Below are 288,358 nucleotides of genomic sequence, written 5' to 3'. Positions count from 1 at the left end.
TCGGTTTGGAAAATATCACCATGGACATGCATGGTGTAATGGTGTCCATTTTTTTCGAATCCTGAAAAAACTAATAAATGTTTTTAAAAAATTTAGACGCAGAATGAAAGACTAAATTATTATCGAGGGCCGAAAGTCCCTTAGTATAAATAAAAAGTTTCTTTTGAATGAGATATTTGAAATTAAAAATCACACTACATTTTCTCTTAGTTTCTCACCCCTGTAACTTATTAAAATAAACATTATAGAAGTTTTCAGTAACTTTCGGCCCTCGGCAATAACGTAATCTTTCATTCTGCATTTAAATTTTTCAAAAATAGTTATTAGTTTTCTCAGGATTCGAAAAAAATGAATCCCAATTTGAATAGTATTGCAGCCGAAAATACGTACCCATCCCCTTAAACAACATTTTCAAAAATTACAATTTTACCCTTCTGACTTTAATTTTGGCAAACTCGTCAATCAGATGGGTGTACCTACTCTAAAGTAGCAGCTAGTGAGGACTATATTGAAATGAGTTCTAAATTTTTTAGTTCGTCTAAAATATACATGAAAAATTTATTTTTTTATCTTCCACTGTTAAGAGCTCATCCACAGACTTTATAATCAACTTATATCAAGTTTTCTGCAATTGCATTTGCAGTAATTGTCTGTAACTTTTCATTTTTTCGCTTAGACAAAACATTGCTGTAAAAACATAAATTTATAAATCGTATACCTCAATGTTGGAATAACAAAGAACTTATAGAAAAAGATAAGCGTTGTATGTACTTATATAGTATTTATACTTTCCGTTGACACTTGATCCTATATATATTTTTAATTATTGAATGGTTCAATTTCAATTTGTATTTTGATTTTACTGATTATGCCGCCCCACTTGGGACGCCGCCTGATGCGACTGCCTCACCGCATCATAGCACGGCACGGCCCTGAGGGGATTGTTGTAACAGGGGTAAAAGTAACACAACTTTTTCATTGGTTAGGTATTTGACCGTTTTTAACTAATTTATCTGGTTACTAGTACACTAAGTCGACTGTACCTACCGAAGAATTCTAAAAGATCTAATATGTGAAGAGTACCATCCATACGAATCAGAGGAACAAAGCGGCTTTAGGGCAGGTAGATCCACAATAGACAACATTTCCTCTATAACTCAAGTCATAGAAAAAAGGCTGTCAAGAGCCCAAGAGTTGCATTTACTCATGGTAGATCTAACGAAGGCATATGACACGGTCCTCATTAATAGACTATGGGAAGTACTAGAAAAGACCAGCATAAATGTATCTATTATACAGGCACTCAAAGAACTATATAGAAACTCGACATCCAAAATTAAAAGCGGAAATAAAATATCAAAAGGTTTCCTGGCCACTAAAGGTCTAAGGCAAGTATGCTGTATATCGCCAGTATTATTCAATATATATATTGATGAAGCCCTTAGACAATGGAAGAAGAAGTGCAATGGAATGGGACTACCGATAGGAGATGCGATACTCTATACGCTGTACTATGCAGATGATCAAATTGTAATTGCACAGGACAAGGAAGATCTGGAATATATGGCAAGGAAACTAATAGAGGAATATAGAAAATGGAGCCTGGAGGTGAATACCAAAAAAACACAATATCTATGCGTAGGACGGGAAGAAACGGAGAACCTGAACCTGGAACAGGAGACAATTACAAGCTGCAATGAATACATATATCTGGGAATAAAACTAACTAGTACAGGACGAAACGAAGAAAATATTAAGGAAAGGATAGTAAAGGGAAAACAGGTGATAGGAGCCCTGAATTCGGTACTGTGGCAAAAAATATAAGAACAGAAAATAAAAACGAATTTAAAACAAAATATTAAAACCAGTGTTAACCTATGGAGCTGAAGTCTGGCAATTAACCAACAAGTACCAAGATAAATTATTACTAGCCACTGAGATGGATTTTTGGAGAATGTCAGCAAGAAGATCTAGACTCGAACGCATAAGAAACGACGACGTTAGACAACAAATGGAAATAGAAAGAACAATCATAGATGACCTCGAAAGACAACAGCTAGTTTGGTACGGACACGTAAGACGAATGGACGAAAGGAGAATCTCCAAAAAGTGTTAGAATGGACCCCCACAGAAAAACGAAAACGAGGAAGACTAGCAACTAAATGGAAAAAGGGCATCTCCAAGGCGATGTCTGAAAGAAATCTAAGAGAGGAAGATTGACACAATAGAAAGGAGTGGCGATTAGGAACGGAAAGGCGTAGAACGCTATAAAACCGATATAATATATATACCCTGTAATTGACACCGTCTAGCCAGTCATCTGCGGATAGTTGCAAATAATGGTTGTGTGCACGTGCTTCATTTGGATGAGGTAATATAAAATTTGACACTTTCAAAATTTTGGTTGTCGCTATTGTTTTAAACGGAAATGAAACTTTCCGTGTTTCCATGATTACAGTAATTTCTACAGTTTTAATTACGTTTTTTTTATTAAATAGATATGATAGTCTTCTTCTTGTTGTTGTTGTTCTTCTTCTTCTTCTTCTTCTTCTTCTTCTTCTTCTTCTTCTTCTTCTTCTTATTTTGCCATTTAATTTCGTCCAATTTTGAATATAGGCTTTCCCCAGTTTCCTCCATTCGCTTCTGTTTAGTGTTTTCTGTTTCCAGTGCGTTCCTCCTATCTTTTTAATGTCGTCTCCCCATCTCATCTGGGGTCGTCTTCTTGCTCTCTTTCCTGTCCATGGTCTCCATTGTCTCCACCTATTGTCCGTTTGTCTGGCGTAATGACCTGCGAAGCTCCATTTTAGCCTGGCTATATGTGGTCCTGCGTCTTTGACTTTTGCTTTATTTCTTATCCAGTTGTTTTGCTTTTTGTCTGTTAATTTTACTCCTAACATTGCTCTCTCCATGGCTCTTTGTGTCTTTATTATTTTATCCATGTTTGCTTTGGTCAATGTCCATGTTTGGCATGCGTATGTGAGAATTGGGAGTACCTATGCACTGGTCAAACACTCTTGTTTTTAAGTATTGTTGTATATTTTTATTCCTTAAGATACGATAATAATAACAACAGGGCTGTGTCTTCTCTTCATCACTGTTTAATGCATACTCAGAAGAAATATTCAAAAAAGCATTAGAAGATGAAGTAGCAGGCATAAAAATAAATGGCCTACCCATATGTGAAATTAGATACGCTGATGACACAATACTAATAGCAGAAACTACTACAGATCTACAAAGAATTTTAGATAAGGTTGTTGCAACGAGTGAAGAATTTGGTCTGTCGCTAAACATAAAGAAAACAAAATTCATGGTTATATCAAAGAAAAATATTAGAAACATCAATCTATATGTAAATAATAAGACGATATAACGAGTTCAGAATTATAACTATTTAGGGACAAACATTAGTGAAACAAACGATTCTACCAAAGAAATCAGAATTAGAATAGAAAAGGCTAGAAGTGCATTCACTAATATGAAACAAATATTATGCAGTAGAGACCTCAGCCTAAATCTTAGAAAGCGATGTATAACTAAATAAATAACTAAAATGAAAAAAAAAACGACGAATAACTAAAATGTTATGTATTTTCTGTTCTTTTGTATGGTGTGGAGAAATGGACTCTTAATAAACAATGTCTTAATAGATTGGAAGCATTTGAAATGGGGACATATCAAAGAATGTTGAGAATCTCCTGGACAGACCGAATAACCAATGAGGAAGTACTAACAAGAATACAGAACAGCAGGGATATACTGGATCCCATCAATAAGAAAACTTCATTACTTGGGTCGTATAAAACGTGGTGACAGATATGAACTCCTAAAATTAATTAGGCAGGGGAAGATTCAAGGAAGGCGCAGCATAGGTAGGAGAAAAATGTCCTGGCTGAGAAATCTCAGAGAATGGTTTGGATGCAGCTCAACTGAACCCTTTCGGGCTATAGTGTCAAAAGTAAGAATATCAATGATGATTGCCAACCTTCGTCGCGGAGATGGCACGTAAAAAAGAAGAATAATAACAAACAAATAAATAATTTTGGAGACTGCCGCGTGAGCCACTGGCTCTCAAAACCGAATTAATTGGACTTATTCGCCACAATGGTTTGTTTTCTCAAACATTCGAATCCACTCGAACATGCTAACTGCCAATTTTACAGGTTGCCACGTCAATAAACATTAACGTAAAAAATTTGGGTTAATTACGATATAGGCAATTCACACACATCTCGACTACTGAAATTAGCTTAATCGAGAACTGCATTTTAAAACGACCGACACGGTCAACGGCAACCATTTTGGTTTTATAGGGTCGTTTAAAAAATTAAGTCGATTTAATTTTATTTGCAGATTTTCATTTAACGGTATGGTTCTTCGACTGATACAATTTAACAGCACTGTCTTGGATTTATACAAAATCATTGTTACGACGTATGTAGCTCATTGTAAAAGTAAGGTATAGTATTTTTACTACAAAAGCGATATTACGTAGGTCAAAATTTTTGACGTAAGAAAACTGTCAAAACATTAGATTGTGACTTTTCATTATTGCCATGTTTATTATAAAAATGGCAATACTGAAAAGTCCATAGAGATATATATTAACATAGAGGGAGCCTACCTTCCGCGCTTCCTGACGACAAGATCTCATGGACTGGTTTGCTGCATCTCTTTCTAACACATTGTATCGAAAATCTATGATGACATTCAGTGTGAATATAGGCACGGAAGAGGAGGACAACTGTAGCAGCTTTACTATGCGTAAGAGTGAAACAGCACTAATCCAAATAAATAAGATGGTGTTCGTCACTTCGCTCTGAATGACACTCTCTCTATGCTAATATATAATTCTATGGAAAAGTCACATTCTAATGTTTTGACAGTTCTCTTACGTCAAAAATTTTGACCTACGTAATATCGCTTTTGTAGTAAAAATACTATATGTACCTATTAAAACATGCAAATACACACACCCAAACTTATATGGAATCATCTGATATTTCTTATTATTTCGTGCGGATTTAAAAAAAACGAACACACGAAGTCAAACAATATTTATTTTAAAGCAATTTAATAACAAATACATAACAATTAAATAAAACAATAAAGTATTTAGCAAAAAAATTGAAATTAGTTGTTTAAAGTCAATAGCATAAAAAATTTCTGAAGCTATTTCTTTATGTTATTTTTATAATCAACTATTTTCAATGGGAAATAAGCCACAATTTTACCAAAAAAATGATTTTATTAACGTTTCGAAGCCCAAACCGGGTTTCCGATTTGGGCTTCGAAACGTTAATAAAATACTATTTTGTATTTTGACAACGAAACACGATTTGGGCTTCAAAACGTTAATAAAATCATTTTTTTGGTAAAATTGCGGTGGCCTATTTCCCATTGAAAATAGTTGATTATAAAAAATTTCAATGTAAAACGAATAATGTTTAAATTGTTTTTATTTATATTTTTTGTTTTTTTTTTGTAGTCAATGTTATCATCTCTAATCCTTATGCAAGCTTCAGTTTGCATGGGCTCGCTCCTAATCAAATTATCAAGATCTTGTTGTGGTACGTTGCTCCATCCTTCAAGAGCAGCTTGTACTAGCCGTGAGGTGTTTTGTGGATTATCCTGGCGAGCTCTAATTTTTCTTTTAAGCATATCCCACAAATTCTCTATAGGGTTAAGCTCCGGTGAGCAAGCAGGCCTCTCCAAACAAGGGATACCTTCTGCTTCAATGATATCTTAAGTCACTCTAATGGTATGTGGAGGTCTATTATCATGCAAGAAAATTAAGTTTTCTCCTGTTACACCTCTCCAGAGCCTAACTGGTTATCACATACCCATGCCTGTGAGTAGTTAAAGTTGATTGGATGAAAATTAAAGGAATTTTTTTACGGATCACAATTCCTCTCCAGAACATTACACTTTCTCTTGTATATTTGTGAACAGATCTGACAATTCTCGTTCTTGCTTGTCTTCCTCGACCTCTAAGTATACGATTTCGTGGGTCATCTGATTTTACACAAATCCTGTTTTTTTTTAAAATAGCATATTTTGTCAATTCCTAATGTTCCAGTTTTGGTGGTGAAGATACCAATTTAGGCGATCAATCTTGTGCTACCTGGAAAACTTGGGAACCCATAACTGTCTCCTGCTGTATACTTCTTGACACGAACTCTTCTTCTTATCGCTTCAACTGAAAGAGTTACACCTGTAGCTTCCAAAAGCTGCCTTTGGAGCTGCAGGTGAGAAATGGTTGGGTGTCTTCCAGCTGATTGGACAATTAAACGATCGTGGCGAGCCGCTATTACTTTTTGGCGAACATCTCTCCAGAATATTACACTTCCTCTTGTCTTATCGATTTGTTTATTTTCAATAAAACCTTTATTCTTCGCAACAATAACAAGTTTTTTCAAAAGAAATAAATATTACTTTGAAATAAAAAAAAAATACAGGATCCTTTGTAAAAGGTATATTTAAAAGACCCCAATAAAGGTTACATCACAAAACAAAACGTTTTCGGATTAATAGGTAATCCATCATCAGTGTTAAGCCAATATCATGCATGCGTAGAGATGCATCAAGTCAAACTAGTTTGATTTTACTCAACAAACTTGACTTGACTTGAAAATCAAACTTTTTGTATAAAAAGGTTTGACTTGACTTGATTTCGATATCTTTAGTTTTGACTTGAATTCAAACATCTTCAAACAGTTTGAAAAGTCTGAATATTACGCAAGTGTTTATTTTCAATTTTAAATAAGACCGCCTACGCCTTTATTTGTTCACTGGCGGATCAACCGGGGGTGGGGGGAGGGGTAGGAGAAATTCCCCCCTCCCAACAAAGTCCAAAAATTTTTTTTTGACAAATTTCAATAAACATAGAAATGTATTGGCTGATACGATATTTAAACCGCAGACAGACAAATAAAACCCAATAAACGCGCCAGTTAGGATAATTATTAAGAAAGCTTAATGCATATTTATACAATAATTTTTTTTAAATTTAAACCCAACATTTGTAGCCTGTATCCGAAAAAAATTTAAATTGTAGATATAAAACCATATAGACCTGGATCCCGCGTACCAAAAAAAAGTTGATTAATAGCAAGCTGAAAATTCGTTAATAGCTTAACGGTGTCTAGTCAGACAAACTTTGATGTATGGGAACACTGGAACAGAAGAAGTTTTAATTGTGGAAAAGGTTAAAAATTTGGAACGTCAGACTACGTAAACGTTCCATGTACCTGGTGTCCACTTATATTTTCCCCCATTTTAACTGCCTATAACTTCTAAACGGCTCAAGATAGAAATATTCGTTTATGCGTTATGTTTTCGCTGAAATGTTTTATTTTAGTAAAAGTTTTGTCTGAATGGACTGAATTTTTTCTATCGCTTTCAAATACGAAAAGAAAAATGGCGGATTTTTGAAAAAAACGTTGTTGACTTTTTTTTAATGGAACACCCAGTATATTTTTTTGTAAATTGAAAGAAAGGTCATTCACCTATCCAGCGATATAAAGTTTTTCAAAATCTGTTGTCAAATCACTGAGTAATTAATTTTTAAAATGAGAGGTGCAACGTGGATATCACATACCTAAATAACATAATATGTGATTTCCACATTGCATCTCTCATTTAAAAAATTAATTGCTCAGTCGTTTGACCACCGATTTTAAAAAAAATTATATCGTTGAATAGGGAAATAACTGTTTTTTCAAGTTTTTGGGTAAATAACCATTTTTATGTCGCTTTTAAATAAAAAATGGCGGATTTTTGGAAAAAAAAAACATTGACTTTTTTTATTGAAACACCCAATATATTTTTTTGTAGCTTGAAAAAACGGTCATTTACCTATCCAGCGATATTAAATTTTTTAAAATCGGTTGTCAAATGACTGAGCAAATAATTTTTGAAATGAGAGATGCAATGTGGAAATCACATATTATGTTATTTAGGTATGTGATATCCACGTTGCACCTCTCATTTTAAAAATTAATTACTCAGTGATTTGACAACAGATTTTGAAAAACTTTATATCGCTGGATAGGTGAATGACCTTTCTTTCAATTTACAAAAAAATATACTGGGTGTTCCATTTAAAAAAGTCAACAACGTTTTTTTAAAAAATCCGCCATTTTTCTTTTTGTATTTGAAAGCAATATAAAAATTCAGTCCATTCAGACAAAGCTTTTACTAAAATAAAACATTTCAGCGAAAACCGCATATTTCTATCTTAAGCCGTTTAGAAGTTATAGGCAGTTCAAATGGGGGAAAATATAAGTGGACACCCGGTATTTTGTCGGACAGAACTTCCGATTTGTTACCATTTCAATAAACTCTCATACAAAAATCAGACTGGTGTTTATCACCAACTGGGCATTTTAATGAGTGGAACACGAAGAACATGTCAAATGACAGGGATCATGTTGGTTAGTAATAGCAGTCTGATTTTTGCATGAGAGTTTAATGAAAGGGTAACAAATCAATTGGATGTTCTGACCGACAAAATACAAGGGACGTTTTCGTAATCTGACGTTCCAAATTTTTAAACTGTTCCACAATTAAAATTTCTTCCGTTCCAGTGTTCCCGTACATCAAAGTTTGTCCTACTAGACACCGTTAAGCTATTAACAAATTTTCAGCTTGCTATTAATCAACTTTTTTTTGGTACGCGGGATCCAGGTCTGATAACCCTATGGTTAGTTTTGAATTTTAAAGAAATACCAACGAATATACAGCAATACTTTGTATTGTGGTACATATTTTCGAGTGAACTAGCAGCTTGGTACCACATGTTTTTTCGAACTGGCCCTTAAGATAAATAAATGCCTTTTTTAATAAAAGAAAGTCATAAAAATTCCAAATAATTTTATTTTGAGCTGTCCATTGAAAAACCAAATAGTCTTATTTTTATTGTAACCCTTAAGGCCATAGGCGTAACATGTCGCTTATCAAAATGTTCAATGTGTTTTAAATGTATTAATTTTTTTCAAATCCTGAGAAAACTAATAAGACTTAAAAAAAATTTAAACGCAGCATGAAAGATTACATTATTTCTGAAGGACGAACATCCCTGAAAACTTCTATAATGTTTATTTTAATAAGTTACATTGGTGAACATAAAAAGGAAAATTTAGTGTTGTTATTAATTGCAAATATTTTATTCAAAACAAACTTTTTATTTATTATAAGAGACTTTCGGCCCTCGGTAATAACGCAATCTTTCATTCTGCGTTCAAATTTTTCAAAAATACTTATTAGTTTTCTCAGATTCGAAAAAAATAAATATCTACATTTAAAAGTTTTAAATTAAAACACATTGAAAATTTTAACTCTTATGTGGCACTTATTGTATTATTAATTTTCTTATCTTAATTGGCAACTAACATGTCTATCTCGACAAAAAAGTATATCTACTAAATAAATTATTTTTCAAACTCTTTCAAACTAGTTTGACAAACAGCTTGAATTTTCAAACCTGTACGATTGACCAGTTTGACTTGACTTGAAATATTTGTCAGAAGGATTGACTTGAGTTTGACTTGAAATTAAGTCAAACTCAAGTCAAGTTCAAATATTCAAGTCAAACTTGTGTAACTCTATGCATGCGTGAGCCACCAAAAAGTTATGGGTGAAAACCCTTTAAAAGTTTCAAGATCTTAAATGATACTACATATTATTATTAAAACAGATGGATGTTGCAAATACTCCTGGATATGACCCAGGGCAACACAGGACTCTAACCCAGTTCTCTAATCCTTCTTCGCGAAGGGTAACGATTCTAATCACTTTCTGACAAATTTCATTTCAAAGGAAAAACACTTAATAAACTTGAAAAACCCCTTTAACCATTCAGAGCAGCGTATTCCAACCCAACGCCCCACGCACAGCGTAAATTCGAATTAAAATTAAGCACAGCTAGTACCTTTTTAATTTTTTGCAAAAAATGATAAAAACACCAGCGTTTTTTACCGTTCTTTCGATAAATTTTACAATATACTGGAGGTAACAATAATATATTATCACAAAAATCGAAACATTAAAATTATTTGATTCACCAGGGTTTTTAAAATTATGCGTTTATTTTGGGGCGCACTGTATTTGACATCATATGTTCAATAAACTTTCTCGTACTTTTATTTAATTTTATTTACAATGTCTTTTACATCTTGTGTCTTTTACATCTCGTTAAAAACCTATAAAAAGTTTGAGGAGTCCAGTCCATTTATATAATTATAACATTTTGTAAACAAGATTTAATGGTATCAATAAACATTTGTAAATCGTTAAAAAGCCCCAACGAGCACTAAATTTTCCAAACCATAAAAAATAATTTCGGAATTCTATCCGTATCTCGAATGAAAATATCAGTTTTTCGATCTTCTTAATTAAAACATCCGAATCCTTGCGAAGAAGAAGAGACTTGGACTTTTTAATTACGCATCCAATTATTGTGATTTTAAGCTGCTTAACTTGTACGTTTAATAATTATGCGGCTTGTCGATTGTATCTCCGCATATAGATGGCCACATTTTAGACGAAGATGACCACATTGGAGAGGACGGATTGGCCTCGTATTTCACTATTTTGTAACTAAAATATACTAGATAAAATAATAGATATTAAGAACAATATACTATAATATGTATATATTTTTTATCCAGAGTTTCTGGGGCTTACGTTCATTTTAAATATTGTCTATGATAGTATGACTTTCGCAGGATATCCATGCCTTTTTTAAGAAGTATTATTGACAAGCATTCAAAAACTCCCCAAGCTTCCGGGGTGAACCGCATGGATATTCTCTGAGCCGAACTTTCGACGTCCTTTCTGACGTCATCTTCAGGGCTTCTGGGGTCTCAGTCTCCTGAGCTCCCAGACACTACACTCTTCACTGCTCACTGCAATACTGGTAGTAAAGAGTGTAGCATACGTATACAGTCTGTCCATAATAACAAAAAGACCAATAGAATTAAGAAATTTTTTAAAATTATTCGAGAGAAAAGCCAGAGAGTTCGGGATGGAAGTAAATAAGGAGAAGACAAATTATATGGTGATAAGGGGAAATAATGAACAGTTAGGACAGTTTTTTGTCCCTTCTTCTTCTTTGTGTGCCGTGCTTGTTTTCAAGCGTTGGCTATTGTCGTATTAACAAGCTGACGAAATGTTTCTCGGTCGGTAGCTATATAAGCAATTCCTCGACCGTTCGACGTGTCCATTATGTAATGTTACTCAACCAGGACACTTGTTTTCTTCCAATCCGCAGCGTTTTCCTTCGATTTTGCCCTGAATGGTCAACCGGAGTAAGCGATATTTAGGTCCTCTCATTATATGACCGAAGTATTGAACCATTCTAATTTTTATGACGTTGATCAATTCTTGCTCTTTGTGCAGGGTCTCCAGTACACGTTCGTTGGATATGTGTGATGTCCACGGGATTCTGACCATGCGACGGTAACATCACAACTCGAACGCTTCTAATTTGTTGAGCTTCTTCACTTTTGTCGTCCAAGTTTCACACCCATAGAACAAAACGGACCAGAAGTAAGTAGCACTTCAATACTCTTAGATGTGTGGTCAATGACAGACTTCTACTGCACAATAAAGAACGCGAGCTAATAAAGCTTTTTCGTGCAAGTTCTATTCTGGTCGAAATTTTCTCATCACTTTCAACCCTGCAGTCAATCCAACTACTCAGATATCTAAAGTGTTCCACCCTTTCCAGTATGGTGTTATCTAATACTAGTACTGAGTCTTCGATAATAATTTTTCCAACCACCATCCAATTTGTTTTCGTTGCGTTAATTTTGAAGCCCTTTGCAATTCATTCATTGTTTACAGCGTTCAACGGGGTTTGAAGGTCTTCCAGACTCTCTGCCATTATGGCGGTGGCATTTCACCACCGATTTTAACACCTTAAATGGGACACCGATCTGCATCCAGGGCCGCCGAGAGGGCGGTACAGCCGGTACATTTTACCGGGGCCTGGCGATGTAAGGGGCCCGGAGTCGACCAGACCAAAGACGTAATTTTTCCGGTTTTTTTTGCTCTTTACTTTATGTCCATAATTCGTTTGATTTAGTTTAAAATTTTAACAGCAATAAATCACATGAGTCAAATACTACAGTGCAGTCAGATAAAACTATGGATAAAAGTATGGATATGGAGATTAAAAATATATCATTGCTTCTAGAAAATTTACAAAAAATCAGAAGAATCTATGTTGAAGAATCTAAATTAGTTACCAGCAATTATGGAATAAATCCAGAATTTACATCAAATAAAGAAAAACGGCGCAAAAAGCATGTGAGATTTTTTGATGATTTGCCTGGGCCTAGTCGTAATGCGACTGATAATTTTGAGCCCGACGCAATATTTCGCTGGGAAATATTTAATATTTTTAAATATAATAAGCAATTTAACCAGAAGATTTAATGCGGAAAATAAAATTCATTCACTATTTAACATTTTATGGATATTCCGAGATAAAGATGACCACAATATTAAGAAGAAAATTGATATACCTATGTATTGCGATAGTTTTATAAAGAAGACATCAGTGAAGAAATGAGAGATGACATTTTTCATTTGAGAGCGATATACAATATATTTGCTTAATAAAATTAAACATCTCAAATTTTAATCGTTATTGTGTTAAGAACATTTTGCACATTGCGGTAACAGTCGCAGAAGCAGAAAGATCCTTTAGTTTTCTTTTTCGCATAAAAAATGCTATGAGGTAATGAATGAAACAGGATCGGTTAGCTTCCTTTCAACTTTCTGAATTGAAAATGATTTGGTAAAATCATGCGATTTTTGGCAAATCAGAAAACTCGAAAAGCAGCTGTATTATAAATATTTTCACTCTTATAAATTGAATAAAATTTTGTATAATTAAAATTTAATAAAATGTATATGTATTTAAAATGTTTCTTATTATTTATTATTTATAATTTTATTTCTATAAAAATTAAACAATTTTTTCGCTCTTCACTTTTTGCCGGGGGCCCGCCCTTCCTTTTTACCGGGGCCCGCTCATCCCTCTCGACGGCCCTGTCTGCATCACACAAGAAATATAACTTTTAGATAGTCGGACAGTTCTATTATTTGGGAATAACGTTAACAAATAGAAATGAAGAGACTCAAGAAATCGAAATAGAATGCCCAAAGGTAGTAAAAGTGCTGGAAGTCTAAATAAGATGCTGATATCATAGAAAATACCCAGAGGAGCAAAAAGAAAAATATATACAAGTGTCCAGCAATCAACGTTGTTTTATGCTAGCGAGACCTGGATCTTAAGCAAAGCCATAAAACTGCAACTACTAGAGTCATTCGTAAAAAAAAGTTCGCGATGTGGCTGAGAAAGAGTGCGAGGTGCTGGGAGAAATCTGTCTTACACATCAACTCTTCCTTTCTCTTAGCCCTTAGCCCACCAGTTTCGCCTCGCTGCATTGCTCAGTGTCAGCCTAGCAGCCTTCGAAGATGGAGGTCACGGTCGCGGTTACAGCCAATGTGAAATTCATGCTGTGATACGTTTTTTAAATGCAAAATTTCACCTATTGACATTCATCGTCAGTTCATCGAAGTTTTTGGGTTAAAAGTTTTTATTTATCTGTTCAACATGTTCGCAAATGGCGTAGAGAATTCAGTGAAGGCCGAGTTGAAGAACTTTAGATTCATCGTGAATTTGCGTTCAGCTTTCACTGAATTCTCTAGAACATTTTGAACACATATACACTTTTACCCATAAACTTCGAGTATCTGACGATGCATGCCAATAGCTGAAATCCATTTTGCATTTAAAAAACGTATTACATCATGAATTGGCGGTAACAGCGATCGTGACCTCTATCTTCGAAGGCTGCTAGGCTGACACTGAGCAATGCAGCGAGGCGAAACTGGTGGGCTAAGGGCTAAGAGAAAGGAAGAGTTGATGTGTAAGACAGTGTTGCCAGATTTCTCCCAGTCCGTCGCATTCTTTCTCAGCTGCGTAGGGAATCTTATTTTGCGAAAGACTCTCGTAGATAGATAGAAGCGGAAGATACTCAGAATATATGGAGATAAAAAAGATGGGCACATCTGGAGATGAACAAGTAACTCTTCTTCTTTAAGTGCCATCTCCGCGACAAGGTCGGCAATCATCATAGCTATTCGGTCTTTGGAGACGGCTGCTCTGAAAAGTTCGTTTGATGTACATCCGTACCATTCTCTCAGGTTGCACAGCCACGATATTCTGCGTCTCCTGCGAACAAGTAACAAAATAATGCAAATGTATGACCCACAAAAAATTTCAAACATTGCGGAAGTTCAAAAACTAAGATGGTTCGAACACTTAGCTAGAACACAAGAAGGAAGAGTCCCCAGAGAATTAATAAATACTGAAGCTGGCACAAAAAAGAAAAGAGAATGGACACGAAGAAAATGGATGGAATCGGTAAAAGAAGACTTATTGAGATTATTAGGAGTACAAAACTGGAAAAAAGTAGCACAAAATAGAAGGAAATGGAAGAAAGCCATTGAAACCTTTGGACCATAGGGCCTGTTTGAGCTGATGTATATATGAATAGTTCTAATAGATATATATTTGTATGGTCTATTACAAAACTCTCATATCAGGTTTTACCATTTTTTCTTCTACTGAATCCATATTGCTACCAATATTAGAAGAGTCCATTTTCCTGTATTCCTACTTCGTTGCCACAATTAATTATTTACCTCTCGCGTACATACATATATCTCTAAACGATTTTCCTGGCAGTCATCCTTAATTAAAGTGCTCTACACTGTAGAGTTTTGTGTTGGCAATTATCAAAACCATACCCGAAAGTGAAAAGAGTTTATAACCATTTAACACAAATTTCCCTATCAACAAAGCCATTAACGACTCCGTCTCTCTCTATCTCTGGCTCTATAAAACCATCCAATAAAATTGTAAGCTTCCCACACCCACAAGAGTGAGCGGCAGCCTGGCATTTACGAGGGGTTGAAGAAAATAATATTTTTTGATAATTATTTGTGATGATTATAGAGCGTGGTGGGATACAACATGACCTCCAACTAAACGAATATACGATTATTCAACAGCAACGTGATGACTGTGCTACTATACGGACCAGAAACTTGAAAAATCCCAAGAAAATGTATCGGACAGATGCAGGTGTTCATAAATAAATGCCTAAGGAAGATTCTTAACATTTACTGGCCAAACAGCATATAAATAGTTACGGACAAGAACTAACCAGGAACCTATATCTAAGACAACATGCCAAAGGAAATGGAGTTGGATGGAGCATACACTAAGGAGACTTTACACAGACATAGCGAGGCAAGCTCTAGAATACACACCACATGGAAGAGAAGGCCAGGTAGACCCGTAGAAATGTGGAAAAGAAGTGTCGAGAAAGAAATTAATGCTATTGGGAAAACCTGGGCAGAAATAAAAACACTGCAAAGGATAGGACAGAATAGAGGCAGACAGTTGACGCCATATGCTCCGCATTGAGTGAAGAGGTATAAGTAAGTAAGTACAGCAGGACTTCGGATTAGAAGATGGAGAAATTATTAGACATTGCAACAGATAAGTACCTGGTTATAATCATTACAAGAGAAGATAATGTAGATGACATGTTAGAAGAGACGACCATGAAAAAGCAATATCCCTTCTAAATCATATAATTTGGGACCAATCAATAACAAATAGTATCTAACAAATGCAGAACATGTAAAGTATAATCATCTAATGCACAGCAGTGAAGTATAGCAGATAGAGGCAACGGATAGATACAAGAGAAAACTTGAGGCAACGGAAATGGATTTCGACAAGGAAATTCTTCTATTCTTTCTTTCTCATGTTTATTTCAAGCCCACATTTTTTATATTCCTTGATTAATTTCCGTGTTATATTATATTAAATATCTTTAATCTTCATACTCGTGTTTTACAGCTAGTTGATCATCGGCAAATAATAATGTCGGTTAATAACTTGTCCGAAGAAAATCTTAAAGATGTCGGTCAGAGACAACAGCTTTGTTTAAGAACCTTCATCACACAGTCAAATTTGTCCACTGTCGGACATAGGCCTCCTCAAGATGTCTCCACCCTTCTCTGTCCTGGGCATATGCAATCCAGTTTGTCGCTATTCTCTTAATATCGTCGGTCCATCTGGTAGGTGGTCTTCCACCACTTCGTTTGTCCGCCCTTGGCCGCCACTCTAAGATCTTCCTTGTCCATCTGTTGTTTCTCTGTCTTGCGACGTGTCCTGACCATTTCCACTTCAACTTCGTAATGCGCTTTATGATGTCTTCCACTCCAGTTCTTCGCCGTAACTCATCATTTCGTATTCTGTCTTTCAAATTTAGGCCAAGCATTGATCTTTCCATTTTGCGTTGTGCTACTTGTAATTTTCTTATTGATGTTTTAGTCAATATCAGTGTTTCAGCTCCCTCTGTTTTCCCATTCTAACATCTGGAATGCATGCTGCATTATGGCATTGAATAGCTTTGATGACATGTTGTCTCCTTGTCTAAACTTGTTAAGAACCTTACTGGTTTGGAATCCCTTGGATAGGCTGTTTCCAGTTTTTTACTTTTGCCTTAGAATTAGCATACATTTGTTTCTTTGATCGTATTAAACTCATGCTTACATTTGTTTTCTCCAATGTTTCCAATAGTTTATTTTATGGGATCTCTCCAATATAAATACAATAAAATAATAATGTACTTTCAATAATCTGTGTCCGGTAGAATAAATGGTAAATGGAACCTGCTCTGAATCCCGCTTGTTCTTCGGGTTCTATATCGTATTCTTATCTGTATTTATTTTCTAGTTTGTACCTGTAGTCACTTTTTCGTATATCCTATTGAGTGAGTTCTGTATATTCTTCTGTCTTTCTTATGTATGTCAAAACGGCAAACAGGTGTATGTTTTCAAAAAACTTTTGATAGTGTGTAAAAAATATTTTATTATCAGCTATATTTGTTACACACTATCAAAAGTTTTTTGAAAACATACACCTGTTTGCCGTTTTGACCTATTTAGAAGTGTGTACAAGTCTTGCAGTCTTTTCCAATTTCTTATGTATGGTAGATATGCATGATGTCTTACATTTTTCTGGGATTTCCGTTCCGGTTTAGAAAATTTGGTTTAGGCTTTCGTATAATTTTGCGTTGCCGCATTTTATTAGTTCTGCAGGGATATTTCCTGGATCAGGTGCCTTGTTATTTTGTAAGAATGATAATGATAATGAGACATAATCAATCAAAGCTATAAATATCGTCATCAGGATCACTGTTTGATGCTTAATCACCTGCAATACCGAAAGGTATCCTCAACTACTAGTATCGTCTAAAAGTATATGATACGAAATGTATCAAACAACTCATCAGATAATTCGAATAAGTCATTTAGATATAAGCTAATATTTCTTGCCCCAAAGAAATTTTTAAGTGCTGCTCAAACCAGCTCAATTGGATTTAGATACAGATAGTACAGTGTAATACCTAATGTCCAAAATTTATAATAATACGGTCAATTGAATATTTGGAGTAAAAACGAACCCATATAAACTAAAGCTTTCCACAGTTTTCATAGTTTTCCTTGAGTCAACCGTTCTCTCCAGCTCTTTCTGTCTTGCCAGTCCCCTTTCTGTAGATTTCTTCTGTCCATTGCTTCGTCCACTTCATCTCCGAAAGCTCTTCGGGGTCTGTCTCTCTTCCTTCTTCCTGTCGGGGTCACTCTGTTATTTTGTTTATCCAGCGCTTTTGGCATGCTCGTTTTTGGCCTCAGCTTTAAAAATGCATCCAACTGTTCTAAAGTTGGATAAAGAAAAAAATTAAAATCAAATTACACATGTCGATGAAGAATAAAAGATAAAGTTTTTTGTGATTTTCTGAAAAGTTTAACATCGTAACAACCCTCGTAACTGATCGTAACATCAGCATCGCAATCGACAGCAGCGACAACAAAACCCGTTGAAAGTCGATTACGATTATGTACAGTCCGTAGAAAAGTAATTAACAGAAAGTGTAATGGTTCGTGCGTAATTGGTTCTGCAAATAGCTAATAATTGTTTGGAGTTAATGACGCGCGCATTGATAAATTCTATCAGCATATTTGGAGTATCTCTCCGCTCTCGCTCGATGCGATCATGCCTATGGGGGACGGTTAAGGAGAGGGTCGCCCGTGCGTCGTTACAACCGATTTACAACCAGGTCTCCGCCCTTCAGCGCGATATTTAATGATCGAGGACGATTCAAAAGGACGATTTTAACAACATATATTTCTAAATTTTGAAGTTAATTTGACAACAATAATTAAATTCGCTTGTGATAGAAATAATACATCTGAACTTATTAGCAACTTCTTCTTCCCCTTCAGATTTTCCATCATGGGTCGCTATTCATTACTCTTCTACGCCACACATTTCTGTCCCTCGTGTCTTCTTCACTTAAACCTTTCTCTCTCAACTCATCTGCCACACAGTCCTTATATCTTCTCCTCGCTTTTCCTCTTCCTCTCTTTCCATCAACATCTAACAGTTCTATCCTTCGTTCCAACTATTTTTACATCTACGTCTAACCTTATCAAATCGTTAGAGTATTTCTTCTTGAATATTTTCTGGGACTGTATTCACCCCGACTCCACTTCTATCAACTTTTAGCAGCGCTATCCTTTGTCCCACATAATTTTCATTTCTACGTCTAACGTGACCAAACCATTGCAGTATTTGTTCTTGAATCTTTTTTTGAGACTGTAGTCTACCCCGTCTCTTTCCCTAATCAAGTCGTTTCTGATCCTGATACATGTAAGGATTTTCTTACCATGCAGAGTCTTCATTTGGTCTGCCCATCGTGTTGAAGATCTTCCTCTTGGTCTTCGGCCTTCTACGTTTCCTTCTACTAACAATAGTTCCATGAAAAGACACCATAGTCCGTTCTTTAACGGTAAAATATTGCAAAATCTCTAAATTTTAAAGAACCGCTTGGATTGACATGAAATTTGGCATACACATAGCTAACAAGTCAAAGAAAAAAAGTGATATTGTGCCGATATGTGCTTTTGCCCTGAGGGTGGTTTTCTCCCTCTGGTGCTGGTTTGAGAGTGAAAAAATATTCGTCCAAAGAAAGTCAGGAAATGGATAAACTGGCTAATGTTAAGTAACTTTTGCTCTATAGAGTTTTTTCACTAAGTCAATACTTTTTGAGTTATTTGGCAGTGAATATGTTCATTTTTTCAACAAAATAACCACGCTCTTAGACGGTTTTTCGCAAATAACTCTCATAGTAAGTATTTTGTCGAAAAAATATTCTTAGCAAAAATATAGCCTCTAAACATTTTAAAAAAATGGTGTATATATCACGTCTCTACACCTAGTAGAAGCAGAGTTATAGCTAATGAAAAATATACTTTAATGGAATACTTTAACGTGAAATAACCAAAAATGAAGCACATTTCGGAGAAAACTTATTTAAAGTGTTTAAAAAAAGCTTCATTTTTGTTTTACAAAAAAATTTCTAGCACCAAAATTAAACAAGTTACGCTCAAAATAAAGTTAGTCCCTTTTGGTTTTGGTAAAAAAATCGAGAAAGTCACCCCCTAATTAGTATCTTAAATGAACTTAATCGTTAAGACTTCACAAGTTTCTTGACTCGTGTATATGTTGTTTATATGATCTATAAATTTCATCGGTTCAAAGTCCTTATTATTGAAAGGGCTGTAGTTAAAAGGGGTTGAACGAATCACTGATCACGAATGTATGCACATTTAGAAACACCAAATCTTAATCAATTTTTGTCTAACAGTAAAACAAAAAAATACATGATATTCAGAAAAGCAAATCTGATTTTTTTTTGTTTTTCGAGATTTTTGGTATTTCTAACAATTTTTAAGTTATTTTAAAAAAAAGCATATTTTTCAAAATTTAAATTTTTAAAAATTTTACTTTGAAACCAAATTTTTTCAAAAATAAGCACTTTGAATCGATGAAACTTACAGATCATAAAAACACAACATAAGTAAAATAATTTGTGGAGCGGTAACGATTAATTTCATTTAAGTTCCTAATTAGGGGGTGGTCTTCCCGATTTTTTTTGCAAAAACAAAAGAGACCAACATTATTTTGAGCGTAACTTGCTTAAATTTAAAGCTAGGAACTTTTTGTAAAAACAGAAATAAAGATTTTTTTAAACACTTTAAAAACGTTATAATGGGTTTTCCCAAAAAGTGCTTAATTTTTTGGATATTTCACGTCGAAATATTCTATTTGAAATTTGGTGAATATGAATCTATTTTTCATTGGCTATAACTCTGGTTCTACGAGATCCAGAGACCTAACGCGTACACGTTTTTACTTTTTTATAAGCTATATTTTTGCTAAGAACGTTTTTTTCGACAAAATACTTACTTTTTGAGTTATTTGCGAAAAACCGTCTAAAAATGTGGTTATTTTGTTGAAAAATGAACATATCCACTCGCAAATAACTCGAAAAATGTTGACTTGGCGAAAAAGCTCTATAGAACAAAAGTTGAGAAAGGCACTCCGCCGAAACAGCTGTAGTCACTTAGTTATAATAAATTTTGTGGAAGTATAGAAAACAAACGTTTTCAGTGTTTTATTGTTAGATAAAATGAACTTCCATCAAGTAACGGTCGAATCCATCAATTAAGAACAAAAGTTACTTAAAATTAGTCAGTTTACCCATTTTCGGACTTATTTTGGACATATATTTTTTCACCCCCAATAGGGGGTGAAAGTCACCCCCAGGGCAAAAGCACACATCGACACAATATCACTTTTTTTCTTTGACATTAGAGCTGTGTGTATGCCAAATTTCATGTCAATCCAAGCGGTTCTTTAAAATTTAGAGCAAAAACCGTGAAAGATTGGACTACCAATAAAGAAGGACAAAACGAATACTTATAATGCCTGATTGACATGGGCGCCCATATGAAAATTGTCAGGGGGGGCAGATGTGAAGATTTTGCACATTACATTTTGTACACTATGGATAACAATATATAGTTTAAAGCACCCGAAAAGCTAGGGGGGCCACGGCCCCCCTGCCCATGGGCATGAGCTCCTGTACTGATTGATATTATATGTTTTATGCCTGGTTGCACCAACAGATCTTAAGCTCCAGCTTAGCTAAGCTTTACTTATAGATAGGGCCTCCTTGAGTATCACTTTTAACGTTGCACCATAATTTTAGATTCTTACCTTATTATCAATTATATCTATTATTATATTATGGTATTCTTATTGTAATATGTTATAATTATATTATATTAATTCTTATGATATTCTCGACTTAAGCTTAAGTTTTGTTGGTGCAACCGGGCATTAGTGATCCAAGTCTCTTTGATGTTCTAATAGTATCGTCTACAAGTCGTTTTAAAGATATTTCTACGAATTTTGCATTTTAGGATGTACCAAAAATAGAAGAACAACTTAGTGACACACAATTTGGGTTCCGCAATAGCCTTGGAACCAGAGAAGTACTATTTAGTATTCAGGTTATGGTACAGAGATGCAGAGATGTCGGGCATCCGGTTCATACATCCGGAGCATTCAAACATACAGAAATGATTGTCATTATTTCAAGCATTTACGAAGAACTTCAACATCTGATAAATAGGATTACCACAACGTGTGCTGAATATGAACTCAAGCTGAAGATAAAGGTGATAATTATTGTCAATAAAACGCCAAGACAACTGGAAGTAACAACAGCTGATGGTGAACAACTGGAGAGAATTAACAGTATCACCGATTTTGGTTGTATTCTAAATGAGGACTGGGGCATGAGCAAAGAAATAAGAATACGTATAAGGCCAGAGCTGCATTCTTTAAGCAGAAAAAACTGTTACATGGAAACAATATTACTTTAAGTATGAAAATTAGATTAGTGAGATGCTATATGTTTTCTAATCTTTTGTATGATGTCGAAGGTTGGACTTTAACAAATACACTTCTCAAGAAATTGGAGGCTTTTCAAACCGGGGGTATCGGGGAAATCCTACGAATAAGTTTGGTGGATAGAGTTCGTAAATAAGTTGTTTTACATCGGACGGGAAAAGTTACGGAAGTCATCAGAATAGTTAAAAATCGCAAACCTATACATTTTGGCTACGTTATGCGACACCCAGAGAAATAATATATACTTCATTTAATAATACAAGGCAAGGTAGACGGAAGAAGAGGTCCAGGTCGAAGAAAAACGTGATGGCTTAGAAACCTCAGAGATTTTTTAACAGATCCTCTACATCCCTTCATTTAATAATACAAGGAAAGGTAGACGGAAGAAGGGGGCCAGGTCGAAGAAAAATGTCATGGCTTAAAAAGCTGAGAGAATGGTTTAACAGATCCTCTGCATCTCTTTTCCGAGCTACCGTCAACAAAATTACTATAGCCAATTTGATAGCCAACGCTCGATAATTGAGCAGGCATATGCAGAGGAAAAGTCACCAAATATTCCTCACTCATCGGTTAACCATGAAACTCAGTGTACACCGTAATAGTAGCACAACATCCCCATCGTTTCTCGTTCCGGCTTGTGACCCTCTAATAGACATCATCCAGTTAAAATGTGACTTATGTTCCCACACCCCGAAAATAATCACTTCATTTTATCGCGTTACGGCTTTTTATACGCTTTTTACTCGCTTCAAATTGTAATTAAAATGACAAAGGGTGCGTTTACTGAATATAATATCGGGAAATAAGGGGGTGGGTTTTCATCGGGACAGGAAATGGAAAAATGACTTTATTTAAAAGGGAATTAATTACTTTGCTTGAATTATTTTTAAGAATATTTTTATTAGGCTTTCTATCTCCGATTTGGATTTACATCAGGAGAAAAAATAGATCAGTGCAAGCTTTCACAGTCATTGTTATAATACATTGGTATCTCAGTTTGTAGGTGTGATTTGAAATTATTTGTTCCTGTCTTTTTTCTGTAGCTTCATTATGCGGCTTTAACACTAGATGAGAAAAAGTAGAAATTTTTGAAAATAAGGTTAAGATGGTGAAACAATTCCAATGAAACCAACCAAATTGGCCACGTTCTCCTCTCAAAAAAGGGTCTTTTTAATTAATAGAGAATTATGACTGTAACGTTTCTTGTTTCCTTTGAGAAAAATTCCTAACGTATGTTCGAAATTTTTCTGATGGGGGGAAGGAGTGTGTAACGTTACACACGTCACATCTTTGCTATTTAGTTTTTAAATAATTATTTTATTTTAATTTCTTTAATATTTCATTAATAATTATCTTCTGCATTCATTTTAACTTGTTTTCCCGTTAAAAACCTGTTTGGCGCCCTCTTTTGTGATCCTCTATTTACTAGATCTCTTTTCATCTAACATCTAAGTCATCATACTGAACGTACTTCATATATTCTTACTCCGTAAGTATCTATCTATTAATACGGAACATGATTTAAACGAAATAAAATACTTTAAACAGTTTATGTTTATGTTATTTAAATATTAAATTAATTTTAATAGTTACCACTTTCAAAAAATCAAAAATTAAAAAAAAAAGAATGTGTGTGTACTTTGTACGCACGTAAGAAGTTATACTTCTACTATATATTATGTGATTTTTAAGACAATACCAAAAATTTTAAAAAATAAAAGAATAAAACGCACACAAACACATTGAAAAATGCCACAAAGAAAAAATGATTTCTGAACGATAATAATTGTTGGAAAACATTTTAAATACGCATTTTCTGAAAAAAAAAAATTATATAACAAATATACTTACAATCATAAAATGCATAAAAAAATAAAAAAATAAAAACTTGCATCGGGAATGGAACCCGTGAATTTCGGGGTGCTTTGATTCGTAATCGAAGCCTAGACTCACTCGTCCAATTCCACATTATTTGTCATGTGGAAAATAGGGTAACTGAACGTTTTTCTGTTTGACAGTTGTTTTGAATATAATTAAATTATGTAGTTTAAATTTTGTGGAAGAAAATATTAAAATATAACAAAACAGTAAGAAAACAATATATTAGATGAAGATTGGTAGAACTTTTGTTGGTAATCAAATTAAGTATGTAAATCAAAGCATTACATACCTACTAGATAAATAAATCTACGCCAAAAAATCATAATTTAAAAATAAAAATCGGACCTAATTTGGGATTTCTCTCTAAAATCCCCATTCTTGAGAAAATAAATGTACAGTAGAGCGTCGATTATCCGAACGTCGATCTACCGAACGACCGCTTATTCGAACTATCGACTCCCGCGTCCCGCATTCGAATACCGAGCAAGCGTTAGTAATTGACGCTTAAAATATCTTCAATTTTCTTCAATATTGTATCCAAAAATAATTATGTTGTTGCAAAGACTGCATTTTTTTGTTTAGTTGTTAGTTGTCATTATCAAGATATAAATAAATATGTATGTATATAAATATGGCTTTTATTCAATTGTGGATAAATATGTATGACTATAAATATGTATCAATATATTATAGTTCGATTATCCGAACAAATCGGTTTTCCGAACACCTATGTCCCCCAATTAGTTCGGATAATCGACGCTCTACTGTATTTCAACCTAATCCAAATGTATAATTACAATATGATTATAATAAAAACTACTTACCAAATTAGAATGAGTTTTCCTTGTCCAAAATAGTCCAAAAGTCCAAAAATATAGGTATATGAAAACTATTTAAAAAGGCAGTATAACTATTAACTAACTTTTGTTTGTTGTTTCTTTTCACACAAATTTTAAAACGCAACAACCATAAATAATCTAACTACAGCTGTGCCACAGCCGCCATATTGAATAATTTAACAAAGTTATAATGCGCATGCGCCGGGATCATAGGTTTTAACATATAAAAATTCACCCTCATATCGCCGGTAAAGAAGTATAACTTCAAAAACAGCAATTGTCCGCATTTGAACCCGGGACCTCTCGATCTGTAGTCTAATCAATGACCCACAACTCCATGACCTCACTGTTTATACGGTTTCTCCGACATTATGACAAATTACGGTAACAAATAGACGAAGTGAAGTATTAAATATAAAAATGTTTTAATAATACGTATTATCTTACTCCCGAGGAAGACAAATCCAAAGACACAAAAATTATAATAAATATATTTACTAAAAACACTAATATATTAGTGCTACTAAAAACACTAATATAATAGTCTACTTGCAATAGCCTCTTTGATAAAGGATAAAGATCCAGAAACACCGTATCAGAGGATGGCAAGAGACTCGAATTGAATCAAAACGAAAACGATTATTTTCTTTTTCTTACTAATATATTCTTTCCACAACTTTTTTGGACTGATACATACATAACTTAATAAAAGATTTAGCAAAAAATATAGACGTTAAGAGGTAGTATATTCTTTGAATTTAGCAACGAACTCCATACTGTCTGTGTGGATCCAGAATAATAAAAATACACTCCCAATCGCGCCTAAAGAAGTATAACTTCAAAAAGTGTGTCCAAAACATATTAGTCTTTTGTAGTGAATAATGCTAATTAATTATATTTTTTAAAGTGATACTTAATACACCAGAAATTCAAATCAACTTCAAGTTCTGAGAACAATAAAATCAATTAACCAACAAGAAAACAAATAAAAAGAGACAGCATTGGTGATATGTATTATAAGGAAGAAGGTAATAGAAGATTCATTAATTCATATAAAAGTACCAAATAAATGTTGTTATTTATTGTTGTGAACGGAAAAAATAATTAAATTAACAGATGATTTATCGCCTTGTGTTAATTCCGACCATAAAATTAGAGCAGCTACTTAGAATAATTAGAACTCTTTTTCGTTTGACCAACAACCGTCACCCAACCAAAACACAACCAACAAAATTAATGTGAATAGTAAAACAAAAATTCCATTAAACTTTTATATAAAATTCGATGTTTTATTTGCTTTTAGTCTAGGGGCTAAAGGGGGTTTCTTGGTAGATTGAGGTCCATGAGATTTTATAACTGATTTTTATGTATTTTGACCCGCTGAATCCGAATCTTCAACACGATAATCCGAATTTTATAAAAGAATTAGTTTATTAGAACTAAATTAGAACAATTTAATTGTTTAAATGCTTATAGCTATTAAATTATTTAAAATCCTATTTCACATTATATTTTGTTTTTGAAAAAAAAAAAACAACCCAAAAAAAATTGTGAAAAATTAAAATCGGTTCATTAGAAGTAGTCCAGGAACCAAAGCTTTTCACCTCGCAATTTTTACAGAATGGATCAATTTGCTTGAAAATTTGAGAATAAGTAGTGGATAGTCCATGGCACAAAATCTATATGATGTCGACAGGCGCTTTTACCATGGGGGTGGCTGCCACCCCATCTCGGGGGTGGAAATTTTGTATTATATTTTGACCGCAAAAGTTAATAAAAACATTTATTCTAAGCAAAAAAGGTTCTATACATTGTTTTGATAAAATTAATAGTTTTTGATTTATTCGCTATCGTAAGTTTTATATCTAAAAAATCAATGTTTTTCGATGTTATACTCATTTACAATTCACTCAATTTTTGTCGTAGAACAAATTTTATCAAACCAAGCTCTTGTGAATTAAATTACCTACAAGTTCATATTTAAACATTTTTCGTACCTCTGATGCTAATCTTTCTATTCTGAAGAAAATTGCATTTTTTACTAAATTGCAAACATTCGTTATTCGCTTTAAACTTCAGTTTTTTAAAAACTAATCATTCTAAGTCAGTCAAACTTCTAAAATCTATTAATAATGCATAAATAAAGAAGAATAAATAAGGCAAATGACTAAAAACATCGCTAACTTACGTTATTATGCTTCCAATTGGATTTCTCTTAAAAAAAAAAGAAATATTGATTTTTAACCGTAACTTTTTTATTTTTTATCTTAGAAAGTTCGTTAAAAAAGAATTTTGTAGGTTCTTACAAGATCTACAATAGTGCAGTCACTGAAGATGGATATGAGCTATTACCTATTTCGATATTACCTATATATCGATTTCGCTGAACCTCCTTCGATTTGCATGAAAATTGGTGAGTGGTTAAAGGATATCTCAAGGAACAAAGGTGACATGGTGCCAACTTGCGCTTCTACCTTGGGGGTGGATGCCACCCCTCCTCGGGAGTGAAAATTATTTTATTAAAAATAACCCCACAATTCGATAGAAGGACAAATTATAAACAAAATTTGTTATATAAAGTTATTAAAATAAATCAAAACTTTTTGAGTTATTAAAAATTAAAGATTTTAATTTTTTGTGAGAAAATTGCATGTTCTTAACCGATTTTTCATAAATTACTCAAAAACTATAAGTTTTTACAAAAAAGTTATAATTATCAAAATTGAGGCTAGTAAAAAATCAAATTAACTCCTTAATAGAAAAACCTTTCAATGTTAACTAAAAGTGAGTTAGTTATAGGTAAAAATTGAATGTATATTTCTTTCGCATAGTACCCAAATCTAAGTATTCAAGCTTAAATACCGAGAAAATTATGCATTTTATAACATAAACTTATGAAACATTTGTCAAAGTTCATAGAAATATCTATCATATAAGCCCTCGAACAAGTTGATAGCATTAAAATTTATGCACTAAAAATGTTTCAAAATGTATCTTTTAAAAATTTTTCCAAAAAATGTTATTGTTTTTTGTAAATAACTCCGTTAATTTTTAAGATATCAAGTTCACCTAAAAAGTAATTAAAAGTTGATTCCAAGAGCTATTAAAAACGTTGAAATTAGTCTTTTAAACGTCTTAGTTTTTTTTTAAAATAAAAGGTTAAATAGCTCCGGTTACATGGTTCTCGCAGCAAAATTGAAATTTAAAACGTTTCTATCTCGGTTATTTTTTACTCTACGGAAATATCGGTAAAATATTTGGAACAGAAAAAACTAAAATTTAGTTATATATCATTTTTTACGTATTGTTGTGATCTGCTTCTTATTAATTTTATATTAATTATTATTTATTTGATTAATCATTTAATTGTCGCAAATCATATATCAAAATTGAATAAAAAATCTCAGGGTGCCTTTTAATATATAAAAAAAAACCAAATTATCTCACGTTATACTTATCTTCTCTCGTGGGTTCAGTATCTCTGAGTTGATCCTAATCGGGATAAAATAGGGAAAAGAAATAAAGCAAAATATTAAAATAAAAATACAGAATTGTCTTTTATTTATCAAATTAATACTCTGAAATCTATCGAATCTAAAAAACCTGTGGACACAGATGTCCGAATGAAAGTTATACCACTTAAATTTATTATCTTTACAAAAAAAAACAATTTATCGGTTTGTTCCCGATGACTTTGGTAAAACAAACTAAACCAAACAAATTTATGTCTTCGCAAGGTTACCTATATTTACTATTTATATTTTGAAATATTGGAACTTTAATTCATATGCTTTTTACTCAAAAATTTATTTCCCGAACATAAAAATCTCTTTCACATAAATTGACTGACCTTTTGCTTCCCTCACTCGGATGTCTTCTCGTGACCCCAAACAGCTCTCCCTCGTTGATTATGTTAAAGGCTACTCATCAAAGCCTCTCTCCGTTGTCCAGCTTCAAAACTGTCAGCATACCAGCACTAATTCCCCAACAAACCGTGTTTCTTTGACACGTTCTCGATTCAAACAAAACTCCAAAAATTCTCTGCTCTCCTTCTCACAATACTACAGAATCAAAGAGGTATTTCGTCTCGATTTGATCTGTCGCTCGTTCCACTTTTCAACACTATTTTCCACTATCAACCAGCCACTGATATATGCTAACTATCTACTCCACTTAACACGTCGAAAACCGCTTCTTCTCGCTGCCAACAACATAATGAATAATTTTTCAATCTCTCTCAAACATCCAATCCATCTTTTCCCCTTCCACATTCCAAGAATCAAAACATTGACTTTTCCATTTGACAAACAACAGTCACCCTCAAATTTGTTCCGACAATCCTAATTACTTTCGGAGAAACTCTCCCACATATACTCGTATTGAAATGAAGATATTAAAATTCCAACTTTCTTTTCAATTATCAATTTCGAGAAATATTTATAATTACCTATACAGTAAACAATTTTTTTCCATTTTAAATCTAAATACATAGTTCTTTTCACTTTAATTATTCACAAAAGTCTTTAATGGTTCCGCGGAAAGCTCGTTAAAAGATCCTATTTACATCCTAACTAAATTCTAATAAATTTTAAAACAGCTCAATATACAGGGTGTATCAAATTTATGTGCCCGCGTTATTAAAAAAATTTAATTTAATTTTTATTTTGCTTTTGATTGATAAAATGCAAACACAATAGTATATTGAGTATTTTTGGAGTTATCAAAAGAAAATGAAAAATAGGATAATTTTAAAAATTCTGATTTTTTTAAATTATATCTTTTTTTTCAAAAATATGCATTCTAAACCGGTCAAAATTGTTGAAATTATTAACTGTGTTAACCTAAAGAAATTCTTGTGAGGATTACTACAAATTTTAATTTTTGTGGAAATGGCGTATGTTTTATTTTTCACTTTTTCCTAAAAAAAAATCGAAAGGGTCCCCTTATTTTCATCATAATTTGCTTAATTTTGATGCTATTAACTTCTACTTGAGCTGATTTGATAGGTATTCCGAAGTACTTTGACAAGTGCTTAACAAGTATATTCTATACAGGGGTGGCCAAACTGTGGCTCGCGAGCCACATGCGGCTCTTTGAAGGATTATTTGTGGCTCTCAATAAATGTCCCTGAATTACTTTTAATTTTTGTTTCAAAATGTGGCAACAAATATAAAAGACTAAGCGTAACATCAGGACTTGGCCAAGGAGACCCCTTATCACTGTTGATATTCAGTTTGGCCTTAGAATATCTAATAAGTAAAATATCATCTGGGCTGACAGGAGGATTTGCGAATCGAGGATCAAAACTATTGTTGGCCTTTCCTGATGATACAGATGCAGTCGATCATTCTACAAGAGACGTGAGAGAGGTGTTTTCACAACTCGAGGAAGAAACAGGTAGTCTGGACCTTCGAATAAATGAAGAGAACACGAAATACATGCTAGCAACCAAATATCTAAGATCAAGAGTTAGGCAGAACATAACTATTAATGACCACAACTTCGAAGTAGTAAAAGAGTAAATATCTAGGAACGGTATCTAGTATTATACTCCCTATCATCATTACTAGGATCTAAACTGCTAAAAAAACAATCTAAATTAAGACTATACTCCAATTATTCGCCCAATTGTTAAATATGGAAGTGAAACTTGGACTCAATATCAGTGGGAAATAAATCTTCTTCAGATGCAGATCCACTAATGGATGTTAGCGATCGCATTTTTCATTAACTCTCTGTTTCTTGCAAAATGTATCAGAGATTGATTGTCGTTAATCCTTGTCCATTGCCTTATGTTTCGAAGCCAGGTCATCTTCTTCCGTCCCATTCCTCTCTTGCCTTAAATTTTACCCTCGATTGTAAGTTGGAGGAACTGGTATTTTTCATTTCGCATGGTGCGACCTTGATACACAGTTTTCCTTTTCTTGATTGTTTCGAAAAGTGTTGGTTGATTTTTTAAGGACATCTACATTTGTGACTTTCGCTGTCCATGGTATCTTTAGGATATGGCGATAAAGCCACGTTTCGAAAGCTTCTAATCTGTTTATATCTCTCGTTTTGAGTGTCCAGCCCTCTACGCCATATAGCAGCACCGACCATATGTAGCACTTAGTAAACCTTAGTCTCAGTTGAAGATCAAACTCTGAACAGGTCAGTACCTTCCTGAATTTTACGAAAGCTTGTCGAGTTTGCTCAATGCGACCTTTTACTTCCCTGTCCGATGCCCAATCTTCAAAAAGCCACGTTCTCGGGTATTTAAATTTGCTCACTCTTTCAATGGACTTAGTATTCAGTGTTATGGAGTTTTAAAGTGCATCCATGTTTCTGGAGATGATCAAGAATTTGGTATTTTTGGTATTAATCTCTAATCCCATTCCCTTACTGTATTCTCCGATTATAGTGACAAGTTGTTGAAGATCGGCTATGTTGTCACAAATTAAATAAATAAGCTACCGAGAAATGGTGGCATCCACCCCCAGGGTAAAAGCGCAAGTTGGCATCATGTCACCTTTGTTCCTTGAAGTATCTTCTAACTACTCACCAATTTTCATGAGAATCGATGAAGGTTAAACGAAATCGGAGGTGGAAACCTTCAGTGACTCCACTATAAGGCTATTAATATTAAATCCTTTTAAAATTCTGTCACAAAAAGAGGTGGCATTGAAAGGGTTGGTAAAGGTGGTTTTTGCATGATATTACAAGTTTTAATTGTCAATCGCTCACTCAATTTTAGAAGTAAAAAAATTTTTTGCAAACCAATTTCTTGAGAATTAAATAAGCTACAATTTTATACTGAAATATTTTTTCGTATCTCTGATGTTTATCTTTCTATTCTGAAGAAAAGGGCATTTTTTACCAAACTACACAAACTCGTTATTCGCTTTTAACTCGATTTTCTTAAAAACTAATCATTCTAAGCCGATACAACTTCTAGAACCTATTAACAATACATAAATCAAGAAAATCAAATCAGGTCAATGGCAAATTTTAATTAGGGTGGTGATTAGGGGGTTGTTTACGATCACTTTTTTGCTTAAAAAAATAGGGACTGACATTCTTTCATTATAAGTCACTTAATTTTTTAGCTAGATATTTTTTTTCTGGAGATACATTCTGTTCGGTATTCGTTGTTCGCCACTGGTGTTCAATTGCAGTAAAGCATGAGCCGCTAAAATCAGTCAGACACTCAAAAGTAGCTTGTCTGTAGTCACCGGTGTCAGACACTAGAGTCTTAGTCTAAAAGGGTACTTACGAAAGGGTAGATTACGAAACATACGCGTGGAACCATTAAACCTTAGATTAATTTTCAGCTTGCCACAATGGATTGCCATGTAGATTGCACCTTAAACTTCGTCTCAATTAAGACGTGCTTAGACAAGAATCGAAAATTATGGTGCAACGTAAGTGAAACTTAAGGCGGTCCTACCTATAAGCTGAGCTGGGCTAAACTGGAGCTTAAGATTTGTTGGTTCAACCAGGCATTAAATCAGACCTAAAAATGCTGGTCTATTATACTCTAGTGATTTCTCAGTAATTTACTTTAAAATGAATATTGCATCTGTACACAATCTTCCAATACGAAAGCCCCTGTTTTTCATCTGTCAAATTTATCCTCTGATTCATTACTTCTTGTAAAATTTTACCCCCTTTTGCCCCTAGACTATAATGTGAATAGTGAAACAAAAATTCCACTAAACTCTAATATAAACTTCGTTTTATTTCCTTTCTGTTCCGGATTATATTTTATTACCAACAAGCAAACGCATAATCAGCCCACTATCTAATTTAATTAAAAGAATACCTGCCTAATAGACATAGAATTACCAAAAAACAACCCATCAGTCCATCCCTAACGCAACGTGTATCTATAAAAAAACCCCCCGAGATCGAGCCCCTCTCCATTTATCTATGCAAATCGAAAAGTGATCTTGAGCGTTTCAACTCTATTAGACCTAATTAAGGAAATATTTTGTCGTGCATAGACAACCGAACATGTGTTTCCTTTCTTCTTGCATTCTTCCAGCTAACCGGTTGCGACCGGTTGGCCGGTCGATCGATGATCGAGATGGAGCCGTTATATTCGGCTGGAACTGTTACTCCATTCTTAAAAATTGCATCCAGGATCTAGGCAAGATTTATCAGCAGTTGAAATTTATTGGTAACAGATACATGATGATTCACTTTATCTTTATTTTGATTTCAAATCGACTCCTCTTCTTCTTTGAATACTGTGCCCAAATTTTAGGCATGGGTAGCTTCTTTGAAAATTTGTCGATACTTTTCTCGAGCCTACGCGGCATGTAACAATTCATGTACTGATAAGCCAGTTGTAGCGTGCAAACCCGCTACTTTGTAGAATTTATTTTAATAAGACCCACTCTGCATTTAGAGGTCCTCTCAGATAGCTGTTGATTTTCATTTTTAGCAAACATTCATTAGTGGTTCCATCTATACATTTTCAATTTTAAAAGGAAGTTAGTGATGCTCGATTTAAATTAGAAAAATTATTTCTATTCTCTCAAATAGTATTTATTGACAAAATATTGTCATTTTCATTTTAAACCGTTTAATTATTTCCAGTAGTCGTCCTTTCTAAATTTTTATTCCGAAGCAAAGTTATTTATCAAGCCATTACTTTTTTTGTAATTTTAAAACGTTTAACTTTGCCAGTTTCAATAAGAGTGTTTTTATCGTTATCAGCTAATACTGACCTTCAATTAATTTCTTTTACTTTCATAAATACCATGCTGGTGTCTTTCTGGATTTTCTATAATATTCGTCAAGTAAGTATCATCAAGTAACTACAGATCTAATTGGCACCCAGGAGAAGGGCGTGGCCCTAGCCTTAACACGTCCGTTTTGGGCCAGAGATTAGTATGTTCCCCAGATAATATATTTACTATTCACGTGAATAGTAAAGTAGCACTTCCTTGAGACAGTCACCCATGGGTTCGACGAACAGTTAATTAGCTCCGGAGGCAACCACCGTACATCAAATTTCCACCTGACGCCTCCCGAAGAAGATCTGGAGCTGTAGATAACATAGGACAGCACCGGAAAAAGCCTTCACACCACAAGCTAAGTTTTTAATTGAATCTTGTATTTGCCTGTCAGCAGAGACAGTTTTTTTATATAAAGTAACTTCACAATGACTATAATGTAGATCCTGAATTATAACCAAAGAAATGAAAAAATAAAGCATTTATACCGAAATTCATTCCTTTTTATTGATAGTGTACCGTATGCCTGAAGAATGCAGAGGAGTAGAATACAAGGACCCACATAAAGTCTCATGCTCGCCGTGTTGGTGTTGGTGATGTTATGTCGAATTTGTTTCTTGGTCCAATGTTGGCATTTGAAGATGAGTTCGATATATCATTGACGAAGGTTTCGGAGCTATGAATATTTCTTCCTACCAATTGCTCTTTTTCCCTTGATCTTTCCGTTAAGTATTAACTGCAGTATCTAGTATGTGCGACCTCTCATTATATACCCCAGATATTCGAGTTTTCTCTTTTTTATCATCTTCGTCAAGTCATCTTCGCTTTGACCTATTCTGTTTAAGACTTCCATGTTTGAAATGCGGTGAACCCATGAGATTTTAAGCATTCTATGATATGACCACATCTCGAAGGCTTCTAATTTATTCATCCTATTAACCTTCATGATCCAGGTTTCACATCCATATAGTAATACAGGCATACACATAACGTATTAGGAACTTGATTCTTAGTTATAAGTTCAGCTGAGAATAGCACAGATCTAAGTTTCATAAATGCTCCTCTTGCAATGTCCATACCAGTTAAAATTTCTTCATCAGGATTTAGTGTCTCGTTTATACAACATTCTAGCTATTTAAAATGGTTAACTTTTGTAATAGGTTCATTGTTGACAATTAGTTGCATAGGGCCAACTTCTTGTTTACTAACCACAAGTAACTTTGTTTTTAACGTATTTATGCCAAGTCCGTTATTGAAGCATTCTCTAGTGACTCGATCTATAATGAATTGAAGACATTCCATACTTTCAGCCTGATTGCTGTGTCATCTACATATCTGATGTTGTTAATGGTTGCTCCTCAACAACGTTGGGGATAACACACAGCCTTGTCTGCCACCTCTTTGAATACAAATTTTGTCTGTTTCTTTGCCATCTACCAGAATAGAAGCTTCTTGATTCTAATATAGATGTTGTCAATGTTTCAGATCTTTATCATCTATTAAAATCATTTCTAGATACTCAAAGCTAGAGTCATCTAGCTACAGCCTATCATGTGGGACCCTATCAAACGTCTTTTCAAAATATATAAAGCAGACGTAAATTAGTTTCTGTACTGATCTTTGAAGTAACGTTAGCATTGAGAAAAAAAACTTCACTTGCCCCAATCCTTCTATGAAACCGAACTGTTTGTCTCACACTGTTTCTTCACATTTCTGCTTAATTCTGTTAAGATTTATCTTGAGAATCAGTTTGAGAGTGACTCATGAGATTAAAATTAGTCTTTACATGATGATGTATTAGGTTTTTTTGAAAGTGGGATAAATGTAGACTATAACAATATTTGTGGCCTTACCCCAGTTTCGTATAATATGTACATAGTTATAAATGTTTGTTAGTTCTGACACATCATCGTCATCTAGAAGTTTGAGCCAGTCTGATGGTGTTTGGTTAGGGTCCGGAGATTTCCCATTTTTGCTTTGTTTGATGGCTTTTGATCGCAAAATCCAAAGGATGGATAAAATTCTTAAGGATAAGGCCCTATGGCAACATATGACTTCCACACGTTGTAAGTTAATCTATATTAACTTCCATTTCTTTATTATTTCTTTCTATCTACATTTATACTCAGACATTCCACTCAATTTTTCGATGCATCTAATCCTTTCTTCAAAAAAATTTTTTTGAAGAATTCTATTTGTCACAACTTTTGCACAACTATATCTAGTCAGTACCTCTCCCATACTCCACATCATCTTTGTCAACCTGGTCTTCGTTTAGTGTCCAATCATAACCATTTCACTTTCTCAACTCATTCATCCAACAATACATACAATTTCAATCAAATTTCTCACATCAAGTTATTCTATCAGCCCACCTTCTACTCACATCATCAGATTTGTTTGGTCGTTGGGTCTCTCGAGTTCCCAGTCTCTATATAATTATTATCATTAACTGTCATAATTGTGATATCAAAAATTTTTTATCCCCAACTTCATTTATCTATCAACCGTTCTTTCATTCTGTTTTACCTTTTAATTTAATTAAACTAAACACATTTTTATAAAAAATTTCTGCATTTACTCAATAATTTTACTCAACACCTAACTTCATCTGACCTCACTTTAGACATAGCTTAGATGCTTTTATCCAATTTTATTAATCTTTATTTGCCCTAGATGTTATTTTACACAAAAGGACAGAATAAAGAAATTCGGACTAAGCTTTAAAACAATCTTTTCAGTCATCTAAATTGGTGTTGATGAATCCATCCATATCCTACTAACTTTAAAAAGTTTTTCTGCATTTACAATATTCCTCAGCATTTGATATCTCAACCCCTATTCACTTGTCTCATCTTCATGCAGCCTTTTTATCAACCATCATTTGTGTTGGTTCACAAATACATATTAACCCTTAAACGCCCAACCTTTTTTAGGTTCCATGTACGCCCAAGGGTGGATAAAAAATGTCCACCTCGAAAATAGCTAATATATTTATTGAGAGTTGTTGGAAATGGATTAAACTTAAGGATCTTATGTTTAATAAACACAGCATCTTGTAAAATATTAGTATAAACAGTTTACAAACCTTACAACAAAATTACAATATACATCAAAATTAACATACCAGTAAAAGCCAGTAATTCAAATTTGTCGATTTTCTCCATATTCTTCCTTTCTGCCTCCTCATTGGCGAATAATTATGTCGATTATGTAATTATACGTCGATAATTATATGGATTATGTTCCTACCGACGAGAAATTATATAGAAACCTTTAGTAACAAGTTTTACCAAGGGTGTACTTTTTATGCCCACCCATATTTAACTCAAGCTATTACTTTTATTTTCAAAAATATCGGTAGATACAATTTAACATCCGATAAAAGGCTGTCTTTTTAACAATAAATAATTTTTGGAAAATTTTTAAGCACGCAATAAGTATGTTACAAGGGAATACGCATTAGGTGGACATTTTTTACCCACCCTTGGGCGTTTAAGGGTTAATTATCTAATTTTAACACAAACCGTAAAACACGCCACCTGTATTTTGGTTTGCCTATCTTCACTTCATCAATTTATAAACACCTAATCGATGATTTTGGAATTTCAAATTCACCCATTATTTTATAAATCTTAGATAATTTATTCGCAATAAGTTCTTGTAATTTTATAATTCCAACACACTGATGTTAGCTGTTATCATTGCTTGTACAAAAAATAACTTTAAATTTAGTAGCTGCGTAACCAAAATTTCATAAAACTTCAATCATTGACAATTGTCGTCCTGACATCAGACATATTCGCTTTTGAAGTCTCATCTATTAGTTGCCTGCCACCTCTTATAACAGAATGACCTAGTTACCTTTTGACCCACTTACAACGTGTGGGAGTCATATGTTGCCATAGGGCCTTATCCTTAGGAATTTTATCCATCCTTTGGATTTTGCGATGTTATCTTTTATATAAGACTTTTGTCTGTTTTTTGAAAGGCTCTGACCTTTGTATTTTTTTGGTTGGCTCACCATGTTCTTGTAAGTATAACCTAACTGTCCTTTTAGCTTGGTCATCATTTTAACTTTAACATTTGCTTTAATTAATGTGGTTATACTTATTTTAGGTAACACTGATGATGCTCTTGTTACAGAGCGAAAACGTTTTGTTCATATGTCTGTAGCCCTTTAGGGCTTTTTAAACTAATATACCTTATACCAAGAAGAAAATTTTTTATTAAATTTCACTTGTAATTAATGGTATACAGCCAACTACAGGAAGTTCTTCGTTGTGGATTTGAATATTAGTATGTAGAAATTACTCTGTAATTAAATACAATATTAAAAAACGAGCCTGTACCGCCATTAAGAAGAACAAAAAAATACACTTTCTCCAAATAAACTTTTTTATCCGATGCCTAGATTTTGTGTCATTTTTGGAATTACTAATGAAATAAAAAATTTTAGTAGTTCCAAAATGACACAAAATTTAGGCATCGAATAAAAAAGTTTATTTGAAGAAAGTATTTTTTTGTTCTTCTTAATGGCGGTACAGGCTCGTTTTTTTAATATTGTATTTAATTACAGAGTAATTTCCACATATTAATATATTTTTCAAATTGGGCTCTGTACCGCCATTCTTTATTATATTACGAATACGTGTGCCAAATATCTCGAAAAAATATTCAAAATTACAGCCGCAATCTTGGAACGCGTTTTTGCTACCTTTTGATCGCTGCTGTTTCCTCTTAAGAAATTGTTCTCGAACAATAAACACATAGCTATAAGAAGTGACGAATCAATTTAAATACAGCTGACACTCGACAATATAAAAGAAACAAGACATAGAAAAATTTGAAGAAAAACAATCGAACAAATTAACTAATAAAATCGATAAGTAGATTGTGTATTCATATGGTTAATCGCCTCTTTGTTGTTACTCCCACCTCTACACTTCGAGTATTGTTTCGAACGTCAAATTAGTGTATAATGAGTGATCGGTGATGGCTGATGGCTGGTAATTAAAAGGACGACCGCATTGGTCAATTCCGGGAGCAGGGTGATAATTGCCCCGAGAATAAAAAGAAGAAGAAGGTATGCGAATGTGCTTGAGAAGAGCCATTGTACGAGAAACAATTCGACTGGTTTTAAATCAATTTTTTTTCACTGTGGTGCTGCTGCAGTTATCGAGACTGCGCATTCAGATTCAGAAATGTCTTTTGTGTATGCGGTGCTATCAAATTGCTATCTGGTATATGCATAGCAATATTTACGTGGAAGAGAACAATAACAGCCGCTTTTAATTGTAATGTAACTGAAGAATTAATCTTTCATAAAGATGTCAAAGTTGTTCGTAATTTTAAAGGTCTCAATACGTCTCACACGAGCCGCAACTAGAATGTTGTGACCTTCTATTTGGTTATATGTATTTGGAAAGTACATTTGGTTTCAGAAAGTTGGAAACCAGAGGAGCACTATTCGCCGTGAGCGAATAAATGGACAGAAAAGTCGAAATTTTTATGTTTTGTTAACTATCAAAAAGTGTTGGAAAAATTTAAGCATTATCAACTAATGAAAGTATTACAGAACAAAAAGACGATAATAAAGATAGAAAAATATTGGAAGAACTATATTGGAACCAAAGAGCAGACATAAAATGTAGATGGTGAGTTCTCTATGATACTGGTGATGCAGTTTTGAATTCTCTATGATGGTGATGGAGCAGAAATCAGATATATTTTATTATTTTGTTTATTGATTTTATTAAAAATAAGCAAACTATTCCGTAACGCAATATATCAGCCAAAACGTATACTGAAGCTGATACATAAGTTCTGGTTATACTTCACTTGTAGCCCAATTACAATTCCGACCAAAAACCCAAATCCAGAAACAGAATAAGAAAAATAAAAATGAATAAACATTTTGATTTCGTTGCAAAACGAAACCAAAGCCGTCTTATATTTCAGTTCGTTCAGAGAGCACAAGCATCCTGGCCGGTTTCAAAACTCGTTAGTTTATCATTAGAAAATGCATACGTAGCTCATTCTAACGTATGCTGCTTTCGCCCTTATTATTCGCTGTAGAAGAAGAAGAGCCTTGAACTGCAACTAACGAAATGGCATGGGTGTCTTAGCGACATCTGCTAGAAACAAGTTAAAGTTTTTAATCTAATAAAATATAAAATAATATTTATTTATTTATTTATTTATAGTACTATACAAATCACCTGGCCTCTTGTGACTAATCCAGGTCGTTTCCTGATGTGATTACAGTAGTTTATCTTTACATTATTATTATTTTAAGAATTTTCTATATTTGACTAATTAACAATAGCCCTAATCTACTACTAATTATGAAAACTACAAATTGTAAACAATTCTAATTAACAATTCTAATGAACAAATAATAACAAATAAACAAAAACTAATAAACAAAAACTAATAAACAAAAGATATATTATTAATTTTTTTTTGAACATATAATTTTTATAAAAGTGCTCCCATTTCTCATTCTCAGATGAGAAATGCCAGCATTCTTCATCTAAAAATAGTCACGAATAATTTTAAGTGCAGGTCTAATCGACTTTATGATATTCTTAATGGTATTTCGGTGAGACTCAGACCATTGAGTTTTAAAATTTCAGGTTTTTAGTTTAATTTTTTGTTTGATTAATAATTTTTTGATTTTTGATTTATTAAACGCTTTTATTTAGTTCAATAGATTGCGTCAAATCTTTGGATGTTAATTTGACTACCTTTTCTTCCATGCAAATCAATGAAAATTTGCAGACATATGCATTCGCGGTGACAATACACGAATAGACAACAAAAAATTTTTGTTTATGTTTATTAATTGTTTAAATAAAAAAAAACGATTTTAATGGAAAAAAAACTAAATTCTCTTGTTTTTTACAATGTAGAAACTTGAAACTTTTACGGATGGTAGCTAATAATATAACCTATACATAATTTCACTTTTTACGTTAATTGTTTACGTTATGCGTCATAAATAAACAATAAAGTTTTAAATTTTGAACACTCATATATTTGTTTATACAGTACGATGCAAGTGAAAGGAATAAATTCGTTATTTCGTAAAAAGGCGACTTGAACCCTGGAATGCTACCTGGGGTACACTTGTACCCCAACCTTGTTTGTAAGTTACACCAATTTGCAGTAGTGGGTGTAGAAAACATGAAAATAAACTTGTGAATAATAATATAATAAAATATTTTTGTATACAAAATAAATTCTTAGCATGTTATCTTAAGATTGTTAAACGCTTTTATTTAGTTCAATAGATTGCGTCAAATCTTTGGATGTTAATTTGACTACCTTTTCTTCTATGCAAATGAATGAAAATTTGCAGACATATGCACTCGCGGGAACAATACACGAATAAACAACAAAAAATTTTTATTTATGTTTATTAATTGTTTAAATAAAAAAAAAACGATTTTAATGGAGAAAGGCCTAAATTCACTTGTTTTGTACAATGCAGAAACTTGAAACTTTTACGGATTGTAGCTAATGAGATTACCTATACATAATTTCAATTTTTACGTTAATTGTTTACGTTATGCGTCATAAATAAACAATAAAGTTTTAAATTTTGAACACTCATTTGTTTATACAGTACGATGTAAATGAAAGGAATAAATTCGTTTTTTCGTAAAAAGGCGACTTTAAGGAAAAATCCCGAAAGAGGTCGATTTTTATTTTTAAATTACGATATTCTGGCATCTATGTCATACTAGGGACGTCATCCATCTGGGCGCGATGACGTAATCGATGATTTTTTTAAATGAGAATAGGGGATATGCGATAGCTCATTTGAAAGGTCATTTCAATTCTTTATGCAGTAATATAAAAATTTATATAATTAGTTGTACAGGGTGTCCAAAATAATTTTTTAATTAAATTATTTGACAAAAAAGAAGAATGTATGTAATTTATTATTAAACACTTTTCTCTAGTTCAATCGTTTGTGTCAAATATTTAGACGTTAATTTGACTGCCTTTTCTTCAATGAAAATGAATGAAAATTTGCAGACATATGCATTCGCAGGAACAATACACGAATAGTCAATAAAAAAAATTTTATGTTTAAATAAAAAATTGTTTAAATAAAAAACACGATTTTAATGGAAAATGCTTAAATTCCCTTGTTTTTTACAATGAAGGAACTTGAAAGTTTTAGAGATTGTAGCTAGTAATATGAACTATACATAATTTCGCTTTTTACGTTAATTGTTTACATTATGCTTCATAAATAAACAATAGAGATTAAATTATTTTGCCGATTCCGACTAATTTTCATGTTTGTTAATCATGTTATGTTTTATACATATATTTTAATAAACATTATATATTTTAATGTTTGAAAACTGTTAAGGCCGCGTCTCACCATCAAATAATTTGATCAAACAGTTTGAGCAAACTCGGGAAGTACGTCAAAGTGACGTCACAATTGTAGTTTTTTTGAAATTCTAAAAATCTGTGCTCTCACTATCAGTCTAGTTTGATCAAATTTTTTGTATTGAGTTGTCTAACTTGTTTGTACTTTATTTAAAATTAAAATTTTTCATTATTATCCACAATGAACACTCAGGATGTGACGTCATTAACTGTCACTTTCAGTTTGCTCAATACAGTTTGATCAAATTATTTGATGGTGGGACGTGGCCTTTAGACTAAAAAGTAAAAAATAAAAAAATATAAAAAAAAATTTTTTAGGAAACGCTTTTATTTAGTTACGAGTGACTAAAATTAAAAATATTATAAAAAAAATCAACTAAAAAGCAAAAAATAAAAAAATTCAAACACATTCGTTAAAGAAAAGCGTGGGGCGCATCTTCATCGAATAAACGGTTTACGCCCCACGCTTTTCTTTGACGAATGTGTTTGAATTTTTTTATTTTTTGTTTTTTAGTTGATTTTTTGAAGTTATACTTCTTTACGGGCGTAATGACGGTGAAATTTTATATGGGAAAACCTAGCGACCGGGCGCATGCGCATTATAACTTTGTTCTGATTGGATGTTCAAATGACATGACAAAAATTATCCAATATGGCAGCTGTCGCACAGCTGTGGGACTGCGTTTGGTTATAATGTATGCTTGTTGCGTTTTAAAATGTGTAGGAAGAGAAACAACAAACAAAAAGTTAGTTAATGGTTATACTGCCTTTTTAAATAGTTTTCATATTATATTTTTGGACTTATTTACATAGAAGAGATGATTGTTTCATGCCAATGTGAAAGCTCATCAAACTGTGCCTAGTATGAGTGCCGCAGATCTCGCTTATTCAAAGCTAAAGAATCTTTCACTGGTAAGTGTTTTATAAATAGTTGATCAAATTTTGTTATGATATTTGAACATAGCCACTTTGCACGACGCAAGTGATTGCGAAATTTATTAGTCGTTATACGGGCTCCGATACCTACCTTGAACCTACCAAAATACATAAGTAGTATGTAATACTTTTATTTACATAATTTATATTTATATTTACATAATATATTGTCTTCTTACTCTATGTTTTGTTGTATTTTTTCAATTCTAAATCATTTCAATTCAAAATCAAAATAATTTAATTTACATAAGTTAAAAATGTCAAAAGGCTAATCTGTTTAGTTAGACGATCTTCGCACATAATGACAAGCTGTCTCTGTGGCGCAGTTTTAATGCGAGAGAATCCCAATACAACGCAAATACCAGCCGCGTGGTAAGTTGGTTCGAATCCCAATAGAAACTTTTATTTTTTTTTTATACATTTTATGATTGTAAGTATATTTATTATATAATTTTATTTTCAGAAAATACGTATTTAGTTAAAAAATTTTCCGACAATTAATGTTCAGAAATCATTTGTGGCATTTTTAGTGTGTTTGTGTGTGTTTTATTTTTTTATTATTTTAATTTTTGGCACTGTTTTAATAAAAATGTTTGAGAAGTAGTAAGTATAAATTAATTTAATATTTAAATAAAATATAAATAAAAAGTATATTAATTTCGTTTATAATCATATAATCATATAATAGAAGTATAACTTCTTACGTGCGTACAAAGTACACACACATTCTTTTTTTATAATATTTTTAATTTTAGTCACTCGTAACTAAATAAAAGCGTTTCCTAAAAAAATTTTTTTATATTTTTTTATTTTATTTTATATTTGATATTAATTTTTAATTTTTTTTTATTTAAATATTTATTTAATTATTCCAATATTTTATTTTATATTTTTATAGATAATTTTAATTTTTTTTTGTATAATTTCTTATTCAAATTCATAGAGGTTGGATATTATTTACTTGATTTCTTCTTCGTCTAATATATATAATTCTAATTGTTTCTTTGATATTATATCCGCTAAATTGTTTAGTGTATTAAATAATTCTTTATTTTGTATTATATTTTCTATATTTATGCCAACAAGGTCTCTTCTCATTCTTTGTAGTTCTTGTGTATTTGTTTGTCTTTCGCAATTAAATACTATGTGTTCTGGTGTGCCTATTTCTCCACATTCACAATATTCATTGTCTTTTAAGTTAAATCTATAGTATGTAGGTATGCAGGGTACGGACCGTGCCCTGTAAGAAAATGGATTAATCCTTTTTTTGGGTTAAAATAATTCGGTATATTATTTAAATTTGGAATGAAATTATAGAGACGTCTTGCTTTAGGTGAATTATCCCATTCGTTTTGCCATTTTTTATTTAATATTTCTTCTTTGTTCTGATTTCTATTCCCATTAATTGTATTATTTTTTCATAATTTTCTTTTCTTTGCCAATATCTACATGCACGTTTTTGTGCTTCCAAGTGCATGGGCATTACACCAGTCAAGACTGGTAAAGCTGATGTTGCTGTAGTACTGAAGGCTCCTGTCATTCTGACAAGGAAACCTCTTTGTGCTTTATTCAGTTTTTCAATATTTGTATTATTTGTTAGTCTGTGTGCCCATACACTTGCACCGTACCCTACAATTGAGGCAAGTATCGTACTCAGGTATAGGCGCATGTGCTGGAACGGTTGTTATTGCTTTCATAACATGAAAATAATACAATATATAAGATATAAAATAATATTAAATTAAAAACCTTATTAGCACCTTTTTTCTGGTTACACCTCCGTGGCTTCTAAGAATGCAAAACAAACGGATGCTGGAGCGAAAAGAACATGAAGGAATTCTACAATTACTACTCGCCTATCCAGCGCGAAAAAATTCCAACGAAAAATGGACCTTTATAGGTACTCAGATAAGAGTAAACTAATAGAAATAAAAATGAAGAAACATTTTCATTTCGTTGCAAAACGAAAAACTAAACCAAAGTCATCTTATATTTCAGTTAGTTCAGAAAGCATGAAGAATAATAAAAGGTTGGATATGCGGATAAACTTAAAAATGCCGAAATAAAGTCAAGCTTACAAAAGGAATTGATGTCGGGAGAGACTGGATCAACTTAAGGGATTGGTTACTTTAAACGAAAGAAGAAAAACGAGTGGATTATAGATTACATCTAAATATTACATATCGCAAGTCTGGAAGGGTCCCGGTGAATTCGTTACTATTTTAATCCCCCATCCTAATTACAGGCCAACTGGTAACTCTTGCGCGCAGCTAATTTTGCGGTAACCCATCAAGTACCGGTGAATTTGTAACTTACTTTTCTAAGTAATTACTAACGATGCGATGTTGATAATCTAATACCGGTATTCCAGGTATGTACCTGTATAAATTACCCTCTTTGAAGGTGGTGTAAAAGTTATTCATCATTTATGTATTATCTCTTGGACGAGTTACATGAGAAAGTCGAAATAAATATTGTTAAAATGGCTGAAATACTTGTAGCAGATTTCGAAATGAGTGAACGTGGATAAAGTTAGGTGACAACTTCAATAATTATAATCGACTTATGATCTTTCTCAAATATGCTCGGAACATTAATAAAAAAATTAAAATATTAAAAATTTTTGAAAAACATCAATTTTTTTCTGCTTTCATTGCTTATAACTTTAAAACGATTCATTTTGGAACAAAGTCGTAGTGAAATAAAATAAAGATAATTAAATTTTGTATGATATACGACTGGTTAAAAATGTCTTAAATTATTGCCCTTCCTGCAAAATAGCAATAAATACAAAATAAGGGGGTAAAATAAGCCTGTTTTTATTCAGTGTTTTTCAACAACTTTGGTTGTATTTAGAACCTTCTTAATTCTATCATAAAATCCTTACAATATACTTAAATTGTCCACCAAATTTAATTAAAATGGACCTGATAGATTTTGCATAATAATTTTGCAATCTATTTTTTTTTAAGTTCAAATTTTTTAAAAACTTTCTGAACAAAAAGTAGACCATTTAGAGGTTTGCTAATTTTTTTACATAGGGAGCGTTCAAGTATTACGTAACGCGATTTTTGAAGATTTTTGACCCCCTTCCCCTTGCGTAACGCACTGTAATTGGCGTTTAACTATTACGTAACGCAATTTTTTTAAGATTTTTGACCCACCTCCCCAACCTGCGTTACGTAATACTTGAACGGTCCCATATAAAGAGGCACTCTACCTATCCAATACATAATTAAAATCGGATTATTTAAGCGGCCTCAGCACTGTTTTAAAGTTATAAACAATTCTTTGGCTTATAAACAAATACAGTGAGGACGCTTGAGACGGAATAAATTCATTTTTTCGAGAATGGGCAACTCTGGAGATAAATCCGAAACAGGTCGATTTTTCTTTTTTTTAATTATAAATTTTTTGGCATATATATCAAACTAGTGACGTCATCCATATGGGTATGATGACGTAATCCAGTGGTTCCCAACCTTTTCTGTCTGGCGACCACCTTCTGATGTTTTTTCATATTCGCAACCCATCCCTCACCCATGATGATATATAATGTACGCTACTCAGCTACTGTAAGAGCCACGCCGGGACCCACCTGAAATCTGCCCGCGACCCACTAGTGGGTCACGACCACGACCCACCGGTTGGGAAACGCTGACGTAATCAATGATTTTTTTAAATGAGAATAGGGGTCGTATGATAGCTCATTCGAAAGAATATGCAATTCTCTATTTCCTAATATAAACCTTAACATATAATTATTTATACAGGGTGCCCAAATTTTTTTTAATTAAATTGAGACAAAAGAAGAATGTAAGAATATAATTTATTTAATTCGAAATACATTTTACTGTTGTCTTAAAACAGAAAAAAAATGTTTTATTTGATAAACAACTACTGTTTTTCACTTAATTCAATATTAGTTGCCACTCACCAGCCTCTTAGCAGTTTTAACATTTAATTTAAGCGAAAAGCAATGTTTATTTTTCAAATTCACATTTTTTTCTGGTTTCTGGCTGCAGTAAAATGTATTTTGCATTAAATAGATTACCGTCCTACATTCTTTTTTTGTCTTAATTAAATTGAATCAAAAAACTTTTTTTTGGGCACCCTGTATAAATAATTATGTTAATGTTTATATCAGTGAATACAAAATTGAATAGCCTTTCGAATGAGCTATCACACGGCCCCTATTCTCATTTAAAAAAATCATCGATTGCGTCATCACGCCCAGATGGATGACGTCACTAGTATGATATATCTATACCAAAAAATTAGAATTTAAAAATAAAAATTGACCTATTTCGGGATTTATCTCCAGAGACACCCATTCTCCAGAAAATGAATTTATTCCAACTCAAACGTCCTCACTGTATTTGTTTATAAGCCAAAAAATTGTTTATAACTTTAATTAAAACAGTGCTGAGGCCACTTAGATAATCCGATTTTAATTCTGTAAAGTGTGTTAGTGTATGTAAAGTTTTTAAAAAATTTGAAATTTTTTTAAAAAATTTGAACTTTTTTTAAAAAATTTAGAATGCAAAATTATTATGCAAAATCTGTCAAGTCGATTTTAATGAAATTTGGTGGACGATTTAAGTATGTTATAAGGATTTTCTGTGCGAATTACGAAGGTTCTAAGTGCAACCAAAGTTGTTGAAAACACTGAATAAAAAGAGGCTTATTTTGCCCCCTTATTTTGTATTTATTGCTATTTTACAGAAAGGGTAATAATTTAAGACATTTTTAACTAGTTATATATCATACAAAATTCAATTATCTTTATTTTATTTCCCTACTACTTTGCTCCAAAATGAATCGTTTTAAAGTTATAAGCAAAGAAAATAGAAAAAAATCAATGTTTTTCGAAATATTTTAATTTTTTTAATAACGTTCCGGGCATATTTGAGAAGGAGCATAAGTGAATTATTATTATTGAAGTTGTCACCTAACTTTATCTGCAAAAATCCTAATGACACCTCGCACATCCGCAAATAGACGTTTTTTTACAGATCCGCCCTTGTCTATACATATAATATTGTTTCAATTTTTTTATTAAGAGATTTAAATTTTTATTTTTTTATAGGTACATATTATAATACACAATATGTTTTTAAACAAACCAAGAACCATTCGCTTACATAATAATGCTATATGCCCCGTGTTGGCTTAATCCGTTACTGTTCAAATTTATTTCTCACCTTTTAAATTAACTAACTGGTGTATAAGAATTAAACAATGGTTTCGAATTCACCTGTATAAGTTGCGAGTTGGGAGGGTCAGGTAGTAAAAAAGTTATGAATTGGCCGGTGTACATTTTGATTTGAAAAAGTTTGTCATTAAGAGTTACGAGTTGGCGCGTGTCAGTCTGGAATAAGAATGACGTAACTGCAAATTTTGTCAATTCTTGTTTATTGCGTAATTAACTGCTAAAATACTGTATACAGATGATACAAAAGCAACATAACTGTAACTATGTGCTGAGGTCACTACAGGGTAGTTGCGTCGATATTGAAATACGCACCATTTTAGACCTTCTTTCAGATGAATAATAACGCAACTGTAAATAGGGTTGAAAATGGGGGGACTAAATTAAGATAATGAAATTCGGACCAATGGGAATGAAAATAAAAGCCACCGCTATAAGAATAAACGACATACTAAATATTTAAAAATAGTTTTTTTGTACAGAAAAATTTTAAGATCAAGAATGACGCAACTGTAGTTAGGGTTGAAATGGGGTATTAAATTAAGATAATGAAATTCAAACCAATAGGGATAAAAATAAAAGCCATCATAGTAAGAATAAACGCCGTACCAAGGCTCCGGACGGTTACTCTTTATTTAGGGATAAAAATAAAAGCCATAATTGTAAGAATAAACGCCATATCGATGCTCCTGGACGATTACCCCTTATTTAATCAATATTTTAAATATTTAAAAATCGTTTTTTTTGCTCTCCTAAGAAATTTGGCTTTTTGCAGTTACGTCATTCTTATTCCGGACCGGCGATATTATGGCCAGAAGGGGCAGGGGAAATAAGAATAATTCAGAACGATATACAAACTAGATAGAACTTTCACGGAATGGGACGTTTCGGCGTCGCCGTTTCGGCGTGGCCATTTCGGCGTGGCCGTTTGGGCGTAGAGCCGTTTCGGCGTAGGCCGTTTCGGCGTCGGCCATTTCGGCGCCTGCCGGTTCGGCGCCCGCCGATTCGGCGCCCGCCGATTCGGCGCCGGCTGATTCGGCGACAGATACTTTGGCAAAGTGAGAGAGAAAAAAAATAGTTGTTAATGTATGATAGTCTGAAATTTTCTTTAACAAAAAATGTAGAGTCAGGAGAACAATTTTCGACATTTTAATTTTAGAAGATGTAAAATAATACCCGAAAGTTAGGTTTGGACCGAAGGGTTAGGTCTTCCTCCTTTGAAAATTGTACTGTATAATATATAATATATATAATATATTAATTTTTTAATTAATTATGTGCAATTAAATAGCTTACATTTACAAAAGTTGGAAAAAATAACATTTAATATATTTTTTTAGTGTGGTATAGATATAAATCAAGAGCCTCTTAAATTTCTAAAAAAGTAACGTAGGTATAATCTAATGTCTTACTAATAGACTCCAATGTAGGTATTTAGTCAACTAAAATAAAATCTCTGACGCCGAAATGGCCGACGCCGAAACGGCCTACGCCGAAACGGCTCTACGCCCAAACGGCCACGCCGAAATGGCCACGCCGAAACGGCGACGCCGAAATGTCCTAGACCCGAACTTTCAGCAGAAAGATGCAAGAGGCTAAAGGGAAATGGTCAAGAGATAAAAGAGCTAGAACGAAGACATGAAGAAAGCTTTAACATACTTACATAAAACAATCAGAGTTTACTTATACTTATGTACAAGAAACGACAATCTGGAAGGTAAATAAACGAAAACAACAAACTATGGCGATAAGGAGCAAATAAAAGACGTAGAGGCAGACCTTAAACCAGATGGACTGATGACATCAAGCGAATTGCTGACCACGAATGAATGCAAAAAAACAAGAAACAGAAATGAATGGACACACTTAAGTGAGGCTTATATCCGACGATAAATGGAAGAGCTGTGATGATGATGATATGATAATATTGAATCAACGAATTGCAGCAGCATGCCATTCAGATCCATCTGAAAATTTACAAACTATTCAAATGGAGTATTGATACTGGTTAATATCTTAAAGAAAAATGAACATCATCATCATTCTCTTTGCCTTATCCCTATGCGGGGTCGGCTTCCCTAATTGAATTTCTCCATACAATTCTATCTTGGGTTATATCAATATTAATCCCCTTTACCAACAAGAAAAATGAACAACATCTTGAACAATTATTAAGATAGTGAGTAACATGTGCTTATTTATGGTTGTATGCAGGGATTATTTTTTTTCACGCAATAAGATAAAAAAAGCAGAAAACTGGTAGGAAAACCACAAATAAACAAGAAATTACATTAAATTAAACGATTTCTAACTCACTAGTTTATGAAATCTACAGATTTTCTTTTTGCTTTTCTTTGTTCTCGTAGTCTACATTTATTACCGACGCACGTCCTGTCACGGTTCTGCCTGTCAGATTTCCCCGAACGCCAACCTCCTCCACGTCTTCTCTACTTGCAAGTGATGCGGAGGAGACCGAAACACCCACTAATTAAATCGCTATGCTTTAATTACACATCTATATCTATATATTCGAATGAATCCCAAAACATGATTAATTCCTGAGGAACACATGTCAGTTTAACACCGCATACCTCTTAATGAGCCAACTAGCGACTCGGCATTCCTCCTGCCCAAGAACATTAAATTTGATGCCCGTATCCGGACTTAAGGGACATATCTCGTTCTTTCGGTGGAGTGGAAGGTGAATTCTTAGCTACATAGAGAGGAATATTTTCACTCCATATTAACCGAAACAATGAAGTTTGCAACAAAATTGATATAAGGTATACGGTATACCTACTTATACAGGGTGTTTCATTGGGAAACGGAAATACTTTATTGGTGAATAGAGGTCACCGAGGCCGTTCTAGGTATACTAAATTTTTTGCCCTACCGACTTTTATATCCGAGTTACAGGGTGTTTTATCGATTTTGCTCATTTCTTTCCAAAGCCATAACTTTAGTACCACCCTGTATATTTTTTTAATATTCCGTACACATATGTCTCATTCAAAACCCAAACGACCGACATACTAATCACAAGAGAAATCCAGGTCCGGATTAACAAAAAATTATAAAGTAATTGTGAGCTTAAAACAACACCCTGTATATTGAAATTTTGAAAATCTGTTTGTATATTTGAAAAGAGCACAAAAAATTAAGTCTAATGGTTCGCTTCGATTTTTCGGCCAGATAATTTTTTGACTTTAATTTTGAAATTATATTGAACTTTTTAAGAACTCTGACATTAAAAAGCAGGTATTATTAACTTTTAATTATAAATTATTAAAGCTATTGAATAAATACTCATTTTAAAATTAATCAATACTTATTTACCACATTGAAACGATACAATTATTAATCACAAGAAAAATCCAGGTCCGGATTAACAAAAAAACATAAAGTAATTGGGACCTTGAAAAAACACTCTGTTTATTGACATTTTCAAAATTTGTTTGCACATTTGAAAAGACCACAAAAATCCGAGTTTATCGGTTCACTTTGATTTTTTGTGCAAAAATTTATTAACTTTAATTTTGAAATTAAATATGTATATTCAAATTTTTAAGAACCCTGAAATTAATAAGCGGGTTTTTAAAGCACTTTTAATAATAAATCATTTAAGTTCATGAATAAATACTAATTTTAAAAATAATCAGTTATTATTTTTATATACTCACTTGCTAATCACAAGAAAAATCCAGGTCCGTATTAACAACAAAATACAAAGTAATTCTGACCTTGAAAACACACCCTGTATATTGAAATTTTTAAAATACGTTTGCACACCTGAAGAGAGCACGAAAAACTAAGTTTAATGTCCCGCTTTAATTTTTTGTGAAGACAATTTGATGACATTACTTTTGAAATTATAATATCGAAATTTTTATTATGAGTTCCCAGAGTTCTTAAAAATTTCGACATAATTTCAAAATTAAATTCATTAAATTATCTGGTCAAAAAATTGAAGCGAACGATTAAACTTAGTTTTTTGTGCTCTTTTCATACCTGTGTGCAAATGGAATTTGAAAATTTCAATATACAGGGTGTTGTTTCAAGGTTACAATTACTTTATATTTTTTTGTTAATCAGGACCTGGATTTTTGTTGTGATTTGTAAGTGGGTCCTTCGAATGTAGTAAATAAGTATTGATTATTTTTAAAATGGGTATTTATTTAATAACTTTAATAATTGATTGTTAAAACTACTTTAAAATCTGCTTTTTAATTTCAGTGTTCTTAAATGTATCAATATATTTAATTTCAAAATTAAAGTCACTAAACTTCCTTCCCAAAAAATTAAAGCAAACCGATAAACTAAGATTTTGTGGTATTTTCAAATGTGCAAACAAATTTTGAAAATTTCAATATACCGGGGGTTTGTGTCAAGATCACAATTACTTTATTTTTTTTTTTTTTTGTTAATCCGGACCTGGATTTTTCTCGTGATTAATAATTGGGTCGTTCCAATGTGGTAAATAAGTATTGATTAATTTTAAAATGAGTATTTATTCAATAGCATTAATAATTTATAATTAAAAGTTAATAATACCTGCTTTTTAATGCCAGCGTTCTTAAAAAATTCAATATAATTTCAAAATTAAAGTTATATTAATAATTAAAGTCTGGCCGAAAAATTAAAGCGAACGATTAGACTTAGTTTTTTGTGCTCTTTTCAAATATGCAAACAGATTTTCAGAATTTCAATATACAGGGTGTTGTTTTAAGGTCACAATTACTTTATAATTTTTTGTTAATCCGGACCTGGATTTTTCTTGTGATTAGTATGTCGGTCGTTTGGGTTTTGGATGAGACACATGTGTACCAAATATCAAAAAATATACAGGGTGGTTCTAAAGTTATGGCTTAGGAAAGAAATTGGCAAAATCGATACAACACCCTGTAACTCGGTCATAAAAGTCGGTAGGGCAAAAAATGTAGTATACCTAGAACCGCCTCGGTGACCTCTATTCGCAATTAAAGTATTTCCGTTTTCCAATTAAACATCCTGTATAATAAACTACAGAAGAGTCACAAAATTTACAAAAAAACTACAGGGTTTCTAAAAATGCCAGTGTTGTTGACAATGTCAGACATAATAAATCTAAAGATATAAAAAAGGGCTATATTGGATGAGCAATACTGTTACGAATTATATACTGGCATCAAGTGACAAGGATAAGAGTTAGACAATAAGTATCAAACGAAAGAAATATAAAAATAGGAGTGAGACAATGCTATATATATATATATATACTGTTACTTTTACTATTTACCTTGTATTCAGAAAAAATAATTAAGGAAGCCTTAATAGGGACAACACATTATAGTTAACGGCGTAACTGCGAACAGCATTAGGTATGATACCTTAGTACTGGTTAACTGCAGTGAGAATAGGTCTGGATCCCGAATAGCATGATGAATAGCAAGCTGAAAATTTGTCAATAGCTTAACGGGGTCTAGTCGGACAACATTTGACGTACGGGAACACTGGAACAGAGGAAGTTTTAATTGTTAAACACGTTACAGGTTTCGAACGTCAGATTACGAAAACGACCCATGTACTTTGTCGGAAAGGACTTCCAATTGATTTGTTACCCTTTTATTAAACTCTCTTGCAAAAATCAGGCTGCTAGTTATTTACCACCGACCACCAACATAATTCCTGTCATTTTACATGTTCTACGTGTCGGACTTATTAAAATGCCAAACATATTTGTCGGACAAATATTTTTTCATATACATATTATAATATAAAGTTTGCTATTAAATAAATTTAAAAACAACCTGCTAGTTTTTCCACAGACACTTTCCACAATAAAAATCACGTTCCAAAATTAAAACTTTCCCTGTTCCAGTGTTCCCGTACGTCAAAGTTTGTCCGACTAGACCCCGTTAAGCTATTAACAAATTTTCAGCTTGCTAATAATCAACTTTTTTTGGTACGCGGGATCCAGGCCTAGAACCATCAAAATTTATTGAACAAAATAGGTCAGATAAAGGTTAAGTTAGAAAACAAAATTACATATAGTGTGATGGTATTACAGTCGGAAATGGAGTACAAGACAACGTTTGTGAAAATAAATGACGCCCTTTGCACCTTCTTCTTCTTGAGTGGATTTACAACTAGGGGTAAGTTTTCGCCGCATCCACTATAGCCCTCCATCTTCTAAGATTTTGCGCTTCCATTATCCATTTTTGTACCCCAATCCTAGATAAATCGGCTTCAATATCATCCTTCCATCTTTTTCTGGGATAGCCTACTGGAAACTATCAAAAAGTTGGAATGGCTCTTTTAGATGCTATGTGAGATATTTAGATTATCTAAATTGGTGATTTTAGAGTGTTCGAATATATGACAAATGAGAAAATGAAGAAGATTGGCGTAGCAAAATATTTTCCAATCTCAGTTTTTCTGCAGTTTATCTTTTAACAGATACTTCTTGTAACCAAAAAATAGAAGAAAACATTCAACATCTATATTTGCGACAAAAAATATTTTCGAAAATTTTTTCTATTGAATCTAAACACAAATTCTTAATATTGTTCTGAAGTTATTTCTTTGTGGCATTTTTGCAATTAACTATTCTAATGGCAATGGGGAAATAAGCCACAATTTAACCTGAAAAAATAATTTTATTAACGTTTAGTTAGAATAGAAAATACCACGATTAGTAAGTCAATAACATATCCATATCGAGGATAGTACATATTTTATATTTTAGTATTATTTAGGTAGGTATATATATCCATGTATTAATAATATTTATAATTTAAAATAACACACATAATATGTCAGAATTTGGTGTTAGTTTTGAGAGTAAACTAAATGTAAGACCAAATACTTACAATGTCGGGATAAGGTTTTTTCCTGGTTTTTCCCTATGGAATTACTATGGAATCACTAACACAAGAATTTTATTGTCACCGTTGCATGCAGTTATTGCGGTTGTCTTTGTCTTTTTAAAGAGATCACATGCTATGATTTTTTTGTGACGGATATTCTTCAGTTAAAGTTGATTTCATGTAATCGAATGAACTAGGTATCTTTCAATAAAGTCGTCCCAGGAACGCAACTCATAAATATTGGCAATATCATTTTAGACTCTTTTATTTAAAATGTACATATAATATATGTCTGAATTGCCGATATAAATGAGTCAGATTAAATTAAATTATTAGAAGAATTTTTTATTAAGCAACAACAATTTTGTTTAATTATTAATATTATTTATATAAAACGTTAATAAAATTTTTTTTCAAGTTAAATTGTGGCTTATTTCCCAATTAGAATAGTTAAGTTAATTACACAATTTATTTTTTGCTACAAACAAATAACACCTGTTGATGCATGATACCATACAAAAATAATATTACGTGTTTAAATCCTAATTAAATATGTATTTAGTTAAAGATAGGATGTAAGCTAGATTAATAGAGTTACTGGACATATTATGGGTCAATTGGCAAGAGTAATTCAATGAGTAAAAATAACGATAGAATATTTCTTTTTTAAACCTTGCTTATTTCAAGATCGTTTTAACATTTTATGCACAAAAAAATGCTTATTTTGACTTTTCTGTCATGCTTAAAATTCGGTCTTCAGGTATAATAAAAATCTGTAGGTATTTAGTTGCTCCGTGGTGAGTATCTAGGACTTTCGTCTTTAACTCATTTCGAAGCTTAAGCGAATGGACTAGATTAGTGAATGGATTAATAGTGCAAAAAGTAACAAAACGAAAACTTTTAAACAGTAACAAATAGACAGGAAAATGTCAATTAGAAAAATATAAAGATCGGTTCGCATGAACGACTTTTTGTTCCGCTTAAACGTCCCTAATTAAAATCATTTACGAGTGGCACAGTAAAGATCCTTCAGCTTAGCTACTATAAAACTATTATTACACTTAATGGCCGTTCACATGTTCGTAATTAGACTGAAATCCAATCCATAATTAACACCAGCAGAGCTATTGGTTTTTAGTGGAACTGAAATTCTACTAAGAGAAGCAGAGCAGCATGTGTCACGAATTACAAAATAAAAGGAAGCAAATTGCATCCGACATAAAAAATTTGTAAGGGAGTGACTACACGCCGGCCGACATAGGAATAGACGTGAGTTGCGCGCAAACCCGAGAAGCGATGCAGAATTAATTTGGGGCTTAAATGACAGAGTTGCCACGGTTCTTACAAATATCGACTAATTTCTTTTGAAATGGTGTAAGTCCACAGTATGTACATCGTCCTTTTTCAAAAATGATTACAAAAGTCTTAAAAATGGTTTTAATTGCTTCGTTTGAGCGAGTCTACCACTTTCTGAAAAATTTCAGAATTGTACTGGTTGGACTCGTTTCAGCAAGCCCCACGCCTAAACCTGTATCTCTAGCGCGCTTAGGCTTTGTGATTGCAAACCTATAAACATTTTAATTGTAAGCCAAAGATTATAGGTACCTACGTTAAAATAAAATAAATTATTTTTGTCGGATAAAAAAGAGAGTGCGATCGTCGAGTCCGACACCCGCAAGAAGATGTCACTCTAGCGCGGTACAGTTTTGTTACTACAAATTTTTCTTTAATTGAAAGTATTGATAATTACTTACTAAAGATTGTCGATCTCTTGTCCGACAAATTTACAGCCTCGTTTCTTTATTCGGACAACGTAAATATGTAAATTATAGCAATTTATATTTTGCGATTACAAGTCATGATTTTAATTATTTTAACGTTCAAATAATACATGTTTATTAAAAAAGTAATTGTCTGACAAGAAAAAATGACGCAAACTTATAAAAAACGAAATTCTTAACAGTGGTAATCTTTTTCTCATGAGCACCTTTCAGTGCGTCACAGTTTTTCGATTTCTTTCTAACGCATTAAATTGTATGTGACAGAAAAAAGGCACGTCCGTGATTACAGACATTTATAACATTTATTCTAGTTGTCCATAGATGGCGCTATAATCGAAAAAAAATTATTTACTAATTATATAATATATCTACGAATATAATCTGTACAAATTATAAGACTATACAAATCAAAGAAAATACCATTTTATAAATGCAATAAATACAATTGATTTGTTTTTATGCCAAATTGCAAATAAAATGTGACAACTGTCAGATTTAACTAAAACGTCATGTTAGAATAAATGTCATAAATGTGTATTATCACAAACTTACCTGTTTTTATCATTTGTGACGCACTGAAAAATGCTCAATAAAAGGACCATAGTCTACTTGTACTTTGTTGGTGTCATCACAAATTAGCCACCTGTAGTCTAAATACTTCATGACAACGCTTTGTTTGAATATGAAACATCTAATCTATATAAAATGTCTAAACTAAACGTCTAACTAGTCCATGTTTACATTTGGTTTCTATACATTTTTTGACGTACTATATATTTTCTGACGATTTAAATGCCGTTTCGTGTTCCAACGCAATAGAAAGTGCGTCATCTCAAACTTTCGGTCTTGCTAGTCGTAAGGCTTTCTGTAGTTCACTCTCTTTCGTGACTTAATTCTTTGTCCATGACTTAATGTTCCAGCATGCTATTCTTAATTCTTTATCCTTTTTTGTAGTCCTATTATTTGCTAGAGTCGTCTTGAAAAAATATTTCTGTCCGGTATCCGAGGCTTGGTGATCAGTTCTATGAGCATTTTCGTTTTTACCGTGGTAGGTCGCTAGCCTCACCCTCGAACCCTTTAAAAGGTGGTGAGATAGTTGGCCAGTCAACATCACAGCTACGAATACAAGCTCAAAATCGGTTAAGAACAGGCCAAGAGATATAAGAAGAAGAAGACTCTCTTCCAACCCATTGACGAAGGTATCTACCGCAATTTCTTCCAAAATACTGCCTGGTGCCTCTGGATAAGCCAGTCGCACCACACGAGCAACATCTGCTTTAAATTCTTGCACATTCTCACTTGCTCGTTGACTTCTACTGCGCAGTAGTTGTGCTTTGTATAACTGTTGGGCATCTCCATAACGTTTTTCTAGACAAGTGAACAAGGTCTGGTAACATTTTTCTTGACCCTTAGGAATTGACCTTAATATATGTTCAGTATCACCTCGTAGGGCAGCAGTCAAGGAAACAGCCTTTTCCTGTTCGGTCAATATCTTCAAATTGTCTAAGATATAAAATATGAACCAAGAAGACTTTACATCAATTGACGGTAATTTGAATCTCATATGATGCCATTTTTCTTCTCTCGGTGGCTCTTCTTTAACTGCAAAATCTAAACCTGCAACATTACCTGATGGTTGTATTTTCGTATTTGTTATTATGCTCTCTAATTCTTTGATCTTTTCTTCTACGGTCCTACGTACAGTCTTTATTTCTTTATTCTCCTCTACACTTTTCTGTATCTTATCGAAAGTTCTAGAAACTTCTTCAAACTCGTTGTTCTGTTTACAAACTTCTTTACCTTTCTCGTTGTTCTGTCTACAATCTTCTTTAATTGCTTTTAAAAGAAAAAAAGTTTTGTCTTTTTTTTTTAATTTTTAATCTTTTCTAATTTTTAAAACTAGAAACAGTTTCACATTTTTCGTCGCTTTTTCTAGAAGTTTCATCGATCTTTTGAGAAACAGTTTCAAATGTTTCATTGTTTTGACTACATACGTCTTTAATTATCTGAGAAGTCTCATTCTTTTTAGAAGCTTCATCGGTCTTTTGAGACACAGTTTTAAATTCCTCGTTGATTATCTTCGATAAGATTGCTTCTTCGGCTGACTGGAAGTGGAAAGTTTCTGGGTCATCTCCATTCTTTCTGAGAACATCTCTCAGTCGTTTTCTTGTATTTACTGGCATCTTGATCGTGTTCTTCTAATTGTTCACGGAGCTGTTTTACGGAAAGTTCTTCTAGCAACATGTTTGGTCTGCACACACGTACTTCACTCCGATTATTCTCGACGAACAAAATACAAAAGTCCAAAAGTCTTTTCAAAATAGTCACTAATTTATTTTTATGTTTAACTGATTTTCCTCACACAGTACACCACTGTAATGTTGTAAATAATTAAATGAAACGAGCGGTTCGTATTTATATACGACTTTATTTACTTATAGAAATTTACATTACCGAATTCCATCTATAACTAACTCTCAGATAATACCGCGTTTCGCTTAAATATATAATAATGTTATTCTCGAGAATTTCGGACTTCGACACATCTAGTAATTGTGTCACCGCACGTCGTTCCCCAACGCTTCCATACATATGGTGCTCTCTACAATATTGTTTAGTGCTGCCCAGAAAAGCTCAATTGCATCTTTTATTTCTCTTTTATCAATATTTAGAACTATTTGTACTTTTCATTAGGTTCTTTTCAAAATTTTATAAACTATTTGTCTCAGACAACGGCATCCAAATTTTCTATTTTTATGACCGTCTCGTCGTTGAATAGCCACTCCCAATAAACGTTGACATCCAAAACGAGACTAAGTGCGAGCATCCAAGTGTAAAATAATAATTGGAAAAGATCGCTGGATGATTTTGAGCACAAAATTAGGTAGGTATGCTTTTTGGTTGCTAATTTTGTGAGATACGCAGCATATGGCTTTAATAAAGTCTCCGATTGTTGTTCTCTGCATAACTGGTCCTCAGACAAGCGTCCAAACAAGGCTCAGTGTTATAGTAAATTAAATTTTAACGGAAATCTTAATTGAAGATGATTTGTTAGGCAGATTCTTGTAAATCGGCGTGGAAATAACGTTTGTGCTGTATTGATCGACATATTTTGTAAATGAAATTACATAGCTGTTGGACTTAATCCGTATATCGGTTTTACCATAAAAACCATGCACGTCACAAATTTTTCAAAATATGCTGTTATTGAACTCACTTCACTATAAAAAACTTGTACTGGAACCAAAACGCCAGAGTTATGATCAAAAGTTCCACATCCACAGAAGTAGAAATTAGGAGGGAGTTAGACAGAGATGTGTTCTGTCGCCTTTGCTGTTTAATCTTTACTCCGAATGTCTATTTAAAGGGGCACTGGAGGGTTCCAAGGATGGAGTCAAGGTGAATGGCGTAAATATCAACAGCATCAGATACACCGATGATACGGTGTTGATTTTGTTGGAATTCAACTTCATTATTTTTGTTAAGTGTTATAATACACATGTGGGGTCTTCCTTCATGGGTGGGCCAATTCTCCGAATGCATTAGGGCGATAAACAGCAAAGTTGACAGAACTCGAAGAAGTAGAACCTATAAACTTTAAAGAAGCGCTTAAAAGAAGTGATAGTGAAAAATGGAAGCAAGCTATGGAAGAGGAAATCACGTCATTAAGGAAAAATAAAACTTGGGATTTAATACAAGCACCAAAGGGAAAGAATATAGTCTCATGTAAATGGGTATTCAAGTTAAAAACAGGCGAAGATCAAAGCTCGAAGAAGTACAAAGCACGGCTGGTAGCAAGGGGTTTTAGCCAAAAGTTCGGCGTAGACTACGATGAAGTGTTCGCTCCGGTTGCGCGGCAAGCTACTCTTCGAATTTTATTGACAGAGGCATGGAGAAAAAATCTCATAGTAAGGCATATAGATGCAAAAACAGCCTTTCTAAATGGAGAACTGTCAGAAGAAATTTTTATGAAACAGCCTGAGGGATTTGAAGAAAAGGATACAAGTTGTGTTTGCAAATTAAATAAAAGTTTATATGGTTTGAAACAATCTGCCAGAACTTGGAACAAAAAGCTTGATGAAGTTTTATCTAAAGAGAATTTTTGTAAAAGCAATATTGATACATGTTTATATATCAAAGTAATAAATAATGAAAGGGTTTACGTACTTATATACGTGGATGACATTTTAATAGCAGCAAAGGATACACAGGTAATTGATACATTTGAAGAGAATCTAAAATGTAATTTTGAAATAACGAGTTTGGGATTATTACAAAATTATCTAGGTATGAAGATTGAAAGGTGCGATCAAGGGATATATAGTTTAAATCAAGCCAGTTATATTGACAAATTGCTAAACAAGTTTAAGATGAAAGATGCAAAAGAGTCCAATATACCGCTGGATGTTGGATACTATAAGCTTAGCAGAGAGAAGCCGATGAAAAACAGTGAAATATACCAACAACTGATTGGTGGTCTATTATATATTGCGGTAAATACTAGACCGGATATATTGGCAAGCGTCACCATACTAAGTCAACAGAATAAAAATCCAAAAGAAGTAGATTGGAACGAAGCAAAGAGGGTGTTAAGATATTTAAAGAAAACTAAATATAAAAAGCTTATTTTAGGACAAGAAGGAAGAGATAATGCATTATACGGCTATGCAGACGCTGACTGGGCAGAAGACAAGGGGAACAGAAAATCCAATAGCGGGTATATATTTTTATTACGGGGTTCGCCTATAAATTGGGGATGTAGAAAACAGAATTGCGTGTCTCTATCATCAACTGAAGCAGAGTACATAGCATTGGCTGAAGGCTGTCAGGAAGCAATTTGGTTAAAACAGGTTATAAAGGAATTTGTGGGTTTAGAGCCGGAAATAGTTATATACGAAGACAATCAAAGCTGTCTAAAACTTTTAGGAAATCACAAATTCAGTAATCGGACAAAACATATCGATACAAAGTACCATTTCGTAAAAGAATTGCATGAAAAAGGGGTTGTTAACTTTAAGTATTGTCCTACCGAGGATATGATAGCTGATATGTTGACTAAGCCGCTGAATAGGGTTAAGTTAGAGTACTTAAGTAGTAAAGGGGGTCTGTTTGACTAATTCAAAAATAATTTTAGTTGCGAGGGGATGTTGGAATTCAACTTTATTATTTTTGTTAAGTGTTATAATACACATGTGGGGTCTTCCTTCATGGGTGGGCCAATTCTCCGAATGCATTAGGGCGATAAACTCTTACCTAAGGTTGCACATGTTACAAGGGATGTGAATGTCAGAACTGTATGTTAGTGTTAGTTCTGCGTTCGATACAGTAGTCTAGAAGAATATCTCGTTGTAGAAACACGTATCTTAATTTCTTTGTATATTGTAATATTACGGTTTTTCGGTTAAAATAAATAGTTTGTTTACTATTATTTGTACCTTTTATTATCTACTATTTCTAATAGATTTCGGATTCCGACTTGGGTCTAAAACGACCCATCGACAAGACCAACTCGACCTGTCAGCAATTTGGTATCATAATAAACATTTAAAAAAAAACCAAAGTCATACCAATCCGAAAAAACTAAAACGTACCTCAACCTTGCACAATAATTGGGCACATTTTAGAACAGGTCAATAGATTTAAGTACTTGGGATGTTGGATCGATAGCTGCCTAAATCCTGATCTAGAGATAAGATCGAGACAGAACCGGCCAGAAAATCTTTCGAAAAAACCAAAAACTGCTTTGTGAGTCTCGAGTAAAACTCGAAATTCGACTACGTTTATACAAATGCTACGTCTGGTTGACTCTTCTCTATACAGTTGAGACATGGACCCTTAAAATATCAACCGTAAATAAATTGGTTCATCAAAAATTTATTCGGTGTAGGCATTGAACAATGTCATTGACATAAGACATCCCTGTCTGACACCACGCTTAATAGAAACTTTAGCTGAAACTTCTTAGTCCAATTTAGTACAAGCGGTCTGATTGTAGTAACGATTTTTGAGCAATCTAATGTCGTACGTGTCCAGACCAACTAAGTCCAAGCATTGAAATAGTAATGTATGTGGTACTCTATCAAAGGCTTTTTCGAAATCTATAAAGCATACGTGTTGTGGTCAATCTACCGAGTGGTGATTGTCCCGTTGCTCTGCTTTCAGAAAGATATCCAGATAATCATTCTAAAGTATTTGAAATCATGCGGATTACATACCCAATTACATATCAAATATTAAAATTTGTTTAATACTCAGTAGAATTCGTTTTAGTCGGTCTTGACGGTCCAGTTAGCTGGGGCTCAGTCGATCGACAAGTTTAGTGGATTTGCGATTTGCGGTCGCTGGTTCGAGCCTCAGCTAGGTCATGAAATTTATAAAAGGCCAACGCCGTAGTATAAAACTCAATAGAGTCTACGGCTTGGTCTGGAATAAACTGGCGTCTGATCGGCCTATGGAGGAGCGGTACGGGAAGGGATAAGGGCTTCCGGCTTGGTGATACTCCTCCATAGATCCCTACCGAAGGGCGTTGACGCCTAAGAACGGTGTATACATACAGAATTTGTTTTAATAAAAAATTTATAACGGATGCACTTTCTAAGAATTGCACAAGTTTTCAGATAGTTCTTCATGATAGAGTTGTATGTAACATGCCAAAAATCGAATTTTTGGAACTAATAATGAACCCGCAATGTCATAAGACTATTCAATAATTTTTTTTTAGAATCCGTAAGTCATAAAGATAGTAGTGTGTTAACAGCCAAAACACCGTTACCAAAACGCAATTCAAATCGAAAAGAAAGCCCCAAAATCGGACCCCATGCACGTATTCAAATAAAAAACCTTTCAATGTTTCATATCGCCAGTCCTAATTAGTGTCAAAACTGATGTGGACCAACTAAAAACCATGTTTATAATGAGTTAATAAATATTTAGTGGTCGGGAGAAAAAAGTGGCCCGTCAAGTGCTTGCTTGCTCTGTCGAAAAGGCAACTCTGTCGAAAAAAGCTCTGCCGTGGCCGTTGAGAACTACAAGTCAGTAGCAGCATCCATAATTTCAACAAGATATCCTTTAACAAGGACAATAATTCACAATTAAGTGATCATTATATCTAATTGTCGAGCCAGTATCAATCCAAAAACACGTTTGCTCCGTACAGGACTGGACAGGCCCGTGTAGACACAAAGTATCTTAAGTTTTTTAAAAAAGGATATGAAGTAATTGCGGTACATAGGTACGTCAAATTTGTCTAATATTATTTTTAAAAATTTATATTCAATTTGGCTTTCGGGAAAAGCAAGTAAATCAAATTATAAATGAAATATCAAAAATCTTGAAGAAAAGATATACTGAAACGCTGTATTCCTAGATATCTCACAAGCGTTTGACACAGTCTGGCACATAGGCCTGCTTTGCAAAGTAAAAATAGCACTATCGAGTAACTATCTTCTCTTAGTCAAATCCTGCATATCAAATAGATATTCTCTGTAAAATTCAATGACCAACAATCCAACCTCTGTCCTATCAACTTCGGAGGCCCGTGGGTAACCTTTTTTGACGGCTATTTTTCTATATAGATAGCCGCCATATCAGAGACTTATAATACTAAAATAGCTTCCTTTGCTGATGACGTAGCAATAATAGCCGTCAATGAAGAGCACATAAAAGACTCACAAGACCTATAGCATAATCTGGACATACTCAAAAACAAAATCAACTCAAATAACATTTACCAACTGCCACAACATAAATATGCCCACCTGTAAGAATGAACAATGTAAGAATACCAACAGTAACATACGCTACATACCTTGAACTCCATCTTGACCAGTGTGCACTTGGAAGAAACATACTCAGACCATAAGAACACAAGTCGACTTAAAATTCCGGCAAATGTTTGGCTCCTTGGATACAAATTAGAACATTAAAAACAAAATTCTTATATACGAAGCCGTGCTCAAAACTATTTGATTCTACGGACTACACCTATGGGGCTGTGCAATGCCAACGTCGCTGAATATCATCCAAAGATTTCAGTCTAATTTTTTAGATCGATAGTGAATGAACCATGGTACATAAGCAATCAAATCTTCACTGCGACTTAAAGGTTCCTTTCATCAGAGAAGAAATCCATTGAGGTACGCATTCACAAAATGAACCTACCATTCACCACGAAAATGAGTTAGTATAAAGAAACTATTCAACAATGGTCCTGTCACAAGGAGACTAGATAAAACCTGACCCCAAGATCTAATTCAAAACGAATGAATAAATAATAGAATAAGGTGAGACATCACTGGATGCCTCTTTTTCTCGCTAAAAACTAGGGATGGTCACAAGCTCGGCTCGGCTCGTTTGACAAGCCTAGCTTCGAGCTCAAGCCGGTTTGTTTCTTGCGAGCCGAGCTTTGAGCCGAATCAAATCTTTCTCGAACCGAGCCGAGTTGAATTCGAAACGAGCCAAGCTTTCCTTAACGAGCTTGTCAATATTTTAGCTAATACTTAATACTTTTTCTAATTCACATATTTCTGTTACGACTGATACTTTTGTTTGAGAATGAGTAATTCAGACTACAAATATGTATTTTCAATATACAGTGTGTCCGTAAAATATGGAATAAATTCCAGCCGAGACTGCCTCGGCTCGGCTTGAATAGTTCGAGCCATGAGCTCAACTTTCAACTGGAAGTTCAAGCCGAGCTTCTCTCTCGAGCTCGGCTCGGCTCGAGTCCATCCCTTCTAAAAACCTGAATCACATTTACATACTTAATACGCTTTAATGATGTAGATTGTAAATAAACATGTTATAAAAAAATTTACATTGAGACGTTGAAAATTATGCTCGTAGAAAGTGATTCTAGTCTAATTTTCTGGCGTTTAATACGTGAAACAAGGAGAGGGATGTACAATCTACTTCTTTCCAGCCTGATTTGAGGACACTGCCAGGCAGATAGTTTGACGGGGGCGGTAAACTTGTCAAAGAATAACGCAGGTGTCCTAAAGCCAGCTCAGCGTGGACAAAAACCTCGCGTAGAGCAAAAGCTGGCCGAATCCTGATGTTCAGTATGCATAGACCTGCGAAAGCACGGCCTATCGATCCTTTTGGCTTGAGGAGTTTTCAACAAGAGGAGTCAGAAAAGTTACCACAGAGCTTGTGACTTTGTGACGTCCAAGCGTTCTTAGCGACGTCGCTTTTTAATCCCTCTATGTCTGCTCGTCTTCTTCTTCTTAAGATGCCTATCCGTTCCGGATGTTGGCGATCAGCATGGCTATCCTAACTTTGCTTGCTGCTATTCTGAATAGTCCGGTTGTCGATGTATTAAACCACTTTCTCAGGTTTTGAAGCCAAGATATTCTTCTTCTCCCTGGTCCTCTCTTTCCAAATACCTTGCCTTGAAGAATGAGTTTCAACAAGCCATATCTCTGTTCATTCCTCATAACATGGCCAAGATATTCTAGTTTGCGCTTTTTGATTGTGTTAATAATCTCGCATTCCTTGTCTATTCTACGTAGAACCTCAACATTAATCACACGATCCACCCACGAAATTCTCAAAATGCGCCTGTAACACCACATCTCGAATGCCTCGAGTTTTCTCAAAACAGCCTCGGAAAGTGTCCAGGCCTCTACTCCGTATAATAACGTAGAAAATACATAGCATCTGATGACTGAGATTTTGGTAGCAAGAGGTAAATCGTGACTTCTGAAAAGAGACTACATCATTATAAACGCTGATCTCGCTTTTCCTATGCGTTGTTTTATTTCACTTGAGTGGTCCCACTGGCTGTTTATGTTGGTACCAAGGTATGTGTAGCTGTCGACCCTGTCAATTAGTTGTTGGTTAACCAAAAGCTGTGTATTTAATATTTCGCGATTACTGACTACCATGTACTTTGTTTTTTTTTCGTATTGAGATCAAGTCCGTATTCTTATGCGTAATAATATGTTACCTACCTTAAGACTGTATGGCAGGCACTTTAAAAATACAGTCGGTTGCAGTCGGTAAAGTCAAAAGAATGGTTATTTTCTATATCATGCTTGGCTAAGATTGTAGTGTTTAATTTATTGGTTTGCACACTGTGTTTGTGTGCAAAAACACTTCTATGTAGATATTGGTGTGTTTGACCAATATAATATATTAAATTGCAGTCTTTACAATTTACTTTACAAACAACATCCCACTGCTAATGGGATGGTATTACTAATTTTCATAATATAATGGCACATCTAAAAATTGTCTAAGCATCTGTAAAGTTGGTGATCGGTTACTGACATTGAAATTTTGCTGCTGAATATTGCTAATGACTAAATAACTAATTTAATGCTAAGCCGTGGCTTAATATGCAAATTAGTGCCTTCGCAAATGACAGAACCTTTCTATGTAGGTATATAGATGATAACGATTTGTAGCAAAAACACTGGTTACGATCCTGATCTTTTTCTCTTTTTATACCAACAGCCGTCTGTCCATATTTTCGAACCAGTAACAAGCAATTTGCAAAACCTCATTAAAGACCTTTTGTCTCCGTCATACACAGGCGGAATCCTACTAGCTCCGTCCTCATTGGTCGAATCAGCAAAAAACGCTGCCAATAAATCGGAATTCGTAGAATTTGAAATTCGAAGCTATAACAAATAATGAAGGGTATAAATGGTCATTGGCGTATCAGGTGAAAACGGTAGAGGAATTTGAGGAAAAACTTGGAAATTGCTTTTATTGCTTTCCTGTTTTTTACTTTTGTCTAAGAAGAAGATATATGACCAATGATGAATTAATTAATTTAATTCGATCTGGTCATACATCCCCTTCCTAAAGATGGTTTAAATACAATTTTTTACTATTTATCTATATAGATATAGAGGAGATGAGAGGCGCGATCCATCAAATGAAAGATAATAAAGCGGCTGGCCTGGACGACATACGAACAGAGCAAATAAAGAACTTTGGACTAAAAACCGTAGAGTGGCTCGTAAAAATGATGAATTGCTGCATCCGTACATTACAAATCCCCAAAATCTGGAGAAAAGCTAGAGTGGTAGCCCTCTTAAAACCAGGGAAGGATCCGGCGGATACAAAGAGTTTTAGACCTGTATCTCTCTTGTGCCACCTTTTCAAGGCCTTTGAAAGAATGATACTGAACCGGATCGCAGAATATGTGGAGACTAAAATTATTCCAGAACAAGCAGGATTCAGGCCCGGAAAGTGCTGCTGCAGTCAAATTCTTAATCTCACCCAACATATTGAAGATGGTTTTGAACGGAAGGAAATAACAGGAGTAGCGTTCATAGACCTAACTGCCGCCTATGATACAGTTAACCATCAACGGCTACTCGCAAAACTCTACGAAACTACAAAGGATTTCCGACTAACAAGGTTAGTGAAATGTCTGCTCCAGAATAGACGCTTCTACGTAACGCTCCAGTCCAAGAACAGTCGGTGGAGGGACCAAAAAAATGGGCTACCACAGGGAAGTGTCCTCGCGCCGATTCTATACAACATATACACCAACGACCAACCCATACACCAACAAACAAGGCAATTTATTTACGCTGATGATACAGCGGTGGCAGCTCAGGGAAGAACCTTCAATGAAGTCGAAGTGAAACTGACAGATGCCCTGGGAGACTTAGCTCTATACTATGATAAAAACCATCTGAAACCCAATCCCACAAAAACCCAGGTATGTGCTTTCCACCTGAGAAACAAGCATGCCCGAAGGTCGCTGGAGGTGGAATGGCGTGGTCAGATGCTGGAACACAACAAGACGCCAAAATACCTTGGCGTCCGTCTAGATAGAACTCTGTCTTACCGATACCACTGTCAAGATGTCAAGAAGAAAGTAAGTGCCAGAAATAATATCATCCGCAAGCTAACTAATACAAAATGGGGAGCACAACCACACACTCTCCGCACTTCTGCCTTGGCATTATGTTTTTCGGCCGCGGAGTTTGGAGCACCAGTATGGGCAAACTCTGCTCACGCAAAGAACGTCGACGTGGCTCTAAATGAAACGGTCCGTATAATATCGGGTTGCCTGAAACCGACACCTATCGAAGAGGTATACCCCATTGCTGGAATTGCTCCACCACCTATCAGGAGGAAGGTCACGTCAGAGGTAGAACGGAAAAAGCAGGAGACGGACCGAAGACACCCCTTATATGACCACCAAACTCAGCCAAGCAGACTAAGATCTCGGAAAAGCTTCCTGAAAACATCAAGATCCATCCCCGAAGCGCCAGAGACGCGCCGAATACACCTATGGCAAGCGTCAGCTACCGCGACACATTTTCCTCCCTCGGAGGAAATGGCTGCTGGACACAATTTACCGTATCCGACTTGGAAAGCGCTAAACAGACTAAGAACCGGCGTTTCACGTTGTGCTAGTAACCTGAAAAAATGGGGATACCAGGAGGACGATACCTGCGACTGTGGCGCGGTTCAGACCAGCCGGCATCTACTATTATGCACAGAGATGAGAGAGACCTGCACAGAACAAGACTTAATTATAGCAAATGACAGGGCCATCTATGTGGCCAACCATTGGAAATACAGAATTTAAAGTTGTTGGTGTTCCGGACACGGAAAGTAAGTAAGTACTATTTATCTATGTCAAAAAATCAAAAGCATTAGTAGATCATGCAATCAATCTCAAGTACCTACTATGACTTTAATTTATCTGAAGCAATCTTTTTACAGAAGGAAAGAAATGAATTTTTTACATTTATTTTTGGACATGACATAAATTAAAAAAAAAACAAAATAAAGAATGTGTGTGTACTTTGTACGCACGTAAGAAGTTATACTTCTATTATTATGATTTCAACGAAATTAATATACTTAACAGGTTATTTGTATTTTATTTAAATATTAAACTAACTTTCTTTACCTACCACTATCAAAAATTTTTTTATTAAAACGATACCAAAAATATAAAAAAAAATATGAATCGTCCGGAATTTGAACCCGGGACCTCTTGATCTCCGGTCACACGCTCTACCACTGAGCTATATCCCTTTTGCTTTGACAGGTTACAAGATTTCTCATACATATTGACCAAGTGAAGTATACAAAAATACTTTAAATATTACTATAAAATTACTATTATTATAAAATATCTTATTCGCGAGGAATACAAATCCAAAGACACAAAAATTATAATAAATAATACATTTACTAAGAACACTAATATATCCTTTTATATGATATAATATGACTTATTTGCGCTGACAGCGCTGATACATACATATCTTGAAAGATTAGCAACGAAATACATACTGTCTGTGTGCGCATGCGCCCAGCATTATAAAATTTCACTCTCGATCGTAAAGAAGTATAACTTCAAAAATGAACTAATAGGAAGTCTGACAAAAAATTTCTCATATGCCTAAAAGAAGTAAATAAATTCGAAAACTAGACAAGACTTCTACTAAATTCCTAGATCAAAACTATAGGGCTTTTCATCGATTGTCATTTGTTTCGAGCTTCTGTCATGTGTCACATAATATTAATAAATCTCCGTCATAAGTCCTTGGTTTGTATCATTGGTAACTATATACTACAGTTTCCCAATCGAAAATTTAAAAAACGCTAATGATCTGATTAATGCCGATTTAAAAAGATTTGTAGAAGCTGCTTTAAACCATTGCCTATGCATCAATTCCAGTAAATCAAACATATTAATATTTGGGCCAAAAAATCAAAGGGAATTAGTTTTACCATCAATCCAAATCCAAATTCAGGATTCAATTCTTGATGTTGTTGATGTGGCAAAGAATTTGGGTGTATTAATGGATTCAGAGTTAAGATTCGAAAAACATATAAATAAATTGATACAGCGTGCCTACGCTTCAATTAAGATTATATACGGTAATCGACATTTTCGACCATTTAGTGTTAAGAAAATTTTGTGTGAATCTCTTGTACTTTCAAATTTTAATTATGCTGACGCTCTTTACGGTCCTAATTTAGCCACTCACTACAAGAATAAAATTCAAAAAGTTCAAAATTCCTGTCTAAGACTCATATTTGGCATTCGCAGAAGACAAAGAGTTTCACATAAAATTAAGGAAATTGAGTGGCTGAATATGGAAAATAGAAGGGTACATCATACAGTCTGTCTTTATCATAAAATAATTCTAACAAAAAAACCGTCTTATCTTCATCCTAAAATCACGTATCGAACGGACATACACAACTTAAATATTAGATATAAAGGTTTGCTGGCAATACCGAAATTTAAAACAGAGATATTTAGAAGGTCTTTTAGGTATCAGGTATGTCATTTGTATAATTCATTACCATCAACAATAAAAGTATTAAACATTGGGCAGTTTAAATCCAAATCTAGAGACTATTTGTTTATTTCTCAATCATAATTTTGGTTCTGGACGAACATAATGCTCGAGCTCGAATAAATTGGTAAATGAAACGAAATTATTGTTGTTTTTATAATGGCACTATATAGATAAGTTTTTTTTTCTTTTTCGGGTTAAGTGGAAGAACATTTTCTGTAAATGGCGACATTTCAGAAAATGAACTTCGCCCTTTATTTCTGAAAATAATATATTATGTTTTATATAAAAATGTACATTTCTATATTGAAGAAATAATAAAGACGATATTACCAGATTTAGCCATACGGCTCACACTCCCTCTAAGGGGAAAATTGACTCATCCCAGATACCTACGGTATCAAAGCGTAGGTGGGACTCTTTCCGTGTTATCGAGCCCTAGGTGACTTGGAATGCAGGTGTATCTCCCAGAAATTTTCGTACGCATCTGGCCGTCGCGAGTAGTACAGCTTTCTGCATGGTCTTATAAAGATGTTCATTCAGACCCAGCTTTTTTATGCTTTCGAGGAGGGTCTTCGGAATGACTCCAGTAGTAGACGTAATAATCGGTATCGTCTGGGTACTTTGCATTCTCCATTGCCTTCGTATTTGAATTTCTAGATCTCTGTACTTGGCGATCTTTTCAGTAAATTTACTACGTAGATTATTGTTGTTAGGTATCGCCACATCAATTAGTGTTGTTTGTCTTGTTAATTTATTAACTAGTACGAGATCTGGTCTATTATGTGCCACTGTTTGGTCTGTGAGCACAGTGCGGTCCCAGTATAGCTTGTAGTTGCCATCCTCAGGGACGTATTGATAATACGAAAAGACGATATTATTATTATTATTATTATTATTATTATACCAATAACGAATGACGTAGATCGTAGATATAGTAATATTATGTGACACCTGACAGAAGCTCGAAACAAATGACTGAATGAAAAGCCCCATTGACTGCCATTAATTTGAATCTATTTCAATCACCAATCACAAACACTTTCTTCTTGTTTAAGTTCCGTCTCCCAATCGAAGGTTGGATATCATCATCACCATCTTTACTCTATCTACTGCTACTCTGAAGAGTTCCTAGAGTTATATAGACTATATTAAATAATTCTACAATATAAATATGTAGAAGTCTTTAATTATAGGTCTTGCTGATAGATCTATAAAACTAACAGATCCAGAATACAGACCAACTGCAATAAAAAAGCAAAAAATGCCCTCCTAAGTGATGCATATCTGGAACATCTAATTGATACAAAAAACAATAAAGTCCTTTATAAAAGGTATCTATATATTTAAAATCCCTAAAAAGGCTTACATCACAGAACTAGTTTTCGATTGTGGTTGACCAATTGATTGGTTGTTTCGGTCATCGTCATTATCAGTGCTTACGTGATCTAACATGCTAACCACCAAGATATAATTTTACAAAAATATGTGGGTAAAAACCCTTTAAAAGTAATCCGTCAAGGAAACATCGATGAAAAATGCGAACTTAATTAAGCATGGATGTTTAAAATATTCCATATAATACGCTCTAGGTACCATCTGAGCTCTGATTCGACTTGTTCACATGATGACAGTACCTATGGTCGTATGGTAGCAGGTCGTGGTAATTGATACGGTATTTGTAACGGTTTGACAAGTTACGAAATCATTTTTGAACTTTTTAATTGTTTTTATAATTATTTTCCCTTAATTTCATTTAAATTCTCTAATTTTCTCTAAGTGAATATTATCTATAGATATTGAATGTGAAAATTGGATTATTTCCAACATTAATTTAGAAATTCATAAGTTTGGTTATGTTAAAAAAATATTAGAAAAAGAATATAGAATTTTCCTGGACAGAATCTTAAATAAACATCAATTAATCTATATAAAATCCAAATAGAAATTGATTTGAATCTAACAATGAGACTTACTTCATAGTGTGTTTGTACTTTGATCGTTGATGGATAAACATGGATAAATATCTTGCTTACTCAGCCATGAAAGACGCAAATTACGAAACTTAGTCTAACAGCAGTGATCAGTTGCTGAGCCACAATTTCGAACCCACGGATTCGCCAGATCTGAGCATCAACAGACTATTTAATAAAAAACGACTCAAGAATTCATACATACATCAAAATTCCAAACTAATTCCAGAATCATACTGTGTAGGCAGGGCCGCCGAGAGGGATGAGCGGGCCCCGGTAAAAAGTGAAGGGCGGGCCCCCGGCAAAAAGTGAAGAGCAAAAAAATTGTTTAGTTTTTATAGAAATAAAATTATAAATAATAAGAAACATTTCAAATACATATAAATTTTATTAAATTTTGATTATACAAAATTTTATTCAATTTATAAGAGTGAAAATATTTATAATACAGGTGCTTTTCGAGTTTTCTGATTTGGCAAAAATCGCATGATTTTACCCAATCATTTTCAATTCACAAACTTGAAAGGCAGCTAACCGATCCTGTTTCATTCATTACCTCATAGCGTTTTTTATGCGAAAAAGAAAACTAAAGGATCTTTCTGCTTCTGCGACTGTCACCGGTAATGTGCAAAATATTCTTAACACAATAACGATTCAAATTTGAGATGTTTAATTTTATTAAGCAAATCTATTGGAGAAAGTTGAGATTTACCAATATTATCCTTGTATATCGCTCTCAAATGAAAAATTCCATCTCACATTTCTTCACTGATGTCTTCTTTATAATACTATCGCAATACATACCTATATAAATTTTCTTCTTAATATTGTCGTCATTTTCATCTCGGAATATCCATAAAATGTTAAATAGCGAATGAATTTTATTTTCCGCATTAAATCTTCTGGTTAAATTGCTTATTATATAACAATATTAAATATTTCCCAGGGAAATATTGCGTCGGGCTCAAAATTATCAGTCGCATCACTATTAGGCCCAGGCAAATCATCAAAAAATCTCACAGGCCTTTAGCGCCGTTTTTCTTTATTTGATGTACATTCTGGATTTATTCCATAATTGCTGATATCTCATTTCGATTATTCAACATAGATTCTTCTGATTTTTTGTAAATTTTCTAGAAGCAATGATCTATTTTTAATCTCCATATCCATACCATAGTTTTATCTGACTGCACTGTAGTATTTGATACATGTGATTTATTGCGGATAAAATTTTAAACCAAATCAAACGAATTATGGACATAAAGTGCAGAGCAAAAAAAACGAGAAAAATTACGTCTTTGGTCTGGTTGACGCCGGGCCCCTTACATAGCCGGGCCCGGGTAAAATGTACCGGCTGTACCGCCCTCTCGGCGGCCCTGTGTGTAGGAAATAAGGATCTGAATCTTTAGAAGACATTCAAGATATCTGAGACAAATGTCAATAGAGTAGGTAACCCAACAACAAATTAAAAACCACAACATATTTCCAATGTGGGAAATGCAATAACAAGATATAAAAATAATTAAAAAGTTCAAACATGATTTTGTAACGTGTCAAACCATTACATATTCAATTCAAGACTAAATAAATTTTACAATACCAATAACAACAAAAGCAACAGTACCAAGACTATGTATAGAACTCTTCCATATATAAACGGTTTATCCGAACAATCAATGTATCTTTTAGCCAAACATAACATAGCACTGGCTCATAAAGGAAACAATCTTTTAAATAATTATTTCACCAGACTGAAAACAAAAACTCCAAAATTTAAAAAATCACATGTTGTTTACGACTTACGAGATACCATGTACAGTTACGGTCATTGAATAGTTTACAGGCTTACGTATCTAGTAGCCAAGTTTTTAAATTTTTACCTCGTGTAAACGCACCTTTTATGTCAAAGTGACGTTACCAGCGGTGTACCTAGAATGGGTTGATTAAAATTAAAAAATCAAAATAATATAAATTTATTTTAGAAAATTTAACAAAATGGAAAGTATTGAAAGAAGTTTTTTTGAATACAATGGATTATGGTGTTAATAAAGAAAATAAGGAAGTGTGGTTTTAAAACACGCATTTTATTTTAAATCCATTTTATATTAAACAATGATAAACAATGATAAATAAACAATATTTAATATTTGGTGGAAGTCCCATTATTGTCAATACAACTTTGCAGTCTTTTGTTCCTATATAGCACCAATCCCCTCATGTTATAGTCAACCAACTCTTCCCATGCCTGCTCAATGGCTTCCCATATTTTAATTCAATTCCGTGGTCTAAGGTTTCTTTCATTCAGTTTCTTTGTTAACTCTGCCCCCACATTTTCGACGGGGTTAAAGTCTGCACTCCGGGAAGGCCACGGAAGAACATTAACATTCTTCCAGCCATTCTCGAACAATTTCTACTCGTATGCACCGGGCAATTGTCATGTTGAAAGATGAAGTCATTGTTGGGGAATCTCTGGATCAATGATGGCAACATTGTGTTCTCAAGAATATGTTTGTAATGTAATAATGTTACCAATGTCTCCAATATGACAACAAACGCCCGGACCTTCAGCACTTATCCATCCCCATACGTTGATCGAGAATCTTCCACTATTTCTTAAACGATGCGAATATTGTTCATCATACCTATGATTTTTCAGCATATAAACTCTTACTCGACTATTGATATATAATATGACTGAAATACTTTTTCATTGGAAAGTGCAAGCCTAGACCAAAAGTTCTCTTCACGGTTTATGAATTCATTACAAAATGCAACTCGTCTACTCTTGTAATCCTCAGAAAAAAAGGTTTCCTTGCAGCTGCACAATTTATCAGTCCACTTGCTTGAATTCTTCTACGTGCAGTGCAAATATTGACCGGAAACGCTGTCTCTTCGAGCTGTGGCAAAAGAAGATTCTCTCAAATAATGTACTAACATCCCATCCTGTTGATCTGTGGAGATCTTCTGCCCTCGTGAACCGCCTCTTTGTTTGATTACATATGCACATATGGTTCACGTTCAAATCTGCAGCAACTTGCCTTAGGGACCAACCTTCTTTAAGTTTGGCAATTGCTCTTGCTTTTTGCGCATTTTTCAAATGCATTCTAACCATTTTGGAGGAGTTTGATATCGTTTTATTTTATTTTTCAACACTCGCAAAACTTTTGACAAGCATTGGCTTTTTAAAACTTTTTGACTTTTTGACATCTATCAAATCCGTACGGCACTGCAATTTTACAGTATTACAATATAAAAATTAAGGTGTAAACTATTCAGTGATGGTAACTGTACCTACTAACTGTGAAGGTGTCAATATTGGGCAAACAAGTCAACTGCTTCAATCCAGAATTCGTTCTCACAAATAAGACAAGAACAACATCACTGCGCTCACGAAGCATGAGAATAAGAGAAAGCATAAATTTGACTTCGAATCAAAAAGGAGAAGAAACATACGAATCAATAAAAATAAAAAGAAACACTAACGTAATCAATGACAAAAAAAGTACAATCAACCTAAATAAAATATATTTTAATCCAATTTAAACTAGTATATTATGCAACGAGCATTGAATGATGATCATTACCATTATGATACGTATTGCCGGATTTATAGTCAGCTATTGCCACTGCTGCTGCCGTTGACGGAAATATTGCCCGAAATATGATATCGACGCGAGTGAGGTGTTTACATCAGTTCCTCGCCAATGTCCTCACAACTCATTACCGAACGACTCACAAGAAAGGAATGTGACAACAGCATCGTCTTGCTCCCTTACTCACTTGCCGCTTTGCCGGCGACAAGTGCGAGAGAGAGTAGCTGAATGTGATTACCCACTCGTATTAGCGCTGCCTCTCTTTTGACTTCCGCCACAAAAACCGACTCTTTGGGTATGTAGGTGCAATGGCAATAGCATGACGAGCAGCAGCGCGAGTGAGCTATTTACACATTCACGCTGCCCACTTCCCTGCCCAATTCCCTGTCCAAGAGGACTGAGCATAAATGCGGTATATGACGGGTACGAAAGGAGCCGCGTAACAGCAAGTTTCGTAGAGAATACGAGCTTCACGATAATTAAATGCAAGTTGTATATACTTGATTTTTCCTAAGATCAATCACAACAAAACATATATTCAAATTTATTAATTTTGTAAAGCAAACAAATTAAGTATCTAGTTATATGGTTAAATTAATTTATTTTGTTAATAATTTTTTTATATTTTCAATATTACAATTATTAAAATGAATTTGAGGATAAATTTTTAATATCTGTCCAAGCGTATGTATTTGACTTGACATTGGTCACTGCGCATGCGCCACCTTCATCGCGAATGTCATCTAGCGATTCTATTGGTTAGAAATCTGTATCATAATGAAAAGCTCTATCATAATGCAGCTCATTATGATAGAGTTAGTGAAATCATAATTGATACATACCTACCTATATTAAAGTATGAGAGTAGAAAAAATAATACTTAAATATGTATAACACAACAAAAAAACTCAAGTTTTAACATATCTCTATTTTGCATCTTTTGGCAACAACATAAAAGATCTTCTTCTTCAAGAAGTGTCATCTCCGCCGCAAATTTATATAAACCCTCATTAACCCTCATTGCTTTGCTAGGCTCCGACTATGCATGAGGGTATAAAAGAGTAAATAACGTCCAGATCTGCAGTATATTGTGACAGCTATGGATTTTATATCAATAGCCATGCTATTGATGATACGTATGATGATGTATATGTTTTATTATGGCCGAATGAAATGAACGAACTGGCCATTAAATGGGATGTTCGATAATATTTCCGACGATATGACTTTTGTCGGGATTTAGAAAAAAGTTAATTATGAGAAACTTAATTAAAGTGGGTATTGCTGAATAATCTAGTAAGAGTTGCACAAGTTTGACTTGAATGTTTGAAATTAACTTGAGTTTTACTTAATTTCAAGGCAAACTCAAGTCAATCCTTCTGAAAAATCATTCAAGTCAAGTCAAACTAATAATTGGATTGCAGCCAAATCATTGTGATAATTTTACGGCTCTCTAAAACTTATTTTTCTTAGAATATTCTTTGAATGATATTTTTAACTACTTTCGTCTGATAAGTCTCATGTCAAAATTATTTCTGAAAGTACTTAATTCATAAGAGAATTTACAAAAAGTGTGAAGAGGAAATAGATCCAGACAAATTAGGTTTCAGGAACGATGTATGGCTGGATCCCGTGTACCAAAAAAAGTTGATTAATAGCAAGCTGAAAATTGTTATTGTTAATATGTAGTTTAACGGTGTTTAGTCGGACAAACTTTGATGTATGGGAACATTGGAACAGGGTAAGTTTTAATTGTGGAACAGGCTAAAAATTTGGAAAGTCAGACTACGAAAACATTCCATGTATTTTGTCGGACAGAACTTCCAATTGATTTGTTACCCTTTCATTATGCAAAAATCAGACTGATATTTGTCACCAACATAATTCCTGTCATTTGACATCTTCTACGTGTCGAACTTATTAAAATGCCCAACATATTTGTCGGACAAACATTTTTTTATATTTAGGTATATACAGGGTAGCGAGAAAGTATGGAAACACGGTAATTTCTCGGAAACCGCTAGAACGATTTTTCTAGGTTTTGGTGGGTAAGAGTCTTCTAATGCGGCCGATATTATAATTGTAATAGCATTGTTGTAACATCTTCCGTTTTTCTGGAAATCTAATGAACTTTCTTATTTTAAATGGAAAACCCTGTATATTTTTTTCGTTTTGAAGTTCTTACAAGATACTGATTATTTTTCATGTTATATTCCCTATACCTAAATGCCATAATTTCGGAGTTACTGCTACATTTATTAAAAAAAATTTAACCAAATTATAAAAATCAATTTTTTCGGCCCGGATAGATATTATTTTAGGTTCTTTGGATCATTGGAAACAAAAAAGGTCTATTGTAATTTTATCAAAAACACAAGTAAAAAATACTATTTTTGAAACCACAAAGTGTCTAAATTCAAGTTCAAACCCTATTTTATCGGGTATCGATAAGTAATATGGTCTTAGGTAATTTTAAAACATTGCCATTGCAAAAAAATATGCCAAAAATACTTATAGGGTTATAGATAGAAGATGGTTTGAGTTTGAATTTAAGGTAATTTGTAATTTCAAAAATTATTTTTTTTGTGTTTTTGAACCTTGATAATTGTCATTTTTTGATATTTTTCATTTTTAAATTGTTTATAATTCGGAAACCATTAACTTTTGAGGAAAATTACAAAATATCTTTTTTGTTCCCAATGATCTAAAGAACCTAAAATAATTTATACACGGGCCGAAAAAATGTGATTTTTAATGTGTTTAATTTTTTTTTAATAAGTTTAGGACTAATTCCGAAATTATGGCATTTAGGTATAGGGAATATAACATGAAACATAATCAGGATTTCTTACGGACTTTAAAACGCAAAAAATGTACAGGGTGTTCCATTTGAAATAAAAAAGTTCATTAGATTTCCAGAAAAACGTGACAAGAATGTAATTATCACTATAATGTCGATCCCATTAGGAGACCCTTACCCACCAAAATCTATAAAAATCGTTCCAGCGGTTTCCGAGAAATTTCCGTGTTTCCATACTTTCTCGCTACCCTGTATAAAGTTTGCTATTGAATAAACTTAAAAACAACCTGCTAGTTTTCACAATCATAAACTTGTCAGTCCACATTTAAAATCACGTTCCACAATTAAAACTTTTGTTCCAGTATTCCCATAGACATCATTAAGCTATTAAATTATTTTCAGCTTGCTATTGATAAACTTTTTTTTGATACGAGGGATCCAGGCCTAATACCTGAAAAGCCTTGTTTCCTTGTCCCATGCAAAAATATGGCAATCAACAAAGATATGCATATTTATGTTTTATAGATTATGAAACAGCCTTTGATAAAGACAAGCACAAAAAACCAATATATTTAATGTTAATAATAAAAAGCAAAAGCACCCATCATAATTAGTCTAGGCGCCAGAGGGGTCAACGTGTCTTTTTTAATTCTGATGGACAAACTCAACGGTTTCTTATGGATTTTTGGCTGCTGATTACGAATTTCGAGGGTGGATTTCGATCCGAGTGGTCAAAAAATTGTTATAAACAATTTAATTGTTTATAAGGCTCTGGCTCATAAACTAAAAGAGATTAAAAAATGAATCAAATAAAATTTGTTCCTTAATAAAAAACGAAGAAAAGAACGTTTACTAAACTCAAATCCAATAATTAGAATTAGAACTCAACATATTGTTAAATTATTGCACAATGCAAAGGACATCGCACACATCTTATGGAAAATATAATGTCACTCAAATTCAATAAAATTTATACGAATAGATATGTTTTAAATTAACGGTCAAATCTTATCATTGCGCCAACTCTATATTTTCAATAATAAGAGCAGAAATTGATATAAATAAATCTGAAATCAAATGGGTACGTACATAAGTTAGAGAGAGAAAAAATATTTTAAAATACCCAAATTGTCGGTACTCCATAAATCAGCGGATTAGTTTCCACTAATCCGCTTAGGCCCAGCGGGGTTTAAGCTCCTTTTGAATAGCACCCAGAGCAATAGTGACACTTTTACTGACTCCAAAAATGTGATTTCGATAAACTTTAATTGCAATTTGCGCCGTAATTAATCATAATTAAGAGTTGGCGCAATGATAAGATTTGACCGTTAATTTAAAACGAATCTATTCCTATAAATTTTATTGAATTTGAGTGACATTATATTTTCCATAAGATGTGTGAAATTGCAAAATAAGTATTTTTCGAAGTTTTATCGATCGTAACGTATATGCAAATGAGCATAAAAGGTCTCATTTTAAAGCTTAATTAATAGGTTTCTAAACATAGTTCGTTAAATTATTTTGTCTTTTTTTTACAGTTATACCCGTTTATTTATAATTTTCTTTAAAAAATTGTACATTAATTTGTTTATAAGGAATTCAAGCAAATTTGAGCCATAAACATTTATACTTTAATTAACAATATATACAATTATAGAAGAACTCGAAAGGAACAATTTGAGTTTATGAAAATGTTTGTAAGTTTATTTTTGGCCAAGATATCGATATTTTAATGGCGCGCTATGAAGTGCAAGATCGGCTCATAGTCAAGTAATATCGCGGTAAAGACATAGGCGTAACCAGGGGTGGTTTTGGGGGTTATAACCCCCCCCTCGGATGTACTTTGAGCTCTATACGCTTAACACCAATATTATTCCGTACCCCCCAGAGACCTTCAAGTAAATGTAACCCCACTTAGGATCATCCTGGTTACACATCTGGCTAAAGACACCGATCGACTGCTCTTGTGTTACATTATTTAGCTCAGGAGGTCTTGCCTATTCCTAATAAATAATATCAGCTTACTTTTTAGTTACATTTCTGAAATATTAGTTTTTAATGTTTTTTTTTCTCTCATTTAGTACAAGTAATAGAAGACAAAGTAAATAGAATGAAAGGTTATATGAGGTACAGTATAATGATTTAATATAAGAATTATATAAAATTTTATTAGGATCTTCAAAAATGAAGATAACGTATATATCCATAGAAATTATAATTGGCATGGAGAAGTTAGCACGTGAACCTTTACACTGTGAGCATGAGCCGATCTTGCTCCTCATAGCGCGCCATTAAAATACCGATATCTTGTCCAAAAATAAACTTACGAACATTTTCGTAAGCTCAAATTGTTCCTTTTGAGTTCTTCTATCATTATTGTTAATTAAAGTATAAATGTTTATGGCTCAAATTTGCTTGAAACCCTTATAAACAAATTAATGTCCATTTTTTTAAGAAAATTATAACTTCAAACGGGTATAACTTTAAAACAAATGAAGACAATGTAATTTAACAAACTTTAACTATTTATAATGGGAAATAAGCCACAATATTATTAAAAAATGATTTTTTATTAACGTTTCGACGCCCACATCGGGTGCCGTTGTCAAAATACAAAATACTATTTAATTGTTTATAAGTATTTATAATATTTATTTATTCTAATTAATAGTATTTTGTATTTTGACAACGGCACCCGATGTGAGCGTCGAAACGTTAATAAAAAATCATTTTTTAATAATATTGTGGCTTATTTCCCATTATAAATAGTTAAAATTGTAAAAATGCCACAAGAAAATAGCTTCAGAACAACATTAACAAACTTTGTTTGGAAGCATATTAATTAAGCTTTAAAATGAGACTTCTAAGACTCATCAATATCTTGAGTTCTTATTATTGGATTTGAGTTTAGTAAACGATTTTTTCTTCTTTTTTATTAAGGAACAAATTTTATTTGAATCATTTTTTTGTGTCTCTTTTAGTTTATGAGCCAGAGCCTTATAAACAATTAAATTGTTTATAACAATTTTTTGACCACTCGGATCGAAATCCACCCTCGAAATTCGTAATCAGTAGCCAAAAATCCATAAGAAACCGTTGAGTTTGTCCATCAGAATTGAAAAGGACACGGTGACCTCTAAATGATATAAACATAATACGTGAACAATTGGAACCAAAATGCATTTATTAGAACGGACATAAAGACACTACACCGAGAGAAAAAAAATCTTGACATAAAGAAACTTTATTAATATTTAAGAAAGATCGACTTGGCATATTGCCTAAGAAATATATCTTTGTATGTAAGATATAATTTTCTAAAATATTTCAAATAAATTCTACTATAGCCAAAGAAATATATCTTAAACATGATTGAACTATCGCTTTCTGCCAAACTTCAAACCCATTTATCAGAAAGAAATTACACTTGATGTTAATTAATTTTATTAGTCATAAAAATATATTTTCTACACATTAACAAACTATTCTTTCTGAGCAATAATATTTCTTAGTAAGGAATATTATTATTTTACTATTAATAATTAATTTATTTAATGTTAAGAAATATATTTCGCAGAGATAAACGTATATTTAGAGTTAAGTTAATATTTCTTGAAAATAAAGTGATATTACATACGGCGAAATAAATCATTGTGTTAAGGTAAAATCATTATTTATTAATAAAACAAGATATAAAACGTTATTATTACATACAAATATTTTCTCCACTCTTAAACCACTGGCTTCTACACAACAATAAAAGGATGGAGAGGAAAATCCAACTTCCTCAAATTTTCTTTCTTTTGTTAATAGCGCACTTTGTATATCAGCAATTCACTAAAACAAAATCGTTATGTAGAAAGAGTAAACTTAATTTAATAATATTTTTTTATACACATATAGATATTTATTTTGACAAATTTAGGAAATACAAAAAAAAACAAATACACGGCCCCACATAAGAACTACTAATACTAATAATAATCAATCATATTTAGTTCAAACATGGCATTATTTAACCTACACATCTTTGTTTATTTTTTCTTTTTGTTAATGAAATATTAATTATTTATATGTATAATATTAAGTCACACAATAAACATTGTTTAGCTAAAACAAGAGGGAAAATACAACCAATGTAAAACATTGAAGCAGACATAATAATATGTAATTTTCTTAAATTTTATAATCTAAAAGAGACAGCATACCTAATCATTAAGAAATTTTATTACGGGAAAGTATTATTAGTTTACATCTAAGTCATTTAATACATATTAACTAATTCACGGTTTTCGGCAATAACATTTCTTAACCATAAACATATATTTCTTTTAGACTAACTGATTTCTTTATCTCAAATAAATTATAAGAAAAAATCCTCAGCGTTGCACCCGCCATGTTTGATATAGCGTTTTATTGTATATTTTTATATAAGACGATACATTCAAGAAACCTATTATAGTTGATACATAAGTATACACATTTTTAAAAAGGTACTTACATGTATGAAGTTCTACCATTTCTGGAAGGCCCCGCAGTTGGTTAATAACTCCTTTCTTAATATTGTTCTGAAGCTATATATTATATCATTCTGTCCCAGTTTTAAATTGTGGCATATTTCCCAGTTAGAATAATAAGCTCCTTTATTTCAGAGTCGTCCATCATTATACCTAAAATCATATAAATATACTATTATGTTTTCTTTTTTAACCATTCGGATACGCAACAATATTATTATTACATCTTAAATTACTCAATTTACTTTTATTTAATACCTATATATGTACGTACCTTCAAAATATCCGTTAATTTTTAAAGTACACCAATAAATCCAACATCCATCTATATGAACATGAACATATCACGCCATCTTGACAAATACTGACGACTAAATCATAAATAGTTAATCTGCGCAATTCTTTTGTGGAAGAAAATCTCTTTGCAAGTAACATTTCGGCATTAATGACAAAGTTTTTATTTTATAACCACAGTTACTACAGAGGGTATTTCTGAAGAATTATTTCTTGTGGTTTAAAATATTTATTTGATTGCAAGAAAATTTCTTGTTCACAAATATAAATATGGATTAACTTAACATTATATTTTTTATACTGCATAATATTTGTAGTTTTCAATTTAAGAAATAAAAACTTTAGGATAAGAAAATTAAATGTAACCATTAATGCATTTCTTAGTATTGAAGAAATTATCTGTAAGAAATTATTGAGTTGTGTTTAAAAAACTCGTTTCTTTATATATGAACCGGTATGTTTAAGTTAATAGGATATGTTAACATTTAAGAAATATTTCTCAAAGAAATCGGTGTTTTAGGAAAAAGAAATTGTTCTCTCGGTGTAAGACCATAAAAATTCAATGAGGAGTTAGACAAGGTTGTATAGGTACTCTCGCTATTATTATTCAACCGGATGGATATGCGGACGACAGGTATTAATTGCCGGAAACGAAGAAGAACTACAAAATTTGATGAACAAGGTAGGTATGAGCGAGGGTGAAAATATGGTGTTAACACTAATGCAAAAAAAATAAAAATCATGGTAATCGCGAAAAAAAAATACTCCAAACATACTATAGGTACATATTACTATAAGGAAATAACATATCTACTAATTGAACAAGTTCTTCTTCTTTTTGTGTAGACATAACTTTGTCAGTTTTTGTCAATGTGCCTCCATGCAGTAAGTTGTCGTTCCATTGTACAACTACAGTGGACTCTCTCTATAACGAACACGGATATTACGACGTTTCGCTTATAACGAGGTACACTAGATGTCCCATGAAATTCATATTGAACTATGACGCCTCTATAACGAGGCATATTTGGTTATAACAAGGAAAAATGAAATCAAAATACTGATGTGATCTTTATTATTGATATGAGATAATATTCTTATATGTCATTTAATTTAATCAATGCATTAATCATAATCTAATTAATTTACCAGATCACATATCAATATGTTTTCAATCTCAGGGCGAATTATAAAATTAATTACTTACTCTCGTGGGTTCCAAGTATTTCTCAATGGTTCCTAATCGGGATAGGAAAGAAAAGAGTAAAATAATACACACATATGGGTTACAATTATAATCAAAATATTGTTTATTTTATTTAAATGGCAATCACTGCTTAATATTTGCTAGATCTTATTTTTCTTAAACATAACATTTACAAATGGGAATCTTATTTCCTTTTGGTTTCCAATTGAAAGTTTTTATTAACATTTAACTATTAGGATTTATTAGCAACAATTCTATTTAAGTTTGATGAAGATTTTCTGATATTATTGTTTATGTTCTTCAATTTATAATGTGGTATTTAATACGAAAAACCCATACATTCATGTCCAAACAAATGAGACTGACCTTTTTCTGGTGAACTGAGAATGTCTTCACACAAGACCCGTTTCCTGCTATCCTTGGCTGAGATCAAAACCTCGTCCTGGCTTTCAGTAATGTTCTCCTTTGAAAACTAGCTCGTATAGCTCTCGTTCCTGCTTCTGTCGTGATGCTGTATTCTACCTTTTTCGAAACTGCAGTCAGCTACCGGGACACTCTTGGCTCAAGGAGGTTCTTTTACTCTCAACCTGGCCTACCTCTCGTTCCACGATAGATACTCCACACTCACGGAACTACACCGGCTTTCTCACTCTCCGTACACTACCGTCTACTACTGGACTTCACTTCTCGACAGCTCAAAACATTCTGCTCTCTATTTGTCATTCATTCCCCTACTTTCTAAATATCCCTTCCAGATTCACAAATCAACCTTCCACCACCAACTCTCATTCGCAGTATTCCTCAAAACCCATTTTTAATCTTTCTAAATATGCTTAATGGATTTCAAAAAAAGATAGTTAATTCCCATTCTAAAATTACTTTCTACTATTTACAAAATTTAATGACCTATTATCTACTTCAACTGAGTCTTATTTAGCATAGGCTAATGATCGAACCTTCCGCGAACAACGATAATGACCTATTATCTCTTTCAACTGAGTCTTATTTAGCATAGGCTAATGATCGAACCTTCCGCGAACAACGATAATGGTACGCGCCATTCACTTTGTTTATTCTCGGCGCATTGTCCCGAGTTCCGTAAGCTTTTTCTAATCACTTCTTAAAATTAAATATAACAATTTGTTGTATACAGGTTGTTCTAAATTTATATGCCCGTGGTTGAGAAAATTGAAAATATTTTATATTAAATTGAATTCTGCTTATAATTATCAAAATTTAATTTTCAGATCAAATAGTAATATAACAATACATATATGTTTCTATACTTCTTTTTTAGCGCAGTAATGGCTATAAATAACTACCCCAACTACCTGTATATAGAAATGCCCAACATCTGTGTTATTATAAGCCAGTGCTGAAATAAACTTCACCGCCTGTAATAAACTTCTTCCCTTATATCGACCGATACCTAGTGAATGTTGTAGGAAATTTACAATTTAGGATTTACGTCTCATTGTTCAGGTCGACCATGGACACCTAATAAACTACGTAAGAGGCATCAAAACATTTCAATATTATATTGTTGTCTGATATAACGAGATCCACTTATAACGAGGTAATTAGTCTACCATTTCAGTTCTCGTTATAGAGGGAGTCTACTGTGCTATTCTCCGAAGTAATATTGATAACGCGCTGATGTGCCCTCTTAAAATAAAGTTTTCAAAAAAAATTAATTTTTTTATTCATAATTTTACGAGATACTTACGGCCATAATCGACGAAACAAGAAAGTACCTCCATTTGACAAAATTTTTAGATTGTAAATTTTTTTTAACAATAAACAGTTTTAACCTCTTATTCCCAAATTTTCATGCTTGATTAATTTTTTTTTGGGTTTTGGCAAATTTTGTGTTAATTTCTCAGGCTACACCGAGAGAACAATTTCTTTTCTCCTAAAACACCGATTTCTTTGAGCAATATTTCTTAAAAGTTAACATATCCTATTAACTTAAACATACCGGTTCACATATAAAGAAACGAGTTTTTTAAACACAACTCAATAATTTCTTACAAATAATTTCTTCAATACTAAGAAATCCATTAATGGTTACATTTAATTTTCTTATCCTAAAGTTTTTATTTCTTAAATTGAAAACTACAAATATTTTGCAGTATAAGAAATATAATGTTAAGTTAATCCATATTTATATTTGTGAACAAGAACTTTTCTTGCAATCAAATAAATATTTTAAACCACAAGAAATAATTCTTCAGAAATACCCTCTGTAGTAACTGTGGTTATAAAATAAAAACTTTGTCATTAATGCCGAAATTTTACTTGTAAAGAGATTTTCTTCCACAAAAGAATTGCGCAGATTAACTATTTATGATTTAGTCGTCAGTGTTTGTCAAGATGGCGTGATATGTTCATATTCATATAGATGGATTTTGGATTCATTGGTGTTCTTTAAAAATTAACGGATATTTTGAAGGTACGTACATATATAGGTATTAAATAAAAGTAAATTGAGTAATTTAAGATGTAATAATAATATTGTTGCGTATCCGAATGGTTAAAAAACAAACATAATAGTATCTTTATATGCTTTTTAGGTATAATGATGGACGACTCTGAAATAAAGGAGCTTATTATTCTAACTGGGAAATATGCCACAATTTAAAGCTGGGACAGAATGATATAATATATAGCTTCAGAACAATATTAAGAAAGGAGTTATTAACCAACTGCGGGGCCTTCCAGAAATGGTAGAACTTCATACATGAAAGTACCTTTTTAAAAATGTGTATACTTATGTATCAACTATAATAGGTTTCTTGAATGTATCGTCTTCTATAAAAATATACAATACAACGCTATATCAAACATGGCGGGTGCAACGCTGAGGATGTGTTCTGTTAATTTATTTGAGATAAATAAATCAGTTAGTCTAAAAGAAATATATGTTTATCGCTAAAAAATGTTATTGCCGAAAACCGTGAATTAGTTAATATGTATTAAATGACTTAGATGTAAACTAATAATACTTTCCCGTAATAAAATTTCTTAATAGGTATGCTGTCTCTTTTAGATTATAAAAATTAAGAAAATTACATATTATTATGTCTACTTCAATGTTTTACATTGGTTGTATTTTTCCTCTTGTTTTAGCTAAACAATGTTTATTGTGTGACTTAATATTATACAGATAAATAATTAATATTTCATTAATAAAAAGAAAAAAATAAACAAAGATGTGTAGGTTAAATAATGCCATGTTTGAACTAAATATGATTGATTATTATTAGTATTAATAGTTCTTATGTGGGGCCGTATATTTGTTTTTTTTGTATTTCCTAAATTTGTCAAAATAAATATCTATATCTTTATAAAAAAATTTTTATTAAAGTAAGTTTACTCTTTATACATAACGATTTTGTTTTAGTGAATTGCTGATATACAAAGTGCTATTAACAAAAGAAGGAAAATTTGAGGAAGTTGGATTCGCCTCTCCATCCTTTTATTGTTGTGTAGAAGCCAGTGGTTTAAGAGTGGAAAAAATATTTGTATGTAATAATAACGTTTTATATTTTGTTTTATTAATAAATAATGATTTTACCTTAACACAATTATTTATTTCGCCGTATGTAATATCACTTTATTTTCAAGAAATATTAACTTAACTCTAAATATACGTTTATCTCTGCGAAATATATTTCTTAACATTAAATACATTAATTATTAATAGTAGAATAATAATATTCCTTACTAAGAAATATTATTGCTCAGAAAGAATAGTTTTGTAATGTGTAGAAAATATATTTTTATGACTAATAAAATTAATTAACATCAAGTGTAATTTCTTTCTGATAAATAGGTTTGAAGTTTGCCAGAAAGTGATAGTTCAATCATGTTTAAGATATATTTCTTTGGCTATAGTAGAATTTATTTGAAATATTTTAGAAAATTATATCTTACATACAAAGATATATTTCTTAGGCAATATGCCAAGTCGATCTTTCTTAAATATTAATAAAGTTTCTTTATGTCAAGAATTTTTTTCTCTCGGTGTATAATATGCGGATAAATCACAGTCAGTATTTTTGACTTTGGTTATTTGTACCTATTTATTTCTATTTAATTGATAACTCTTGTAATTTTCCATGATTACCTATGAGTTTGTTAGTTATGTAAATAAATAATAATATATTATCCTATTGTTATTATCTTTCGTCACTTTCTTCTGGTTTAACTTTTACAGTCTGAAACCCATAAAAAACTCCAAAAGCCTCTTTAAATCAAAGCAAACAAACCATTTCTAGTCTTTAACGATCTCCTTGAGCAACAACCGATAATAATTTTAACAGTAGGCACAACATAACGATCTCCTCACAAATTCAATATGGAGGCCGTAAAAAACCCATCCCAAATGAATAAGTCCATCTTGCGCCTCCGTAATTAAGATATAACAATTTCCAAAGACCTCTTTTAACGACTATAAACAAGTGTAAGCTCTTAAGTAGCAGTTATACTAATAAAAATCCGGACAGAAACAAAATAAAGGTATTAAACAGTTAACCAGAGGAATATCCTTGATGTCGTAGGGAGAAAACGTGAGTGAGTCGAGTATTCTCTTGAGCAACTGGCGTGTAGTTAAGGACAACCGATGGTGATTGGTTGATTTGCTTAATAACGCAGTTAAACGCTGGGCGGGACTGAGTGAACCGCCCCACAAAGCCCCGCCTCATCGCTGATATTAACTGTAAACAGTCCGCTCATCAGTTTAACCTGAACACCTTTGGGTATAAGTCGGCTATTATATAATATTGTATCTAAATGAAGTGTCCAACGTGTTTTTTTGGTTCTTATGTTTCCGTGACAGTGCCGTCGTTCGTTCCCTAGTTTGACTTATGCTGAAAAACCCTCTCGACAGTGCCCAAATAATGACTGTCCAAAATCTGGATACCTTAGACGCTAAGAACGGTGAAACTATGCAAAATATTAGCGACAAAGCAACTAATGATGCTCAGTCGGCTAAGAACGGACATATTAGTTTTAGTGTAGCTTCCCTCTTGGCCGACACTAGGCCCAGCAAGTCAGTGTCGCCCAATTCCTCCACTATCCCGTCGTCCAGCCCGACGCATCAGTCTTCCGACGATGAATACGACTCCAACCAAGAAGACTCCATCGTGGACGTGGAAGATCTGAACGCCGAGAGCAAAATAGAAGACTCTCCGTCGAAAGAGAGCGATTTCGTGTCTCAGAGAGACATCCGCGAAAGAGACTCTTTGCTGAGCCAAGGTCCCATCAGGCCGACGCCTTTCTCTGCTCTTGCGGCAGCCGTGTACCAGGCCGCGCATCCTAACTGGTCTCATCAAGGTCTGGTGAATCCGTTCGGAGGACCGGGGCCCATGTTCCAAGGCGCCGCACCATTCGGGGTTCCCAATATGAACTCAGGTAGGTAATTATAGGTTAGGAATCTTTTTTGACAGCTTTCGATAAGTCGGTATCGTTCCGAGAGGGATTTCGACTTCCTGGAATGCTGATGGGGGTTTGTTTTGCTTATAAACACTGTTATTTATGAATAATAATTAATTTTTAAATTAATAGGTGTCTAGACAGTTTATGACAGACAAAGAAATATCATTCTTTGGATCGAAATTCTAAAAACTGCATGAAAATGAATATACAGGGTGTTTTATTAATAATTGTCCATATAGTAACTGAAAAAACCTTAGCACAAAATACGAAGATTTAACCTAAAACACTTAAATAAAATGTGGTTCCTTACTGAGTTACAGGGTGTTTTATCTAAAAATTTAAAAACTATTTTTTGCTCTGCATTTTATAACTATTCGACGTGTCCTTTTCATACTTGGTAGGAAGTATAGGTACTGTACAAACTACTAAATTATGTTAAACAAACGTTTCTGGATATTACCAGAGGCGTACGACGGGGGAAAGTGAATGGTTGACCGTTTCCAAATTCTACGCCACTGGCGGAATTGCTATTTTAGTTCAATTTTTGGACTCTCCAATACTTTCTATGAAATTAATATACTCTTCATTCGTAACGATAAAGTCATTAGTTTTGGAGATCATTGAAATTAAAAATGAAACGATATGCTTATTTTGATTAATGTATTGTGTCGCTTCATTTTTAATTTCCAATATCTTGAAAACATTTTATCGTTACGAATGAAGAGAATATTATTTACATAAAAATTATTGGAAAATCAACAAATTACACTAAAATAGCAATTTCCTCAGTGGCGTAGAATTTGGGAAGGGTCAACCAGGCACTATCCCCTGTCGTACGCCTCTGGTAGTAGCTAGAAACGTATATTTATTTTAATTTAGTAGGGTGTACAATACCTACACTTTCTGCCAAGTAGATATGATAAGGATACGCCAAATAGTATTAAAGTACTGGGTACAAATAATTTTTAAATTTTAATCATATGAATCATAAATATCATAAATTAATCAAAATAACTGTGCCGTTTTATATTTAACTTCAAATATCTCGAAAACTAATAACTTTATCGTTACCAATGAAGAGTATATTATTTACGTAGAAAGTATTGGAGAATATAAAAATGGCACTAAAATAGTATTTCCTCCAGTGGCGTAGAATTTGAGAAGGGTCAACCATACACTATCCCCTGTCGTACGCCTCTGGTAGTAGCTAGAAACATTTGTTTATCATAATTTAGTAGGGTGTATAGTAGTCGCACTTTCTGCTAAGTATGAAAAGGATACGTCGAATAATTTTAAAATGCTGAGCAAAAATAATTTTTAAATTTCTAAATAAAACACCCTGTAACTCAGTAAGTAACCACATTTTATTTAAGTGTTTTTTGTTAAATCTTCGTATTTTGTGCTAAGGTTTCTCCAGTTACTATATGGACAATTATTAATGAAACACCCTGTACACACACCCAAACTTATATGGAATCACCTGATATTTCTTACTTACTATTTCGTGCGAATTAAAAAAAAAACAAACACACGAAGTCAAACAATATTTATTTTAAAGCAATTTAATAACAAATACATAACAATTAAATAAAACAATAAAGTATTTAACAAACAAATTGAAAGTAGGTATAGTATTTTTACTACAAAAGCGATATTACGTAGGTCAAAATTTTTGACGTAAGAGAACTGTCAAAACATTAGAATGTGACTTTTCATTATTGCCATGTTTATAATAAACGTGGCAATAATGAAAAGTCACATTCTAATGTTTTGACAGTTCTCTTACGTCAAAAATTTTGACCTACGTAATATCGCTTTTGTAGTAAAAATAATATAGTTGTTTTAATTAAAGTCAATAGCATACAAAATTTCAATGTAACACGAATAATGTTTAAATTGTTTTTATTTATTTATTTTTGTATTTTGTGGTAGTCATTGTTATCACCTCTAGTCCTTATGCAAGCTTCAGTTTGCGTGGGCACGCTCCTAATCAAATTATCAACAGTTTGTTGTGGTAGGTTACTCCATCCTTTAAGAGCAGCTTGTACTAGCCGTGCGGTGTTTTGTGGATTATTCCGGCGAGCTCTAATTTTTCTTTTAAGCATATCCCACAAATACTCTATAGGATTAAGCTCGGGTGAGCAAGCAGGCCACTCCAAACAAGGGATACTTTCTGCTTCAATGATGTCTGTAATCACTCTAATGGTATGTACAGGTATATTATCATGCAATAAAATAAAATTTTCTCCTGTTGCACCTCTCCAGAGCCTGACTACAGGTTATCAACATACCTGTGAGCAGTTAAAGTTGATTGGATGAAAATTGAGGGAGTTTTTTTACGGATCACAATTCCTCTCCAGAACATTACACCTCCCCTTGTATATTTGTGAACAGATCTGACAGTTTTCGTTCTTGCTTGTGTTCCTCGACCTCTAAGTACACGATTTCATGGGTCATCTTATTTTACACAAATCCTGACTTTTTTTGAAAATAGCACATTTTGTCAATTCCCAATGTTCCAGTTTTGGTGGTGAAGACACCAATTTAGGCGATCAATCTTGTGCTGCCTGGATAACTCCGGAACACATAACTACCTCCTGCTGTATACTTCTTGGTACGAACTATTCTTCTTATCGTTTCAACTGAAACAGTTACACCTGTAGCTTCCAAAAGCTGCCTTTGGAACTGCAGGTGAGAAATGGGTCTCCCAGCTGATTGGACAATTAAACGATCTTGGAGAGCCGTTATTACTTTTGGCGACTTTCCCTTGCTTTATTTTTGAGCTTTCCTACTTCCTGTTACGTGGCATAGGTTTTGGACAGAACGCCCTGTATTACGCCTAGCTCTACAGCTATGTCCCTCTGAGAACATTACTTTCTCCACAAGACCAATAATCTTTCCTCGTTGTAAGTTCTATAACCCCACATCAGGCATAGTTTCGTTTTTGGACGCAAAAGTTAGTTTATTTATTTTCGTTCAGTTTGTAACTCAAGCAAATAACCTATACCGTACCGAGCTGTAGGTATATCCGATTGTCTAATATATTTGTTTATTTTCAATAAAAACCTTTATTTTTCGCAACAATAACAAATTTTTCCAAAAGAAATAAATATTACTTTGAAATACATGGTGATTCCATAATATAAGTTTGGGTGTGTGTGTGTATATTGACAATTATATAATTTCTATAAGAAATTCTCTTTGTTTAACGGCGGACTGATATCTAGGTATGATCGAAGCGAAGATCGGTGGGATATGCGCATTTTATCAATGAAATTCGATATTTTTAAGACATTCCAGAAGCCGCTACAGATAAAATGTTTTAACAACCCATTAATCATTCCGAATTAGTGGATGGATATTAGTACAGTTAAAATAATTAAGACGATAATGATTTAATGAGTGAAATTTAAAGTTTTTCCTACTTTAATGACAAAAAAGGAAGCTCATTAGCAGAACCCAATTAAAAATTATTTTGCACATCATATTTGAAACATTATTTGGTTGAAAAGTCTCATTTTGTTGGCAAAAAATATATTAATTTGCTGAACTAAATTACAGTTCTGTTTATCTTAAAAGAAATATGTTACTATCAACATTAACACAGTGTTGCCAAACTAATTTTTTTATTTTGAGTGTAAATTTTCCCAGCGATCTCCGAGGGTACAATACCAGGAATGTTCCCACTCTATCTATTGCGCGGTAGGCTGATCCATTATTTCTTCTGTTCACTCGTTTATACGTTGAATGTCATTTTCTTCTGTAGGTATGTATTTACTCCGCTCTCGGTCTCTTAGCGTCTTCACCGTTTACAGTAGCCTTTATCCACTTTATCGAATCTATACGTTTTAAATTCTATTACTCTTGTGTTGTGTTATGTGTTGTCTAGACTATCTTCAGCTTGGGACATCAATATTGCCTATTTACTATTTATGCCTGATTGCACCAACAGATATTAAGCTTGAGACATACCTTAAATGTAAATTCTTGTGCTGGTTCCACACTAGCGTCTAATGCCGTTAATTATCGCATTATTTGACATATTTCTAATGCAACGAATAACGAATGCAATAATTAACGGTATTACATGCTAGTGTGGCAACAATATTAAAGTATAAGTAGAGCTTAGCTAAGCTAGAGCTTAAGATCTGTTGGTGCAACCAGGCATTTTAGTTAGGTATAGTCCATCCGCTATAACTTTTCCCATGCGGTACGATTCATTTTCAATCAAATTAAGTCAAAACAGAAAGTGAAACGTACGCCGATGTGTGTAGTATATAGTATACAGTATACAAAATGTACACATCGACGTTCGTTTCACTTTATGTTTTGACTTAATTTGATCGAAAATGAATCGTACCGCATGGGAAAAGTTATAGCGGACGGACTATACCTATGTATGTCTATAGGTTCCATACGTTGTTCAGTTATTCTGACTTTAATCGTATCTATTGTTTTGATGGATATTTCCATCTTGTCATTATAAAATAAATAAATACATAAATAATACAATAAATTTTCTTTGTAACAAACATAGTCTGTGTAGGATTAGTCAGATAAATAAAAAACTAACAAACGTGTTAAAAATGTAATTTTTAGCACTCCATAGGAGCCTTAAAAATGTCACTTTAAAGCACTGGGTGCTTTAAAATTTTTAAGGCAGTGCAGTTAAAAGTGAAATGTTAAATTTTGAAAGCAAATGTCAAAATATTTATTAACATTAAATATTAATAAGTAGTACGATTTGCGCAATTTGAATATTATTAATTAATATTAGTTATGTCCGCTACCTCTATATCTTGAAATTGACCTTTTTCTACGACATTTTCTTGCATTTTAACGAAAAATCCACAACCGCGTTTTAAAAAACTAACAGACGTCTGACAGATGCTACAAAATTTCCGTAAACAATTAAGTCAACAATGGTTGCTAAGGTCCGTAATATACCATGTAATTTAAAACTATCTCCTTTCAATGTATTAAAAGTTTTTTAAAAGGTTAGGCTAATTAAAACTATCTCCTTTCAATGTATTCAAAGTTTTTTAAAAGGCTTTTAAAATTTAATGTAAACTGTATTATTGCATTTTTAACACGTTTGTTTAAAAAATATTGTATGATATACGTGTTAAAGTATATTTTGGAGGCACTCATGTGAATTGCAGAATGAGCGAAGCGAATTCTGTGAAACCTTTACATGCGTATCTTAAAATTGTTCTTTTAACACTTATATCATAAATTATTAATTGAGGAATATGCTCCTTTTCATGGGCATTTTTCAGTGCGTCACAAATGATAGAAAAAAAGTAAGTCCGTGATAATATACAATTATAATATTTATTCTAACATGACATTTTAGTTAAATCTGACAGTTGTCACATTTTATTTGCAATTTGGCATAAAAACAAATCAATTGTGTTTATTACATTTATAAAATGGTATTTTCTTTGATTCGTACAGTCTTATGAATAGTACAGATTATATTCGTTAATATACTATATAATTCGTAAATAATTTCTTTGGGTTATAGCGCCATCTATCGACAACTAGAATAAATGTTATAAATGTCTGTAATCACAGACTTGCTTTTTTTCTGTCACATACAATTTAATGCGTTAGAAAGAAATCGAAAAACTGTGACGCACTGAAAGATGCCTATGAGAAAAAGAATACCAGCTTATGACCGTTTTATTCTTTTTTGCGCAATAAAGACTTTATTAATAAGGCTAATTGTTCCCCAAAAACAAAACAAGTAGATAGGTACCTACATTTAAACAAAACGACTCCAAAAAGGTATCACATCCGTTGATTATAGATTTACATTATTTGCAAACATCCTAAAATAACCAGCTCAGTTGATCGAGAAAACATCGTTTACATAAATAAGAAACAAAATAAGCCCTAAAATTGAGCCTTGTGGTACACCTATCGTTCGTTTAATTCTATAGGGGCGTATCTCAAAATGTGGCTAAATCAAACTACGGATGCCATTGTGTTCCATGTAGTGCCACCTATCGTTCAATCTAAAAAACTAGCTTCTATCTAACTCCCACGCATAGATTTGAATATATGCGTCTCTATCGAAATAAACGATCTTTAACGAAAATTTATTTCTATACAGAGCGTATTAGTGTTGCGTCTGCCTTCGAAGTGAGTGCTGGTGTACGAGCTGTCGCATTGCAAAGAAGTAGCTGTGTTGATACAAAAGAGCGAGCCAGTACGACGACATAATTTGAGACTAGACAGCCATATTTCGAAATACAGGTATATAGAAGTAATTTTTTTAAATTTTTTAATATGTAATGCGTAAAGTGGCAGTATGGAATTAAAACGAAACTCTGTTTCTGTGCATAAATCAAAATATGGCAATATAGAATTAAGATATAATATCATTCAGAGGTTGCTTTTGGAATTCCGATAGTGTTGTGTTAAATATCTAACACTTTTTATATGCCATTTCTGCCTCATTTTAATATGAATTTGTATAGAATTAAAAAGCTTCAGATTGCTTCGAAGTAAACCATATTGTGTCTGCATAGAATTAAAAAATCCCAATGTGATATGTAAATATTTGCAATCAAAAGAAAAATATAGGTACTGTATTGTTTTTCACGAAAATGAATCCGACAATGAAACCTAAAAGAATAAACTTAAATAAAGATGGAAGAAGTCGTCGCATATTAGGTCTACTTAAAACAACACAAGTAAGTTTTTGACCGTTTTTGTAGTGACTTTGATGTTATGTAAGAATTTGTTAGTCATGAAATTAATTTTTGACCATGCAACGAGATTGAAACTATTTCAAGAGTTTTGGGATCAAGGTGACATAAATTTACAAAGAATATACCTTACTTCATGTACGATAGAAGTGACACCAATGTACACGTACAGCAACAGAGAAACGCCCAGAAATCCGAATAAAGCTTATCATCTTACAGTGAAAGGTATTAAAGTGAGAGTATGCAAGCAGTTCTTTCTCAACATTTTAGACATTTCTGAAAAATGATTCGCACTGCTTTAGCAAAGAAGTCTTCATCTGGTACAGTCACGAAAGATATGCGTGGACGTCACGAAAATCATCACACCATCAACCCCGTTCTAATAGAAGACATCAAGAGGCACATAAATTCAATCCCACGAGTGGAATCCCATTATTTGAGAGCTTCCACTTCTCGTGAATATATAGATGGGAGCAAAACAGTGGCTGACCTCTATCGAGATTTTAAACAACAACAAGAAACTGAACATAAGGAAGCAGGCACCTATCATACATATTATCACGTGCTCAACAAAGAATTCAATATTTCATTTCATACCCCTAAAAAAGATCAATGCGACCTTTGTGTCGCATATGGTAATGCAGATCAATCAAGTCGAGAAGAAATGGATGAGAAATATGGCAAACATCATGAAGAGAAACTGGCTTGCAGATTGCAAAAAGAAGCGGACAGACTAGGCATAACCCCAAAAAATAAAGTAGTAGTTTACGACCTGCAAACAGTGTTCCAGTGTCCCAATGGTGATGTGTCTTCATTCTATTATAAATGTAAGCACAGTTCGTACAATTTCACAATGACGGAGTTGTCAAACCCACAACAGAGCAAGTCGGCGTACGGCGATGTCCACTGTTTTTTGTGGACTGAGGTCACAGCTAAACGCGGTGCGAATGAAATTGGATCCTGTGTGCTCCAATATTTGAAAAAATGCAGTGATCAAAGTCAGGAACCTTTGGACATAATATTCTTATCTGATAACTGCTGCGGACAACAGAAGAACAAATTTGTCATTACTGCCTACATGTTTGCCGTCCTAAACTACAATATTAAATCAATTACACATAAATTTATGATAACCGGTCACACACAGAACGAAGCCGATAACGTTCATAGTCTCATCGAAAAACAAATAAAGCGTAATTTGAAATCTAGCCCCATCTATACACCGGAGCAGTGTGTAACATTGATAAAAAATTCGCGAAAAACTGGAAAACCATTCATGGTACATGAATTATCGTGTGAAAGTTTCTATAATTTAAAAAGTTTACAAGAGGAGTGGGGGGAGTAATTTCAGCAAAAACAAAAGTGACAATGTAGTAAAATGTAACAACATTAAAGTAATTAAGGTCGAAAAACAATCCATCATCGTTTGTTTACAAAGAATCTCACAACGCAGAAAATTATGAAGAAGTTGTTGTGAGAAGCTTTAAAGCAAAAAAAATGAAGCCTCTGGAAACTCTAAATTTGCAGCCTGCGTACTTGCAAAGAATTCCACTATCGGGACACAAAAAAACTGATCTAAGAGACCGTCTCAATAAAAATCCTATCCCGGACTTTTATGCACATTACTATAATGACATACTGCAAATAGAATAGGTAACAACAAGATTAATTCACGAAACAAAAACAAATTATTAATTAAGACAACATTTGTATCGGAATTAATATTTCCTTGTTTAATTTTTTTAGTTACTAAGTTCTAAATAAATGTTTATTTTTCAGCTTGGTTTTTTATTTATATTGAAAATATAAACTTGTAAAAGATAAAACACCACATGCTATTTCACATAACTTGAGTACTTTTTAATTCAATAGAGACCCAAATTTTAATGCAAATAGAAAATTTTATTTTAATTTTAATTCTATGAAGACATTTCTCATTATAATATAAAAGTCGAAATTAATTTATGGTTCTAGAGGGACACATTTCTTCATAATGAGTTATTTGGTCATTTCTTATTAATTCAATACTGACGGATATCGCAATGAGACACACCCGCTTCATACAATTTTATTTCAATAGAGGTACATACAAAATAGTGGCCAATGTTCTTATTACATTTTTAATTCAATAGAGACGTATAATACATTATTTGATTTTAATCGAAAAAAAAGACTACTTTGAGTTAAGACATCAATTTTTTTTTACCGTATTTTATAGAACAATTCTCATACTTAACAATCAAGAAAAAATTTTAGGAATAGGTGTTTTATAAACAAAAATAATAATTTTTAAAGAAAGCATGGCTGACACGCAAAAGCGTTTTTTGCGATTTCCCAACAAGTTAAGTTTTTGACATACGTCCCTATAGAATTAGACGTGCGCTATGTTAATATCGAGAGTTAGATTTACGACTCGCATTTGATATTTAGCCTTTCTCGGTAAGGCTAAGGCCACACGGGCGATAATTTACGGCGCCGTATAAAAGAGCAGTAAACCTGACGAGGCATAGGTTGACTAACTCCTATTTCATCTAAAATTGGTGGAGGAGTTAGTCAACCAATGCCTCGTCAGGTTTACTGCTCTTTTATACGGCGCCGTAAATTATCGCCCGTGTGGCCTTTCGCTAAAGGTGACATATTGTCGACATGCAGTTTAATAAGGTGTTAATCAATTCAATGCACATCCTTGAATACGAATATTTTTTAATTTATAAATTAAAATTTCGTAATGGACATCGTCGAAAGCCCTGCTGAGGTCAAAAAATATCCCAACAATACGTTTTCTTGCAACTATTAAACTTGTGAGGTCTAATAAACTTCTGGTCGATATCTATATTTAATAGTTTTTATGATATCCAGCGGACTTCCTCTATCATACAAGAAATCTTTTTTCCTACCTGACTGTATCTGTATATTGTGATCTTCCAGTCGAAATATTAGGGGAGCAGGGGCTAGTTGTAACAATTTTCATAAAATCAAATATATCTTGACAGCTATTTTCCCAATTATCCCTAATTAATCCCTTAAACGCTAGTTTAACTCTTTCTGAATAAAATTGAACTGAAGAAAAGTTAAAAAGACTGGTATTTTTTAATCAACTAGGATTTTACCAAAAAAAGTGCATTGTTACAACTTACCCCGCGCTTGGGGCTAGTTGTAACACCTAATGGGGCAGGTCGTAACAGTAGGAATATTCGAATTTTTTGGTATATTTGGAAGAAAATGCCAACGTTGGTCCTGTTGAAAGATGTTGCTCGACTTAATAACGTGGCTTTCGGTGTTCTTAAATATAGTTGGAGATTTCTACGCATAAAATTTTGGACCCAGTCTGGACCAACTGTATAATTTTGATACCAAGAAGAAGGAAGTTGCTTAGCACTGAGTTTCACGGCACATTGATAAGCCAGTTTTCGCATCTTCATTGGAATTAGTCCAAAATATATTTCGGCGCACTTCAGAAATTTAGTAAGATTCAGCGCAAGTTGTAGCATGTTACAACAAGCCCCAACGTTTTGTTACAACAAACCCCGTAGCACACTTTTGTATATTTATTAAAATAACTGTAAAAATAACTTCCTAATCGTAAAATTGTTAACCAACATCAAAGTGTAACTAAATTTAGAAAAGAAATGAACACCGAAAGTTTCATTTCCGTTTAAAACAACAGCGATAACCAAAATTTTATGAGTGTCAAATTTTATATTACCTCATCCAAATGAAGCACGTGCACAAGACTACTATTTGCAACTATCGGATGATGACTGGCTAGACGGTCTCATTTGCAGGGCGATAAGAGAATAAGATTGAGTCAGCTAAATTAGTTAAAAACGTTCAATTAACCTATGAAAAAGCCGTGTTACTTACTACTTACCCCTGTTACAACAAGCCCCTTGTTCCCCTACTCAAAATGGTAAATCGTGGTGACCAAGAAAATAAGTGTCTTATTTTTAGTTGTTGTATTTTCAGTAGTTTCTGTTTCGTGCCAGGATTCCTTCATTGATTACTACCACCACCAAAACTAACGCTCTGTATGAGGTTCTAACTGGTATCTTCTTCTTCAAGTGCCATCTCCGCGACGGATGAGGTCGGCAATCATCATAGCTATTCGGACTTTGGAGACGGCTGCTCTGAGAAATTCATTTGATGTACATCCGTACCATTCTCTGAGGTTGCGCAGTCACGATATTCTGCGTCTTCATATGCTTCTCTTTCCTTGAATCTTTCCCTGCATAATCAATTGGAGCAAGTTGTATCTCTCTTCACGTGTAATATGTCCGAGATATACCAATGTTTTTGTTTTGATGGTATTTAGGATTTCCATTTCTTTATTCATCTTTCTCAGAACCTCTTTGTTTGTGAAGTGTTCTGTCCACGATATTTTCAGAATTCTTCTATATATACCCACAACTCAAATGATTCCAGTTTTTTCATTGATACCGCATTCAAGCTCCAAGCTTCCATTCCGTAAAACAGAGTCGAGAAAACGTAGCGCCTAGCCAACCTTCCTCTTAGCTCTAGCTTTAGATCTCTTGCGCAGAGCACTTTTCTCATTTTGTTAAAATTCGCTCTAGCCTTTTGTATTCTAATTTTAATCTCCTGGAAGTAATCATTTGTGGAGTTGATCATTGTTCCAAGATATGCATATTGGTCTACTCGTTCGATATTGGTTCCGTTTATGAGAAGATTCTCGTTATTTCTTTGAGTTTTAGATATTCTCATACTGCCATGCCATTCGCCAACTCTTTTGTAGACGAAATTTCGTCAATCTCGCCTCCCTATGGAGAATGTTATGTCAGTTAGAACCTCATACAGAACGTTACTCTTGGAGGTGGCGGCATACCGCTATGGAACGGTATTTCTTGGAAAAGGCATATCGAACTTGTGGAAGCGATTGGGATAATTACAGCTTGCATGTACATTGTACATTGAAAATATTTTAGAAGATCATGTTTTCTCACTTTCCAACCATATTGTCTTCCACTTCCTCTTCTTCTTCTTCTTCTTCTTAGGGCAAGTTAAGCGATGGGATCTCTTAATGGCACAATCTGGAAGAACAAACACAAGACACAAAAGCATGAATCTATAAAGCAGCAATTAGACCTACATATTGACATACACGGCGGAGATAAGACCTGACACATCTAAACGAGACGACTACTAGAAACAGCAGAGATGAAAATACTCCAACGAATATCAGGGAAAAGTCTGTTGGATGGGGAGAGAAGCGAAAACATAAGAAGATCATGCAATGTAGAAGACATAAATCGATGGGCGACAAAACGGAAACAGGAATGGAACTAACACATTAGTAGAATGGCAGAGGATAGGATAGTACGAATAGCACGAGATAAGTCACCAAATGGACGAAGAAGTATTGGCAGACCAAGAAAAAGATGGTGCGATAACTAAAGGAGGCTAATATTGAAGAAGAAACAGGCTTTAAAGCCTTCATACAAAAAGGAAGAAGAAAAAGAAGATGTTTTGTCACTTGCCAACCATATTGAATATGACATATTGAATATAAGCCACGTCTTCGTCTCGCTAGAATAGTGAATACTTATCTTGATGAAATTCAATTTAAAAGATTGGGTGTATTGCCGACCATATAGCCCATCCCAGATTTAAATCCGATCGAACATGTATATGATACTTTAAAACATCTCATTCGGAAAAGAAATCCTATTCTTATGACACTGGGCTGGCTCAGGATTCCAATACAAAAAAATTCACGTCACATGATAATTTCAAAATATTCCATGTTTTTGTCCATGAGTGCATAACCAAAACACAAACATGGTAGAAAAAGCTAGAAACATTGAAGTACCATTGTTTAATTATTTCTTTTAGTAACTAAACTCTTACCTATCTATACCTCTCTTACTACAGTTGAGTCCAGGGTTCTTTACCGCGTCATCATTTAAAGCATACGAAATAAGTCGGAAATTTACTAAACGCAACAGCAAGTGACAGAAAGTGGGTATTACCAGAGAACAACGACCACTGTGATCGTTGTTCTCTGGTATTACTCCGATCATGGGTAATAGTATAAAATTTGACGTTATCAAATAAATAGAATGTCAAATTTAAGTTTTGCTTTAAAATTTTGGTGCATACCTAATTACAGCTACATTTGAAGTAGCTTAATAAATTCTTTTAATATCATTGATTAATAAATAAATAAATAATTTATAAAAAAATTCAATAACATATTTTCTTTTTGTTATTTTATTCACTTTGGCGAAACATTAAACACAAGCATTCCTTAACTGTGTCAATGAGGCTAGCTTTGTACGTTGTCAAAATTAATCGTAAAATAACATAAACTACCATAAAATTTCAAACTCCAATATAAAATTAGTTGTGAAAACAACTGTTTGTATATATACTATAAAAAATTTCAAAATGCAAAATTTCGACAAAATAACAGCAAAAAATTCAACAAACTGACAGCCACAGAAGTAAACAGACCAAAACGTCAGAAATTGTACTTAAAATGTGAAAACATCCCCAATCGTCTTTTTTTGTACCTATCTCTTTTCAATGTACTGAGTCTAGATCAGAGGTTCCCAAACTATTTTTTCTCGTAGACCACTTTAAAAATTTACTGGTTTCGGTGGCCCCCCTGCTGCTACATTTTTACCATATTCCCAAAACTCGTCCCAAATGTGAAGATCTAACGATGGAAATTGGCGTCGCGGGTGAATTCCAACACTAAATTCATCATCATTCATCATCACCCAGCTCTTTGCGTCCACTGCTGGACATAGGCCTCCCTCATTTTTGTCCATTGTGCTCTATTTTGTGCACTTTGCATCTAATTTCTTGACATTTTCTTGATATCGTCAGTCCAACGAGTAGGTGGTCTTCCTCTACTTTTGTCTAATCTCGGCCTCCACTCAAATAATCTCTTCGTCCACCTCTCATCACTGATTAGGGCGACGTGTCCGGCCCAGTTCCATTTCAGGGTGGCAATTCGGCAAAGTACATCGGTAACTCCTGTTCTTCGTTCTCGAAAATAGTGCCAAATTCGTAGTGGTAAAAATAAAGAAAAAATAGTAGGTACATTTTCTTACGATATATTTATTAAAATGATAATGATAACAGACTTAAAAGAATTAAAATTGAACACTAATAACGTTATGTAATTTTAAATATGCAAATCAATAATAAAAAATACCCATACTTTTAATGGGAGGGATGTACTTGATGGATTGACAGCAAATTATCAATATTTGGCTTCAGTTTTGTAAGGATTAACCGCAAATCTCCCCGTTCTGTAATGTTTAATGTGCTCCTTTTTTTTGTTAATAGGTTTGTAATGACACTAAAACTTTTTTCGACAAGATATGACGAGGTAAACAACAACAGAAAACTATACAGTGCTAGTCAAAAGTCCGTGCCCCCCTCTTATCTTTTGAACGGTTATACCTATAATAGTGAAATTTGGAGGGATGAAATAAACGGACGTAAGCTTCTTAACTAGTCATGACAGGTGACGTAATAGTGACAGATGACGTTACAGAGCCACTGTGACCGATAATTTTAAATAGGACCTTATGGCAAGTGATACCTTGTTTAAAAGGTATTCAAAATACCTATTCAGTCATGCTATTTTTTTTTTGGGGGTTTATGTTGATTTTGATTTTGGTGAATAAATTAAATAAATATAATACTGTAGTTTCGCATTTAATTAATAAAAATTCAAATGTCCGCCTATGGTTTTTTTGTCAAAAAAGTTGACGTTTTTCAATTCTCTAGTAGTTTTTACGTCAACGTCAACCTTTTTGACAAGTAATCATAGGCGGGATTTTGAATTTTTATTAATTAATTGCGAAACTACAATTTTATATTTATTTCATTTATTCATCAAAATTAGCTTCAACTCAAACAAAATTAGTATGATTGAATAGGTATTTTTAATACCTTTCAAACGAGGTATCACTTGCCATAAGGTCCCATTTAAAATTATCTGTCACAGTGGCGCTGTAAAGTCAACTGTGACTATTACGTCACCTGTCATGACTAGTTAAGAAGCTTATGTCCGTTTATTTCCATCCTCCGAATTTCACTATTATAGGTTTAACCGTTCAAAAGATACGAGGGGGTTACGGACTTTTGACTAGCACTGTAGTATTGAACGTGTGGATGCCTTCACATATCTGGGCACAGAAATCAATCAGAAGAATTCCGTAAATAGCGAAATTAATGCACGTATTTCTAGTGGAAATCGTACATACTATGCTAATAAAAGATTGATGACGTCGAAATTATTAGACAAAAGAACCAAAATGACTATCTACAGAACCTTGATTAGACCCGTAGTAACCTATGGCTGTGAAACCTGGGTAATGACTAAAGAAGATGAAGCCCAACTCAGGATATTCGAGAGAAAGATACTGAGAAAAGTATATGGCCCGGTGCAAGAGGAGCACGGCACATGGAGAATCAAGAGAAATGACGAGGTTAATGAACTGAATGAAGGGTATGACATTGTAAGATTTGTGAAAAGTCAAAGACTGTCATGGCTAGGACATGTTCAGCGACAAGAAGACATGAAAACGACAAAGAAGATGTTACAGTGGAAGCCGGTAGGAAGGCGGAAAAAAGGAAGGCCCAGGACGAGATGGTTGGATGACGTGGAAGACGACCTGAAAACCATGAATATAAGAGAATGGAGGAGAAGGGCCCAAGAGAGATCTGAATGGAAGGACATAGCCAGACAGGCAAAGACCCATCCAGGGTTATGATGCCCAAAGAAGAAGAAGAATGACGAGGTAAACGCTATCAAAAGTTTTCTCGCAATTTCCCACAGCCCAGGATATTTTTCAGGTATTTCTGCTTGCAGCCAAAATGTTTGATAGCCTTTTTTAAATTGCACCTTCAGTTCTTCATTGGTGCTGAGCTCTAGTAGTTCCTCTTGTAATACCACATCCGCCACTTCCGTTTCATCAAATGGATTTATGACCCATGGTGGTATTTCCATTATCAAAATATTTTCAAATCTGTTTTTGAAGTCATCATGCAGCGCATTTAAATATTGAACGTATGTCTGAATATCTTCATCAAGACATGCTGTATGTGACAAGTTTGGAAACTGAGAATTCGCGTCACTAATATTTTGCTTCATAAATTTCAATTTTCCAAGAAAAGCCGAAACTACACTCTTTGTTTTTACTAAATTTAGGCTATACCCTTGTAACTGCAAGTTAATGTCATTAAATTTTTTGAACAAATCTGTCATAAACGCGATGTCTGCTTTCCATTTGATCAGGTTTTCCTTGAAATCTGGATCTTTACTTTCCAGAAACTCTAAAACAACTGATTTAAAAATAAGTAAAATCTTGTTAAACATGCACCCTTCGACCCATGTAAAAAACGGCATTTTAAAGTTTTCTACACTAAAATTTGATCAAAAACTTGTTTTTAATCAAAATATCTTGTTATTATATATTTTAATGACATTTTTAAGTCCCTACTATTAAAACATTATTTTTTTCATTGATATTTTATGACAAAAAAATGCAAATTTGTTTAAATAAATACCAAATCACTATAAAATTTTCGTGGACCCCCACTTACAACTTGTGAACCCCCATTTTTATTTCACGCCCACGTAGACCCCCGTTGAGTCTCTCGTGGACCCCTGGGGGTCCACCTGGACCACTTTGGGAATCACTGGTCTAGATCGTTCATAAAAATAACATGTGTTTTACTTAACAACAGGGGGTAGCTGGTTTGTTATTACTTTCATGCATGGAAGAGAATGATGCTAGATAAAAAGTATATGTTTCATCTCGTCAGGTATTAATGACGCACGGGTAAAGACTCGTGGACTCAAGTGTATATCTGTTTCTTATCATTTTTAGTAATATAATTCATCATTGGTACAGGTAATCACTTGTTTTGCTTGGACTCATCTACGGTGCGTTGATTGTAACGAACATACTAAAATATACGTATAGAAAGAAAATGCCAAAGAACTTTGCAGATTATACTCTTTTATTAGTTTCTAAAGCTTTACAGCGGAATCGTAATATCTCGCGGAATTATAGATATCGGCGCGGCGTTTGGCTTTAACAAAAACTTAATGTTCGCGTGAGTTTAACGCAGACATTTTTTCGCGCCAACTCGAGAGCCGAAAGGTCATCAGCGAAACGTAAAATGAAGACATTAAAAGGATTTTATGGACTCGTACCGAATAATGGGTTTCATTGACAGAGGTGTCGAAAGAGGACTTACATGTCCGCACAGCGCCAAGGATTAACACCGAACCGACTAAAGCACAAGCTGATTGCAGATCCTAGCTTTCTACGCATACGCGGTACGAATGGATTATTATAAGTTTATTGATATGATATGAAACAAAGCTATCAGAAGGAACATTAAGGAAAGTCAAAGGAGAGTACACGAAGAAAAAATAGAAAAAACCATTGAACAAAATAAAAATATGAAGTGCTTAAAACCACAGCTTGGAAGCATACAGATTAATAGTATAAAGAACAAAGAAGGCATAGAGACCAATAATATAGAAGAAATTATACAAATAACACAAGAATATTATAAAAACCTCTACAATACAAAACAGAAACCAACACAAGAAATCCTTAAGCAACTACAAATAAAAATAAAAAATGTCAATTCCGACTTACAACCAGAAATCAGTAAAGAGGAAAACTGACAGAGCGTGTTGCGACATTATGAGTGAAATAAAAAAATGTAACAGAAAAAGATAAAAACTGAACACGGGATTCAACCCAACGTGAAAAAGATTAAACGCAAGAAGAGATGGAGAAATTTCTGTCAAAATTTGGTATTTATGACCCTTAAAATAACACCAAATGCTAAAATTTATTAGCCTGTGGATAGTGTGGATGTCTCGTCAGCCGAGGGTACGATCAGTGGCGTGGTAATTTTATGGTCAAACTACGTTTTGTTCTAATTTTTATCATTGTGAGAATTAAAAAAACCAACTAATATTTTTATTGGTCAAACTACTTATTATAATGGTCAAACTACGTTTTGTTCTAATTTTTATCATTGTGAGAATTAAAAAAACCAACTAATATTTTTATCTCCACCACTGAGGGCGGTCAACTTTTTGGTTGCCTGTATTCTTCGGGACATATTCGGGACATTTTATCACAAAGTAAATATTACTAATTTTACCGTCTTGTAAGGTATCTGCGTTCTCTTTCTTTTCTACTATTATATATATTATATCTCTCTTTGCCGACGTTTAAATTAGGACCCACTTGAAGCTCGCTTCAACACGCGCCTCGACCCCGTCGTGAGAATTCCCCATAAGAATGAGATAAAAAGAGCACTCAATGAGATGAAGAATAATAAATCGCCAGGAAAAGACGGGATAACTGTAGAAATGTTAAAAAATGGTGGGAAAACAACTAGAGACGTTTTGTACATACTTATGAATAAAATTTTAATGACAAAACAAATACCCAACACTTGGAACGAAGCAGTAACACTGTTAATATTTAAGAAAGGAGATAAAAATGATCTAAAGAATTACAGACCCATAACTTTACTAAATGTGATGTACAAACTATTAACCAAGATATTAACGACTAGATTAACAACTAAATTAGATGGATACCAGACAAGAGAACAAGCCGGATTTAGAAAAAACTTCAGTACAAGTGACCACCTTTTAACGATCAAGATATTAATCGAAAAAGCTAACGAATATCATATCCCACTATACATGGCATTTATTGACTTCGAAAAAGCATTTAATAGTGTGGAACACTGGGCAGTAAAGAATTCCCTACAAAACAGCAGAATAGACTACAGATATACCGACTTAATTACAAATATATATAATAAGGCAACAACAACTATTAAGCTAATGAAACAAACGGAGTCTATTAAAATAAACCGAGAAGTAAGACAAGGAGATACCATCTCGCCCAAGCTATTCAACCAAGCGCTAGAAGATGTGTTCAAACAACTACACTGGGATGGCTTGGGTAAAAACATAAACGGGCAATATCTGAATCACTTACGATATGCTGATGATATTGTATATTAATAACAGAAAGAAGTGAAGAACTACAAAGAATGATGGAAGAACTAGATAGAGAATCGACAAAGATAGGACTGAAGATGAATTACAGTAAAACAAAGACCATGGCCAATCAACAAGAAGAAAAAGTAAACACAAGTACAGTGGCACAAACAAGAATAGAACAAGTAAAAGAGTATATATATCTAGGACAAATCACTAGATTAAATAAAGAAAATCAGTCCGAAGAAAGAAAGAGAAGAATAAGATTGGCCTGGGCATCATTCGGAAAACTGTCTTATATTCTAAAGAACAGAAAATACCCGCAATATCTAAAAACAAGAGTCTTCAATCAATGTATACTCCCTGTTCTAATATATGGCTCTCAGACATGGACGTTTACAAAAGAAAATATGGAAAAAATAGCAAAGACAGAAAGATCCATGGAAAGACAAATGCTGAACATTAAACTATCAGACAGGAAAAGAAACGAATGGATCCGTAACAAAACAAAAGTGAAAGATGTCTCTACCCAAGTAGCAAAGCTTAAATGGAAGTTCGCCGGACACACCCTACGGCAGAAGGATGAAAGATGGACTAAGACGATTATACATTGGAGACCGTGGAACCACAAACGAAAAAGGGGAAGGCCACAAATGCGATGGTCAGATGACCTGAAGAAGCACACTGGGTCAAAGTGGATGCAAATTGCCCAAGATAGAGAGGCATGGAAGAAGGAAGAGGACGCCTATATCCAAGGATGGATGTTTAGGGCTGATTAGATAGATAGATAGATTGATATATACCTACTTAAAACATATAATTTCACCTAAAACACATCAAAATTTTGGTGTTTCACAGCACCAGGTGAAGATGGAGTTGTAATAGAGGCCATTAAAAACAGAGGCCACATTTTTATAGGTAAAATAAAAAATCTCTTCAACTTATGCCTTCATCAAAAGTCGATACCTGAAAAATGGAAAAACGCAGTAACAATATTTTTACATAAAAAGGGAGATAAGACAGACTTAGAACATTACAGACCCATTGGCCTGCTAAACCACCTATACAAACTCTTTACAAAAGTAGTGACATCAAGAGTAGAAAAGAAGCTAGATTTTTACCAGCCAAAAGAACAAGCTAAATTTCGGTGAAACTTTGGAACAAACGATCATCTGCAGGCAGTAAAGTTACTAATTGAAATGTCAATAGAATATAATAAGCCCCTTGTCCTAGCATTCGTGGATTTTCATAAAGCCTTGACACGATGGAGCTGGATAGCATTTTAGAAGCTCTAAATGAATGCCGCATTGACTATCGTTGCAGTACACTCATTTATAATATTTATATACACATATAGACAACAATGAGTGTTAAGTTACATGATAAAACCAAACAAATAAGCATAGAACGCGGCGTAAGACAAGGCGACACACTCTCGCCAAAACTATTCATAACTGTTTTGGAATATGCCTTTAAGATGCTCAACTGGGACAATAAAGGGATCACAATAGATGGAGAAAAGTTAAATAATCTTCGTTTTGCAGATAACATAGTCCTTATAACTGATGATCTAGGAGAAGTAAAGGAAATGCTAAATGAGTTAGACGCTATCTGCTGAAAAATAGGCCTGAAATAGTTATTTTCCTAACAAGTGCAGAATGTCATTTTTTCCGCACGCGACTGCAGTTTGCCAAATGACGCGAAGCGGGAGTTCGGCAAGCAGTCGAGTGCGGAAAAGAGACTTTCTGCAAGAGTTAGGAACAATATTTTTTCTAAGAGTCTGTAAAAAATTACCAAATCTTAATCAATTAATTTAATTAATATGAAAATACATACACAAATTAATTCTTTGACAAGGTTGTTAAAACCAAACTTTCAATATAATTAGTTAGCATGACGACGATCTTGGTTTCCATGACGATGATTCAAAACTACTGTTATTGTCTACCGATTTGACTTTCGAATATTATGTCAAAATAATTTTATTTCATCAAATTGTCGCTTTAATTTCATTAAAACAGGAACACAATAAGATATATTTGAAATAAATTAGTAAATAATATCTAAATATTAGTTTATTGCAATAAGTATAATAGTATTATAATTACTTTAAGGCCATATTAACATATTTAAATTAACACGCGGCCGGAAAAGTAAAAACCGCATGCGGAAAAGTAAAAACCGCGTGCGAAAAAGTAACACGCGTGCGGAAAAGTGATACTTTCTAAACTAAAATGTGTGCGCGAAAGTAGACATTTTTGCACGCTCGTAGAAAAATGAACTTTTCTAAAACTAAATTTATGATTTATCTGATTCCTAGCGGATAGCTGATTATACGTGAACAAAAAGTAGAACTAGTGGAAAAGTACCTACATTTACTTGGGTCATGAAATTAGAATTGGCAGAGATAACCAAACGTGCGAAAGAAAAAGAAGATTAACTCTTGCTTGGGCAGTCTACGGAGCTCTGAGAGACATATTTATTTATTTATTTATTTATACGGGCAAGCCCAATTCGGTAATACATTAATAAGATATTGATAATTACAGTGTTGAATATATAAGAATAAAATGAGAGAGTACAAAACATTTAAAAAGACATGACAAAGTGAAATAATTACAAAACATTAATTACTAACAAATAACAAGGTTATGACATTGCTAAATATTTAATTTGGTTAAATGGTTCTTAAAAACATCAACAGAGTTACCAAAAAGTAAAAGGTCACCTAGGGAGTTAGCAAGTCTCAGTGTTCTAGGAACAAAAGTAAAATATGAGTAATTATATCTATGAAAAGAAATATGAAAGGTTTGAATTTGTCTTGTTGATCGTGGTGGAACAAACAACAATATTTTAGCAAGGAGTTCAGGGCAGTAATATATGCCATTGATAATATTAAACAATACTGTAAGAGTATTAGATTTAGGAGCAGTATACCGATCGGTTTGAAAAGACAAGTGTTTGATCAATGTGTGCTGCCGGTAATGACATATAGAGCAGAGACACTGACTCTAAATAAGGCAACAGCATCGAAAATGCGGGTTGCTCAAAGGCGTATGGAAAGATCCATGCTGGGTGTAACCCGACGGGATAAAATAAGAAATGAAGGTCTCAGACAAAGAACCGGTATCGCAGATGTCATATAACGTATCACCAGGCTCAAATAGACCAAGAGAAGATAAACGCAGTAGAGGAAGGCCGCCTACACGATGGACAGATGATATCAGGCGGAATCAGCACAAAACCGTGCAGTGTGGAAACAATTGGGGAAGACCTGTGTCCAGCAGTGGACGTGAATTGGTTGGAGGATGATGATGATGATGACATCAAAATTTTAATAATATTATATAACATAGGTAGGTACATTAACTCCTTCAGTTATAATCGTCGCAGATCTTTACATACCTAATTATATGAAACTTCGTAGAAAGTCATGTAAATAGATTGAAATCTTTACAATTTATAAAAACAACTTATTATTTACATGAAATATTAGTTAATACTGACAACTAACATTTATAAAAATATTCATTCATTCATTTTAGAGAAAAACTTTTAAATAGAAAGTTGTAGTAAATTAAAAAAGCCACATTATTTTTATAATGAATAATGCAATAATTATTGCATTTTGGGGGCCGGCGTAGCCGAGTGGTAGTGTGCTAGGCTAGCGTGCCGGTGGCCCGGAGTTCAAATCCTACCGCCGGCAAGAACAACTAGACATTTTTAAAAATGTTTATAGGCCCCAGGTCGACTCAGCCTGAATAAAATGAGTACCTTGAGTAAAACCAGGGGTAATAATAGGCGGTTGAAGCGTAGCACTGGCCCTGTTACCTTCCTTGTATAGCGTAGGCCCTAGATATAGCAGACTACCCTGCTATACTCCCAAAGCCACGTGAGCGGTATAAAACGGGAGACTATTATTATATAATGCAATAATTGCAAAAACGGCCATTTTGGACCTTTCGCTGGCGTTTTTGCAACAACAAATTAACGAAATTAAACTTGCGATTGCTCAAATTGTGGCTTTTTAAATTTACTACAACTTTCTATTTAAAAGTTTTTCTCTAAAATGGATGAATGAATATTTTTATAAATGTTAGGTGTCAATATTTCATGTAATAATAAGTTGTTTTTATAAATTGTAAATATTTCAATCTATAAACATCACTTTTTACGAAGTGTCATATAACTGTGTAAAGATCTGCGACAATTATGACTGAAAGAGTTAAAGTACCTAACTTCTTCTTTTTTCTTCTTTAGCTCATTTCTATCCAACTTTGGACACAGGCCTTCCCCAAATCTTTCCATATCTTTCTGTTCTTGCTGCTTTTATCAAGTCTTTCCATCGCATCTGTGGTCTTCCTCTCCGTCTTCTTCCTGTCCATGGTCTCCAGTTTTGTATTTCAGCATTCCATCTTTTGTCTTTCTGTCTCGCATTGTAGCCCGCAAATCTCCACTTTAACCCTGTTATATTGTTCGGTTACATTTTTTACTTTTGTTTTCCCTTCTATCCATTTATTTGATTTTCTGTCTCGTAGTTTTATTCCCAGCAGGCCCGGCCCTAGGGATTTTGCTGCCCTGGGCAAGATCGGCGACCGCCGCCCCCCTCCTTGGTAGACCCATGACTCACATCCTTCCTTCAACGATCGCTAAGATTTTATTTTTATTGATGTGTGCTTTGTGCTAAATTATTTAATATGCCATTTTCTACTTTATTTGAGCGATACATGCTTAAAAACACATATATTTGCAATATTTTCATGAGATTTTAATATATTACTATATATTGACTATTGGCATGTTTTAATTTCCAATAACTCATTATCCATATCCATAATTACAAACTTACATTTTTAAGTAAGTAGCACTCTTCTTATCTTTGGCACGGGAAAAGACTCAGCTATTTCGTGTTCAATAGAGATTGTTGCTAGACACTCAAACGTTTCTGGGACATAGTTGATCTTAAGTAATCTTTTATTAGTTTTAGCTTTGAAAAGCTTTTCTCTCCAGAGGTCACTGTCACTGGTAGAGTTAATAAAATCCTCATAGCAACACTAACTCTTGGGCTTCACAATCGTGGAAAGTACTTTGAGTTCATCTTTTAGATCAGCATAATTTAGATCTTTGACTCATCAAACGTTAAAGCATCACACAGCTTAAAACATTTATCTGATACATCATGCGTCTCTTTTTTTGCGTCTCTCAAATAGCCCTGGAATTTTAAATCACTTCTGAGAGACTTAAAATGGATTTCCATTTTTTTTTTCTAATAAACTCACATATTGATAAATTCCCATATTAATACTCTGCAGGGATTTGCTGACTACGTTGATGTGAATTACCACAGAGCAAAGAAAAGTAAAATCACGGATTTGATTTGCCAAACAGCTTGCCTCATGAGCAACCATTTTATCGTTGTTTTTATTGACAGTGATTTCTACAAGAGCATCCTAGATTTCTTCAATTTGGTATCTGATCGGAGTAATTGCATCAATTCTTATCTAGTTCCCATCTAGTTGCGGACAAAGGTTTCAATGTTATGCTAGAAACATGATTTTTCAGTATAGCCCAACGATGAATAGATGCTGAGAAAAAGTTGTAAATTTTTGTCACTAAGGCTACGGCTCCACGGGCGAGAAATTGACGCTAGCAGTAGCCGTAAAACGAACTTAAGGTTCCCCGAAGGTTAAGCCGAACTTAAGGTTAGCCGAACTGTACCGACTACAGGACTTGTGCGTAGTCGGTTCAGTTCGGCTATTCCTATTCCATTCCGTGGAACCTTAAGTTCGTTTTACGGCTACTGCTAGCGTCAATTTCTTGCCCGTGGAGCCGTAGCCTAAGTAAAAGAAAGAAACTGCAAACTGTGCGGCTTTAGGAGCATCGTTAATGACTAAGTTGGGTTAATGGCTAGAACATGGAACAAAAAGTTCTTCACTTTCATGTTTACCCCATTATCATACGCTTGTCCTCTCATATCTTACAAAGGTTTTCTCAGTTCATTCAGTTCTTGCAATATAACCTCTGTAAGTCCCAAGCCAGTGGTTTACAGTAAAGGCACAAATCCAAGAAAATGTTCTGCAATTTAACACTTTGTGAACAGGAACCTAAATGATAAAACGTACAACCATAGTCATCTGTTCCACCCCAGAACTATCACGTGTACAATCTAAAATGATTCTATAATACTTTGCTGAATTCAAAAAGTCTAAAATTTTATTTTTGATTTGGTCATGGAGGAGTTCAATAATTTCTTTTCGCTTTCCCAAGTAGTGATGTTGCTTGTTACTAACATTCGTTGTTCTCCTAATGTGCTCTTGTAAAACAAAATCAAATTTTCCAAAGAGCTACACAAGCTTTAAAAAATTACCACTTTTGTGATGTAAAAGTTTATCAGAATCGCCCCTCAGTGAAAGACACTATTGTGCTAAGAACTGTATTATTGATATAAGTCGTTCTATTACATTTTTCCAATGCCGAGTTTCTGAATTTAGAACTTTTTGTGTTTCTTCGTCTATGGTTTTGCCTGATTCTAGTCTAATTGCTAGTTCTACCACTGTCGCTGTGACTGTAGATGAGCTGGAGACTTAGCGTGGCTGGACAAAGCTTCAGCCATAATGTTTCCAATTATTATACCCCTTTTCAGTAAATTTAATTTTAAGTGAATTTCAGTGAATTTAGTTTAGTTCTGATCCCACTATTATTATGCGATGATGAGGAAGGCGGTGTTGTCGATTTCCCGTCGAATGAACCTTGCAATTGTTATTGTTTCACTTATTTAATTCTCGTTTTTACACTTGCACTTTTGCCTCTCTTGTCCATAATATTGATTTTTTATCAACTTAAAAATATAATTGATTATTTCTTCAATTTAAAAAATTGGCTGTCCTCTAAAATTTGCCGCCCCTAAATTTGCCGCCCTGGGCGGCCGCCCAGTTCGCCCACCCCTGGGGCCGGGCCTGATTCCCAGCATGGATCTTTCTATTTTTCTCTAAGTTATTTCTATTTTAAAAATATATAATCATTTTAAATTTCTTTGCAACACGAAAATGCAGCAGCTGCATAATACTCTGGTTAAATCGGAGAGTGCAGGAAGAGTCTATACCGGTTTCGGAGGTCTTTTCCCCCTCATCAGTAGTCCCATATCATCTTCTCTCTGATTTCTCCACGTATCACACTTTGTGCCTCTCCGAATTGCAAAGAACGAAATGTCACGGATGTACTAGAGCCATCCACCGAAAAACAAAGTAAGGTATCAATCGAAGTAGCACAGAAAACGACAATAAAATCGTTCCCATACCATCAGATTGACGACAGGTGGAATACTTTCTTTGGTTACACCTCCTGAGATTTTCAAAATTTATAAATCAAACAGGATGCCGAGGAAATTAAGATGAGAGAATTTTAAATAATTCACAACTCATCTGCTCAGCGTGGTAAAAGTTCCAACAAGGAAGATTCCTTAGTACTCCTACAAAAGAGTAAGTGAATTAAAAATGTATAAACATTTTCAATTTCTTTGCAACACGAAAATGCAGCAGCTGCATAATACTCTGATTAAATCGGAGAGTACAGGAAGAGTCTATACTGGTTTCGGAGGTCTGTGTGTTTTTTTAAATTTTTTGAAGTTATACTTCTTTACGGGCGTAATGACGGTGAAATTTTATATGGTAAAACCTAGCGACCGGGCGCATGCGCATTATAACTTTGTTCTGATTGGATGTTCAAATGACATTACAAAAATTATCCAATATGGCAGCTGTGGCACAGCTGTGGGACTGTGGTTTGGTTATAATGTATGCTTGTTGCGTTTTAAAATTTGTAGGAAGAGAAACAACAAACAAAAAGTTAGTTAATGGTTATACTGCCTTTTTAAATAGTTTTCATATTATATTTTTGGACTTATTTACATAGAAGAGATGATTGTTGCATGCCAATGTGAAAGCTCATCAAACTGTGAGTGCCGCAGATCTCGCTTATTCAAAGCTAAAGAATCTTTCACTGGTAAGTGTTTTATAAATAGTTGATCAAATTTTGTTATGATATTTGAACATAGCCACTTTGCACGACGCAAGTGATTGCGAAATTTATTAGTCGTTATACGGGCTCCGATACCTACCTTGAACCTACCAAAATACATAAGTAGTATGTAATACTTTTATTTACATAATTTGATTACCATCAAAATTTCTATCAATATTCGCCTAATATATTGTTTTCTTACTCTATGTTTTGTTGTATTTTTTCAATTCTAAATCATTTCAATTCAAAATCAAAATAATTTGATTTACACAAGTTAAAAATGTCAAAAGGTTAATCTGTTTAGTTAAACGATCTTCGCACATAATAACAAGCTGTCTCTGTGGCGAAGTTTTAATGCGAGTGAATCCCAATACAACGCAAATACCAGACGCGTGGTAAGTTGGTTCGAATCCCAATAGAAACTTTTATTTTTTTATTTTTTTTTATACATTTTATGATTGTAATTATATTTATTATATAATTTTATTTTCAGAAAATACGTATTTAGTTAAAAATTTTTCCGACAATTAATGTTCAGAAATCATTTGTGGCATTTTTAATCTGTTTGTGTGTGTTTTATTTTTTTATTATTTTAATTTTTGGCACTGTTTTAATAAAAATGTTTGAGAAGTAGTAAGTATAAATTAATGTAATATTTAAATAAAATATAAATAAAAAGTATATTAATTTCGTTTATAATCATATAATAGAAGTATAACTTCTTACGTGCGTACAAAGTACACACACATTCTTTTTTTTTTAATTCATTTACCTTACTCTTTTGTATGAGTATTAAGGAATCTTTCTTGTTGGAACTTTTACCACGCTGAGCAGATGAGTTGTGAATTATTTAAAATTTTCTCATCTTAATTTCCTCGGCATCCTGTTTGATTCATAAATTTTGAAAATCTCGGGAGGTTGTAACCAAAGAAAGTATTCCACCTGTTTGTCAATCTGGTGGTATGGGAACGATATTTATTGTCGTTTTCTGTGCTACTTCGATTGATAACTTACTTTGTATTTCTATTTTGTTTATGTTGGCCTTTGTTAATGTCCATGTTTCTAAGCCATACGTCAGAACAGGAAGGGTGCACTGGTCAAATACACGGGTTTTAGGTATTCTTCTGATTCTTCTTTGTACTTCAATTGTTTGGTTCTCTTTACTAGCTTTGATTATTTGACACAGGTAGGTATATGTATTCGTCAACAATCTCAATATTTACATTATTTATATTTATATTTATTCTGTCATTTTTATTTGTCATGACTTTTGTTTTACTCATGATCATTTTTAATCCTATCTTCTCTGATGCTTGTGCTAGTTGAGTCAGCATTGTGGCTAGTTATTCTAGGTTGGTTGTAAAAAGAACAACATCATCGCAATATCTGAGGTGATTGAGTTTCTTTCCGTTTATGTTGATACCCATGTCTTCCCATTCCAGTTCTTTAAAGACGTCTTCCAGAGCTAAGGTGAAGAGTTTTGGGGATATTAAATCCCCTTGTCTTACGCCTCTATGGATTTCTATGGGATTAGTTTTGTTTGTTTTATTTTCCCATTCGACTGTCGTAGTTGCTGTTTTATAGATGTTATGTAGGAGTTGCCTGTACCTGGAGTCTATTCTGCTGTTATTTAGAGCTTTTACTATCGCCCATATCTCGACACTATCGAACGCTTTTTAATAGTCTACAAAGGCTAAACATAAATCTAGGTTATGTTCGTTTGCCTTCTCTTTCAATATTTTCATAATGAGGAGATGATATATGGTACCTACTAAACCCTTTTCTGAAACCTGCTTCTTCAACTGGCTGATAACAGTCCATTTTATTTGTTAGTCTATTGGTTATAATTCTAATAAAGATTTTGTACATTTGTGAGAGTAGTGAGATGGGTCTGTAGTTTTTTAAGTTTCTATTGTCTCCTTTTTTGAACAACAATATTGTAATACTTTCATTCCAATCGTGAGGTATATCTGCCTTGTGCAGACATCGATTAAATAGGAGTTTTAGCTCCTCTATAATAGCTTGGTTACCTTCCTTAAGCATTTCAGCAAGAATACCATCTGGACCGCAGCTTTGTTATTTTTCATTTTAGATAGGGCGGTTTCGATTTCATGGACGTCTATATCGGGTAAAATTTCAGAGTTGACTAGAGTTTCAGAGTTATCTATATTATATAAAATTATAAAAATTTTGATGTGTTTTAGGTGAAATTATATGTTTTAAGTAGGTACATATCCATAAACTTATATAATAATTCATACGTACCGAGTATGCGTAGAAAGCTAGATCTGCAATCGGCTTGTGCGTGTAGTCGGTTCGGTTCGGTTATAATCCTTGGCGCGGTGCGGACATGTAAGTTCGAAAGAGGTGGCGAAGGCGCTCTTCTATAGCGGCCACTTTTAAAGCTAATGCCAATTCACGACCGATAAATTGCTCATTTCATTTAAGAGAGACGTTAAATCTTCTTCTCTTTGACCAATCGATTTTACTCGAGCTAACTTGTTTTTTAATTACCGACACCGTTCGTGTCAGGGAGGTGCAGGTATTCGTGAACAAATTTTGAAAATTTTCAAACTTATGGCTGTGTTTCTTTTTCTCGGAATTGAGCCTTTTTAATATCTACTCTATAGAAGGATTTTGAAAATACCATGGACCCAATGAGTTACGAATGCAGAGGCGTTAAGAAGGCTACAAAAGGATTGCGAGGTGATAAACAACATCAAAACAAGAAAGCTGGAATATTTGGGCCACATTACTAGAGGTGCAAAATATGAGATACCAAGGCTCATAATGCAGGGCAAAATTAAGGGTAAAAGATCCATATGTAGAAGAATTTCCTAGCTGAGAAACTCAAGAGAGTGGTATAGTTGCAGCTCAGTAGATCTTTTCAGAGCAGCCGCCAATAAGGTACGGATAGCTGTGATGATAGCCAACCTCCGATAGGAGAAGGAACTACAAGAAGAAGAAGAATATCTACTTTCCAGCTTCTTTATTACCAATGGTATTTCATCATCATTCTCTCTCCATCATATATATGATTAATATGATGGTCACCTCTGAAACGAATTGAAATATAAACTTTTTTTTTTCAAAAAGAATATTATTTCTAAATTTAACAATTAGAGAGAAAAACATTATAAAATGGCGTCTCATTGTTCTTAGATAAATCTAAGTAGTAAGTATGTTTTCTCATGTAACACCTATCTATGTATATACCGTGTTTTTTCACGTCTATTGTATGTAATTGGCTTAATTAAGTCCGCTTACATTTACTGATGAAGTTGTATCAGAACGAAATTTGTATTCAAAGAGACTAAGCCGCCGTAGTAATAATACCTAAATGCCTAAAGTTGGGAAAAACGTTAGCGCTCGACACAAAAGGATATTCTGCTGGTATGAAATAGGAGATTTTGGGATTATATAAAAATATCGTTGTTAATTATTCTCTCTTAATTACTTAATTAACGGCAAGGCTCTCCTTGCAGAGTCGGACTAGAGCTGTAACGGAGAAATTGCAAACCACTTTTGAACGATTGGTTTATTTAATATTTTTAATTTGTTATCAGTTAATTAGTTTATTTACAAATGATTTACATAATCACATTCGTGAGACACCCCCGAATAAGTTTCAAGAAATCGCCCACGCGTAAAGTGGTCCTAATTTTTTTTTGTGTCCCAAACAATTTTTTTGAAACAAATTGCAAAAATTAATATTTTTGGCCAGGACAATTTTTTTTAGGTTTTATGGACCATTCTGAACAAAAAAAATTTCTTGTAATTTTTCCTTAACGTTGATCGTTTTCGAGCTATATGCAATTTAAAATTGAAAAAAACGAAAAATGGCGATTTTGAAGGTCCAAAAGCAAAAGCACAAGTAAAAAAAAAAGAATGTGTGTGTACTTTGTACGCACGTAAGAAGTTATACTTCTATTATATGATTTCAATGAAATTAATATACTTTTTATTTATATTTTATTTAAATATAATTTATACTTACTACTTTTCAAACATTTTTTTTAAAACAGTGCCAAAAATGAAAATAATAAAAGAATAAAACACACACAAACACATTAAAAATGCCACAAATGATTTCTAAACATTAATTGTCGGAAAATTGTTTAACTAAATACGTATTTTCTGAAAATAAAATTATATAATAAATATACTTACAATCATAAAATGTATAAAAAAATAAAAAAATAAAAGTTTTTATTGGGATTCGAACCAGCTATCAGCGCGGTTGGTATATTGGGGTTCATTCGCCTTAAACGCTTCGCCACGGAGGCAATGTGTTATTATGTGCGAAGATCGACTAACTAAACGGATTAAGCTTTTGACATTTTTGAATTAAATTAAATTATTTTGATTTTGAATTGAAATGATTTAGAATTGAAAAAATACAACAAAACATAGAGTAAGAAAACAATATATTATGTGAACATTGATAGAAATTTTGATGGTAATCAAATTATGTAAATAAAAGTATTACATACTATGTATTTTGGTAGGTTCAAATAGGTAGGTACCTATGATACATTTACAATTATTACGTACCTGTTGCTTTTAAAAACTATTTAAATGTCACTACAATTATAAACTTTTTTGTTTCTGTCCTCACAACAATAAAATTATACATTTGTTTACCTTCATATTGAACAATTATTTATTATTGACAGATCATTTCAACACCCAATCAGAGCCCGTATAACGACTAATACCATAATGTCGGTGTGCGCATGCGCGCAGATCAATATAAATTCACCCTCAATCTCCATCGCGCCTAAAGAAGTATAACTTCAAAAATATTATTTTTGAGGTTACCAAGTGCCTAAATTCAAGTTCAAACCTTCCTGTATCCGTTCCCGATGAGTATTTTGGGCTGATTTTATTTTAATTGTTTTTTTATTGTTAATGCAGCGCTTATGACAAGGCGGGCGCTCGGGCTGTCGCGCGTCTGGACTATATTATATTATGTAGCTCGGGAGTTCTCGGCGCTTTTTTATTGTTAAATATACATACGTTTTTGGTAACCATGTTTTTTAGTTTTTATAAATCAATATGATTTTTTGATGTTTATTATAATTTTTGAAGGTATACTACTATAGCCTCATGTTTTCTTAACATTATGTTTTTTGATTCATTCGCTTATGTTGAATAATAATAAAAAAAGATAGGTACTTTAACAACTAATAGCCTTGTTTTTTATCAATACAGGGTGTTTTTAAATAAGTATGGCACACGTTAAGGGGTAATTCTGCAGTAAAGAAAAATAATGACAGTTTGTCATTAAATCTAAGACGACGCCTAATTGTTTGAATTGGACCATAGCAACGATATAGCACTAGCTCAGTAATTTGTCCTCAAAATTCTATGCCCTCAAAAAACTGGCATAACTAGTTTTTTCAGGGCATACAGTTTAATACATTTTTTGCAGCAATCTTAAAATAAAATAGTACATTATATACCGCGGGACTGAAGTAGTACATTTAATCCTGAAGGTAAAGTTTATGGCCCGACCGCAGGGAGGGCCATAATTTACCTGAAGGATTAAATGTACTTCAGTCGCAAGGTATATACGATACTTTTCGTACTTCCGGTATGATTTTATTAATTATTTCAATAATTTCAATCAGTTTTTTCTCTCTTCAACTCATTTAATAAACTGTCTTTAAAATAAGTTACCATAGTAACATTGCGTTGTGACAGTTATAATTTAGAAACATTGTCATTACTAGTGTCATTGTAAAGAAACATTGTTATTGATAATTATTGGTATCATGAGTGAAGAAGGTGTATCTGATATTGATAAAAGAGCAGCCGAAGTAGGTGAAGAATTGTTACCACCGAAATCTAGAAAACTATACGAGCAGCAGTACGATGCTTTTAAAAAGTGGTGCCGCTTAAAAAATGTGAGACAACCTACTGAAAATGCGCTGTTAGTCTACTTCGATGATAAATCAAAAGCGGTTTGTGCCTCAACTCTCTGGGCACATTACTCAATGCTGAAATCGGTTATTAACATTAGAGAAGATATTGATATAAGTAAATTTCCAAAATTATTAGCTTTTTTGAATAGAAGAAATGAGGGATTTAAGCCAAAGAAGTCAAGAATTCTCACGTCTGAGCAGGTAGATCAGTTCTTACGGGAGGCTCCGGATGATAAATATTTAATGCTTAAGGTAAACTCGTCAGTTACCTGCTGCATTAACCCAGGAAAGACTGGTCAATATGACGAACTGTCACAATATTAATTTGAATATTAACGTTAATTACCATTCTAATTAATTATATTTTTCAATAAAATATCCCTTAAATTCGTTTGTTTATGATTTAATCGTTCCGGGAGTTTCGTCAATATTTAATCCCGGAGGGATTAAATGTGACACTTTAGTACCTGTCACAAGGGAGTGAAGTTGTCACTTTAGGCCCGGAAGTACGAAAAAAAATAAATGCGCAATTTAATAAATAGGTACACATATTTTTAAATAAAGTTAATTGATTATAAAACATATATGTAATAAAAAAAATCGTATAGTGTGTATTTTTCTAATTAATTTAAAAACAGACAAGGATTATTTTCCAAATAATCCGTTTTTAATGATGCCGACTGTAGTATTTTTAATTTTTATAGCTGAAATAATTATCAAATATTAAAATGATTATAATACAATGTTGGTAAATAGAATCATTAGCAAAGTATTGCAATTCAAGGTCCAATTAAAAGTAAGAACAAAAAAACAAACGTGATGTCAAAGAATAATAACTTACTGTTAAGTAAATGAGTCAAAAATAATTAACAAATTATTATCAATGTAAATATCATGTGGATGAAATTGCATTTGATTAATATATGGTTAATTATCTAAACCGTGACAAGGTTGAATCTTGAGGACTAAATTTTAACTTTTATTAATCTTTCATGTTCACAGTTATTCTTCATTTCGTGGACGATTACTATGTACACATCCAAATCGCCTACATGAATGACTCCCATCGTAAAATATTTTAACAGTTCCTTAGTTTGTAACGCCAATATTAATTCCGTAATAGGCATGGATACCGCGTACCAAAAAAAGTTTATTAATAGCAAGCTAAAAATTTGTTAATACGCTGACCGGCACAAAAAACGGCCACCCAACAAAATGGGTCATTTTTGATGTCTCAAGTTTCCTAAACCTGTTGTCCGATTTAAGTGTTTTTATTATTTAATACTTTATGGCCTTATGCTTTAACAATATCGCTGTAATAATATTGTTGCCAGATAGGTAAATTATCATTATATACCAGGTGTACCAATCATACTGTGATTTTTCTCAAAGTTCACCACAACCTGTGCAATATTCTAACATTTATAAAATACAGAAATTAAAACCCAACTATAGCCTTAGGTTTTCTTAACATTCTGTTTTTTTATTCATTCGCTTATGATGGATAATAAAAAAGTTATTTACTTGAACAACTAGCCATGTTCTTCATCAATACAGGGTGTTTCTAAATAAGTGCGACAAATTTCAAGGGGTAATTCTGCATGAAAAAATAATGACCGTTTGCTTTATAAACATATGTCTGCAAATGCTTGATTTCCCGTGGCGGCTGGTCAGAGGAGGCAAGGGAGGCTTGCCTCCCCATAAATTTTTTACACATGCTACACTGTTTTGTTTACTTTGCTATTTTGCTTCGCGTTAGATATATCGGAAAAAGTTATTTGAACAAGTTATTCCAAATAATATTCTAACCCCACATACCAAATTTCATCACAAAATTCGCACTTTTAGTTTTTTCATTATTTGTAGTCAGGATCCTAAAATCGCAGAGGAGGCTGCTGGCCGGAAAATCTCATTTGCTAATGCTCCGCGCAGTACAACAGCGTTTAAGGATGGTTTAAGGAGACCCGGTCTCCTTAGAGCTGCATTAAGGCCCATTTATACATATCAGGGCCGTGTCCGTTCCGTGTTAAGACAGGGCCCGGTCCAAAAAAAAACAATATGTACTCTTATGAGTATATTTATACATTGGCGTTTCCCGGACGGGGCCCGTCCGGGCCCGGTGTGAAATTAATCCCAGCCGATATTTTTGCTGTCGGCACTGGCGGTGCACGAAAATGACACGGATCGCAGGGACTTGTATAAACACGATTTTATTGTTTTGTGAACGCGACTTCTGGAAAACAGACAAGCAATAGATATTGTGAGGTGAGATCTTCTATTCAAGCCGAAATATTTTCAACTATCTTTTACACAGAGATATGTAATAACGTTTTCCTCTCTTATTCGGCCCGGTACGCACACTGCCACAACCCGGTTGTATGTAAATATTGCATTAAAAATACCCAGACTCGGCACTGACCCGGAACGGACACGGCCCGGGTATGTATAAATGGGCCTTTATCGCTTAACGCACACGCTGCCCGGAGATTGGGCAAGGCTGGCTAATCAGCCAGCAGCCTCCTCTGCAATTTTAGGATCCTGACTACAAATAATGAAAAAACTAAAAGTGCGAATTTTGTGATCAAATTTGGTATGTGGGATTAGAATAATATTTGGAACAACTTGTTCAAATAACTTTTTCCGGTATCTGTAATGCAAAGCAAAATATCGGTAATTTACCGTGTTTTTGGATTCGCAGTAGGCCGCTTTTAGAATTAAAAAAATTCTGTTGAATATCTTAAAAAATGTGAACCTTCAACCTGTATGGACTGCAAAACTTCAAATCTGTATTTATTTTGATATGCATATCTACTTACAGAGATAGAATTGTTAACAAATAAAAGACACAAATTTTGGTACTATACTTTTACAATTAGACTAACTATTTTTAAAATCCACGAGGAAAAATTTCCTGTAGTTGGCTGTATACCATTACAAAAACATAAAATCCTTTATAAAAGGTATATTTATTAAAATCCCTTACAGGGCTACATCAAAGACAGAACTAGTTTTCAATCGGTTGACCGATCATCATCAGTGCAATCTTAGAATCTACATGCAAGCCACCAAAGTAAAAATAACAGGGTAAAAACCCTTTACAATTGATCCGTCATCGGAACATATGACTAAGATGTGAATTATAACATGGATGATTAAGATATCCAATGTTTTTCGCCGGAGGTACCAATGAGCTCTATCTGACAAGTTCACATCATGACTGTATGGAAGCAAGTCTTTTTAACTGTAGGGATTTTAATAAATATACCTTTTATAAAGGATTTTAAGATTTTTAAAATGATATGATATTATGAAATTGTGAATTATGATGATATTATAAAATGTAAATAAAAAATGGTCAAAAAAATTGGGCCTTAAATTAGATTTTTTTGGCGGATTTTTTTTGCTAGTGCAAATTTGTCTAGATATTTTACAGTTAGGTATAGCCTCCCCTATTGTAAGAATCACGAGCCGCCACTGACGATTTATTTATTGCTCTAAAAATCGGTTGAGATATGGAAATGCAATTTAGTAGGTTTTTAAGAGGTTGTTACTGCGCATTATTTGGCATACAATTAAGAATTTTATATCCACCATTGGCGTGCATACGGGTAATATTACCCGTCATATTACCCGTATGCACGCCAATGGAGAATATAAAATTCTTAGTAGCATGTCAAAAAATGTGCAATAACTGTCTCTTAAAACCCGCCAAATTTCATTTGCATATCTCAACCGGTTTTAGAGCAATAAATAAATCGTCAGTTGGTAAAAAAAATTGAACATCCCATATGTCGGAAACGAAGCTTTTGCGGACATATGTTTATAAAGCAAACAGTCCTTATTTTTTCATGCAGAATTACCCCTTAAAGTTTGTCGCACTTATTTATAAACACCCTATATTGATGAAGAACATGGCTAGTTGTTAAAGTACCTAACTTTTTTTATCCAACATAAGCGAATGAATCAAAAACAGAATGTTAAGAAAACCTGAGGCTATAGTTGGGTTTTAATTTCAGTATTTTATAAATGCTAGAATATTCCACAGGGTGTGATGAATTTTGATAAATAAACACAGTTTGAGTAGTACACTCGGTATACAATGATAATTTAACTCGCTGGCAACAATATTATTACAGCGATATTGTTAAAGATTAAGGCTATAACATATTAAAAAATCACTAACCTAAATCGGACAACAGGTTTAGAAAATTCGAGACATCAAAATGACCCATTTTGTGGGGTGGCCATTATTTGTGCCGGTCAGTGTAGTTTGACGGTGTCTAGTCGGACAAACTTTGATGTACGGGAACACTAGAATAGAGGAAGTTTTAACTGTGGAACAGGTTACAGGTTTCGAACGTCAGACTACGAAAACGTCCCATGTACCTATTTTGTCGGACGGAACTTCCAATTGATTGATTACCCTTTCAATAAACTCTAATACAAAAATCAGACTGCTATTTACTACCAATAAAATCCTGTCATTTGACATGCCCTACGTGTCGGACTTATTAAAATGCCTAACATATTTGTCGGACAAACATTTTTTCATATATTATATAAAGTTTGCTATTGAATAGACTTAAAAACAACCTGTTAGTTTTCACAATCATAAACTTGTCAGGATGACATGTTCCACAATTAAAACTTCCCCTGTTCCAGTGTTTCCGTACATCAAAGCTTGTCCGAGTAAACACCGTTGAGTTATCAACAAATTTTCAGCTTGCTATTAATCAACTTTTTTTTTGTAAGCGGGATCCAGGTCTATAATCAGTAGGAGCTTATTTACATTTCATATAAAAATTTCGTTATCTTCGATTTAGAATATAAAAAAGACCTTTTTACAGTATATTTATTGACAGTCATCAAAATTCCATCAATCTATTTTATAGCACTACAAATATTTTAGAATTTATAAGCGATTGATATGTTAAAGAGCATACTATATAAGTGCATACTATAAAAAATATATAAATATGTATTTTTTTAACAGCTTTGGGTCAAGACTAATTTAGATGTTCTATTGAATGAATTTTAATGAAGCGAATGTAAAAATAATATATTTTTTTTAATATTGTTGTGCCGTGTAATCTGTTTCCATAAATTTAGTTTCGAAAATCCTCGAAACTCCAAAAGATGACGAGACCTTAGGCACCAGGTGCTCCACTCAAAAAAATTTAGTTCGTAATATTGATTAACAGTGATTATTGAATATTATATCGTTGTAACAACAATTTAATTTTTTGTTTCAACGAACTCCTAGACATTGATCAATGTATTTGGTTATTGTCACAATGATTGCATAATAATTGTGAAAATAACTAGAGTACATTTTAATCAATAACACTCACTTTATTCAGACAATAAGTTAGTTTCGTGTATTTAATAAATAATGGTAATTCTGACAGCAAAGCACTTTCTTGGTTTCGTAGATGATAAGCAATTACCTTGGTTTAATGACAATGTACAGATTTCATTAAAACAATGTACAAATGTTGTTAATATAGAGTAATATTTGATTATTCCATAGATGTAAACTGATTGTTGTGACAACGAATGCAATAATCAATCTACTACTGCGTTTAATAACCACAATCAATGCGTGCATGGTAACAATAAACGAAGTTGTTGAAACAATAAATGTTTTGCTTGACCATTTGAAATGTAACGGCTTTTCCTTATCAGGAGCGTCATTTGAAATTTTGTTTGGGGGGGGCAAGCACTATATATACAATACATTATATATGATGTTATGATGAATATTGATGTATTTTCTGTAAATTTCAGTCATTTTCGGGGCCAGGGGGGGGCAAATGCCCCCCCCTGGACGCCCAAATGACGCCCCTGTTCCTTATCATTCTTTGTTAAACAAGGCTGTTATCTCTGCCGAAGTGCCGAATAATTTCATTTCGTTTCCAAGTGTAGTCCGTACTGGAAGGAAGTTTTCGTGTGTCTAATATCGTATTCATTTTTTTCGAATCCTGAGAAAACTAATTAGTATTTTTGAAAAATTTAAACGCAGAATAAAATATTACAGTATTATCGAGGGTCTGAAGTCCCTGAGAACTTCTATAATGATTATTTTAATAAGTTACAGGGGTGAAAAAGAGAAAATTTAGTATGATTTTTAATTTCAAATATACCATTCAAAAGAAACTTTTTGTTTATTCTAAGGGACTTTCAGCCCTCGGTAGATAATAACGTAATATTTTATTCTGCGTTTAAATTTCTCAAAAATACTTATTAGTTTTCTCAGGATTCCAAAAAATGAATGCGTTTAAAAATAATTCGATCGAAATTTTGCACCTGCGCTCTCCAAAAGGATTAAAGTGTCATACATTTTTGGAATCACTATTTCAAACGCTTTTAAACGAGCTATCACATGATGTACTTTCCCATTAAAAAGACCAAAGTTGTGGCTGTCACCTGAAGAGGGATCGCGTAAAGTTCGAAACATTGATGTTATAATATACTTTAATTATTTTAAAAATCGACCTGTCCGAGCGTTTTGCTTAAGTGCTAAAAATAAATAAGTTAATAAGGGGGCAACACTTTTTCCAGCGCACTGTTCAAGTGAAATCATATGAGTCCATTAGCTTAGGACAAAAAAGGGGGATTTGCAAAATTATTATTGATCAAATAATATCATACATTGAGCTAACGCATTCAGTAATTATCAATATAAAATACGCTCATAGTAGGAATGAACGAAACTGATTGTAGGGCTGAATAGAATCGGACTGGGACGTTTCGCCGTCGCCGTTTCGCCGTCGCCATTTCGCCGTCGCCGTTTCGCCGTCGCCATACCGGCATTGGTTAAGTTTACAAGAACGTGATAACATACTAACTTTTTTTTATACTAAATGTCAGTGTAAATTAAATGCTGATGTTGGTAGTTAAACCAAGTTATATTTTCGTATTCAACTATACATTGTTTTCGTCTGAAAAATAAAATATTTACAGTATTAAAAATATGACTATTATCAGATTCCCGGAAATAAACAATAATGAGAAAAGACATTTCAATTTCAATTGTTTTTACTGTATCAAAAATAAAAAACTTCATTATGCAAAAGTGTTCGAAATATAATCGTTCGAAAACCATTCAAAACTTATATACAAGTAATGGCGACGGCGAAATGGCTCGACGGCGAAACGGCGTCGGCGAAATGGCTCGACGGCGAAACGGCGACGGCGAAATGGCGACGGCGAAACGGCGACGGCGAAATGTCCTAGACCCGAATAGAATTGCTTGTAAGAATAACCGTATTTATTTTGTGAATGAACGAAATTAATTGTAAGAATAAACGGAAATAATTGTAGAAATAAACGAGATACGTTAGGAGAAATAACACTGTTATTGACACAACGAATAGTCTTCGTCGGTCAACTAACGACGTTGTTGTTTCAATGAATAGTGTTCATTGGCTCAGTGAACAGTGTTCGCAATATTAATAAATGGATGTTCATCCATTCAATAAACGTAATATTACATTGGATCAACTAACGAAAATAATGAATTGATGAACATCGCATTGTTGTTCCAATAAAACCAAGAATTAGACAAATTTTAAGTATTGCTTTTGTTGTTTGAATCAACATTTTTATTAATATTACGTAGGTACTTTTTTCGTTGAGTGTCCGAATGTCGATTCTGATGGCGTATTCGTTTTGAGCAACCACAAAAACCATCTGAGTAATCTGTCTGGATCAATTTATTGCCGAAAACCCTCGAAACTTATAATTTTCCAAAAAACTGCAAGAAGTAATGCAGCCAACAAAGAAAAACAAGGTATTAAATGTACTGGATGACCCAGAAAAGTGTTCGAAGTGAAATTAGAAAACAATCGGATTTTAGGGGGAAAGAGACAAACAGCTACACATTGAAAAATATTATTGAGGGAAAAACGGAAAAATACAGGGTGATTGATTAGTGGGGTAAAGCTCAATAGATCCGCTATAGTAATAGACAGCAATAAAAGTTATTGACAAAAATTTGAGCCACCTTTGAGCTTTACATTACAAAATTAGTTAGAATGTTGCAGGGTGTTCGATAACACAGTGGCAGACCAAACTTATGTTTTTTTAAATAGAACACCCTATATTTTATTTTAAATTCGAAATCCTGTTAACTTCTCCATCACCAAAAAATATAAAGCTTTGTTATGTTATACGGGATATTTACAAAGTTATAACCAATTTTATAAGAAAATCGTAAAAAGTTCAACTCCCTGTATAGATAAAAATAAACAAAACAGCAATGGTTTATTAATGCCATATTTTTTTAAGTATTGTCAAAATTTTCAGGAATTGTGTTTTGCTAATTTTCTTTATATCAAATACAGGGCGAGTCAAAACGCAAGTACATTATTTTCTCAGTAATTTTAAATGGAACATCCTGTATTTTATATCACTATTGAAAAGTACCATTACCGTACTTTAATTTTTAGATAACATTCCCTGGGTCTAAATTTATTAGTTTTCGAGATATTTGATTTTTCAATGGACCAGTAGCGTGGCCACCCAAATCACCAGAATTTAATAAACTAGACTGATTTCTTTGGGGTTACGTTAATAATGAAGTTTATAAAATACCTCAAACAACAAGGGATGAGATGAAAAATAGAATACAAAGTGTATTTCCATGTGTTAATTTACAAATGCTTCGTAGAGTAAGTAGCTCATTCAATGATCGTTTTTAGTCGTGCATAAATGGGTTAGGAGGTAATTTTGAACACCTTATGTAATTAATTAAATATTAAAAATATTTTATTAAAAGTAGCTTCTAATTTTTTCAAACTTTTTTGCAAAATGTATTACTGATAAATTTTTCGTTCTTTGTTGGTTACATTGTTACATTTACATACAAAAGTAGTGTTTAATTGTCTTCACAAAATGTTGCATTTTGTGTTTGTAAATTTTTTTGTAAAATTTATTACTAATTTTCTTTCTTTATTTGTTACATTTACATAAAAAAATTGTTTTTAATTGTTTCAAAAATGTTGCATGTTGTGGTTGTGTGTTTTATTTTGTGTAAATTATCAACGAAAACTTTTCGTTTATTTTGCAAAAGTCTGTGTGTTATTGCGTCGCCGCTCCTGCAATACTCAGATCAGATTTATCGATGGATTCTTATGTAGTTTTTTCTTCTAAATCCAAATCTGAAAACGGCATTTCGATATTTCTAACCGTCTTCGAGATAATCGACCTCAAAGTCTAAAATGTGACGTCACAATCCGGTTATCTCCTACAGACGCACTAAACGTCAGCTCAAATGGTTGATTAGGAAGTAGGCTACTTTTTTTTTTAAATCTCGATTTGCCAAGCATAGGTTATTTACATTTGAGTTTGACACTTCGTGAATGTCAAACTAAATTTTAAATTAAGTATTAATAAAACATCAATGACATTTGATAGTGAATTTAATTATTATATAAAATAAATAAGATGTTCGAAAATACAATTTGAGTATAAATATTTTAAAAGCAATAATTTATTAACAGTTTTAAAAAGGTTTATACCAGTATAAATACGGCCTCCCCTTTATGATAAATGGACTGTTCCATTATAATGCTATAAAATTAAAAAATTATGTATACCTAGTCGTTCCCTAAACTCGACACAACTGGCTAGTGATTGTAGAAGGTAATTTTTTTGTTTTTTGAGAATTTTGCCGAAATTGGCAAAATTACTAATTATTTAGTAATAATTATTAACTATTTAGAAATTATTTTTTTGTCGAATTGGCAAAATTATTGACTAAAATCACTAGCCAGTATTGTGTCTGTGTACATCCTTCTAATGGAAAAAAATATTTGAAGATTTTTCTCAAATTATGGATACCAAGAACATTTTCATTTATAACTCTTTTATTTTTAATTTGACAAATAAAAGTTATTCTTCATAAAAAGCTCTTCTTGTTCCAAGATTTATGATGCAACCGTGTCCCAAAAGTAGGGGAACGGTCGAATATTTCGCGAACTAAACATCCGATGGAAAAACTGAAAAATACGTGTTCAATCATTTTCAAAAATCTATCCAATGACACTAAACACCAACTCCCACTACACCCCCTGGAGGTGGGGTGGGGGGTAACTTTAAAATCTTAAATGGAAACCCCTAGTTTTTCTTGCAGATTTGCATTCTTTACGTAAAATTAAGCAACTTTTATGCAAGACATTTTTTCGAACTGTGGATAGATGGCGCTATAATTGGGAAAAACTATTTATCATGATACCATAGGTAAATTATAGAAACGGTCTAATATCTCGAGAAATACACTTCCAAATAAGAAACCAAAAAACAGTTTTTTAATATTTTTCGAAAACCTATCGACAAACACTAAACATGACCCTCCAACCCACCCCCTGGAGGTGTGGTGGGGGTAACTTTAAAATCTTAAATAGCAACCCCCACTTTTTGTTGCAGATTCGAATTCGTCATGAAAAATTAAGCAACATTTATTCGAAACATTTTTTAAAAATGCTGATAGATGGCGCTAATAAATCGTATTTTTCCAATTAAAGCGCCATCTATCAACAACTCTAAAAAATGTTTCGAATAAATGTTGCATAGTTTTTCATGACAAATCCGAATCTGTAATAAAAAGTGGGGGTTGCTATTTAATATTTTAAAGTTACCCCCCACCCCACCTCCAGGGGTGTGGGTTGGAGGGTCAGGTTTAGTGTTATTCGATAGGTTTTCGAAAAGTATTAAAAAAATTTGTTTGGTTTCTCATTTGGAAGTGTATTTCTCGAGATATTAGACCGTTTCTATAATTTACCCATGGTATCAGGATAAATTGATATTCCCAATTATAGCGCCATCTATCCACAGTTCGAAAAAATGTATTGAATAAAAGTTGCTTACTTTTACGTAACGAATCCAAATCTGCAAGAAAATCTAGGGGTTTCCATTTGAGATTTTAAAGTTACCCCCAACCCACCTCCAGGGGGTGTAGTGGAGGTTGGTGTTTGGTGTCATTGGATAGATTTTTGAAAATTATTGAACACGTATTTTTCAGTTTTTCGATCCGATGTTCAGTTCGCGAAATATTCGACCGTTCCACTATTTTTGGGACACCTTGTATAAAATTTTATTAATTTTATACGAGGTATATAAAAAATATGAATTTCGATCAAGAGTAAACTACCTTTATAGTTCATAACATTTAGATTAGAATGATATAATTGCACATTAAAACATAATTATTAATTCTAAACTACTTTTCATAATAGAAATTTTCCATATTATGAATTAAAATACGTAAATATACAAAGTTTTCGTTATGACAATGCTCGCATTTTCAGCTTGTTTTTATTTCTTTATTTGCTACATGGTTACATTGCTTACCGGATTTATAATCAGTAATCGTCAATTGTCAATTGAATCGTTTATTTCAGAAAGGGGTCGAGTGACAAATCTTGACAAAATGAGTGCAAAAAATTAATTTCTTTTTCTTAAATAAATTAACAAGATACATTAAAAAAAATACAACACTTTTTGATAAATACTCCAGGTTTTTAGGTAGAATTTTTATTTTATATATAAAGTGATTGTTTGTTGAATGTAAACAGTGTGTAAACTTGATTTTCTCAAAAGTAGATACTTGTGACTTGACCCCTTTCTGAAATAAACGATTCAATTCAGTCATGGATTACTTAAAATTTAGATAAATTTAGACACCTAAAATAATTTGCTCTGAAAAATATCTCGAAAACTAATAAATTTGGATATAGGGAATGTTATATAAAAATTAAAGTACGGTAATGTTACTTTTCAATAATGATATAAAATACAGGGTATTCCATTTAAAATTACTGAGAAAATAATGTACTTGCGTTTTGACTCACCCTGTATTTGATATAAAGAAAATTAGCAATGTCAATAATTCTTGAAAATTTTGACAATAAATAAAAATATATGGCATTAATAAACCGTTGCTACTGGGCTTATTTTTATTTATACAGGGAGTTGAACTTGTTACGATTTTCATACAAAATTGGTTATAGCTTTGTAAATACCCTGTATAACATAACAAACCTTTATATTTTTGTGATGGAGAAGTTAACAGGATTTCGAATATAAAATAAAATATAGGGTGTTCCATTTAAAAAAGCATAAGTTTGGTCTGCCACTGTGTTATCGAACAACCTTAGTCCAGAAAGCCACTGCGCATCCGCTAGGAAAAATATTCTAATTCGGATTTTTTGCACAATCTTACTCAAAAAGGACTCCTTTTAACAAATTTGCATGTTGTCAGGACCAAAAGGTGGTCAAAAATGTTTTAAACGTTTTTTTTTGTTTTTTTCCTAAAATTATATTTTTTGCATGAAAAAAAGTTTTTTTGGGTTTTTTGGATCATTCCAAACAGAAAAGGTCTTTAGTGACTTTTCTCTAAAAATGATAGTTTTTGACATATCAGCGATTAAAAATTCAAAAATTGCGAAATCGGCCATTTTTAACCCTCAAACACTATGTGAAAAACTTAAAATTTTAATGTTGCCAAGGTAGGTAGATATTCTTTAAACATCGATTGATGAAATCCCGAAGAGTTTTTTGCAATACAATATTCAAAACTTCTTTGTTTTTTAATTGCTAATCAAGCGTGCGCGACACTATTTTCCACCGACAGTATGGTGCAAATGAAAGGAATAAATTCGTTATTTCGTAAACGGGCGACTTTAAGGAAAAATCCCGAAACAGGTCGATTTTTATTTTTAAGTTATGATATTGTGGCATATATGGTATACTAGTGACGTCATCCGTCTGGGCGTGATGACGTAATCGATGATTTCTTTAAATGAGAATAGGGGTCGTGTGGTAGCTCATTTGAAAGGTTCTTCAATTCTTTATTCAGTAATGTAAACATTTACAGAATTATTTTTACAGGGTGTCCTTCTACTTCTTTTTTGTCAAATAATTTAATTTAATAAAAATTTTTTGGACACCCTGTATAAATAATTATGTAAATGTTTATACTACTGAATAGAGAATTGAAGAACCTTTCAAATGAGCTAGCACACGACCCCTATTCTTTTATAAAAATAAAAATCGACCTGTTTCTGGATTTTTCCTTAAAGTCGCCGGTTTATGAAATAACGAATTTATTCCTTTCATTTGCACCATACTGTCGGTAGAAAATAGTGTCGCGCACGCTTGATTAGCAATTAAAAAACAAAGGAGTTTTGAATATTGTATTGCAAAAAACTCTTCAGGATTTCATCAATCGATGTTTAAAGAATATCCACCTACCTTGGCAACATTGAAATTTTCAGTTTTTCACATAGTTTTTGAGGGTTAAAAATGGCCGATTTCGCAATTTTTCAATTTTTTAATCGCTTATATGTCAAAAACTATCATTTTTAGAGAAAAGTCACTAAAGACCTTTTCTGTTTGGAATGATCCAAGAAACATAAAAAAAAGTTTTTTCCATGCAAAAAAAATAATATTAGGAAAAAAACAAAAAAAAAACGTTTAAAAAATTTTTGACCACCTTTTGGTCCTGGCAACATGCGAATTTGATAAAAGGAGTCCTTTTTGAGTAAGATTGTGCAAAAAATCCGAATTAGAATATTTTTCCTAGCGGATGCGCAGTGGCTTTCTGGACTACCTGTATCTAACTAATTTTATAATGTGAATGTAAATGTGTAAAAGATCAAAGTTGGCTGCAATTTTTGTTATTAACTTTTATTGCTATCTATTACTATAGCGGATCGATTGAGCTTTACCCCACTAATCAATCACCCTGTAGATTTGATTAAACTTTGCCTGAAATAAAAGAAATTATGTAAAAAAATTAAAAAATTAAAAAATTATGTAAAATATGGTTCCTGGTGCAAGAATAGAAAAAAGATACCGTTTTTCATAAATGACAATTTTTTATATTGTCTATAATAAGCTACAAAGTTTTCGTAGATTATACCTATGAGCCGACGATGAACGTAAAAACTAAATACATTCCTCCTTGTATAATATTCCATTCCCTGGAACTAGCAATTATCTTTAAAATGCAAATGAAATGATGAACATAACAGTCAGAGAAAACCGTCTGAATGGCAATATACAACCCAAAACACGTGTAATAAATTAAGAAGCCGGTTACTCAAATTATCTTCATCTTCTCTCGTAATAATTTCTTCCTTGTGAATGTTAATTAATTTTGAAATAATTAATTTAGATGGCTAATTTTTACTAATTATTATTTATTGCTGAGGTCTACGGGTTTCCGTCTTGAACATTGTGAGTGGATATCGTTATTTTATGCGATGCTGAATGCTGAATGGTGTTTCCCCTGAATTTATCATGTGGACGCTGAACCCAACAAGAAAAAGTGTTTTTTATAGCATGTATTAACAATCAGAATTAAACATTCTAAAGTTAAATGAAGTAAAAGAAAAACGTACCCACAATCATTTATTTATCACTTAGACCACCGGTTTCGATCTCTACGATATTCAGATCATCTTCGGATCGGCGTTACAAGTGATTAAATGCTACTGTTCAATTTTCACATGTCAAAAATATTAATATATTTTTTACTGCATTAAATCTGCTATTCAAACCCTTAACGTTAAATAAATCTCAAGCCAGCCCTGTTCAATAGTACCATTTCATCCCTCCTATTTCCCTCTCTCCTCACCCTTATAGATAGACAATATTTAGACAATTTGGGATTGAGAATTTCTTTCTTCTCCTACACCCGCCAAAGGGTGAGCTCTCTCTCATCAGCGGTTCGACGGTCAACAAGTACCACTCACACGTAAGGATGCAATCTCTTCACCACGATCTTTCGACGTATCAAGTCGGTACCGCTCATCTCTTGACGGCCAATCTTTTTTTTGGGCTGAAACGAACAATAGTAATAATACGTGCACGAACAGTAATTCGGGAGTGACGCCATACACGATTTCGCAACAGTCAAAACGCGAGGCACGTGGTACGGAAACAGTCATCTCGTATGTGACCGGCTTCAGTGTTCCGGACAAGATTTCACAACTTACTCCAGAAAGCCACTGCGCATCCGCTAGGAAAAATATTCCGATCCGGACTTTTTACACAATTTTACTCAAAAAGGACCCCTTTTAACAAATTTGCATGTTGCCAGGACCAAAAGTGGGTCAAAAATTTTTTAAACGTTTTTTTTTTGTTTTTTTTTTCCTAAAATTATTTTTTTGCATGGAACAAAGTTTTTTAGGTTTTTTGGATCATTCCAAATAGAAAAGGTCTTTAGTGACTTTTCTCTAAAGTTAATAGTTTTTGACATATAAGCGATTAAAAATTGAAAAATTGCAAAATCGGCCATTTTCAACCCTCCAAAACTATATGAAACACTGAAAATTTGAATGTTGCCAAGGTAAATAGATATTATTTAAACATCAATTGATGAAATCCCGAAGAGTTCTTTGCAATACAGTATTCAAAACACCTTTGTTTTTTAATTGCTAATCAAGCGTGCACTACTTTTCACCGTTGCATGTGTATGCAGTATGGTGCAAAGTGCAAATGAAAGGAATAAAATCGTTATTTCGTAAACCGGAAAAATCCCCAAACAGGTCGATTTTTATTTTTAAATTATGATATGGTGGCATATATGATATACTAGTGACGTCATCCGTCTGGGCGTGATGACGTAATCGATGATTTTTTTAAATAAGAATAGGGGTCGTGTGCTAGCTCATTTGAAAGGTTCTTCAATTCTCTATTCAGTAATTTGCATAATTATTTACACAGGGTGTCCAAAAAATTTACAGGACAGTATTCAGGACACCCTGTATAAATAATTATGAAAATGTTTATATTACTGAATAGAGAATTGATGAACCTTTCAAATGACCTAGCGCACGATCCCTATTATCATTTAAAAAATCATCGATTACGTCATCACGCCCAGATGGATGACGTCACTAGTATATGCCACAATATCATAACTTAAAAACAAAAATCGACCTGTTTCGGAATTTTTCCTTAAAGTCGCCGGTTTACGAAATAACAAATTTATTCCTTTCATTTGCACCATACTGTATACACATGCAACGGTGGAAAATAGTGACGCGCACGCTTGGTTAGCAATTAAAAAACAAAGGAGTTCTGAATATTGTATTAAAAAAAACTCTTCGGGATTTCATCAATCGATGTTCAAAGAATATCTACTTACCTTGGCAACATTCAAATTTTCAGTTTTTCACATAGTTTTTGAGGGTTAAAAATGGCCGATTCCGCAATTTTTCAATTTTTAATCGCTTATATGTCAAAAACTATTAACTTTAGAGAAAAGTCTCTAAAGACCTTTTCTGTTTGGAATGATCCAAAAAATCTAAAAAAAACTTTGTTCCATTCAAATTTGGAAAAAACCAAAAAAAAGGTTAAAAAATTTTTGACTCACTTTTGGTCCTGGCAACATGCAAATTTGTTAAAAGGGGTCCTTTTTGAGTAAGATTGTGCAAAAAATCCGAATCGGAATATTTTTACTAGCGGATGCGCAGTGGCTTTCTGGACTAACTTGCTAAGACTTTATTATACATATAAATATTGTCTGTATAAAACCCTATATTTTATATTTCCACCTGAACCTAACAGTCCTAAATACAGTCCACACCCTCTGAAAGTATATTTATACTCTCACATATTTACAAGTTATCGTAAAGCTACAATTAAAGAAAACCAGAGTTAGAACATTGTCTGGTTATACTAAAAGATGCTAATAAGGAAGCCAAAATTTTGAAAAGTATGTAAATATGAAATTTTAGAACAATAAACAAATACATACTCATGCACACCCATGAGCAAACAAGTACTCAGAAGCCCGCATACACATGTAAATGCATGAGGTTTATGACTATTTGTTGAAATTTGATCTACTTACATGCCGTTGCAAGGGATGATTTGTAAGGTCATCAGTAAAACATTTTAACATGATTTCAAGTCCAAATTATGCTAGCAGGATAATCAGGTAAAGGACTGGTTAGGCGGACATGCTTCGTAGGTTAACACATAATATAACTAGATAGTTCTTGAGGGTAGATAGGTAATGTCAAACAAAGTATACAGAAAAGAAAGTTCAATCCCATCAGCTTTAAGTGCCTATTCAGCTTACAATGCCCTGTTTGTTAGCAGACCTACTATGGCTTTGACTGTTTTCCTGTCTTTGCTTGTTAAGTCTGCCTTAAATTTTTGAGAATGTTCTGTAATGTACTGTTTCGCCTGTATTTGTCCTGGTGAATTTCTCCACCATTCCAAAGATTTGTGAGCTACCCACTTTTTTTGTAGCCGTTCTTGTTCTTGTTACTGCCTTTGCAATGCCGCAGAAGGATTACGGTCCAACGAATGACATTAATGAGCCTTGTTTGGTCATTTCATTTGCTTTTTCATTGCCCTTATGACGCTCGTGCCCCGGTACCCAGGCTACCATAACCTTGCTACGGTGTCCTAGTTTATTTAGGGCACACATAAAATCCAATACTAACTGCCATAAGCACTGCCTGACTATCTATGAAGATGGCAACTGAACGGAACGTTATTTCATGCCTTTCTATTTCTTCCATGCAGTGATGGATTTCTGCCTGGAAAACTGTGACATCCATTGATCGACTGTATGTATGTTGTATGGGCTTACCTTCCTTCCAGTCTTCCCTACCTGGTCTACGGACCATAATCTTTGCAATCTTCTGTTGTTTAGTGGCTGCAGTAGTGATAATATCAACTGGTTGGGGTTGCCTTCCAATTTCTAACGGTATCTGTTGGCTCTTTCTTGAATAACTTTGCTGACTATAATGGGATGTTTAGGTCTCTATGAAGGGTTTGATTAAAAATGTACCAATAGGCATTTGCGATGATACGTAGAATTTTTGATTGGGTTCTTTGGATTAGGTTTTTTTGTTTTTGACAAACACAACTGGTTGGCACAACTCCATAGTTCGATTCCGTACGTCCATATACGTCTGATGATTGTTTTATAAATGAGCAGTTTGTTCTTAATTTATAGTCGAAATTTTCGACATATAAGCCAATTGATTTTTTTCACTTTCAACTCAATTTGTTTCTTCTTTTTTAAAATGTGTTGTTTCCAGTTTAATTTAGAATCAAAATAATGCCCCCAGGTATTTGACAATGTTCTGCTGGGGTATATTGACTTGATTAATGCTAATATTTGGGCATTGGTCTTTCCTCAGTGTGAAAGTTATATGTGTTGACTTAGTTTCATTAGCTTTTATCTTCCGTTTCTTTAACCACTGTGCGATTTGGTCTAGTTGTTCCTAAAGTTTTAATAATGCAGCTGCTGGATCCTCTTCAGTTACAAATATTGCTGTGTCATCAGCGAAAGTACCTATGGTGGTTTGTGAAGAGGTTGATAAATCTGATGTGTACTGTTTTTCTAACAATGTCCTATGTCTGATAGTGTCTTACCATCGACTTTTCTAAGGGTTTTCATCCCTTTTTGTCCTTTCTGTCTCAGGTCGTATTTCTGCGGCGTATTTCGTTATTGTTGTGATGACTGTTTTGTAAATTCGGCCTTTTAGTCCAGGGCGCATCTGTTTTGAGATGGACGTTGAGAGGTGACTCTATTTTTTTTGCAGAAATTGCTTGGAATTAATTCATATTATAATAATAATTGAGTTATCCTCCCACTCAAAAAGGTCCGGATCAGTGTTTAAATAATCAAAATATCAAAAAATGAAGGAAAAATTCGATTTTTTCTTCGTTTTTTGATTATAACTTTAAAAGTATTCATTTCCGAGAAAAGTTGCACTGACATAAAAGTTGTGCAATTAAATTTCCTATAGTATAGGATTGGTTAAAAATTTTAAAAACTGTCACCCTTGTTGCAAAATAGCAATAATTGCGAAATAAACATAAAAAAGCAAGTATTCGTATTTTAAGTTTTTCAATCATTTATTCTACCCTTAGGACCTTCATATTTCACACAGATAAACTTTATGAAATAGTAAAACAATACTGTAAAAGTTAATAGATCTGGATCCCGCGTATGAAAAAAAAGTTGATTATGGGCCATTCCACGAACATACGCCTGTTTTGGATTACTTCGACAACGAATATTTTACTGTGCAACATAAGAAATACGAAAGTAAATGGCGCTAATAATTATTCCAATAAACAACAATGTAATTTGAAATTTACTTTCGTTCTTCTTATTTTGCACAGTAAAATATTCGTTGTCGAAGTAATCCAAAACAGGCGTATGTTCGTGGAATAGGGTATAATAGCAAGCTGAAGATTTGTTAATAGCTTAAGGGTGACTAGTCGGATAAACTTTGATATATGGGAGCACTGGAACAGGGGCAGTTTTAATTGTGGAACACGTTAAAAATTTGGAACGGTCATACCACGAAAACGGCACATTTATTTTGACCACAGAACAGACTTAAACTATCCGAACAGAGAATAAACTCTCATGCAAAAATCAGACTGCTATTTATCACCTGTCATCATTCCTGGCATTTGACATATTCTACATGTTCCACTCATTAAAACGCCCATTTGGTGATAAATAGCAGTCTGATTTGTGCATGAGAGTTTAATTTCTGTTCTAAGAGTTTAAATCTGTTCTGTCGGACAAAATACATGTGCCGTTTTCGTGGTCTGACCGTTCCAAATTTTTAACCTGTTCCACAATTAAAACTTCGCCTGTTCCAGTGTTCCCATATATCAAAGTTTGTCCGACTAGACACTCTTAAACTATTAACAAATTTTCAGCTTGCTATTAATCAACTTTTTTTTCATACGCGGGATCCAGACCTATAAGATCGGTTGAAAAGATTTACAATCCAGCTTTCGCAAAAAACGCATTTTTTCAAAATATTGCAGGACTGAATAAAGCATACAGCAATTTGAAATTTCTTTTTGCATATAGAAGACTACTGTACCTGTTATTTGCAATTTGGAAAATTAAAATCGGTTAACTACCACGGCGTCAGGAATTTCTTTAAATAAACACTAATTTTGGGTGCTACGCGCAGGACAGTGGATACTTTTGCTCTGATTGGGCATTCCAATGACTTGTCAAAAATTATCGAATATTGCGGTTACCAATCATTATGTAATATACTATTTTCTTACTATATATTTTGTTGTATTTTAATATTTTAATTCCACAAAAATCAAACTTTTTTTTTGTGAAATATTGTCTAAACAATTGCATATGATTAAAAATAATAAACTTTTATTCTCCAAGTTAAAATATATGAACAAAGAAAGTTCTTGCTAAAAAAAGTATTATTTCAAAGGACAGAATATGTGATATTATTTTGCAATAAATAAGTTTATTTATTTATATTGAAATGTACTAAAAATTCAAATTTATCAATCATTATCAAAGGTCATTGGAATGCCCAATCAGAGCAAAAGTATCCGCTGTCCTGCGCGTAGCACCAAGAATTAATGTTTATTTAAAAAAATCCTGACGCCGTGATAGTTAACCGATGTTAATTTTGAAAATTGCAAATTTTCAATATTCTTCTATACGCAAAAAAATCAACTAGCTTTCTGCTTTATTTTCAGTTCTGCAACATTTTGAAAAAATGCATTTTTTTGCGAAAGCTGGATTGCAAAATTTATTTTTTAAAATCTCTTAAACCGATCTTAATGAAATTTACAGTATTGTTTTACTATATCATATAGTTTTTCTGAGTGAAATATGAAGGTCCTATGAGTAGAATAAATGGTTTAAAAACGTAAAATGCGAATACTTGTTTTTTTATGTTTTTTTTTGCAATTATTGCTATTTGGCAACAAGGGTAACAATTTTAAAAAATTTTAACTAATCCCATATTGTAGTAAATTTAATTTCGCAACTTTTATATCAGTTCAACTTTTCTCGGAAATGAACATTTTTAAAGTTATAATCAAAAACGAAGAAAAAATCGAAGTTTTTCATTTTTTGACATTTTAATTATTTAAACAATGTTCCGGACGTTTTTGGGTGGGAGGATAACTCAAATATTATTATATGAGTTATTTTCAAGCAATTTCTGCAAAAAATATGAGTCACCTCTTAACATCCAAATGTACTAATATTTTTACAGATGCGCCCTGGTCTATTTCATTTCTTTACCGATACACGGCCATGTTTGTGTTTAATTGATCATCATCTTTCTTTGTGCGTTTGTTTTAAAGTTAATATGTTTGTTTTGCACTTTCTCGTCCTCTTTCCCTCTATTATACCTTGTTTATAAATGTCGTTTATTTCAGTTTGTAAATACATCAGGTATTATCGCCCCTCGAATCATATTCCGTAATTTGTTGATGATCGTATGCAAAATATGTACTTCTTCGTGTGTGACTACGTTAATGGCTTACCAGTTTCGCCAACCCACAAACTAGCGTTTAAGTGTTTTTTGTCACGAAACTCTTAATCCTATCACGAATAAAACCCTATAATTAAGTCTATCAACTTTGAAACAGAAGCCATTGCCAGCGGCGTACATTATCTACGATTTTTATAGAAAATTATTAAAACCTATCAGTGAATGTAAAAACCCTACATTAATACATGAATCAAGATATGTGAACATGCTTTATTGATTTCTAAAAAGCACTTGACAAGATCCATCACGATAAACTAATTAATATCTTAAAAATGAAAAACGTTGACAGCCGCGACGTCAAAGTAATTTTAAACCTCTATTGAAACCAGAAATTCAAAATAAGAATTGGGCATCAAATGCCAGAAGAAACAGAAATTATTCAGGGTGTAAGGCAGGGCTGTGCATTGCCGCCACTGCTATTTACTATATATATAGCGAAGAGATCTTCCAAGAAACTTTAGGAGAGTGTAAGGATGGGATGATCATGAATGGTGAAATCCTTAATAATATAAAACATGCCGATGACACTGTCATATTTACTTCAACTCTACAAAGTCTGACAAAAATGCAGGAATGGCTGAACGAAGAGTATACCGTATATGGTATTAAATGAATTTAAGGAAACAAAATTTATGGTCACTACAAAATATCCAAAAGACAACTAGGCACTCCATATTAATAATATTCAGATAGAAAGGGTAGACAAATAATACAAATATCTAGGAACATTGGTTAGTCAAAACACAGACCAATCACAAGAGATTAAAAGCCGCATAGAAATAGTTAGCGCCAAATTTGTGAAAATGAAACGTCTATTATACAGGGTGTCCAGAAACTCTACCGACAAACGAAGACAGGAGATTCCTCAGGTTATTTTAAGACAATTTAACTAAATTCACCTAGTCCGAAAATGCTTCGTAAGGGAGCTAGAGCTCTTTGAAAATGGCGTCTTGTAATTAGTAGAAAAACAAAAATTGGTACGCATATTTTTCTTCCAGAGATAAATCGATTCCATCCATTGCGAATTTATAGTACCGGTCATAGGCGTCTGTTTTGGGTAGCGTAACGGATATTTTATCGCATAACTTTTTTGTCTTTAAATTTTATGCATTTTTCACTTTGGATTACTAAATTGTGAGGTATGCTAATACTCTTAATTTAAGTCGGTAGGACACACCGTTTTCTAGAAAAATCGATTTGAAAACTTTTCGTCTCTTGAATATGAAACAAAATTGAAAAAAATTTCAAAAAAAACGGTGTATTTTACCAATTTAAAACAAGAGCAACTTTTACTACTAGAATACCTCATAATTTAATAATCTAGTGTCAAAAATGCTTAAAAATTAAAGACAAAAAAGATATGCGATAAAATAACCGTTGACCTACCCAAATCCGACGCATATGACCGATACTAGAAATTCGCAATTACCTAATGAAATCGATTCATCTCTGGAATATAAATAAACGTGCAAGTTTTCCTTTTTCTAAATGTTTATATTTAATTTTTTTGAAATCTCCTGTATTCGTTTGTCGGTAGAGTTTCTGGATACCCTGTATATGTAGTAGTAGACACCTAAGAATGGATCTAAGGATATGGTTGTTCCGCTGCTCCGTGTTTACAAGTTTACTCTACCGATGTGAAGCCTGGACGTTGAAGCAATTAGAGATTAAGAAATTGGAAGGTTTTTAGCGTTGGTGTTATCGAATAATGCTACGAATACCATGGGTCGACAAGATTAGCAATACTGAAGTCCTTGGATAAGGCCAACAAAAGCCCTCTAGAGGTCTTTTCTTCTAGAGCTTTTTCTATTTGATCAGTAATTCTGTGGACCTGGTCTAGTGTTGCGTGATTATTTCTAAACCCAAATTGATAAAGAGGTTTAATCCATTTTTGCCCTATTATAGGTTTTATTTTTTTTAATAGGCGTTTTTTAACCAATTTTGAAATTACTGGCAGCAACGATATTGGTCAATATAATGTTACCTCATTTATAGTTTCCCAGGTTTTGCTATCATAGCTATTGCCGCTACCTTCCAGCATATTGAGAAGTATTTAAGTCTAATCGACGCATTGAATATATTTGATGTCTTAACAACTATTGCTTTTCTTAGCAGCTTATCAAGATTTCTCCTCTTGTGAGGTCAATCATAACCTGAGGTCTTTCTTTGGATTGATGTTTGTTAAAGCTGGAATTGAAATTTTAATTTCTTTAGGTGTTATTAATTGCATTATCTCACTAGTATTTTCATCTGAGTACATCTATTTATTGGAAAATATCTTTAGCTTTATTATCTTTTGTGTATTAAAGATTTATTCTTATTGGACTTTTAAGTCTTTTTGTGGCTCTCCATAATGACTAATTGGTTTAACATGAAAAAACAATATAACTACGAATATCATTAACTAATACAAATGATTATTCTGGATTATTTTAACGCTTATTGAATGTATAACATCATTTACATAAAAACTTGTCAAAAAATTAGTAAATATAACCTATTGCTAATTTTTTTATGATATATTGATGAGGATATTTACTTAATTGAGACGTTGAAGTTTCGTCATGATTGTGGTTAAGGTGGGTCTGACTAATGTATCATCGTTAAGGAGCCATATTTTATTATTATTTATTATTTATTAAAAACTATTTATTATTTACCTTATACATAATTTTTTGCAATATGAATATTTACCTAGTCATAAGTTATAAGATACCTGACAGATTTTTTATCGCCCGAGGGGAGGGGGGAATCGGGGAAGCCCGAAAATATTTACTAGGATTATTCTAATTTTATTTATATTTCAAGACAACGTATTTACTTAAATATTCATGTAAGCCATAATTAATAAAAATTGACTTTTTTTTTAAGGTGAATGTTGCACTAGATACTTGCGAACTGTAGGGCAGCGGTCACCAATTAGCGGACCGCGGTCCGCATCCGGACCGTGAGCTACTTTTGTGCGGACCGTTATTAAATTCAGAATATACCTAGTGTTTGGCAATTTTGAAAATGTTTGGCCATGAAATTGTGTATATGTTTGACTTAACTTATGTGTGCGAAGCCGCTTTATCAAGAATGAACTTTATTAAAAATCGGTACAGATCTCAGCTAACAGATGAATATCTCAACTCCCCAATGAGAATCAGTTGCACCGAACTCACTACAAACTTCAGACAGCTTGTACATAATAAAAAATGTCATTTTTCTCACTGATAATTTTGAAAAGAATGACAAATTTTCTGATTGGGTTTTTTTGTGGATTCCTGTTCAAAAATGTCCCCTTAAACAAATCAGAAGGGGACCGGGATGCCGGGCAAAACAATCTTCTTATACAAATTCAAAATTACTTTTTAGTCCCGAAAATTGTATTTAAAAAAAGGTCAATTTTTTTCAAAAATTGATGGTTTTCGAGTTATAAGCGATTTAAAATCTGAAAAATGTGAAAATACCTACGCATTTTCGAGGTTTGAAAACTCATATGTAAATTATTAGTTTTCAGGTTGCCAAGTGCCTAAATTGAAGTTTATAAATTCAATTTCAAGATTCTAACGAGTAATGGGCGATTACTTCAATATAGACCGTTGTTTTTTAATTGTTAATTATGCGAGTCCACTCGACTTTTAAGTCGCCGCACATCGCAATTTATGTTGCACTTATTATACATATTATACGTACTTATGCAAAAAATGCCCTAAAATACTTCACATTTATTAAAATTTTATAATTTATTATTAACATATTTTTTTCTTAATGATTTATTTATTTATTCAATTATGTGCTATATTATGTGCTAATTAAATACGCAAATAAAAACAAACTGTCGAAATTGAAATAAACCCCGATAACTCATCAGAATCTTGAAATTGAATGTTTAAACTTCAATTTAGGCACTTGACAGCCGCAAAAATAATAATGTACACATGAATTTTCAAACTTCGAAAATCGCTTAAAACTTGGGATCTATCAAGTTTTGAGAAAAATGAGAGAAAATCTTTTTTGTTTAAGATGACCCAAAAACGCTAAAAACATATTTTCGGGAGCAAAGAAGGTGATGTTTTGGATTTATTAAAAAACTGTTAAAAACAATTTCTGCCTAAAAATTTCGCACTTCACCCTTCTGATTTGTTTACCGAATTGTAACAACCAGACAGGTACTGTTAACTCTGGACCCCGGAAGTGTCATAGGTTTTCGAAACGGACCCTCAGGAAATATAATTGGTGACCCCTGCTGTAGGGGATTGTAGCCTTTGCACTGCTCAGAGTATACTTTCTTCTTGTAGCAAATACTTTAACTCTTGTCTGAGTTATATTAATTTCATTGTCTAGTTCCATCGACTCAGTTTTCGAACTGTACCAATTTCTTATGATAGGTATTCAATAATAATATGTCTAACGACCTTTTCTCATAATGGTCACAGCCATCTGTTTTATTGCTTAAAATGATATACAACTCCCACTTAACACATCACTTTTTTAAAAATATAAAAATCGTTAAAATATCAACAAAACGAGAAAGAATAGAAATAGGTAACAAGAAGTTAGTCCAGAATTAATAAATCGCAACCTAGGCGTAGCGCACCAAAAAATGAAGATATGGCTATATGTATATATACACTCACCGGCACAAAATTCCGCCACCCAAAATTTTTGATTAAGTTTGACAATCTATAACTTTATTATTTGTACTTCGATTTTCAAGATTCTTGCACGAGTTTGTAGGTACATGTATTGATGTCAATTGCTATTATTCCGGCAACAAAAATTTTTTGCTTAGATGCATTATACGGGGGTGAATGTAAGCGTTGTTGTAAAAAATTTTGTGGAAAAATTGGAGGGCTGATTTTGTTTCATACTCCTTTTGTTTATCCTGGAGGTATCACTAAGGTCATGTTTTTTGAATTATCTGAATATCTCTTTTCTTGTAAGAGCTGTAATTAAAAACACTGCTTTGAAGGTTTATTTAATTAAAAATATCAAACGCACTAAAATTTAACAAAACAAAACAAATTTAACAACACAAGAATGTGTGTGTACTTTGTACGCACGTAAGAAGTTATACTTCTACTACATATTATGTGATTTTTAAGACTACTTATACCAAAAATTTAAAAAAATAAAAGAATAAAACGCACACAAACACATTTAAAAATGCCACAAAGAAAAAATGATTTCTGGACGATAATAATTGTTGGCAAAAATTTTAAATACGCATTTGCTGAAAAAAAAATTATATAACAAATATACTTACAATCATAATATGCATAAAAAAATAAAAAAATAAAACTTGCATCGGGAATTGAACCCTTGAATTTCGTGCCGCTTTGACTCGTAATCGAAGCGTAGACTCACTCGTCCAATCGCACATTATTTATCATGTGGAAAAATACGGTAACTGAACGTTTTACTGTTTGACAATTGTTTTGAAAATTATGTAGTTTAAATTTTGTGGAAGAAAATATAAAAATATAACAAAACAGTAAGAAAACAATATATTAGATGAAGATTGATAGAACTTTTGTTGGTAATCAAATTAAGTATGTAAATCAAAGCATTACATACCTACTAGATAAATAAATCTACGCCAAAAAATCATAATTTAAAAATAAAATCGAACCTAATTTGGGATTTCTCTCTAAAATCCGCATTCTTGAGAAAATAAATGTATGTATTTCAACCTAATCCAAATGTATAATTACAATATGATTATAATAAAAACTAGGTACTTACCAAATTAGAATGAGTTTTCCTTGTCCAAAATAGTCCAAAAGTCCAAAAATATAGGTATATGAAAACTATTTAAAAAGGCAGTATAACTATTAACTAACTTTTGTTTGTTGTTTCTTTTCACACAAATTTTAAAACGCAACAACCATAAATAATCTAACTACAGCTGTGCCACAGCCACCATATTGAATAATTTTTGACATGTCATTTGAACATCCAATCAGAACAAAGTTATAATGCGCATGCGCCCGGTCGCTAGGTTTTCCCATATAAAAATTTACCCTCTATCGCCGGTAAAGAAGTATAACTTCAAAAACAAAACAATTCAATAGCGGTTATGTCCACCTCTTGCAGCAACGACTGCTCGCAATCTGTTTAGCATCTAATAAAGATGTGTTTTCCTTGCCTGGGGAATAGCCCGATATTCCTCTACCAGGGCCATAACTGTGCCAAATTTTCTGGAGGCCTAGGATGACGGCAAATAGCTTTTTATAGCTTTTTATTCATCCCATAAATGCTCAATATGATTGAGATCTGGGCTGCATGCGGGTCATTCTAATCTTATCAATCCAACCTCAATTGTGTGAGTCAATCAGTGTTTTTATTTACAAAAAATGGTACAGCTCTTACAAGAAAAAAGATATTCCGAGAATTCAAAAAACAAAATGTTGGTGATGTCTCCGGGAAAATATGACAGGACTATGAAACAAAATCAGTTATTCTATTTTTTACAGAATTTTTTAAAATTAGGAGAGAATACAACGTTTCCTTTCACCCCTGTACAATGACATGCAAGCAAAATTTTTTGTTACCGGAATAATAACAAACAATATGAATACATGTACCTACAAACTGGTGCAAGAATCTTGAAAATCGGTGCACAAATAATAAAGTTATAAATTATCGAACTTAATCAAAAATTTTGGGTGGCGGAATTTTGTGCCGGTGAGTGTAGCTTCAATAATATCATTTTGTATATCACTTGAAACTCTCGAAAAAATAGATGTTTATAGATGTTGATAAAATTTTTGATCTTTTTTGGCAATTAATGTTAACAATTCTCTGTAATTGCCTTGATTATCAGAGTCGTCGCACTCAAAATGACCACGAAACGCTAATTCTTGTTTGGCCCAAAAACATACAGTATCTATTATAAGTGTGCTAAGGATATACCTATCTATTTTTTTTTTAAGAAACTCATTATGTTTAGCAATATTTGCTTTAAAAGCTTGGTTAAGAGAAATTTTGATTTTTGTTTTGCCAAACTGAATCAAATTGGGTATACATCTTACATGTAGGTAACGGAGAAATTTCATGTCTCCTTTTTAAAAATATAACACTATTTAAATCGTGAACCTGGTCCACCCATTTTTCTGTAGAAACTAGAAGACATGGCCAATAATACAGTATATTTTTCTTGCAACCATAATATAACCAAGGATTTTCACTGTACCAACTAAATTTAAAATATCGAACTACTTTTGTTGATTCCTTTTTTAAATTGTTTAAAATAGGTCTTTCATTTTTAATCTCATTTTTTTCTTCAAAATTATACAAGGAGAATTACTTTTCAAGTAGTTGATCGATTAAGAAGCGACACTCATCCATGGTTAACTGCACGCAAACTTTTTATAGGTACTGTCACCAATTTTAAATCTGGTAAAAATTTTCAGTCACTAGCCGGTCCCGAGCGCCAGCGTGGGTATATAACCATTGTAACCAAAAATGAGTCTGGTAACAGAGTATAATAAAGTGCAACTGAATCACAAAAACTCGCCAATATTTTCGTGTCTACGAGTAGTTGGTTATTTACTGAGTTAGGTACTATTACCACATAATATAATAATATATTTCTATTGGTAAAAATATTGGTAAATAGAATTATTCATCGTCATAAAATATTTATTTGCAAGATTTTTAACTGTTACCAATAGTAACAGTGGTTACATGGACGCTTCGCCAGTGTATGTTGGGTCCCCTTCAAAGTTTACTGCTTTCATGCGGGAATTTGAAACAAACAACTAATCTTACTAAAATCGACAAAATTAAATAAAATGGAATTTTTATTAAAATTTTGTTTCTCCTAACATTTTTCTTTCTACACGCCACTGATAAAAAGCCCTGTAGTAATTAAGCCTCGGAACTTTTACCGGGCCTCTTGTCCTTTTTTAACGCTTACCAACGAAAGGAGAAAATAAATCGAGAAATTATTCAGGAACCATTTGTAACTTCTAATGATCATTTTTATTAGTGAGCCAGCCACTGTGGATTCCTGTTCTGATTCTAATTGATATTTATAATTAGTTGGCGCTCCCATCTTAATTAAATGTTCTATTTCGTCCTTTTCGAGGCGATTCATCGACTTTTTGTTTGTGTGAAAATATTAATAATTATTGTGTACGATTGTGAAGAGAAATAACGAATCTTTGGTTTGGCTTTTTACAATCAATTAGTAAAGGTTTTGCTTGGCATTGATTGATCAGACTAATGAATACTATAAATTGTGACAGATGTTGACTATAAATATTAATAAATGATTGTGATTAAATTTTATCACAATTGTATAGTTCTAATTGAATTGAATATAATTTCAATGATTGACAAGTTAACTCGATATGTTTTAACTAATAGTATGGTATAGTTAGATCCAAACCCAGACATCCAAAGTGAAAGTTATCCTCCAACACCAAATTGTTCTATATGGTCCACATAATGTTCAGAAAAAAGTCACACCATTTTGAGCGTCGGGTTTGGGGGGGAGAGGGGGGAGAAATCTGCAAATTCGTAGTTTTTTAAGTTTTTCGTCAATATTTCTAAAACCAAGCGGTTTAGCATAAACAACCTTCTACACAAAATTGTTCTACATTAAATTTGAAATAAAAAAGGCCCTATGCATAACCCTTCTAACATGAACGGTTCCAAAGTTACGGAGGTAGTATAGTAATTGGTCCAAAAAAAGGCCTAACCCAGACATCCAAAGTAAAAGTTTTCCTTCAACACTAAATTGTTCTATATGGTCCACATATTGTTCAGTAAAAGGTTACACCATTTTGAGCGTCCGGTTTGGGGGGGAGATGGGGGAGAAGTCGGTAAATTAGTAGTTTTTTTACGTCTTTCGTCAATATTTCTAAAACTATGCTTTAGCGTAAGGAATGTTCTATAGAAAAATGTTCTACATAAAATTTAAAACAAAAAAGGTTCTATACATAATTGTTATAAAATCAACGGTTCCAGAGTTACGGAGGGTGAAAAGTGGAGGTTTTCGATACTTTTTATATTTACCGATTTCTCCCCCCTCTCCCCCCCCCAAACCCGACGCTCAAAATGGTGTGACTTTTTCTGAACATTATGTGGACCATATAGAACAATTTGGTGTTGGAGGATAACTTTCACTTTGGATGTTTGGGTTTTTGGTATAGTTATATCATAAATATTGCACAAAAAATATAACAAGTATCGAAAACCTCGACTTTTCACCCTCCGTAACTCTGGAACCGTTGATTTTATAACAATTATGTATACAACATTTTTTGTTTTAAATTTCATGTAGAACATTTTTGTATATATAACATTGTTTACGCTAAAGCATAGTTTTAGAAATATTGACGAAAAACTTAAAAAAACTACTAATTTACCGGCTTCTCTCCCATCTCCCTCCCAAACCGGAAGCTCAAAAGGGTGTAACTTTTTACTGAACAATATGTGGACCATATAGAACATTTTGGTGTTGGAGGAAAACTTTTACTTTGGATGTTTTGGTTAGTCCTTTTTTTGGACCAGTTATACTGTACTACCTCCGTAACTTTGGAACCATTCATTTTAGAAAGATTATGCATAGGGCCTTTTTTATTTCAAATTTATTGTAGAACAATTTTGTGTAGAGGGTTGTTCATGCTAAACCGCATAGTTTTAGAAATATTGGCGAAAAACTTAAAAAACTACGATTTTACCGATTTCTACCCCCTCTCCTCCCCAAACCCGACGCTCAAAATGGTGTGACTTTTTTCTGAACATTATGTGGACCATATAGAACAATTTGGCGTTGAAGGATAACTTTCACTTTTGATGTCTGGGTTATGTCATCTTTTGGATCAACTATACTATACTATAATGGATTTTTTAATTTTTCCATTCAAACTTTTTTTTAATCTTTGGAGGAAAATAAACAATAAATAGGATGACGATCTTGATAAACAATGTAATAAATTACAAATCGAAGGATCACCCACTAATGTGTGAATAAAAGAATAAATGCATTGACAAATACACTCGGGTATAAAAAAATCGATCCACTGAAAATTTGGTCATTTTGATGTCTTGAATTTCCTAAACCTTTTGTCCGAATTAAGTGATTTTTTTACCATGTTATAGCCTTATTTATTAACAATATCGCTGTCTGTAATAATATTGTTGCTAGGCAGGTAAACTGTCATTGTATACTATGTATACCGGGTGTACGAATCAAACTGTTTTTTTCTCAAAGTTCGCATCACCCTGTGGACTATTCTAGCGTTTATAAAATACTGAAATTAAAAACCAACTCTATAGCCTCAGGTTTTCTTAACATTCTGTTTTTAGATTCATTCGCTTATGTTGGATAATAAAAAAAGTTAGGTACTTTAACAACTGGCCCAGTACGCCTCTTGTAGTACCAGAAACGATTATTTAACATAATTTAGTAGGGTGTACAGTATACCTACACTTTCTGCCAAATATGATAAGGATACGTCAAATAGTTTTAAAGTACTGGGTAAAAATAGTTATTAAATTTTTAAATAAAACACCCTGTAATTCAGTAAGGAGCCATATTTTATTTAAGTGGTTTGGGTTAAATCTTAATATTTTGAGATCTAGATTCTACTACTCAGAGATTGGACATTCTTAATGAAACACTCCATATACAGTCAGTGGTGGCTGGTTAAATTTTTTCCAAAGGGGCGTTAGAAAAGATAATGAAGTTTCAAGAAAAAATTTTAAATATGAAATTACTTGTATATACATATTGTTTCATAGCAAAAAATAACAACTTATAGAACAAAATTTCTATTTTAAACTGATTGCCGCGCAAGTTACCTCTTATATAAGAATTACCCATATATAAGTTTTATAAGTTATGTAAGTTATATTAAGTTATTTATTATATTATTTATGTAATCAGTAATGTAAACATTTTAGCCCTAGGCCTACAAGGCCCGTTGCGCTTAATAAATATAGATATTTTTTCTAGGAAGGGTGGCGCCCGCTAGCCTCTGTATATAGTCAACTTCACAAAATTGTACAAAACTTATACAAGGGCGTATGAATTGTCTTAAAATTTAAGACAATTAAAGTACTTCTCTTCTTTGTACCTTAATAATATATTTAATATATTATTGCGATACAAAGAAGAGAAGTACTTATTTTAAGTCCTAGTAATATTTAAGAAAAGTTTTCGACAACATGTTGCAAATTTACATAAATAAGACAAAATTTGAGAACGACATTAATTTCACTGACCATATGCATCCAATACATAAATCTTAATTACCTAATGTAACACATCAAAGGCATAAATTGAATAATTTCCTGGATAAACGACAGGTAATAACCGTGTCCTTGGCACGGCGGTACAGGCTCACTCTGGCGGAACTTCAGTCTCTCTCCTGTGCCTGTGATGTCGTCGTTGGCGCATTTAATTTAGTTGGGATTTTCACGAGGTTTTTCTTTTTTACTCGCAATCAACCGTGTTTAGTAACAGCTAAATGAAGATTATACAAATATAAATTAACCGTAGCAAGGACGGATATTGAGGACAAAAGTGTATGAAGAATCTAGGTAATATTTCAATTTTAATTGAAAATAAGTTTTTTAAAGGCGTTGTTTTGCTTCATCCATTCAACCATATCAAATATATAAATGTTTAAAAATATAACAGAAGTCTTCTTCTTCTTGATCCAGTTGATCAAATTGTTTACCTTGGCTATTACTTAAAGTGAAATGCCTCCTCTACACATCGGCATCATCACGAGCTGACCACACATCTGTACTGTACAATCTGTAAATCGTTCAGTCTGTGTTATTTCTCGAGAGACGCAATATTTACTTTGAATTCACTGCGAAAACTAATGCATAGTAGAGGTCAGAGGTCAAATGTGTGGAGAGGCATCGGACGTTCGTACCGAAACCCTTTGATCTGTGCTGAAAAAACCGACAATTTTTGGATATTTTGTAGAAGCGTCCGCCGACGTGACATATAAACAACAAACGATCAAATTACCCCATCTACACATCTGCGGATGCATCCACAGATGTCGTCCGCGGACAAGTGTGCCGATGTGTGGAGGAGCAGAGTCACGGTCAGCAGAGCCGCGGTGAATGCAGAGTCGCAGTGAAATTCCACAAATTCCAAAAGATCCAGAATTGAGCAGGCCAGAGCAGCTTTTAGAAGGACGTCCAAGGTAATATGTAACATAGACCTAAAATTGTCATTGCGGATCCGCTAACTTCGTTGCTATGACTGTGTTCGCGGTCTTACTTTAAGGTATCGAGTCTTGGAGTGAATAAAGAGGCCTTGTTGTTCGACTGATATGCCAACTAATAGTAGGGGAGGAAAGTATGCTAAATTTGCAGTTACTCGAGCGTTATAGGGACCTATTGGGTTGAAGACTAGGTCCTAAAACCAAAAAAAGTTAAGTTAAGTTTTCCATAGAGTGGGGGACTTTCCATTTTTTAATTTAATTTTCTATTTCCAACAATCGTTTTTTCCGATCCATAATTCGAAAAAATATCGCTTATATATTGCTTATTTTTACGTAAAGAATCCAAATCTGCAATAAAAATTGGTGGCTCCTTTTTAGGATTTTAAAGTAACCCCCCACCCACCTACGTGGGAGGTCGTGTTTGATGTCATTCGATAAATTTTTCAAAAATATTGAATTCGTGTACATATTTTGAAGTTTTTCGATCTGATGTTCATTTCGCGAAATATTGCGGGGTTCGTATTTAAAATTTTAAATTTACCTTCCACCCCTCTTTGTGTTTGGTACCATTCGATAGATTTTTGAAAAACATTGAACACGTATTTTTGGATATGGTTCACAGGAAATGGTTCTCCACAACAACAACTAATCTATTTAAAGCATCAGTTAATAAAATAATTATAGCCAGAGTGATCGCCAATATTCGAAACGAATAGGCACCAAAAGAAGTTTTTTTAGTTTTTTTTGTTATTAAGTAGTATCTCTTTTTGTGGCTTGCGCCGTTTTCTTATTTTTTTTTGTTGACCGAGGATAGTTTCCTTTGAGGTTTTGGTGTCCAGATCTATTTATCTTCCTGATACCTGACAGTGGTTCGAAAAATTAGGTTTATCTTCTTCCAATTTGAACTCTATGGATTCTTCAGATGGAGCTACTGGAGCATGGCTATTTTTTCATTTTATTAATTGTTTAGGGATATTAATTGTTTTATTAATTGGGATTCGGCCCAATTTTCAATTTAGTCAGATTTAGAAAATCGAAAATTTCGTACACATATAATATATAGTGTCGCATGTACGGGGGTTGTGCGCCACTGGCGAGAACTGCCGTTTTCTTTGGATTGGTTAAATTCAGCTGCAATGTATTAAGTTAGTGGGAGGCTTTCATTGCAAGATATAAAATATGACATAATATATATTGTCTCTTGTCCAAAATTATGCCGTTGTGTCAATTTTGGCATTAATAAATGCATTGAATGCATGAATAAAATTGTTAGAAAAAAAAAACGAGAAAAATTTCAACTTAAGCACACTGTATCTATTTTATTAAGTCAGATTTGACAAAATGGAGATATTTTGGTCCAAATTCTGTACACAACATGATACATTGTTTAAACACATTAAGTGCAATATACTAAGGAAAATTCATTACAAAGCATCGTAAAACCTAACTGTCTAATTATAACAGTGCGTCGTCGTCTTTCGTTCTTGTCTTGTTCTCTCCACGCACAATTCATACGTGGAATAATAAATTTCACTATAAATACGAACCACACGTCCAGCCATCCTTTCTTGAGCTGGCTTTGCTGCAAATGAATAACAACGATCACCTGTTATATATTTAGAGATCGCGCAGTATAATACGGCCTGTTCGGAGCCTCCTCGCTTTTCTCTCGGAATAAATAAACATATCCGGTGATTTGGCCGTTATTTATCGTATGTAACTGTCAAAATACAAGTCATTAGCTGTCATAATATTTAAGAGAGCCGTTTATCATCGCAAAGGCGTTGACTATTCATCTTGAGCTCGAATAATGCGATGGGATTGCTCTCTCGAGGACATTAATTGTTTTAGTAATTACTTGTTACTGGCGCATGTTAAAATTATCGTTATCGCACTATGCTGAAGTGTTCGTATTTTATTATGCGTGATTAAACGACAAAAATACACATCGTAAAATAATATAGGTACATAGGTACTTTATGAACATTCTACTCAATATTATACATAAAAGTTTTATGAGATTCTAGAAATGGTGGTTTAGTTCAAAGTGAAATAGAATATACAGTGAACGCGTAAAGTATTAAAACAAAAAATATATCTGTGACACCCGTGTGAAATATAGCTGTATGATATATTAACAAAATGTTGGTTATGCATGTACGACTGTACGATCCTGATGGAAAGATCTCAACATAGGGCTGGTTCTTTTGGTTTTATAAACGTGATTTGACACCGGGTTTTCTTTTTCTTCTTCACGAATGTCCTTATGCTCTATAAGAGCGTCGGACTTTGGTATCACCTATCCATCTTTTACCCATTTCTTCCACGCCTTCCGGTCTCCTGACATTTCCTTCATCTGTTGCACTGTTTTCCCTCTCTTTGTCCCGATTTCCTCGATTTGTTCCATCCACCCCTTTCTAGGTCTGCCCCTTCTTCTATTCCCCTGTCTTTTGGCATCTGTTACCTTCTTTACTAGTCTTTTCTAGTTCATCCTAGTTATATGTACAAACCAATTCAGTTTTCTTTTTTCAATTTTTTTCTCTATTGGTTCCTGACTTAGCACGTTTCTGATGCTTTCGTTCCTTTCCCTGTCCATCTTCGTCTTTTCAGCTATTTTTCTCAGCTGCTTCATTTCTGCTGCATTTATGGCACTTTCATGTCTTTTATTTGTAACCCATGTCTCGCTTGCATATAGAAGAGTTGGTACTGTGATTATATTATATACATGTATTTTTGTTTCCTGGCTGATTTCCTGTTTTCCCAGTATCGTATTATTAATCGCATAATATATTTTCGTAGCTTTCTTTGTCCTATTTGTTATTTTTAGGTCTATCTTTCCGTCACTCGATATTATCGTGCCTAGGTACTCGTAGGCCGTCACCCTCTCCAAGTCCGCCGTCTCCACCCATCTCCAAGACCGTCAACACTCATGTTTCGCCTTTAATCTCCTGCTCCTGCTGACCTATTTTCATAGTCTTGCATTTGCTGATGTTTATTTCTAATTTAATTTTCTCTATTTCCTCAGTCCATACATCAGTTAGTCGCTGCATCTTTCTCGGGTTGTCTGCTAAGAGAACGACATCGTCCGCATACAGTAATCCTTCTAGCATAACTGGTGTTCAGTGCGTGTAGCCTATTATTGTTTTTAGGTGGTTTGTTCTTACACCGGGTTTTCAAACAATTTAAATTTGAGAGAAGAACAAAATAATGGAGATAATCGATTCTAAAAGATGTCCACTTACCGTTTAATAGTAGTACTTCCTCCAGACTTCCGAGGGGCCTCGACTGCATTTATCAACATCTTCCTCTTCTTCTTTTACTTCTTGGAGATGTTTCGATCTGTTTAATTCTAGCTGCCTCTGGTTAATTTCCTGCGAGATAGATTGCCAACTATCCCTGTATCTTTTAGGTGGTCTTCCGGGGGGTCTTAAACCGGGCGGGTTGTTTTCTAGGCCAATTTTTGGGAGTCTATTCTCATCCATTCGTCTTACATGGTTGTACCACATCTTCCTGCTCCCCCTTCCCCATCTAACAATATCTTGAATTTTGCATTGCTCTCTAATGTCTGTATTTCTCACTCTGTCTCTTCTTGTTTTCCCCACTATTGTTCTTAGGGTTTTCATTTCGGCAACTCTTAGCATCTGTTTTATTTTGTTGGTGTCTTCGCGCACTTCTATGCCATATGTCATGATCGGTCATATGCAAGTCTTGTAGATTCTAATTTTTCTACATTGTGCGCATATAAGAATTTGACCAGACTATCTCCCGTAGACATCCTGACAACGCAGATGCTTTGTTGATCTGATCCTCAGGTCCTTTACTGGGTCGTGGGTGCTTGATATATCTATACCAGATATCTGAACAACATTTTTTAATTTCGACATTTATCAACATCAATTGGGTAAAATCCATAAACCAGAAAACCTCACCAGATAGGTTTTTAAACACCGACACCTAGCCGTTGTCGAGCAACTAACTTCTTGCTTTTTTCAAAAAAACACAAAGCTTGACTTTTTGTGCCAATTTGAAATGAACCTCTTATACATCGCGATAGTAGGCAACCACGAAAACAAAAAGAATGTTGGATTAGTTGCCTTCCTCGTATAAATAAATTAAAATTAACGAAAATTCAACAATGGATATGATATAAGATGGACCAGCGATTTAAAATTTTATATTTTCGATGTTGCCAAATGTAGCCTACAGTTTCTGAGATATACAAATAATATGCGCATTTTTAAATAGGACCACTCATATATTTTACAATCTCGTGTTACAGTTTTTTATTCTTGATGCAACATATTAATCTGTTAATAGCCAATATTGACAATATGCAAACATTTGAAAACACATTTTTACTAAAGCACCCAAAGAAAAAATTGAAACTTGTGTTCAATACGGCCACTTTGTCTTTGGAAACAGAAATCTATTCTGAATGAAAATTCATCTAAGACTTTTCTAATCGTTTCCTAATTAATGCTATCTTTTCTGTAATTGTTTCTTTCAGTTCTTGGATAGTTATTGTTTTCTTACTCTATGTTTTGTTGTATTTTAATATTTTAATTCCACAAAAATCAAACTAATTTGGTTAAATTCAGAACTGTCAAAAGTTTAAAACGTTCAGTTCGTCTATCTTCCCACATGACGGGTATGTCTAAGTGGTTAAAATCTAAGATACTTGGATTTTAAATCTAACTGCCCTAATATACGCGGGTTCGATCCCAACGCCAATTTTTTTTTATACATTTTATGATTGTAAGTACATATATTTATTATATATTCTTTTTTCAGAAAATACGTATTTAGCTACAATTTTTGCCAACAATTATTTGTTCAGAAATCATTTGTGGCATTTTTCAATGTGTTTGTGTGTGTGTTTTAATTTTTTTTATTTTTTTTTTATTTTTGGTATGGTTTTAATAAAAATGTTTGGAAAGTAGTAAGTATTAAAATTAGTTTAATATTTAAATAAAATATAAATAAACTGTTCAAAGTATATTAATTTCGTTGAAATCATATAATAGGAGTATAACTTCTTACGTACGTACAAAGTACAAACACTTTTTTTCTAGATCCTTTTCTTCAGTAGGACAGTGAATGTTGATAATTGTGTAAATTCATAATTTAGACATTCTTTCACTTAGCGGTTGGAAGTCTACTCTACTCCATTTTATTTTCTTGTCCACTTTGAAAGCCACTCCCAGCTCTATACTGCCAATTATTTTGCCACTTTGTAAAATAGTGTGTGTGTCCTTGTATGTCTGATATCTTTTGCCCTTTAATTCGTCCAATTTTGAACATAGGCTTCCCCCAGTTTCCTCCATTCGCTTCTGTTTAGTGCTTTCTGTTTCCAGTGCGTTCCTCCTATCTTTTTAATGTCGTCTTTCCATCTCATCTGGGGTCGTCCTCTTGCTCTCTTTCCTGTCCATGGTCTCCATTGTTGTATCTTGGTATTCCACGTATTGTCCGTTTGTCTAGCCTTATGACCTGCGAAGCTCCATGTCTGATATCATTACCTAGTCATTTTGTGTCTTGAATTGCAGCAATTGCTATTTAATAGTTCATTTATTAGTGAGTTATTTTTAAAAACAATAAACATAAGTTATTAATCTCATTTATAATATCAACTATGTGGAATAAATTGTAGAAAACATATTGCAACTAATTGCGAACTCCGTTGGGATTTATCGTCGAGCCAGATCTATTTAACGCCACGTTCCGAGACAAACGTCCACGACAAAGTTGGCAATTGGTAATTTCAAATTTCATTTACTTAATGACGCTTCTGCTACACGTTTCTGCAGTGCTCTACCGTTTGCTTTGCCGCCAGCAATTATAAACAAATGCGATATGTCTCCTTCGCTATCTTGCACTTTTGATCATACGTCTTTTTGGTCGTTTTCCAGTCATTTTAGAAAAATGTCTCGGTTAATATCGCTACAGAAAGGCAACCCGTTGGCCAACGAAAAATGGGAACAACACGTGTTTGCTTTCATATAATATATATTGTTGTAGAATTGTTTTTTTTTAATTCAAAAAAATTATAGCTCATCATTTAAAAAGAAAATTAAATTTATGTCTAAGACCATTAGATCATAGATTCTCATCCCAATCTAATTTAGCTATTAAACAGAGTTTCGTGAAAGTGAAGACGATTAGTGATAATAATTCGACGAAGTGAATGGGTACACTAACAAACAATTCGGGGTTAGAAAGTGGACGTTAGAACGTTTTTAAAATGTTTCCGGGAAGGTTTGATGATTGTAAACACTTTGTTATAGTTTTTAGAAGTAAAAGTAGTATGTAGGAAAAACTAAGTATGATGTTTCTTAAAATTTGACACTTACAGTAGCTATGTAACGTACAGTGACTGTCTTACTTATCTTTCTTCTATCATCATTGGTGAGGGATGGGTCGCCAATACGAAAAAAAAAATCAAAAGGTGGGTCGCCAGACATAAAAGATTGGGAACCACTGGTGTAGAGTGAAGTGATCGGCTTTTGCGAGCAGAATCAAGTTGAAACCAAATTGTTGACCGGTTGAAAAGTTAATTTTCCTGGTCCGAGCGAGATTCCTTTGTTTTGTCTAGAACGAGTAGCATAATACCTATTCTATTCAGAGATTTAATTAATTTTCTAGCTTTATTTATTCTACTGTTTATCTCTGCATCATCCGTTTCTTCTTTGTTAAAATTTATTCCCAGGTATCTACAGTCTTCACATCGTTTTATTGTTTTATTGTTTTCCAGTTGCAGGTCAGTAGTTTCCTCTCCTACGCAGAGGTACACCGTCACATATTGCTTTCATTGCTTCATTTAAAAATTTAACCAAATTCTAAAAGGCAGAGTAAGAAGTGAGGAAATCGGATTGCGATGTGGTCTATGAGGGAATAAAGATGTGGACCAAAAGAAGAAAAACAGAATGGAATCAACACATAGAAGGAATGACAGAAAATAGAATAGTACGAATAGCAAGAGACAAATCGCCAAATGAAAGAAGATCATTGGGACGACCGAAGAAAAGGCAACGTCAATCAAGGCTAAAAGGCGAAGTAAAGCAGGCTTTGAGCCTATTTAAAAAGTAATAAAAAGAAGAAAATCTATTTGAAAATAAATTTTCACATTCAAGACCTCAAATCCACATAAATATAAGGAAAATTCACCTATTCTCTCGGTATTCATATATTTCCCAATTCATTCATTAAGAGAACAGATATAAATTCCTTCAGAAAACGATACAAAACCCTTTTGACTCAAACTCTCGTCTTTTCATTCATTGCATAATTAACCGTAACACATGGCGTCGTTTGCTTTCCTATCGTTTGACGTTTGCGGTTCAAAAACTCACTCAACATCTTTTGAATCACGGGAGTATCTACAAACATTACACATACACACATAAGCACAAGAAACAGGAAACGAATCATTAACAAGCGTTTTATCAAAGCAAAGAGTCATTTCGAGTATCCCTCGGCTGTGCGCTTTGCGCCATTGTCTCATAATGTACTGTATTCTTGCATTTAAGTTAATCAGGCAGTGCTGTTCTACGGGACTTTAAATGTGCAATGCATCCTTTGATTACGCAGGGACGGATTTGATTGCTTTATTATCAAGTGATACCTACTTCACTCAACGAAAAAGGTACGTAATATCAATAAAAATTTTAATTCAGACAACAAACGCAATACTTAAAATTTGTCCAATTCTTGGTTTTGTTGGAACAACAAAGCGATATTCATCAATTCATTATTTTCGTTAGTTGAGCCAATGTATTACGTTTATTCAATGGATGAATATTCATTATGTATACCATAATATTAATTTATTGAGATTACGAACTCTGTTCATTGAGTCAACGAACACCATTTATTGAAACAACAACGTCGTTAATTGACCGACGAAGACTATTCGTTGTGTCAATAACAGTGTTATTTCTCCTAACGTTTTTCGTTTACTTCTACAATTATTTCCGTTTATTCTTACAATTAATTCCGTTCATTCCCACAATAAATACGGTTATTCTTACAAGCAATTCTATTCATTCTTACAATCAGTTTCGTTCATTCCTACTATGAACGTATTTTATATTAATAATTTCTGAATGCATTAGCCCAATGTATGATATTGATTAATAATAATTTTTTAAATCCCCCTTTTTTGTATTAAACCTAATGGACTTTACACTGTGTGATTTCTCATACTATGAGAAATCATATTATGATTTCACTTATACAGTGCGCTGGAATAAGTGTTACACTCCCCCCTTATTAACTTATTCATTTTTAGCACATAAGCAAAACGTTCGGACAGGTCGATTTTTAAAATAATTAAGTATATTATAACATCAATGTTTCGAACTTTACACGATCCCTCTTCAGGTGACAGGCATACCTTTGATTTTTTTAAATGGGAAAGTACATTATGTGACAGCTCATTTAAAAACATTTGAAATAGTGATTCCAAAAATGTATAATAGTGTAGGAAACAGAGGTTGAACCTTGCAAAATGGACACAAGTCCGGTTTTATTTTTTTTCTGGCATATCAAGAGGTGCTTATTATAAGACTAACTTTTTCTGAAAAAATTTCGCCCCGGAACCCCCCTTTTCACCCCTTTAAAGGGGGCAATTTGTGGTTTTTGCGGAACGTAGCCCTTCCTGTACCTTTTACAAAAAATTTCTTTTATAGAAATATGAAGAGGACTATATTTTCTACGATTTATTTCTGACAGCATCTCTCTATCATCCACCGTTTAGCAAGGGTGGCGCCCCAAAGTTGACAAGTTTTTAAAAAAGATGTTTTTAAAAAATATATATTTTTCCCTAACTGTAACGGAAATTAAAAAGAAATTCTGCGAAAATTATTCACAAATAGATGATTGATTTTTTGGTATAGGTTTTACTTAAGGGTAATTGCCCTTTTTTTAATTACAGGGTGCTACATTTTAAAAAACCCCTTTTTATACCATCTGAACCGTTTATGCTAGAGTAAAATGACTTTCAGCGATTACCCATGTACTGGTGTTATTTACAAATTTGTATAATGCACCCCCATTTTTTACACGAAACCAACCCAAAAAAAAGAAGAATTAATAAATAAAGTGATTTTCTTGGAATCCTTCACACACAATACCCTTCATTAATATGCTTCATATATCATTTTGTGCACGTTATTATTACCCATGCATGGACACTAAAAGCGATTTCCTAGTGCAACCCCTGTAGCCAAAAAAAAATAAATAAAATGGGGGGTTGAAAATTTTTTTTTGTTTTTTGCTTTTTGATCCATATGGGCATATGCTTCATCAATAGTGCTTTTCAAAAATATATATGGTTATTGCAACATCCCTGCGGAAACCACCCCTATCCTTGAAAATATACTGCAGAAACTACCCCTATCCATTGGCGAGCATGTTTTTACGATTTTCTCATTACCTATGCATTCTTTTTAAACAAAACTTATACAAGGTTAAAGACCACTATTTACTCTAAAAATTAGGTCCTATTCATTTTTTTCGGTTAAGCAACCGTTACGGCACAGTGGCGCCGTAAACCTCATATATGCTTTGGCGGGCTCCAGTTTTTGTTTTTTTTTTCGTCATCTGTTCGTTTTATTGATAAAGTACTTATGTAAAATAAAACAACACAGTGTAACCTACAAATTATAACTTATGAACATTTTAGATTCTTTGCTCCCCAAAGCCACAGTGGTGGCCCAAAATAAATTTTTGCATATTTTCGCCACCTACATGCATTTTATTGCATTAATGCTACCTTAATAGCACAATATTTACCCTTAGGTGGTCGCTAAGCAGTGGCGGATCCAGGGAGGAGTGATGGGGGCGATCACCCCCACCCCTCTCAAACTAAGATATAATATATTTGAAGATTATAAAAATATTCATTTATTTTTATAGAAATACTTACATTATATTAATATTATTTTTATAAGAATGACTTTTTATGCTTTAGCGACAGTGGCGGATCCAGCATCGTTAAGAGGGGGGTGCCAATTGGTTAAATTTCTATAAAAATGAATGAATATTTTTATAATCTTTGAATATAATATCACTTGGTTTGAGAGGGGGGGAGGTGATCACCCCCATCACCCCTCCCTGGATGCGCCACTGCTTAGCGACCACCTAAGGGTAAATATTGTGCTATTAAGGTAGCATTAATGCAATAAAATGCGTGTAGGTGGCGAAAATATGCAAAAATTTATTTTGGGCCACCACTGTGGCTTTGGGGAGCAAATAATCTAAAATGTTAATAAGTTATAATTTGTAGGTTACACTGTGTTGTTTTATTTTACATAAGTTCTTTATCAATAAAACGAACAGATGACGAAAAAAAAAAACTGGAGCCCGCCAAAGCATATATGAGGTTTACGGCGCCACTGTGCCGTAACGGTTGCTTATACGAAAAAAATGAATAGGACATAATTTTTAGAGTAAATAGTGGTCTTTAACCTTGTATAAGTTTTGTTTGACAATAATACATAGGTAATGAGAAAATCGTAAAAACATGCTCGCCAAGGGATAGGGGTAGTTTCTGCAGTATATTTTCAAGGATAGGGATGGTTTCCGCAGAGATGTTGCAATAACCATATATATTTTTGAAAAGCACTATTGATGAAGCATATGCCCATATGGATCAAAAAGCAAGAAAAAAAAAATTTTAACCCCCCATTTTATTTATTTTTTTTGCTACAGGGGTTGCACTAGGAAATCGCTTTTGGTGTCAATGCATGGGTAATAATAACATGCACAAAATGATATATGAAGCATATTAATAAAGGGCATTGTGTGTGAAGGATTCCAAGAAAATCAATTTATTTATTAATTCTTCTTTTTTTTGGGGTGGTTCCGGGGAAAAATGGGTGTGCATTATACAAATTTGTAAATAGTACCAGTACATGGGTAATCGCTGAAAGTATTTTTACTCTAGCATAAGCGGTTCAGATGGTATAAAAAGAGGTTTTTTGAAATTTAACACCCTGTAATTAAAAAAAGGGCAATTACCCTTAAGTGAAACCTATACCATAAAATCAGTCAATTATTTGTGAATAATTGCCGTAGGATTTCTTCTTAATTTCCGTTACAGTTAGGGAAAAATATATATTTTTTAAAAACATCTTTTTTAAAAACTTGTCAACTTTAGGGCGCCACCCCCGCTAAACGGTGGATGATAGAGAGATGCTGTCGGAAATAAATAGTAGAAAATATAGTCCTCTTCATATTTCTATAAAAGAAATTTTTTGTAAAAGGTACAGGCAGGGCTACGTTCCGCAAAAACCACAAATTACCCCCTTTAAAGGGATGAAAAGGGAGGTTCCGGGGCGAACTTTTTTCAGAAAAAGTTAGTCTTATAATAAGCACCCCTTGATATACCAGAAAAAAAATAAAACCGGACTTGTGTCCATTTTGCAAGGTTCAACCTTTGTTTCCTACACTATAATACTTTAATCCTTTTTGAGAGCGCAGGTGCAAAATTTCGATCTAATTCTTTTTAGACGCATTCATTTTTTTTGAATCCTGAGAAAACTAATAAGTATTTTTGAAAAATTTAAACGTAGAATAAAAGATTACATTGTTACCGAGGGCTGAAACTCCCTTAGAATTAACAAAAAGTTTCTTTTGAATGATATATTTGAAATTAAAAATCATACTAAATTTTCTCTTTTTTACCCCTGTGACTTATTAAAATAATCATTATAGAAGTTTTCTGGGACTTATTCTGTGTTTAAATTTTCAAAAATACTAATTATTTTTCTCAGGATTCGAAAAAAATTTAAAAAGAATTCGTCCGAAATTTCACGATAATAGACACACGAAAACTTCTTTCTACTACGGACTACACTTGGAAACGAAATTATTATTCGGTATTTCGGCAGAGGTAACAGCATTGTTTAACAAAGAATTTCAAATAGTCAAGCAAAACATTTATTGTCTCAACAACTACGTTTGTTGTCACCATGACGCATTGATTGTGGTTATTAAACGCAGTAGTAGATTGATTAATGCATTCGTTGTCACAACAATTAGTTTACATTTATACAATAATCATATATTACTCTATATTAACAAAATTTGTACATTGTTTCAATGAAATCTGTACGTTGTCACGATAAACCAAGGTAATTGCTTGTCATCTACGAAATCAAGAAAGTGAGTTGCTGCCAGAATTAACATTATTTATTAAATATACGAAACTAAGTTATTGGCTGAATAAACTGAGTGTTATTGATTAATGTACTCATAGTTATTTTCACAATTATTATTCAAGCATTGTGGCAATAATTAAATACATTCGTCAATGTCTAAAAGTTCGTTGAAACAAAAAATTAAATTGTTGTTACAACGAAATACTATTCAATAATCACTGTCAATAAATATTACGAACTAAATTTTTTTGAGCGTTGCTGATGAGCAATTACAGTTAGGAAATGCAATTTATTAGTCATCATATTTTTATAGTTCTTTCCTCACATTGATCCTCTCTCTCTCTCTCTCTCTCTCTCTCTCTCTCTCTCTCTCTCTCTCTCTCTCTCTCTCTCTCTCTCTCTCTCTTTTGCCGTTTCCCTATTACTGAGAATCGTGATTTCTTCCAATATTCCTAATAATTTTTTCCATTGGTATCTATCTTCAGCTGCTCTAAAAGCTTTTGCAGAATGAGCTTCCAGCTGAATTCTTAATTTGATCGGACCATCTAGTTGGTGATCGTCTCCCCGGAACGTTTACAGGAACAATTAATCTCTCCAAACTATCGTCACCTCTGCGAACCACGTGACCGAAGAATTGGAGAATTCGTTGCAGACATATTGTGGACAGCCTCTTTTTAATCTCGAGTTGGTTTAGAATGGAAACGTTTGTCCTATGAGCTGTCCAAAGTATGCGCAGCATTTTTCTCCAGCACCACATCTCAAAGGCATCAATTTTTTTGTACCACCAACTACCCAGCGCATGAGTGGCTCCACAGTGATGGCTCCTACTGCGATGGCTCCTCGATGCCGGATTCGGGAAGAACAGGAGCAGGATATGTCTAAACGTTTTTCAATGACCCCATAGCTGTGGGTGCCCCTCTCACCAACTACGATGGCAAAATTGTTGCTATACATGAAGCTGCTAGCACATCTTGAGAATTTCCAACACCCCCAAAAAGTTGCCTTCTTCATCAAGCCGCAATCCGGTCGACAAATCGATATACCGACTGTGCCAAAACAATATCTTGCCGCGTCCAGCTATCGAACTTGCTGGAGAAAGGGTGGCTGATTACTTTACAATGGATCCTCAGTCATGTCAGTGTTGAAGGGAATGAAGCGGCGGATGAAATTGCAAAAGAAGGCACACACATCAGCCAAGTCACATTAGAAAAGGAATAAAAGCGAAGATAAAAGGGCAGCAAATACAAGCCGGTGCGGGAAAATCTTGGGCCCACCTAATAGAGTCACCAATCCCTCGCAACTTGCTGAGACCCATTAGTGTAGCCTTGTTCAGAACAACTAAAGGGCATGACTACCTGGTCTCCCATCTACATCGCATCGGCGTCCGCGAAAATGACAACTGTCCACTATGCAGTCAGCCCCAGATGGATGCTGCTCACCTCACAGTATGCCCAGCTCTGATAACAGACCCACCCGAGGATGATGAAGATCGCCTACGAGAAACGGCTCGTCTATACTGGTCAGCGCGCCACCAAATGGCTAACATGCCAAGGGTGGGCGTTGGCTAGTAAGTAAGTAAGTATTCACAGCATTGAAGAAGAGGAAGATCATCGTGCTAATTTATTGATGGCTCAGTTACCATAACGGAATGTTTGAGGAAACTGGGTAGTAATGCCAATAGAATCGAATTTTAGTGATAATGAAAGGGGCAAGTCAGTCCCTGTATTCGGATTAGACCGACGCTACTAACTACTATGAATTTAAATGAATAGTTTCTGCATCCTTCGGCCATTTGCAACACGGCAACGACAAAAAATGCCATTGCTCTATTATACAACGAGAATTATCTGCTGCAATCTATTATTTGAATTGTGAAATGGCGGGAAGGCGCTTTTAAGATGGAAAATAGATTTTTTTGCTTTCGCTGTAGATGGCAGCGCTGTGAGCTCGATTAAGAGTAATTGTTTTTCGCAAGAGTCATTTAAATTGTGATTCGGAGAATGATGCGATGTGTATTGATCAACAGGGGCGCAGAGGGAGTGAAAAAAAAACGAGATAATTAAAAAGTTCCTGTTGAGAATTGAAAGAAAGTTGGCTAAAGTTGGCTGTATATGTAAAAAATTGCTGTTTCCTATGCCGCAGATTTAAAGTGCTCTTTATATTACCGATTCTTAAGCATGAAGGGGTTGCTTAACGTTTTCTTACGAGAGCGCTCCCTTAAGTAGGTACTTAGCCTTCAAAAGAATAAAGAGAATTTTGGAAAGGTGGCAATTTATTTTTAAAGTTATACTTCTTTAGGCGCGTTGGGAGTAAATGTTTATATGCGCGAAATCATCAAAATCTTGGTCCTGGGCGCATCTTAAACGTTATACGTCCTCTGATTGGGTAATTACAATGACCTGTCAATTGTTCAATATGTCGGTTATTTTATTAATAGTATATTAGTTTTTATTGTTGTGAGGACAGACACAAAAAGCAAGTTTATAATTGTAGTGACTTTTTAAATAGTTTTTAAAAGCAACAGGTACGTAATTTTAAATGTTTCAATATTGTAATAAGAGATTAGGACCTACATACCTATTTGGAAAATGTAGGTACCTAGTTAGTAGGTAATGCTTTGATTTACATAATTTGATTACCAATACAATTTCTACCAATCTTCATATCTAATAAATTGCTTTTTTAGTCTATATTATGTTGTATTTTAATATTTTAATTCCGCAAGAATCAAACTTATTTAATTAAACTAAGAGAATAAGGAACTCTCAAAAAGAATGTGTGTGTACTTTGTACGTACGTAAGAAGTTATATTTCTATTATATGATTTAAACGAAATTAATATACTTTTTATTTATATTTTATTTAAATATTAAACTAATTTATACTTACTACTTCTCAAACATTTTTATTAAAACACTGCCAAAAATTAAGATAATAAAAAAAAACACAAACACATTAAAAATGCCACAAATGATTTCTGAACATTAATTGTCGGATTTTTTTTTTAACTAAATACGTATTTTCTGAAAATAAAATTATATAATAAATATACTTACAATCATAAAATGTATAAAAAAAATAAAAAATAAAAGTCTTTATTGGGATTCGAACCAGCTATCAGCGCGGTTGGTATATTGGGGTTCATTCGCCTTAAACGCTTCGCCACGGAGGCAATGTGTCATTATGTGCGAAGATCGACTAACTAAACGGATTAAGCTTTTGACATTTTTGAATTAAATTAAATTATTTTGATTTTGAATTGAAATGATTTAGAATTGAAAAAATACAACAAAACATAGAGTAAGAAAACATTATATTAGGTGAACATTGATATAAATTTTGATGGTAATCAAATTATGTAAATAAAAGTATTACATACTATGTATTTTGGTAGGTTCAAATAGGTAGGTACCTATGATACATTTACAATTATTACGTACCTGTTGCTTTTAAAAACTATTTAAATGTCACTACAATTATAAACTTTTTTGTTTCTGTCCTCACAACAATAAAACTAATATATTATACATTTGTTTACCTTCATATTGAACAATTATTTATTATTGACAGATCATTTCAACACCCAATCAGAGCCCGTATAACGACTAATACCATACTGTCGGTGTGCGCATGCGCGCAGATCAATATAAATTCACCCTCAATCTCAATCTCGCCTAAAGAAGTATAATTTCAAAAAGTTTAAAACGTTTAGTTGCTATATCTTCCCACATCATTCAAATGTCTCGCTAGTAGCTAAGTTCTGCGTGCGGTGAGTTCAAAATCTAACAACCTTATAGATGCAGGTTCAATTCCCAATGCAAATTTTTATTTTTTTTTATTTTTTTTATACATTTTATGATTGCAAGTATATTTATTATATATTTTTTTCAGAAAATACGTATTTAGTTAAAATTTTTGTCAACAATTATTATTGTTCAGAAATCATTTCTTTAATTTTTCAATGTGTTTGCGTTTGTTTTATTCTTTTATTTTTTTAATTTTTGGTATTGTTTTATTAAAAATTTTTGGAAAGTATGAAGTGAGTATTAAAATTAGTTCAATATTTAAATAAAATATAAATAAACTGTTTAAAGTATATTGATTTCGTTGAAATCAAATAATAGAAATATAACTTCTTTCGTGCGTAGAAAGTACACACAGTGATGCTTCAACTTCTTTTATCCGTCTGAAAAAATGCGTTTTCCTGAGGTCTGCAAAGTAGGCTTCCCTGGTGGCGATGAACTCCTCGTTCGACTTAAGTTTTTGCCCGACGAGTGACTTTTTCAATTTTGGAAACAAAATAAGTCGTACAGGGCCAAATCTGGAGAATACGGTGGATGGGGGCTAGTTTGTAGCCAAAATCGACCAGTTTGGCGATGGCGACGACGGAGGTGTGAGCTGATGCGTTGTCATGGTGGGAGAGCACTTTTTTCTTCCCCAATTAGGGCTGTTTCCTGCAAATCGGCGTCGAATCTACCTAATATTGAGGTATAGTAAAGTCCTGTGACCGTTTTGCCTCTTTTCAGGAAGCTGATAGCAAAGTTTTCACACTTTGTGAATCCCAGCAAACGGTGGCCATCGCTTTTCTAACTTATAGGACAACCTTCGCCTTCTTCGGAGCACGTTCGCAGGGTGACGTCCACTGTATCGACTGTTCCTTGATTTCTGGTGAGTATGGGTGAATCCAAGTTTCGTCGAGGGTTATGAAATGAAGCAACGTAGAAACTCTTTCAGATTAAACAACTTATTGGAAAAATGTTCTACACAACCTATTAGTTTTCACACCAATTACTTTTGATAATATCGCCTGCAAAATTACTGAATTAAATTACCGCATCCCAAAGAATACACGGGAAAAGGTCTGGGAACACGGGACGCACTGTTTGCAGTAAGTGTTCTTTCGCAGAGATGCCTAGATATGAATCAGGAAGTATATGCATGTTTCATTGATTTTGAGAAGGCATTTGACAAAGTGCAGCATAATCGTGTTAAAGAAATTTTGTTAAATAAAAACATAGACAGTAGAGACATTAGAATTATATGTAACCTCTATTGGAATCAGACAGCAAAAGTGAAAGTTGAAAATGAACTGACTGAGGATATCCAGATTCGTCGTGGGGTGCGCCAAGGGTGTATTTTATCACCATTGTTATTTAATTTATATAATGAAGCCATCTCAGAATTAGCGTTGGCCGAAGTCAATGAGGGCCTAATAATAAACGGTGAGCCACTTAATAATATAAGATATGCTGACGATACCGTACTTTTAGCGGGAACACTAGAAGAATTGCAACACCTTGCTCAACAACTAAATATACATTGCAACGATTATGGACTAAAAATGAATTTGAAGAAAACCAAGTTCATGGTATTTACAAAAGCACAAAACATCAGAGTTAGACTAATACTGGATAATACAGAAATTGAGCAAATATCTTCGTACAAATACCTTGGAGCATGGATCACAGAAGATACTGATCAGACAGAAGAAATAAGATGCCGCATTGAAATTGCACGATCCATTTTTAACAGAACGAGGAAACTTTTCTGTAATCGCAATATCAATATAACGCTCCGGATAAGAATGCTTCGTTGTTATATTTTCTCCACCCTTTTGTATGGGGTTGAGGCATGGACACTAAAACAATCCCACATTAAAAACCTGGAAGCATTCGAAATGTGGTGTTATAGACGTATTCTGAAAATATCATGGACAGATCGTAAAACAAACGCACAAGTGCTCGAACAACTAGGAAAACAATGCGAGGTTTTAAATTCCATAAAAATCAGGAAGTTGGAGTACTTGGGGCACATCATGAGAGGTGAAAAATACGAACTATTAAGGAATATAATGCAGGGCAAAATCAAAGGCAGAAGAAGCGTAGGAAGACGTAAAATCTCGTGGCTACGCAATCTCCGTGAATGGTTTGGATGCAGCTCAATTGAACTGTTCCGGCGCGTAACCAACAAAATTATAATTGCCAGAATGATTTCCAATCTCCGATAGGAGCGGAACTTTAAGAAGAAGAAGAAAGAATACACCGGGCAATGTTTGCGAATGAGCTCAGCTACTTTATTAGATGATGATGGTGGTAGTATAACCAATTTGAAGAGATACTAAGGCTGGAAATCAACCAGTGTAGCACAAGAATTTGTAAAAAATTCTATATCCAAATTCACATAGCATCACAGACTGAAAAAGGACGTAACGAACTTACTCTTTCGAAAATTAGTACAAGTAATGATAGGCTATCTATCTGTTTATCTAATTAGCCCTAAACATCCATCATCCATCCTTGGATATAGGCCTCCTTTTCTTTCTTCCATGTCTCTCTATCTTGGGCAATTTGCATCCAATTTGACCCAGTGTATTTCTTCAGGGTCTCCAATGTATAATCATCTTAGTCCATCTTTTATCCTTCTGCCGTAGGGTGTCTCCGGCGAACTTCCATTTAAGCTTTGCTACTTGGGTAGAGACATCTTTCACTTTTGTTTTGTTACGGATCCATTCGTTTCTTTTCCTGTCTGATAGTTTAACGTTCAGCATTTGTCTTTCCATGGATCTTTCTGTCTTTGCTATTTTTTCCATACTTTCTTTTGTAAACGTCCATGTCTGAGAGCCATATAATAGAACAGTGAGTATACATTGATTGAATATTCTTGTTTTTAGGTATTACGGGTATTTTCTGTTCTTTAGAATATAAGACAGTTTTCCGAATGATGCCCCGGCCAATCTTATTCTTCTCTTTATTTCTTCGGTTTGATTTTCTTTATTTAATCTAGTGATTTGTCCTAGATATATATATATATATATATATATATATATATATATATATATATATATATATATACTCTTTTACTTGTTCTATTCTCGTTTGTGCCACTGTAATTATTAGTTCTTCTTGTTGATTGGTCATGGTTTTTGTTTTACTGTAATTCATCTTCAGTCCTATCTTGGTCGATTCTCTATCTAGTTCTTCCCTCATTCTTTGCAATTCTTCACTTCTTTCTGTTATTAATACAATATCATCAGCATATCGTAAGTGATTCAGATATTGCCCGTTTGTGTTTATACCCAAGCCATCCCAGTGTAGTTGTTTGAACACATCTTCTAGCGCTTGGTTGAATAGCTTGGGCGAGATGGTATCTCCTTATCTTACTCCTCGGTTAATAATAATAATAATAATATGTATAAGTAATTGTTATTATTCTCTGACTAATATTCATAAGTAATGTATCCATTCCGATTATTTTTAACAAAGTAAACACCCGCAGAAAAAATATTGTACGTAACTCATGTTAGGTAACGTAACATGATCCACCAAAAGTGAGTTTACAAGATTCGCAAAGTTATAGGACGAGCTGAAGGACAAAAACTTACATCGGTCAAATTGGTAGAACCTTTAACACACGAATAGCAGAACATAAAAGGGTTTTCAATATTAGAAATCCAGATTCTAGATATGTACTTCACTTTCTAGGTTTTAATCATTCTTTTAATGACCAATTTTAAATTCTCCGTTCTCAAAATAAAGGCCTTAAGCTATCCTTATTAGAATCTATAGAAATTAATAAATTAAAAAATGCAGATACAACTTCTGAACGACTAACTTGGGACAAACATTTCTCCCCTCCTCAAATGATTCAGACTCAAAAGACTTGTGTGTAGACCCTCAGTAAAAACACATTAGGTACCTACTTGAGAAAGGCATTGTGTCGAAACAGCTGTAGTTATATTAACTTGTAATAAATTTTGTGGATAGATAGATGAAAAATTTTCAGTTATTTTTATTGTTAAATATATACACTGAACTTCCATCAACTAACGGTCTAATCCAGCGGTTCCCAACCTTTTCTGTCTGGCGACCCACCTTCTGATGTTTTTTCATATTCGTGACCCATCCGTCACCTATGTTGATATAAATGTACTGATATTCAGCTACTGAAATCCCACCTGAAATCCGCCCGCGACCCACTAGTGGGTCGCGACCCACCGGTTGGGAAACGCTGGTCTAATCAATCACTTTGTTTAAATATTTTGAGTACCTTGTATAGTAGTGACTCACCGCCCGCTGGAAGAAAAGCTTATTCTTATTCGGAATTCATGTGTTTTCTTGTATTTTCTTCTGTGTTTTCTCCGTGTTTAAACCAAGTATTATTTGCACGCTACTGCTTATGGGAAGTATAACTAAGCAAACAGCTTACCATTCTGCTAAAATTGGACCGGATTTTTGCGAAGCAGCGATTGTGTTTCTCGTTTCGAATTACCGTAATGGCGATTTTCGCAATCAGGTAATTCGATGTGAAAGATATGTGGCATCGGATTAATTTCTACAATGATCTTGCGGAGAAAAAGAAGAAAATTACTGCCTGCAAATCATAGACGTTAATAGGACATCAAAGTCGGATACCTATCGCCTTTTTCGTTCTCCTGCAGCAAGATATGCTCATGCCGTTGTTGCCTTGTATGAAAAACGGCAGCAGTAATTACTTTTGAGTAAAATGAAGCTTTATGTGGGAAAATAGTTGTATAATTGGTAGTCGGACGGCTCAGAGGCAATGATATTGTGGTATTTATTGGCTAGCTAACTGTTGCTTGTTGTTTTTTAATAACACACCGTTTGTTTGAGTGTCGTCGAGAAGCTAGGAGAGAGCGGGGGTCCTTGAGTAAACTCTAAAAGGAAAATTTCTATTTACTATCCAATCTGACCTAGGTTTATTTCTAGACACTTTTCTCTTCATTCTCATTCAATTTTTTTCAAGATGTACGCTAGATCTTTAGCTTAATATGTACAAGAAACTGTCTCTGACTGGTATTCCCACATCTTCACATTTACCTCTTCAGGATTTTAGCATTTCTTATTAAAATCTTGTTCACCTAAGCTGGAGATTAGGGTAACCTTGTGGCAAGCCTAATGGGGATCAACCACCAAAACCGTTGGCTGGCAGAAGAAACTCTTTTGTGGTCTTGAATTCCTGATAGTTGTGCATTTCTTCTTGGTTTCATTTTGTTATCAAGTTATGCCTAGGATGAACTAACGATATTGTAATCGTCGCGCGTCGTATGAGGAAAACTTGCTCAGGTGGTATCTGGAAGAATTCACACAGTACTAAATATAGTCCGTCCGCTATAAATTTTTCTTTGCGGTACGATTCATTTTCAATCAAATTAAGTGAAAGCAGAAAGTGAAACGTACGCCGATGGGTGTAGTATATTATAATATACAGTATACAAAATGTATATTATACAGGGTGTTTCATTAATAATTGTCCATATAGTAACTGGAGAAACATTAGCACAAAATACGAAGATTTAACCTAAAACACTTAAATAAAATGTGGTTATTTACTGAGTTACAGGGTGTTTTATCTTAAAATTTAAAAACTATTTTTGCTCAGCATTTTAAAATTATTCGACGTATCCTTTTTATACTTGACAGGAAGTATAGGTACTGTACAAGCTACTAAATTATGTCAAACAAACGTTTGTAGCTATTACCAAAGGCGTACGACGGGGGAAAGTCAATGGTTGACCCTTTACAAATTCTACGCCACTGGCGAAATAAATATTTTAGTTCAATTTTTGGATTCTCTAATACTTTCTATGAAAATAATATACTCTTCATTGGTAACGATAAAGTCATTAGTTTTCGAGATTTTTGAAGTTAAAAATGAAACGTCCCGGTTATATTGATTAATGTATTGTGTCACTTCATTTTTATTTTCAAATATCTCGAAAACTAATCATTTTATCGTTACGAATGAAAAGTATATTATTTACATAAAAAGTATTGCAAAATCAAAAAATTACACTAAAATAGCAATTTCGTCAGTGGCGTAGAATTTGGGAAGGGTCAACCAGCCACTATCCCCTGTCGTACGCCTCTGGTAGTAGCTAGAAACGTTTATTTATCTTAATTTAGTAGGGTGTACAGTACCTACACTTTCTGCCATGTATGATAAAGATACGCCAAATAGTATTAAAGTACTGGGTACAAATAATTTTTAAATTTTAATCATATGAATCATATCATAAATTAATCAAAATAACTGTGCCGTTTCATATTTAACTTCAAATATCTCGAAAACTAATTACTTTATCGTTACCAATGGAGAGTATATTATTTACGTAGAAATTATTGGAGAATCTAAAATTGGCACTAAAATAGTCATTCCTCCAGTGGTGTAGAATTTGAGAAGGGTCAACCATTCACCATCTCCTGTCGTACGCCTCTGGTAGTAGCTGGAAACGTTTGTCTATCACAATTTCGTAGGGTGTCTAGTAGTCGCACTTTCTGCCAAGTATGAAAAGGATACGTCAAATAGTTTTAAAATGCTGAGCAAAAATAGTTTTTATTATTTTAGATAAAACACCATGTAACTCGGTAAGGAACCACATTTTATTTAAGTGTTTTAGGTTAAATCTTCGTATTATGTGCTAAGGTTTCTCCAGTTACTATATGGACAATTATTAATGAAACACCCTGTATACATCGACGTTCGTTTCAATTTATGTTTTGACTTAATTTGATTGAAAATGAATCGTACCGCATTGGAAAAGTTATAGCGGAGGGACTATATAGTTGATTACTTGGCAAAGCCAAGTAGACAGCATTACAAGGCCCTAAAACCATCGGTGCTGGGAGGAACAGATATTTCATTTGTCAAAAAATACCTAGAGGTATATTTTGATCATAGGCCTGCATAGAATACTCATTAACTAAATAGCTTTGGAATACTCATATGCTGAAAACTACACAGAACGCTATGTCATTGGGCAGACGTGGAAGGATATACGCTAACAATTGAAAATAATATGACGAAAATTCTGGCAACATGTGGTCTCCACCTGGAACTTTGATATTACCAGATATGATTGGTACGTCCTTGTGTTTTTCTTGTTCTTTTATATAAAAACTATTCTATGTAAATAAGATCTCTTAGATTCTAAAGTGGATAAGGAAGATATATAGATAAAAATAAAAGGACAATAAAGCGGAAGATATAAGGTTCCGCACAGGATATAACATGTTGTGATAGACAAAGACCATAAAAGAAAACGAAGAAAAAGGTCGAAATCAAATTTTTTTTCTAAAAAAGATAAACAAGTGGCTTGAAATGTCGACAAAAAAATTCTCATAGAATTTCATCTTTCTAAATCGTAAGGGGTTTCAAGAAATAAAAGGTATACTAGATACGAGAAGTGTCAAAAGAAATCGAAAAGTATAGTTCGTCAAAGCTGGAACACCCATTTCATCAACTTAGAAACACGTGTCAGATGATGGTAAGAGACTCCCAATTGAATCGAAACGAAACCGTCTATCTTTATTAAAAAAACGTTTCTAAAAGAGCACACAACAGCAATACAAAAACGCAACTAAAACATTAAGCCCTAAATATTTCGTTGGACGACAAGATGAAGAGTAGCGGTGTCGGAAAATTGGTCGAGAACACTTAGTCGACAACATTTGATCGACAAACAGTTGGTCGAATGCACAATTCATCGAATGTACAATTCGTCGACGAACATTTGATCGAATTGATTTTTCGTCTACAAAGACCCAAAGGGCATAATAGTTCGCAAGTGCGCCGACACCAAACCGAAGAACGGTACAACATCGCTAATTAAAATATCGGTTAATATTTGCTGTCTACCCTCCCACCGCAGCCAATTTTTTCATTAAATTTAAAAATAATTAAGATTTAGAAAAAAAAATTAACAAAACCCCAAAAAAAAAATTCAAATATGTATAATACAATATTCCAGTTAACAAAATAAAAACCAATAATCCGTCGTTTGTCATCATTAATCCATTTATCCTAAAGATAAATAATAGTTTGTCGACGAAAAATCTATTCGAACAAATGTTCGTTGACGAATTGTACATTCGATGAATTATGCATTCGACCAACTGTTGGTCGACCAAATGTTGTCGACTAATTTTCTGTCGACGAAGTGTTCTCGACCAACTTTCCTAGACCCGAAGAGCGAAGAGTAGTGGTGAGAGGAGATAGCCTTTTGCCACACCTCTTTTCATATTTATTTCATCCGATAGTTATTATGCAACTCGTATTCTTGTCACTTAATGCCGTAGGGTATAGAGTTGTAGGTAGGTATATTAACTAGGCACACATACTGCCGTGCTTAGCCAAAACGCCGTATCTACAGAGACATCACATTCGAGTAAAATCGATTTTTGTTTAAGAATTCGTATACATTTACACCGGAATGGGACGTTTCGATGCCGCCGGTTCATCGCCGGCCGTTTCGATGCCGCCGGTTCATCGCCAGTCCATTTCATCGCCGTCATATCTCGCATTTCCTAGAATTCCTAATTAATACTAAAAATAACTAATAATTGTAACTGTCGAAAATTCGGAAATATATCAGATAGCGATTAATTGACTGGCGATGAATCGGCCGGCATCGGCATCGAACTGGCGGCATCGAAACGGCGGCGATGAAACGTCCTAGACCCCATTTACACAGGATATTGCAGAAGATGCGGTGTGTTTAATGTGTTATGGCTTAACTTACGTCATTTTTAGTAAGCAAATAAGATAGACATGCACATTTGGGTTAGAAAGAAGTAAAAATTTAATTTTTTCAGATTTTTGCAGATACGGCGTTTTCGCTAAGCACGGCAGCATATACGTCAAGTCCTGCTCGCAAATAGCCCCGGTCTCCCCTACAGACTTACTACTTTTTAATTTGTACACTTTATTTGTATGCTAATAGTTTCTTCAAGTTTCTTTTATGGTAATCGCGGACACGTTTAAATAAAAGACATTACTTTTGTAATTGTTAGTATGACTGTCCTTATCAAGCCTTCCATACTATTACAATATACGACAACCATTCAAACATTTTATTTATGTTTTTCTAAAGCGCTGCTGGTAACATTCTTTTGCTGTTTCGGTAAACGTATGTGTTAATAGTTTGTTGATACTCTTAAATGTCGACATTTATTAGTCTCATTTGACAAACCTACAAATCTAATGGATCTAGAAATCTAAGTACACTGCTTTTCTTAATGACTGACAGCACAGTAGGCACATTATGTACTCAAAAAGAAAAGTAGGTACATCTTACAGAGTGATATTACTAATTTTACAATATATGTATTTATGAAAAAATTATATAAGAGGGTGGGACAAAGAAAAGAGTCCACCGCGATATTTGGCAGTGGTTATTAGATCTTAAGGAAATGCCGAAACAGGTCGATTTTTTCCTAAGGAGGGCACATTTTTACGATACATACATCTGTCATTTGTCAACCCCTCCCTTCCACGTCCCAACACCTTATTTTTAAATAGAGAATAGGGGTCATGTGGTAGCTTATTTGAAAGGGTATTCAATTCTCTATTCAGTAATATAAACATTATCATAATTATTTATACAGGGTGGCCAAATATTTGTTTTTAAATAAATTAATTGACAGAAAGAAAGAAGAGTGTATGTAATTTATTTTATTTAAAATACATTTTACTGTTGTCAGAAAACAGAAATAAATGTTTATTTCACAAATAAGCATTGCTTTTCGCTTAGATTAAATGTTCAAACTTCCAAGAGGCAGATGGATCTGGTTTGAACATTGAATTTAAGCAAAAAAGCAATGTTTATTTGTGAAATAAACATTTATTTCTGTTTTCTGACAACACTAAAATGTATTTTAAATAAAATAAATTACATAATATATTCTTCTTTGTTTTTGTCAATTAATTTAATTTAAAAAATTTTTTGGACACCCTGTATAAATAATTATGATAATATTTATATTACTGAATACCCTTTTAAATGAGCTACCACACGACCCCTATTCCCTATTTAAAAATAAGTTATTGGGGACGTGCAAGGGAGAAATGACAGATGGTTGACAAATGACAGATGTATGTATCGTAAAAATATGTTCCTCTTAGAACAAAAATCGACATGTTTCGGCATTTCCTTAAAATCTAATAACTACTGCCAAATATCGAGGTGGACTCTTTTCTTTGACCCACCCTGTATATTGCAGTTGTAGTGAGCTCACACGAGCTCACGTCGCCACAATTGATTTTAACACTTTGAGAGACTCCTATACGCTCAACTATACATTAGTTTGCCGTATGCCGCATTAATGAAGGCCTACAGCCCTATTCATCTCATCCAAAGTTAAATGACGTCACTTTATAACAATAATAAAACAATATTTTCCACCTACGTCTACTGAAAGTATACTTTTCCTGACCTGATTGTAGGGAGCAAAGCCCTGTACAATATTCTATTATCTATTACGTAAGTATCTAGGTACAGGGTAGTGAATTGAAAAACTCAATGTAAAATTCTAAACTGTTGAATTCCTGCTTCCCTAATTATTCTACATCAAAAGACATGAGAAACTATTTGTAGAGGGTTGAAATCATTATTGAAAACAATTGTTAAAATTGTTCTACGAATTAAACAGATTCCAAAATTTTGTAAAATATAATAAATTTTATCAAAGTATTTGCCAAATTTAGACCACACACAATGCAAGAATGTGTATAAGGTTGCCTTCGGTCACAATGAAATTATTATATTAATACTATTTTGAATTGTTAGTATTTATATTTTATCGTTTTTATTGTTTAAAAACCAATAAAGTCGAAAAGATGTCCTCAGTTGAGGAGAAAGTAGTAATAATAAAGATGTCCTCACATCACTAAACAAGTCCTCAGTCAATAGTTTGCGTACTGTCAGAAATAGTAACGTGTGGCCTTACTTTTACGCACTTACTTAGGTAGGGCAAATGTATTCAATTTTTCAAAATTTTGGACTCTGTTTAAATCGTAGAACAATTTTAACTTTTGTTTTTATTACAGATTTTAATCCTCTACAAATAGTTTCTAATGTGTTTTGATGTAAAATAATTAGTGAAGCAGGAATTCAACAATTTAGAATTTTACATTGAGTTTCCTATGGCTCGTTTTCCAATTCACCACCCGGTATACACTTTAACGTTTATTTATAGAGCACCCTGTATTTTGCAGAATGGTAAAAACAGTAAATTGTTATTTTGGTTTAACAATGTTTACATTAATAATTTGACAGTTGACAGTTATACTGTACCTACTTGTTAATTTTAGTGTTCTAATAAATTTTGAAAGTTAGTTACATAAATAAATTATTTAAAAATGAAAAAATTACTTGATATTTGAGGAATGTGGAAAAATCATATGTATAACATGGGAGTAAAGTGCCTTTTCCTCCCTCGAATGATTTCTGCCCTCCGCTTGGAGGAAAAGTAGCACTTTCCTCCCTTGTTATACAAATAGCTATTATCTACTCTATGTCATATTATGTATAAGTTTTTAGTTTGTGAAAACTAAACTGTCATTATAGATAGCAGTGCGTGAAGGGTTTAATTAAGGTGTGCGTGAAGTAACAATGCATTTTAAATATGATTTACTTTTTCGCACACTTTCAATGGGTTTTTTGGCACACTTTCATATAATCAAATATCCTTAATTTCGCGTTGTCATGGCGATGACAATATGAGCAATGACTTACAACAAAATTTTTGACAGTTTTGTGGTTTGACAGTAGTTAGGATTTTTAGTCCTAAAAATTGTAGAATAGGAATGAATTTTAGTGACGAAGAATTACAGTTTTTTTATTTGTTTATCGTAGATAAAATATTGTATGACGCTGTGCGTGAAGTACTTTTTCTCGCTCTGTTGTCGCTCGTGCTCTAAATATCGCGTGCGTTCGCAAAAAGCATACTTCACGAACTGTTTCATAAATAACTATTTCAATGCACTAAATAAACCAGAACTTTATAGCACCAACAAAATGGAAACTGGCAGAATATTTACTACAGTAGTAAAAGACCTATAGTTTTTTCTTCTCCTATAAAAAGCCTTGTCAAATATTAGGTATCACTTTTGCCGTTATGTTTTACTTACAAATATCTACAGAATGAGCAACTGTACAATTGAAATTAAAAGGATCATGTGAATTTCTTTTTATTAATTTTATTATGTTATAAAAATATTCCTAGACTTTTCCGATGTGTATACATATATAGATAATTCTTTTTTAGAGTTAGTTTCCTCAGTTTTATCAATTTTTTGCTGAATGATAGACGAAAAAATTCACATTGCAGTTACTTTTGTAACATTTGCGTTAGATTTTTCAAATATACAAACAACTAAAATATACTCAAACGACAAATAATGCTAAACACAATAATAATAAAATTTGTTTTCTGACTACTGACTACTGAGAGGTGGGAATCTATTTTAATGATCCGCTTAATTTAACCATAATTAAGAAACTGTTTATTGTTTACGAGGCAATAAAAAAACTGTTAAAACTAAAAAAATATTTAAATAAGGATAACATTTAATTAGCAGTTAATCATTTTTAAATTGGATAATTTTATCCGTTTTTTCTTATTTACTTTTTCGACAAAAAATATAAATACAAATCCTTGTCAATCTCTAGGGTTTAAAGTCTAAATATTATATTTTATCTCCTTTATATTTTGTTCCAATTAAAAATGAAACAAAAAACGGTGAGTGCCTAATTTTCAGCACAATATTTGTTTGAAATAAAAGATGCGATGTCGTTTTTTTACAACAGTGTAAATATGTTACATATATTATAATTTCGGCTCATGGAGAATGTGTGCTAAGGGGAAAGGAACAAAATGCAAAATTTTGACGCCTGTCAAAATTTTCAATGTATTTTAAATGTAATCATTTTTTTCGAATCCTGAGAAAACTAATAACTATTTTTGAAAAATTCAAACGCAGAATGAAAGATTACTTTATTACCGAGGGCCGAAAGTCCGTTAGAATGAATAAAAAGTTTCTTTTGAATGAGATATTTGTAATTAAATATCACACTACATTTTCTCTTAGTTTTTCACCCCTGTAACTTATTAAAATAAACATTATAGAAGTTTTCAGGGACTTCTGCCCTCGGTAATAACGTAATAATTCATTCTGCGTTTAAATTTTTTAAAAATACTTACTAGTTTTCTCAGGATTCGAAAAAAATAAATCCCATTTAAATAGCATTGAAGCCGAAAGTTCGTACCCATCCTCTTAATGCCAGAATGCTCAGAACTGTTTAAAATATCGATTAATTAGCCTAATAAACCATACTCTTAAGATTATTAAATATTTTGCAATAGAATTGAAAGCAAATGAAAAAAAGATCTCGATGATACCCAATTTGGTTTTAGGAATGCTATGGCAACTAGGGAGCCACTCCCTATTGTCTGAATACCAAACATTTATTGGCATGCTCAGTAGACTTCGAAAAGGCATTGGATAAAGTAAAGTTTTTAAAATTAATGCAGATGCTGAAAATAATAGAGAGAAATAATTGATGAAGATATTCGTGTCATTTAAAATCGGTACTGGAATCAAACTACAATCGTAAGAATTGGAGATAACTACACCGACGAAATCTCCATACAACGAGGTGTCAGGCAAGTTCGCATTTTGTCCCCAACATTGCCTAATGTTTACTCGGACCAGCTATTTAGAAAGTACTTGAAGAGTATATTATTTGCATAGAAAGTATTGGAAAATCTAAAAATTATGCTAAAATAGCAGTTTCATCAGTGGCGTAGAGTTTGGGAAGGGTCAACCATTCACTTTCCCCTGTCATACGCCTCTGGTAGTAGCTAGAAACGATTATTTAACATAATTTAGTAGGATGTATAGTACCTACACTTTCTGCCAAGTGTCATAAGGATATGTCAAATAGTTTTATAGTACTAGGCACACATATTTCTTAAAGTTTTAAATAAAGAATAAATTATTAAAAAAATAATAATACTTTAAAATAATTTGACACATCCATGTCATACTTGGCAGAAAGTGTAGGCACTGTACACCCTACTAAATTATGTTAAATAATCGTTTCTGGCTACTACCAGAGGCGTACGACACGGGAAAGTGAATAGTTGACCCTTCCCAAATTCTACGCCCCTGATGAAACTGCTATTTTAGCATAATTTTTAGATTCTTCAATACTTTCTATGCAAATAATATACTCTTCATTCGTAACGATGAAGTCATTAGTTTTCGAGATAATTGAAGTTAAAAATGAAAAGGCACACTTATTTTGATTAATGTATTATGCTCCTTCGTTTTAGCTTCGAATATCTCGAAAATTAATAGCTCTATCGTTACGAATGGAGAGTATATTATTTACAGAGAACGTATTGGATAATCAAAAAATTGCACTAAAATAGCAATTCCGCCAGTGGCGTAGAATTTGAGAAGAGTCAGCCATTCAGGTTCCCCCGTCGTACGCCTCTGGTAGTAGCCAGAAACGGTTGCTTAACATAATTTACTAGGCTATACAGTACCAGCACCACTTACCAAATTTCGTGTTGTTGTCAAATGCCTGTCAGGAAATATTCAAAAATAAATATAATAAAAGTTTAACTTTGACACCCTGTATTTCGGTTGTTATCAACTTTTGTACTAAGGTAAGTTAGCTTAAATCGACCTATTTTAACCTCTGAAATCTAAGGTTTAGCTATGGTCCATTTTTTGCCAAACACCCTGTATATGTTATTTTATAAAGGGAAGTAATATTGTAACTATAACCTAACATAGGAACTCATGGAGAACTATAATTAGGAATACCAACCACGTACTGGGATAAAAACAACTAGACTGATGATTGTGATATTTGTCAAAAATTATTTACAATTAAATTTTCTACTGGCTAATTTATTATGAATTTTAAGTAGGTAGTTAAATGGTATATAGCCCACTGTGCATATAATATTAAATTCCACCTTTCATTTTTCTGAACTTTACAATCAATTCCAGCGTGGGAAGTTAACTATTTCTTGACTAATTTGCTAGAAAAACTTCTCCTGGTTTAAAATAAAAAATAATCAACACGAGACACCATAATTCTATCGATACCGATCATAATATCCCATAAAGAATGATAATAACGTGATTGGTATGTTAATAATTCAGATTCTAACAAAGTTTCAATCAAAGTGTCAGCGTTTGATCTCTATCGTACGGCTCGTTTGTCTATTTAAATAAGTATAATAATTCTGCCAAGGCGCGAGGTCAAAAATCTAAATTATACTCTCTAGTCTAGTATTTTAGCAGTCACTATTCACTCCAACGCCTCGTGCAACAACAATACATAACAAAAACTGCAGTTGCGGTGCGACAATCGACGACTAATATTATAAAAATCATAAGTTTCGAAGGAAGTAATCATAGTAAAGTTATATAATGTATTTAGATCACAATTTATCAAGATCAAGATTTAACCACAATTATTGATTGTAATGAAAATAACTTTACGTCAAATAAGTTATAGTAGAGGATCCGATATAAGGTCGATTTGTACCGATCTGTTTAATGGATAAAAATTATTGGATATTACTCTGGGCTAATTAGCAAAATACAAGGAAAAGTTATTTACCAGCAATTTTATTGCTGGAATCGAATCTTATTATTGTATGTATTAAAAATATAGGTATGCAAAGTCCGCAGATAGTGTGCTACTTTTTTTATAAACAAAATGGCGCCCGAAAATCGTGTTTTTTCCAATTTTTGCTCTATAAATCCAAAGATTTTAACTATACACCAAAAACACCCAAATAAAAATTCACCGCAATTAAATTCTGCGTAGATAAGTGTTTTTCCCGATTCACTTCGACGAAAACTTTCGCCGGAAAAAGCGGGGTTTTCTAACAAAATCTTTAATTTTCAACTAAAATTTTAGATAAGTAATTGTTAATCAATAATTAAATAACTTGATAATGTAAAAGCCCTTTTCGTATAGATTATAATTCCAGAATCCGGTGGAAATTGAATGAACAGTTTAGCAACAATTGAATTGTTAATTAAAAATTTACGGTCGCTATAATAACGACAATAATTATGATGCATAAGAATAACTATGATTTTTTCATAAAAAGACACTATACCTATCTAATGTACTTTACAGAATTGAAATTGGACTATTTAAGCGGCTTCAGGAATATTTTAAAATTATAAACAATTTTTTGGCTTATAAACAAATAGAATATCTCGGGAAATGTTAAACTAAATTAAATTGTGAAAACGGTATTCGAAAAACAGCGGCAGAACGCTTCTTTTAAAAGAAAAAACGTTAAATTATGACGAGTATTTCCTGAGATAGAACCGGTCAAAATTGACCGGAATTTACGGCAAAGATATAAACAATAGGATCATAATTTTCAAAGTATCACCTTTTTGTTATCACCAACATTACCAAACTTGCTTTTGTTTTGTTATAATAGATTAATTTATTTATAAGAACAGAAAACTACATATTTTTCCAGTTTTAGGCTATTTTTTTAGATAAACTTACTACAAGTGTACCTTTTAAAGGTAAAAACATAAATATTCTCATTTGAAAGCTGTATAATTATTTAAACAATCTTTATTTAAACAAATTAAAATTTTGTGTTATAATAAATAAACTAATTTATTATAACAAAACAAAAGCAAGTTTGACATTTAATAATGCGTTAGTTCGATGGCTCTACTCGAGTTACTTGGGAATAAAAAAAGAATGAAGGAAATCCATGGGAAGTCGAGAAAATGCATTTTTTAACGTATACCGATTTTGAACTTTGAGGGTTACATTTTCTCCAACCTAATTTTTGATTGGAATTTTGCTGTTTTTGGCAATTTTCACACGTATTATCGATAGTGTTTATTATAATAATATATGTTATGAGTATTTTAAGGATATGAAAATTGGTGTGGAGAAAGAGGACAAACATAAAAAGGTGATGGTTTGACAATTATGATCCTATTGTTTATATCTTTGTCGTAATTTCCGGTCAACTTTGACCGGTTATATCTCAGGAACTACTCATCATAATTAAACGTTTTTTCTTTTTAAAGAAGTGTTTTGCTGCTGTTTTTCGAATACCGTTTTTATAATTTAATTTATTTTAATATTTCCCGAGATATTCCATTTGTTTATAAGCCAAAAAATTTTTTATAATTTTAAAATATTCCTGAGGTCGCTTAAATAGTCCAATTTCAATTCAGTAAAGTACATTAGATAGGTATAGTGTCTTTTTATGAAAAAATCATAGTTATTCTTATGCATCATAATTGTTGTCGTTATTATAGCGACCGTAAATTTTTAATTAACAATTCAATTGTTGCTAAACTGTTCATTCAATTTCCATCGCCTTCTGGAATTATAATCTATGTGAAAAGGGCTTTTACATTACCAAGTTGTTTAATTATTGATTAACAATTACTTATCTAAAAGTTTAGTTGAAAATTAAAGATTTTGTTGGAAAAACCCGCTTTTTCCGGGGAAAGTTTTCGTCGAAGTAAATCGGAAAAAACACGTCTCTATGCATAATTTAATTGTGGTGAATTTTTATTTGAGGGTTTTGGTGTAAAGTTAAAGTCTTTGAAGTTATAGAGCAAAAATTGAAAAAAACACGATTTTAGCACACTATCTGCGGACTTTGCATACCTATATTATTAATATATACAATCATAAGATTCGATTTCAGCAATAAAATTGCTGGTAAATAACTTTTCCCAAAAATGGCCTATTCTCCGATAATCAGCCCAGACTACATGTAATTCAGCATGTTAACAATTACAAAAAACAAGGGTTGTCCGATCTAATCTTGTTCTAGCTATAATTAATGAATAATTAAATTAAAAAATATGAAAAAAAAATTAAGAAACGCTTTTCTTTAGTTATGAGTTATGAGTGACTAAAATTAAAAATATTATAAAAAAATCAACTAAAAAGCAAAAAATAAAAAAATATCAAACTCGAAGGATTATTCGAAAAAATGTTCGTTAAAAAAATGAAAAAATGTAACACATTCGTTAAAGGCGCGTCTTCATCAAATAAACGGTTTGAGGATAGCGCCCCACGCTTTTCTTTAACGAATGTGTTTGATTTTTTCATTTTTTTAACGAACGTTTTTTCGAATATTCCTTCCGAGTTTGATATTTTTTATTTTTTGCTTTTTAGTTGATTTTTTTTTATAATATTTTTAATTTTAGTCACTCATAACTAAAGAAGAGCGTTTCTTAAAAATTTTTTTTTCATATTTTTTTATTTTCTACTTTTTAGTCTTACACTTTTCTAACATTAAAATATATCGTCATGTTAAAAAAGGATGTAAGTATATGATAGATACATTTTTTGCATTTATATCAACTTTTGATACATACATTGTACATTTTCTGTAATTTCTTCATACATTTCTTAAATCAAAATCATTATTTACACCTATTACAGTTTTCGCAGTCTTTCCATCTCTTCTAATACTTTAGTATTGCACGGTGTAGACCCTGTTAATTTCTCGCAATGCAGTTTTTAGATGTGCAAGCCATCTAAATGTACGTATCCGTACAAGGGTTAACCTTGCTCGGTGTAGCAGCTCCACATAGTGGATATGTCGGTGATCACCGCTCGGCGCTCACCCTCTTCGATTCAACTGGTTTGCGGTTTATAAGAATATAAACGTACCCTTGTATGGATACGTACCTTAATGATCGCACTCGGCTCAATGCAACGTAAGCCTGTCCTTACGCAAACATTTTCGGGCCCAAGTTCACGACAGCGTAGTCAACAGCCGAACCTTCCGTTTTATGGACAGTCAAAGTCAAAGTCCACGACAATACTAAGGGCAGCATTCGTCTCTCTGCGGTGCCATAACTTTTTTCGCTGAAAACTGGATAGAAATCGGACAGAAACTGGATAAATTTGAAACTTTATTGTTTATTTATGAAGCATAACGTAAACAATTAACGTAAAAAGTTAAATTATGTATAGTTCATATAATTAGCTACAATCTGTAAAAGTTTCAAGTTTCTACATTGTAAAAAACAAGAAAATTTAAGCGTTTTCCATTAAAATCTTTTTTTTATTTAAACAATTAATAAACATAAAAAATAAAAATTTATTGATTCGTGTATTGTTCCCGCAAATGCATATGTCTGCAAAATTTCATTCATTTGCATTGAAGAAAAGGCAGTCAAATTAACGTCTAAAGATTTGACGCAAACGATTTAACTAAAGAAAAGCGTTTAAAAATTACATTTTTTTATGAGTTAAAAAAATTTCTCATTGTGAACATTGTTCATATTGTTAACTCACAATGATTTGACGCAGCCATGTTGTCTCTTTTAAAATAAGAGGAATTTAGGGGTGAATTTTAATTTTAAGGGGTTTTTATGCCCGAGATCTGTGGCTTGTGCCCAGTCATCATTCTTTTTGCCTTTCCCTATGCGGGGTCGGCTTCCCTAATTGCATTTCTCCACACAATTCTACCTTGGGTCATATCAATGTTAATCCCCTTTACCAACATGTCCTGTCTTATCGTCTCCCCCCAGGTCTTATTTGGTCTTCCTCTCCTACTCCTTCCAGGAATCTACACTTCAGCTATTCGTCGTATTGGGCGATTAACGTCTCGACGTTGAACATGACCAAACCATCTTAACCTATGCTCTCTCATTTTGGCATCAATTGGTGCCACACCTAGACTTCCCCTAATATACTCATTTCCAATTTTATCCTTCTTTGTCACTCCACTCATCCATCTAAGCATTCTCTTTTCCGCCACATGCATTCGTTGTTCCTCTTTTTTTTTTCACTGCCCAACATTCAGTTCCGTACATCATAGCCGGCCTTATGGCTGTTTTATAGAATTTTCCCTTCAGCTTCATAGGAATTTTTCTGTCAAACAACACACCACTCGCTTCTTTCCACTTCATCCATCCAGCTATAATTCTACTGCATGCATCTCCATATATTTCTCCATTACTCTGTAATACCGATCCTAGGTACTTAAAACTATTGCTTTTCACAATCATTTCACCATCCAAAGATACCATTTTATTTGTAGTAGCTCCATCTTTGAATGAACATTCCAAATACTCTGTTTTTGTCCTACTAAGTTTTAAACCTTTTTCCTCCAGAGCTTGTCTCCACTGTTCCAGTTTTTGTTCTAAGTCTCTTTCACTATTTCCTACTAACACGACATCATCAGCATACATTAAGCACCCTGGAATGTTACCCTGTAGTTTCGCTGTTATCTGGTCCAAAACTAATGAGAATAAATACGGACTAAGCACAGAGCCTTGGTGCAATCCTACTTTCACATGGCTTTTGCCCAGTATCTATGTTTTTTATTGTGATTTTTAACAATTGCTCTTCTATGAAGGATTTATAACAGGACGAAACTCTGATGATGGCACGTAATGTGTTGAAAGTACTCAGCTGAATAATAAAAAAAATTTTTACACATTATCAATTTTTTTGAGAACATACACCTGTTTGCTGTTTGACCTTAATTTTATTTGTTTTATTACGACCATATTTTGTGATGACTTAATTTTTTTTTATTGCACTTCTCCATATCTTTGACATTTCTGAGAGGCATTCTCGTTATTTTTGACATTTCAACAAATTTTGTTGTATATTAATTACTACTAATTATGTCTCTTTTTAAAAATATCCCTAGACTTGTCCAATGTTTGTAATTTTCTCCTTTTCTTTGCAATAACACACCAAAAATTTGCTACATCCCGTATATACACAAAAAAAAACGTTTAATTGATTCCGAATATAAACGGTCCATCGATAACATCCGAAACAATTATATCCGAAAGATAGATGTTGGAGGTATCAGAAGGAAATCCATCAAATTCGAAAAACAATGGAGCAACGACATGCAAAGCCTGCTGGATCTAAATCCGAATCGAGATTTGAGTGACAGAACGAGCTCTTTTGTTTCGGTGATCCCTGACAACGATGTAAGATTTATTTCGGAATTCCTTCAGACTATGTTATTTATTTATAGATTTCGACTGAATGTTTTGAATGTTTTCATTTTTTTTGTAAATAAATATAAAATGGTATAAAGTTGTAATGCCGTAAACGGTTTTTTTCTACAAAACAATAAAGAAATATGAATCAATTACTCATACTCAGTAACGTTAGAAAAAAATTTGTTTAATATTTCAAATATTAAATCAAAATCTGAAACAATAATCTACGAAACTAGATTAACATAAGGTACTATGGTAGGGGAGCAAAGTATGCTAAATGTGCAGTCACTCGAGCGCTTTATGGATCTATTGGGTTGTGAAGGGTAGGTCCTAAAACCAAAAAAAGTTAAGTAAAATTTTCCATTTTAGTGGGCGCTTGCCATTTTTTAATTTAATTTTCCATTTCCAACAATGGTTTTTTCCGATTATAACGCCATCTGTCCGTAATTCGAAAAAATATTTCAAATAAAAGTTACTTATTTTTTCGTAAGGAATCCAAATCTGCAATAAAAAATGAGGGTTCCTATTTAAGATTTTAAAGTAACCCCCCACCCACCACCGTGGGGTGTCGTGTTTAGTGCCACTCGATAGATTTTTCAAAAATATTGAATAAGTATATTTTACAGTTTTTCGATCTGATTTTCATTTCGCGAAATATCGTGGGATTCGTATTTAAAATATTAAATTTACCCCCACCCCTCTCCGTGGGAAATCGTGTTTGGTATCATTCGATAGATTTTTTAAAAAAATTGAGCACATATTTTTTAGTGTTTCGATCTGTAATTCATTTTGCGAAATATTCGCTTTTTTCTTGTGAAATTTTGGGACTCGCCCATTTCCTTACGCCCGGCTCAAATCGTCAGATTTTTGAAATATACACTCTTTGGCATGTACTTAACTTACCTAATCTTAATCTGACAATTTCGAGTTTTTTTAAGGATAGATTTTATTTTTCGGGCCCCCTTAACGAACTCCCCTGTGTTAAGAGCCAATATATGGTAGAGGTTCATCTGCAGGGTACCAGGTTTCTCCCATATGCTAATCTGACGCGCTCGAGTAACTGCAAAAATCCCCGCTTGGGCTCCCCTACCACTAGTACACTTTAGAAGACCAAAAATAAGCATTTTTTCAAGATTTTTATTTCAGAACCTTTCTTAAAAATAAACATAAAACTTTTTACATATTAATATCTAACTCTTAGAGAGTACAAATATACCTTTTTTCATATACAAAATATACCTTTTTTCATTTATGCAAGTACGGTAATATTGTAGAGGGCGCCAAATTCGAAGCCTCAAAAAAAATAGTTCCGATTACGGACAGTTAATCTGAGGATTGGGATCTCTGAAGCAAAAAATCGTACGGCATTTGAAAAAGGAAGGTTTCTTACGTGACAATTTACCACCTTTAGTGAAAAATTCCGCAAAAAAAAGATTTTACGGAAATTTGAAAAAATTTTATGAAAAAATCGCCCGTTTTTCTTCAGTTTTTCATGGTTAAAAAATATTTATTTTTTATTTTTTAGTCAAATTGTGGTAAATTGTCACGTAAGAAATGTTTCTCTTTCAAATGCAGTACGACATTTTTGTTTCAGATATACCAATCCTGAAATTAACTGTCCGCCATCATTTTTCGAGGCCTCGACTTTTGCGCCCTCTACAATATTAGAGTACGTGCATAGATGTAAAAAGATATATTTTTGTACTCTCTAAGAGTTAGATATTAATATGTAAAAAGTTTTATGTTCATTTTTAATAAAGGTTCTTGAAAGGAGAAAAAAATTCTTGAAAAAAAAATGATTATTTTTGGTCTTCTAAAGTGTACTAGTTTAGTAGTATTCTAAAGATACTAGTTGAAAAAATAATTTTAGACCCGATATTGACAAATCAGTTTATAAACACAATAATCGCAAAATGATAAAAAATCGTTGTTCGTAAATATGATTTCCAAGTGGCCTATAATATGTTTTTTTTCTGTTATTTATTTGTTTTATAACTTCGTATGCAAAACTTATATTTCATTTAAACCATTTCCAATTTGAATAATAAAAATTTTTGATATATTTTTGGTTCGTTCTGTACCTCTTTGTTAGGACTTTTAACCTTTATAAAAAATGGCAACGGTGGCAACACCGCGCGCGCCTCAGTGACACCTAAAAACTAGAATTCGGGAACGAATGTTGTTAAGAGTGTAGACAAGAAAACAGACTACAGACGAATACGCGAACCAAGAAGTGTATTTTGTGTAATTTGTACCTCTTTCAATTAATTACAAGTATCATACAGTCCACTAGTATTTATTTCGATTATCAGCGACAGGAAACGAGTAAATTCCAAACATTTTGGTCAAAAGAGCCGAATTTATTATCTATTAGCCGGCATGAGGCAATATTAGCGCCAAAAACTAGTAGACGCTAACCAAGTTAATAGTTCCAAGTTCTAGTGTCATTTCCAGTGGCCCAATTCAGCGAAAGAGAAGTACGTACAGCAAGGTACGCGACAAGCGACAGCTATTCATCAGGACCACTGCAAATAAAGGTCAGATCCTTCCATTTTTACATATTTCATTCTTAACCGATCATTTTATAATTAGTTGGTTTATTTGACAATAATTATAAACGATTTTATGCAATTCTATCAATATCAATCTAGTTAAATGATATTACCTTCTGTTTGCGATATTTGTGTACAATTATATATGTGTTTTCATATTTAATTTCAATAATAATCCATAGTTAAATTATAAGTACCCATTTGTCGAGTTTATCAATTTTATTTACTAAGATGGCGACCTCAAATGAAGTAGTAGTAGTAGACGATTTAAAAGATTTAGTTAGACTTCGTGGAACAAATAAACAAAAGTTAACTTTGCTAGAGAAATTCATTACTAAAACAAAAGACAAGGGTGACTTTGATATTCAAGATGTTCAATTTAGATATGATAATCATATAAACTTATTAAATGATTTTGATATAGTTCAAACAGAGATAGAAAAGAAATGTTCTGAGGGTCAATTACCGGAGCACTATTCAGAAAGAGAGGAGTTTGAAAATCGATTTTATGCGGCACAAGCATATTTAAAAACCATTTTAAGACCGGTAGCGGTAAACAGTAATAACGTCCAATACGGTCAATTAGGTCAATCTAGTGAATTTAAAGCAGTGAGTGATCCCCTGCAAAATGTCCTATTACCGAGAATAAAATTGCAAACGTTCTCTGGGGAGTTTCAATTTTGGGTTAGTTTCAAAAATAGCTTCAATGCGACCATTGCGAATAATGCATCCCTTAGTGATGGGCAGAAGTTTCATTTCTTGAAGGCTTCCTTGCAAGGGTACGCAGCCAGTTGTATTGAAGGTTTAGAGAGCGTAGATCAACCATTTCAGAAAGCCTGGGAGTTATTATGCGATAGGTTCGATAAAAAACAGTTTTTAATAGACAGCCACTTTAAATCATTACTAAATTTAACCATGATGCAAAAAGATAATTATAATTATGCTAGTTTTCGAAATATGTTAGACGAGATATCCAAACATTTAACTTCCTTGGAAGGTATAGACGTACCAAAAGAAAAGTTATATGATTCATTTATGATACATATCTTAATCAACAAGTTCCAGAAAAATACTATACGCGAATGGAAAGAAACTAAGGTTGCAAACGATTTGCCTACTTTAGAACATTTTATCAATTTTTTAAAAAATAAGACGGACATACTACAAAGTTTGGATGAATCTCAAACGGCTAAATCACAGTCTTCAAGTTCAAATAAGTATCATAACAGATCTAACAATCTAGTGCACTTTGCGGTTAAAAACCGATGTAATTTTTGTAGAAAGGAACATTCAATTTATAAATGTCCCACCTTTAAAGCGTTATCAGTCGAAGAGAGGTTTCGGGAAGTTAGAAAACTTAAATTATGCGAAAATTGTTTATTAAGTGGTCATGATAAGAGAAATTGTAAATTTGGTCCATGTCCTGTTTGTAAGACTCACAAACATAACACGTTGCTTCATAAAGATTATGCAGAAGTTTCAATTCGTGACACTAATCATCAAGTAAGTTCACCTAGTACTTTTGATCATAGAAATGATGGTGTAGAACAGCAAATAAGTATAAATTTTGCAAAAAATGAGAGTCAAGTTTTATTAGCTACAGTTATGTGTAATATTAAAGACCAAGATGGTAAGTTTCATAAGTGCCGAGCATTACTTGATTGCGGTGCACAAATGAATTTAATCACCGAACGCTTTTGCAATAAATTAAAACTACAATTAACTGATACAAACTGTTCAATTACTGGTATTAGTCAGCGTTCTTCTAACATTAGTAAAAAATGTTCATTAAAAATATTTTCACAATTTTCAGATTTCAATTCTAGTATATCATGTCTTGTAGTACCCGTTATATCAAGTAGATTACCTGCTTATCCTATTGATATGAATAATATTCGATTACCTCACAATATTAATTTAGCAGATCCAGAATTCAATTGTCCTAAAGAAATTGACTTGTTATTAGGCGCTCACATTTTTTGGGATCTTATATTGCAAGATAAAATATCATTAGGTAAAAATCTTCCATTACTAATCAATACTCATTTAGGTTGGGTTGTAACAGGTACAGTTCCAATTAATTCAGATAAATATGTATGCAATTTTGTTGAAGTACACATCCCTGAGGATGATCAATTAAAAAAGTTTTGGGAACTAGAGGATGTTCAAACCAAGAATGAATTTCTGTCTCAAGACGATCTCATTTGCGAATCTTTATTTAAACAAGACACATCTCGTAATGAGAATGGACAATTCGTGGTAAAATTACCATTAAAATATTCTCCTAGTCTATTAGGTGATTCAAAGCAAACAGCTATTAAAAGATTTAAGTCATTAGAATCAAAATTCTCCAATTCCTATTTTAAACAACTCTATTTTGAATTTATTCATGAATATGAAAACCTAGGTCATATGAGTAAAATTTCTATTAATTCAGAACATTCCTATTTTTTACCACATCATGGTATATTAAAAGAGTCTAGTGTAACTACAAAACTTAGGACTGTCTTTGATGGAAGCTGCCAGAGCTCATCAGGATATTCTCTTAATGACCTTCAATATGTAGGTCCTAAAGTGCAAAACGATATTTTAAACATTTTGCTAAGATTCAGAATTTATAAATATGTTGTATCAGCAGATATTTCTAAAATGTACAGACAGATACTCATACATCCAGAACATAAATATTTACAACAAATTCTTTGGCGTGAAAATAATAATGAAGAATTTTCTATTTATCAACTGAATACTGTCACATATGGCACTAGATCAGCACCTTATTTAGCAATTAAATGTATCAGAACATTAGCTGAAGACAATTTAGACAAGTTTCCATTAGCTTCTAGCACAATTTTAAATGATATGTATGTTGATGATTTATTAACAGGATCTAATGATCTAAGCGAACTACAAGAAAGATGCAAATCTATTTACAATATGCTCAAATCAGCTCATTTTATTCTGAGAAAATGGATTTCAAATGATCAGCAAGTAATTACAGATTTTCAAGAATCCGATGTCTCAAATTCAGTATTAAATTTGGGAGATCACGATAGTTGTAAAACATTAGGTGTCCAGTGGCTAAATTCTTCTGATTCGTTTACCTTTAACATAAACAAATTACGTAGTCACGAACCATTTACTAAAAGACATATTCTATCGAATATTGCGCAAATATATGACCCTCTAGGTCTGTTAAGCCCGTCTATTATTATTGCAAAAATGCTCATTCAGCAATTATGGACTCTTCATATTTCGTGGGACACTCCAATCCCTTTGGATTTGCAACAGACTTGGTTACAATTTCAAAATAATATTAATATTTTTAATCAGATATCTATTCCTCGTAAAGTTGTCTCGAATACTTTACTTGACATTCATTGTTTTTGTGATGCATCAAAAGCTGCATATGCTGCGTGCATTTACCTTCGAAGCATCGATGATTCAAATCAATATCACATTAATCTCTTGTGTTCAAAAACTAAAGTTGCACCAATCAAACTTGTAACTATTCCGAAACTAGAACTCTGTGCTTGTTCATTAGGTGCACAACTAATAAACACCGTAACAGAAGCCATTCAAGTCAATGTTCCTATTTTCATGTGGTCTGATTCTCAGGTAGCACTAAGTTGGATTCATACGGATCCTAGTAAATTACAAGTTTTCGTTGCTAATCGAGTATCCAAAATTCAATCGTTGTCCAACACATTTACCTGGAATTATGTTAACAGTTCAAGTAACCCAGCAGATATTGCATCTCGTGGTATTATGCCTGAAAAATTAATTTCCAATACAATTTGGTGGAACGGACCACTGTTTTTGCAATTGCCACAGTCAGAATGGCCTAATGTGGATTTTAAGTTAAAAACTTCAGAACTGACAGAGTTGAAAAAGACTTCTAAAGTGTTTCAAGTTATATCAGTACAATTGTCAGATTTAATCACTAGATACTCAGATTTTATTACACTTCAAAGAATAACAGCCTATTGTTTACGTTTCATTTACAATTTAAGAAATAAATCTAATAAACATACGGGTAATTTATCTATTGCAGAATTAGATGAAGCCCATATTAGTATCGTCAAACAAGCTCAATTAGAGTCATTTGCTGACGAATTATCCTTTTTCAAAAGGGGCAAGCAACTTCCAAAAAATAATAGACTTTCTTCATTAACTCCATTTTTGGATAATAAAGGAATTCTTCGAGTAGGTGGAAGACTCAACAATACGTATTTATCGTTCAATACTAGACATCCTATTCTTCTGTTATCCAAACACTATTTTACTAAGTTAATTTTCGAGTATAAACATAAGCAACTATTTCATCCAGGTCCTCAATTATTGCTTGCATCAGTAAGACAACGTTACTGGCCTATAGCAGGACGTGTCTTAGCAAAACAAACTGTCAAAAATTGTTTGACTTGTTTCAAGTTTAATCCTACACCCTTTTTAAGTCCAATGTCAAATCTACCAAATAATCGAATTAAACCTAATTTTCCATATGATGTGACTGGTATAGATTATGCAGGTCCTTTTAATATTCTTAGTAAAAAGGGGCGCGGAGCTAAACTATTAAAATGTTATTTGGCATTATTCATTTGCTTTTGCACAAAAGCTGTCCATTTAGAAGTTGTGTCGGACCTCACAAAAGAGAATTTTTTAGCAAGTTTAAAAAGATTTACCGCTCGACGTGGTATACCTAGTACTATTTATTCAGACAACGGCAGTACCTTTGTAGGAGCCAACAATTATCTGAAACAGTTAGGACATTTTTTACAGAAAAATTACAATTCTATTGAAACGGCTACAAGCGAGCTACGAATAAAATGGATCTTCATTCCTCCTTATACACCTAATCATGGGGGGCTGTGGGAAGCAGCTGTTAAAAGCACTAAGCATCATTTGAAACGAATATTAATTAATAATAATGTAACATTTGAAGAATTTAACACCCTTATCGTACAGATAGAAGGTATATTAAATTCACGACCATTGTTTGACATGTCAAATAATCCTAATGACTTATCTCCTATTACACCTTCCCATTTCCTAATTGGTAGAGCTCTTACGTCATTGCCAGAGTATGACGTTCACAATATAGCCAGCTGTCGCTTAACCAGATTCCAACATGTGCAGCAGCTGTACCAGCAATTTTGGGGTCAATTTTCCAAACAATATATGTCTCAATTACATCAACAGTACAAATGGAAGGATCCAGCTAGCAAAATTCGATTAGGAACCCTGGTTCTTATTAAAAATGATTCTGTTCCTCCTTGTCAATGGATTACTGGACGAATCACTAAGTTATGTCAAGGTAGAGATGGAGAAACCAGAGTAGCAGAAGTAACCACCATGAAGGGATCAGTTACTCGTTCAGTAAGACATTTGTGTCCTTTACCAATGCAAGAAGACATCAACAATTGACAATTATTTGTGTTTGTTTTATTTTTTGTGTATTTAGATATTTTACTATTCAATATTTTATGTATATATTTTTGAAGGTGCCCTTCAAAAGGGGGGCTATGTTAGGACTTTTAACCTTTATAAAAAATGGCAACGGTGGCAACCCCGCGCGCGCCTTAGTGACACCTAAAAACTAGAATTCGGGAACGAATGTTGTTAAGAGTGTAGACAAGAAAACAGACTACAGACGAATACGCGAACCAAGAAGTGTATTTTGTGTAATTTGTACCTCTTTCAATTAATTACAAGTATCATACAGTCCACTAGTATTTATTTCGATTATCAGCGACAGGAAACGAGTAAATTCCAAACACTCTTTGTTTTCATCTGTCTTGATAATGTAACGTTTGTGAATGTCGTGATAATGTTAGGTGCTTCAGAATCTTTCTCAGTTTTGCAGAAAAAATTTTTATGGTGGAGTACTATTTTCAGTCATACGGAAATGGGCACGAAAACGGTCCAAGCTTAAAATCAACAATGGTTTCAGCGAGACGGGACAACTTGTCACACTACCAGGAAGTCTCTTCGAACATTGTGCGATCGTTTTGGGAGTTGCCATTCACCAGAACTAACGCCACCTGATGCGTACATATGGGGAATGCTGAAGGAGTCAGGCAGATCGACCGTCTTCCATTTAGGAATTGCGGACTAGAATTAAAGATTTTTCCGTACCAGAGGCAGTGGCGGATCTAGAAATTTGCCTTGGGAGGGGCAATTTGCCTTAGGGGGGAACTTCCAATGAAAAACCAACCAAAAGACATAAAAAATATAAACTCAGATTATATAAAAGACATAAATAATAACTTATAGGCATTAAGTTCCCTTAATTTTCCTAACTAATGTGTTTATTGGGTTGAATTTGTCTTTCTGTGGTTTCGGTTTCATGTCAGCTAATATATTTTTATTTTGATGTTTGAACAATTTTTTTTAAATTTTGGACCTTGTTAGGGGGGCAAATTTCCTCATTTTTCCTCCCCGTACATCGGCCACTGGCCAGAGGGCAACTTTAACGTCTGTTTTATCGGGAACGTCGTTGTGAATTATGTTTGCAAGGCTACATCATGTATACTAGATATATAAATAATCATAAACGTTTCAATATTCATTTTAGTACTGTTTATTTTGCCGCATACTGTAGACGCATACTGCCGTATTTTGAGACAGTAGAACCACGGAGTTTTTATTTATCTTTCTTCAATACAGATAAATAAGCTACAATACACTTAGTATGAAAATGTATAGAACATTTGACATGTTGACCTAGAGACAAAGTTTTAAATAATCCCTCTTGTTTTCGCCCATTTCATATCTCCCGAAGACAAACTTCTCATTTTTATACTAGGACCGAAAATAAGACGATGATTTGGTCATGTGTTAATTAGTCAATGACATATGGGAAATAAATATTAGAAAAAACTGAATTCAGAAAGCCCACAAACGAAACTAAGTCCACTCCACAGTAGAAAGAAATTCTCTACAACGAAGGAGATTACGTCAATTACACAACAGATATGTAAACAATCCAACTCAACTCTGTTCTTATCTTCAACAACCAGAGATAATTAATTTTTATAAAAACGTCTTCCGCTCTTATAAATGTAAATGCACGTTTATTTTAATTTTTATATCGTTTTTTGTTTCTCCGTATAGGCCTGGATACCGCGTACCAAAAAAAAGTTTATTAATAGCAGGCTGAAAATTTGTTTAATAGCTTAACGGTGTCTAGTCGGACAAACTTTGATGTATGGGAACAGGGGAAGTTTTAATTGTGGAACAGGTTACAGGTTTCGAACGTCAGATTACGAAAACGTCCCATGTATTTTGTTGGACAGAACTTCCAATTGATTTGTTACCCTTTCATTAAACTCTCATGCAAAAAATCAGACTGCTATTTACCACCAACATAATTCCTGTCATTTCACATGTTCTCCGTGTCGGACCTATTAAATTGCCCAACTTATTTGTCGGACAAACATGTATCATATAAAGTTTGCTATTGAATAAACTTAAAAACAAACCTGCTAGTTTTTACAATCATAAACTTGTCAAGATGACACGTTTCACAAATAAAATCACGTTCCACAATTAAAACTTCCTCTGTTCCAATGTTCCCATACATCAAAGTTTGTCCGACTAGACACCTCTAAGCTATTAACAAATTTTCAGCTCGCTATTAATAAACTTTCTTTGGTACGCGGGATGCAGGCCTAGTACATATTTCTTTTCGCTAACTTGATGTTTGTTTAAATTTTCTACAATGTAAATGACGAAGCGCTTATTCGAATGCACAATTAAGTGGAGATTTAATTAAAACAAATTACTATTCCTTTGATTATTCAAATGAGATCGTTATTATTTATTATAAGCGGGTGTGCAGAGATTCATATACAAGGTGGAACAATAATTTTTTGACGGGTCTTACGATCCGTATTTTCAAAGACACCAAAAATGTACATTTGTATGCCAAGGGACAACTAATAGAGCAGATATCTTCCGTAAATATTTGCGGGCAAATATCAAGAACTAATGTAACCCAGAAAAAATTCTATCAAGAATCGGACAAGCGAGGAAAACACTCATGAAGATGAAAACATTTCTTACAAGTCAGACCTTAGTCTGGAGCCCAGAATCAGAATGATCAGATGTTATGTGTTTTCTGTTTTGCTGTATGGCTTATGAAAGTTGGACAATGGACTCTGAAACAGAAAAAAGAATAGATGCCTTCGAGATGTATTTATACAGAGGGATGCTAAGAGTTCCATGGGTACAAAAATTAAACACATAGGATTACTAAGCTTTATCCAAATCAGAAACTACAGAAAAATGAAAAGTTACAGACTATAATGCTATAATGACCAAATGAAAATTTAATGAAATTGCAGAAAATCTTAATATAAATTCCGAATTTCCAGCTGAAAATGAAATTCGAGCCAGAAGAAAAAAGCGTTTATTTGATTACGAAGGATCTGTGGACGAGCTCTTAACAGATGAAGCTAAAATAAATTTATTTAACTATATTTTAGACATTGCCGCTAATTCTTTGATTGATCGATTTTCGCTTCTAGAAATTAGTAAAAATTTTAAAATTTCTGTATATTTTTAAATTGAGGGAAAATAAACGATAAAACACAAAAAAAAATGTTGTATGAATCTTCATTCAATACTTTCAATAAAAAAATCTGATACAGAGGCAAATGATCTAGAAAAAGTGCGTGATATATCCCAAATAATACCATACTCCAAATGACCTAATTTCTTTATACGCAAATGTAGTTGTATCGGTAGCTGGTGGGGAAAGAAGTTTTTCAAAATTAAAAATTAATAAAAACTATTTACTAAGCTCCATAAGACAAACAAACCTAAAAAATTTAGCACTTAGCACTTCAATAGAGTTCTCACTAGCTCCTACACCTATCTATCCCCTCTAGACTACACCAATCTGATTGACGAGTTTGCCAAAATTAAAGTAAGAAGGGTAAAATTATAATTTTTGTAAATGTTACAAGGTACTAGTACACTTTACAGGACCAATAATAATCTTTTTTTTCAAGAATTTTTTTCTCAGAAAGTTTATTACACATGAACATAAAACTTTTTACATATTAATCTCTAACTCTTAGAGAGTACAAAAAATATATCTTTTTTTATGTATGCACGTAAATTAATATTGTAGAGGGCGCAAAAGTCGAGGCCTCGAAAAATGATGGCGGCTAGTTAATTTCAGGATTGGGATATCCGAAACAAAAAAATCGTACGGCATTTGAAAAAGGAAGGTTTCTTACGTGACAACTTACCACAATTTAACCAAAAAATAAAAGATAAATATTTTTTATCCGTGAAAAACTGAACAAAAACGGGCGATTTTTTCACAAAAATTTTTCAAATTTCCGTAAAATCTTTCTTTTTAGGAATTCTTCACTAAAGGTAGTAAATTGTCATGTAAGAATCCTTCCTTTTTCAAACGCCGTACGATATTTTTCTTTCAGAGATCCCAATCCTGAGATTAACTGTCCGCCATCGGAGCTACTTTTTTTCGAGGCCTCGACTTTGGCGCTCTCTACAATATTAGTGTAAGTACACAAATAAAAAAAGATATAGTTTTTTTATTCTTTACAAAATAGATATTAATATGTAAAAAGTTTTATGTTCATTTTTAATAAAGGTTCTGAGAAAAAAAATCTTGAAAAAATGCTTATTTTTGGTCTTCTAAAGTGTACTAGTACCTTAATGTAATGTTAATACATATTTTATTTAATTTAAAGTATGTTTTGATTTTAAAATAAAAGTTTTCGTTCGTTTCGTGCAGTTTCATTTAATAAAAATAAAAGTTAAGTTTCAATAATATATAAAGGGGCGGCATTTCGAAGACTTACATTATATTGAAATGATGTACCGCACGGCACTGGAGGACAGATAATAAGAAGAAGAGGAAACAGAAAAATCTAAATATAATGGCAGAAATTAAAATTGTTGTGATCAAATCCCGAAAAATATAGCATATAAACTGTAGCGGTTTGAGCTCAATACTGAGCTAGGACTCCATGCAGGAAAGACTGGGACGTTCTCATCCCCAACAAGCGCGTCCCAATGGTTGACTAGATTAGTTGTTTGAAGATGACACATGCATACATAAATAAACACATAAACAAGTAATTGGACTTCGTAAGTCCTTTGTTTTCACCCAAAGTAATCAAAAGTAGAACTGGAGGTCGATATTTGAACTCTTCGTGTAACTTTGCGTCGATTGATATACGACTTTCCTAATTTTGTTTAAACATTGTTTAAACAGAAATTACTTCAAAACCGGAACTAAAGATTCAAACTCAACTTTTCAATACGCTTCGATTCATGTGTTACATGTACTATTTCTGCGACTATAATGGCACTTCTGGTTAGAATTTTTTACCGGAAATGATATAAAAACCAAAATTTTATATTTTGTTCTTATCTTGCTAAGGCACGTCGAATGATATATCGCTTATACTATTTCGGTGACTCTAAAACAGAACTTACGGTTGCAACTTTAAAACCGGAAGTCCGATGTCAAATTTCTTCCTTGGGTTATAAGCTTTCATTCGACACCTCATTTGTCATTCTATCTGTATTAATAACGGAGGAGTTGCATTCGCGGACGGACGGACAGACAGTCATGAAACCGGAAGTACATAATATATCACTTGTACTATTCCGGTGGCCTTAAAACAGTACTTCTGGTCGCATTTATAAAACCGGAAGTCCTATGTCAAATTTCTCACATTTAGTACCATCCTTGGATTATAAGCTTTCATTCGACACCTCAATTGTCATTCTACCTTGTATAGTGACGGATGACTTATATTTGCGGTCGGACGGATAGACGGACAGACAGCCTAGGTCACATTTCTCACCTTTAGTACCATCCTTGGATTATAAGATTTCATTTGACACCTCATTTGTCATTCTATCTGTATTAATAACGGAGGAGTTGCATTCGCGGACGGACGGACAGACAGTCATGAAACCGGAAGTACATAATATATCGCTTGTACTATTCCGGTGGCCCTAAAACAGTACTTCTGGTCGCATTTATAAAACCGGAAGTCCTATGTCAAATTTCTCACCTTTAGTACCATCCTTGGATTATAAGCCTTCATTTGACACCTCATTTGTCATTCTACTTGGTATAATGAAGTAGGAGTTATATTCGCGGTCGGACGGACAGCCTAGGTCACATTTCTCACCTTTAGTACCATCCTTGGATTATAAGATTTCATTTGACACCTCATTTGTCATTCTACTTGGTATAATGACGGAGGAGTTATATTCGCGGTCGGACGGACAGACGGACAGACAGCTTAAATCAAATTTATCACCTTTAGTACCATCCTTGGATTATAAGGTATAACGTATAACGATGGAGGAATTGTGTTCACAGACAGACAGACAGACAGACGAACAGACGGCGTGCATAATTCAAAGTTTTCACATTTTTCTCAAAATTGGGTGAAAACTACTCAATAAAAAATACATATACATGTGTACATGCATAAACAGGTCTCCATTAGTGTAGACACACTTCCAGAAAAAAAAATTCCTGTCTAATGTAGTATAAGTAATTTGTTGATAGATATTAATTTGTTGCACATATGCCCATCTAAAAAAACTCCTTCATGTCCATCATTTGGAACAGCAAAAATCCACGAGGAAAGTAAATTTCTGTAGATGACTGTATACCATAAACCACATAAAATAGTTGAATTTTTTGTAATAGGTAAATTTAGACGTACATTAAAAATACCATGAGCAGCTATGCTGACAAATGTGGCAGTCCTTAAGGGAGCAAATGCGAGCTGCTTGATAATATCAAATGAAGAACGATGGCCTATTTTGGACACGTAGTAAGGGGAGACCGACATAATATTCTTCAACTTATTATGATGGAGGTCGCAGAGGAATTAGTAGAAAACAGGCCTCTTGGTTGAACAATATCAGAGTGTCGACAGGAATCAAAAAACAGAACAACTATTTAGAATAGTTTGAGACAGAGACAGTTTCGCCATGTTAATCGCCAACGTCAAGGGGACTTGATAGGGCACGTTAAGAAGAAGACGAATATTTATAGAAAATCCCTCAAAAAGGGCTGCATCACAGGACTCTCCCCACGCTGGTTGTAATGTGCAGAGGATACAACCTCTTATAACCGACTTGAAGTGGCAACTGAATTCAATGTGGATATGGCCTTTTTTAGAGATTTTTTATAAATATACCTCTTACAAAGGAATTTAACTATTTGTTTTTTATTTGGAATACGTTCCACTCTGTACATCTTTTAGCTAACAAATAATGTAAGAATGGGCTCATTATTTATTTTGTTAATTAGAGAGTTCGCCTTCGCGATATTTTATAATCTTTATATGGACCATTAAAATTGCAAATCCCGCTAACAAGTATCATTCCTAATATTTTTCATGTTTTATGTAATCAAATACATTTAATAACAGTTTCTTTAATTAATTAAAATCATATGGTTTGTTGGGCGATAAGTGGCAGTGAAGCGCGACGAAATGGTTTCTGTTTTTTAGGGGGTTCCGCTTTTAATTTATTTTTTATTTTTTTGGAATTTTAACTTTTTTATTTAAATAAAAGAAAAACTAATAAATTTTGTCTACTTCTAAGTTCGTCACTGATTCTTGTTATGTTATTAAATGTTCGATAAATAGTGCTGTAATCGATGAATGTTATTTATGTACCAAATTAGTAAAGTGACTCTTTATCGAACGAGTCTGATATTATGAGAAGAGCGAGCGTAGCGAGCGAGGCGAGTAACAGACGAGTTCGATAAGGAGTCTTTACTGACGTGGTGCATACAAAATTTTATTGCCAACATAATATATTTTTTAAAAATGAATAACCATTTTCAATTTCGTTGCAAAACGAAAATACAGCCGAACCATATTCTAGTCCAATCAGAGAGTGCAGCAAGCACCACTACCGGTTTCGAAACTTATTAGTCTCTCATCAGGAGGCACATATGCTGCTCTCCCCGATCCAACCAAACCAAACCCCAGCGTGCAGTCCCGGACTGCAACGAACGAAATGGCATAGATGCCCTAGCGGCAACTGCTACAACAGGACTAAGTTTTCACTTTAATGGCATATAAAACAACATGATGCTATTCTACACCCCACCAGAATGAAAACAATGGGAACCTTCTCTGGTTACACCTCCGAGGCTTCTACATTTTACTTCTACTTTTTTTGAGACTATATTTTTTAAATTTAATGTCGTCCGAACCGCTGGGGTTATAAACGACAACAATGGAAAATACATATTAAAAATAAAAAGAGATTGTAATATTAAGTAAATACATATGTACTAACAAAAAGTATACCTGAAAAATTTGTGAGACAATTAAATGTCTTTTAATCCTATTTCCGTTAAAAACTGTACGATATTGTTGATATTTGTATTGTCTCTAAGAAGCTCAGATATGTCCCTGGGAAGGTTAAGTTTACTTCTTGTTTGCTGGTATATTTGACAATCGGTTAAGATATGTTTTATTGATATAAAATAATATTTACCAGCATAATTTGATATTGGTTTTAACACTTACATGTAATTTAAAATTTAAGAACTTTTTAAATTTTAGACGTGATAATAATTTCATGACAGTGATGACAGATAACTTGCAAGATGGCCACTTTCGATTTTTATTATTTTATTTTTATTATGTAGTTATCAATATTGAATAATTACTAAATTGGTAAGGTTTTGATTTATTTTATATGAATATAATTACAAAATACTACAGAATTTCACTTTTTGACATATATTTAATTGATAATATCGCAAATTGCGTACAATATTTTTAATAATTAAAGTAAATAAATTATTGTAAGTCCACTCAAATACTCGCCATTCGATTACTGCCATCGACCACTTACATTCAATCTCGGTTAATTTGATTAATCGCGGCAGGTAAAGTAAAATTCTTCTTTCAGTACAAAAAAGTGTAACAACGCAGAAAGTACAAAAAATCGCTGATATAACTTAATTAACATATGAAATGCTAATAATGTCAAAATTTTATAAATGTCATTAGTGTCAAAATTTGATAACAGTGTAGTGAACTTGCGGTTGGACCAATTCAAACAAGTTTTTCGGCGCGGCGCACAGTGGGGCAAGAGACAACATAAGTTGGCATTAAATCATTGTCGATATATTATGGCCAATTTTTTTTTCAAATATTATAAGTTGTGTGTACATAAAAAAAGGATGTTTTTTCAATGTTTACTTCTTCTTCTCAATGTGCCTATCCGTGACGAATGTTGGCGATCATCATGGCAATATTTATATTATCTACAGCAGCGTGGAAAAGCTGCACAGATGTTGTGTTAAAGCAGGTTCTGAAGTTCTTTAACCAGGATGTTCTTCTTCTTCTTCCTGGGCCTCGCTTTACAAATATTTTTCCTTGAAGGATGGCTTGTTCAAAAAATGTTTTGCTCAAAATTTTCAAAGCTGCATGTCCGTAGTTACTACCGATATTGATTTAAACGATATTTGAAGTTTAGTCATTTTAATTTAAAATAAATCTACAGTCTAATTTACTTGTTTTTATATAGATTTATTATCTAATATTATTTATATCCCAAAACAATTATTGTGTTAACATTATTTTTGAAAAATTGCTTAACCAAATTGTTCTTTAAAACCATTTACCGCATATTTATAAGAATAACATAAAATTTTGAAGGTAAAATATTGAAAAACTTAAACTACAGATCATCATCAGAATCATCAGATGTGACGTCAACATCTTGCACATTCGGAGATTTGAACATAATATATTATGTACACTTGCACACTAATACGTATTCACTAATATGCAGTGCTTCCACTGGCAGGTGTTCTAATTTCTCTCTTTTTATGTTTCTTTTGCTTGTGATCAGTGGATCACTACTAATCAACAAAAAGTGAAATAAATCTTAATTTGTTTTGGATCTACTACACTTTCTTGAATTATTATGCTTGAATTATGCAAATAACGAAAAATTTTAATAGAGTGTTATTCAATTTAATTAGGTCAACATAACCTCACAAAAAATAAAATTATGAAAAAAGGAGCAAATATGAGCAAAAAGTTAAAATGACTTTTTAAAGAATAATACTCAAGCTTTCAAAATAAAACAAAATTAAAGTTGGATCAGTCTGGGAACACTAACAAATCACTAGCTATTTTTGAAAAATGCATATTTTGATATTTTGTACAGGTAATTTTAAACAACATATTATAAGAGAATATATTTACTTAATTATTATATCACATCTGTAATAATATTGTCTCTTTCCTGAAGATCAAATATCCGTAGCCAATTTTACTAGTAAATTAACTTTTGACTTGAAATAAGTGGATCAACCGTAAGTCGAATCACGTTATCGCGGCCTATGCATTGTTAACACGGGACCATGTGCCCTTTGCGACGCGTCGCAACTGGGGGAGGGGGATTTAATGGGAAAAAAATGATGCCAAATCATACGCAGGATTGTGTACTATTTAATTAAAATGAATGCGACAGAAAATACTGCATTTAGTATTTTCCTTTTATGCCAACTTTTTAGCTCTCCTGCCCCACTGTGCGGCGCGGGAAAGTAAAAAATTTGAATTAGGTACTCCTCTTGGTTTTAAAATAGACTATAGTGATTACACAGTTTGCTAATGTACTGTAATATTAAAAAATGTTTTTATTAATCTTAGAGGAGCTTGTATCTTTATTAATTTCTAATTGGAGATTTTATAAAAACACTCGACTTCTTTCGGTTCTGCCACTGCGAGTGTCATTCAAACATTCACTTTCAGTTCGATCCCAGTATCATTAGGGCCTAAAATGTAAATTAAATTTAATATTCTTGATTTTATCCGAAAAACGTGTATATCGTAGGTTTCCTGTTACGCTCTGCATAATCTTTCTAGTTTAAGGGCCAGAGCTTCGTGGTTTCACATTTCAAGCGTCCACAAGGTGTAATATTTTTCTAGAGAAAAGGGTCAAAACAAGAAAACACCATTTGGGAAAGATAAGACGATAATTAGTGTTGAAATTAGCATTAGATAGTCAAATATTTTTTTATTAATTAGTGTTGTTTACGCAACAGGTCTCACGCTGGGCTGTTGACAAAGAATCAATACGATAGAGGATTTAATAACGTGTTTTTTGGTAACAACCTAACTGATAATCATTTTGGTAAGGGATATTAAAATAAAGCAGATAATTAATGACCATCGTGGGAGTTTGCGAAATTAACAAGGTATTGCTATTTTTAGTGCAAAAGAAAACTTATTCAACAACTATATGAAAAAATTCTAATGGTGAAAAATACAAGAGAATTAATAATCGTAAATGATCTCAGCAGATTCGAAGAACGGAAACACGAGAAAGTAGTAGTAGTCTGGGCTGATTATCGGAGAATAGGCCATTTTTGGGAAAAGTTATTTACCAGCAATTTTATTGCTGGAATCGAAGCTTATGATTATATATATTAATAATATAGGTATGCAAAGTCCGCAGATAGTGTGCTACTTTTTTTATAAACAAAATGGCGCCCGAAAATCATGTTTTTTTTAAATTTTGGCTCTATAACTCCAAAGATTTTAAATTTACACCAAAAACACCCAAATAAAAATTCACTGAAATTAAATTCTGCATAAAGACATGATTTTCCCGATCTGCTCCGACGAAAATTTTCCTCGGAAAATGCGGGTTTTCCCAACAAAATCATTAAATTTCAAATAAAGTTTTAGATAAGTAATTACTACCAATAATTAAATAACTAGCTGACATAAAAGCTTTCTTGGTTTAGATTATAGTTTCAGAAGCCGGTGAAAATTAAACGAATATTTTAGCAACAATTCAATTGTTAATTAATAATTTACGGTCGCAATAATAACCAAAATAATTCTAATACACTGATCAAACTTTGAAATCTTATCAAGATGAGATGCCTATTTAATATTTTGTCGACAAAATATAAATTTTTAATTTTTTTGATTAATCTTTAAATCTTTAAATGTTTAAAAAAAATTGTTATAAACAAATTAACGTTTCTCAGAAAGTTTTTATTATATTCTAATTTTAAAAAATAGTTAAAATGCGTATTTCAAAGATCTTTAAAATGAATGCTTTAGAATTTTTTTGTAGCCATTTGCAAAAAATTTATGAAACAATATAGTAAACATACGATTATTACGTTGTTTATAATTTTTTTTAATTCTTTCAAAGCGTAAAAGTGAGTTTAAAGTACAAGCTAATTACTTACAAAAAATACTGATTATTAGTTTAATTGTTATATTTTAATTAAAGATTATAAATATATTTTTTTTTTGTAATTTACACGCGCGGAAGTAGAATAATACAGTACCGTAGCTATGGGCCATTCCACGAACATACGCCTGTTTTGGATTACTTCGACAACGAATATTTTACTGTGCAACATAAAAAGTACGAAAGTAAATGGCGCTAATAATTATTCCAATAAACAACAATGTAATTTGCAATTTACTTTCGTTTTTCTTATTTTGCACAGTAAAATATTCGTTGTCGAAATAATCCAAAACAGGCGTATGTTCGTGGAATAGGGTATACCCGTCCACATACAAAACTCGCGCGAGTTTAAATCGTGTCATCGCTTCGAGTGAACATTTTATCTCCGGCTCTGTATCAAGCCTACTTTCGCGCTAAAAATTACAAAAAAAAAACAATTTTAATCTTTGATTATATTATAACCATTGAACTAATATTTGATATTTTTTGAGAGTAATCAGTTTGTACCATAAACTCACCTTTAAGCTTTGAAACAATTAAAACAAATTATAAACAAAGGAATAATCGTACTTATGTTTACTTTGCTGTTTCATAACTTTTTTGCAAATGGCTGGAAAAAAATTTTAAAGCATTCATTTTCAAGACCTTTGAAATACGCATTTTAAGTATTTTTTTTAAATTATAATATAATAAACAATTTCTGAGAAATGTTAATTTGTTTATAACTATTTTTTTTAAACATTTAAAGATTATGCAAAAAAATGAAAAATGTATATTTTGTAGACAAAATATTAAATAGGCATCACATCTTTATAATCTTTATAAGTTTGATAAATGTTTCATGATTATTTTGGTTGTTGTTGCGACTGTAAATTGTTAATTAACAATTGAATTGTTGCTAAGATGTTCGTTTAATTTTCACCGGTTTCTGCAGTTATAATCTATACCAAGAAAGCTTTTATTTCACCAAATTATTTAATTATTGATAAATAATTACTTGCCCAAAAAATTTATTTGAAAATTAGAGATTTTGTTGGGAAAACCCGCATTTTCCGAGGAAAATTTTCGTCGGAGCAAATCAGGAAAGACATGCCTCTATGTAGAATTAAATTGGGGCGAATTTTTATTTGAGTGTTTTTGGTGTAAAGTTAAAATCTTCGAAGTTATAGAACAATAATTGAAAAAAACACGATTTGGGGGCGCCATTTTGTCAATAAAAAAAGTAGCACACTATCTGCGGACTTTGCATACCTATGTTATTAATATATAGGATCATAATATTCGATTCCAGTAATAAAATTGCTGGTAAATAACCTTTCTTTGTACTTTATTAATTAGACCAGCGTATTATAACTATTTTTTTTTCAAAATTTAAAGATTGTGCAAAAAAACGATAAATTTATATTTTGTCAATAAAATATTAAATAAGCATCTCATCTTTATAATATTTATAAGTTTGATCAATGTATCATGATTATTTTGGTTATTATTGCGATCGTAAATTGTTAATTTACAATTGAATTGTTGCTAAAATATTCGTTTAATTTTCACCGGCTTCTGGAATTACAATCTATACTAAGAAAGCTTTGATGTCACTAAGTTATTTAATTATTGATTAATAATTACTTACCTAAAACTTTATTTGAAAATTAAAGATTTTGTTGGGAAAACCCGCATTTTCCGAGGAAAATTTTCGTCGGAGCAAACCGGGAAAAACATATCTCTATGCAGAATTTAATTGCGGTGAATTTTTATTTGAGTGTTTTTGTTGTAAAGTTAAAATCTTCGGAGTTATAGAGCAATAATTGAAAAAAATACGATTTGTCGACGCCATTTTGTTTATAAAAAAAGTAGCACACTATCTGCGGACTTTGCATACCTATATTATTAATATATAGGATCTTATAATTCGATTCCAGCAATAAAATTGCTGGTAAATAACTTTTCCATGAATTTTGCTAATTAGCCCAGAGTATAGGTAAATATAGAGAAAACAGTATAACAAACATTAGAAACGAATATAGGGATAACGATAAGAATTCTTGCAAAATCCTGCTAGAAAGAACCAAAATATACACAAAAGAATAGATACTCTGTATCCTTCATGTCATGACTTATGGAATGGAGACTATGGTACTAACTAACCAATCTTTCAATAGATTTAGAATAACTCGCATAAACGAGGCATTAGAAGACAGCAAGAAATATAGATCGACGACATTAAAGAGAAGGCAAAAAGAGACTGGCACCAGATAGCTCAAGACAGACAAATATAGAAAACACAAGAGAATGCCTATGTCCAGGACTGGACAAGAAGAGGCTGCTAAATAAGAAGAAGGAAGGGAAAAATACACCACCACACGGACGTATTCGTAGAGAGCTATAATAGTCCGTTCTTTAACGGTAAAATATTGCAAAACCTCTAAATTTTAAAGAACCGCATGGATTGACAGGAAATTTGTCATACACATAGCTAACAAGTCAATGAAAAAAAGTGATACTGTGCCGATATGTGCTTTTGCCCTGGGGGTGGTTTTCACCCCCTCTTGGGGGTGAAAAAATATTTGTCCAAAGAAAGTCAGGAAATGGATAAACTGGCTAATTTTAAGTAACTTTTGTTCTATAGAGTTTTTTCACTAAGTCAATACTTTTCGAGTTATTTGGCAGTGAATATGTTCATTTTTCCAACAAAATAACCACGCTTTTAGACGGTTTTTCGCAAATAACTCAAATAGTACGTATTTTGTCGAAAAAACATTCTTAGCAAAAATATAGCCTGTAAAAAATTTAAAAAAATGGTGTATATATCACGTGTCTACACCTAGTAGAAGCAGAGTTATAGCTAATGAAAAGTAGGTTCATATTCGTCAAATTCCAAATGGAATACTTTAACGTGAAATAACCACAAATCAAGCACATTTCGAGGAAAACTCATTACAACTTATTTAAAGTGTTTAAAAAAAGCTTCATTTTTGTTTAAAAAAAAAAAAAATTTCTAGCATCAAAATTAAATAAGTTACGCTCAAAATAAAGTTAGTCCCTTTTGGTTTTGGTAAAAAAACCGAGAAAATCACCCCCTAATTAGTGTCTTAAAGGAACTTAATCGTTACGACTTCACAAGTTTCCTGACTCGTGTATATATTGTTTATATGATCTGTAAGTTTCATCGGTTCAAAGTCCTTATTATTGAAAGGGCTGTAGTTAAAATGGGTTGAACGAGTTACTGATCATGAATGTATGCAAATTTAGAAACACCAAATCTTAATCAATTTTTGTCTAACAGAAAAACAAAAAAATATATGATATTCAGAAAAGCAAATTTGACTTTTTTTGTTTTTCGAGATTTTTGGTATCTCTAACAATTTTTAAGTTATTTTGAAAAAAAGCATATTTTTGAAAATTTAAATTTTTAAAAATTATATTTTGAAACCAAATTCTTTCAAAAATAAGCACTTTGAATCGATGAAACTTACAGATCATGTAAACACAACATAAGTAAAATAATTTGTGGAGCGGTAACGATTAATTTAATTTAAGTTGCTAATTAGGGGGTGGTCTTCCCGATTTTTTTTGCAAAAACAAAAGGGACCAACTTTATTTTGAGCGTAACTTGCTTAAATTTAATGCTAGAAACTTTTTGTAAAAACAGAAATAAAGCTTTTTTTAAAAACTTTAAAAAAGTTATAATAGGTTTTCCCCAAAAAGTGCTTAATTTTTTGGATATTTCACGTCGAAATATTCTATTTGAAATTTGGTAAATATGAATCTATTTTTCATTGGCTATAACTCTGGTTGTATGAGATCCAAAGACCTAACACGTAGATCATTTTTTTTTTACTTTTTTATAGGCTATATTTTTGCTAAGAACGTTTTTTCGACAAAATACTTATTTTTTGAGTTATTTGCCAAAAACCGTCTAAAAATGTGGTTATTTTGTTGAAAAATGAACATATTTACTTGCAAATAACTCGAAAAGTGTTGACTTGGCGAAAAAGCTTTATAAAACAAAAGTTATTTAAAATTAGTCAGTTTACCTATTTCCGGGCCTATTTTGGACATATATTTTTTCACCCCCAAGAGGGGGTGAAAGTCACCCCCAGGGCAAAAGCACACATCGGCACAATATCACTTTTTTTCTTTGACGTGTAAGCTATACGTTTGCCAAATTTCATGTCAATCCAACCGGTTCTTTAAAACTTAGAGCAAAAACCGTGAAAGAATAGACTATAACAGAAGCCAACAGAAAAATGTGAAGAAAGCACTGTCCGAAAATGGAAAGTGCTCATGTTTGTGCTATTCTTCAAAAGGTGCTCTCGAAGGAGAAAATACAACCAATTAACTCACTCCTAAATGACAAGAGCGAGTATACCAATATAGGAAGAGGCAAGGCTGAAAAACTCTTTGGATCACGAATAGCTGAATCATCAATTGACTGAGGATCAGAAAGCAACAAGGATTTAAAGAGGTCCTCAAGAACTAGCTACCAGAAAGTAAAAAAATATTGTAAACTATGAAAGAAAGTGTAAACTATGCAGCTGCCTAAAAAAGCAGGAAAAGCGCAGAAGAATATTCAAGAAGAGAAATCCTTTGAAATTTTATCCTCGCCCAACAAATCCCCATCCTTGAAGAGACATATTGCCTAAACGAGGTTGCATGACGTGTCTTGCTACATTAATTTTCCAAGCTGAGATTTTATGTTCTTCTGTCTTTTTTAACATCCTTTTTCCACCTGATTTTCGGCCTACCCTTCTTCTTTTTTTCTCCTATTACTCTCGTTAGTATTCTTTTGGATATTTTTCTTTCCGGTCTTGAATTTATTCGTTCTTGGTCGGTATTTTTCTCGAGTTCTTCTTTTTCATAATATGTGTTATAGGTATTTCATTTAGAATATCTTTGAAGTTTAGAATTTCCTCGTCATTTACTATATTCCTTTCAATTTTGTTTTTGTAGTGTATGGGTTTTTTTAATAATCTTTTTCTCACTTTTTACCCCTTTCTAATTTCTCTATTTTTAAAGCTTTCTTCTATACATTTCAATTTACAGTATTTTATTTATGGGATTTAGCCACAATTGTTGATGTAAAGAAGATTACATTTGGGACCGTTCTAGTATTACGTAACGCAGGTTGGGAGTGGGGGTCAAAAATCTTCAAAAATTGCGTTACGTAATAGTTAAATGCCCATTACAGTGCGTTACGTAGGGAGGGGGAGGGGGTCAAAAATATTCAAAAATCGCGATACGTAATACTTGAACGCTCCCTTTCTTAAACGAAACTATTGTTTAATGTTTCAATTTCCTGAGGACGATTTTATTACGGAGTGGAAATCGAAACGTCAAACAATAGTTTCATTTAAGAAATGTAATTTTAATTACACCAAAAATTGTGGCTGGATCCCATAAACAAAATACTATATTTTAGTCCGTTCTTTAACGGTAAAATATTGCAAAACCTCTAAATTTTAAAGAACCGTTTGGATTGACATGAAATTTGGCATACACATAGCTAACAAGTCAAAGAAAAAAAGTGATATTGTGCCGATATGTGCTTTTGTCCTGGGGGTGTTTTTCACCCCCTCGTGGGGGTGAAAAAATATTAGTTCAAAGAAAGTCAGGAAATGGATAGACTGGCTAATTTTAAATAACTTTTGTTTTATAGAGTTTTTTCACTAAGTCAATACTTTTCGAGTTATTTGGCAGTGAATATGTTCATTTTTTCAACAAAATAACCACGCTTTTAGACGGTTTTTCGTAAATAACTCAAATAGTAAGCATTTTGTCGAAAAACATTCTTAGCAAAAATATAGCCTGTAAAAAATTTAAAAAAATGGTGTATATATCACGTCTCTACACCTAGTAAAAGCAGAGTTAGAGCTAATGAAAAGTAGGTTTATATTCGTCAAATTCCAAATGGAATACTTTAACGTGAAATAACCAAAAATTGAGCACATTTCGGGAAAATTCATTACAACTTATTTACAGTGTTTAAAAAAAGCTTAATTTTTGTTTTATAAAAAAAATTTCTAGCATCAAAATTAAACAAGTTACGCTCAAAATAAAGTTAGTCCCTTTTGGTTTTAGTAAAAAAATCGAGAAAATCACCCCCAATTAGTATCTTAAATGAACTTAATCGTTACGACTTCACAAGTTTCTTGACTCGTGTATATATTGTTTATATGATCTGTAAGTTTCATCGGTTCAAAGTCCTTATTATTGAAAGGGCTGTAGTTAAAAGAGGTTGAACGAGTCACTGATCACGAATGTATGCAAATTTAGAAACACCAAATCTTAATCAATTTTTGTCAAACAGAAAAACAAAAAAATACATGATATTTAGAAAAGCAAATCTGACTTTTTTTGTTTTCCGAGATTTTTGGTATCTCTAACAATTTTTAAGTTATTTTGAAAAAAAGCATATTTTTCAAAATTTGAATTTTTAAAAATTTTACTTTGAAACCGAATTTTTTCAAAAATATGCACTTTGAATCGATGAAACTTACAGATCATATAAACACAACATAAGTAAAATAATTTGTGGAGCGGTAACGATTAATTTCATTTAAGTTGCTAATTAGGGGGTGGTTTTCCCGATTTTTTTTTGCAAAAAGGAATGGGACCAACTTTATTTTGTGCGTAACTTGCTTAAATTTAATGCTAGAAACTTTTTGTAAAAACAAAAATAAAGCTTTTTTAAACACTTTAAAAAAGTTATAATCGGTTTTCCCCAGAAAGTGCTTAATTTTTTAAATATTTCACGTCGAAATATTCTATTTGAAATTCGGTGAATATGAATATATTTTTCATTGGCTATAACTCTGGTTCTACGAGATCCAGAGACCTAACGCGTACACCATTTTTTTTACTTTTTTATATGCTATATTTTTACTAAGAACGTTTTTTCGACCAAATACTTACTTTTTGAGTTATTTGCGAAAAACCGTCTAAAAATGTGGTTATTTTGTTGAAAAATAAACATGAATCACTCGCAAATAACTCGAAAAGTGTTGACTTGGCGAAAAAGCTCTATAGAACAAAAGTTACTTAAAATTAGTCAGTTTACCCATTTCCGGACATATTTTGGACATATATTTTTTCACCCCCAAGAGGAGGTGAAAGTCACCCCCAGGGCAAAAGCACACATCGGCACAATATTACTTTTTTTCTTTGACATGTAAGCTATACGTATGCCAAATTTCATGTCAATCCAAGCGGTTCTTTAAAATTTAGAGCAAAAACCGTGAAAGACTGGACTATTTAACATGCCACAATTTATTAACGATTCTAAAAAAACTCAAACATCTTTATAACAAAATTCTGTGGCAAAAAAATTATTTGTCTAATGCCATCTATTTCTCTCCACACACACAACATACCACAAGAAAACGGTTTTAGAAAATTGCTATTTCAAGTTACCTTCATTGTATTTTCCTTTCTTTGCTTTTATGACTTTTTTAGCTCGTTTTCTGTGTCTGTTGTATACAGCTTTAAAGATGTCATTATGTATACACAAATAAAAACTAGATACTTTTTTGCCCATGATTATTTGATAAATAATCCATTATTTAAAGACACCCAGAAAAACAATGATCACATTGTAGTAAGTTAGTAACTCTGGTTTGTCTATCTTTGTATTTTAGATTTAGTAATATCCTCTTAATCTTCTCCTTAATTCTGACACATCTACAAAGCCGCGATATCTTTATTTTCGGGTAAAAATTAATACACTCGTTCGGCGGCGGCAACTGAAAAATAAATAACAAGAGTAGATGACAGCCGAACAGAGTTACCTCTAGCAGTTCCTCTTAAAACTAATGGGCCATTATTCAAAACATCCCGAACATCTGTTCTGGCGAAGGAAAAACGAAGAAGAGCAAAAAACGAAGCCGATGTGATATTTCCATGACAATTTTTAAGTGAACATGACACGATTCCAAAATAAAAAATCGTCCACAAATATCTCGGCAGGTTCGGCGGGGTGTGGAATAGGTGTGTTATTAGGACAGGTCTGGGCTTCTCTGTGGTCTAGAAGTCTAGACTAGAAGATCTGTAGGGTATTCGATTTATTAATTATTATTTTATTAAAATACAACAAACCGGCATATTTGCGTTTCTTCTTCTTCTTTTTCTTCTTCTTCTTCTTCTTCTTCTTCTTCTTCTTCTTCTTCCTCTTCTTCTTCTTCGCCTTCTATCGTCCACGTTTGGACATAGGCCTCTCCCAACTCCTTCCATCGTACTCTATCTTGAGCAACATATTTCCAATTTGTTCCGGGTACTCTTTTAATATCATCAAACCACCACATCTAAGGTCTCCAATGTTGTATTGCTGCATTCCAACGTTGGTCTTTTTGTCTAGCAGTGTGGCCTGCGAAGCTCCACTTAAGTTTGGCAACTTTTGTTGGTATGACCCAGTCGTTCCTCTTTTTATCTGACAGTCGTATACCTAACATTGCTCTTTCCATTGCTCTTTCTGTTGTGGCTAGTTTATTCATATTTGCCTTGGTTAGGGTCCAGGTTTGACATCCATATGTCATGATAGGAAGGATGCACTGGCTAAACATTTTGCTCCTCAAGTAATGGGGTATTTTGCGGTTCTTAAGTATCCAACTAAGTTTTCCAAATCCAGGATATTTGCGTTTGGTGGATCTTAATGAGGCATTTCACATGGTCAAATTAACGATCGAAAAAATCTTCCAGAACAACACAATAAAAGTAAAAGTAGAAGGTGAACTAACTGACCGAATTGAAGCTGGCAATGGGATGAGACAGGATGATTTCCTAAGTTCTCTATTGTTCAACCTGATCATAGATGAAATAATAAAAAAAGCAAGAACTAAAAAAGGATACCAAATGGGAGAAAAACAACTTAAAATAAACTGCTATACAGACGATACAATACTATTCTCTCAAAGTGAAGATGATTTACAACGTATGCTTTACCGATGTAGTATAACATCCAGATTTGACATGTTAATTTCCCCAAAAAAGACCAAATGCATGGTTATAACAGTAAATACAATAAGATGTAAATTAGAGCCGGAGGGTCAAATAATAGAACAAGTGATAAAGTTTAAATATCACACTCTCTAGCTACGGAAAGCTCGAAACGGTACTGTCCACTAGTTTTCAACATCATTTTACAAATCGAAAAAGTGGGATGTATCTTGAGGAGATGGTTGGGAAGCAAAATATTGTTTCAACTTTAAGAAAAATTTATTGATGTGGATTGGTTGTCTGACTATAAGTGATGTTGTTAGAGATATATTTTATAGATATGTGTTATTTATTTATTTATATATTGAAAAATTTTTGTTAAATGATCCTGATGTAATAGATCACTAAGGGCCGGTTTTTCAGTGCTGGGTTAACCTATTTATTTTTTGGTCACCGAAATATTCATGTTTAATCAGTTTTTCAGTACTAGGTTAGAGCTTAAACTTGTTTAAGTTAATCAAGATTTTAACCGATCCTTGTTAGATGGTTTAACTCCGAATTTTACGGTTACGCTTGCGCATGGGTGCAGTGAATGCATCATGTCTATTTTTTTGAGTTCCTGCCTGACAGAAGGGATTAGTTGGGTTATGTTATTTTGTTTCTATTCTAGTAGTATTCTATTCTAGGAAGTATTCTAATACCTCCTTATTGTTATAAGAAAATTATAAATTATTATCGTTATTATATAGGAAGGAATTATAAGGAAATATATGTAAATATAATTGTAACAGGTACCTATGCTTACACTTACTGTAACAGGATTTAATGCATGATTCCCAGTAATATTTTAAAAAGATTAACTACTTTTGATGTGAAATAAACCATAATTTGACTAAAAAATAATTTTATTAACGTTTCGACGCCCAAATCGGGTGTCATTGTCAAAATAAAAAAAATACTAATGTATTTTGACAACAACACCCGATTTGGGCGTCGAAACGGTAATAAAATCATTTTTTTAGTAAAATTGTGGCTTGTAAAACTAGTTAATTGCAAAAATGTCACAAGAAAATAGCTTCAGAACAACATTTAAAAAGATTATTTTATATTTGCCTACACAGCAAAATAATTATTTACCAAACAGTCTGACTCCTTATTTCCTGGTCAATCTGTTCAAATAGTGATAAGACCGTATGTCCGTCTTTGACAAACAAAATCGGGTAAAAAGTCTAAATCGTCCCAGTAATTGTAATTCTCTTCTCTAAACTAAACAAAAATTCCAAACTTACATTGCACTGCATTAATCATTTTTTTAATTTGGTCATGAAATTATTTTTTATTTATTTTTCTGTCAAATCGATCATTATTTCTCGAATTGCATATGCTCACGTACAGTTACTGCTGCCAACAAAAGAAAAAAGTGGGTAGCTAACCGAAATTTTTTTAACTTGGTTTAAAGCATTGAAAAACGCTATGAGGGTTAATATATTGGTTAAAATTTAAACTAGGTTACCTAACCAAAATTTTAACCGCTCACTGAAAAACCGGGCCTAAGTGTAAAAGAAATATTTCAGATGTAAATAGTGTCTAAGGTAATTTTGTAAAAGAATAAAATAGATTAAAGCCACCTGGTTTTAATATATTGTGGAACAACAGAATTGTGAGCTCACCGGAGACCTGAAGATGGCTAGATAAAATAGATTGTGAGTTAATTTGAATTTTATAACTTAAATACTTGTAAATGTATCCTAAATAATCTACACGGGGTTTAACGGGGTTGAAACCCCCCAGTCCGTTCCTGCGCCGCATATCTATGTCGGAAGCTAAACGGGCAACTAAATGATCATTACAAAATATTTATTGCTAGGGCGTTTTAGAGGATTAATATCCATCTATCACGAGGCAGACACAAAGATCTTTTCTTGCTATTTAACATTCGAGTTGTTCGTCTTTTGAAAAATGTTCGGCAGCGCTTTGAATTCCTGAAATGTTGGTCATATTTTACGCCAGTCGCTGCACCAGCGCAGCGCCAGGATATTTAATACTTAACTAGATGAAGAAATGACGAGGTTATTATGGGGTGCCGCGGAAATATTGTGGGCCAAATTGATTATGAAGGTATTTATTTGAAATATAAAGAAATACACGGTCTGGCATTGGACGAAATTGGTAGAAAGAGAATGGGATGGAAATCGACTAAAAAATATCGGGTACAAAATATACTCTAATAGTTATTAAGGTACCAAGGGCATTATAAGGATAATAACGCTTGAGGTCAATGGTGTATATACCGAGGGCCGGACAGCTTGGATATTAGTGCACCCTAATATGTCTTTTGTAGATTTTGGCATTGGATCCGAGCGCGACATGTAACACCGTTGCCGTATCCTCAATTTTTTCATACTATCACATTACAATTTTTTGTGATATTATATAATTTGTGTGTGAAATGTATCATTTGTGTATTTTAGGTATGTTCTAATATGTTATGTATAGATAGGTTTTTACTTGATTATTTACTTAATCATTGTGAAGTTTAACTCTAAAGTAGTTTTGAAACACCAATTAAGTAAAGTTTATTATGTTGTTGTTTTCACCAATTTTGAAAAAATGTGAAAACGTTAAATTATCCACGTCCGTCTGTCCGTCCGTCCGTCTTGTCTGTCTGTTTGTAAACTCAACTCCTCCGTCATTATACCAGGTAAAATGACAAATGAGGTGTCAAATGAAAGCTTATAATTCAAGGATGGTACTAAAGGTGAGAAATTTAAACTAGGCTGTCTGTTCGTCAGTCCGTCCGACCGCGCATATAATTCCTTCGTCACTATACCAGGTAGAACAACAAATGAGGTGTCAAATGAAAGCTTATAATCCAAGTATGGTACTCCGACACTTCATTTGTCATTCTATCTGTATTAATAACGGAGGAAGTTGTATTCGCGGACGGACAGACAGTCATTAAATCGAAAGTATATATTTATTCTCGTCTTGTGAAGGCGCGTCGAATAATATATTCCAGTAGTATACTATTCCAGTGACTTTAAAACAGTACTTCTGGTCGCATTTCTAAAGCCGGAAGCCTATGTCAAATTTCCACCTTTTGTACCATCCTTGGATTATAAGTTTTCATTTGACACCTCATTTGTCATTCTACCTGGTATAATGACGGAGAAGTAAACGTTCTTATAAAATTATTCTATTATTCTTGTAGGTACATTTAGTATTGATTAAAATTATGAAAAATATAAAGAATACAGTACGGAAACACTGTGACGCACAAAAATAAGATTCAGCTGTGGGTTACATAGGGTGCATTAATATACAAGCTGTCCCCGAGGGCCTATGGCCAGAGGGATATACGTTGAGCGAAAGCGTTATTATCTATAATACCCGTGGTGTCTTCAATGTTTAATGTTCGACTAAATTATTCTTTATATGCAAAAAATTTGAATGAATTTTGAATTAATTAGTTATCAAATAAGTACATTTACCAGCAATAGTCGTAACGTAATTGTGGTAACCATAGTTTAACTTAGGTTTTTATTTGTCAACTTGACAGTATTTAACTAGTTATTTAAATTTAATGCCCTAGGGCGTTATTTTTTAAAATAACGCCCTTAGGCATTATATTATACTTAACTGACTTCGAAATCATATCATTATTTGTCAAATAATATACCAGTCGGACATTAAAACAAGTTAAACAAAATTATAGCTACAAACAATTGAGCCTTTCTTTACTAATGAATGGACCTAAAGTTTTTTAAACAAAATGCCACCTTCTACTGCTGTACTGTAGGTAGGAATAAAGATCAATCCTTACGTGGCCAGACATCTCGTAACGCGACAATTCGTAACCGGACAATTGGTAACGGACAACTCGTAAATGCGACAGTTCGTAACAGCGACACTTCGTAACGGTGACAGTTCGTAACTATACAAATTCGTAACGGACAATTCGTAACGTCAAAATAGAATTATTCTGTTTATTTTGTTAACGTGGAAACTAACTGTTATTACAGTTATAATTAAAGTTATGTTTATCAATTTAACGAATGAGTACCGGGATAAACGTCTTTAACACATTTTATATTTCGTGTTTTAGAATATATTAAAAGTCTTCAAACACAAACAAATATTTAAATATAAACTTTTAACAATATTTTTTAAAGTTTCTCCCTCTTATTGTTCCTTCAATTTGCATATACCTACCTAGACAAAGGAATAATGAAGTAATTCGTGAAATCTTTAAGCCGACAACCGTCTTTGAACATTTTCAACTTTCTAAGTAAACATTTTGTAAAGAAAAGATTATAATTACCTGTTATTATAATAAATCTTGTGATTGGTTATAGCGTTGGGGTATTCAATCAACGGTTAAAGTTGATAAGAGGGATGGCTTCAAATAACACGAATCTGATACTTATTCGTTAAATTGATAAACATAATTTTATTTATAACTGTAATAACAGTTAGTTTCCACGTTAACAAAAATAAACAGAATTATTCAATTTGGAGGTTACGAATTGTCCGTTACGAATTTGTATAGTTACGAACTGTCGCCGTTACGAAGTGTCGCCGTTACGAACTGTCGCTGTTACGAATTGTCCGTTACCATTTGTCCGGTTACGAAATGTCGCGTTACGAGATGTAATGGAACCCAGTCCTTACCACCTTTCCAACCCCTTTTTTTTCAAGAATGAAATTAGATTTTGCAATAAATTCTCGAACGAATTTCCTGGTTATGAAAGTACCCCCTCCTCCCCATAAAATGTTCTTCTCGTATCACTACAACCAGGAGTAGGTCTTGGCTGAATCTCGAACGGTCGTCCAAGATAGTTGAGTCATTGTTCTTAAATCTGAGCATATTTTATCTCTCGATCGCAATCGTGGATGTCCTAAGGGTCTTCTCCCTGTTGCGTGTTTCCCCAGATTAACTTGATAAGGCGGTTAATATTAGGGAGATTATGGACATAGCCAACCTATCGTAGACGTTGGGATTTAATCTTAATCTCTCGGACTCTGGTGCTAGCCTTTCACATTTGTTTACCTCGATATTTGTTCTCATTCGGTATTGGTGAGTATTTGGGTCGTGATAGGGACCAGATTTTTCTCTAAAAACATCTGAAGTTCCACTGCTTTTGTCAGCGTCCACGTTTCATACTCATACATGAGCATCGGTATGATCACTGCTTTATATATCCTGATTTTTGATGTTCATGTTAGGCTCTTGGATTTAATAGTGTTGTGGAGTCTATACATATATCCGTTCGCTACCTGGATTCTCCCTTTTATCTCTTCCATGATATCCTTATCTGCGGTGATTATCGTTCCGAGATATTTAAAACTCTCCTCTTTCAAAGTTATATGGGTCTATTGTTACATTTTGCCCTTCTATATCGTCTCTTGTGTCTGTTAATGCACATACAGATATTTGGTTTTCTCTTCATTGACTCTTAGACCGGATTTTTTGACTCAATGTCTACTTTATTGAAAATTTCCTTTACATTCATGACGGTGTTTCCCACAATGTCAATGTCATTCGCGTATGCTATAGTAGTATTTTTAGTCCATTTATTGGCGAATGGATTTAGTGTCCGCAGTCATATAAACCCAAACAAACAACAAATAGTCCATTTATTGTCAGTAGTTTTCTGTTCTACGTTGTGCTGTTCTTAATAATTTGTTCAGATAATATTCAAAAGGAGAGATGACAGCGCGTCTCCTTGTTTCAAGGCAATGTGTACCTATCCGTATTCCTCGACCTATATCCATTATATACTCTATAAGAAGAAAATGTATGTTCTTTTTCTTTTAGAGCCTATTCGTTTCGAATATTGGCGATCGTTCTGGCTATAATTATTTTATTAACTGATGCTTTAAATAGATTAGTTGTTGTTGTGGAGAACCATTTCCTCAGGTTCTTTAACCATGATATTCTTCTTCTCCCAATTCCCCGCTTTCCGAATACTTTACCTTGAAGGATTACCTTCAGTAATCTGTATTTAGTGCCGTTTCTCATTATGTATCCGATATATTCTAACTTTCTCCTTTTAATGGTATACATCACCTCTTTTTCTTTCCCCACTCTTCGTAATACGGTCTCGTTGGTCCGTCCATGATATCCTTAAGATTCGCCTGTATAGCCACATCTCGAAGGCTTTTCGAAGTTTTTCCTCCATTGCTTCAGTGAGTGTCCAGGATTCAACTCCGTAATACAATATTGAGAAGATATAACATCGTATAAGCCTTACTCCTGCTGTATGTAATTACGCTATAATTTGTCAATTATTAAATTAGAAAATAAATTGGCGGATCGCATAATATCATTTAGACGAAATTTGTTAACAAAACAGCTGAGATTGCCATCATCAGATTCATTAATTATACTTAACGAAACAAAAACCAATAAAATACTAATTAGTCAAAAAATTTCAAAGTTCCGTGCCAGTTTTTTACGATTTTTAAGTAGCAAGGTCGACTCTACAATTTTGTTTAAATTTATTGGATACTTAACACAATTAATTAGTATTTTTCTGGTGGAGAAGTCGAACAAACGAAAAGATGGAATTGTTGAATGTTTAATTTACGATTTTTTTATTGCGGCCTAATAAAAACTTAATAAAATTTTGATTCGAAACTCATTGCCAAGGCAAGCAGCACAAGGCTACGGAACTATATTATTATAATTTTATTCTTACAAATTCTATTAATTGAATTAATAAAGTGTAAGCGGAAAAAATATAAAGGCAATATCCATGAGAATACTCCACTTTTAATTTTAAAAAGGTACTGGACCGTTCAAGTATTACGTATCGCAGGTTGGGGGGTGGGGGGTTAAAAATCTTCAAAAATTGCGTTACGTAACACGTGAACGCCCCGTTAAGGTGCGTTACGTAGTGGGGGAGGGGGGGGTCAAAAATCTTCAAAAACCGCGTTACGTAATACTTGAACGCTCCCTTGAGGACTAAAACATTTTTTTAAAATAGCGTAGAATAATGAGAAGGAGAAGCTTGTGCTGATTTTTCATCCATTTGGATTGGAATATATGCAAAACATGACCGAATTAACGGTGAAGTTTGTTTAGCAGAAAATGGTTGACTTCAATTAGTGCGGTCGTAAATATTATTAAATTTATCTGACTTGGCCCATTGTTCAGACCGGTCCGGAGCGATAAGCAAACGAGGTAGACAGAGTTGGTCTTTTGACAATTAACACTGACTAGACTGTACTCCTATAATAAAGCAAAGGATCCACAAAATTTACAATAATTACGACGACAAAAACAAAAAAAACGGATGTAAAATATATATTGCTTTGCCTTATAGGTATACCCGAAATTAATGTTTTCAAATGAGTTTTAAAATAAATTAAATCAATATTAAGAAATGAAGATTGACAAATTTTACCAGGAAACATATTTTTTAAATTCTACCTGAAACCGGGTCTTTTATACTATTATAGGTTAAACCAGGATGTTTATAGTCGGTACTAATTGAAGTCAACCATTTACTGCTAAACAAACTTTACCCGTAAATTCGTCGAGATCGGAGCACGGGGCACGGTGCTCCGTGCTCCGTGTAGCAGTTCCACATAGTGGACACGTTGGTGCTCTTCGCTCGGCGCTCACCCTCTTCGATTCAACCGGTTTGCGGTTTATATGTAGGGGAGCGCATGGCGTATCCATTTGAGCAGCTACACGGACCAAGGAGCACCAACGTATGGATGCTGTTACTGTTACAAACCTCTATATAAAAATATATCCGTTCTCACCTCTATACATCGTTTAGTTTTTGTAAAAAGTGGCAAGTTATTAGTTATTTTGAAAGACCACTAATATCTGATTTGTCTTCATTTTGCTGTTGTGGCAAGCAGTCGTTTGTGAGAAGATCCATTGTACAAGGTATTATATTAATTCTTTGATTTCTTTTTCTATCCCGGTAAAAATTGTCACTTTAGTTCTAAATCCTAAACAATATTCTATTGTTTCAGGGTTTTGGAGTTTATATTTTGGAGTTTGGTCTTATGGTTTTTTGGTTTTGGTTTTTGTTGGCGTTTCTGCAAATTTCCCGCACCTGGAAACTTTCCGTTTCTTCAAATAGGTTTACTTTCTGGTTGGAGCCTATCTGGAATGGTCTATGGTTAGAAGTTTCCGAAAATCGAATGGTTTCCTTCTACCGTACGTGAATTTGTGGGTCACGTACCTTTGAATTTCGTCTCTACCACGGTACGGTGATCGTTGATGTGAAATGTGAATATCAGACAACTAAAGTCTTCAGGGAGATTTTATTTAGGATTTTATATCACTACTGGTTAAAAAGCGGTAAAATATTGTTGTGATCTTATTTTTGAAATCTGATGCTGTTCTCAGATGTAATTTATTTTAATTAATTAATTAATGATTATCTCATTAATCAAACAGATTAAATACCAATATAGTGTCAATCTCAGGGCTAAATTATAATATCAATTACTTACTTTCGTGGCTTCAAAATATTTCTCAGTGGATTCCTAATCGGGATAGATAAAAGAGAGTAAAATAATACACACATATGAATTTCAATTAGAAATTATAAAATCGTTTATTTTATCTAAAAGGCATTCAATGCTTAATATTTCTTATATCTTATCTTTCTATCTCTATTTAATATAACATTTACAAACATGGGAATCTTATTTCTTTTTGTCTCCAAAGTTATTTTATTTAAATTGAACTATTATGATTTATCAGTAATAAATTGATTTAGGTTTGATGAAAAATTTTTAATAATGATTGTGTGCCTCAATTTTCAATGTGGTATTTAATACATAAACCATACATTCATGTCATAACAAAATAGACTGACCTTTACTGATGATTTGACAATGTCTTCACACAAAACACGTTTCCTCCTATCTTGGGTTGCGATCAAACGACTCGTACCAGCTTCCCAGTAAAGCCTCTGCTCCTTTCTGAAAACTACGCCTCGTACCGCCCTCGTTCCTGCCTTCTCCTGATGCCGTGTTCTACCTTTTTCAAACACTTCAACAAAAACCGGGATACTCTAGACTCAAGGAGTTATATCTTATCTCGACTCTGCCGAACACTCGTTCCACGATATCTTACTTTTTAAATTTCAACAACAAATTAACTATACCGGCGTTTCACTTTTTTGTACACTCTTCTCGAACACTGGACTTCGCCTTTCGATCGCTCAAAACATTCTACCTTCACATTTGTCATCCATTCTCCTACTTCCAAATTACCCCTTCCAGCATTCAAAAATCAACCAATCCCAAGCAACTTTCAATTATCCGTATTCATCAATACAAAACTTTCCTTTTTCTAAATATCTTAATGGATTTCAAGAAAAAATAATATTCCCCATTTCAATTTTACTTTCTACATTAATACAACATTTACAAATTTAATGACCTATTATCTTATTCACTAGAGTATTAGTTAGCGGTGGTTAATGACTAATCCTTCCGCGAACACTTTCTTTGTACACATCACTCTAATTGTTTACTTGAGTCGTATTGTTTCCGCGGTTCGTAAACACTTCTCCGAATCACTCTCTTAAAATCTACCTATACATAATTTGTTTTATACAGGGTGTTCCAAATTTACATGCCCGTGGTCGAGAAAAATGAAAACCTTTATTTTAATTTGACTTTAATTTATAATTATAAACTTTTATTTCTTATATCAATTAGGAATATAACAATATATATCTCAAATATTTCTGTATGTTATTTTTGGGTTTATTTAAATTTCAGTGAACAGTACAAACATAAGAACTGATAGGTTATTATATTTTAAAACCATCAAATTTCATTAGGACTTTTATTTTCAATTATTTACGAACTATATGTATCACATTGTAACATTGTATATTTTCTTTTGTAAATTGTACTATATTTGTGAAAATTGTAATAAATAATTTAGTAAAATTCGTTTTTGCTTATTACATATCTCTTTCACTCTTTCCAGTTTCACTTCAAAGGCTAGTTGGTTTAGGATGAAACAACATAAATTTTATATTAGGAAAGTTTAGTTAATCTATATATTTTAATTTGCTGAAGAGTAAGACTGGCGACCTCCATTTTAGTTTGTTCAGGATCTCTGTCTGGTTTTATTTATCTAATTTCTGTTTTATTCTTCCAGCTCTCCTTCTTTCACGCCCAAATTATTTCAGAAAGAAATCTGTTTTAATTTTATTCCTTTTTCTGGCTCTCGAATCCCACCTTCTTTTTAGTCTCTTATTTCTCGAGCTTACTTAGCCGGTGCTCTATTCTATTCTTCTTCCTTCCTTCTTCTCTATTCTATACTTTCTTCACTTTCTTTCAAATTGCATACTAACATCGACTATCTTTCCTTTCCAAAGCCGAGTTTAGTGTAGCAATACGTACTTTGAGACTGTATTTCCCTTCCTTTTCACTAAGAGAGTTTGGTGAAGATGAATATTACGTGAAACAAGACGATTGAAGAAAACTGGATGAAGAATCTATCGTAACGGTCAGTTTGCTTTAGTAATTTTTCTGTCAGGGTCCGCCCCTGTTGATGGAGATATAAAAAAGATCGTTCGTGAGGACTTCAAAGTGCTACAGCACAGAACAACATCACTTTTCAATAATGGGCATTTTATTCAAATGTCGATGTGTTAATTAATGTTATTTCGAACGATTCGAGAAGATTAGGGGAATAAAATCGAAAACAGCTCCCGGTTTTCTACTCGCTACTTGATATTACACCAATATATACCAAATTGGTTAGAATGCATTAACTAAATTACCATCGTTTCGTTTCTGATGATATCGTTTATTCTATTTCGAAGTAAAAAATGACAAATAGTAATCAAATATTTATAAAGGTACCGTGAAACAACATTCTACGTCAGTTGAATTGAAAAGAAGACGATAGTTGAAGACAAAACTTTTGAGAGAATCAAAAAACCGATTAAATTAACCACTTATGAATAAACATATTGAGAATTTGCTTAAACTAATTAATTTGAAACTCAAAACACATAAATAGTAATATAAACAAAGATGTTTTTATTACCAACTAAAAAAAAATGAAAAAAAAAGAATGTGTGTGTACTTTGTACGCACGTAAGAAGATATTCTTCTATTATATAATAGGTAATTTAAACGAAGTAAATTTACTTAAAAGGTTATTTGTACTTATTTTATTTAAAAATCAAACTAACTTTCTTATCTACCACTATCAAAAAAGAAGAATATCTTTAAAAATTATATAATAATATACTTACAATCATAAAATCTATAAAAAAAAAATAAAAAAATAATAACTTGCTTGGGGCTTGAACCCACTTCACGTCTATCGCGCCGTACGAAAGTTGACGGTATTTCAAACTGCACCACGTTCGCGTATACGTCATGTGGGAATATACACAAACTAAACGTTTACACCATAAATTTATATGAATTTAATAAAATTATTAGTTTGATTTTTGTCGAAATAAAATACAACAAAATATAGAGTAAGAAAACGATATATGAGATGAAGATTTGTAGAAAGTTTGTTCGTAATCAGATTATGTAAATTAAAGCATTGCCTACTAATAGGTAACTACATTATTTTGTTTACATTTTCCAAATAGATAGGTATTGAAACTATTAGGTATTTCCAACTGAAACATTTAGAATTACGTACCTGCGGCTTTTCAAAACTATTTAAAAAGTCACTATAATTATAAATTTTATTTTATTTCTGTCCACACATCAATAAAAACTAATATTATACAATATTTTTGTGTACCGATAACCTCCATATTGAACAATTATTGACAGATCATTTTAAAATTTCAACACCCAATCAGAGCCCGTATAACGATTAATACCATACTGTCGGTGTGCGCATGCGCGCGGATCAATCAAATTTTACCCTCAATCGATTCGCCGCTAAAAGAAGAATATCTTCAAAAAACGAAGAAAAAAGGGCTAAGTATTACTAGCATGTTCTTAATCTTCGTCTTCACTTCAGGGATTAAACATGTATTGTCCTTTTTAGCATCAAATTTCTCTCTATCTTTTCAAGGAACATCGTACATTTCTTTTTGCTTCAGGTGTGTTATTTAGTATTTACTCAGTTGGTACATAGTTCTAAACCCTCTCTTTGTAACTGTTTTCACCAATTTCAGTACCACCCTAAATAGCATGCTTGTATCAATACATACCAATCCCGCAAGTAACCATGAAGTCCTTCTTCCTCCTGGACTGCATTTGCTGCTATTGTCTCTTGCATAATACATTGTAGTAACCTATATTTGGGACCTCTCATTACCTACATTTCCTTTGGAATCCAATTATAATTGGATTGGAAGCATTTGAAATGTGGACATATCGAAGAATGCTGAGAATCTCCTGGACAGACAGAATAACCAATGAAGAAGTACTAAAAAGAATAGAGAACGGCAGAGAGATACTTGATTTCTTCAAAATAAGAAATCTGCAATACTTGGGTCATATAACACGTGGTGGCAGATATGAACTCTTAAAATTAATAATCCAGGGAACGATTCAAGGAAGCGCAGCATACAACTGCTGCTTCCTTACAACTTTGAACGACACTATCAAGTACCTAACGATTGCAGATCTTCTTGATTAGAAGCTGCCTCATCTGCATATTCGCAAATTATTGATGACTTCACCGTTGACAATTATTATTCCTTCTTGTTTTCCAGAAAGCGCATTTCTGAAAATTCTTTCGGAGTAAACGTTGAAAAGCACGGGCGACAATTGACATCCCTGCCGTACTCCTCTTTTAATATTAAGAGCTTGTGATTCCAAACCGTCATTGTATCTAAAAAACTTAATTATGACACTGAATAGTAAGGGATAGAAAATTTGAGATACAGAGATTAATACTTGGATGAAGCCCGATGTTATTTCATACTATATCAAAGAAATTAGCAGACCCACATATTCTAATCTAAAACCCTGAAGCCACTTATTTGTAAGCATTCTAATTACCGCTACTATTAAAGTTATTCTCAACATTAATATTAATTAACTAATTAGCCGTGGATTGTGACTCGAATCGTAATTGCAAGAATTACTTGAGTTGAGGTACTCACTCATATGGGAATTATTAATTTACGTTAACGTTTAATAAAGGTGTAGATATGTCTAGACTATGTATTTAAATAGACGCAAGGTAGAGATGGAATGCACAGTATGAAGAATGTATGTGATTGTCAAATCATCACTTTTAGTTACTTTAAACAATTTGGAAAATACTTGCACCTATATTAGATCAAACGGGCTGCACTCAACCTTGCGTAATACTTATGTAGAATATAAGGAAAACTCTAGTGCAGTGGTTTTCAATCCTTTTGAGTCATATACCACAAAATACTTGGGTACCACCTAACTGAAATATCTATCTAACTAGTAGCCCAATAAATGACCGTTTTGGAGTGTAATTTCCAGGGGCAACTCCGAATCGCATAGAAATTTGGATTTAGGTTCTACTTACCCTCCACTTCAAAGTTGAATTTGTGCCGTTGGTTGCTTTTACTTGGGGGGTGACATTTACCCCTTCTCGGGGGGTGAAACATGTGTGTTTGAAATAAGGCCGGAAATGGATAAATTGACTTATTTTAAGCACCTTTTGTTCTATAAAGTTTTTTACGTAAGTCAATACTTTTCGAGTTATTCGCGATTTAAAATGTTGATTTTTCGTCAAAAACTACGTTTTTAGACCGTTTTTCCCAAATAACTCAAAAAGTAAATATTTTATCGAAAAAAATATTTTTAGCAAAAGTGTAGCCTATAAGAAAACAAAAAAAAAATGGTGTACCAGTAAAGTCTACAAATTGAGTAGAAGCAAAGTTGTAGCTCATGAAAAATACGTTCTTATTCGTCTAATTCCAAATCGAATAATTCAACGCGAAATCACCGAAGAAAGAAGCGTTTTTCGGGAAAACCTTAACATTTTTATAGTATCGAAAAAAATGCTTATTATTTGTTTTTTACAAAAGTTTACAGCATCAAAAATAAACGAGTTACACTGAAAAAAAAGTTGGCCCCTTTTTTTGGTAAAAAAAATCGTGAAAAGCTCCCTCTATTTAGCACCCTAAATGAAATTAATCGTTTGGCTTTACCATCTATTTTAACTGTATGTGTATTGTTTATATGATCTGTAAGTTTGATTGGTTTGAAGCGCTTATTTTTGAAAACATTTAGTTTTATATTAAAAAAAAATTTCTAAAAATTTTTGAAAAATTTAATTTTTTCAAAATAACTTAAAAAGTATTAGTGATAAGAAAAATCTTAAAAAGTAAAAAAATGTACGTTTTGCTATTATAAATATGCTAGTTTCATTTTGTTTCTCCGTAAAAAAAAATTGGTTAAGATATGGCTGTTCAAAATTTGCATACACTCGTGATTAGTGAACCATTCAAGCTTTCTCAATTATAACCCTTTCAAAAATAAACACTTTAAACCGGTGAGACTGACAGATCATATAAAAAATAGATAGGTAAGTAAATTGTTTGTAAAGCGGTAGCGAATAATTTCATTGGGGGAGCTAAACACGGCGAGATTTTCATGATTTTTTACAAAAAAAAAGAGGGCCAACTTTGTTTTGAGCGTAACTCGCTTATTTTTAATGCTAAAACTTTTGTTAACAATTAAAACAAAGCTTGTTATAAACACTTTAAAAAAGTTTAAATGGGTTTTTCCCGAAAAGTGCTTTTAATTTTTCGGTGATTTCACCTTGAAATATTCGATTTGGAATTAGACGAATAAGAACGTATTTTTTATGAGCTACAACTTTGTTTTTATTTGATTGATAGACTTTACTGATACACAATTTTTTGGGTTTTTTTATAAGCTACACTTTTGCTAAGGATATTTGTTTCGGTAAAATATTTACTTTTTGAGTTACTTGCGAAAAACCGTCTGAAAACGTAGTTTTTTTGTCGAAAAATCAACATTTCCAATGGCAAATAACTCGAAAATTATTGACTTACGTAAAAAACTCTATAGAACAAAAGTTGCTTAAAATCAGTCAATTTATCCATTTCCGGTTTTATCTTGAACGTATGTTTTTTCACCCCCGAGAAGGGCTGACTGTCACCCCCCAATTAAAAGCAACCAACGGCACAATTTCAACTTTGAAGTGGAGGGTAAGTAGAACCTAAATCCGAATTTTCAGGCAATTCGGAGTTGCCCCTGAAAATTACACGGTATCGCCGAATTTCCCGTTCATTTACTGGGCTATAGGTAATGTAATTAATTATCATAGTGGTGCTGATTTTGGCTGTTATTGCGTTTTGTGTAACACCGCAAATAATGATATGTACCACCAGTGGTATATGTACCACAGATTGAGAACCGCTGCCCTATTGAATTATCCTCATTCTTCTTGTTTATATAGGTAAACTTATGACGGAAGCGTAGGATACAGAGTATATTGAAAACTTTATACCAACAGACGTTTACAACATTCGGTTATCAAAAATATAATTACAAGATTCGAAAAACTGACAGACAAGTACCAAACGAACGATGAAATGCAGAAAATGAACACATCGTTAAGGAAAAACTTCTTCACATCTACAATTGAAAAAGCATACAAATTACTAAACAGACCCAGTAGAATAAGAAAAACTAATTAGTAATACTATCGTGCCCTATACAAAGAGCACCACAGATGAAATCAGCAGGGTTCTACGGAAAAACAAAATAGAGTCAATATTTAACACCGACAGGGAAACCTCAACCATATTACCCTCCGCAAAAACAAAATTTGAATTGGAAAATCAAGGAGCAAATGAGATTCCTGTTAGGACTTTAACAAATTATATATCGGACAGACCAGTGGAATAAATCAGGTCATACGAGAAGAAGATCGGAATGCCATCGAAAGCAAAGAAAGAATATCATCCGTAGCGCAACGTGTCACAAACACAAGCCATAAAATAGACTTGAATCTTAAGGAATGGGAAATTACCACATGGTAAATTAATCTAAATACTAAAAACAGCAGGACTGCAGGACTCGATGATAAGGTTATAATATTGATCTCAAAAATATCTCCAACAAAACGCAAGAGTGCGTTTTGTAAATGAACACTCTGAGATCTTCACAGTCGGAAAAGGAATTAGACAAGGTTGCATACTATCACTAGCATTATTTAACATATACTCTGAAAACATCCTTATGGAAGCTTTGGACGAATTAGAAGATGGTACTGCAATAAATGGCCAATTTATAAACAATACTAGATATGCAGACGATATAGTATTGTTAGCCGATAGTGCGCAGAGGCTACAAAGGATGATCGAGAATGTTGTAAAAACATGTAACAAATTTGAACTAAAACTAAAATGTAAAAAGACAAAAATAATGATCATTAGTAGAACACTTACACCCAAAACTACTAACAACACCAACATAAACGCCCAAATTACAATACTTAAGTGATGCATCGTTAGGAAGAGTTTAGGCTGCAATATTAACCAGGGATCGGTCGTGCTGTTAGAAAAAATCTCACATTTTATCCTATTCCGTGATAACATGATGAAACATTTTGGAACATAGCTTTCCACTCTTAAGTACCTCGAGGAAGAGTGTAGTAATGCACATTATTGCACATGTCACATGTCCAAAGGGTATATACAGGGTGAGGCAAATAAAGGGCCTATTAGAAATATCTCGAGAACTAAAGGCAACAAAATCATGAAAATTGGAATAAAGGGGTTTTGAAGGATGATCTATTAAATGAAAATATTTTCATCTCTTTCCAACTTCCGGTTATACCGGAAGTTGCTTATAACTTCGTTTTTTTTAATGGGACACCCTGTATATTTTTACATTTTTGGATTCTCTTCGATGTCTTATTTCTTAAAATATGAGGTTTTGTAATATTATACAGGGTATTTTAAAAGATAATTACGTTTTTTTATTAATTTCGTAGCAAAATTAACACCCTGTAGAATTGTAGTAGTTTGACCTCTAAAACTCTGCTTACGTTCAAATGATTTTTAATATACTCTACTATTGTTAAGAATCATTAGTATAGCTAAATTTTTAATTTTAGTATACAGGGTTGGTCGAAACTCGGAATGAGTATTTTCTGAGTTTTCTTAAATGGAACACCCTGTATTTTAGTATTGTAATGAAATTATATTTTATGGTACTTTTTTATTTCTTAAGCATTCCCTATACCTAACTGCTTTAATTTGTGCTTAATTGTTAATCGCATTAACAATCTTAACTAAGTAGGTATTTCGATAGCTAAACCATTATTGGTAATTTTAAGGACCAGTCTGGATTAATATGTATTTATTTCTGAAAAATTATTTGGGATTGAGTATTTTCACAGCCAACCTAATAAAATTTTACGTATTTTTTGTTGCAATTAATGTTTAGCTTGAATCACCAATAACTCACAAATTAAAGCAGTTAGGTATAGGGAATGTTTAAGAAATAAAAAAGTACCATAAAATATAATTTCATTACAATACTAAAATACAGGGTGTTCCATTTAAAAAAACTCAGAAAATACTCATTCCGAGTTTCGACCAACCCTGTATACTAAAATTAAAAATTTAGCTATACTAATGATTCTTAACAATAGTAGAGTATATTAAAAATCATTTGAACGTAAGTAGAGTTTTAGATATCAAACTACTACAATTCTACAGGGTGTGAATGTTGCTACGAAATTAATAAAAAAACGTAATTATCTTTTAAAATACCCTGTATAATATTACAAAACCTTATATTTTAAGAAAGAAGACATCGAAGAGAATCCAAAAATGTAAAAATATACAGGGTGCCCCATTTAAAAAAACGAAATTATAAGCAACTTCCGGTATAACCGGAAGTTGCAAAGAGATGAAAATATTTTCATTAAATAGATCATCCTTCAAAACCCCTTTATTCCAATTTTCATGATTCTGTTGCCTTTAGTTCTCGAGATATTTCTAATAGGCCAGTTATCTGCCTCACCCTATATAGCACAGCATAACTAAATATGAGTAGAATTGACTTTTGTTAGATAAAATCTAACGACGCGACTGATAACGTAGGTCAAAATTTTCAAGTATGATCTTCTATTCTTGTTCTCATGATCATTTTTCAGTGCGTCACAGTTTTTCGATTTCTCACTAATGCATTAAGTTAGATGAGACTGAAAAAGCGGTAGCTCCGTGATTAAACACAAAAATAATGCAGCATTACAATGGTTATATACATAAGATGTCTATTCCTAACCTACGTTTGATTCGTTGATATTTAGAATGCGCGTTTTTTCTAGCCAATCAAATACTCGTATTACGAACATTTGACGAAAACTTCGTCCATTTTGGCCATTTTTTAGAAGTATCAAAGAGTCAAGTGACGGTTATTATTCAGGTCAGTATTTTGTGTACCTGCCATTTTGAAATTCGAATTCGACTTCCCTTGTGTTTCACAACGTTTTTGTGCATTATTTTGTGTTTTGGTTTAGAATTTAGTTCGTTAAAAGTTAGTCATTGGCGTGAGGAGACTAGAGACATTCGAGATGTACCGAAGAGTGCTAAAAATCTCATGAGTAGATAGAATAACCAATGTGGAGGTAATGAGACTTACGCATAGGGAACGAGAAGAACTAACAAATAAGAAGAAAACTGAGATATATGGGACATGTGATGAGAGATGTATATCTAATACCCCAGGTCATTATGCAAAAAAAAGATCCATAGTAAGGAGACGTAACTCATGGCTGAAGAACCTTAGGAACTGGTTTGGATGTAATAACAATGAATTATTTAGAGCCGCGGTTTCAGAAATAAAGATCTCTCTGATGATTGCCAACTTTTGAAGCGGATACAGCACCTAGAGAAGAAGATAATAACACAGTTTATGGATAGTTTTGTGTCATTTTTTAATGTTTCCATATTTATAAATTTAATTAACAATATTGTTTACTTTTTAATTTTATTCCCCTTTATAAAAAATACCTACATGTTAACATATTGTGTAAAAATCAAATCTACTAAATTACTAATTAGTTTAATTCGACAAGCTTTTCACCTATGGCGAAGTACGATTCTGGCATCTGTCAGATTCGTCAATAATTACATGAAATAAGTCTCGACACTGCCACAAACAGTCGCCTTAAAAAACTAGATCGCATTCAATATAAGGCTGCGGTTAGTTCTATTATAGGTGCGCTCAAGTCTACGCCTATAGAGAATCTTTTAGCTGAATCCATGGAGCCTCCTTTACATTTAAGACGACTATTTTTGGCTGAAAAATTTATTCTTAAATGCCAATCTTACAACCAAACTGAACTACTACAAAAAATATGTGACATCTCTGTGTCTAATCTTGTCGACAAATGGTGGCACAACAGGAATTCTCCTATTTTAGCAGTGGCATACTCGAACGTTTCTCAGCACCTAAACAGTCCAGGTGAATTAACTTTCTTTAAATCGAGTTTTAATATATCTTATGCCAATGTTAATGTTTGGTTCCCAAATTTTGACAGTGAGAATCCAGTTGACTTTCAGCAACATATAGCCAAGCTTGAAAATCCATGCAGGATTTTCACGGATGGTTCAAAATCAAGATTGGGAGTTGGATGTGCTGTATATATTCCGGATCACCAAGAATCCTTGATGTTCAAGTTAGATAAACAATGTTCCATATACTCTGCAGAAATGTTCGCGATTTATCAAGCTCTAGAATGGGCTGTCAACAAAAAAATTTCTAACAAGCAAGTTGTAATTATGTCAGATTCAAGATCTTCGTTATTAGCTCTAGAAAACACACGTAAACATTTATATAAAAATAGCCTTGTCGTCAAAATTTTAGAAAACCAACTAAAGCTACTGGAAAAACAGACTTCTGTAACTTTCGTCTGGGTAAAAGGACATATTGGTATTTCCGGTAACATAAAAGCAGATTTTTTTGCTAAAGAGGCAATCTTAAAAGGATCGGAAATAACTTGGCTAGATAGAAGCGATCTAACAGCTACTCGCAAGAAAAGTTTGAAACAAAATTGGGATATTGAGTGGCACGCTTTCTGCAATCGAAGCAACAATCTCTACACCAAAATTCATCCTAGTTTACCTACTGAGCCTTTTGCTATCAGAAGTTATCCCAATAGAAATATATATGCCATGTTTATTAGATGTCTCTTTAATCATGCCACTGTCAAGTCATACCTCTATAGATTTAACCTATCCGAATCAGATCTTTGCGATTGCAATGGATATGTTGACGATATTAATCATTGGTTGTTTGGATGCAAACATAATGATGTTGCAATTAAGTTTTTGATGCACAATCTGGTTCAAGAAGAAATACCTTTCCCACAAAATAATGCTTCTCTTTTATATTTGTCTCGTAGAAATTCTAAAATTAAACAAATCATCTGGGAGTTTTTAAAAAGGACTAAGAGGAAAATTTAACTTGCACTGAATGAGTCCGGTTGAATGTGTTTAGCAATAATTATTGTTTTTTTTTATGTTTATCCTTATTATGTAATATTGTCTCCCTGTGAATATTCATTAAGTAGATTTTACAGGGAGGTAATAAGATTAGAATTGTAAAAAAGTTTATATTGAAAAAATTAAAAAAAAAAAAAATATACAAAAAAATATGTATACAAAAAAAATGTATAAAAAAATTAAATCTTATTAAAAAAAAAAAGAATGTGTGTGTACTTTGTACGCACGTAAGAAGTTATACTTCTATTATATGATTTAAACGAAATTAATATACTTTTTATTTATATTTTGTTTAAATATTAAACTAATTTATACTTACTACTTTTCAAACATTTTTATTAGAACAGTGCCAAAAATTAAAATAATAAAAGAATAAAACACACACAAACACATTAAACAAGCCACAAATGATGTCTGAACATTAATTGTCGAAAAAATTTTTAACTAAATACGTATTTTCTGAAAATACAATTATATAATAAATATACTTACAATCATAAAATGTATTAAAAAAAACAAAAAAGAAAGTTTCTATTGGGACTCGAACCAGCGCTGATAAGAGCGGTTGGTATTGGAATTCATTCGCCTTCTCCGCTTAGCCACGGACACTATGTGTCATTATTTACGAAGATCGACTAACTAAACGGATTAAACTTGTGATATTTTGATATTTTGAAAATTGATCAAATTATTTTAATTTTGAATTGAAATGATTTAGAATTGAAAAAATACAACAAAACATAGAGTAAAAAAACAATATATTAGGTGAATATTGATAGAAATTTTGATGGTAATCAAATTATATAAATAAAAGTATTACATACTATGTATTTTGGCAGATCAAATAGGTAGGTTTATACCCATGATACATTAACAATTATTACGTACCTGTTGCTTTTAAAAACTATTTAAAAGTCACTGCAATATTATAAACTTTTTTGTTTCTGTCCTCACAACAATAAAACTAATATATTATACATTTGTTTACCTTTACCTTTACCTCCAAACCACAGCTGCCATATCGGATAATTTTTGACATGTCATTTGAACATCCAATCAGAACAAAGTTATAATGCGCATGCGCCGGGCTGATAGGTTTTAACATATAAAAAAATCACCCTCTATCGCCGGTTAAGAAGTATAACTTCAAAAATAAAAAATAAATAAATAAATAAATAAAAAGTATAATAAATTATAAAAAAATAAAAAAGAGAAAAAAAAATTAAAAACACAAAGAGGGTGTAAACCTCCGCGGGGTTGATCCGGGTTGAAGCCTTATCGCTGTGTAAAAAAAATCATATATTTATTAGCATTTAGTATTAGTATTTAGTATTAGCATGTAGTTTTTTTTTGTCGATTTAATTATTTGTAAATTAATTTAAGTTGGTTAGGGCCATGAATGAGGAGTATACCTACTGGTCAATTAAATGTTTCCACTTCTACATATTCTACATATGTATGTATGTATGTGCGTGCATAAATATTATATGTGCGCACATGTACCTAATGTATTATGTAATGCAATGTATTATATTTGGAATATTGTAGCAAACAGTAATTTATTATCTATCGTGGCTGAATGGATCAAGTAATCCAAAGCCAATAAGGAAGAAAAAAAAAAGTCTCGACACACCCAATACAGTATGTGACGTCATAATTAATGACGCACTGAAAAATGATCATGAGAACAAGAATAGTATAATTTTCTAGTATTGTGTCTAAGCGTTTTTTGTACTCAAATATCTATACATATCTAAACAATCTCTATATCAACCATAAATTAACAGTTGTAGTAAGTTGTAGGTAGGCATTTTCCGCAAAAATGATCCCGATTTACTAGCGAAATTTTATGATAAAGATTATTAGTGTTTGTTCAGTTTCTTTGCATCTTTTCTCTTTTATTTTAGCGTTTGTTCCGTTTTCGCGTATGCCTCATGTTAGAAATAGATATTTTTAACATAACCAGTAAATAAAAATACTATAAAATAAAAAAAAATCTTTTAGATAGGTATTTAAGAAAAACAAATTATTAACACTGTAAAGAAACAAAAATTAGCTTACTTTGGTCACATTATGTGTAATAGGGCAAATAGGGTCAGAATAAGGGAACATATTTACCATGGGAGTGAATGATTAGGTCATCAGAGTATTGAGAAAATTAAAAAATATAGTCCATTTCTCTTCAATATGCTAATGGATGAAAAAGAAGATGCGGAATCGCTACAACTAGGATACAGACACGGCCACAGTAGAATGTGGCAGTATAGTGTGCTATGCGGGTGATGCAGCCCTGATTGCAGAGGACGAGGATGACCTACAAAGACCACATTATCGATGCTATCAAGCATGTCGACGACTCAACATGAACATATCCACGCAGAAAAAAAATGCATTACCATTGCGAAAGACCCAATTAGATGCAAGCTCGTGGTAGAGGGGAAACCCATAGAACAGCTAAACCAGTTCAAATATCTAGGTGTAGAGTTGTTAAGTTATCATGACCCAGCCAGAGACCTAAGAGGACAAATTAACAAGGCCGCTGTCTTGTCCGGATGTTTGAGAGATGTGGTCTGGAATAACCCATATATGAGAATCGACAGCAAAGTTAAAATTTATAAAACTTGCATCAGACCTGTTATGACCTATGGCATTGAATCAAGAGAAGACACCAATAAAACCAAAAGCATGCTACGAACAGCCGAAATGAAGACATTAAGAGCAATAACATGGAAGACAAGAAACGATAGAATACGAAATAACATCATCAGGGAACAATGTGGCGTGCAAGATGTAGTCAGATGGGGCAGGCAAAGACGAAGAGAATGGTTCAGTCATGTAAAAAGAATGGAGGAGCACAGACTACCAAGAATTGCGCTAGAACGAAAACGAGCAGGCAAATGTCCACCGGCGAGACCACCAAAAAGATGGAGAGATAGCTGGCAGTCTACTTCTCAAGAAATACTTCAACGTCGGAATTAACAGATCGACAGATCTACAACAAGTATAAGAAGAAGAAGAAGAAGAAAAAATACCAGCTTATCCATTGTTTTCATTTTAAAAATACCATGTAGGTGGGTTGTTATGACATCTCCCTATTTATTCCATTGTTAATTATAAACTGGTTTGAGTCTGCTAAAATAACCCAAAAATATCAAATATATATATTTTTAATAATTTTGTAAGCGCTCCTTCCATTTTTTTTGCTTAATTATTGGCTTTATTCAATTAATATATTGATACAAACACACAGACACAAAAGCTCGTTCTATCAAATTACCTTTGCGAAGAAATAAATTAAATATTTGACCAAACTGGACGAATTAATCGAATGTAAATGACCGCGTACAGGTGTGTTGACAGAGAAATATAATATCTCTTCCTAATTAGAGAGACACGATGACCTCTATGAGCATTGTGTGCCATTAATAAAATAGACCATCAGGTGTACCAACGTGGGACCTGTTTGAGTGCATGAAAAATTCGTCAACTAATAACCGACAGGAAATGTATAGGGGCATCAAATAATGACAACACAATATTTCAATTTATTAAAATTAAAATTCGGAAAATAATGATTCTGTCGAAGGTTGGCTATTATTAAATTTTTTTGTACGTTTTCAAGTAAGCTTCCAAACAATTCAATTAATAAAAAAATACTAGATCCTTTGTAAAATTTATCTTTAAAAGTTCCTAAATAAGGGTTACATTAAATAACAGAACGTTTTCGGATTAAAAAATCCATCATCAGTTGTAAAAACCTATTGGTGGGTCCCACGTGGTAGCAATGTAAGCGGAATGGAACTTCACATATTTAACTTAAAAGGCCAGGGAAGAGTCCTGTGTTGCCCTGGATAATATCCAGGAGTACTTGCAACATCACAAAATTTTAACAACAATTTGTAGTAAATTCTACAATTTTATAACATTTAAAGGGTTTATACGCAAAACATTTTTTTTTATTTTAATTCATTTAATATTTAATTTAATATAAAAAGGAATAAATCCCTCTCATTGGCTGTATACTATAATAAAAATTACTAAAGAAGTAAACATCTTCCCTTGTAGATAGTATATAATTTATATAAAATTTTCTAAAATAGATCCAAGTTGGACTCAAAGTGGGTAAATCAACAGTACAATACAAACAAACGTTTTCGGACTAATTAGTCCATCATCAGGTTAACCTGGAGGGACTGGAGCTTTAACCTGATGATGGACTGATTAGTCCGAAAACGTTTGTTTGTATTGTACTAGTGATGTACCTACTTTGAGTCCAACTTGGATCTATTTTAGAAAATTTTAAATAAATTCTATAATACTATCTACAAGGGAAGATTTTTACTTCTTTAGAAATTTAATTTAATCTTGCACTTGTTCTTAATTCTCATTTTTTTAATAGCTCTGGATTGTTCGATCCATTCAGGAACGATAGATAATAAACATTCTCCTTCTTCTTGACTGACTTTACAACTCGCGGTGAGTCTTCGCCACATTTACTGTAGCCCTCCATCTTCTACGATCTTACGCTTCCATTTCCCATTGTTGTACCCCAATCCTAGATAAATCAGCTTCAACATCATCCTTTCATCTTTTTCTTGGACGCTTACTGACCTTCTACCATCTGGTCTATTGAAAAATATTTTCTTTAACACTCTGTCTTCCTCTGATTTTACCACATGACCTGCCCAACTTATCTGGTTAGCTCTTATATATCTGACGATATTTTAGATACCATACAGAGTCACCAATTCAGAATTATGGCGTTTTCTCCACTCTAGTGCCAATTCGCCTCTTTGAAGGAGAAAAAATGAGAACCTTCGTTTCAAATACCAGCAGCCTATTTATTTCCCGCTGATGTAGAGTCCATGTTTCACTTTTATATGTAACAACTGGGCGAATAATTATTGAGATGTACCTACGGTCTTAATTTAGATTGTCTTTTTAGCAGCTTAGATATTAATAATGATGATAGGAATTATGATGCTCTATTCCCCGCAGCTTTCCTTGCTAAGACCTCTGTTTTTCTGTTTTTATGTCGTTGTCATCTGTGATGATCGCCCCCAGATATTTAAACTCCTTTACATAGAGATATGTCTTAACAATTGCTTGATTAATGACACATAAAACAATCATATAATAGATTTTTAGAATAGAAGGGGCAACTGCTGAGGGCAAAAGGCACAGTAGGTAAAACTGGATGAATTTTTGGTATTTAGATTGTTGGTTCGATTGTAGAAAGCATATAATACCACTTAATATCCCAGTTTTACCTTAGACTTTTCTTGCGTTAGATCACTTCTATCTAGCCAAGTTATTTCCCACCTCATTAAGAAAAATAATTCTACATATTTTTTTTTCAATTTTTGATACATGATTTCATACCATTTTCTTTGTTGCAGTGGACACAAATGGAGAACCTCCCAAGCTGAAATGTAATTTAAGAAAACACAAACCAAATAGGAAACCCAGGACGCCTTTCACGACGCAACAGTTATTGGCGTTGGAGAAGAAATTTCGTGATAAGCAGTATCTTAGTATAGCAGAAAGAGCAGAGTTTTCAAGTTCCTTACGGTTGACGGAAACACAAGTAAGTAAAATCAGTATTCATACTCATTTCGATAATGATTTAACCAGAATCCATTATACGAGTAGACCAACAAACATCTAAAAAGATTCCAATAAGAAAAGTAGTACGACAAGGATGTGTTCTATTCCCTCTACTTTTTAATATGTGCTCAGAAGAGATGTTTAAAGAGGCACTGGAAGTCAATGAAGGCATATTAATATTGAACTTGCACATTTTTTTTTATTACATAATAATGTTCAGTTTTGTATAAAAATGAGATTTCCGAAATTTCACGCTTCAAAACCTCATAATAACTTAGAAGTACAAATTTAAAGTCTTCGGTATTTTAAAGTAGTTCGAACGGCCCGTGACGTCACCTAGTTTTATATTAGTTATTATTATGGTTATATTTCGCTGTGTCTAGGTAAACGCTAACGTGTACGCAAATAAAAAAGTTAGGTACATACACGCGAATTAAACTTCATCAAGCCAATGACGTCATTATTTAACATACGCAGTGACTGTATATTTTGGTAAATACATGCTATTTTGATATGTTTAGTGTTTGTTTGATAGAAAAATATTTGTTAAGGGAAGGGAAGCAGAACTATTCAGATGTTTCAAACTTAATTGTAATAAATCAATGTATATTATAATAAAAGTATATATTTAGGTTAGCAAAATAAATATACAGAGTGAGTTTTATGTATGGAAACACTCAATTATCTCGAAAACGGCTTGGACGATTTTTGTAGATTTTGGTAGGTAGGCGTTTTTCAATGCGGCCGATATTATAGTGCTAATTACATTGTTGTCAAATTTTCCGTTTTTCTGGGAATCTAATGAACTTTCTTATTTCAAATGAAACACCCTGTATATTTTTTGCGTTTTGAAGTCCTTAAGAAATACTGATTATTTCTCATGTTATTTTCCCTATACCTAAATGCCATAATTTCGGAGTAATTGCTACATTTATTTAAAAAAAATTAAACAAATTATAAATACATATCAATTTTTTGGCCCGGGTAAACACTATTTTAGGTGTTTGGATCAATGGGAACAAAAAAGATCTTTTGTAATTTTTCTCTAAAATTAATCGTTTCCGAGTTATAAACAATTTAAAACTGAAAAAAATCGAATAATGACGATTTTCAAGGTTCAGGAACACAACTTAACAATGTTATTTTTGAAACTGCGAAGTACCAAAATTAATTTGTATTTATTACTATATTTGTATTTTTTGTATTATTACTATAAAAGTAATTTGAGATTGATTAATTTTAAAACATTGTTTTTTAGTTGTTAATGAAGCCCGATTGCCCGTCCTCTCATGTGCACTTCATTAAAAATTAAAAAGCAATGTTATAGAACAAAACGAGGCAAAAAATATTATGGTAAGCTATTAGAAGAAGAGTTGAGCCTGAATTTAGGTACTTTGAAATTTCCCAAATTTTATTTTTTAGTTGTGTTCTTGAACCTTGAAAATCGTCATTATTCGATTTTTTTCAATTTTAAATTGTTTATAACTCGGAAACGAATAATTTTAGAGAAAAATTACAAAAGATCTTTTTTGTTCCCGATGATCCAAACAATCTAAAATAGTGTTACCCGGGCCAAAAAAATTGATTTTTATAATTTGTTTAAATTTTGTTTTAAAATAAATGTAGCAATAACTCCGAAATTATGGCATTAGGTATAGGGAATATAACATGAAAAATAATCAGTATTTCTTAAGGACTTTAAAACGCAAAACATATACAGGGTATTTCATTTGAAATAAGAAAGTTTATTAGATTTCCAGAAAAAGGGAAAATATGACAACAATGTAATTAGCACTATTATATCGGCCGCATTAGAAAACCCCTACCTACCAAAATCTACAAAAAAGCCGTTTTCGAGATAATTGAGTGTTTCCATACATAAAACTGACTCTGTATGTATTTAGTTGACATGACACGTACAAAATATTGCTAAAATAATTTTTATACGTAAGTTAATTATTATAATCAACTATTCTAAATGGGAAATGAGCCACAATTTAACTAAAAAAAAGATTTTATTAACGTTTCGACGGCCAAATCGGATGTCATTGTCAAAATACAAAAATTAGTCAGATTAAATAAATTATTAGAAAAAATTTTTTACTAAGCAAGAACATTTTTGTTTAATTTAATAATATTTTGTATTTTGACAACGACGTCCGATTTAGACGTTGAAACGTTAATAACATCATTTTTTTAGTTAAATTGTGGCTTAGTTCCCATTTAGAATAGTTGATTACAAAAATGCCACAAGTAAATAGCTTCATAACAAGTTAATTATTATTGTGAAAGCTTTAGGTCTTCCTTTTATTTTAATTTATACGGTAATACTAAATATTGTATATACTAAATTGTAACATATTGTACTTATTGTAATACTAAATACTGTATTTCACTTATAACTAAAAAAATATATATTAATTTATAGTCTCTTAACTTTTTCATACTGTTTTAAAATGTTGTTAAACTCATTAAAACAACTAAATAATTGTCCACACTGCATAGTTAATTTAAAAACAAACACTAAACAAATAAAAAATAAGAAATCTCTTTACTAATCAATATTTAAATTAAAGTATAAACACAACGCAATTAAACAAATTCCAACACTCTGACACTAACTTTTTTATTTGCGTACACGTTAGCGTGTACCTAGACACAGCGTTATATTTAGGTATATTCTTCTTTTCCTTCTTTAGTTTATTGGCCTCCACCTACTTGGGTATTTGGCCAGCTCGTCGTAGGGTAATAAAGGAAAAATATTTATATTCTAATGACATTTATCGTATGTCGTTGTAATAATATATACCAGTTTGTTGAGATTTTAGTTTGATACAGTTTTTGAAGGAAAGAAAAGAAGGTTTACTATTGAAAATAAAACCATTTTGTAAAAGTAAAAATGTTCTATGAATAGTTCAAACGAACAAAAACACGTTACATAACTGTATTTTTTACTGACGTTTATAATGTCTAATTAATTTTGTTTACTTTTTGGTGTAAAATGTAAATGCAAAACCATATGATGTCACGACGCGTTTTTTGCTGGATGGAATAATTTGAATTTTTAATCGTCTTTAGGGGAAAAACGAAAGACAAACAAAACTTTTGTAAAATGTAAATGCAAAACCATATGACGTCACGACGCGTTTTTTGCTGGCTGGAATAATTTGAATCTTTAATCGTCTTTAGAGGAAAAACGAAAGACAAACACAACTTTTTTATTATTGATACATGTTTTAAATTATGTTCTGTTGTGATTTATAACATTTTTTTCCAATTTTAAATTTTATGCAAGTTCCCTATTAACGGAACACTAGTGATTACTCTTAAATATGCAGACGATACAATATTCCTTGTGAACAGCAGATAAGGGCTGCAAATTTTCGTTGATCGCAATACGCAAAACTGCGCGAGGTGTGGAGTGGAATGACTCTGCACACAAAAGAAAAACGAAAATCATGGTTGTCAGTAAGAACACGATTGAAGACGAAACAATCTACGTTATAGGAAAAGATTTAGAATAACTACCCTGATACAATTATTACTTAGAATGTAAGCTAAATGAACAATGGGGTCGCAGCTTTTAATAAGATGAAAACAGTATTATATAATGGAAACTTGGGAATAGAAATTAATACTGCAGTATTGAGGTATGTATTCCTCGTCGTTTTATATGGAGTCGAAGCCTCAACAATTTACGGACGCAATTGAAAAAAGATTTGCCAGCTTTGAGATGTGACCTTATCGAAGAATGTGGAAAATATCATGGACACAACATGTAACAAACATGGAAAGATTAAGAAAGATGAAAAAAATACGCAACACTGCGTATGAAAAAAATGGGCTACTTTGGTCACATACTAGGAAATGAAAGATATGCACTCAAAAAAATTTAGTTCGTAATATTGATTATAGTCGGTTCGCTAAAGACACAACTAGCTAGTGATTTTAATGGGTAATTTTTTTGTTTTTTGCCAATTTTCCCAAAATTGGCAAAATTACTAACTATTTAGTAATTATTTTTTGCCAATTTTACCAAATTGGTAAAATTACTTACTAAAATAACTAGCCAGTTGTGTCTGAGTTTAGCGAACCGACTATAACAGTGATTATTGAATAGTATTTCGTTGTAACAACAATTTAACTTTTATCTTTCAACGAACTTTTAGACATTGATCAATGTATTTGGTTATTGTCACAATGATTGTATAATAATTGTGAAAATAACTAGAGTATATTAATCATATATTAATCATATATTAATAATGTATTAATCATATATTAATCATATATTAATCATAATATTAATACATTCAATTTATTCAGCCAATAAGTTAATTTCGTATATTTAATAAATAATGTTAATTCTGGCAGCAACTCACTTTCTTGATTTCGTAGATGATAAGCAATTACCTTGGTTTATCGTGACAATGTACAGATTTCATTAAAACAATGTAAAAATGTTGTTAATATACAGTAATATTTTATTATTCCATAGGTGTAAACCGATTGTTGTGACAACGAATGCATTAATCAATATACTACTGCGTTTAATAACCACAATCAATGCGTCATGGTAACAATAAACGCAGTTGTTGAAACAAAAAATGTTTTGCTTGACCAATTGAAATGTAACGGCTTTTCCTTACCGTGATACCCCGAGCGTCTCTGTGTTACCATTGTTTAAAAAGGAATTCTTTGTTAAACAATGCTGTTACTTCTGCCGAAGTGCCGAATAATTTCATTTCGTTTCCAAGTGTACTCCGTACTGGAAGGAAGTTTTCGTGTGTCTATTATCGTATTCATTTTTTTCGAATCCTGAGAAATCCAAATAGCAGTTTTGAAAAATTTAAACACAGAATAAAATATTACAGTATTATCGAGGGTCTGAAGTCCCTGATAACTTCTATTATGATTATTTTAATGAGTCACAGGGGTGAAAAAGAGAAAATTTAGTATGATTTTTAATTTCAAATATGTATACCATTCAAAAGAAACTTTTTGTTTATTCTAAGGGATTTTTAGCCCTCGGTTATACTGTAATATTTTATTCTGCGTCTAAATTTTTCAAAAATACTTATTAGTTTTCTCAGGATTCCAAAGAAAATTAATGCGTTTAAAAAGAATTCGATCGAAATTTTACACCTGTGCTCTCAAAAAGGATTACAGTGTTATACATTTTTGAAATCACTATTTCAAACACTTTTAAATGAGCTGTCACATGATGTAATTTCCCATTTAAAAAAATCAAAGTTGTGCCTGCCACCTGAAGAGGGATCGCTTAAAGTTCGAAACATTGATGTTATAATATACTTTGATTATTTTAAAAATCGACCTGTCCAAGAGTTTTGCTTATCTGCTAAAAATAAATAAGTTAATAAGGGAGGGGGTAACACTTATTCCAGCGCATTGTATAAGTGAAATCAAGTGACGTCAAGCCTAGCTAAGCTCGAGCTTGTGACCATACCTACACACGAAGAAAAAGAAGAAGAAAACAATTATTGTTAAATGGCCATCCGTTAGGTTAGAAAGATAAACCGAGATTCGTAATAGATTTTCTTTAAATTACAAGAGAAATCCCAGTTCTTGGCTGTATAATATAGTCTTAAAAACTTACAAAGGTAAAAACTTCATGTGTAATGGTACCTATACGTTTTATTCAGAAACTTTTACAAAATCATCCAAATGGATTATTAAACTCAGTAGAGATCAGTAAACTACGTTTTTCGAGCAGGGACATCCATGTTGCCCTTTTCTTTTAACATCGACCTAGTATCGTTTCAAAATTTAATTATAACATAATCATGTAACACTAAGGTTTTTATAAACAGAGAGTGAGCTAATTTCAACTACGAATAGAATGTTTCGAAACCGAAAATGTTCTGGAATTTTTATAATCCATTTTTATAATCCATTACACACACAGTTTTTACTTATTTCTTTGTAAGATTTTTTTATTTATAACAATTATTGTTGACTTAATTCTAACTCCTGGTGATCCAGAATAGGTATTGATTGTTATTTTATTTATTTCCAGGTAAAAATTTGGTTCCAAAACCGTCGAGCGAAAGCCAAACGTCTTCAAGAAGCAGAACTGGAAAAACTGAAAATGGCGTCGCTGTCCCGTCATCATCACGCGCTGTACCCCCATCCGGCGCTCCAGGGCTACTTCTCGCCAGCGACGCACCCTCTGGCTTCGCTTCTGGGGGCCAGGCCGCCCATGGCGCCCCTAGGACTCATCCCCCAACCGCCGCCGCCCCACATGGCGTCCCCGCAGAGCAGCATCAGGTCTCCCAGCCCGCATATTAACTAATAAATGCATCAGAAGAGTTTTTGGGGTACGAGCGAGTATGAAGGTTTCGATGTACAAAGCATTTTTGTATCGGCTAGGTAGTTAGTTTGCGCGATTTAATGGATTTCACGCCATTTGTCTCCGATTGTTAATAGATGAAAAGGAAGTGTTACATTTAAAATTTTTATAAAAGTGATATTTGAGTAGTATTACATACAGGTAATTAAAAGTTGTTAATGCATAAGCTGTAATCCGTTTACTAAATTCAGTTTTTTTTGTAATTCCCAAAATCACATTCAATCACATTAATTTCTAAATTTTTTGATAATGAAATAATGTTTCTATTGATAATAAATATGTTGAAGTGATGAGTGCTAGAAAGACTAGTTAACATTGTATAATGAAAGTTTAGATTGTGATGTCTTGATTACTTATCCAAACAACAAACCTTATGTTTGATTTTGTCATTCAAAGTTATCTTCTTTATACAGTCATCCTGTCATACCAAGCTTTTGTTAAAAACCAATTCTATAGATAACTTGGAACATGACACTTCTTGCAAAAGCGCGTATTCTAAATTTTCTAATTTTAATTTAAAAAAAACCAATACCAGGAGAAGATTCAAGAATTGGTCACAAGTCACAAGCCGACCTTACACCAAACTAAAAAAGAATCCAGTGAAATTACTAAAAATTAAACTTACAAAACATTGCACTTTAAAGGTCTTCTTCTTCTTCTTCTTCTTCCTCTTTATAAGCAATTCTGCTGGTTCAATTCTTCTCAGTACTCTCATCTCCGCCGTTTCCAGTAGTCTTTGTGTCAGTGTTATTATGTCGGTTTCGACATATAGTGTTATTAAGGGATCCTGCCAATCTATTTGCTTTTTGTACTTGATTTCTCACTCCTTTGTCTAGGTCTCCGTAACTTGACAATGTAATTCCAAGGTATTTTACTTGTTCAATTACTTGTTCAATACTGATACCATCAATTTCTATTTTGCATCTGATTGGTTCTTTACTGATTACTATTGTTTTGGTTTTCTGAGATGAAATTGTCATATTGAATTCTTTAGCTCTTATGTTAAATCTGTGGGCTAATCTTTGCAGACTACCTTCATCTTGAGCTACCAGTATTGCGTCGTCTGCGTAGCAGAGTATTTTTACTTCTTTGTTTTCCATTCTATATATCCTCTTCCTTTGTTGACGTTTTTGATGATTTCATCCATGATTAAATTGAAAAGCATAGGACTCAATGAGTCTCCCTGTCTTATTCCGCTGCCTATATCTATAGGTTCTGTAAGTTGTCCATCTATTCTGACTTCCATTTTGTTGTTTTGGTAGATGTTCTCAATAGTTTTTATAATATCTAGAGAGACCTCTCTATTATACAGAAGATGGATAACATATTTGAGTCTTACTTTGTCAAATGCTTTCTTTAAGTCAATCAGACATAGAAATGCTAGTCTATTGTACTCTAGTGATTTCTCAGTAATTTGCTTTATGACGAATATTGCATCTGTACACGATCTTCTAGTACGAAAACCCTGTTGTTCATGTGCTAAACTTATCCTCTGATTCATTACGTCCTGTAAGATTTTAGTTGTAAGTTTTAGGGTAGTATTTAACAAGTTGATACCTCTGTAGTTTTCTGGCTGCTTTTTATCTCCTTTTTTGAATAGTAGAATTAGTTTGCTCGTTCTCCGTTCTTCCGGTATTTTATTGTGTTTTATGATTTTGTTAATTAATGTTGTTAATTGTTCTGGCATTGCTGCTCCACAATATTTCAGTAATTCTTTTGGTATTCCATCCTTACCTGCAGCTTTTCTGTTCTTCAGATTTTCGAGTGTTTTTCGTACCTCCTGTGCACTTATATTAACATCTTCATTTGTGGTAACTTCTGGTGTTTCCGGTTCTAGCATCATTTGTTCTTCCTCTGCATAGAGCTTTTTTTAGACAGTCAATCCATATATCGTTCTCTATGTGTTTTGGTTCTATTAGTTCCACTTTAAAGGTATGTATACATATGCGCTCCGCACGGCGCGCGCGCCGCTTTCGCGTAGCATGTTTGTTAGATGAATACGTGTTTTCAAGAGGCGCACAAACGGAGTGCCTCTTGAAAACACGTACTAATCTAACAAACATGCAGCGCGCGATCGACGTACGCGCCAAAGAGCAGCGCATATGTATACGTACCTTTAGGAATATATGACAGACTACCAAAGAAGAACATTAACACCACACTACAGCAAGACACCACACTTATACGAAGTTTCACAAAGAGAGTGTACCTCAGACCAATTTGCAACAGAATGGGTTCTCCTTGCAGAAGACTGCCAAAGTTTTTCCTGGACATAATACAGCCTCTAGCCCACAACATATAATTTTTTATCAAAAATTCACAGTATTTCTTGCACAAACTAGCAGAAAGAAATGATAATTCCAACAACATGCTCCTCAGTTTTAACATTCCCGTCTTTTCACCAATGTACCAAAGGAAAAAACTTCAAAAATAATAAGAAGCAAACTAGAAAATGATGATATATTGACAACAAAAACAAAACTGAATGTATATCGTTATTATTGAACTACTAACACTCTTCACCTAGTTAATGACTTCTACAAATAAAATTATCTATGAGCTCATCCTTTTATCCATTATTAGCTGATAAATTCATGGAGGATTTCGAACACAACACAGTACACAAACAAGACAAACAACCCACAGTGTGGTCGAAATATGTAGATGACATGTTCATTCATTTGACCTCATAGACCAGAAGCATTGGTAAATATCTGATGGAGATCTACAAAAATAAAAAAGAGTTCCTCAAATTCATCATTGAACAAAAAAAAAACAATAATTCACTTCATTATCTGAATGAGCTCATTACAAGGAGGACACAGGATATACAACCAAAGTCTAGAGAAAACCTACCCACATCAACATATTATGTAAATTACCACTCCAACCACAACGTAAACATCAACAAAGGATTTATCAAATCCCTATATGATGAGAGTCCGAAGTACCTGATCCAATGAAAATGCATTCAGGGAGAAAAAAAAACCTACTCACAAAGGTTTTTAATAAAAATGACTACCCGTGGTCAATTTAAACAAGGAATTCCACAAGATTGAAGGAATTAAACAAAAAAATAGCACAAACATTCCAGAGACACTCACAAGAAAAGGACACAAAGATGACAACAATAATATGTAAAGGATAATCAGAAAAATTGAAAAGGATATGAAAAAAGTCCAAAAATATTCAACAAAACTAACACTCTGGAGTGCTATCCAGTCCAAAACTAACCCCAACAACATATAAGAAAGATTCAAAAACTGCCCCTATAAAATACCCTATGAATGCAAAAGTTTTTACGTAAAAGAAACTGCAAGACCACTGAGTGTCAGAGTATGAAACGTACACCAAGAACTGATACTTATAGAAATATCAGATATGCAAACATGCCTAGGACAACAAACACGATCTACAATAGTCCAGAGTAATAATAGTCTAGTAAAATAAAATTACACTACATGTAAATCAAAATGTAAATTCGTACAGGTTGAAACAAATTTTATATCAAAGTTTAGGTGGGTACAAAAGATATTTTCAAGAAAGTATCCAAATCATATAAGGGGATCATTGTTTAAATAATTAAAAAGGGGTCATTTTTGCAAAAAAATTACTTTTTTAACTGCTGAGGTCATTCAATTACTAATGAAGGTATATAGAATTATTTTCTGAAAAGTTGAAGTTGTCTTTCACATAAGACCTACTAAATTAAATTTGACCCCCTATTTATTTAACTAATTATACATAAAACTTTAAAACAAATTTGCAAAAAATTATTTTTAGCGTTTTAAATAAGCACTATAAAATATCTTATTTTACAGGAGAAGTTGCGCTATGTTATCAGTATTAACCAAAAAAAATATTGGTCCAAAAATATTTAATATTTTTTGAGATATTGAATTTGTTTATTAAATGTTACTCTATTTTCAATTGCAAAAACGCGGTTGTTGCCAAAGAAATATTCACCTGTATTAAATCTTATTATTTTTATTTTTATGTACGATTTCGATAAATGTATTGATAAATTCAAATTTCAATTAAACTTCCCCCTAAAATGGCATTTGAAAATTATTCAAATTTGTTTATAATTTGTTTTTTAATAACGTCGCGGGGATTAAATATTTTGAAATGCCGTTTCGATAATTGGGTTCCTGGGACTTTTTCACTAATTATCAAATTTTTTTGTCTTTTTTTCCTCTTCTTTTTTTTTCTTGGAGTTATATTACTACGGGCCCTTTTAGGGTTAAGTTTCATTAAGAATGTCGAATCTCTAAGCTGTAGATTCTAGACCTAAAAATATTAAGATTGGTCTAAAATCACTTAAATAAAATGTGGCTACTTACTGAGTTACAGGGTGTTTTATTTAAAAATTTAGGAATTATTGTTACCAAGTACTTTCAAACTATTTGACGTATCCTTATCATACTTGGCAGAAAGTGTGGGTACTGTACAGTCTACTAAATTGTGATAAATTAAAGTTTCTAGCTACTACCAGAGGCGTACGACAGGGGATAGTTAATGGTTGACCCTTCCCAAATTCTACGCCATTGAGGGAATTACTATTTTAGCGAAATTTTTCGATTCTCCAATACTTTCTATGTAAATAATATACTCTTTACTGGTAACGATTAAGTCATTAGTTTTCGAGAAATTGGACGTTAAAAATGGAACGGCATAGTTATTTTGATTGATTCATTCATTCATATTAAACTTCCAATTTCTCTCAAACTGATGACTTTATCGATACCAATAAAGTTATTTACATACAAAGTATTGTAGAATAGAAAAATTTTGCTAAAATAGTAACTCACTCAGTGGCGTAGAATTTGGGAAGGGTCAATCATTCACTATCCTCTGTCGTACGCCTCTGGCACTAGCTAGAAACGTTTATTAATCACAATTTAGTAGGGTGTATAATAGCCACACTTTCTGCCAAGTATGATAAGGATACGTCAAATAGTTTTAAAGTACTTGGTAACAATAATTCCTAAATTTTTAAATAAAACACCCTGTAACTCAGTAAGCAGCCACATTTTATTTAGGAGATTTTAGTTAAATCTTAATATTTTTAGGTCTAGAATCTACAACTCAGATATTCAACATTCTTAATAACATTTAACTCTAAAAGGGCCCGTAGTAATATAACTCCAAGAAAAAAAAAGAAGAAGAAAAAACGACAAAAATTTTGTTAATTAGTAAAAAATTCCCAGGAACCCAATTATCGAAACGGCGTTTCAAAATACTTAATCCCTGCGACGTTATTAAAAAAACAAGTTATAAACAAATTTGAATAATTTTCAAATGCCATTTTAGGGGGTAGTTTAATTGAAATTTGAATTTATCAATACATTTATCGAAAATATACATAAAAATAAAACAATGAGATTTTAAGCAGGTGAATATTTCTTTGGCAACAACCGCGTTCTTACAATTGAAAATATAGTAACATTTAATAAACAAATTAAATATCTCAAAAAATATTAAATATTTTTTAACCAATTTTTTTTTACTTAATACTTGTAGCATAGCGCACTTTAGTCTGTAAAATAAGATATTTTATAGTGCTTATTTAAAAGGCTAAAAATAATTTTTTGCAAATTTGTTTTTGAAGATTTATATACAATTATTTAAATAAATAGGGGGTCAAATTTAATTTAGTAAGTCTTATATGAGAGATTTACCCTTCAACTTTGCAGAAAAAATCCCATAGACCTTCATTAATTAAGTGAATTACCTCGGCAGTTAAAAAAGTATTTTTTTTTGCAAAACTGACCGCTTTTTAATTATTTAAACAATGATCCCCTTGTATGATTTGGATACTTTCTTGAAAATATCTTTTGTACTAACCTAAACTTTGATATAAAATTTGTTTTAACCTGTACGAATTTACATTTTGACTTTTTTTTATTTTATTAGGCTATAAGGATTTTCTCAGGACACTCAAAGATCCAGGTAGTTGACTACTTTTTTAGTTATTGTAGACCTATAGGAAGAAAACCACTTGTTTCCTGCCTGCAGTTCGCGTCCGTTTTTTAATTATTAACAATTTAGTGCAAAAATCGCGATTTTTTCGATTTTTTGCACTCCGTTCAAAAGCTAAATAGTTGACATAAAATTACAAAATTCAGTTTTTTAGAACATTGAAAAACCTTCAAAATGCCGAATTTTTAAAGTTAAAAAGTTAATTTGTTGCTACGCAAACTGCAAAATAAGTAAACATGGTTATTTGTTAATAACGTTTACTAAAACAACCTTAGAACTTTAGTGTTTTACCCAAAGTTGGGTATTGGCATACTTAATAAACCTTCAAAATTTGAGACCGATCCATTAATTAGTTTAAAAGTTATTCTATTTGTTTATCCCAGAGACCTTTATTTTGCAATAAGATAAGACAAAAAATAATGTAGATAGGACAATTCTGAGTATGCCAAATGAAAGTAGAAGAGCTATAGTATCAAAATATATTAAAAAAGATAAAAAAATAATTAATATAGTCAAAAATCCTAATGCCAAATTTTTGAAATTTTGTAATTTATAAACATTTAGAATAACTTTAAAAGTGTTGTCCGTAGAAACAATCTTTTCATATATTCGAAAAAGTATTTTAACATGATTTTCAAATAAAAAAATTTAGCCTGGGTTCATTTGGGACAAAGTTAGCCATATGTTTTTTTAATTCGCAGCTAATTTGTTTATAATAATTAAGGAATCTCATTAATGCGATTTTAAAGAATAGGATTTGTCTTTTTTCTTAAAAAATTTGCACATTCTACCTTCACAGCACTCTCTACAATTTTTCAAAAATGTAGTTTAAACGATTACTAGGAGGAACCTACAAATTCACCGAGTTAAAATACCGAAAAAGCAATTTCAAACGAATATAATTTTCTGTATTTCCGGATCAATTCAATGGATTTTGATCTTTCTTTCTTTAATTTGTATGTAATTTCTACGTACATTACAAATAAGCAACTTGTTTATAAAATTATTAATTAATAAACAGTCTAATTTGTTTAAACAATTCTTGAAAACATATTTTTTTTACAAAAATCTATTTTTTAATCATAGTATCATTAATGATCATAGAAAAAGTTAAAGTACACTTTAATAAATAAATGATTTTTATTAGATATCTACTTATTGACGATTATTTATGTATTAAAGTATACCTTCATTATGATTAAAATCATGCATTTTTGGGAAAAAAGTATTTTTCAAAATTTTTTTAAACAAATTAGACTGTTTATTAATTAATAAATGTCTAGACAAATTGCATATCTGTAATGTACAGAAAAATTATATACAAATTAAAAAAAGAACGATCAAAATATATTCAGTAGATCCCGAGATATAGAAAATGATAGTAGTTTTAAGTTGCCTTTTTTAGTTTTTGAACTCGTGCATTTGTCGGCTCCCAGCTCCCCCTTCACTTACCACGACTAGTCACCAATTGAACTACATTTTTAAAAATTCGTGTAAAATTTTTTTTTTAAGCTCCATTTAATTTACAATCTGTTATCACTCGTAACAATAAGTAAATTTTATGACAATTATCAGAAGAACAAATGACATGTAGGAATTCTCTCCAGTGAGAGGCCTCCTTTAACATATAATTAACAAACAAAGTTAATAATGTAGTGGTAAATGTTAATTAATTTTATTTAAATCTGTTTAATAAGTCTGTAGGCTTAAAACGCTTTAGTCGACGCACTTCATCGTTGTCATTAAACAGTTCGCGCACTAAGTGATTAGAGTGAGCACTAGTTTTGTTTTTGTATTTTTCACTATACTTTGTGACTTCAGTTTTTACGGATTGAACTTGTAGGTCTTTTTCTATTATGTTGTTCGAAACATACCACGGAGCACTGACTATAATTCGAAGAACTTGGTTCTGGAATCTTTGTAGGATTTCTAGGTTTGAATTACTAGCAGAACCCCATAATTGAATTCCATACGTCCATATTGGCTTCAGTACGGCTTTATATATTAAGAGCTTATTTGTGAGATTTAATTGTGATTTTCTGCCAATAAGCCAGTAAAGTTGTCTTAGTCTGAGACCCAATTGTTTTCGTTTTGTAAATATATGTGTTCTCCATGTTAATCTTCTGTCAAGATGTAAACCTAAATATTTGACTTCATTTCTCTGAGTAATCATTTGATTATTTAATAACACTGCTGGACATATACCTCTTCTCGTGTAAAATAACAGCTTTTCTAATATGTAAAATGATTTTTTCTACGGACAATATTTTTAAAGTTATTCTAAATGTTTATAAACTACAAAACTTCACAAATTTGGCATAAGGATTTTTGACTATATTAGAAAATTTTTTTATCTTTTTTTAGTACATTTTGATAGCATCAGTTTTCTACTTTCATTTGGCATACGCAGAATTGCTATATCTTCATTATTTTCTATCTTATGTTATTGCAAAATAAAGGTCTCTGGGATAAACAATTAGAATAACTTAAACTAATTAATAGATAAGTCTCAAATTTTGCGGGTTTTTTAAGTACCCCAATACCCAACTTTGGGTGAAACACTAAAGTTCTAAGGTAGTTTTAGTAAAAGTTATTAACAAATAACTATTTTTACTTTTTTTGCAGTTTGTGTAGCAACAAATTAACTTTTTAACTTTAAAAAATCGGCATTTTGAAGGTTTTTCGATGTTCTAAAAAACTGAATTGTGTAATTTTATGTCAACTATTTAGCTTTTGAACGGAGTGCAAAAAATCGAAAAAATCTCGATTTTTGCACTAAATTGTTAATAATTAAAAAACACTAAACTTCCTATAGGTGTACAATAACTAAAAAAGTAGTCAGCTACCTGGATCTGTGAGTGTCCCGAACATGTTCTATTTCTAGCTTATTACGCTGGAGTACAATGGAAGGATGAATCAATAGTCATGAAAGAAACAGACATGAAAAAGGTGAAAGAAGCAGCCCTCATCCTACTTAACGAAGAAAAATGTGTAGCAAACTAATCAGCAGAATGCAGCAGAGCAGCAGGCTTTGATTGCCAATACTAAAAGTGGTTGTGCATACCCTTGCTGCGACCTACAAACAAATTTTGAAAAGACGTACATAACTTAATAAAACTAGGTTATACATCTTCCCAGAATCTTGAAAATAATTCCTGAAAATAATCTTGTTTGAGAACGATTTCTGGAGTGGAAGTCGAAGCGTCAAATATTAATTAATTAAAAATATTCAAATATATCAAATATGTCAAAACGAGTCAAATATATCATATTTTCAATTCGAACTGTGGTTTATTCTCCTTAAATATAGTAATTAATATCCTTTTAAAGTATACCTTGCTCATCCCTTAGGATTAATGTTATTATTTTGTGCCATCTTATTTAGTATACTATTCTTTATACAATATCCGCCAAAATAAACAGTACCGAATATAAAAAAATATATTTATGAATGAATTTTTATTTGAATGTTCAAAATATGCACCATGGCGTTACAAACAAGGTTCATAACGTTTCTGAAGATCATTAAATATCAGCGGCGGCTCGTGGGTCAATCTTCAGGGGGGTCATTTTGGTTTGAAAACTTCAAACTGTTGATTTTTTAAAGTATTTAAAAGATCTTTTAGCATTTATATTTTAGATAAAAAATACAGACTTAGATAAAACTCAATACTATTTACCCTAGTTTTCCGAAAATTAAATTTGTCTTTTTTTAGAGTAAATCTTTTAAAAAATATAGGAAAAATGGTATGAACAGGTTATTGACTGATATATAGATAGGAATATTTATAGTATAATAAATTGTAAATTTATTAAAACGAAACTTACTTTAAATATTTTTATATTTTAAGTCAATTCTTCTATCCTTTAGTTCTGCAAAATAGTCTATGACCTTCTCATTGAAATTTGGAATGCTCTTGACAAGCGTTTTCTCGATGCTCAGCATAGACAAGGCACTAAGTCTAGGTTGTCCCATCGTATTACGCAGGAATGTTTTTACTCTTTTTAAAGTAGAAAAACATCTCTCACTTTCCACGGTTGTCATAGGGAGTGTGCACAAAATATTTAATAACTTCACTGCTTCAGAAAATGTTTCAGACAAATTCATGTTAATAAAAAGCTGAAGTATGGCTACTGCACCAGCACTATTGCGAAAATCCTCACGACAATATAAGACTTCAAGTTCCGATTTTAGTTTGGAAATATTCACTGTGGGATAATTAGCCGTCACCATTTTTAAAATATTTTGCGGAAAGTTGGTAGTGTATGCTTCAAATTTCTCTATGTAGAATAACTGTGAAATCATGAGATGATCATTGAAACTAAACCTGTGATTTATTTCAGATATAATAATATCACAAATTTCAAGTGCAGTTCGTCGCTTTGGATCCTCTGCAGTAGTTTTTCTTTTTTTTGCTGTTGATGTGCTTGGTACTTCTGATTCCAAAATAGTATTTCTAATTATTTGGATATTGTTGTTAAAAGACAGGATACAATTTTTGACAGATATAACATCAATGTCTCGCATTTGCAATTGTTTAAACAATATATCAACATGGGGCATTATTTTATGGAAAAAATTTAACCAAAATAAAAAATGCTCATCTTCCAAATGTCTTTTTAAACCAGTTGCTTGATTTATATTGTTACCATCTTGCTCCTCATCAATAATTTCCTCTAAGCAAGATTTTAAATCATCTTTATAAGTGTATACAATTTCAACACATTTTGTATTGAAAGCCCATCGAGTAGGCGCAGCTTTAGGTAGCCTTACTTTAACCACTCTATCCAGAACCATCGTACGTTTTGGAGATCGGCCGAAAAAGGACGAAAATCCGTGTAAATTTGCAAAAAATATTTTTATCGGTTTGTGTTGACTCGCCGCTTTTTGGAGGATAAGATTAAATTGATGGGCATAGCAGTGAATGAAGTGTGCATTTGGGTATATTTCTTTAATTTTTGTTTGTACTCCTCCCAGTTTACCGCTCATGACTGATGCACCATCGTAACTTTGGGCAATCAATTTTTCAGGTGCTTCATTAATTTTTAATAATTGAAGTTCTTCCAATATTACATTAGTTAAATGTTGTGCTGTAGTACCTAGGGGGTTAACAAATTTCCAAAATCTTTCATGTACAATACCAGTTAATACATATCGCAATATGATAATCATCTGCGTTTTATTGGAGCTGTCTGTGGTCTCATCTACTTGAATGGCCACAAAATTTGTCTGGCCAATCTCCTTCATGATATGAGTATGCACAATGGCTAACATTGATTCTAAAATATCGTTCTGAATTGTTTTCGATGTTCCTTTAAATACTGTACTTTTTTCAATGTGTTCTTTAAACATTAAATCCAGTTCAGAAACAAAATCGATAAGGCCCAGAAAAATTCCACGATTATTGGAGCTGTCACTTTCGTCATGACCGCGCAATGCAATTTCGAAAACTCCACAAAATTTTACACAGTCGATTAGTTTGTTTAAAATATACCTATTTTTAGATACCAATTCATTAAAGTCATGCACAGATTTACGATATACACTATCAAGTTGCTGTCTTATGTTAACACGTCCTAAACTTGCGTAACTCATTGATGAATTTATATGAGTAGTTGAAGAGGCATGTTTTGTAATTTTCACTTTTAAATGCTTAATGTCAGTTACTCCATTTTTCGCCCATACAGCGTCATTCGAAAACAGTAAACACGGATAGCAAAAAAATGCATTTCTCACACTGCAGCCACAAATCCAATCAGCAGACGGTAACTAACTAAACGTGAGGCCGTCGACTCTACTAGAGGTATACGACGGAAAGGTCACTCCCACTCTCGCCCACGAAATTGCTATCTGCCGTCTCTTTTCTATTTTACATGCATTTGTCCATAAGCCATAAGAACTGTATATAGACAATTTAAAATACGGCCCAGCCACGGGCTTGTGTATAGCGCGAGGCGCGACGTTATTATATCTATTATATTTGTTTTGCCAATGCAGATTGCTGAGAGAGAATTTTATATTTCAGAGTGAAGTTTTAGATAAAAGATATTTTTAATAAAATTGGTATTTTTATGAGATTATTTTAGGGGGGTCATTGACCAATTGACCCTAAGGAGGAGCCGCGCTTGTTAAATATATTTAAGAAAAGTGGTTGCTGCAAATGTTGAAATAGGTTATTATTCTTTGTCATAGTTCTCCAACAGTGTCTGGTGGAATTTCCAAGCGAAATATTTCCTTTAACATCATATCCCAAATGTAGGCATCAGGTGGTGTTAAATCCGGTGAATGAGGTGGACACTCGAAATCTGTGCGAAGAGAAATTATTCTGTTACCAAAATGTTTACGGAGCAAAATTATGGAGCATTCGGCTGTATGGCTTGTTGCGCCATCCTGTTGAAACCATTGCTTACGGATTCTTAAATTATGCGCACGACAAAAGTCTTTAAATCGCTGACAAAATGTGTCACAATATTATGTCTGTACCGCTCTTGATTGACAGTACCTGGCTGCTCATTTTCGTCTTCAACAAAATAAGAACCAATTATCCCATGATCACACACAGCAACCCAAATGTCTAACTCCGTATGAGCGGAAATAATCTACTAAAAAAAATTTTCTTTGGTAGAAAGAACCATAGTGGCAAATATTTTAACCGTAACGTAATGTCATGTTTATAACTAATGACAAGAATACAAAAAATGATAGTTGCAAATTGCGTGCGCAATTTCACAGCCCTCTTAATTTCAGTACTGTTTATTTTGGCGGATACCGTAGGACCAAACAACTCCTTCATTTTTCTCACTCATTTTTTGATGTTCATAACCCAGTTTTTCGACTTATCGCGCGACTATTTGACTTAGCATTCGAAAAAGTTTATCAGAAACACTTTAGTTGATGTTTATAGATTATTGACCCGCTTCTAACACAATAATAGAATAAAACGACAGTAATAAATCTAATTTCTCAATTGAATTCGATCTCTTTTGCCATAAATCAAAAGATATATTAATTTTCTCTTTAACAACAATAATTATAAATCGAAAAATACTCTCGTAACGTCGATTAACGATAAATTTCGCTGTAAATTAATAAACTGATAAAAATAATTGCCACTTAAACGAGCCCATAAAATCAAAATTATCAAATAATGAAGTACTTTACACCGTAATAAAAAGTTATTGTCACCCGAACGCTTATGTATTGAAATGTCAACATCAATCTGACGAAATGGACATCACAAGCAAAACAAGGCATTCATAGCATACAATGTAATATTCCTTTTTTATGGGTATGTGATGTGAATATCATAATTTTTTTTATTGATTAACATTCAACTTTGTACATCGTAGCTCTTTTATGAAATTTTCTTTGTCACAATACACCACTCGCTACCTTTCATTTCATCCATCCAACCCTAACTTTACTGCACCCATCTACATCTATTTTCTCATTACTCTTTGTCTTTAATATCCGTTCTTGATTTTCTTCTTAGTCGTTAAACTGATGCAGGTATCGTGCTATCATGAAGACGTCAGTTGATTTTTCCAAGTTCCTCCATTTCCCTTTATATTCTGCCATTCTAGCACATTCTGACATTCGTGTGGGAGATCTACTTTCGATTCTTTTACCCTCTACCTTTCCCTGGATCACGTGTCAAAAATAGTAGACCTGGATCTCGCGTACCAAAAAAAATTGATTAATAGCAAGCTGAAAATTTGTTAATAGCTTAACGGTGTCTAGTCGGACAAACTTTGATATATGGGAACACTGGAACAGGGTAAGTTTTAATGGTGAAACAGGTTAAAAAATTTGGAACGTCAGATTATGTATTCGTCCCATGTATTTTGTCGGACAGAATTGTCGGACAAAGTCGGACAATTGATTTGTTGGGGTCGGGACAAATAATCCTCGGACAAAAAATCCCACAAATTATCCCAGGACAAAAAATCTCCACAAAAATTCCCGGACAAATAATCACCACAAATTTTTTTGGACAAAATATCCCAACAAAAAATCCCGGACAAAAAATCCCCAAGAAATATTTGCTGCCGAATAGTTCTCTAAAAGTTTTCCTGAAATTTTAACAAATTTCGAATTTCAATTCCATGCTGAAAACTTCAAATATTACACGACAAGAGAGTGTGAGTTTTTTCAAAAATCGTGGAAGATATGGGGAATGAGCTAAGGCCCCGTTTTCATGACAGGCGCTTAACGCGCGATTACAACTACATACATTTTACTGAAGACCGTTCACATGCTAACGCGCATTTTAGGTCATTAAGACGCCTGTCATGAAAACGGAGCCTTAGCTCATTCCCCATATCTTTCACGATTTTTGAAAAAACACACACTCCTTTGTCGTGTAAAATTTGAAGTTTTCAGCATGGAATTGAAATTCGAAATTTGTTAAAATTTCAGGAAAACTTTTAGAGAACTATTCGACAGCAAATATTTCTTGGGGATTTTTTTTCCGGGATTTTTTGTGGGGATTTTTTGTCCGGTGATTATTTGTCCGGGGATTTTTTGTCCGGGGATTTTTTGTCCAGAGATAATTTGTGGGGATTTTTTGTCAGGGATTATTTGTCCTAGCTTCGATTTGTTACCCTTTCATTAAACTCTCATGCACAAATGAGACTGCTATTACTAACCAACATGATTCTTGTCATTTGACATGTTCTTCGTGTCCCACTCATTAAAATGCTCAGTTGGTGATAAACACTAGTCTGATTTTTGCATAAGAGTTTAATGAAATGGTAGATAACAAATCAATTAGAAGTTCTGTCCGACAAAATACATGGAACGTTTTCGTAGTCTGACGTTCCAAATTTTTAACCTATTCCACAATTAAAACTTCCCCTGTTCCAGTGTTCCCATGCATCAAAGTTTGTCCGACTAGACACCGTTAAGCTATTAACAAATTTTCAGCTTGCTATTAATAAACTTTTTTTGGTACGCGGGATCCAGGTCTATAGTCTATTATTTTGTTCTCATAATATTTGTACTCTTAGTCTTTTCTTTAATTTTAGTTGGTTTAGTATAGATTCATTTCTTTTCGGTCCACCTGTAGTATTCTCAACATTCTTCTCCAGCAGTACATCTCAAATACATCTATAATATTTTAGTCTTTCTCTATAAGAGTCCAGCCAAATTAAGCCCTATATATAGGACACACGTAGGACAATTTTAATTATAATTGTTGTTAATTCCCATTAAAAATAGTAAATAATATTAAAATGCCAAAATAAAATAGCTCAGAAAATAGATTCAGAATTTTAAATTGATTTTTTCGAAACGAACACATTGCATCTGAAATAGAAAAAGCTTACAGAATTTAACTGATATTTCTGAGTTGAAACAAATATCACAGCATAGATGGCTAATTTATCTCATATTTTAATAGATTTTGAAATTTTTGAAAATGTTCCTTTTTAAACAAGCCTGTGTGTCATTGATAAAATTCATTTACACGACTATGCAGATGGGCCATTCCTGAATTTAAGTCTATAGGTTATTAATGATAATCTTTCCATTCTAAACACCCATTTTCTAGTTGCTTAAAACGACATAAAGTTATTTCTTTTCGACGCAGTTTTCAATAATTTTATCAATCTTTAATTGCGTCAATAAAAATTCCGTCTATCTTATTTCCAGAATTTATTGCCTTAATCCCAATTTACCAAACAAAACATTCAAACAAAAACATTCCTTAATTGTTCATAAACATTCAAAATTAGGCTAGTGTAATATAGGCCTGGATCCCGCGTACCAAAAAAGATGATTATTAGCAAGCTGAAAATTTGTTAATAACTTAACGGTGTCTAGTCGGGCAAACTTTGATGTAACGGAACACTGGAACAGGGGAAGTTTTAATATGGAGCGTAATTTTAATTGTAAAACGTGTCATCCTGACAAGTTTATGATTGTGAAAACTAGCAGTTGTTTTTTAAGTTTATTCGATAGCAAACTTTATATGTTATATAAATATATTATATAAAACAGCTCTAACAGGCCTTATAGGCCTACGGTTTCTAAATTCTGGATAATATTTTTCCACATTTTTCGAAATTTTCGATTCTTTTCTGCACTCTTTTTTCAGTCCTTCACCTCGATTTCTTCTAAATCCCTCTCTGCAGCCTCTAACCATCTCTTCCTTGGGCAACCTCGTCTCCTTTTTCCCAATGCTCTGTCATTCAATATTTGTTTGACGTTTCTATTTTCTGGCATTCGAGTAATATGTCCCAGACATCTAACTCTTTGGGCTCGTATTTTTGTCGTTATTTTTGGTCTCACATTCACCCTCATTACTTCTTACTTCTTCATTTGTTCGTCTCCTCCAGGTTTTCTCCGCTATCTGTATCCCTCCAAAAATCTTTCTCAGGACCTTCCTTTCCCATATCTCTATCTTTTTCTCCTCTTGTTGATTCATTACCCACGTTTCGCTCGCATACAACACTGTGGGTCGTATTTTCGTTTCATACATTCTGATTTTCGCGTTTCTTGATACATTTTTTGCTTTTAATATCGTGTTTAAGGAACCCACAACTCGACTTCCCTTCAATAATCCTTTATCTATTTCTTTTCTTCCCTTCCAGTATTGGTTACAGTCACTCCCAGGTATTCGAATTCTGATACTTCCTTAAATTTATATTCATCTCATTCTCCTTTCATTTTTATATAGTTATCCTCTTTATTTACATCTCCTTTCATTACCATGTATGGTGTTTTTCCTTGGTTGATTCCTAATCCATACCTTTTTGCTTCTGCTTCGAACTTTTGGAATATTTTTTGGAGGTGTTCCTTTGTTCTTGTTAGGATGACTAGATTGTCAGCGTAAGCTATAAACTGCTGTCTGTTGTTAAATATGGTACCGCTTGTACTAATTTTTATCCTTCTTACTATGTGCTCTAGTACCAAGTTAAATAAGTCTGTGGATAGAGGGTCACCCGGTTTCAGTCCTTTATTCACTGTGAATTGTTTTGAAAAATTTCCTTCCATTGTTATTCTGTTTTTGTATTGTTGAGCGTCATTCTCACTAATTTAACCAGCTTTTCTGAAATACCTAAGGATCTCATTGCTTCATATAGCATATTTCGGTCTACTGAATCGTAAGCCTGTTTTAAGTCAATGAACAACATATGTAGTTCCAAATTTTGTTCTTAGCTCTTGTTCTGTATTAGTTTTAATAAAGATATTTGATCTGTTGTTGATCTTCCTGGTCTAAAACCTCCTTGGTATTCTCCAATGATCTTGTTTACTTCCTTTTGCAATCTATTTCGGATGATTTTTGCAAGTATTTTATGGGGCACTTCTAATAGCGATATTCCTCTATAATTTTCGCAAAACTTTATATATTATATGAAAAAATGTTTTTCCGACAGATATGTTAAGCATTTTAATAAGTCCGACACGTAGAACACGTCTAATGCCAGGAATTATATTGGTGGTAGATAGCAGTCTAATTTTTGCATGAGAGTTTAATGAAAGGGTAACAAATCAATTGGAAGTTCTGTCCGACAAAATACATGGGACGTTTTCGTAGTCTGACGTTCGAAACCTGTAAATAGACCAGTGCAAATAGCAAAAAAACAATAAAAAATTAATAGCAGGATGAAACCAATTCCAAATGAAAGTACACATATTAGATAACATGTGGAACATTTTTCACCATATATGGATGAGGGGAACATGGGTTGGGGGAGCGCTTTTAGGGGTGAAAACGGTTAATTACGATTTGCGGCAAAACGGCACATCGTATCGAAAAAAGTTAAATCGCAAAGTTGTAGGCTATAAGAAGATCTACAACTTTTGTAAATAAGCATTTTTCACATAACCTCAAAATATCCGAGAAAATTGGAAAATTCGATGTTTTTGATTTTATTTTTTTTTCTCACTGAAAATTTTTTTTATTTTACCAAATATGGTGGAAACTTACCTCTTTATGTCCCAAACACGCTGTAAAAATCTCCCGAAATTTTTTTAGCTTTTTTAAAGAAGTTGGCATTTTTTTTGTTTATTGAAACCTCTATTTTCTGATGGTGTAAAAAAATATATACGTTACTGTGGAAAATTTTGTCATAAAAGGCAAAAAGCGGAAATTTATTTTCAACCCCTCACCATTTTCAGATTCTCAGACGTAATGTAAGTTGCATAGCGAGTAGGTGCAGCCCAGCCAGACGCCGCGCCGCGGCCATTATGTGTACCATGATGACACATACAGTGAATCAAACGTACGTGTTAAACATAATTTTGTGAAAAGAATTTAGTGACAAATTTATTTATTTTAAAGGAAATTGTGGAATCTACATAAAAAGGTAAATACTACCTGTGTCTTATTCTCAATTAATCAATGGAATTCACATTCATTTATTCACAAACTTAAAAATCACAGACAACGGCATTAGTGTAGTAAAATTTTAACAGAGGTTCGTTGGTTCCTGCTCGCTATGCAACTTATATTACGTCTGAGAATCTGAAAATGGTGAGAGGTTGAAAATAAATTTCCGATTTTTGCCTTTTGTGACAAGATTTTCCACAGTAATGTATACATTTTTTTACACCATCAGAAAATAGAGGATTCAATAAACAAAAAAATGCCAACTTCTTTAAAAAAGCTAAAGAAATTTCGGGAGATTTGTCAATTGAAAAAATGCTTACATTTTCCCTTAAACATAAAAAACAAGAGTTTTAAAAAATATTTTTATACAGAAAAATTACAGCGTGTTTGGGACAGAAAGAGGTAAGTTTCCACCATATTTAGTAAAAACAAATTTTTTTTTCAGTGAGAAAAAAAATAAAATCAAAAACATCAAATTTTCCGATTTTCTCGGATATTTTGAGGTTATGTGAAAAATGTTTATTTACAAAAGTTGTAGATCTTTTTATTGTCTACAACTTTGCGGTTTAACTTTTTTCGATAGGATGTGTCGTTTTGCCGCAAATCGTAATTAACCGTTTTCACCCCTAAAAACGGTCCCCCAACCCATGTTGCCCTCATCCAGATTTGGTGAAAAATGTTCCACATGTTATCTAATATATGTACTTTCATTTGGAATTGGTCTTATCCTGCTATTAATTTTTAAGTCTAAAACTGTTCCACAATTAAAACTTCCCCTGTTCCAATGTTCCCGTCCATCAAAGTGTGTCCGACGAGACACCGTTAAGGTATTAACAAATTTTCAGCTTGCTATTAATAAACTTTTTTTGGTACGCGGGATCCAAGCCTAATACTGAAGAACGTGTGACCTTTGAGACACTGATGTTATTATATCGTGAAATTATTAATTAAATTCTACGATGATTATTTCTTCAACATTAACTGCCATAAACAATCATGTAGTAATACATTTTTATGGTTTTCTACAAAACAACACTGATATGGGTTTATGCTAATTGATTTATGAGAGAACTTATTTTATATATTTTGAAAACAAACAAAAATTAAAGTGCGAAAGTCATCAGGATATGTCTGGCCAATAGGATTGCAGCATGCCACCAATGAAATCGTTTGGTTCAACGTAAATGTTCGGTTAACATAAACATAGAAATATTTTTTATCTCTGTATTTGTTTTGATAGTCAGATTCCACTGCGATGAAGATGGAAAAATAATCTGCAAGTTCTAAATGTAGCATTTATAATCTTGTGTTAAAAACCTTTTTTCTATGCTACTTTTTTGGGTGTTCTCTGAATTGATAATTGTAGGGCAGTCAATGAGGGTATTTGGTCCGAATTCCATCCTATACTACATTGATTTACTTGATATTTTCACAGTAAGTAGGAAATAAGCTCATGAAACAAAGTCTACCCTATGCCGATGTGCGCTTTTATCTTGGGGGTGGTTCCCACCCCTTCTCGGGGGTGGAAAATTTTTTTGGTTAGAATAGCCACGGCAACAGCTAGAGATTCTAAGCAAAAACTGTTCTATAATTATTTTTTGAAAACTCAATAATTTTTGATTTATTCGTGGTTGAAAATTGGTCATTTTCATTGAAAAATGACACCTTTTCGGACGGATTTTTGCAAATACATACCTTAAAAACTATGCATCTAACCAAAAAAAAATATATAAAATATTTTTGTAGTTTATAAAAAAAACAAACAGATTCGTTCCTTTCATAAATCTTCTAATTATGATACAAAAAGGGATATGGTAGGTTGTTTTTTTTTGTGCATGCTCAAATCGGTGTATACTAATAACTTTTGTAGTGCTTGAAAAAGCCTTTCAAATGAGCAATATTAAATGTCGATAATATTCAAACTAAGCGAGATATGCTGCAAAAAATTTGATGACTAACGTATTTTAAGAAGAAATGAGAAATATATTTAACCCCTCATATATCAGAATTTAAACACATCGTTTTCCTTCTACGTTATTTCTATGTTCAAAAAGTTCAAAAACTGGTTTAAAATGAATGGTTCTTGAAAAAAATAAGATCAAATTATAGCGCATTTTTAAATTTTCTTAAAAATCTTCTTTTTTCTCCATGTAACTCGAAAATGACAAGAGATACTAAAAAAAGACACCACATAAAAATGTAGGATTCTTTAGATAAAAATTTTGCTTTTATTTTTCATTACTATATCTCTTATCATTTTCAAGTTACATGGAGAAAAAGGAAGATTTTTAAGAAAATTTTAAAATGCGCTCTATAATTTGATCTTATTTTTTTTTCAAAAACCATTCATTTTAAACCCGTCCAACTGTTTGAACATAGAAATAACACTACAATAAAAGGAACTGTAGAAGTAAAACGATGCATTTACATTCTGGTGGATGAGGGTTAAAATTACTTCTCATTTTCTCTTAAAATACATTAGTTATCAATTTTGTTTGCAGCATATCTCGCTTAGTTTGAATGTAATGGACCTTTAATATTGCTCATTTTAAAGGTTTTTTCAAGCACTGCAAAAGGTATTGGTAGCATTATACACCTAAACTTGACCGTTTCTGTGTTATTTCAAGTTGAATATACCAATTTGAGCATGTACCAAAAAAACAAACTCTTTTCACCTACCATATCTCTTTTTGTATTATAACTAGAAGATTTATGAAGGCAAGTGTCTCTTGTTTTTTTTTATAAACTACAGAAATGTTTTATATAGTTTTTTTAGTTAGAAGCAAAAGGTGTCATTTTTCAATGAAAATGGCCAATTTGCAACCACGAATAACTCAAAAAGTATTGAGTTTTCAAAAAAAATTATAAAACAGCTTTTGCTTAGAATTAGGTTCTCTAGGAAATTCCGTAGTGATTTCAACCAAAAAATTTTCCACCCCTGAGAAGACGTATCTAACTATTCAAACAGATGGTCTATCAAAAAATAGGTTTTCCCAACAAGTGTAAGTCACTTTGAATACTTAGATACGTTTCTATAACCTTGCCAATTAAATAACTCGTGATAGGATTCTGGGTAGGTAATTGGTCGCAGATAAAGTTATAATTTTAATTTTAGGAATGAACTCATATCACGCGTTACAAAATTAATTACTGTAATAAATGTGTTTGTTTTCTTTTAATTTTCGAGACAAATTAATTTCCCTTATCGAACGGTTAATAAATTACTGCGAAGAGGTTATCACGGACTTAAATTGAGGTCGTTGGTAATCTCTCGATTAGAATAGAATGGGAATATGTTAAGATGTTGGCTCGATTTTCCATCGGTAAACTAATTGGTTATGGAACGACGACTGTCACTCAAAAGTTTTTAATACGGATAAAAAATCTAATTTGTAACATTTTTTTGTCATAGTATAGGGTGGTCATAGTATAGGGCGGTGCAATGTTTTGGTTTGAAAGAGCGCGTGAATGTGACAAAGGTTAACGGTGTATTTATTATTAGAAAACACTACACTTGACAATGAAGATGGTCAGTTTAGACCGAAACGTTTTGTGTTTTTTGTGATTTTCCATGATCTTTTGGATAAATTTTAAATAATTTTTAATAAATTCTTATACCAATATACGACAGAAGTGTTTACTTCATACTACGTTGTTTTATCAATTGTATATAGCCAGGTATAGGGTTTACTCCTTTTTAAAGTTTTTACGACACTTCTTCTTCTTAAAGTGCCCTCTCCTCAATGAAAATAACTACAATAATCGCAAACTCTTATCGTCTTCAGCTGTTCTTATTATCTGGTCAAAAGGGCCTAACCGGGTAAGATGATGAAAAGTGCCCCCAACTCGATTCGAATTCCATATAGGTCACCGTTTAGCATATGTAGTGAAATTTACTTTCTGAAATTTTTAGCCCCCTAGGTGGTCATGTGACCCACCTAGAGCCTAATTAGGGTTTTTATGTTTTTATTTTCTATCTCAGCCGCATCGAAAACTAGCGAAAAACTTTAAATAAAAAAGTTGTAAGATTTAAAATTTATGTCCGAAAATTTTTTTTTTTATTTTTGGCGGAAAATTTATATTTTAGAACTATTTTAAAATTTTAAATGAGTATAAAAAAATAATTCAGACTGAATATAAATAATGTTTCACACTGAATTTTTTCAATTTTTTAAAATTGGTGAAACGCACCTTTAAAAATAAAAAACCGCATTTTTTTTGTTTGTTTTTTCTTTTTTTGATACAATTTTATACACTTTCAAAAAAGGTCACTAGAATAGGTAAAAAACTGAAAAATAATTGGGGTTTGCTTAATAAAAATTTTTTGTAACGCCATCCATTTTCAAGATAAGAAAACAAAATTTTACACATTTTTTACGATTTTGCCGAAACTACTGGCAACATTGTAATAAAACTTGGCGGGTTTTAAGAGGTAGTTATTGTGCATGTTTTGACATACAATTAAGGATTTGATATTCATCATTGGCGCGCCTAGGGGTAATGGTCTGAAATTTTCAAAGAAAAAAAGATAGTACGCCACTGACATATTACAAATTAACAAACATTTTTGAATTCCTCGTTCAATTTTCGATAAAAAAACTATCTTTTCATTTTTTCATACGACGCGCCGTTTTGCTGTAAAAAATAAAATATCTTAACGCTTCCAAAGTATTCGAATTAGTTTTTATAATAGATGTACGAGTTTATTATGTAGGTGTAGAAACTGCTAGAAGTTCGAATACTTTGTAAGGGTTAAGATATTTTATTTTTTGAATAAAAATGGCGCGTCGTATGAAAAAATAGCAAGATAGATTTTTTGTCACAAATTGAACGAAGAATTTAAAAACGATTGTTAATTTGAAATATGTCAGTGGCGTACTATCTTTTTCCTTTAAAAAGTACAGACCATTACCCCTATGCGCGCCAATGACAAATATAAAATTCTTAATTGTATGTCAAAAATTGGAAAACAACTACCTCTTAATACTCGCCAAATTTTATTAAAATGTTGCTAGTAGTTTCGGCAAAATCGTAAAAAATGTGTAAAATTTTGTTTTCTTCAAGGCCCTGTATCTTGAAAATGGATGGCATTACAAAAAATTTTTATTAAAGAAACCCCAATTATTTTTCAGTTTTTTTACCTATTCTAGTGACGGTGTTACCTTTTTTGGAAAATATGTATAAAATTGTATCAAAAAACGAAAAAATGCGGTTTTTTATTTTTAAAGGTTCGTTTAACCAATTTTAAAAATTTAAAAAAATTCAGGGTGAAATATCATGCAAAAATACACGTTATATATTTTTTTTAGTGAAAACGAATGTCTTAGTTATTTTTTATACTCTTTTAAAGTTTTAAAATCGTTCTAAAATATAAATTTCCCGCCAAAAATTAAAAAAAAAATTTTTGTGCATAACTTTTTAAATCTTACAACTTTTTTGTTTAAAGTTTTTCGCTAGTTCTCGATGTGGCTGAGATAAAAAATAAAAACATAAAAACCCTAATTAGGCTCTAGGTGGGTCACATGACCACCTAGGGGGCTAAAAATTTCAGAAAGTGAATTTCACCACATATGCTAACCGGTGACCTATATGGAATTCGAATCGAGTTTGGGGCACTTTTCATCATCTTACCCGGCTAGGGCCTTTAACCCTGTCCATTGGCGGATATTTCTTAGCCACAATAGTCTTTTCCTTCCTAGTCTGCTCTTTCCCTCAATCTTTCCTTTCACTATTAGTTGAACATATGGGTACTTACCACGGGCACCCACATAAAATTTTTTAGAGGGGGGCAGACGTGAAGATGTTGCTCATTACATTTTGTATACATTTGGATAACCATATACAGTTTAAAGCACCCGAAAAGCTAGGGGGGACCACGCTACTCCCCCCCGTACTTATTGTTTCTCAGTATGTGGCCTAGGTATGATGTTTTTCGAACTTTCACTGTGTTAAAAAATTCTCGTTCCTTGCCTATTTATTCTATGCAGTACTTCTTCGTTTAAAGTTTGCGATGTCCATGAAATTTTGAGGATCCTCCGGTAGATTCACATTTCAACTGCATAGAGAAGAGTCGACCAGACGTAGCATTTTGATAAACGTAGTCGAATTTCTAGTTTTATTCCAGAATCACGTAGCTTTTAATTTTTTCGAAAAATTTTGTGGCCTGTTCTATTCTCGATCTTATTTCTAAATCAGAATTTAGGCTGCTAACATCCCAGGTGAAGCTAGGACAAATAATCCCCGGACAAATAATCCCAGACAAAAAATCCCCACAAATTATCCCGGACAAAAAATCCCCGGACAAATAATCCCAGACAAAAAATCCCCACAAATTATCCCCGGAAAAAAAATGCCCGGACAAATAATCCCCGGACAAAAAATCCCCGGACAAAAAATCCCCACAAAAAATACCGGACAAATAATCCCCACAAATTTTTTTGGACAAAATATCCCCACAAAAAATCCCGGACAAAAAATCCCCAAGAAATATTTGCTGTCGAATAGTTCTCTAAATGTTTTCCCGAAATTTTTCTAAATTTCGAATTCCAATTCCATGCTGAAAACTTCAAATTTTACATGACAGGAGTCATCAAGGAGTGTGAGTTTTTTCAAAAAACGTGGAAGATATGGGGAATGAGCTTAGGCCCCGTCCTTATGACAAACGCTTGATAACGCGCGTTTTAACAACGCGCGATTACAACTACATACATTTTACTTGAGACTGTTCACAAGCCAACGCGCGTTTTAATGACTTATAACGCGCGTTATCAAGCATCTGTCAAGAGAACGGGGCCTTAGCTCATTCCTAGAGATGCATCAAGTCAAACTAGTTTGATTTTATTCAACAAACTTGACTTGAATTGAAAACTAAACTTTTTCTGTAAAAAAGTTTGACTTGACTTGATTTCGATATCTTTAGGTTTGACTTGAAATCAAACTTCTTCAAACAGTTTGAAGTTTGAATATCATATTGCGCAACGTGTTTATTTCCAATTCTAATTGAGAGCGTACCGACTTTTGTTTTGACTTATTTGGATAGGTCTGAATCTGTACTCTGCTACTCCGCAAATTAGTTTGTAGTTCATATTAAGAAGTATGTGATTGGCTTGTTTATTACGTTCGTTTTGAAGTGTGTGCTTTGTGAAATAATATCTTAACCTGAATATTTTTCGGCTCAGAACAAGTACCAGATCAAATTGAGTCTGATTTTGAAGGTATCCCTTCCCTTCCACTGCAAAAATCAAGAGAAAAATCTTGATGGGAGACAATTAGTGAACTAATTTTTTAAGACGACATTGCAAAGTCGCAAAAAATTCATTAAACCTACTCTATCAAAAATATAATATATTGTTGTTCCTTCATAAATTTTTGTTAAAGGGGCCGTTCAAGTATCGCAACACAATTTTACAACCTCTTTATCCCATCTGTACCTTTTCATCTTTTGTTGTGAAGAAAGGTCCAGCTATTTATTGTAAACATGTGTTACTGTGCACTGTGCTTGATCTGGTAATAAAAATTTTAAGATTTTTCACTTAGATACTACTTGTCCTATTGTAACATGAGCGGAGCGTGAGGGGGCAGTATAATACAATCCAGGGGTTCTATGTAAAATATAAGCGAAAGTTGAAAAGTTGGAAGATTGTGATTCCGTAGTTTTTTTTATTTAAGTTAAAAAACAATGTTATGTAACGCGCTGTTCGAACCCCCCTCTCCCCCCCCCCCGCCCCAGTATAACGCGCCGTAACGTTTTACATGACCCCTCCCCCAACTTCATCATCACCAGTAGCTCGACAACCCTTTTTGGGTCCTGGCTTGTTCTAGGATTTTCCGCCATGCTGTACTCTTCCTTGCTTTGTTCTTTCAGTGGGTAATCTCAGTGTTTTCAGATCTTGTTCCACGTATCTAAGTTTGGGTCTTCCCTTTGACCTTCTCCCTACTGGTGTTTGCCTCATTATATGTTTTGGTGTTTCGGTCTCCAACATCCGTTTAACATGGCCCATGCAGCGCAGACCTCCGATCTTTTCGGATGTTATGACGTCGGGTTCGTTGTATGCTGCGTATAGTTCAAAATTATATCTTCTGTGCCATACGTCATTTTCTTTCACCCCTTTATATATGTGTCTCAGGATTTTTCGTTCAAACGTACCTAATAAGTTCTCATCGCTTTTCGACATTGTCCATGTCTCTGATCCATGTATAGGGACCGGTTTTATCAGGGTTTTGTATATTTTGCATTTGGTTTTTCTCGTGATGTTGTTAGATATTAGATGTTTAATTAGTCCATTTACAATCTTGCGTTACCCTCCCCCAACTTGCGTTACGTAATACTTTAAAGCTTCCAAAGTAGATTAAATTGCACATATGATAAAAAAACTATCCAACGAATCCTTTGTTTTAATCTAGTGACACTAAATTATAAAAAAGTTAAGTATATCGATAAAACTAAACTTACCAGCAAGCAATTCTAAGCATACAGGAATCATTTTCAAAAAGTTTACCCTATTTTGATTATAATCGCTTCCTGTATCAAGATACTTTTAAGTGGCACTCATTGTATTATTAATTTTCTTATCTTATTGGGAACTAACATGTCAATCTCGACAAAAAAGTATATCTACTAAATAAATTATTTTTCAAACTCTTTCAAACTAGTTTGACAAACAGTTTGAATTTTCAAACCTGTACGATTGACCAGTTTGACTTGACTTGAATTATTTGTCAGAAGGATTGACTTGAGTTTGACTTGAAATTAAGTCAAACTCAAGTCAAGTTCAAACATTCAAGTCAAACTTGTGCAACTCTACTCATTCCCCATATCTACGACTCTTGAAAAAAAACTCGAATTGAAACTCGGAATTCGAAATTTGGTAAAATTTCAAGAAAACTTTTAGAGAACTATTCGACAGTAAATATTTCTTGGGGATTTTTTGTGGGGATTTTTTGTCCGGGGATTATTTGTCCAGGGATAATTTGTGGGGATTTTTTGTCCGGGATTATTTGTCCGGGGATTATTTGTCTGGACCCCATCCCTGGTATCTACTTAAATTTATTGAACTGTTATAAATTGTGCCCGTTTATTATGCAAAGTTCAGGTGCATTCTAGTTTTTTCGGATTTACTTGGTTCACTTTGGTTTTCTTAATGTTTTTTGCATATCGAATGACTCACAGATTGAGCTGGTCGTATCCATGAGTCGTTGTAGACTCAAGTAGGAAACCGCAATCAACATCGTATCATCGGCTTATCTCATGCTGTCGATGTTTACGCGATTCACCTTGCCTCTGAATTCAGTATTGCAAGAGTGGGATTGAAAGTAAGCTAGAAATTTCATATATTTTTAGACATTCGGGATGTTCCTCTATCTCAATGGCTGTTCGAACCAACTATGGTTAAGAGAAACTACCATTCTACGTTTAAACAACTTTACAGAAATTCAAATATTTAGTTAGATCTTCAAGATATAAAAGCCCATTAAGAGGAAACAGTAGCAATCAACAGGTAGCGAAAACGCGTTCCAAGATTGCAGCTGTAATTTTGAATATTTTTTCGAGATATTTGGGACACGTATTCGTAATATAATAAAGAATGGCGGTACAGAGCCCAATTTGAAAAATATATTTATATGTGAAAAGTACTCTGTAATTAAATACAATATGTAAAAAACGAGACTGTACCGCCATTAAGAAGAACAAAAAATACACTTTCTTCAAATAAACTTTTTTATCCGATGCCTAGATTTTGTGTAATTTTGGAACTACTAATGAAATAAAAAATTTTAGTAGTTCCAAAATGACACAAAATCTAGGCATCGGATAAAAAAGTTTATTTGAAGAAAGTGTATTTTTTTGTTCTTCTTAATGGCGGTACAGGCTCGTTTTTTTAATATTATATTTAATTACAGAGTAATTTCCACATATTAATATATTTTTCAAATTGGGCTCTGTACCGCCATTCTTTATTATATTACGAATACGTGTGCCAAATATCTCGAAAAAATATTCAAAATTACAGCCGCAATCTTGGAACGCGTTTTTGCTACCTGTTAATCGCTAGTGTTTCCTCTTAAACGTCGTTTTACGATATTTTGCCAATAAGATATTAATATATTTTATGACTATGACTACTTGAATAGCATTTATCAACAAAATTGTCCAATTGGACAAAACTGTTTGATTTGGATAACATTGTAAATACTTTGTACAAATATCTCTGTATATACAAAAATGTAAATGTGTAAATTATTTAAATGTTATTTTAGTTATTGTAAAAAATGTACGCACACGAGGTTTAAATAATCGAGTAGACAGTGATAGGTCACTTTTCGTTAGTGATATTTAATGATAAATGTATTGAAATAATAAAAATTATCGAGTATCTTAGTTATCTTGTTTTATTTTTTGCTCCTATCGTCCTATATTACTATACAGTGTATTAGGTACTAGAGAAGGTGCCGAAAAGATACCTGTCACTTAAGAGTAACATGGAAGTTACACACAGAAAACCGGTGAATACATGTTGCTTAAAAAGGGATAGGTACCTAGTTAATGAGTCAGCTCACCAATAACGAATTTAAGGAGAAACAAAAAGACGACGAAACTAAAAAGTACGTAAAATGAGAGGCTTTTGTTGTTTAATCAATCAGCCGGTTTTTGTACGTGGACGAAAATCCCCTGGATAAATCTCCCGATCCTCCAACATATGAATTGATCATATTATAAAAGTCTTAATGAAACAAATGTTCTTTTATTTAACCCGGCACCTGCCACGTGGGGTGCTACAAGCACCCCATAACACATTTTTATCAAATATTTGGTATTTCAAGTTTGGTAACCGAGTTGTGCGTCATAGTAGCTTTCTATAATATTATATAGCATATATGTGTTAGTGTTTGAAGTGGTTATTTAGTGTCATTCTGAACTTATAGCTCTAAAGTCGAATTGGGGTGCCTTATTTTTTTCTTTTATGGCATAGACTTGGGTGTCAATTAGCCAGTCACAACTTTTTGTTTTCTATTCATACATAAAGAAGGCAATGAGGTCCTTAGAGTTCCATAGCAAACTCTTCCACAGCTCTCTACTCAGTTCAAAAGCCGCAGCTGGCCGCTATGGACTGTCCAAGTTGCTCACCACATTTTTCCATTATACATCTTCTTCTTTTTTCATATGAACATAATATATCAAAATATCAGGATTAAAATTTAGAGGTTAATTTTAGTTTCACAGATAAATTTCATTAAACAATCATATATATTTTTGCTATTCATAATTTCATTAAACAATCATATATATATATATATATATATATATATATATATATATATTTTTTGAATTGGGGTGTCATCATCTGGCACTTCAAGTTTTAATTTTTTTTTTGTATTTTTGATAAACAGGTCAAATGTACATTTTTTATTGAAATAACTGATTTAAATTATTAATATAGACTCTATACTCACTAGATCTTATTTTTTTTAGATATTTTACTTGACTTCATTTATTATGGCTTCGTACTTGGTAATTTGCTTATAACACCTTTTTCATTTTATTTTTTAACTTTTATAACATATTAGTCGCTAATAAGTTAATAAAACATGTTTATTTATATTCTTGTGTTACTCAACACATTATTTTGTTTTTTAAACAAGTAGATAACACAAAATTTTTAAGGGGTGCTGTGAGCACCCCACGTGGCAGTTGGCGCCTTGCAAAGCCACGTGGCAGGTGCCGGGTTAAGTAATCAAGAAATATATAAAGGCAAATTACAGTAGATGCAGAAAAAGTTGCACCATTCCTTAAAATTTCCATTGCTATTGGATCGCTGCAGCGCTCTGGCTAGTAAAAACGAAAGAAATCATGAGCTTCAGCATCTTTTAATTTAGCATCTACCTCATCGTTGTCTGCTGGATCTGTATAAGCGAGTTCAAGCTCAAGCTGGAGAAACAACGAAACCCAACGTTTAGTGCAGACTTATATTTTCACATTAAATGTTACGATGATTTAGATTTAATATCTCCAAAACTTACCTTGATTTGATCTTTTGTCTTTTCCTCATCGTTCACCTAAAATAAAACACATAATATTATATTAAAATTAAAAAACTGGTAGTGACGTTTAGAAAAATGTAAACATTTTGAAGTTGAAATAATAAAATTTGATTACAATAGACAGAGATCATAGTTATGATACACATTTAAAGAAATGAATTATAAAATATATATGTTTCAATTAATAAATCTTTTCTGTAAAAAAGAAAAAACAAGCTGAAAATGCGAGCATTATCATAACGAAAACTTTGTTTATTTACGTATTTTAATTCATAATATGGAAAATTGCTATTATGAAAAGTTCTTTAGAATTAAAAATTTTGTTTTAATGTGCAATTATATCATTCTAATTTAAATGTTGTGAACTATAAAGGTACTTTACTCTTGATCGAAATTCATATTCTTTATATACCTCGTATAAAATTAATAAAATTTGATATATGATGATTGCATCATAAATCTTAGACCATGAAGAGCTTTTTATGAAGAATAACTTTTCTTCGTCAAATTAAAAATAAAAGAGTTATAAATGAAAATGTTGCTGGTATCCATAATTTGAGAAAAATCTTCAAACATTTTTTTTCATTAGAAGGATATAATTGCACATATCAGACCATAATTTTTTATTCCAAACAACATTTCATATAGTTGGTTCGCTAAACTCAGACACAACTGGCTAGTGATTTTAGTCAGTAATTTTACCAATTTGGCAAAAAAATAATTACTAAATAGTTAATAATTACTAAATAATTAGTAATTTTGCCAATTTTGGCAAAAAACAAAAAAATTACCTACTAACATCACTAGCCAGTTGTGTCTGAGTTTAGCGAAGCGACTATAATAACAATTTTCATTTCATAACAAATGGAACAGTCCATTTATCATACTTCCATTAAAGGGGAGGCGGTATACTCGTAGTTTGACATTCACGAAGTGTCAAACTCAAACGTAAATAACCTAAGCTTTGCTTAACAAATTCAGATTAAAAAACTAGCCTACTTAGATACTAGCAACGATTTCAGCTGAGGTTTAGTGTGTCGGCAGAAAATAAAAGGATTGTGACGTCACATTTTAGACTTTGAGGTCGATTATCTCGAAGACGGTTAGAGATATCGAAATGCCGTTTTCAGATTTGCATTCAGAAGACAAAACTACATAAGAATCCATCGATAAATCTGCTCTACGTGTTGCAGGAATGGTAACGCAATAACACACAGACTTTGCGAATTTATAAACGAAAAGTTTTTGTTGAAAAAATTCGGTTATTCCTGATTTCTTTACATGCATCTTCAAAATGCAACTGTAATAACAGCATAAACCAACGATTTTAATTAACACCACATACAAAATCACAAGGGTTAAAACCTGAAAATCTGGAAGGCGAATTGATTGGACCATCCTTTGCAATCCATTGGTTTCTATAACGGTTGTCAAGAAAGTGATGAACTTACCTTCTAAAATAATCGGGGCAACTATCGTCCAAAAACCATAGAGAAAGTTCTGTAGTATTATCAGCGAAATATCATCAATTAAATCATTTAAAAATTTTCTAAAATTTTTATATCAGGTAATGTAGCTAGAGTTGCACAAGTTTGACTTGAATGTTTGAACTTGACTTGAGTTTGACTTAATTTCAAGTCAAACTCAAGTCAATCCTTCTGACAAATATTTCAAGTCAAGTCAAACTGGTCAATCGTACAGGTTTGAAAAATCAAACTGTTTGTCAAACTAGTTTGAAAGAGTGTGAATAATAATTTATTTAGTAGATATACTTTTTTGTCGAGATAGACATGTTAGTTGCCAATTAAGATAAGAAAATTAATAATACAATGAGTGCCACATAAAAGTCAAAACTTTCAATGTGTTTTAATTTAAAACTTTTAAATGTAGATATTTATTTTTTTCGAATCCTGAGAAAACTAATAAGTATTTGTAAAAAATTTAAACGCAGAATGAAAGATTGCGTTATTACCGAGGGCCGAAAGTCTCTTAGAATAAATAAAAAGTTGGTTTTGAGTGAAATATTTGAAATTAATAACAACACTAAATTTTCCTTTTTAAGTTCACCCCTGTAACTTATTAAAATAAACATTATAGAAGTTTTCAGGGATATTGATCCCTCAGAAATAATGTAATCTTTCATGCTGCGTTTAAATTTTTTTTAAATTCTTATTAGTTTTCTCAGGATTTGAAAAAAATTAATACATTTAAAACACATTGAACATTTTGATAAGCGACATGTTACGCCTATGTCTTTAAGGGTTACAATAAAATAAGACTATTATTTAGTTTTTCAATGGACAGAATAAACTTATTTGGAATTTTTATGACTTTCTTTTATTAAAAAAGGCATTTATTTATCTTAGGGCCAGTTCGAAAAAACATGTGGTACCAAGCTGCTAGTTCACTCGAAAATATGTACCACAATACAAAAGTTAGTATTGCCAGAGAACAGTGGTCGTTGTTGTCGGTATTGCTCTGGTCGGTATTGCTGTATATTCGTTGGTATTTCTTTAAAATTCAAAACTAACCATAGGGTTATTAGACCTGGATCCCGCGTACCAAAAAAAAGTTGATTAATAGCAAGCTGAAAATTTAATAGCTTAAGCTTAACGGTGTCTAGTGACTAGCCTAGTCGGACAAACTTTGATGTACGGGAACACTGGAACAGGGGAAGTTTTAAATGTGGAACAGTTTAAAAATTTGGAACGTCAGATTTCGAAAACGTCCCATGTATTTTGTCGGTCAGAACATCCAATTGATTTGTTACCCTTTTATTAAACTTTCATGCAAAAATCAGACTGCTATTACTAACCAACATGATTCTTGTCATTTGACATGTTCTTCGTGTTCCACTCATTAAAATGCCCAGTTGATGATAAACACTAGTCTGATTTTTGCATGAGAGTTTAATGAAATGGTAACGAATCAATTGTAAGTTCTGTCCGACAAAATACATGGAACTTTTACGTAGTCTGACGTTCCAAATATTTAACCTTTTCCACAATTAAAACTTC

General features: G+C 32.9%; 1 protein-coding gene across 1 annotated transcript; it reads left to right on the top strand.

The window, feature by feature from the left end:
* The first annotated feature begins 89,974 nt into the window (after nucleotides 1-89,974).
* Nucleotides 89,975-255,151, top strand: LOC114325599 (muscle segmentation homeobox-like). Its single transcript, XM_028273704.2, has 3 exons — nucleotides 89,975-90,632; nucleotides 248,408-248,595; nucleotides 254,653-255,151. Exons 1-3 carry the CDS (start codon nucleotides 90,086-90,088, stop codon nucleotides 254,926-254,928), a joined length of 1,011 nt encoding a protein of 336 aa, XP_028129505.2. The 5' UTR covers nucleotides 89,975-90,085; the 3' UTR covers nucleotides 254,929-255,151.
* The last annotated feature ends 33,207 nt before the right edge of the window (nucleotides 255,152-288,358 follow it).

The sequence above is a fragment of the Diabrotica virgifera genome, chromosome 4 (assembly GCF_917563875.1).
Source record: "Diabrotica virgifera virgifera chromosome 4, PGI_DIABVI_V3a".
NCBI lineage: Eukaryota > Metazoa > Arthropoda > Insecta > Coleoptera > Chrysomelidae > Diabrotica > Diabrotica virgifera.
This window is presented reverse-complemented; position numbering and strand designations above follow the sequence as displayed.

Bases quoted from the DNA above. Each gene is read 5' to 3' on its own strand.
- LOC114325599 (XM_028273704.2), top strand. From the start codon at position 90,086: ATGCTGAAAAACCCTCTCGACAGTGCCCAAATAATGACTGTCCAAAAT. The intron at 90,633-248,407 runs GTAGGTAATTAT...TCTTTGTTGCAG, and splicing joins GGTTCCCAATATGAACTCAG to TGGACACAAATGGAGAACCT. The intron at 248,596-254,652 runs GTAAGTAAAATC...ATTTATTTCCAG, and splicing joins TACGGTTGACGGAAACACAA to GTAAAAATTTGGTTCCAAAA.